The sequence below is a fragment of the Melanaphis sacchari genome, unplaced genomic scaffold, assembly GCF_002803265.2.
Source record: "Melanaphis sacchari strain LSU unplaced genomic scaffold, SCAv2.0 Contig7_pilon_pilon, whole genome shotgun sequence".
In the NCBI taxonomy this organism is placed as follows: domain Eukaryota; kingdom Metazoa; phylum Arthropoda; class Insecta; order Hemiptera; family Aphididae; genus Melanaphis; species Melanaphis sacchari.
The window spans coordinates 1,221,488-1,477,540 of record NW_020271560.1 but is presented as its reverse complement, the minus strand read 5'-3'; the positions used below and the strand labels follow the sequence as shown (position 1 = coordinate 1,477,540).

Here is a 256,053-nt window from a genome sequence, read left to right as displayed (position 1 = left end):
TCGATTACTGATTTAATTATTTTATATTATAATACTTCGCAAAACACAGATATCAATTTCTATAAAAATAAAATTCACAATATTAATGATAATATTATTATTGTTATGTAATGTGAGTGTGAGCGCTCAAGACTTGGCCAATCGACGACAAATGTTGGTCGAAATATAAAATAATAACAGAACACTAATGTAAAGCCATCACAAGTAATTACTACCCACTAAATATTATCTATTTCATTGAAATCATTGAAACACTTAACCTTCCAACATATACATAGGTATGAATATTATTATCCATATTATTCGCCATGGTATTAGTACCTATATCTATAAAATATTATATAATTTCCACCTACAAGGAAAAAAATTGTTATAGTATATTAATATGTATACTTATTAGAATGATCTTGTACAAGGATCAATAGTAAAACATATTAATCTGCGAGCGGACTTTAAATACTTGAAAATTTCCAAAATATAAAACTCTTGAAAGGTCGAAGTTCATTGTCTTTCATTTTTTTTTTTTTAATTTAAATTGATAAAAATAATTTTAATTTGTCTCAAAAGCGTTAGGTTATTGGAACTTGGAAATTATTTCAATGGATATATGCATATAATCTATCGTTTATTGTATGTAATATATTATGTAGGTACATATTTGTTGTTTAACTCAGTAGTATAATTTATAAATGATTTATGAAAAATCATAACACATATCTATCATAAACAATGTGATATGAGCATTTATAAAAAAATAAAATTTTCATTACAATTACTAAGCAAATTAACTATAATTTAATTTATCAATAAAACTTATTCAATTAAATTTCATAAAGTTTCTACGAACTTTTTTCGTTTTAACAAATAATATTAATATCTTATAAGTTATAATTATATTTATTTAAAATAATAGCCTACAAACCACAGTAGTCAATTTTTTTTTTTTATTTAATTTTATATATATATATAAAGGTACTAGTTTAATTTCAATATGATGAAATGTTTACTAGTTATTCAAGAAAAATATTAATTTTTATCTTCATGGTCTGTATAATATTTATTGACGGTAATACACAGGTTTAACAAACTAAGAGAACTAGTAAATATAATTAATATGTACTTAGTACATTTTTATTTTATTTTTTTTTAAATTTAGATATTTTCTAGTTTTATACAACATTTGAACTTTATAAGTATAATATATGTATATTTTATATATATAAAATATTATATTTATAAGAGCAAGACTTCTTATATGTTTAGTTAATTTTCAGTTTTTTATGTTACCCTACGTATAATTTTCCTATACATAATATACTGTTTATCGGCATATTATTTTTATGTATAGTATACTTAATATAAACTGCATCCATTAGTAATATAATATACTAGGCAATTGTTATCTAAAAAACTATCAATCATAGTCTAACAAAAATCCTTGGTTGAAATATATGAAACAGAATTCATTAATAATTAAGTGAATAATATTTATGTTTTTAACGTTCTGTTTAATAAATAACAATGAACATACGTTATAAACTCGAAAACCTGAAATTAATGAGTCTAAATACAGCGAAATAGTATTTTTACTCTTATAATTCAGTAAGACGTATTAAATAATAGACATGAACTATCATCACTAAGTATACACCGTATAGCAACGTACAAGTACCTAGTGATTTATTATTTTATTTTTGGTATGTATAGATCATTTATAACACAAATTTACTCTACACATATGAAGTCTAGCTCTACAGTATTATGATTTATTTTTGTATTTGTTTTAGTATTGTCTTTTTGTGACAATAGAAACACAAATAAGTAATAACTAAACAAAACAAATAAAAAATGTAAATTTTAAATTTCTCCAAAATATAACGTCAATCAAACGAGAAATCCACTAGGAAAGTTGTTAAAAATGTACAAACAAATTAAAGAAAACATTATTATTCTTTATAACACTTGATACTTATTTGAAATCATACACATATACTTATTTTTTTTTCATTGGTGGAATAAAATAATAATAATAAAAGACCATCGATTATAAAACGACATACCGAAATAAATTAAATTTGTATTTTATTACCAATTACAAGGTTTTAATAATAACGTATAAAAGATATAAAAGATAGCTTTTTCCAAATTTTAATACCCCCTTTTTAATAGCTTCTATTTATATTTTTTTAATTTTAATTTTAATTTTTGTAAGTCTACTGAAAAGTGTATTTTTAAAATTGTAATTATAATCAATTACAACTTTTAAATCAAATTTCAGAACCTTATTAAAATACATAAACATTTCGAACGCATTTTTTAAAAATTATAAGTAATTCATAAATAGATTACTAAAATTATAATTATTATTTGATTTTCTATGTAGAATTTAGACTGGTAAATATTTGATTTTAATAATTATTGTAAAAAATAAGTTACTATATTTTTAGTTAATAAGACTTGCTTATAATTCAAAGAGACAATACGTCATAGCAATATAAAATATGCAAAATTATATTTTTCAAAAGAATAATACACGTGTATTGTTTCTATTAACCTATCTCACCTATAATAGTGAATGATAGCTTTAATTATTCATATCACTGTCGTTATGCCAGCTATCACCTTTGATAAACAATAAATACGCGTTCTTGACTCCTTTACTGAAATTAAATATTATATAGCATTTGAAAAAAAATATTATTTTTTATGCACATAATTTATAATATATGTCTAGAATATTTGAACACAAAAAAAAAAAAAAACAACAAAAATTAAATTTTTTCCAAAAATATTGTATTTATATTATGAATTATGACTTAAAGTTTAAACTTGATTTACTCTTTTCATGGACACCGGCAATTATTCAAAAAGTATATCATGTTAAAATATTAAAACTCTGTAGACTCTAGATACTACTACCACGTACGTACCAAAGTTATTGAAGAAATATTACATAAGATATTTTTTTTATCAAAAATACCACTCATTATCTTTAAAAGTAGGTTTTTATAACGATTTTTGAAATATTTTTTTGCATAATTTGGTTATAATAAAACAAAATATTTGTAAAAATAAATATATTTCTTTAAGTTCTTACTATTTATTATCGTTATAATCCTTAAATTTTTATTTAAAAATTTAATTTACTTGCATAGGTTATACTAAATTTAAAACTATTAATTATTATCTATAAATATTTTAATATTTATTTTCATTACAAAATCATTGTAAGTATTAGAAATACACGGGTAATGCCAATAAATACTAAAGTTTTGTATACATTCAACATGCAATATTTATTGTTTTATGTTTATGTTTATCAATTTAATTTGTTTTTTATTTGCATTAATACCTACATGTATATTTACTAATTATTATACACAATCAATAGTTTACCGATACCTACCTACTGTTTGTTGTGAATCACAAATCGTCTACGACAATTGAAAATATTAACACAGTGTCAAAGTAAGTAATGTCATACGCTTTTCGTAAAAATATAATATTATAATATAGTCACGAGTAATAAACACAATCCATTTGGAAAGTATTCGTCACAATCCATTAGAATAACACTCGAATGACTTGTAAGAAATATAATATGCTTACAATGTGAATCTGTATAATATAATACACAGTTACAGGTATAAATAGTAAATACACATCAACGTTTTAATCGTCTAGATGTATGTACTAAATAAATGTTTTAGTTAGTAATAAGACACATACGTAATTTACAGTAATACAGTATAAGGCAGGTATGCCTAACCCGCGGCCCGCGGCCCGCATCCAGCCCACGAAGGTGTTCCAACCAGCCCGTGTAAAAAAAAAATTATTATTTACAAAAAATGTATTTTATTAAGTTTTTAAAAATATAAAATATTTTACAACTTTGAATTTGTATACAAAAAAAATGCATTGGATTTTAGAATATTAATAAAAAAAAATTAGTAAGAAATTTGGGCTTGTTTTTCTTTAACCAATCTTTCAATGTTCAGAGTGAAATGTGTAACGCCAATTCTTAATAAGAAGTGTAAGTACAATAGATATACCTATGACTAGTTTATATTTTATTGAAATGAACAAAAAAAAAACCTATGAAGCATATACGGCCCGCCGGAGTTTGTCGATTGCGTCCCAGATGCAGGTAAACGATTTTTTGCCCACCTTTTCCGTGTTCCGATTGCTTCCTATTGTATAGTAGGTAAGCGTTAATGTGACAAATAAATTGACATATTAAATCTAATATTTTTGTCATACATGGTGTGGAGGTATATTTAAATACGAATTGTTTTTTACTTGATGAGTTAACGAACATTTTATCTTAAGGTTGGTACTCTTATCGATTTACGATCACGTAGCGATTTAGTACGTCAAGTGTCTTAGAATCGAAAGATACTTTAAAGTTTAGACTTAATAATGAATACCATTTTTAGTGAAAAAAATAAGAAAATCCGTATAATTGATAAGTTTAAATATTGTTTTTTAAATTATTTATTCTTATATATTTGGATTTATTTTTATTGGTTTTTGTATAATTATTATTATTAAAATAATTATTAATAATGACTATTCGTTTTACAAAATGTTATGCTTATATATCATACAACAGGACACAATCGGAACATAAAAAGGTAAGAAAAATAATTTACCTATCCGACTTGTGGACGCAATCGACATACTGAAAAGGTATAAAAGGTTGAAACGGGACGCAATCGAATGACGCCCCGGCCCGCAGTACAAATATACATTTTGAATGTGGCCCGCCAGTTGAAAAAGGTTGGGCATGCCTGGTATAGTAGGTATACGCATCTTGTTCTGTACAGGTATATGGCCCCAGCTACTGTCAATAATATCAGTGATATTGAATTGAGTCCATACTACTGTTATGTGTTAGAATTGAGTCCAGCTTATTATCTTAATTGCAGGTATAACAAATATGTAGGGTACTTGTTAAGTAGTTACCCATTTCGTCTTTTGCGGGTATGGGTGAATTCTCAATAAATAATAATATACGAGTAATATAGATAATAATGGCGTTCTACAATTTAACAGTCATTATCCAAAGTTTTCAAGTCTATTTTTATAAATTTTTTAACAGTTATATTATGTATTCAAAGCCGTTTTTGATTATCATAAAATTCTATCAAGTTGGTGAGAACACAATGATAAGTCAGCATTTTTATCTGAATTTAAAAAAAAGTAGCCGGTAACCCCCTCCCCCCACAATAACCGCTAATTTTGTTCTCTGGACGACCTTGGATAAACTTGAAGACTGTATTATCAAATACTGAGATTGCTCACCATTTAAGAGTCCTGAGACAAATTCCTTTATTTTATGTGCGAATCTCTTTTTTTTTTCACTTTTTTACTTCTTATTATTGATTTTAGTAAATGCGAACAATCAAAGGATTAAACAGGATAAACCATGTATTACACATAACATATTATATTAATAATGTTTTTTTTTACATGAACGTATACAATAATAACAGGTTTCCGTAGAAAGAGACAAAACTAAACTACTACTAAAGCAACAACAACAAAGACGACGACGACGACGACGACGACGATGACGACGATCGTAGGTACTACAAACCTCTATGTCTGCTTACTGTCTACAATATAACATAGTATCTACGTATAACGATACAGCATACACCTTTTGTATACGTAGGTATTGTAATACGTGTACGGTGGGGCAGCGGCGGCGGATATAGAAACAATTGCACACACTACCGACCGACAACAAACTATGTAGTTCATTCAGCCGGACCGCGCGACTCCGCAATAATACACAATTACACTGTTGGGCAGACGCGTTGATGCTGTGCGCGTGACCACAGACACACGGAAACCGGTCACAGCTCATTCGGCGAACCGATCGCAGAGCGCAGTGTTTAGTGCGAATGCAAAATCGGCAAATACAACAATCCGTAACCGCGGTCCACCGTCCGATCAACATTTGAACCGTATTTTTATAATTTTTTCGTTAAAACATACATATTATAAATATCGCCGTATATCCTATATTATTTGAGTTACTACCGTCGCGATAATGGCTCGCGGCGACGAACAACCGCCACCGATGGGTCGCGCGCAAAGCACCGTTACGTTTAAAGCGATGACGAACGACAACCGCGGCAACCGTAACGACGAGGAGGAGGAGGACGATGATGACAATAAGTCCGCTTGCAACAGTGAAGATGCGCAGCAGGACGAGGACGAGATGCCGCTGGTGGAAGCGTCCAGGACGAGGATGTTCAGCGTATCCGCCGACAGGCCGATCACCAGGATCCCGACCCGGGTTGACATGAAGACGTTGACGCACAAAGCGAAACGACCTGCTGTCGATATCGAATTCCACGACCTGACTTACGCCGTCAACACGACAGCGGGTGAGTTGCTTCTCGCAACGATAATAACGACGAACGTGTCCAACGCACAGAAATGTTACACTCAGGCACCTGTAGATACCTTTACACTCGACCCGTAAGACGTATCACATAATTCTGCGTTTTGTGAACGATCACTAAACATTCAAAAATGCTAAAATAATTATAACACGCTAATAAATATGATCCCTTAAACATGAATTAACGATTCAGTAAAATGTTATTGCACCATTGAATTAATCAATTTTTCTGCGCGATCCAGTCTTATTCCTATCCGTTTTAGCGTCCCTACGTTTTCAAAAATCATTTTTAATTTGACTTGGAAATTATATTTTCATATTTTATCCATGTTATATAATTTTTTATTGGTACGATTATATCTTATGTATGACTATTTTTTTGTTTTTTTACATATAATTGCTTAAAAGCCTTGCACCCTTGTTTTAATGTCCTTAATATACTGCTGTCTCAAGCCATTTAGCCTCCTTAACGTAAATTCAGTGTACATGGATATAATTTAAGCGTACGATTCAAAAATGTCTCCTTGTTGTAGTCTTGTAATCGCTATTATATAATTTTTTTTTCTTCATCTCGGAAGTGCACCGTCAATCGATAACCGCCAATAAACAATAATAATTTGTATATTATGATTTATTATTATAAATCCAACGTGTTATACGTTATACGTGTCATGTTGAAAAAAAAATTAGATAATTATTATTCAATAGAAATTTCGTACATAATACTGGTGATCGCGATAACAATATAGTGAATATATCAATGAGAAATTTCAGACACCGATGTCAACGATATGTCTATTGTTCGTTACATCACGTTAACGACATGACGTACGGGTTTATACTATGAAATATATGAATCATCGTTGTACTAGTATCACATAACCGTTAGAATATTTCAAATATAAACTTATTGATTAGGAAGTATATTGTATGAGGGTATTAAAAAAAAAGAAGAATACTCAACGTTTGTTGTCTGTCATGTTGCTTAAAATATTAATTTTTAAGCAATATCCTGTTATTGCAGTTATAATAACGCATTTTTATAAAAATACCATTTTATTTAATGGTATATACCTATCAATATTGTGTTATCAATTAATATGTATAAATGGTATAATTAATTTCAAATAAAACCCTTGCAATATATTTCTAACAAATAATAAGCTAATTCTTACAAAAGTGAAACGAAATACGATTGTTTAATATTACGTATAATGCATGTAATAAAATATACAATGTATGTAATAACATTTAGTATATATACTTAATGGTAATACTTAGTAAATAATTAATAATTTTAAATGTTTTCATGAATTTGACATCTTAATATTAGCAATGTTCTGTAATTACAATGTAACAATTTACAAGATAATCTCACATATCTCATCAATACTTTTTAACTAAAATTAGTTTGACATTTTATAGTAGGAAGGTAGGTACCTAACTATTTTACAAAATATCATTTAAGTTTAAACACCAACAAGCTTTTATTTTAAATAAAACGATTAGAATGTAAAAATGAAGTTTCTATAATATACTACGATGAGTTATCGTCAATAATAGATTAAAAATAAATACCTAAATTACAGCATTAATGAGTCCATTATATTATAATGTTCAATATGGCGTGAATAAATATTCAAAACCATAATAAGTTTATTGCAATGAGTTTCACATGCAAAACAAATTCTAAAACTAAATTATAACAAATCAAGTGTGTGTCACATATTAATAATAAGCTGTAATCGCTTTGAACTTATTTTTGTATTTACTACATCTATAATTGTAAGGCTAAATTTTTTTTCAAATTAATTCCAGTCATCAAATGAATTTGATAACGTTCTAAACATATTTTTATCCTTAAATGTTTAAACAGATCGTTCTTTTTTTTAATTTATACTTCAGCATGAACTGCTTTAGGTTATTATAATTTGATACAAAAATAAATAGTATAAAATACATTTTAACCCATTTTAAATGTTGTTTATTTAAAAGATAATATTATTAAAGAGGACATTATATTTATTAAAGCAATTATTTCAACACAAAATTAGTAATCAAATAACTTTAAAATTTGAATGAATTATAAAAATATAGGGGTTATAAAATAGTACCAAACCACCAATTTGTACTTGATATAATACTTTTTTTACATTTTAAATAAATATGCTTAATAAGCATAATAAAAACATATTTTAATTTTAAAATAGTTTTAAAACAATCAGATTTAATTTGTAAAATACATTGATGATTTTATTTCATTTTAATCAGGTGAAACAATTATCATTTAAAATTCAGGTATACATTTTAATAATACAACCTTGTCTGTTATACATTACTCATGACGGGTGCTAAAATTGTGATGACAATGTTTATATGCTGACCTGTGTATGTTGAATATTATTAGCATTGTTTAAAAAAACTTACTAGTAATAATAACGTAACGTATAATTTTACCAATTTTTTTCTAAATAAAAAAGTTTATTGATTATCAATAAAATTTACAAATTCCATTATGACGCGCTTTAATTAGGCTGAAAAAACAAAAATATTTCGTTTTTCGACTATTCTACAAAAAATAGGTAACAAAATGGAAACAATATCATCTAAACTAACAACTAAATCTTTATATTTATATTTTGAGATACATTTTATCATATTCATTAAAAGTGAAAAAACTCAGTGTTTCTGTATTATTCTGGTAAGTGGTAACTAGCTACTTATCTAAATTTGGCGTAAAGAAATGTTTAAAGGTGACAAAAGTAATTGATAAATATAATTTAAATAAACAACTAATTCTAGCGATTAAAACTTTATTAATTGTCTAGTGATCATAATCATATTAATCATAGCTATTTATAGTATATCAGATATCTAATTCACAAAAAACATAAAAAAAAATTAAAAATAAAGGTCTTGCTATAAATTGAAGTGTATAAAAAAAGAGTTTGAAACATTTTAAACTGATTTAATTGCTTAAATTCTATATCCTATTTATTAATTGTTTTTGACTGATAATTTTAAGGTTTATTTGATATCCAGTTAATATTAAAATATATACGTATATATAAAATTACAATCGAAATCCTATAACATCGTAATTTTTAGTGTCAAGAATTTTTGAGTTTAAAAATATTGTGTCTTTAAAGTAAATCTCTAAACTTGAGTATGAGTTTAATCAATAAGTAGGTACCCTACCTACACCGTATAAAATAAATATATAATAATTCTTCTATTAATGATAATTATTTATCGATAGTAGATAATTATAAAAAAAAATAAATAAACTAATACATTCAATTAGAATTGTTATAATGTTGTACTTTTATCAATGATGAATTTAAATGGTTTAAAAAAATTAGCACTTACTTTCCGAAAACCAGTTTTCAAACGTCCTCGACCTTGAATTTATACTGGAAAAATATAAATATCACTTTAATAAGAATCATCTTTTTGCAGAGCTTACATTTTTTACATTTATTGTGTATTATCATTTTCATCTATAACATTATATAAATTGTATATTATGTGTTAGTTTTTATACTTATCGATATTCAAATGAGAAAATCCCAAATTTTTTTAATAGGAACCAACAACTTTTATTGTTAAAAAAAAAAAAATATTTCAAATTTTGTTAAATTAAAGCCTTCAAAATGAAAACAAAAACAACAAATTAAAAGTTTCAAGATAATTTGATAATTTATAATTTATATTCTGATTTTTTTTTAATTTTTAAAACTATACATAATAATTATCTATTTATTATAATAGTATAATCTAACCTATACACTCATTTATCATCATCAAGTTGTCTGATTGGTTTCGTTATTTCATTAGTTTAATAGGATTTATTTATTTAATAGTTTTCAAGTTAAACAAAATATCGTGGTATATCAAAAAATATCCATAATATTTATAAATTATAACAGTAAATATACTTACAAAAGTACTAAATCAGAATATAAAAATTGTATATCAACATTTTTGTTTTATTGCTACATTTAAACATTTTTTCTTGTTCATTAGTTACCATAAGTTCATCTATGAATCTTGTTGAATAAGTTTATTCAAAATACAATAATATACATTGTCAATTTATACAAGATGGTGATTTTAAAATTTAACAAAAGAAAAAAGAATTAAATTATTAGCATAAATTCTAAAATATTCTTCTATATATTTTTTTTTTTTTTTTTAATCTGCGCTAATAAATGACTATTATTACTAGTTTGTATAAGTTTTAATTAGTCACTTGTTTTTTCACTGTATTCTACAAGTAACTGACGATTTATTTAATAAAATCTTTTAGTAACTTTACAAGTTATCATGATAATATATTTTTAGAATATATTTAAAAACCAGAATAAATATGAGGAGAATTATCAAATACCTATACAACTCATTAACTCTGTATTATTATTACTTTTTATAACATACATATACATTATATTAAAATAATAAAACAAACATTTTCTATAAATTAAATAGTTTCAAAATTTTATTTTAGATGTATAAATTAAACCTGTTCAAAACAGAGTTACGGCTAATTTACTAAAAAAGAAGTGGTAACCTCATTACGAAAAACAACAATACTAGCATTAAACCATTAGTTGATTTATTAATTTAGAAATAAAACATTTTGTTTAATGCGTATACAAAACAATATTTACCAAAGTATTCTAGACATTTTAAAGATATTTTCCACCGATACATAGTAACAAATAACCTTGTATTAAAATTTCAGGTCAATAGGACGCAAAAGTATATAATTACAACCATCTGTCAAAGCAGTATTTTGTATTTATAGTAACAATTAGCAAAATAATCGTAAATCAATATAATAAAATGTCTATATCATATACTATGAGTTTTTTCATTCGCTATTTTCTATTTTACTAATATAATATACATTTTAGTGTGTGTTGATAGGTAGTATAAATGTTATATTAAAAACATCTACAATGTTTTTTTCTAAAAATCATAAATTGATACTATTAACTAATTAAAGTTTGTCCATTTATAAAGTCATATAATATGTATAAATTTACAAAATTTGTTAGTTATTTTTAAAGAAATTTCCTAAAAATACATAAATCCCATAATAGCCTTATGGTCTATACACCAATACCTAACTTATTCTGTTCAGTTTTAATAAAAAAACAATTATTTAATAATAAAGTGTTTTATGTTAAATACACCGCTCTAGGCAATTTTAGAAAATGTGTTCGTGTTTGATTAGCATAATTATTATTATTTACATGTTATAGGACAAAGAACGATATTGAAAGGTATACACGGTTTCTTTCGTTCAGGACACCTGACCGCCATAATGGGTCCTTCCGGTGCTGGGAAAAGTTCACTGATGAATATACTCGCTGGATACGTGTAAGTTTCCTGTTTGCATTGAGTAGATACTTAATATATAGTTTCTTCGTTTGATACAAACTTCTGTAGGTCATCAGCAGTACGTCGGTTTCCTAAATCAAAAACTAATAATAATAGTCACAATCTTATATAATCATGTTGTGCTGTCACATTATCCAACCAAGGACCAACCAATAATTGATTTCATCGTCTATTATTTGATTGCATGTACTAATTATCAGTATTTAGAGATTTAACATTATTTATTAGATAAAATCAAATTTATGTTTACATTAGTATTTTATTTCCTAATTGAGTATATGTTTTAACCATATAAACATAGCAAGTTATATAAATACGTAAACAATAGTTATATTAAAATTTACGAAACGTGAATTGATAATAGTTTAATAGAGTTGATGCTATAGTTAACTACTATTCTGACTCTTTAGACACTTTTTGATAAAATATTTTAAAATACCTAAAACTTAATAGGTACCTACTAATAAAATGTCTCCATTAGTTCTAATACTAAGTACGAACTATATTAAATATTAATCAATAAAAATATATTTGTGAAAAACCCGTTTTTAAATTAGTTTATTTTAATCGTAAAACTAAACAATGTAAAAAATAAATTATTTTTATCTGAATCACTTTAGGAGAACTGACATTAAAGGACAAATTCTTACAAATGGGCATCCTAGAAATATGCAACTTTTCAAAAAACTTTCAAGTTACATAATGCAAGAAGACTTGCTTCAACCCAGACTTACTGTCATAGAATCATTGAGTTACGCAGCTAGATTGAAAATTGGTCGTGAGTTATCGAAAGAAGACAAAGATAAAGCTGTAAGTATATAATACAACTTAACAATAATAATAACATTTAACGGTATTTCTTTAACAGGCAAACATGTATATATATACTTAAAGATAGTACATTTTAATTATTGTAATGAAAATAAAACAATAAAGCTTCATTAAATAATTATAATACAGCACATTTTTTTAATTAAGTTATGTACGCCAAATATAATATAAGCATTTATAGAGACATAAATAAAACCATTCCCATTGTAAAAATAAATACAGCGTGTAACCGATATGAGTGTACCATCTACATTTCGAATTCAATAATACCCACTTGAAAACAAATGCAATTACTTATTAATCAAATATTTACAAACTTACGACTGCAATTTTAAAATAATATAAAAATATTTTAAATTTTTAAACAAAATACACTTTGTCACATAGTTTAAGACTTACAGTGTCACAATTAAAATTATAATCATATTTGTTCAATATTTATAGTGTTGATTATTTTCTCAAGGGTGAAAATACTGGTACCTACATTACACAACTCGTGTGTACCTTTTCGTCGTCAATCGACACTTACTTACTATGGCGTACAGTTGTAAAAATGTTATCTTATTTGACCTAGGGAAAGCGTAATATTATATAGAAATACAATATACATACATTTAAAGTAAATTCGCAAGCGACAAAGTCTAAATACCCGTTTATAATCTAAGGACGTAACCTATAATTATTACCTTGACCCATGCTGCACACATAATATTAGATGTATATATATATATATATATATATATATATATATATATATATATATTGATAGTATTATTTAAAATAAATGCTGTATGTATTATAATAATTAACATAAATAGGTAATATTACTATAGAAAATCAGGGAGCAATGTGTTTGAATTTTATAAAATCTAAGATTACAGTCAAAATTATTACAATAATGTTTTGTTTACGCTTTGATCAAAATTTAAATTACTAGGCAATACTATCATTAAAAAAATAAATACGATATAGAACAGCGGCTGCAATTTTCAATATCCTAAAAACATGGAATATTTGTAATAAAGTGTTGAAGTTTATAATGCTGCAAAAATTAGTTCGTTTTCTCTTAGTGTCTAATGATACATATCAAAGTATAAGTATTAGTCACAAGCTACAGACACATGAAACTCAAAGATTAAAATTAGTTAACTAGCAAATTATTAGTACACCCTGAATTATACATAAGAATGATATCATGAACATTTTATAATACATAATTGTATTCGTCTAATGATGTAATGTCAATATATGTTTTGATTTATCGTGAAAATGTTTATACTTTATCAATTTGTTATTTTAATTTAATTTTACTAATCAATTTATTTTACAGCATAATTAGTTGTTCTTTTAAAAAAAATTATACATACATATTTAAAAGTGATTAGATTTGTTTTAATATCATGAACAAAAATCACATAAGTTGCTCAATTATTTTAGAACGATCACTATAAATATAAAATAATATATGACGACACTCATAGATATGTGAATATTTTTTTACATTTAATGAGACTTGCAAAATATATAAGATTTTTAAATAAATTACCATCAATAAATATTCTGTGATTATTACATATTTTAAAAAACTAGGTAATTATCATTTTTTTAAACTGGTTTAAATAAATAAAATTTATATAATCATTAATACAAATACTAAATGATGATCTGAGTACTAATATTTTGTTTCAAGTGCAAAAATTGTAATTGGGGAAAATATTTCACAAATTTAGTTTATTTAATTTATATGTTTTTCCATTTTACAATTTTTTAAATATCTATTTTTTTCAATATTTATCATTTAATTGTATTTATTATTATATATTTTTATAATATATTAACATGCATATTATGTAATCTAATTAGTTTTTAATTTTTTTAATTAAATTTGATTTAAATTCAAAATATAATTATAAGCTATCTTAACTATACAAAAAAGTACCTACTTAACATAATAGTATAATACCTAGTTATTTAACATTTTACCGATTAAAAAATATAATTTATTTTATGTTGCTCTTCATAGAAACAATTATACTTCTACCTCATCATTTTTCCCTAGAGCTCTGACATTAATAAATGATGATGTTGATTTTTTTTTGTATGTTCGTAATATATTCGTACAGAATATTTACATGGCTTAAAATGTACCTGTTTAAATTAATGTTTAAAATTATTTAGTAATTTTCTTGATTATTACTATTATTATTATTTTTTTTATTTTTGTTATTGTTGTTGTTGTTGTTGTTGTTGTTATATTTATAATTCTTAATATAACTATGCTGTTCTACTACTATTTTTGTCACACTTACTAATATGTAAGAACTTTTAATTTTGTTACCCAAACTATTTTAATTATATAATTATTATGTTAGTTAAGCAGAAAATGCATACACAATTATTTTGTATTTTACTAAAGGATTTTAAATTCGTTTAATATTTATAAAATAAAAACAAAAACATTTAAAGAATAGATAACTAAGTAGAAATTTTATGAGAGTATACAAATGAAACATTCTTCCACAAAATTATTATAGAACACTTCTTAATAATGTTAAACTATGATTTAAAAAATATTTAAATAATTTAAAATAATATTTTTAATAATAAAAAATAATTATATATTTTCATGAATAAATAATAATAAACTAAGTAATAAAGTCTCAAAAACAATTATTAACTACAAAATAAAATACTTTTCAATACAATTAGCTACTATAATATTAAACATTTTAAAATTATATGTTTTCATTTTTATTGAATTCTTCATAACTATATCTATAACTTGCTTAAAGAAGATTTTTTCCTCCAAAAACTTTGATTACAGACCAAATTATACGAAACATATAATAAAAATTATTTGCACTCGGTAAATTTAATTTATCTTTATCAACTTGATTAGTCATTAAACGGGAAAATTTTGTTACCTACACCATCGTTATAATAGACAAATAAACAAAATTATATTAGTATTAAACTAATGATAATTACCATGTTTTTCATAAACTCATCACTATTAAAAATATTACAACATCTGATCAGTAGAGCTCTACGTAAATAATTTACATTTTAATGGCTATGGATATATCTTGAATGACGTATGGTATTTATACGTTCATATTTAAAAAAACAATATCGACATTATAGAATATTATTTCCATTCACAAAAGGACCTATACAATTAACATTAAAATAATTATTTTTTTTTAGTGAAGTGAACGAACATATCGGATTTACTAATAATGTATTTCTATCGCAACCTGTGTAACTCATAAGCCCCATACTTCCCTACTCATACATTCGTGAGTTGTAAACTAAACAGATAATTAATTCTATCCAGGTGAACGAGGTACTGGAGCTTTTAGGGGTATCGGTGTGCCGTAACACATTTGTGGAGAAATTATCTGGAGGTCAGCGCAAACGTCTGTCCGTGGCACTCGAGTTGGTCAACAATCCGCCGGTGATATTTCTAGATGAACCCACCACGTAAGCATCATAATAATATTATAATTTTACAAACAATCTCAGTCTTTTGGTCTTGGGTTTTTATAACCAAACGAATTGCCACACGAGACCGTATATGAACGAGACACACATACTATAATATATTAATATGAGACGAAATTCAGGTAAAATCAGCGAATCGGTCATGGTGACATTCGCGACTAGATATTTTTCGTGCCAAATTCCATCTATAATCTACTTATTGCCTAATTGGGTACGTGCTATCGTGTATTCGGCCATCTACAGTATGCGGCGAAAAAAATATTACATATTTCTGCACAGATTGAAATCTTATTTGCATGTCATTACAAACAGAGTGACTAGAAAGTATAAACGTATTTCATACCATTCGTATGCGGACACAGTGGTTATCATAATATATTCTACGCGCGAGTACACGCGCACTCCGCGTAGTATCTGCAAAACACGTTTCGGGCAGCTTTCTAGACAGTCCGAAAAAGATATGCCTAACCAGCGCGGATACAATATTATACGCGAATGCATAATTATTGTGCTCAGTCGATTGCTAAAACACGTTTGATTGTCAAGGTCGAAAGTCGAAAACCGTCGTGCCCGTACCTAATGGCTGTGATATGCATCGCATTATTTTGTACGATTAAACCTATTACGTTTCCAGTGGGCTGGACATTGTAGCGATAAAGCAGTGCGTCACCCTACTGGTCGACCTGGCAAAACAAGGAAGGACCGTGGTGTGCACCATTCACCAGCCCAGCTCATCGCTGTTCCATATGTTCGACCACGTATACATGCTGGCCCGAGGCTCTTGTATATACAACGGGTCGCCCAAACAGTTGGTGCCGTTCCTGGCACAAGTCGGGCACGTTTGCAAACCCACGCACAACCCAGCTGATTTCGGTACGACTTTGATATTGTAATTATTGTGCTCGTTTTTTTTTTGATTATTAACAAAAAAAGCTTGGATTAGTGTGCACTAATAAATCATAAAATATGTGTGAATGTACCAAAAAATAATAATAATAGAATGGTTTCATACTTAACGATTTATAGCAATGTTTCAATTTTTTTTTTCTTTATTTTTACATTATTATTTCAAAAAAAAAACGATAGGCAACTCTCTTAAGTTATTCATTTCCGCGTATGAAATGTCCAAAATCTTTTTTATTAAATTTATTTAGATGTATGTTGACCTTGAGTAAACATTTACATAAATTTGCATAGAAGTTCGATTTTGTTTTTGTTTTTTACTTTTTATAAGTTGCTGAATGAGAGATAATTTTTTATCGACATCAACAGCTCCCTCTGATATGCTTTTCTGTTTGTAAATGCTTTAAAACACTGAATCGTTTTTCACATATGTAACATGGCATACTTTACAAAATAAAACTGTTCAAAGAAAATACTGTTTCACTAAACGTGTGAACAAAAACTCATAAATGACTAATTTTTGAAAGTTTTTCTATATTTTTAATGATAACGCATATAGTTTTGGATATGGTTATGTTTATTTTTACGTTTGAAACTGACAACTAATATGATTTTAAACATTAAGTTTTAACTATCAATATTAGCAAATAATAATATCGATGCGATAAGATATAGTAGTAAACGTAAATAATTATTATTACACAATGTATCACGATAAAGATTGACAACTTGTGTACACGGATAAAAAATTACCTTACCTATGCACGAGACAAATAAAAGTAAAATAATTTTCATTTTTAAAAATTTGAATAAATTATTATGTTATGTTTTAAAATAGTACATTATACAATAAAAATTCCAAATATGACTATAAAATTGTAAAATCGTATTTTTAAACATACCCTCATGAATATTTTTTCTGCTTTCTTGATATACAGTTCGATCAATTAGAAAAATTATTCGAATTTTTAAAAATCCGAGCCTTAATTATTATATGTTACCTACCTATTATGATTGTTTTATTCGTTGATTTATATGTCAACGAATACTATAATTAATCTAAAATTAATTATACTGATGAGGGAGATGATCGTGGTGGATTACATAAAATCGTAAGTATTACCGCTCTCATCAGGGTGTATACACTATACAGGCATTAACAAATATTTTATGAGTTTAAACATAGCATTACGTGACTAGAACAATAAGCCGATTGCCGCATCTACCTCAGGTGTTCTTCGGGAATGAATGGTCGTTCAATGACAAAATGTCTTGTTCTAAGTCACGAATTTCTGGAAAAAACTGAGTTCAACGTCATACATTAGATACACAATAAATCAAAGAAAATACCATAAACAAATCTCAATGACAATGACTGGTTATAATAGCCATAATTATTATTCTAATATTTTATAGTAGGCACATTTGTGGTTTAACGAGTAATAACTTATTCGCTGATATCCAAAAAGAACATGTCTTATCCTCTTAAGGAAATATAATATTAATATGCAATAACTACTAGATAATATATTTACATTAAAATGAATCTTTTATAGATTATAGCCAACAAACGTTAACCATATATCTAGGTATGTCAAGATAAAATGTACCTGTAAATAATACATCTCATAAAATCTGCAAAACACGATTGAACATAATATACCTTTTTAGTAACATGATTAAACATAGCAAATTACATTCAGCGTTGCCACATTCAAACCGAAATTTTGTAATTTAATCTTTAATTTTTTGGACTTATGCCATGAAATTTGACAATGTAACCTAAATTCTGTAAGAAGCAAATTTCGAAGAAGTACAAGGAAAATCAAACTCATTTTTGTTAGTGTTTACAGATTTATAAAATTAATTTATTCACCTAATCCTTATGCCCATATAATGATTAGAATATTGCTACTCGAAAAACAAACGAAAATTCTGATTAAAATTAATTTGGTTAAATATAATTTCAAAACTTTACAAACTGCTAAGAAAATTTTAAAATGTAATTAAATACTAAGGCTTTCAGCCAATATTCAAATCATGAAAATACTGAATTTTTCTATTTTATTAAAAATACCAAGGTATAAGTAACAATTTTAACTCCGCCTTAGATAATAGCCTAGTCTGGTTATGTATTTATTATTATTATTATTATTAATAAGTCAATAATATATTGCATGTAACCTAGTATTGACATGGTGGTTGGCCTTAGTCACTAACGTGTTCCTTGACCTCAAGCATCGGCCGGTATCGCTGCTAGCTACTATATGGATGACCACCCGGGTTTTTAGTGATAAATCCTCGCAATATACATAAGTATTCCAAAAACCATTACCTCTCCCACAGTAAAAGCTGATTATAAACTAATAACCATTGCTGTTGAAGCTTAAAATCTATAAAAAAAAAAAAAAAAAAATTCATTGCATATGACCATAAACACATGTTATTTTTAATTTTTACCACATTTAATCGTAATTATTTGAATTAATATTTTTTATGTGATATAGTTATTCAGAATTGTTTAACATGACAAATGACAACATCATAAAAATGTTTACGCTCAATAATTGAAAAAATGTTCTTTTATATTTCAAATCCTTTGATACTCCTACACATTTGTTTAATCGTGCAGTAAAAAATATTATAATATACTCAACCGTGTAATATCCCATAAATCATAATATTTGCTTTAAGTGGCGTGCATATACAAATTTTTTGTAAATGGTAAAAGAATAGATGAATCAGTGTAAAAAACCTTAACGTACATACAAAATTAAAAGTTTTAAGGTTTATATTGTCCATATTATCTTCGGTTTATTTTTAAATACTGTCAATTTCAATCGTTCCGGTAGAATTTATTAGTTTTATTATATCTACTTTAAATATAGAAAATCGATATAAATTATGTCTCAGTCATAAAATATAGTCGTAGTATACTCGACCAATTAACTTTTTAGTTAACCAATTAACTTAAATAAAAAAATAAAAATAACTTTTAATTAACTTGGTTAATTAAAATGTTAAAAAAAAAAACCAAATGCAATAATTACAATTTATTAACTAAAAATAATCTAATTAAATCTAATTGAATTCATTATTAGGCCAGAGTCGTTACAATCTTTAAGTAAATCATACAAACTTGAATTTTTTTAAATCTTAACACTTACGTTTTATATTAAATGGCCTTGTAGTTTTCTATAATTTTTTTTACGATTATTACTGAAATATTAATACAAATATACAATAGTAAATATATATATTTATTCTTTTAAAATGCTAATATTTATAAAGTTGACAATCAACTTTTTGAATAAAAATCAATAAAATAATAAATTGTTTACGTATATTTTATATTCAACATACTATTACTACATCATTAGACCCTTTACTCTACTCACTTCTAACAGCTCTTTTGTTTTCTCAAGATCCGATCGAAATACATCCACCTTCATTAAAGTTAATTTTCTTTATAGTAAAAGGCTTGTTTCTTACGTTGGCAACATAATACTAAATAATATATAGTATAAATATACTATATTTCTCACAATAATAAACTCTTAAGATGTAATAAAAATTTTATTATTCATCAAATGTAGGATGTCTTAACCTTGATGTTTTCTTATGACTTAAATTTAATTTACAACCACTTAATACGGATATATAAAGAAAAAACAGTGAACTCCACCCAGAATATTTTCGAATGTAATTATTAACATAATAGATAAGTTTCTTAAAAATCTAAACCGATTTAAAAAAATAAATAAAGTGAATTACTTACGTATGAAACATTACTTACTGCACACACATTACATTTGATAATATTGTCAAAAATAAATAATAAATAAATAAATAATATTAACACATTCCTGTATTGCAGTATTAAATACATTTCCGTATAACACATAGTGCATCATAAATTAAAATATATTTTTTTACAGTTTTCGAAGTGTTGGATAACGATACAATAACTGACTTAACGAGAGAAATTCAAAATGGAAAAGTAATATTATGTGATGATTTAGACGAAATGGAAAATGGAATGGCAACTTCTAAACTTTGTAAGTTTTTCTAACTTTTAACTAGGTAGACACTTCTTATACATAATATGTTATTATTTATAAGATGAATAATTAAATAATAGATAAAAATTAATATCTAAATTATTTATTTACTTAGGTCGTAACGACACACTAATTACATTACCACCAGTCTTCGATAATGAATTAGATAAAATCGAAGCGGAATACCCATCATCTTTCAGTACACAATTCTCTATACTGTTAGCAAGAAAAACCAAACAATTTTCTAGAAATACAGTAAGTTTAATCATACCTGAAGTTTTTTACACCCTTATCCTTTCTCTTTTCCTTTTCCTTACATTTTTGTTGGAGTTACTTACACAAAACCCTTTAAAAATCATTATTATTTCACATAATTTTGATCACAAATTTATCCTTTTCCAACATAGTGATTAAAAACAATAAATCCCATTTAAATTCTTACAATTTTAACGATTTTTTTAAATTTGTTTATAAACAGATTGGATTGTGGATATCTTTTTTCCACCATACGTTTTCAGCATTACTTCTTGGAAGCATTTACTTTGGGATCGGAGTAGATGGAAATCGACCATTTGAAAATTTCAAATTTTGTATCAGTGTAATCGTTTTTTTCGTTTATACTCACGTTATGGGTCCAGTACTTACATGTAAATTAACTGCAATTAAATATTAATTATTAATGAATTATTAAATGATAATTCATTTTTTAATTATAATTATTTTATATACATAGTTCCATCGGAAGTTAAACTATTGCGACGAGAATACTTTAATCATTGGTATAGTCTCAAATCGTACTTTTTTGCATCCGTTATTACATCATTACCAAGCATGGTAAGTAAAAATGTTTTATAATTCTTGAAAATATAAGTTAATTTACATTGTGCTTTTTATATTTCCTTTTAGATATTATTTGGAACATTATTTCTTTCAATTGTATACTTCATGTCTGCACAACCAATTGAATGGATTAGATTCAGTCAGTTTATGGCTATAGGACTATTTACTGGTTATACATCTGAAGGATTAGGTATTCTCATCGGATCATCAGTGAAAAATTCCGTAAGAATAATTATATATATATATACATTTATTAAAATAACAAAATATTTATTAAAAAAAAAAAATCGTACATCGTATAGAAAAATATTGATTTATTTTGTCTTTCAATATCAAATAACTATGCTTTTTCTCATAATATAATATTATTAATCAAACTACTTGTTAGCACAAGAAAATAAGCAGTAAAATTTATAACAACATAATAATAGGCCTACATTTCTTGATTTTCAAATATTTTTATGTACCTAATAATTCCGAAAAATTACGTTCTTAAAAAACGATTTTTTCACAACGAATTGTCAGCAGATAATTCTTTTTTTTTTTTTACTCATCTGTCAAACGATTCACACAAAAAGGTGGTTCTCATTTGAAGTATATACTTGTAAATTCCAAAAATCAGAATTCGAATAAATGATATATTAAAGGAGCAAATGACTGCGGGCATACAACACTTAAATCGAAACTATTAACACGCTATTCTGTTACTATACATAATTCATTTCGAATGCAGTTGAACTTTTTATTTTATGCCCATCAATGATTATAAACACTTTATCGATTTAAATTCCTATAACTCCCAAGCCTTGCGATTTAATCGTTACCGCCGGTCTTCAAATCGCACCACCGCATTTCTCGTGTCATCGTAAAAACGTCATTATTACCTATAGGTATCTTCGTCGTCGTCTTGACCAAAAAAAAAATAATAATAATTACATCGTTTTTCGCGCTCTATACTTGCAGACCGGCGCCGTGTTGACGCCCGCGCTCCTGGCGCCGATGCTCGCGCTGGCCGTGTACGGGATGGGCTACGGGCTGGCCATCGAGCCCCTCATGGAGTCGCTGATGGCCACCAGCTTCCTGAGGTACGCGCTGGTCGGCGTGTGCATTTCGCTGTTCGGCAACGGGCGCGCGGACATGGCGTGCTACAAGGACGACCTGTACTGCCACTACAAGAGCCCGAACCTGCTGCTCCGGGACCTGGGCATGAGCGGCCGGTCGATCGTCAACCAGTTCATCGGGCTGGCCCTGTTCGGTTTGTTCTTCAGGCTGGCCGCGTACTACGTCATCAGGCTGAGAATGATGAACCAGTCGCTTCGCAAGATACCGCTGTACTTCAAGAAGTTTCTGCGCGGCGGCTAACAGGAGAACTCGTCGGCCGGCTTGCCCGCGTCGCCGTTATCATCGTCATGTATCGTCATCGTAGTGTTCGGTCCCAAGTCACGTCATCGACTCACACTCGGGCGCCGTACAGTGCCTATCTGTATGATTTAAGAACACGGTGTATTGTACCGACGGTAGACACGTCCGAACATGCGAGGCAAGATCAGTTGTAATTTTATGATGACGGCGACACGCCACAGCACTTACACGATAATATTATATTTACGCTATAATCGTCGCGCGTTATGTATTGGACTTCTGACGAGTACAGATAATACTTACGATTAATATTATGATATATATTTTATATTTTATTTATACAATCGATTTTTTTATCGCTCCGGTTTCGTTGAGCGTAATCGACATAATATTAAGTTATATATATTGTAAGTTGTATTTATGTAAAATATTCGTGTGTACCAATAGTACCCCTAATTATTGTTTTGTAATTTTTTTTTTCTACGTTTTATACCTATTGGCTATTACAGAGCGTTTTTGGTAGTTTCAGTGTTTAAAAACTTTTCGTAATTGTCCACGAACAGCTTTAGCTCCTAAAACATTAATTTAAAATCACAAAAACTCTTCTAGTTATATTTATTATACGTAATATTATAATGATAATCATGTGTACATTGGGTCGTGGAAATATTTTTAATACAAACCTCTTGTTTTTTTTTCAACGATTCGTCTATCAATGGGTCGGCGTAATTAGTGTCGTTCAATGGATCTGTATTCTCTGTATTCGATGCTTGTGCGCCAGATTCTATTGAAATCTATAAATGTGAAAAATAATTTAACGATAAAAATAAATATAACCTAGCCAATAGAACTATCGTTGAAAATACATTTTATATTTAATTATGATTTATTAATTTATTATATTTTATGTTATGACACTACTTGAAATATATTTATTATAAAGCAAAAATGTTATATCAAATGGTTGGCGTTTATTTATATAATATATATAATATGTATGTATATATATATATATATATTTAATATGTTAGTGTATTATTAAATTTAAATAAAACCATAAAATTAGTAAAATATTTGAAATCATGTGTTTATTGGTTTATTTGTACTACCAACATATGTCCCTCTAACTAAAATAATTCTGAAAAGTAGTAAATCATTATTAACAAAATTTAAACCGAGTACAAATAAAACTATAAAATATTGAACATATTTATTTGCTACTTCTTCGCTGCCATCGTTTATTGTAGTATAAAATTCAATACATAACATAAATAATAAGAAATTAACAACAATTATTATTTTAAATTTTAAGTGAAATGTAAATTTTTTGAGCTATTGACAATATTTCTATGATATAAATATGTTTTGTCTGGCTAATTTCTTTATTTTCCTTAAAAACAACCACTACTTACAACTTAATATTATCAGAAAAAAATATTTTTTTTAATATTTTTCATGAAATAAATTACGAATTTGAACATTCTTCAGGGTTAAAAATGCGATGATTATGTTACACAATTACTATTTATATATTACTTATACATTAGACATTAAATTTAAAATGATTTATTGTACACTTAAAACTATATGGAGACATTAGTCCCCCTGGAATTTTTTCCCACTTTAAGCCTTGTTTATAATTATAATATTATAACGTTCCTTAAACATTTTTAAAATTAAAAAAGCAAGTTCAACGGAATTTCATAAATATTTTTTACAAGCATCAAACCTAAAAATGTAGACAAATTTTGTGAAATTTATATGAAAACCATTTTGAAGTTAAAAATTCCTAAAATATTTAATATTTGTACCAAACATTTAAAAATTTTTTATTGTTAAAGCTATTTAAAAATATTAAATTTACATTAATGCGATTTTTTTTTTGTTTATAGATGTTTTAAGTTAAAAAATTAAAAGAAGAAAAATAGATGTAAGGTTAAGTATTATAATAATTTTAATTATTTTATTATATCCAATTCAAAAATACTATTTATTAGGACTTTAAACTTTTATTTATATATAAATACACACGACATTTATTTAGATTAATTTTATGCTAATTGTATAAATAATGCCACGAATCTATTTACACCATTCTACGGTAAATCAGTATTACTCAAAATTTAATAACAATAATTGAATAATAAATTACTAAAATGTAGGAAACTCTTCTGTACTTTAAGTGTCAAGTAGGTCACTATTAAAAATATATTAAATTTTAATTCAATGATATATTATTGTTACGGAACGCGATTCTAAGTAATGATGGACACAACAATTCTCATTCAAGACAGTTCTTTAGAGTTAGCAATTCAAAATCTACAATTCTCATTAAATAAAATAACTATCTGGTTCAAAAAACGAAAGTTGAATCTAAACCTAACTAAAAGTGAAATCAAAATATTAACCCTTAAAATATATGACAACCCTCTCCTCAAAAACATACACATTAACAACCAAGTCATTCAATGAAATAAAAAAGGCAACGTAGTCAAATACCTAGTCAAGCACAAAGACTCGGACGAAGCCCGTCATTTTCAACTAAGAAGAAAAACTCAAAATAGGCGATTGTGATCTTGACTACCCCAAGACATCCTCCAAACAGACATAGAAGAAGCTCTCATCGGTAGAAGAAAATATTCAACAATATAAAAACCTATAACTACAAATTATTATATCTTTGTTTTTATCAGTAATTTAAATGTAAAAATTAAAATAAAATAAAATAAATACTGTTTTACAGTATTTGTAAATAATATTTTAAGATAAATCAAAAATATCAATGAATTTAATAAAATTCAAAATAATTTAATGTACAAAACAATTTTAAGTTCACACAAATCATGTTTTTAAATTATGAAAAATGATAAATAAATAAATAATAATTAACATCTTTATTTATCATTTAAATAAGTAATTTTGTCTAAATTTGAACTTTAATGCATATAAAATAAATTCTACGTATGAATTTTCAATATTATATACAAATATAAGGTCGACTTACATTGGATCTTTTAAATTTTCAAGAATTTGACCTAACATAAATTTTTATCAATATTTATAGGTTATTTATAGTTATAACAAACTAAAAAAATTGAAAATTTTTCCATGTCTAAAAATAGCACACAAATTATGAAAATCATACTATATATAAAAAATAATGATGTAAATATTTTGCGAAAATTTCAAGTGCCTACGATTATTTGTTTTTTAATTATAACAAAAATCAAAAATCTATATTATTAATCATTAAATTCAAAACTAACATTTACATTTACAATTACATTTACATTTACATTTACGACACCTAGCGTACAGTATAACGAATACCTATACTTTTCCCTCCATTTTTTTTCTATTTGGATTTATAAAAGTTGTATATTATTAATCTAATGTTTAACTAGTTATAACAAACATGTTAATATAAATAAATATTACTATATTGTACATTATATATTTCTTATAATATGGTATTAAATTCTAAGATAAATTAACTATACGATACCTACATCGGCTACATCTTAACCTTTAATTTTAAACTCATTTGTATAGTATCTTCCAGATTAGCAAGGGCGTCCCCGGAAATTTTTCTAGGGGGAGGGGGGTAAAAGTAATTTAAAAAATAAATAAAGATTTTTTTTTTATACATTTTATTTATAGTACATTATCATTTTTTGTCATTATTACAATTAGGTATTATTATTATACATTTTATTTTTAGAACATTATTATGTTTCGTCAGTATGATATTAAATTATTACAATTAGGAAACAAATTTAAAATTCTAGGGGAGGGTACGCCCATGCAGATTAGAATAATTTTAAAATTTTATAAAAGCTGTTTAGAAATTCTAGTTGGTTTAAATAATGAAACGATTAAATAATTTTTATAATTTATCATTCAAGCAATATTTTTAAATGATTTATGAGTGTACCAAGGAACCAGTTAAACGCCTTTAATACCTTCACCTTTACTTCAACAAAGAAATTGTGAATCTGCATTCGACAATTAACCTTCTTCTCTAGGATTATCTGACATCATAATTTCATAGACAATATGTAAATTGTGAAAAAATTATTACAAGAAAAATAAAAACATTGAACATATCAGATTAGTAGATTTATATATTTTAGTAAACAATCTACAATCTCTTTTGTAATGATTTTATAGTCACTGTAACCTTGACTTTCAAACAAATTATTCATTAATCGATTTCAAATTATATAATTATTTATTACGTATATATATATATATCCAAAAAGTTTAAAATATAAATTAAAAAATTTCAAAAACCGAAAACAATACTTTTCGAGTATTAAATAATTTTAGGAATATAATTTTTAAGAAAATTCTATTTACTGTTAAAATAGAATTACTTTAGTACCCAAAAAACAATTTAATATTAAAATTAAACTTAGTAACTTAAGATTTATTATGATTTTTAGCTTTTATGTAAAAAAAATCTTGCCTGGTGTAGTTTTTTTTTTTTAAATCATTGAAATGTCTTGTATTAACCACAAGATTTTTAAATTTTTTTTTTAATTTTGAATTTATGAGTAACAAATTAAGTTCATAAAATAAATATCGTAAATTACAAAATAATATGAAAGAATATTCAAAAAGAATATCGTCAGAATAGTTAAAAAATTATTGTTAGGTTAGATTTAATTCAATATATATTATAACATAGATAATATGTTCATTAACCTGTTTAAAATTTGAAGCAAATATATTTTTATACTTATGCATTGATCTAATACTTCCAGCTTCATTGAGATTGTCTATTTTTTCAAAGCAATCAGAACCTGCAGGCACTAAAAGGGCTTTATTTGAATCATAAATATGGTTCTTTCTAAAATAATAATATAATAAAAATGTGTACAACAAAATTTGAAGGACGCATAAGTTAACTTACGGATAAGGTGTCCCAAAGCCGTAATGTGACATCATCTCTTTAGATACCTTCACAAGAATTGTATCATTCACGCTAAAAAAAATCAACGAAGCTCCGCAAGTGTGTGCAACGTATCGTAAACACTGGCACAACACACGTTTTTTAGCAGGTTCGAAATTCTAACAAAGTTAATTATCAGTTCATTATTAAAGTCTTTCAATAATTTAAATATTAATATATAGCTAACAACACCAATAATAAACAAAAAATATATTAATATATAATTCATGTATATAATCTCGTACATTTAAAATTTTAATTAAAATAAAAGAAATGTAAGATACTAATTGCCCAGACTTACTTATTATTGTTCAACACGTAACGTATAATAACTAAAAACTACCAACTATTCATTGGCTATTTATATCCACATTCTTTTTTTTTAACTAGGTACGACATTATATATATATTTTTTTTTTAATTGCCTAATATAACAAATAATAATCGTACTTATTAATCATCAATAAATACATACCTAAGTTAGGCAATTATTTTTAATTTTTAACGTTTTAAAATTTCTATAAGTACCTATGTATTAATGAATTATGATAGGTTTTAAATTCCAAGTGGAGTGATGAATGTATTAATTTTACATTGATGCGTATTTTTATTTTATTTTTTTATTGTATGTTTTAAATACTTCATTTTTCTTTGAAAATATTTTCTGATCATCAACTTTAATAGAAATTTCTGTTAGCAAATTGGATATAGTTAATACTTTTGGGAGATCAAAGTTAAAAATTCTAAGTACTTCTTAAAATAATCGGGAAAACAATAAAGGTTGTAGTAGATAACCGGTCTGTTGTACTGTATGAGTGAAGTGTACCTCGTGCACTGTAATGGATGTGTGTTAAATTTTAATTAAATTATAAATCATTACATGTATATAACGAAAAATGAATCTGAAGGAAGACAATCTAACTTTATAGTAACCAAGATTACTTAATTATTTTAATAATAATTTAATAAGTCTAACAAATATTCTCATTTCCCCCGTTAAAACTATTAATTATGATACATGATTAATATCAGCTAGTATTAACTTTTATTAAAAGTACCTTTCAACTAGTCTAATTCACATCTAAACCTCCATAAAATTTGATAATCAAATCTTTTGTCTATAATAAAAATTGTTTTCGCAAAAATAAAATACAAATACACGTACACGCACACACATCATTACGTATATAATCAAATAATCAATACTTTCAGAATGTAATACAAACCTTAGTTAAAATTTGAATATAAATAGCAACATCAAAAAAAAAAACACATAAATCTATTTAGTAATATATGCTGACAGACCATCTTCTTTCAGAATCAATTTTCGTATACAATAATTTATCATTGAATTTGAATTTAACAACCACATTATATTAACTTAATTATAACATATAAGGTATATTCGATACCTAATAACTTGTACAACAGAGTAGTTATCATTTTCCCCTTTTTAAAAACAATTTTACCTGCAAATTTTCAAGAATAATTTTTTAACTCTATTGTACGACATTACACGTATTTCTTAAAAAACTAATTACGAAGAATATTCTAGCCATAATTTCAAACAAATTATTGTAAAAAAAAATTTATCTTTTATTTCAAAAAAAAAAGTGGGTACCGCTCTGTTGTACATTAGGGGGTGGGGTGAACCTCGGACTAGGGTAGATTAAATTTGAATGCAATGATAGGTATCATTGTATACGAAAAACGATTCTGAACGGAGATGATTTGTCAGTCTACGAGTAGGATATATTATATTTAAATATTGTCATATATTCTATTTTAAAACAAATATTTTATTTTTCAATTAGGACGCATTTGCAAAAGTCATGGTTAATCAATTTTTCCAAAAACATTGCATGTAGTTATTATAATTCATAATACCTTAATATATTATCATAGATATACCTGGTATACCAATAGAATGATTGTAGATATCTTATTACACAAAAAGAAATACCATAATATCACAGAACAATATAATATAATATCTAGTTCGTTACCACAATAATCATCTCGTATAATACATATAAGTATAAACATTTTATTATTTTACTGTAGGATTATTATGTATATTATAATCTTTGGTACAATTAATAAGAAAATTTAAAATTTTTAAATTTCCGTGGTTTATTTTTTAATTGCTTGAATACACCAAAATTTAATTCTTTTATAATTATTGTAAGTTAAATTTATGAAAAATCTTGTATTAAATTTTCAACTCTTAACTACTTATACAAAAGCTTTTATGAATTATACCTACAAAATAGTTTGCAAATATTCATGGTTTTGACGAATTTTTGTCAATATTTGAACTTCAAATGCTAATAAAAAAAAATTGTGACTATGTATTCTTAAAATTTTTTGATCACTATAAGAATAAATTATGAGGAACTTTGTATTAAGTTTTCAAGTATTTTGATTGGGCGAAAACAATTTTATCGACACTTCAAAAAAAATTTTCAGAAAAATTGAAAATTTCAGTTGTCTATAAATACCTCGAAAAAAAGTCAAAATATTTTGAAAATTAAATCACGTAAAGAAAATGCTAATCTAAATAGCTGGTAAAATTTTCAAGTATCTACGATTTATACTTTTTGAATATTAACAAAAATTTAAAATCGTTTGAAGATAAATCGTTATCGTTACGCTATTTCGTAAAAATTTAAAATTCAAATGCACTTAAAATTTTTCCTATAATGATGCTTCGACTTTTTACTATAGCTACTTGAAGGAAAACTTAGGGAAAACATAGTGTAGTATTTTTAATCCTTAGTTATAAACATAAAAAATTTTATGATTTTTTCAACTTCTAAATTACTTACAAATTTTCGGGTTTTCGATAGATTTCGTAAATATTTGAACTATAAACACGTTTATAAAAAAAAATTGTGACTAACGATTTTTAATTTTTTTTAGCTACAATAAGAACAACTCATAAGGAACCTTGTATTAAATTTTCAAAATTTTTTGGTCATACAACATATTTTTATTGACACTTCAAAAAAAAAAATTCTCATAAAAATCGATAATTTCAGTGGTTTATAAATAACTCAAAAAAAGTCAACATTTTTTGAAAATTAAACTGTATATAGATAACACTAACATAAACATTTGGTGAAAATTTCAAATATTTACAGTGATTAGTTTTTGAATTACAACCATATAAAAAAATCGATTTAGTCGAAAACTGGTTTTGCGTAAAAATTCCCGTTTTTTTTTTTTTTGTTTTTATCGATTTTTTTGAAAATTGTTGGAAAATGTTTACTTTTTACCTCTATAATGCACCAAGGATATTCACTTTTACATCGGAAATCACCCCCGAAGTTTAAAATTAAAGCATTATTTCGACAACTTATGCTGTACACAGACACAAAAAAAAAAAAAAAAAAAAAAAAACACACATTATTGTAAAATCAATATATTCATCACTCCATTCAGAATCTAAAATTGGTATCATTTGAGTGGTTTAAAACTTAGACTATTGGGTAAAAATAAATAAATAATAAAAGAGATATTCGATCATTTTATGCTAAAATATCACGCTTTAAAAAAATCAATTAAATTAGGCAAAAATGTGTTGTTTTATCTTAGCCCTAATTATTACAATTTCATGTCCTTTACAATAAAGAAAAATATATATTATAACCCTTGTAGGTAATATTAAAAACAATTATTATTGGTTGGTTAATATCGCATAATTATGAATTTATTTTAGTTTTTACTATAACTTTATACATCTCTGTGTTTTTTATTTAAAATATTAAAATAATATTAATAAAATTGCCTTAATTTATTCATATTCTTTTTTTATTTAATTACATAAACTATAACTCTTTATCATCACCACAAGAATGGTTTATAGAAGATGGATAAACCAAATATATAATGCAAATATTTATAAATATTTGTTTTTTCAACATAAATGGTGCGCCGTTTTATCATAAGATAGATTACTTATCCAACACTGTGGTAAGTTAATTTTATGTTACACAATGTTTAATCTCGTAAATCAAACTATATTTAATTTAATTAATCACTCGTCAGTTTTATAACTAGTAACTATAAATCAATTATAAAAAAATTATGTGTGTACATCTTATAATAATTATTAACGTTAAAGGAACATTGATACCTATTAGCTATTATTTATACTATATATAAATTAAAAATATAATTATTTAATTACGGAAATTTAAATTTACGAACATACTTGATAAATATCGTATTTACTTCCAACAATCATTACTGGTATGGGAAGTGGAGACATAAACTTTTTATCCTAAAATGTATAAAATTACTCCTTTTACAGATTGCTTTTGCACGAAATATTAACATAGACTATGCAATTATTTAAGTATAATATAATTATATATATAAATTTTAACAAACCTCAATATTTTTAACATTAATCTGATTATTTTCTTCAATACCTTGTAAATTTTCTAGTTGTGCCTTAACTTCTTCAAGAAGCATTTCCATGGTGTTCCAAAGAACATCCGGCTTTGATAGATCCAACACTAACACGACACTCAAACGTCGGCCTTTCGTTTTCTGTACTATCACAGATAATAGATCTTTAAAAACTAAACCACCGCCCAATTCCCAAACATGGCAAATATCCTTTGTCTGAAACACACATAACATATGCATTAACAACTTTTAAATGATTATAAATACAAATTATTTATTCAATGTGTTCAATATTAGATTATACTGGTCCATTAAACATATAATACCTATGATAATATGTTACTTCTTAAGCTACAATTGATTTTTTTAGTTTGTTACAATATAAAAATATATAAGTTTTTAAAATTTTAAAGCAGTGGTATCAGAATACACGTTGCAATGATTAAGAGAACAATTGCCACAAGCAACCTTTTCTTATTTAGCAATGTTTATAATGTTTTGCATCAAAAATATTATTGAATTGTAATTAAATTTAATCTGAATTATAAATTCTCGTTATTGTTATCATTATGGATTTATTTATTAATCATTAATTTTGTAAAATCATACAACAGCATTAGATCTAAGGTCATACTCCTTTATTTATTTAAATACAAAAAACAACTAGCCTTAAAAAAAATAAAAGCGGCAAAGTCCTAATTAGTTTACAAAGGTACAATCTTAATTGATTTTAACTACATTGGATATTAATTCAATATATAATTATATTTTAACTTAGAATATCTTTATATATCACACATATAATACATAAACCATTTATACTTTCCAGATATTATGTAATGTATAGTTACGTTTAGTTACTTCAACGCTCACCAAAAAATATTATATAAATTATTAAATTATTTTTCAAATTAATTATATAGATTCTAAAATAAACATATGACATATAAAATACAAAATTCATAAATTACAAATACATAATTTACAGTATCACAAGCATTTAATTTTTTATAATAAATTAGTATTCCTCATTTCAATAAAGTATCTAGAATTTAAAAAATGTATTATTTACTTTAAATAATATATAACAGCGTGATGAATAAGAGGAAGTAAATCTATTATTTAAAATAATGCTTACTTAGTATCTGACTATTTATTAATTTGTTTTAAAGATAAATTTTCCATGCGATATAAAGTTTATCATTTTAGACTTTTATTATAAATTATAAAATAAACTTACTAAACTTTTTCCAGATCGTCTTGCGAAAGAATACTCCAAGGCCAATGTAGGTTTTGGTTTTTCGTTTTTGTCAAAAAATGAATGTATCAATGAAGTTTTACCCTAGAAAAATGAATACATTGTCGTCAACAAATATGTTTAAAATATATTTTTGAACTATATTGAGGGGATGAATTCCGCTCATGTTTTTTACCAAAATAAAGCTATCTTATGTGAATTTTATTGACTATTAAAGTAATAGGATAAAACTTCTAAAAACGCAGTTGAATTCATGATGAATTTTAATTCAAAACGAATTTTTTAAATGTCATTAATATAAACTAAAAATAATTCATTTAAAAATGTAAAACAGTAATTTTTAATTTAATGTCATGGCAATTTTAAGCTTTTATAAATGTTGTTGAATTAATGAATTAATTAATAAAGTTGAAAAAATATTGATACTCTTAGAAGTGCAGAAGTAGTCCACTATCTAAAACATTACAGTACCACACATAAAAATGATCACTTACTACGCACACATTTACACCACACTTAAGTAGACTAAGATACACTAACAAAATTGCCTATGTGGAACTCCTTAGAAACGGTCGGTATCAAACTCCATACAACAATAACATGTGCTTTATATTATTTTGTTTTTAAATAAAAAAATTTTTTAATTAGGTAGCTTTTGGACTGTACTATATATTTATATAAGTATAATATTATGAAATTTCCAAAATTTATTGTATAAGTTTTTTTTTTTTATTTTTTTTTTTTTTTAACATTGTAATAGACGATAATAATTGTATGAACACTTACCGTATTTTTACTCCCAATTACTAATAAAGTTCTCTCTACCGGTACCATATCGGATGCAATACTCTTTGAAGACATAGCCAATTCGAGTATGGTTTGACCATTTCTAATAATAATATTAATATAAATTGTATTTAATTTATATTATATAAATAAATTATTAATGGACAATAAATAATGAGCAATGCATAATGATATTGCTAGTTTTAGAATGGAATTTTTTTAATTGTTTATAAGATGAGTAATGTAAACTTGATATCATAAAAAGTGCTTCAAACATTTCATATCTCACAATATTATTGTCTTAAATAAAAAGAAAAGTAATTTGATAATAATAATCTTTAATTATACTACTTATTTAAAAAAAAATATTTAATATTCTGATCTCTCTATAAAATAATTTAAAGGAAGTAAAAAAAAAAAAATCACTGCATTTAGTATATATAATAAGTATTTTATTCTCGTGCAAGGTTTTAAAAAATGTTAATATAGTATTAAATTGTGCAATAAAAATGAATAAAATAGATTTACATAAAGGAAAACAATTAATATTTTTAAAAAAAAAGATAAGAAGAATAATTATACAAAATATTTTATTATGTGACGACTTTTATAATTTCCCTGTATATGTTACAGTAATATTTGACAAATCACTAGGTTAGGTAACTTACTAACCTTCAAAGTGCACATATAAATGAATTATTTAAACAATTTCAAATACATTTTAATACAAGTATTTAAATAATAATATAATGAATGTAATCTAATGTTTAAAATATTAATTAAACATTTTTTTTTTTTTTTTTTTTTTTTTAACAGACAATGTCTATAGTTTTGTCAATAGTTTTTCTTGATAAAAAGAAAAAAATTAACGTTATATTGATAACTATTTTTCAGAAGCATAAAATAATATTAAATATTTTCAAATTAATAAATATGTTTTAATGTTTTAACAGGAATAATAAAATCATTAAAAATTTATAATTTTATTTTAGAATTCATCGATAAATATCAATATCAGACATTTTTGGTTCTATTATAACTTTATTATTTTATATTAGGTAAATTAAGTTTAAAAAATTTACCTATATTTTAATTTTTGAGAATTGAGAATTTAAAATCGACTTTTTTTTATAATAATAGGTACCCTAAGTGAGTGTATATAATTAACAAATATTATTTCAAAATATCACCTAATTAAATTTAAACAATACGATAATTTAATCGTACAATAATTAATCAATGAAAATATAAACACAATAGCTAAAAACAAATAATAATATAGATATTATTAATTGTGCGCAAAAATGATAATTCTAATAAATTATTAACACCCTATAATATATTTAGTGAACATCAAAAACAAAAAATTGATTTATAAATTAAAATTACAAATAATACATAAATAACTAAATAATGCATAGATGTATTACTTGTATGAAATTTATCATCGTTATTGCCTAGTAATGACTAGGATCTGAATTATCATTTTTAACGGTGACACTGTCAGTACTCTACGCTTAAAATAAAGCACAAATTTCAATGAGAACGCTTAATACCTAGTATCTACGTTATAACACCATTAACTTTAAAGAATACTATAATTATTAAATTTTAATAGGTTATATGTTTATGACGTATACCTACGCAATGAATCAAATATATAATAATATATATCATGCATTTTACCATTAAAGATTTAAATGAAATAATTAATGTAAAGTATTGCCAGCTATAGTCAATATGCAGATATATTTCTAGACTTTCTAGTATTAGTAAATAATTTATCAGTACCTACATAGGCGCATGATATAACTTTAAGAATTAAGAAATAAGTAATAAGTAATAACATAAACTGATACATGATATTCAGGCATTGATCATTGATGCATTTAACAATATTTAACAATATTTTTGACCTTATCGATAATAATACCGTGTCAATGAAATTATAATTGCGTTATCAAATCACTAAATCTAACATTGCGGCTACTGACTAACGATAATGGCGTACTTAGCAAAATAATCATCAGGCATCATCGTAAGTATATAACAAGGCCGGATAAACTGTGCTCCACATAGTAAATTTAAAGTATTATTATTACTGTAAGTAGCTACTATCGCTTAATAACTTCTGTCGAAATTATTAAACTGTTTGATCATATTGATATTTATGTGTTAATATTTTGATATGATCGAGATTGAATAAATTAGAGGAAAATTCAAAATAATTGCTATTTTCTCATTTATTTGGTATAATTATAATTACGACTGTCAGAAGAAAATAAATGATCTTTTGTTGAACTACTGGCTGCAACATTCCAAAATCAAAATAAGATATTTAATACACTTGTAAAACAGGATGTATAATAAGTAATCAAAGTCCTTGTAAATGAAATAATGTATAATGAAATTTGAAGAGTAATATAACAATTAGATATTAGTCTGTTTAAGGCAATTAATTACAGTAAATAATTAAATATAATTAAATTATGTGATATCATAATATCAAAATGTAAAAAGGTCATATATCTACACCTATATATATCTATACCTATTCAATATTATATAAATGTATAAATAATTTAAAAAATAATATATTTGATTTTCACAACATTAAAAAATATATAATTGTCTATTTATGCAGAGGCATTATATTGTCAATTAATGTCACATATTAAACATTAGTACTTGGCACTTACATCATTAGTTAAAGACTAAAATACATCATTTTCACGGTAACACATATAAATATATGTAGAAGTGTATAATAACTGAACCTCATTAAATAATTATAAATAGTGTAGCTTACCTCACAGACGTAGATGTCATTGTATTTCACTAAGACCATCTATTATGGACAATGCAGTTCAAATTCGTTAGTTATTGATGATTACGTTGTTAGCGACCATCTGAATTCTGAAATGCATTACTTTGGGTCAAAACCATGTGTTTCTGGCTATGTATATACACTGGTCGCCATGGTTGCACCTATGATAAATGTACGCCCTTAGACATTTTTTTAACAAATATATCAATATCATAAAATGAACATAATATAATTTTGTAAAATATTATTCATATTTCCTAGTGGAAAAACGCAGAACTTGATCGGAACCACTTTTATGTTTGCCGCGTTAGATACCGGAGAAAAAATAACAACTCATATAACAATCTCGACATCAATTAATATATTTTCTAGACTAAATACATCTTAAACTTGTTAGTGTTTATTAATGAATAAAATTAATGTTGCTATGAAGTAAATCATTGTAATTGTTTCGCAACAAGTTTCAATCCAACAAAAATTATAGCATATTATGATTAGATATGTCATTAATAGAAAACGGAATTTATTGTATAAAAGAATCAAATCATGTAAAAAAAATTAAAAATATGTAAATATCAAAAAAATGTATTAGCATTAAAAATTACAAAAAAAAAAAAAATATTATATAAATAAAAGTAATATAAACGATGTAGATGTATAAAACTATGAGTAATATTCCGGAACAAAGTAATGAGAAACAACATATTGTTGAAGGTTTGCGAATTGCGACGGTTTTATCGAAGAATAAACTTGTATTGCGACTAAAAGACTGTTCTACGTCAAAAGACGTGATAGGGGCATAATTCATGTTTACTATATTAGAAGGAGTGAATTCAATGTCCAGAAATCCTTGTTGATGTTTACCAATTAAATATTTATGATGATTTTAATAGTTTGAAATCCAGAATTTTTTCCATTTATATTAGCAAATTTGTTTTTAACTATTTCTCCCGTGTTTCCTTGAGTTTTTTCTAATTTATCTGCAGATTTTTCTACAACACTAATACTTTTTATCAAAGACATGTTTAAAGTTTCTAATTGTTTAATTGTCTGAATCAAAAAACAAAAATTTGCAGAAATGTATGTAAGTTTTGCATCAGTGAATTTGCTTTTTCAATAGCTACGGCCAGTTTAGTATTGAAATGCCATTTAGATAATGTATAATATTTGGTGATCGTCAAAAATTACTATTCTTGTTAATTTAGATGAAGTAGATAATGTTTATGATCTTCAAAAATTAATGAAAAAATCAAAAATTACTAAAATATGTACTTATTTACCAAATATGTAAAAATATATAAAATAACTTAGGGTTAATTTTTAATTTAAATGATCTAAATCGCATACTTTTTTTATCAGATTTAAGATATTTCATTCCAATAAAAATATGTATTTACAATAAAATCCGTTCCTTAGTTATAAATTATTTTATTTATTTGTGGCTTGCATTTATTGGCGGTAGGTAGTTAAGAAAATGCAGAAACGGATACCCCTCCCTCGCATTCATTAAAACGACTAACACGAGAAACATAAATATGCAACAAACGCATTCCATTTTAAAAACAAAAAGTATACAATTTATAAACAATAAAAAAAAATGCTAAAGAAAAGTTTTTTAATATAAATAATAAAAAACTAAAAAGAAAACTAGATCTGTTCAAGAACATTTAGACAAAACAAATATTTTAACTAACTTTATTTTTTACTGTAATTATTAAATATTTCTAAATTAGTTTTAGGCAGGGCTGGGCACTATCTTAGATACTAATATTTAAGATACGTATCTTAGATACAATTGTATCTTGTATCTTGTATCGAGATAAATAATTTTGATGTATCTTCTATCGGGTATTTAAATACTTTATTGACTTGTATCTAGTATCTTTTTATGGTTAAGATACTAGATACATTCAAAAAATATGTTTTATATTTCATTTATATAACAGTTTTCCTAATTGCCCAATAAGTAATAATATGTTTTAAGATTAGATTAAAGTAACTTTGGTGTCTGGCGATAATATTATATCAGCGATAAGATTTCGTTGATCACCGGTCGCCGATTGACGACTGTCGGTTCATATTCTCTGTCTGTTTCGTACGTATTATGCATCTGTGCGGTGATTGTGTAGATCGACAAAGTGACAAAAAAAATTAAAATTTGTGCATTGTTTTAATATTTGTAAATATTAATTTAATAACTAAATATCTGTTATTAAAAACATGGATAACCAAAATAATGCAATTGTAATTGTTAGGTAATATTCCAAAATGCTTAGATGGCAAATTTTATACGATTTTAAATTCTGATGAAATAATAAATGTGAATTCTAATGTAAAAGCTATGTGTGTAACATGTAAAGAGAAAAAAAATTTTCTTTTGCTGGGCTTATTCATTCTCCATGTAGATCTAGTATGTCAGATGATAGTTTCAAAAAATTAGTCTCTTTAAAAGGTAACCAGGAATTTATCTCAAAACATGGGATGTAAATAATATAATTAAATATTTATATAAATCACCTACATTTCATAAATAATAAGTAAACATTGCTAACTAATAAATATATATATATTTTTTTATAACGTTTTTTTATTGTGTACGTAATTTTTTTTATAGACTGTAAATCTTTTTACCTATTATTAGTAATATTATTTTAAGCGTATCTATTGTTATTTGAAATTATATTATTAATTACCAATGCATACCGTATTATTATACATTTATAAGCTATAATATAATATAAATTATATATGATAAAATTGTATCCAAGGTGAATTAAGAAATTAATAAAAATAAATAAATATATTAAGTATCTTGTATCTTATAGGTATCTCAGAAACATGTATCTTGTATCTAGTATCTTTAAAAATATTATAGTATCTTGTATCTTGTATTTAGATACTAGTTATAAATGTATCTTGAATCTTGTACTTAGATACTTTTTTTGAGGTATCTTGCCCAGCTCTGGTTTTAGGCTATTAAAATAAACATAATTTAATATTTATTAATCAATACGCTTTGCATTTATTTTATATTAATTTCTATAATCATTTATCAATTTATTTATCCTTTTAAATTTATTAATTTAATAAATAAATATATATCACGAAGTTGTAAATACAGAAGTTTAATTTCAATTATTACCTTAATATTTATTTGACTAATATTTGATACTTAAATGATAAAAATGTGTATAAGTCATGTGTTTAATGTGTTTTAGTTACTATTATCTCTCAAATTTTGCATCAGTTTATCAGTTACTATATTTTGAATAATTTATTTCATTTTTACGATACTCGTAATACATATACAAATCTATTTGTTCGTGTATTATACATTAAATAACAAATTAGAACAAGTAACGACTAAATAAATATAATTGATAAAATATAAAATATACATAAATATGCAATATTTATATTCAAAACAAAAGTCTGTAAATGTTCCTTATAAGTAGTCAAGTAGGTACTGCTTGTGAAAAGATTAAGCAATCTTGAGTAGTATCCAATTAGCTAAAACGAGTTCATTATATTATTGCGATTCATGATAATTAAGTAAAACAATATTCATCGTTACTTGATTGTCCGGTTGTTTTGTCCTTTAAGCTTAATATTTTTTGTTTTCCTGTTTTAAATTCTACGTATTAAATAAATTATTATTTTATACCTACCTAGATAAGTGCAAACCGTTTGTAATAAAAAAAAAAGACATTTTTAATTTTCACTTATTTTTGTTTCATTACTTATTAAAAAAGTATAAAAATATAAACAATAATATTATTAATTCTGAGGTCAACATTTAAAAACTAAAATATTCTATAAATACCAAACTTTATCAACTACACCTAATTTTAAAATAAAAATATTTAATTAACATCACATAATAATAATAAAAATTAATGATTAACGTATCTGGACTAATAGCATTCAAATTGTGCTAAGCCTATTATCGAGTACAAACCACCTATGCCTTTCAATCCATCTCCCATCAAAAATAACATCTACCATAATACGTCTCAAATCTCTACACAAAGACTTATAAAATTTAAATAGCTTTTACTACAACTAAAGTCTACTAAACAAAATTTTACAATAGACTAAACCCATACAAGCCCATTAGTCTTGATATTTTAGCCAGTAAATCCATTCCTAAAAATTCTCCACGTCGAAAAAATGTTGAGTGATCGATGTTGGTGAGCCATCTTATATCACTTTATGTTGTTATGCTATTTAAGTTATCAAATTCACTTACTGTACAACTTATAATTACAGATTGTGAAAACTTTTTTATTTATAAATTTTCATAAAAAAAAAAAAAAACATTTTTAATCTGTGAGTAACTATTATTAATTATCGAAATATGATTATATATTATTAAATATTGTGTTCAAAAATAAGTAATTTAGTATTCAAAAGTCCAACAGACATAATTTTTAGCCTAAAACGAATGTACTTAGTACTTACCCCACCTATATACATAAATGTATATCAATTAACCTAATTTAAAGTGTTGTTATCAAACAATACTAAATAATTGTTATCAATAAAGTTTATAGAAGTGATAAAATAGCTTATTACACATTTTATAATATCTCTTATTAGGAAAAACATTGAAACGCAAACATGTCTTTTTATTAATTACAGTAATGAATGATAGCAACCGATAAAAAAATGAGACAGAAAAAAGCATTTTACGATTTACATCATATATAGACTCCAAACAAATGTCATGGGTATTAAATAACATCAATAATATTTCTATTGTTTTGTGAATTTTCCGAAAATTAATTTAATTATACATCTATTGACTTCTATTATTTTTATCATTACCTTTTTCAAATATTTTTATATTATCATTAATTACATTAAAATCGGTATGATTTTATTAAAAAAAAAAAAAAAAAAACAGTAAGTTATATGTACCTATTTGTTTAATATTTTTTTTATTTATTTATTTAACCTTGTCATCGATGGCCATTAAATATTTTACATAATATACATATACATGGTTTACAAATCCAGTTTTGAGTTGTTAAAGAATTTATTCCACTGTTATAATATGTTGTCCGGGCAAATCACAGGGTAAAACTACGAATAATAAATCAAAAGAAAAATTAAATTCTTATACTTCCCTATTATTATGTTATATTTTATAAGACATTAATTCTAATTTTCTAATTATAATTTAGATCAATAATCCAACTAATCAGAATTAGGTATTCTACTTAGGCATACTCATTAGTCACTAGATTTAGGCCCAATCTATTCACTACATTTTCTGTCGACACGTAAACCGAAAATATTAGAAATTTCAATGATATAGTATTAATAAATTTCAAATCACCATTTTAGACTGCAAAATAATATGATTTCGAATACTTGGGCGCAATAATGAATATTTTCATTCTGAAAACAGAAACACAGCAAAAGATTAATAGTTTATATACATATATATATATATAATTAAATAAAACAAAATTCTCAAATTTTACAGTTAACTTATATTTATTAAATATGCATATAGTGTACAAATAATTTGAACGATATGTATCAACAAAATAATGTCGAACAAATTATGTGTCGACTAATTAGAACGTCACAACTCATACTTATATCATAAAATTAATAAATAACAGAAAATAAATTAAATACAGAACATATAAATCAAAACAATTTTTTAAAAGTATAATAAAATACATATGATGTATATTAAATAGTTGGTCATAAACAAACATGATCAGTCGAAAAATGTAAAAAATAAAAATTAAAAAACACTGTAATACCTATATTTAAAATAGTACTTAAGATATATAAAAATATAATACAAATATAAGATATAAGATATCACAGACACACGCGCCAAAAAAACAGAAACTGAACTTTTCTAATTGTAAAACGTAAATACTAATCCTAAAACAATATGAACACTAAATAAAATATAAAATAACACATAAATAAAAAAGATAGTAACGTATTCAAAACAAGTATAATTTCCATATAATTGAAATTACAATATTATTATTGATCTCAATTTATAATTATAACTAATAAAATATGTATTTATTTAAAAATATTACATGTCAGAAAAATATTACCAAAACAAATTCTGTTTTTTCTTCGTCCATTATTTTTTCAATAGAAAACCGGAAATTTCTGATTCTTAGATTCTTAAACAATTTCCAAGATTAATATTCTTATGAAATAAAACTAAATATATAGTAGGTACTATAATAATTAATTCTTGTACAATTAACTAATATACCTTAACCTAAAACTCTACTTTTATTTATCATAAAATAAATATATATCAATTTACCATAGTATACTAAGGACTAAGGTATAAAATTGGTTATTATTTTAGAGCATTTATTGTATTGATTTGTATACACATGGTATCACTACATTTTTATTGGTTGTCCGACAATATTTAGCGGGAATAAGAATCGAACCTTTTTCGTTTATAGCGGAAATGTGCTGTGTAAAACAGAGAACTGGTTGTTTGGCGAATTACTCAGTTTGAATTGTACATACGCTATTACTTGTTTGGAGCTTACTCGCATTTCCGTTAAAATAAAATTAGATTTTAATTTTACAGCACTAGCTTCTCTATAACAGTATTAACGTATCATGTCGTTTATTTAAGTATTAATAAATTTGTAATTCAAGAATAAATAGTACAATATGATTAACTTAACTTAATTCAACTTAACATTCAATCATGTGTTAGTAAGTGGAAAACACAATTTTAATATCCCACTTGTGTATGATAATATTAATTCGTACAAGTACCAAATAGAGTAAATAGGCATTAGACGTCATATTCTTTTTCTATGGGCATCAAAAATTTTGATGAAATGAATTTCCACACGTTTTTCGCCAGTAACTTTTTTTTTTTTTTTTATTTTATAAAATATAATTACAATCTATACAGCAATTTTGTACAATAAGTAATATTGATAAAGTATTTACATAATAGCGTGATTAACAGATGGGGGAGGGCACTCAGTACTACTGAGTCAGTAGTGCCACCCGTAGTGCCAGTAACTAAAGCACAATTTTATTTTAAAATTTAAAATATATTATGTCGATGCCTCGACCTCAGTTATTGGGTCATCGTTTATTCGTGTATGACGTATATCTATTACCTATGCACATATGTATAAGGTGCAGCTGAAGCATGATGTCGTACATGCATTCTAAGCAAAATATTTATTTACGATATTCTAATTTCTAGATATGATAAATCATGAACTATCATTACTGTCACACAAACACTATTAAGAAGGTACGTTGACAAAATAATTATTTATAAATTTATTATCAAATATGAATTCTCAGCGTATAATGTCACATTGCATAGCCGTCACCTATTTGTGATCGCGTCTATTAAAATTAAAATAATAAGTTATGTTATAATTTATAATTAATGATAATTAATCTACAATTTCTAATTGAATGTTAAACGCTGAACGACCACAACAGATATTGTCGGTTAACCCCCTCCCACAATAATAAGTATAAGAACAAGTCTTTCAATATAAAATAAAATAATGTTAAGTAGATTGTTATATGGCTTTGGGCTTTGGCAATTGGGTGTAGAAATTGAATTTTCAAATATATGCAAATAAGTAGGTACGTAAATATTTTGTAGAAATCGTATATTATTGGTAGATTCCTACCAATATTCAATACATGTATGCTAACATTTTATAAATAGCCATCATACATTTAAATCATATTACGTTTTTAAAACCCCCTTAAACATTGATTTAAATAAAATAGCTTAATACACATGGGGTACGGAATATTAATTAAAAATTGTTTTCGATCAAATATTTTTCTTTTATAACCTACCGAATCAAAGAAACGAATTACTTATAATTTTAAAGAACGAAAGTAAGCACCTATAGTAGAAATATCAACGTTTTATGGTGTAATAACTTCATAGTCTCGACATTGTACTATACACAACCAACTATAAATGTTATCGTGATTTTTTTTTGCATAGACTATAGGACTTATGTCGATTGATAATTTTTTTGAACTAAAAATAAAATAATTAATCACGCAGCATAATCTATATGAAAGTGCTAAATTTCATTTCCACTATCACAAACAAAATAATCTACATTTTTCAAATTAGGAATTATTGTGAAGATGTGAAGATCATAATTGATGAAATACATTTACAAGCTAATGAAGTTTAATTTCTTACCTTGTCTCAATAGAAAATTATTTTGGCCTCGTACTACTTGACTTGCCTTGACTTCTTGCAGAGAAAAAAACGTTCGAATAAGTAATTAAGTCAGCTGTTGCAGCTAATAAAAACTATTTGAAATTTAAATATCTAACACGACGCATAAGCATATTATACCTAATATAGAGAATACATTATTACATAACTAGCCCCTACAAAATTAAAAGCTTTAATCATCAGATTTTAAAATTACTCTTCTAGACCAAATACGTGTAATAACATTAACTGTTGAAGAATTTAGGGTCTTAAACTATAATTATTCAAATATTTTTAGGAGGACTTAAAATGCATTGGTAGTCTTTGATAAATTTACATTCGAGTATAACGCACAACTATTATTATAATATAAGCAATTAAACCGTTTATTATACATTTATATTTTGAATTATTAATAGCACTTCCTCATTGAAACATATTATAATGTTTATTGCTAAAAATATATCTACGTTTAAAATGGTACATTCAAATATTTACAATAACAATAATTATTGCAATATGCTTGCTAAATCTGTAGATATAGTCACTATAACTTATTGCATAATTCAAAATCATTCCTTATTTACAGTTCACGTCGTATCATCTTAATAAAATATACCATAAATATAGCCAAAATAAAATGTAGATGGACCTATTAGTTATTACCAAACAATATTCAAATGATATGTAGGTATACCTAAACAATATCTTATTATTTGTTATAACAAAATTGATATTTTCGGTATGTCGTTTTGTATAAATTGTTACATATACACTTACTTAGTCTTACTCAGAATATCATCGTGTACGAGTATAGATCCAATTGTTAAGTAATGTTAACTAAATGTATATTAATCCACATTTAATAATTATAGATCAAGATTTTCCATTCAATCAACCCATTGGACACGGAAGATAATTCTTATGTATAATTTACTACCAAATACTACAAAATATAATATGATATATTATTAAGAATTTTTTTAAAAATAGGATTATTGCTACCTTGTCCCCTCCCGGCACCCACTTATACCTTATTAATATTGCACAATTGGTAAAATATATTTAACTATATTTTCTTACGATATCTTATTAAAAATAGGTACCTATTTACAACTTGACCAAAAAGTTCAATGTTCAAAATGTTTGCATGTTTTACCGAACTGCACAATTAAAAATTGTATACATGTTTACACATAATATCATATTATAAATGTATTAATTATTTTATAATAATTATACTTTATAAAATGTTTACATAAATAAACTTAAACATTGCATTAAATTCCGAACGCTAAATTGATAATAATCTACAAAATAGCATTTTAAATCTCATAATACTCGCAATACTTTAATATTAAAATTTTAACTTGAAGAATATTCATATTAATCACCTAACCACTAATTAACAGTTCATAACTATACAATAATTATAAACCTTCAAATCAGTGTTATGTGTAAATTTTTTCTTCGGCCTCCAATAAAAGAATCAACAATTTTATTAATATTTTTATGCATAAAAAATAATAAAATAAAAATGAATAGTTTTTTAATAAATTTCAACAATGATAAATTAAAAATAACAATCAAAACAAAACACTTAAAAATATAGAAATAATTTATAAACATAATTAAATTAAATACTATTTATTAATAGATAAGCAAATAACTTGAAAACGATTAGACCGATCGACTTATTTTTTTAAACATGTTCCTAATAATCCAAAAAAGGTTTTTACGAAAAAGAAAAATTGAAAGTTATCAGAAAAATTAAAGGAAAACTGAAAATACTTTTTTAATAGTACCTATTTTTTTGCGTATAACATTTTGGTCATTCACTTTGTGTACTGAAATTCAACATTCAACGGAAACGTCAAATTTGATTAGATTTATTATTAATTATTGCAAGAACTCGTATTTATTAAGTACTTAATTATATAACTTCAACAAATTGTTTTACCCATTTAAATTTAACTTGAATTATCACGCTTAATAATAAAGTATATTTATATTACTCGTATATTAATTTATTAACAATATTAGAGCAGGAAAATTAATTGTGACAACGACTGTTACATTTTGAGCTACTTTTATAACAAACACAATTTTTGGTTTGACAAGCATTTTTATACGAACAACTTAGGAATCATTGACCTCAAAATACAACTTGGATAGTTTCACGGTTTCACGTAAAGTTAATTATTTTTGTTTTTCAACCTGTTCAGCTAAAATAAAGTTTGCAATGGCATGCTGTATATTTCCAGAATTAAACCATCCACTGATAAGACCATATGTAGTTCTTACTTCATACATCTTATTTTTTTTCTTCAATAATGATAGCATTACGCGAGCAGAGTTCGATGGTCCTCTGTCGACTTTTAGAACAGACGTCATAATGCAGTTAATCATTTTGAATTCTTAAATTACATCATTACTAACCTGTATCAAAAAAAAAAAAATTAGATTTTTAGTTTAATTTATCATCTATAGTAAATTTATATTTATACTTCAGTACCTGTAACATTTTTTTGACAGCTTTTTCTTGATCTGCATGCCCAGCTTTACGTTCTTTATGTATTGTCTTATTGTTTTACACAAATCACAAACATCTTCCATGGGTTCGTTTTTACACATTTTGCAGTATTTAATAAGAATATCTTGTTCTAGATTTTTCTCTTCATACTGGCTGTAAATTTCTTCAAGGTCCTCTTCGGCTGTTCATTTTTAATTACATCTAGTAGTAAATTTGATGTGAATAATCCAATTTCAGGATCACAACCATAAAATTTAGGTTGGTAGAACAAGTTGTAGAAGTTAAATAATTCAGTACTTAATAAATACGAGTACTTGAAATAACTATAATAATAAATTTAATCAAATTTAACGTTTCCGTTAAATGTTGTACCTATTTCAATACACAAAGTGAACGACCAAATTGTGAAAAAAATTATTCGATGTTAAATTCGAATGACTATCTTATGAAAAAGTGACCATTTTGAAAAATAATTTCAAATTTCACGAAGTGTAAAAGATCTGTTTCCATTTTATGAAATGGCCATCTTTTCATCAAAAAAACAATTAGGTAATACCTACAACTCAAAATTTCAAGTTATCCACGAAAATATTTGAGTAAAACAAAATTTTTTCACGTTGTTTAAATAGGAAATTCTAGGGACTGGAGAAAAAGTTCGAGGTATCGACGATTTCGAGTTAGAGAAGTTCAAACTTCAAGGTAACCAAGTTCGACTGTACATCGTACATCAATTCTAATATTTAATTTATAACTAGTCATTAGGTGTTAAGTAAAGATTAACTACTAATAATTATCTGATCATAACAAATAATAAAAATAACAGATTAATATGGTATGATTATAAATGTAAATGTCAGTATAAAAAAAAAAGTGTCATCCCTACAAGAACACCACCACTCGATTCATTTTTTTTTTATACAACAGATTCTTCCAAAATTCTAATTCTCCATATATTTATAAATTAGCATTGTTACAGACTGTATTTCAAGGTGACGGATTTATGATAGCATGGTCGTTTTCATTGATTGTTTCAAGAACAACTGGATTTTAACGTGTTTTATTTTATGTCTACTTGTTAAAATTCGAATAAAAAAAATAATGAACATTTTTCTTTGATAAAATCAGCGCTAATCAATATACAAAGTTTACCTATTATAAAATGACATTGGTCAATTATTTAACTATTTGGTTAAATGTGATTATGACGAACGCATAATTAAATATTTTTTTATTTATTTAAGTTAGATTAGGTTTTATCGAATTGTATCGATTATAATAATAAAGTACGATAGTGCACCACACATATATATATATATATTGTTCAAAACTCTTTCAAATTATATGCATAAATAGTAGAGATGTAAGCTCGGTAAATTTTTACCGCGTAAATTTACCGGTAAGGTAAATTACCAGTAAATTACCAATTATTTTTTTACATGTAAATATTATTTTACCGAAAATATTAGCATGTGACACCTTAAATTATACGTCTTAACGAGATGAATATTCTTAATATACAGTAAAAGCCGCTTATTAGAAACACTTTGGGACCAAAGTGAATTGTGTCAATTAACCGATTGTTTCTAATAAGCGATTGAAAAAAAAAAATGAATAATAGGTACGCGAAAAAAATATGTATGTATGTATGTATGTACCTATATTGTATAATTTAAAAAAGTATGCACAATTGTGTATATTTTACGATATTATGTAAAATATTTATCATTCGTAATTTGTTTTTTTACGTCGAGGAACTCCATGACCATATTTTCATACGAGTAATATTGCCCCTTTAGCTTTGTCACTTATTTTGAGTGCGTATGTGTGTTCAGGTAGAGCTCCAAAATAAAGCCCAGTCTCGTCCGCATTGAAAATATCAGAGCGTGTGTATTGGGCTAGCAAATCGGTCAAATGAGTTTCAAACCACGAATGGTCGCATGAAAATTGGCTAAAATCTTAGCGTTTAAACATTTTTAGATTTTTAGAAAAAGGAAACACTAATAATCTTTACATACGCACGCTGAAGCTAAACTACAAACGGTACGACCAGTACGTACAGAAAGAGCATTCTCGCGATAAATTACAGTAAAAATAAACGTAACGACAGCAAAGATAAAATTGAAGTACATTGATTATCGCTAGATAATCGGTGTATATGTCAACTGACCTTCTCCCAATTGTTTCAAATAACCGATGTGATGTTTCAATAATCCGATTTATTTTCAATGCTCTAATATACGGCCGATCCGTCCCGAGACATTTTGTTTCAATAACACGATTGTATCAATTATCCGTGTTTCTAATAAGCGGCTTCTACTGTATTAATATAATGGAATAGTAGATGTAATATAACTTAAAACGTCAAACGTTCAACATGCTCACAACTACTGATAGTGTATTACACTATTACATTTACATAACATATTATCGTACCATCAATTATTATCGCTATTAATAGTACGGTTGTAGACACTAGACATTATATTTATTTACAGCCGTGCTATTAATAAATTTGATATTATTGAAATCGGCACATCGCGGCCTATGGACTATGACAGTATCACTTGTTTTGTGGCTGTAGATACTACTAATTACTATCAACTTTTATTATTTAAAACTTATTGATTTTACATTTTCACATTAATTTGTTTAATAGTTTACTTTTTATTTAATTTGTGTCATTAAATATTAAAAAAGTTAAAATGAAGCCGCAAGAAATTAAAAAGAAGTATTTTATAGAAGTTGAAAACAAGCGTTATAAATGTGTATTTTGTAAACAAACATACAAAGAAAATGTGACAAGAATGGTGAAAGGAGTTCCTAAGGGTGTTCCTATGGCGACATACAAAAATTATCAAAATTTACCAAATTTACAGAATTTACGTAAGTTTACGTAAATTTTTCTCGGTAAATTACCAAAAAAAAAATTTACGTAAATTTTACATCTCTAATAAATAGCTTAAAATATCATTAATTCGTAAATCACGTTTAAGAATTTGTTATTTCAATTAAGTTTTATTAAATATTTAGAAATATGAGCTATAGTATATTTCAGGTGTCTTGAATTGTTATTAAAATATTATACACACTTAAAATGATTAAGATGCACAATAAAAAAATGCTGGAAATATAATTTATTCAATCTGGTGATTATATATTATATATTATATATTATAAAAAAAAAAAAACAGTTTATTATATTTTTTATCCTCATCAGTATATTCTTTTGTCAACTTTCAAGGGAAACAGGAAAAAAATTGAAATATTGAAAAATTTGTAACATCGAGTTTTTATCAAACTTTATACAAAAAATTAAATATTTAATAAATCAATTAAAAAAAAAAAAATACGTCATTTAAGTTTGTTTTTTATTAGATACTCCCTGCCTTCCAATGTGTACTGGAGACTAGATATAATGAAAAAATTAATATCAAGTTATCGAGAGACGAGAGTAAAACGCTCTTGAGTATAATGATAATTTCAAGGGGATTTAAATTTAATCTGAGCAGTGGCGGCTCGTGGCTGGGATGACGGTACGATTGCAACCCCTACTAAAATTAATTAAGAGAAGAAAATTAATGTTTATTCTTAATTCTATATTTTTAAGAAATGATTTTTATTAAAAGTGCACCTTTTTAATTTCTATATAGTATTTTGTCATATGCGAACATTAAATTTGTTCCCCTCAGATAACAGGTAGCAGGAGCATATGGGGACGCATGCACACGCGAGCAATGTCTGAAGTCTGAACGACCGGCAGCGTCGTTCAAGCAATTCTAAATACGTAAATTAAAACGAAGCCACTACAATCGTGTACGTGCGGGTACGTTTCAGCCGCAATCTGATTGCGGAATCGGAACGACCGGCAGCGTCATCCAGTAAAATATTAGTATTATTTTTGTTATTTATCACTATAATGGGCAATTTATTTTTAAAATTAACTGTGCACGCTCGTCGTTATCGGTTGCTAATCGCTATTGTTATTTTTAATTATATTAATTTAATAATATATTATAATTTATAAGCGAAGTCTCATAAATCACAATTATGTGTATACTGCATAGTACATACGTGTACGTTTCACCTGCAGTCTTAAATACTAGTTTTGGATGACTGGCAGCGTCATCCGTGACATTATTTTTAATATTTCATTTTATTATTTTTATCATAGTTAATTTAACAATTTGTTATATCTATGACTAAGAGTATTATATTTAAAGTCACACCTCTATCACCAACACCCACGAGCTGCCACTGAATCTGGGATAGGTAATGAAAAATTCAAAATAGCGACGTTCGACATAACAAGAATCTACTGTACTAATTAATTATTATCCTTACAGAATATATTTTTTTATGCTGGTCAAAGATATGCGCCAAGTAAGTATACATACAAGTTTATCAATCTATAAATAAGTCTTCTATATTGAGACTAACCTTTTAAGATAGGTCCCATGTAAATCGTTACCAATTTTTAAAATACTCAGAACTGATTAGTTGTAATATTTATTAACGTTTAATAAATCTTATTCTGTCAGTATCGAAATGATTTCTAGTTGGAAAGGTCGTCATTAAAATGGTTACTAAAACCTCGATTATAAGAAAATATTATATTATTTTAATCTCAAGATGTACCAACATTTAACTAAATTAATTTTGAATACATACACAAAACTCTATTAAAAATAATTTAATTTAATAGTTCACTAAGTTTTAATATGGATCAACCATATGCCAACTAAGTCATGGTTAGGTTAGATTACACACCATTGATTCATAAAATACTTAATTGTTTATACAACATGTATAGAATAATATAAATTGATATTTAAGCAAGGACTTGTATGCAATAAAAAAAAATTACAAATTCATACTACATTAAAATTTCTTCTTTAAATAGGTATTTTATTTATTTTACTTTTTTCAATTTTCTAAGTATTGATATGTATAAAAAGAAACAATAATACACTATACAGCTAATAAAAACCTAACCTAATCTATCAACTGGCTATTAAGATAAGAATTATTCTCCATCACCTTTATGACAAACTATGCTTAATAAAATCATTGACCTTGGTTCATATAAAATATTAACTTAAGTGCTTGATTTTCGATTAACTATCAAAATATGCACTAAAAACTTATTCGATCATAAACGTTATGAAATGTATTGTACAGAAAAAATATGCAAATACATGAGTCCTTGCTCTAGTTGGTATAAACTTTGTTATTTTTTTTATTTAAGATTCAATTGTAGTGAGGTTACAGGAAAAAATTGATTTCCGATAGAATATTATCTTCATTTCAAAATTTTTTCTAAACGATTTCTAGTTACATCATAATGAATAAATTACATGCGAACACAATAATAGTAGTAACTAGTAACACAATAGTACATAGCTTAAGATATAAAAACGGACTAGTGTTTATAATTTAACTGAATACAGACTTGAAGAATCACGATGACTAATTTTCTATGGTACATTGTTATTGTTTTAAAATGGTTATCTTTGGAAATAACAATTTTCCACCAATAATGAAATATAGTTTTATTACATGCATTTTGTTGACTAGATTGTAGAGTTTACGTGAATTGTATTTCACGTAATCACGTATTTAAGTTTAAAATTTCGTAAATTTAATTTACATGTAATTAATTGATAAATTATGGAAATTTATTTCACGTGTATTTAAAACATTATCAGGGCTGCGTTAACCCAAGTACAAAAGAAGCATTTGCTCTAGGTGGCAAGATTTAAACTACCTTTTTCAAAAAAAAAATCTAATAATGGTTTTTTATAAATATTTTTTTTAGTTCAATACCAAAAATTTTTTTTAAAAAGTTTAAATAATTTAAATATCAACTTTATATTTTTCATTAAAACATTACTTATAATATTGTAAATTGTCTAATTCCTTTAATCAGTATTGAATGATACACATAATTACACGAATTACACATTAGGCTGTAGACGTAAAATTAAAAAAAAAGTTGCATATTTTTCCTTTTTTTTTTTGTGCTAATAGCTTTCTAGTATCAAATCTAATGGTAGATACGAAGTTTCAAAATTCAAAACTTATTCCTTTACCTATAGATATTAGGTACATGAAATATGGTTTAAAAAAAAAAAAACAGTTTTTTGGGGCTTTTTGCTGTAAAATTTTCGAAAATCATATTAATGGTTATGTAAAAAAATAAAGTGATACTCCATCAAACGTTAAAGCTAATTTTTAACGACTTTTTAAACATTCTACTACTTAAAAAATCGTAATATTTGATTAAAAAAAAAAAAAGATAAAAAGCGACAGTGGGGCATCATTGGAAAAATTTGCTTATTTTCTTTTTTTTTTTTTTATGCTCATAGTTTTCTAACATCACATCTAATGGTGGATATGAAGTTTCGAAATTCAAAACTTATTCTTAGAATAAGTTAAACTACTATAACAAATTTTTTTGGTTATGAGAAGGGGGTAGAGAAGTGGCAAAAACTGTTTGCTCCATGGCGGCATTGGACCTTAACCCGACTCTGTACATAATATTTATTAAACATATTTAATGATAATATATTAAAAATAAATGAATACGTTAATAATTTTAGTAAAAAATAAATTTTTCATACAGTTTTAACGTAAGATAAGCGGAACGAGTAGAGCCAGTAGGGCCGATCACGGGTATCAACCGGGGTAAAGTCCCCAGAAATATTTATGGTAGGGGTAGTAATAATTAGTTACTGATCAAAATTCAGTAGTCGTATTTAAACATTATCATTTAACAATAACGGCAAGTATAAAAAGCATGGTAATAGTACGGTAGATCACTAGGATCATAAACTATGTATTATATATTCTATTAAAACTATAATATATTATTTTTATATTTTAAAAAACTGATTATGTTTAAAAAATTACTTTGTTATGCAGTATCTTGTTCATATATAGTTAGAAATAAATAAGGTAGATACTAGGAGCTTGACTAGAACTTTTTTTTTTTAATGGGTGGGTCTTACACCAGCATTTTAACTTCATAACATGAAATGTGTAAATCGACGTCACGCGCTGATTAGAGCAACTGCTTCTGGTTCAAATAAACAACTTGTCACCGATCATTGCTGTGTAAAAACCATTGAAATACACCAAATAGAATATAAAATTCTATGTGTATTAATAAAAAAATTATTTTTCTCGACTTTACAATTCTGTAAGAATTAAAGCCTCCGCCGTCACCGTTCTCCAATTATTATGATCCTAGACTCAAATTAACTAAATTATATATATTTCTCAAAATTTTAAAATAATATATCAATTTTTAAATTATTACAACTATTCAGAATTTGTATTCTTCTATAAAATTGTACATATAACACAATAAAAACATCTTAATAATATAAAGATACTAATTAAAAAATGTACCATAATTTGTAAATTATATTATAATTTGAGTTCTAAACTATTAAAAAACTTTATATTTTACTATATTTTATCACGATGATTTTAAATTTTAGTACTTGCGTATATTATTTTATATACTTTTTCATTAAAAATTAATCTCTAAATAAAATTATTATCTTAATAAATAAATAAAATACCAATTTATTATTTTGATAATGAAAGAAAATGAACAGTAGGTAGTGGAACACAAGTAGTATATCATTTCTATAAAAAAAAGCTACGGCCGTTTTATTATTATTCTAACAATGTACAATACAACTCACGATCAACAATTCTACGATGGAAATAATTTTGATCTCATTACTACAATTAAATTTGTGAAGGTGCCCTCTACAAAGGTGAGAGACGCGAGTTGATTGAAAAATCCTACCCGCACCACTACTATTGACACTTTAAACATCAACGGTACCCAAAGCATTATAAATTAGTCAATTTTCATTCCAAATATAGTCACAGTTCGTAAGAAACAATAAACCATGTGGATCCCGCTTAAAGACCACAGATTAAGAATCTTGCGACCAGCCTTATTTGAAAATATAAAATAAAATAAATTTAAGTATTTAATTTAAAACTGTTTTCTGACGCCAGTATCGTGAGTCCAGTTAAGTTTTCTTTAACTGCTCGATCAGAACTTGTTTTAATTCTTCCAAATCTTGAAAACACTGTTTCGGTAGAACAGCTTGTACTTGATAGATTAAAAATAGTATAATGAATCTTCAGAATAGTGTATAGATTGAGGAACACATCAATTAATGGCTTTTCACTTTATCACTTCCGGATATGTATTAAAAATATTAATTTTCCGAAAATTAATTGTTCATTCACTTTAAGTTAAATACTCAAAAAAATTAAGCCACTTCATTTGTAATAGTAAACACCTACAGATTTTTCATTCATAAAAATATTATTTTTTATTATTTCTTCTACTTCACTACAGATATAATTCTATAGGAAATTGGAGTAGTTTACAGTTCATTTTATAAAAAATTATTAGAAATTATTAGATATTCTCTTTAACTCGTGATACTTGATAAGTAGTACTTAATTATAATATTATTATTATAAATAAATGGTGCAAAATTAGAAACCCCTAGAAGATTACAAGTCTTGCAGTAGTCCAAAGGCCTTCTTCTTACCCACCTGCAATCCGATCTTTCGGCCACAGATTGAATCATGACGGCGAGTCGTTGCGAAGACGGATCCCGAGAATATTGTAATAAATATGCTAAAAGGAAGGAACAAAACAACAGTTTACGTGAAAGAAAAAAAAAATAAATTCTTGGAAAACAAAAATTTTTTTTATTAGGCTAAGTTGGCCTACTATGTAGGTACACGCACTTCAAACAAAAATGCCTTTAAAACAACGCCAGATTAATCGATCAACGACTCGATACTTTTCTTCGCGAAGTAAAGTACTAACTAAGTAGAAAATACAAAAAAAAAATATATATATATATTTATCGTCTATAAAAACGAACGGTTTTCCTAAACAACAAGACGGAAAAAAAACACAGGATGAAAATAATAAAAAAATCGAGCACGAAAAATTATCAAAACAAAATTAGTACATGTTCGACTCATTAATAGTAGTAATAATAATAAATAATAATGATCTTCTATCGCAACGCATTAACCTCGTAAATAATATTTTTTTAGTAATATCAGTGCAAGTGTTTGAAAATCAATGGCCAACAGCGACGGCACATCAACACTGCAGCGGCGCATCGCGGCAGCGGCGGCGGCGGCGGCAGTAGCAGCGGTGGTGTTGCGGCAACTGAAGCGCCGCCGTTGTACCGTAGCCGCCGCCGCCGCAGCCGGAGCCGCCGCAGAAGGAGACGTTACCACCGTCGTCCAAGATCAATGTTGCTTGGACGATTTTTTGGACGAACTGACCCGGGCGCCCTTGTTGAGGTACGCGTTGTAGAAGAACCGGGCGAACAGCAGTAGGTAACTAAAGTACATGGTCGACGACAGGGTGATGTTGAGCTTGGACACCCGGCACGAGTGAGGGCCGCCGGTTTTCAGATAACCGTACGTGGTGTAGTTGATGAAGCAACCGACCAGCATCTGCGTCAGCTGACTGGCCGTGATGAACATGGACACTTGCTTGGGCGGCCGGTAGCCCATGGCCCGTGCCGCGTAATACGTGTACATCATCGAGTGCACGGAGTAGTTCATGACGATGAACCACCGGGCGGACGACGTGAACTCCATGTACGAGAACCACGTGTACAGCAGCACGGTGATGTGATGGTACCAGTGCAGGAAGATGAGCGGCTGCTTGCGGAGCACGATGAATATCGTGTCGCCGAGTTCAGGAAGCTTGGACAGCACGAACAGCCATGACCAGAACCCAGACACCGGGTCGTCCTCGACGTAGCTGCGAGTGGGAAGGAACAGAAAAAAAAAAAAAAGAAACGATTAGAGAATGACGATTAGTTCATGCAAATTGGAGTAGGCCAAGCAACATTTTCTTTCCTCAAAAATATCTAAAATTATGTTAGGTACTATATTATAATAGATAGATGTCAAAGGTATCAAATTGTGTTTCGCCAGTTAGCGTAGAACACGATTGGTGAAGAGAAAATCCGACAAGGCCCCTTTAAAACACTCAACGATGACATTATCTTAACAATAATTATGTTAACGTCATAATTGATGATTAAATTTGTTTTACCGCGATGTTTTGGGTGACGTTTTGGTGTATCTAGACGCCAAGAACAGCGAAAACATTATTTTTTTTTAATTGAGTTAAAAGTGTGACAAAATATTTTGGTTTAGCATTAAAAACCTTGTGTTGTTAGTTATAGCCTATAATATTATAATAAAGTTCATTGACTTATTAACAAACTTAAATTTAAGAACATTATTTGTATTTGTACATTGGCTTTTTAAGCCATTTCAAAGTCAAATTTTACCAAATTTTAACAATACAAAAATTAAAAAGTTTAGACAGTGAATATTTTTTTGTGTTCAAAATTTTTATATGCAAGATTTCATTTTTTGAAGGCTATCGTTCAAAAGCCGAAAATCGGTCAAACGAGTAATAAGCACCGTATGGAGTAAATTACGTAATCGATTATGCGAATAATATACCGAGTTTAATACATTTTTGTGGATCATACATGTGGTGAATACAACAATAGTAAGTATTCACTATTTTTGTCCCCTCAAAATTTGGAAAACCAAACAGGTTTTTAGATGAATGCCTCGGAATTTTTTAGTACGGATAATTTATGCCATTATAATTAAGGTAGTTTAACTTGAAAAAAATTGTAAACAAGTTAGGTTAGGTCAAGTTAAATTATTTAAAAGAACAATATATACAATATAACCTACATATAAATAATTGTTAGTCTTATAATTTTTTTTTTTTACTATTATTAACCTTCAACAACTATGGTAAATTAATTAGCTGTGTGATTTTTTTTTTGTTACGGTAGAGTACGATACGACAAGTTTATGGAACACGTATTATCTTATATAATACATCCATCAAAATAACTGTGGTAAACATTACGTTACGCTACACAATGCTCTTTTATAAAATTTGTTTGGTATTAACTTTAAATATATTTAAGATAATACATTCTAAAAATGCGTTGCCTAACCTTTTTAAAATGGTTTAAGTAGCTAAAGTTAATTTGAATATACTTCAATCCGAACGTCAAATGTAAGAAGTACAAATAGTGCGCATCTTAGCGCTGAAAACTATTAAATGGTTTCCGTATCCTTCAAATACGCTTCTGAATTGGTTTGGAACTTCTATTTAACAAATTTGGATGTTCTTTAAAAAAAAAAAAATTCGTTAATATAAATTTCATAAAAATAAATATCTTTTTCATAAACAAAACTAATCTTTAATGTACGAAATATATGCACATAATATAATTAAATAAATAAAAAAAATAATATATTTAAACTATACTAAAAAATAAGTAAATTATAAACGTTTTTTATTTTTTTGTTGTCGAAGAACTTTTGCACTATTAATACACTATAAAAATGCTCACTCTTATTTTAACAAGTCAAATAGACGAGGTATAAAAATATAATAATATAATATGTAATAATACAATAGTTTTTATAACTAGTATTTTGTTTATAGTTATTTGTCGTGAAAAAATAACACAAAATAAACTCGTTAAATATAAACAATTTGGAATGAAAATTGTATGATTGCAGCATCAAGTATTTCGTTGTACAGAGAGTTTCGTTAAATAGAGGATCGACCATATCTAAAAAGTCACCTTTTGAATAGTTGGTACCAATGTTTATAGCTAATACATCAACATATCAAATAATAAATGCACAAACATTGTATTTTCAATAGTAGAATAAACAATAATGTTAGGTAGCAATAATTATACAAATAAACTAATAATTGAAAAATCTGTAAAAAAAAAAGCAATTATCAGTATTTTTAACTGAATAAATAAATACAAAAATACTTTACAAGAGTAGACAGATCAATAGTATAATTGTAGGCAAAAGTAATCAACGGTTGTAAAAATATAAATGGCGCATAACGAATACCAGTTTACAATAATGGTTGTGATGTGATAAATTAGCAAAATAAAATTCAAATCTAAAATCTGAAATCAACTCAAATTTAAATGTTACCAAAAATAAATCGTCAAATTCTGAAAAAATGACAGACTTCTAACTATGTGTTCTTCCGCTAGACGAAAGAGAAAAGAAAAACTAAACCGCAATTTTAGAAACCAATTCTTTAACACCGGAAATGCGTCGAACGTCGAAATAGCCGATACAGCGGCGCTATCATTAAACAGCACGTTATTATATTCGCAATGGACATGAAAAATTACAAATTATATACATAGGTACGATCGTTCTACTGTATAATTATTATACTAACATGGTATACGCAATTTTTTCAACTCACAATTCTCATACGTTACTTTTTAAAAAAAAATTTTCCGTTGCGTATCATAGATACAATACTCGTCACTATACTTTACGACGTTGAGGTTTTTCAACGGTAATAACTAATAAGTATTATTTAATCACAATTGCGTGGTTAAGGATAAATATAAATATTACTCACTACCCAATATCGATGTATTCACCCGCAACCTTCCATTAATATTATAGTATATACATATTTTAATACATTATATTTTATATAGACGTACTTGCTTGGTGTATCGCCACAGTGATTACGGAACATAACATCCTTAACGTTTAAACAGATAAATTATAATATTTTGTAAGTGTTTGTTTGTGTTTATCAAGAATAAAAGAAAGAAAGAACAACAATGTGTTAATATGTAAACATATTACAGTCAATTCCTCGTTCTGCACACCTAACTATTAGTAAAGAAAAAACATATCACTATTAAGGAAACCAAAATATTATAAGTATCATATTTATATGACTGACTGAATTATCAATATAGGTGTTAGAAATAATATTATACAATTAATATAAAATAACCTAACCTAACCTACGCCATTTAACTTGTGAGTAAGTCAAGTAAGGTACATTTGGCGTGTTTGCGTTCGTTTAAAACCAAATGATAATCACAATACTTTTTTCGATGTTGCCCGTTCGTTTTTTAAATCTTAAGCAAACTTCCGGGGACGTCGTCTCAAGGTCACAGATGTAATTTCCGCGAACAGCAAATGGAACAAGTTTATATTTTACAACAAATATGCATACCCGTTTAGATTACAGGAATGTTTCTATACTTAATCTTAAAAACGAGTAAGAGTTCAATACCAGCGTCCTCGCAATCATTTAATAAAGTTAATTTAATATAAAAACCAGGACATTTTGTATGTAATTAATCGTAACGATAGACGGAATGTCGGTATTTTTTTTCTTAACAAAATATTAGTAAATTGATTCAAAAAAAATGTCTTAACCACACAAACAAGACAAACTCGATTTTTTGGATTTTGTATCTATAAATCCATTATATAATAAAAACTAAAAAGAATGTAATCTTAACATCTGCGAAACACGTACCAAGTCGTATCTGAAGTGTGATGTGTGAATATTTACATAATCATCGATTATGATTTATCGCTTATCGAAATAAGATCCTACAAATGGTACATTTAGCTCACTAAGATACTTATAATATAACTAAAATAAATAACATCAAAAAATAATAAATTGTTTTAAAGTAATATAGTAAAATGAAACATGCAACAGCAGTAGTAATTACAAAATTACTATTTAAAATTAGCAAACTCGCACGTCAGTTTATTTAATATTTATACTTATGAGTTATGACAATATATTATATTATATATAAAAATATAATACATATATTAATATACTTAACCTACCTATTATTAAAATAATGCATTAGTAAAAAGCGAGATTAATCAAGACTTATTAATGTACGGTTTCACATATTATAGCATTTTATATTCATTGTTCAAATTGATTTGTTAAAAACTAAAAAGTAGAAATATATAGAAATAATAGAATAGTTATAATTCCTTACTAGTTTATCAAAATTAATAACATTGACAAACAATATTTTTTTTCAAAATGGATTTTATAGGAAAATTACGATTTATTGCTGTAAAAAATTGTAAAAATAATCACAAATAAATACAAAAAATAACGAACAATTTATTACAATTTTAAGACTATTACAATAAATTAAAAATACATTATGGCTAATACAATTATTTCATAAATACTAAGACGTATAGCTTGTACACTTAATAGTTAAACAACGCCGTTTGTTTGACAATCTTATTTTTTTCGTGGAATTTAAGAGTAGATTTAATTAGTAATTACTAATTAGTATATGTACAAAGTAATTTATTTGTTAAAACGTATAAATAAAAACAAAAATAGTCTAAGAAAAGTAATAAAATGTCCTAAACAAACAATAAAAAAGGATTATACAATCCATCGCCCCAAAAAAATGATAATTATATTTAATTATACTTGAGTTATGTATAATATTACTAAATCGAAAAGCAAAGAAAACGACCTTCTGTCACAAAGCAAAATATATTATTGTTTTTCTTTATTTTTAATTTAAATAGGTCTCTACGTTATTCCTAAACTGGAAAAATTTAAATGGTGGATAATTGTTTGTTCAGTGGATTAGTATGAACATTTTAATTGGTATGAAAATTAAAATATAATTTGACTAATTGATTAAGGGTAAGCATTTTAGGTCTTTATGAAGATTTCTATTGATAAAATACTAAGGAGGATATTTATACATCACAAGCAAATAAATTGAAACACCCAATACTACGCTTTAGTGTTTTACAGAACCCCACAACTGAATACTGTATGTAGTGTATGTACGCACAGATCGTATAATTATATTTCATACATAGTTAGTTAGAATTTCAAACAAGATGATCGTTGGAGGTGGAGTCTAGAATTGTCTATTTTATACTTAAGTGTTATGTATAAAATCTGGATTGAACGTTTATCTATTGTTAAACAAAGATGTTTCATTTGTTGTTTAAGGGGTAGAACAAATTTATCTCGTAAATCATATAAATAATATTTTTAAGAACACTGTTGAATTAGGTATAAAAACTAAAAAGTAATAAAAACACATGTCATCTGCGGTCAGTGTTGTTTGGACAATTTTTTAGACTTGCTGAAGTATGCGTTGTAGAAAAATCTAGCGAACAGCAATAGATAACTGAAGTACATCAAAGCCGACACAGTAACATTGGTTTGGGACACCCGACACGATTGTTGGCCACCTGACTTCAGATAACTGTACGTGGTGTAGTTGATAAAGCAACCGGCCAACATCTGTATTAGCTGACTGGCCGTGATGAACATAGACACGGATTTGGGGAACCGGTAACCCATGGCGCTGATCGCGTAGTACGAATACATCATGGAGTGTACGAAGTAGTTCATGACGATGAACCATCGAGCGGACGACGTGAACTCCATATATGAAAACCACGAGTACATCAGTACGGTGATATGATGGTACCAGTGCAAGAAGATGAGCGGCTTCTTGCGCAATACCACGAATATGGTGTCGCACAGTTCGGGAAGCTTGGACAGCACGAACAGCCATGACCAAAACCCAGACACCTGGTCGTCAATGATATAGCTATAAACGAAACAGAAACTCTAGACTTATATTGTACGTACAGAAACTTTCCACCACCTTCGGACGAACTCCCGCCAAGCATCGTTGAAAATGTGGTTGCGAAGTATGTAGGAAGAAAATAGTCTGTTTACAAACTGGTTTAGCACATTTAAATTTAAAAGTAAAAACAAGTAAGAGTTGACTTAAGTTACTTAGTTTTGAAAAAAACTCGAAATTTAATAAAATCATTAATAATAATAAAATCTTCACATGTAATAGTTCAAGGCACCATTAATAGTTAACACTTGAATGACTTTAAAGAAAAATTGTTTACTAATTTTTTGTAAAATTAAATTAATTATAATTTACATGATAAGTTATCTGAATATTTCAAATTGTATAAAAAACTAGAAATAAATAAATGATCGAAAATAGTTCAAATGATATCACAACTTTAATAACTTTAATACCTAATTATATAGTTAAAATAACTATGATCAGGTATAAATAATTAAGATTGAATGAAGAACCAATGTGAATATATTATTATATTTAATATATTTTCACACCGTAAAAAACATGTTCAAACACTGTTTGAATCTTATAATATGAATTTAAATTAAATCAATATATTTTTTCACACGATAAGAAAAGCACTAAGTACTAACACCCAGTAAAAAAGACGTTGTTGTGTTAGACTAATAACATTAATTAAATCATGACTTTGATATTTCGTATTAGTGTGATAAGGTTAGTAAGTGGTTATGACATTTTAAATTTTTGTCAGTTTGAATGACCAAAATTGTACGATTCTATTGTATAAATAGTACAAAATAAATCATCAGAGTACTATTAGTTATAACATTAATCATAGAATGGACTATTCTATAATCAGTGGTTATAAGAAGTATGCTTTGTATTGACCATACTAATATTTTTGTGCTACTGTCTACTCGACTTAAAAAATGAAAAAAAACCTGTATAATGTGGCTCAAAGGTCGTATTGTTATAAATATACGTGAAAGAGTTCGATATGCTAAAAGAGAAAACCTTAGTTTAACACAGAATGCAGGCTCCAACGGTTATTATTAAGCACGTACACTAATTATTATAATAATTTATAGCATTACGTGGTGTTATGATATGCCATGTTTTGACCGTTTGGACTAACTGATAGAATGACTACTAATTGGAAATGGTTTACTAGAAAATTTCCCTTTACCCTTAATTTTCCAAACGCTCCTTATCAATATTAAAACTATTTTAAGACATGCGGACTGCGAAATATTTAACAATAATTGGCCTCAATGTAAGTATAATTGTCTTTTACAAAGTTAATGATACTATAATTAGGTAGGTATTATTTTTAACAGCATATCTACTCTGATCTACTATGTTATATGGAACACCTATACTAAATAGATAATATTAAACATACCACGAAGATAAAAATTTAAAAAAAACTTGGTAATTACCTAACGACACAGATTATATGTCACAAATAATAACGTGCCATAACAATATTAAAATTTAAAATTAGATTTCTGATTTGTACTTATCTACTTAGCACTCATCAATAAACGAAGATCAAGATTTTCAGAATAATTCACCGGTGAAATATATACAAATAAAATTGTTTCTTACAACGTTGTAATTATTTAATTCTCGTATTTAGTTACTATAAGTCATAGGATAAAAAAACATTTTAAAATTATTTGAAATGTAACGATCATTGCTGCACTTCAATATTTATTCTTTGGAATTTTCTAAACGCGACGTCATCTGTGATTCACAATGTTTAATGATTTTTTTTTCGATTAATTGTGCAAGTTCATGTATAATTTAAATAGACATTTGACCATTCTTTTCACTATAGTTTGCTTACAGCTAAATGTACTATTTGCTCTGTTTTTGTTTACAAAATAATTATTAATAAAAAATACTTTTAAATATTATGATATATACGTAAAAATAGAAAAATAAAATGATCTTAAAAAATTATTCGATTCCGTTCAACAGTTTCATAAAAACAATATAAAAATGAATGAGTCATTTATAGAAATTCAATTTATGAGTTTATTAAGCTCCAAGATAAGAATTTCAATATTCTTATGAAACCATTCAATAATACAAAACATTATATTGAACAACAGTTAAATTGTATATTAAAATAATGCCAACACTTCAAATAACTTGACTGAGAAATTTAATTACCTACATATATTACAATAAATAAATAAAAGATACATTTATTATATTTTCCCGTACTAAGCTTATTATATAGTATATTATATACATAGATACAGAAACATACAAACATAAGTGCATCAAACAAATTATAATTATTGCAAAAGAAATTCTTCCGCATTTTTACACATATAAACTTTTCAAAAAATAAAATTCAATACTAAGCATAAATCGAGACATAAATACACACATTTTGTTTGTCAACAATTCATAGAAACAGGAGTCATAATATTAAAGACAACATATATACTCATATGCGCCAATTATTATGTATGATTCGAATTTACCGAAAGTATCATAATACAAGTCAAATTTTCTATTAAAGCTTTTAACTATCTAAATAAATAACATAATATTCTCTAATATTTAAAAATGAGAAGTGCAATTCGTAAACTATTATAAAAAAATACGAATAAAAAATATTCTTATAAAACTAAATAATTACCTTGATATTTAAATTTGTAAGAAAATTATATAAAACTAATAATGACGCCTAATCAATAATATCTTTTTAACTAGTAATAACTGTTTTCTAAAAAAAATTATTTTGAACCAATTACAACAGTTACCTATTACAATAAAATTATTATCTATGAATAGATAGGTAGGTACTTACATAGTTAAAAAGTATAACATACCTAAAAATAATTCAATCGTAAAAGATATTAAATATCAATTAAATTATCAAAATGTTTTCTTCGGATTAATTAATTATAATTAGCTAAAAATAAGTCATAGAAACACAATTAAATAATAGTTTTTGCACTTGAACTATTTACTGAATGATTCCTTTTATTACATTAAGTAATTACCTACTAATTATCAAACAACAAAAATCTACATTCAAAATTAATTAAAAACCATATGATTAAGTTTCTAAAATTTAACCCAATAACTAATCATGTGGTACACTGGTACTTATGATTAATAACTATAATAAAGGTAGGTATATTTAATAACTTATGATATTGAACACATTTCGTAAATAACATAAAAATTTTATTAAGATAAAATAAATGAATAATATTTCATTATATACAACAATATATAAAATTATTCTGAAATCCAATAAATGTTACATCACAATAATGATTTTCAAATAAGCACATGATATGGTTATTAATAGTGAAAAAAAATCGACTAACAAATCATCAATACGAAAAAATACCAAGACTGTACTACTGGTATAAAATTTTATAAATTAAAATCTTAAATAGGATTTATTATTTAAGAAGCCCATATTTCCTTGTATAAAAAACAAATAAACTTTTTTCAAAGTTTTTTTTTCCCACCCAAGTATAGTTATATAAACTTTATAAACCTTTTAAAAATGTTCAAACTATCACACAACTACACAAGGTCGCGTTAGCATTATTATTCCTGGGTTATAAGTAATTCTGTAAAAAGCCCAATAATTCTTTCAACTTGAATAGCAAAATAAAATAAAGTATAGTAAATAATTTAATATTGATGACTGATAAAACATTACAACCGAAGAATTAAATATTAAAATGTATCACTGATTATGTAACCTATAAGATATATTTTTGATGCAATACATTTTTTTTTTTTTATTATTATTAAATTAAATATAGATTATATACATTTATGTTAATTTATGAATTTAAAAAAAAAAAATGTATAACTTGTAAATCAAAAGTGTTTTAAATACTACAATTTTGTTGACATTTAGAATTAAAATAAAACCATTAATTTGTACTGTAACATTTTTAAATAAAATAATAATTTTATTAGTTTTTGGTAATTTTAATTCAGTAGTTAGTATTCATTATTCAAGTAAAAATACATTTAAATATTAATTTAATTACATTTAAAATACATGAATAGTGATGCTCATCTTACATTAAAGCATGTCATTAATTTATGTATTTATAGAATCATGCCTGTGGTAGACTATTTTAGCAAGGTATGAAAAATGTTATTTAAACAGTTGCCCTATATTTCAAAGTATATATCATTGTATACTTGTTATAAATAAATACTTAAAGCCAATCAGAAAAGAAATAAAAATTGTATCATAAAATCATGCAAATATAATATATAAGACTGAAATTATTCTTTGTAGCTTGGCTAAGGAAAATAAAAATTATCTATATTCACAGCTTAAGTTAAAATTACTAATTATATTATTACATCTAAACAATGACATCATCTAATCGATATTATTTTGTCATTACGATACATTCATAAAATCATGATTACATTCAAAACTCATTCATAATGATATAAATAAAACATAAAAAAACAAAAATATATATTAGAAAATAAATTCTATTTTAATACAGAAATTACTCATACTAAAAGTTATTACTAGTAAGATCACTTTTTAGTAATGTATATTCTTCGTAAAATGGTTTTATTTATATTTTTTCTTATTTTTGAATGGTCAAAACATAAATAAATTTATTTCATAAAAAAAAATTAAATTATACCATAGCTATAAGAAAAATGTACAAAAATCAAAATATTCCGCAAAAAGGAATTTTATAGAATTATTTATATCTCATTGAAATACTTAATATATTGATTTAGACACAGATAAGTAAAAAATATATACATTACAATAATTTATAATATTTATTAATCATTTTACAAATAAAAAAATCAATTAAGAAAAATCAGATAGATAAGGGCTAATTATAACTTACAATTCTATAAGAGGCCAAAATATAGCATTAAATAGAAATTCAGATAGATTAAAATAATTTGTTTAATTGTATGATGTATTACCTATATGATCCAATTAATTTTCATTGTGGTACCAACTACCTAATGTTTTACATATACTAATAAATGTATATAATTTAGATATCCTGACAACCAAACTTTAATTTATCACATAATAAATAATATTTTGATACTACACTTAATTTAATTTACAAACACGGGTAAATTAAAATCATGTTTTATTCTTGTTATTGGCCAGCATATAGCCTAAGATTAAATATAAAAGATCAACTTGATTAGCTGGGATCAATAAAAACACAGGTATATTACTAATTGGTATAGTAATATCTACAAATAATTTATTAGAACTAACAGAATGCACTTCAACTCTTAATTTATTTGGCATCAAATATAATATAATTGCACATAGATTATACCTACATTAAATAGTAATTATCTAATTATTTTATCAAAAAGAATGGTTGATGACGTCAATTTTTTTTTAATTAGGTTTTTTCTTATTTAGATACCCACCATAAAATGAAATAAGAGATTAAAAACCCACATAACCTATAACAAGATTTAAAGTTTTTTAATGTAGCATAAATATTGAATTGATGAATAAGAAAATTGCTTGGTTATTATTTTAAACATTATTAACAACCTTTTTTTCAATATATTAAATGGTATTAATTTAAAAATTTATAATAATATAATAGACATTTAATGTGAGTTTTATAATTTTAAAAAAATGGTCGAATCACCTAATTACTAACAGTTTAAACAGTAAATTACTATTATTCCAAGGATATGAACATAGAAGAAATATTTTTAATACTCAATTCAAGTTTGAATGTAAACAATTTGCTATGAGATAATGTAAGCATAAAAGTAAGTACCTACAAAATCAATATGAAATTAGTTTATATCATTTATCCTTAAATTAAATTAAAATTAAAATGACATTTTTTTGGAAACATAATTACTTAATCTTTATAAATTAAAGAAAATCAGAAACACATTTATAACAAAAAAATATACTTGACTTCTAAGTAAGTTATTTGTTTTATAATGATAAAATAATATAATTAATTAGGTTAATTTAAATAATGTATATCAAAAAAATATTCAGAACTGGTAATAATATAAAATATACCTACTCATAATTAGAGCATATTACATAAATTGAATGTTTATTATTTAGTGGTTTACATTAAATATATTAAATGTTATGATAAATACAAGCCACTATACAAATGAGTATTTAATATGAAGAGCATAAAAAATATATTTTCTTTAACATAAAATACAAATCAGCACGTGCTTAGGTTAACGCATTACATTAAAATAACATATTTTATTTAATTAAAAAAATTTATTATTTGCACCTACAGTAAAAATATAGTTGAAATAAATTATGTTAATTAACCAATTACACTAAATCTTACTGTAAGCTTTGGATAAGTAAGGTCTCAAAAAAAAAATAAGTTTTAAAAATTACATAGAATAACTGATCAACCATTGAATTGATCGAGTTTAAAAACTATGAACAAATAGAATAGTAAACACATAAGAGACGGACGTGTAGAGTACATTTTCACGTACACAAAAGGGACGTGCATAGTGCGCACGGGAAAATATAATATTTACTATCCTCAACAACCGTTATTAATAGGCAGATACCTCCTAACCCTTACACATTAATAACATAATATACCCAATTACCATATTTTTGAGGAGGCTTAATGAGTATCGAACTATTATCATAATCAAAACAATTAATGAAAAAGCAATTGCACATCTTTAAAAACGTACAAAATGGGAATGATTGGTAAAAAGTCTATTCTACACGTAGATATCGTCACACATTTACGTCACGTCGTGTCGGTGTAAAAATGTCAACCACGTTTTTATAACTATTCCCATGGCGTGACACAGGAGCTCGAGCTCGATAAACCCAAAGGTCAATAATCGTGTGAAGCCAAAATTCACGAAACACCGCGAAACACTGTGCTCTTCACTCGTACGAGCCGATAGCGAGAAAGCACGTTCGAGTCATTTGTAACCAATTTGTAGGCACGGACTCGGGTATTCGAGTGAAATAAAATATATGAAATTACTAATTAGGCAACGTTAGGCAACGAGACGACCGGCAGCGCGTTATCAATGAAGTGAAAAATGAGACATCGCAGGCGACGCGCGCGCGTCGTATTATCTACGACGGACGAGGCGCAGGGAGGTGAGCGAAGGGGCAATTGGGCGCCGGGAAACGGGCAACGACCTTTGGGCGACAGAAAAACACGAGACCGGCGGACATCGTGTTCGTCGCCCGAGCAGCAAAGACGTTACACGCCGGTGTTAAAATGGTTAACCAACAATAAGATAACGATGCGGTGATTAATAGGAAAATAAAAACAACACGCCCAAGCACGTGGACCGATCGATGCTTACCTGGTGACGCACACCGAGTGGTGCAGGCCGTATTTGTTGAGCACGCGGAACAGCTCGGGCGCCGTCCGGGCGAACCCGACCAGGCTGAACGTGGCCAGCATGGTGTTCCACAGCACCAGCAGCCCCTTGAGCCGGAAACCGGCCCGGTCGCGCATCATCCGCCGGAGCCCGAACACCAGCATGGCGTATATGGTGCAATAATAGAACCCGTTTGTCCAGTTTTCGGTCATCCACTGCCGCGTCCATTCGTAGTGGAAGTTCTCCTCGAAGTCGAACACGTACGAATAGTTGGACGGTTCGGGGTGCATCATAAGGCGGACCATTGCGACGTCGTATTCCCGCGCGAACTGCTGCCGTACGATAGTATGACGGTGATGGGTGTTTTATTAATTATCGCGGGGTCCGACGGTGGTTTTGCTCTATCGCAGACCGACCGATAACCGTGCTGAAAACGGACCACGTGATCGGAGTAGGTATTTTATGAAATAAAAAGAATAAAAAACACTGTCGACCGTCGAATAATGTATTATTTTTAATATTATTATTAATATGTGATCTGCACAAGAGCCAAAATGCTAAAATCAACGTGTCCGTTCGTCAGTCGAGCGCATGTGTAGACGTGTGTGCGTGCAGGAAGAGACTGCCGATGCCGAAGTGCCGAATGCCGACTGCGGCGACTGATTTACTCTCGGCTGAGCGCGTAAACGGAAAGTGTGCTACTGCGGCTCCGGGCGTTCCTGCTCAGACGTGGTCGTGAAAACACGATAATAATAGTAATAGTAGTAAACACGTATGCGAGAACGCGCGTGCGTGCGGCGACGGCGGCGGCGGAACGTCACACCGCGAACCTCGGGACGCGCACCGTCGAGCCCACCGCCGCCGAAGCGAACCGCGTCACATGGATCGCCGCCGCCGCCGCTGCCGCTGGAAATTAGCATCGTCGCCGTGACACCGTGGTCGACTTTTTGATGACCGTGTGGGCGAGAAGGGGCCCGGCAAAAGCCAGCCAGTGCGACAAACATGACGCGCTCCCGCACACGCAGTGCGTTTAGCTACGGGGAATATTATTTCGCCGCTCGCGTACGAGTGACACGTGTTGAGCGAACGACCGCCGTAGCACCTCCAAACAGTCCAAACCAAACCGTATATTACAGAATACAGAATTACAGACCGGAAGAAGCCAGAAACCCGAAACAGACGAAACCGGTAGGTCGTGGTGGTCGGTCTTGAGTCGAGAACTGTTTGACTGTTGTTAGTTGATGTTATTGAATACTTGATATTATCGTCTAATTTATATTCGGATCGACGTACAAGACTACGAATGCAATGTATTTAATACTATACCCCGCGTTGTTCGTAACGCAACCATATATTTTTATAAGTATTAATTTTAATAGTCATTATTCGTTGCAGGTTTGCACCATGAAGGTTAAAATCAAGTTAATTATAAAATAGGTAACATAAATTTGTGCGTCCAACAACTCTATTTGCATCACTTGAGCTTATTGTTCATTAATTGTAACAGATAGCGTAATATAGAATTTTGTTAAAAAAAAAACAACTTAAAAAGCAAATCGGAATCAAAAGTGGTATTTCAGTTGACTGTTGCTGCTCACTTTTAGAAACTATAACTTCAAATTAATGTCCATAGTTTTTTTTAATTTAAACTTGTCGTTTAAGTGATTGAAAAAAAAACTAAATTTTTAAGAAATTTACCTATTGCAAAATATAATAATACATTCTATAATAATTGTAAATGTGTACTTTTAAAATGCATTGATGTATATTTGATAAAACTTTGATTGTAAGTTTATTACAAACTTGACATCCCCACCACAATCATTATCTTTTTTATTTTATTTCTTTTTTATTAAATCATTCATGTATATTGATTGTATTACAGCAAAATAAAGATTATTATTTTAATAATTAGTAAATAAGTAGTTTTATAATTGTACATCAATTATAGTCTACACGTTCACCGAAAATTGCGGATTAATGTTAATACATATATAAACATAAAAATGTTTATAGCGTAAATATTAATTTGATATCTACCAGATTAAATAAGTGCGCCATACTTTTACATTCTAATTGATTACCTCGGTTTAAACTTGTTGATTGTTCAATAATTGTTGTATATAAGATGTTGGACCGGATTTTTACTGCATAATATTATCTTTACTATTTTGCCCTTCAAAATTAGATACGTAGGAATGCATGCATAGCTGACAAATTATAAAAAATTATTTTCTCGTATAATGAATTGTTAAAGAATAAAAATATCTATTGAAAAAGTGCCCAGGTAAATATATTTGATATTTATTCAATTACAGATTGCATATCGGCCATCCCGTTCACATTACTCAAGTTTTAGAACTGACGTCGCAGATACAATTTTTATGTTATTTCGTAACGTCACGGCCGCCAAAATACAATTTTAAAACTAAATCCAATAAAAGTTTTTAAATATATATATAAATATTTAAAATATTAATATTGAAAAAGTATTTCCGATATGTGGTTAATTATATAAATATAAATAATAATAATTATTAATTGTTGTTTTTTCCATAAAAAAATTTTAGTAAGGGAATATTATATAGATTTCTATGCTATATAACCATCAATTTAATATTTTTTCACAGATACCTGTATATTTATCAATTATATCATTTTTTTAGTAGATATGAAATAAGTTTAAATGTAAATTATGTAATTTTATGGATTAGGTAAATATTAAATTGTAATTGTAAATCGATAATTTAAATTGAGAGAGATTGATGGCGTGATGTAGAAGCTAACGCACATTTTTTTTTTTTTTTAATCTATATTAAGAAGAATAACTTATGTCTCCACCATAAAATTTAAGTTATTTGTATCTATGATTCTATTACATAATCAAATTAATATATTCGTAACCATATAATATAAATTATAATTTATTATTCAATACCTACAGAAAATTTCATGTTTACATTTTTTAATTCAACAAACCATACTTGTAACAAGTATAAATGTATACATGTTTCATTTTTATGTTTGAATAATAAATATACCAACGTAAGATACCTAACGTTAACAGCCAATGTCACAATTTTATTTTTTAATTTTCTATATTAATTAGAGAACTGTTAAGTATAATAGTTAAAAAAAAAAAAAAATCATATCTCGGTTAAAAATTGAAATACCTTAAAATCCAACGCACAATTATAAATAATGTTCAAAACTTGAAATTCTATGACAGGTCAATTCATTCTAACACTGAAGCTAACTATATAAAATTGATTTTATTGAAGAAAAATGTTGCGAGTGGTTCTGGGAACGAAAATAAATAGTACACTAATCAACGATATTTTGAAAACGGTGTCGTCGTGTCGACATCCAAATATTGTAAAATGAACCCTATAAATGGTAGTGATAATGCACAAGACTAGTTCATAGGCTTGAAGCTGATAGTTTTTACAAAATAAAATTTATAAAAATGCAAAATTATCTTGCATGTTATTGCTGTAAGTCCTCCTAACTTCTGTATGTTTTTTTAAACAAATGTATGAGATAATTCCAAATTTTCCAATCATTTTATATAAGTGTCTATAATCAAGAATATACTGTTTTGTTAAAAAAGTTACTTTAACATTTTCTAAATACATGAATACATACAATTTACTCACTATTTGGTATCTATTACTTAGTGAAAGTTCAGAAGAACTTGAAGTGTTTTTTGATCCAATTTTCCACCCCACGCCATCATTCCCAACACCAAGTCAAAATACACAGTACACACATTATGAATAGTAAGCACTATAACTGCGTTTGTTAATTATTATTTAAATTCTAATATTATGAATAAGTCCGATATTTACACGTGACTACTGACTATTGATATACGTCGATAGTTGATTATTAAAATCTAATATAGTTGTCACGTAAAAATGTTAGGTACCTACTGAATTACTTCGCTTATGATGACAAAGGTTGATTACTGATTACAATTTACAACTGATGTTTTGTATTACACTATCCACTATCATGCAGTATTATAATAGTAGGTAAGATATAATAATTACGAATATGAATAAACTATTAATATACTGTTTTGATATGTTGTAAAAATTGTTATTCGTGTATGACAATTTTCTATCTTAAACCAGAGATTATATAATTATAGTAATTTTAATGATGTACAATAAATCTGAATTTAATATTTTTATTGGAAAGGAATTGATTATAATTATTTATGAAATAATAAAATAAAAACGTAAATAATTTATTTTCGCCAAAATTATAAGAAAAAATACATTACCGAAAATTGGGCTTATTTAATTGTCTTTCCCGGGTATAAAAATCTTTAAATTCAGCTATGATTATAAAGGTGCTACGGTTTACTATAGCTAAATTACAGTATTTTTGTTTGTCTGCACATTTAATGCACATTTTGTATGTAGTTAACCAATGATAATAAAATCATTAATGAATTATACTAAATGAAACAAAGGTTATATTTGTTATATTAATATATTATACATTAAGATATCTATTATTTCGAGCTATTCTAATATTACGTTATTATTAAATACTTGCAACTGTATCTACATATAGGTATTTTTTAAAGTTTTAATGACAGCAAAACTTTAAAAAAATATTGACTGTAAGCTTAAATAACCTAAAGTGTATGTATCTGTCTACGCAAACCTAAATCACACCGCTCGCAATTATTTTCTCGCTAGAAACTTGTACTTTTATATATATACCAATATGGCCGAGGCGTATTGCATCAGAGCTAATCTAACTTATTTTTTTCATATGCAAAATAAATAAAATAAATATATTAATCAAAAACTATAAATGTAGAATTTTTGATTCCTAATTCATAGTTATTAAAATTACATTTTTTTATTGTGTTATAATCCACTTATTTAATATAAAATATATTTTCTTTAGTCGAAATTCAAAAGTAACGATAATATACACGTAAGTACTTTCCATGAATAAAATAGTTCAAATCATCAAATTATTTATACCTAAATATTTTAAATTAAATTTTCATGGTCAAAATTTACTATACAAGAACTCGTCTCATTTAACCTACCTGTGTATTTTTAAGTACATATAACATTGTTGACCAACATAAGAAACTGATTAAAATAACTTACAATAAACACGTACCTAGCTACAATACCTAAACATAAATCATTTCAATTTTATATTTAAATATGTCAAATCCATATTATTTAATCGCCCTAATATACAATTGTACTCGATACTCGATCAACTCAAGTGAAATTAAAAGACATAGATACTACTTTCATGCACATCTTTTAAAAATGCACCCGATATAAATAGGTTGGGTTAGAATTTAGCAACCAACTATTACTATAACTTACCGCTATGTCGTATCGAATGAGTAATGACTAATAATGACTAATGACGAATAACAAATGTAATTATATCCTACGACTAACTAAACATGATAACACAATCACACCTTTCTCGTGTTAGCCATTTATAATTTATTTATATATCAATAACCATTAGTAATTTATTAAATAATCAATATCTGTTTCGTTGAATAGGTACTAAAAAATAAATAAATACTATTTAATGTAAAGAATATTATTCTATAAAAACTAACAAATAATATACATAATAGATATACCGTAAACATAAATATCCTGGCATCCTGTATTAATACCTTAATGTGTCAATGTACTTCTAATAAATATTATATGTGCATAGGTAAAAATTTTTATATGTGGAATTAGTCCCTGCTAAGGTTAAACTAATGAATGTTCCTGTTTTTAAATGGGAAAAAAATATTTGTAAGGTTTAATATATATATATGAAAAAAATAGAAAATAGTTGTAATGAAAATAAAAATAAATGGATCAATAAGTATTAAAAATATGAAATATTTTATTTTATTAATTATCTCAAGGTAATATTACTGTCGCAATAAAGATTTAAAAAGCTATACAATATGATTATTAGTTATTATGATACAATATTATACATAATCCAAAATCATACAAAAATGTATACCATTCTAAATTTTAGTAGTTACAAATTATATACACCTAAAAAATAAAATTTTTATTCGGATTATTTAAATCGATTTATTCCATTTAATTATTATTACCAATTTTTTTGTGTTTTTTTTAAAGTTTCAATATGATTATTATTATTATTAACCGATATAAGTATCATCAGTTTCCTATGAACGAAATATTCCAGCCATGCGAAGATGTATTGCCGATATAAGTATTTCATCAGTTTCCTATGAACGAAGTTTTCCTGTCAAACGAAGAATAAAAATGAGACAAGATAGGTATTTGTATAAAAAATGAAATAATTTTAAACGAATTTATAGAAAAAACAGAACTTTATCTCTTTTATGACGCACCGACAAAATTAATATACTGTATATTTTTTTTTTATTTTAATATAAAGATAAAATTTTTATATTGTTAATAGTTAGATTAGAAATGCACAAACATCCAAGGTTCAAGAGTATTATTACATTTTATTGGTAGGTCATAATATGGGTATATTTTTTCTCGATATTACCAATTTTAGATTTCATAAATATTATAATTTATAATCAAAAATAAACACAAAGGTATCATAGATAAAAAAAAAATGAAACAAATTTAACACAAAATTAATAAATTGGGTTTATGTATGACGAGAATATACTGAATATAAAATAATTCATAGCCTATTTAACCATCTTTACCAATTTATGCTTATGCGTATAGTTATACATGTATTAGATAATAGATTAATAAATAATAACCATTCCTAAGAAGAAGAAAAATAAGCATTACCTACAAATTTATACAAATTACGATAATACATGCATAATATTCAAATATTGTACAAATATTTATTATAATTATTTTAAATTTACCTGGTATCAAAACTGTTTTAAAATTTTACTACATATTTAACTATTCCTATTAATGCTAACCAATTTAATAGTAATTAACTTAATTTTATTTTAAGACAATATATTATACACCATACTTAGATACCCATAATGCGTATTAAATTCTAAGTAGGTATCCACTTAATTACTACTTATTATTTTCACAATTTAAAGTATGAACTATAAACAAACCTTGAAACAATATTAAATAGTTTTGTGAATTTATATGTCATTTCTTTTTATAAACACTATATAATAATATTACAACTGCACATCTAATATTTTTATGATACATTTATAATGCAAAAAAATGGGTAGATGTTTTTATTATCCTTCTACCTCTCTTTGATATCCAAATTATCAATAATTTTCTTTAAACAACATATAGATACTATAGTCATTAGTCAATAGACTATATATGTAAACAATCATGTCTACATGCTAGTAAATAATTTGTCATACGGGATGCAGAAATATAGGATAAATTTATTTTTTGTGGTCTATATATACCAAGTTATCTATGTTTGAGTGCAAGCTGTAATAATATAAATTAATAACTATCAGACAAGATAATGTTCTTTTAAAAAATTATATTGTATGTCATGCCATATTTACTCATATGTATAATACATTTAAAAATCTTTTAAAGCAACTTTAAACTGTACAATTGGCATTACAGTGTGTGGGGGTTATTGTACAACCAATTTTTTATTTTATAAATAGACTAATTTTCAATTGGTAATAATTTATTACATAAAAATTTAATAATATCTACTAATAAACCCAGTGACGTAGCCAGGATATTGTAAGATGGGGGGGGGGGGGGTTAAGTGAAATTAACCTTAGTTTTTTACTGTTTTTGTTATGTTTGTTGCCCAATTGAACTATTCAAGAACAAAGTTTAATAAGTAAACTTATGAATATACAATATTATAATGATATATTATAAACACCTTAATTTTAAAATAGAATTAATAAAATATACAATAATATAAATAATAAATTTATTAGATGTGGAAAGACAATGGCGAGCGAGAGAGGTTTAAACACCCAAACCCCCTCCTGTCAACGCCACTGAATAAACCTATACTTAAAGTTTATTTTTTTTTAAATAAATTGTAAACAATATACATATTATAATTATATATCATATAAAACGCCGTAAGACTCCTGTGCCTACTACTGTTACCTACTAGTCCTACTATATCAATAGCAATAATATTATAAATCATAAATTTATAAATATTAATATATACTTATTATATAATAAATTATATAATACCAATAATTAAAATAATTACATTTTAGTACTTTATTTAATAAACATTAAATACCCAACTATCTTAAATTGATCAAATTGAAACAAACATTTAAACTTGATAATTTGTGATGTTAAAAGTTAATTAACGATATTAAATGATACAGATAATACTATAAAATGTATTAACGTAAAATAAGTTTTAAATCTTGAGTGGATTGATTTGAATTATGAAAAAAGCTAAAAAATAATGTTAAAGTAAGAAATGTACTGATTTTGCGATGATGGTGTATTGATGTCAGTAGCCTGTTGAACAACTGTTTTTAATAAAGAAATGAAGATTTGAACATACCACCCACTCATATTTTATTTAAATTAACCTATCTAAGTAGTCTTAGCAAAAATGTACATTAATAACTATTTATCACCTATTATTCTTACAATTTCGAAAAATGTAATCAATATCATATAGTCTATTCAATGATATATTTATAATGGAGGGAGTTATGGGAAATAAATACCTCTCTTGCCTAATGCCTTTTATTTTTTAAGACCCAGTTTTAAACACTGCAGTTGTTATTTATAACTATGTATCTTGAGAGCTTTGTTTAATTGTTTTAAAATTCCTTTTACACAGAATAATTGAAGTTAAAAGGCTGCAAAAGCTGAACCCAATTTTATTTTGCGATTAAGGATTAATTTCGGCTGGGATATTTATATAACAGTATTAAGAGCATTATAAGTACACATTTTATGAAGACTATTGTTAATTTTTTGGTTATTTACATTAATTTATATAATCACTAAAAATTTGTATCATAACAAGCATAACTTATACAAATCTCTGTAGTTTGTTCGCATTACTAATATCAAGTTTGGACACTTGAAAGATTTCTTGTTGATAATTTTATCTCATAATTTTCCAATGTATATTTTTTTTCAAATTATTTAACAATAATATAAATTAAAAAAATATATATACATGTAATGTAATTATTGTAATAATTATTACTTCATAAAACTAAATAATATCTATGCTTTAAGTATAATTTTTTTTTGTTTTATTCATAGATAATACCAATATAGATCAATATTAACCATCAATAAGTAATAAATACCAGGTAAATGGCAATAATAATATTATTTCCTGTTGTATGATTATATTGGAATGTAGTGAATTGTATATTTGTGTATGAATACATATATATATATATACATATAAGTATATATTAAACTTACAAAGGCATGCCTTGCAAGGCCATCTATTAGTATTAATAAAACTATGGTCCGTAGAAAAATTAACCGATATTTATAAAATAATATAGCAGTAGGTAGTATAATAATTGGCCTATATACATTAAACAGAATATCATTATTATTATAGGTTTATAGCACATAATACATACATATATAAATGGAGTATAATTCAGTCATAATAGGTAATTACTAATTTTTATAACATAATATTATATTACAATAAACAATAATCAATGATGTTTTAAAAAGAGTTTAAATAAAACTAAAATACATGAAAAATGGTTAACCTCTGTAATATATATAAATGTAATTTATTTTAATTTATGTAAGTTGGTAGGAAGTAGGTACTAAATAAAATGTAAAGATTAGATCTAACTTAAGTAAGTATATATTTTTTTTTCAAATTTTTTATATCAAATTGTACACACAAATTTTAAATCCCTTTTAATACTTTTTTATTACTAACTCTGACTTAAATCATATTCTTGTATAATTATAGTTTAAGATTTTACTTTGTGTCTCGATATAGCACGGTAAACATTTATTTATCATCAATGCATAATAAAATAATTTTCATCATCCTAATTTATACACAAGTAATAAATATTTGTCTATTTTGTCCTATATACATATTAATTTTTATTATACTAACATAATCGCTTATAATAAGTATTGATTGTTTAAATTTATTGATTAAATCAAACATTCACTTATCCACAGTTAATTATGCAATTATTCAATTGACTCCCAAAGCTGTTTTTTCAATAGAATAGAAACAACAGGATTGGAACTAACAATATTTGAATTTAAACAAAAAAAATTTAATAGTGGTATATTAAATAATTTTGACCCAATTACATATTTATTTTTATCCACTATATACCTTTATGTAACCTGTTTATACATACCTACTAACATAATAAGCCAATATGTTAAGAAGTATTAAAATTTAAAACTTATAGTAGTCAGTAGGTAGGTTTTATAATGGAAGTATAAAAATTAATTTTAACGTAAAACATCTTAGTGGATTAATAAAAATACTCTTTAATATATATATATATTCACTTTTATTTACTTATAAATTAAAAGTCACTTATAAAGTTATAAATTCATAATTTAAGGTGTTAATATATATTCAAATGTATTAATTTTTAAAATTCTGAATGTTTCAACAAGTTAGAAAATGAATAAAAAAAAAAACAATAAGCCATTGTTTTTCTGTATAACTAATTGCTTTCCAAACAATCGTATTAAATATCGTATTTAATAAAAAGGATTTGGATTTCATATAATAAAATATAACAATTATTAATGTGTTTAAATATATGCACAGGTGTATTCAAATTTATTTTGTAATTGATTAAAAAATATAAAATTATGGTCTATGGAATAATCATCATTCAATTAAATTTAACACAATCTACAATTTTGATTAGACAGCTAAGCTTACAGCTAAAGGTCGTCAATCGGATTTTGTCCAAAAGTTGAGTTCGGCCCAGCTCTAAAAAATATTAGTAGATAGATTGTGATTAGTAAATTATATCTACCATAGTCCATAATATTTTTAATAATAATTAAAAATAATTAAAAACTACACGACACGACAAACAACGTAGTTTTAATCTGGTTTTACTCGTTTACTCGATTAGGTAATAATAAAATATTTAAATAATACAAAAATAAACTAGAGAACATAAAAAAAAATCATATTATTAATAAATTATTACATAGAGACTTGATAATCATACTTCATACTTCATAGTATGTTAAATTGTTGGTTCTAATTTCACCTCAAGGCTCAAACCAGTGTATTATTAAGTACTTATTTTTTAAATTATTGTTATTCATTATGTGATATATGTGCACCAAATAGAACTCTCAATGAAGCAATTACGATAAAGATTCAAAAAGTCCCTTACATTAGCGTCCTTTAAGATGGCAAAAAGGAAAGGTTCTTGAGAGTAAAGGCAATATTTATATTTTGTTTTCTAAATTGATTAATTTCTATTTGTTTTATTTATATTGACTACAATAGATGTTAGAGTTACAACTTACATTACAGGTTGATTTTAAGATATTTAATATTAGTTAATTTATTTATCCTTTAAAAAAATATTTTATTTATTTCAATTGTGATGGCAGTAATATTGTAATATATTGAGGATTTATATTAGAAGTTTGAATTTTAATAGATATGAGAATAACTAGTAAGCGACGCTATTTATTTTTCTAATAAGTCGTTTTAAGGAATGTATCAACAATTATTTATGGTTATTTTTGATGGGAAATGAATGGCTGCATCCGCATTGCATGCCACCTCATAGAGGAGTTTGTTCGAATTGGATATCGTATACCCACAAGTTTATATTTTGTCATGCACTTATGTGTATAACTCAATAATGAAATAAATAAAATTATATATGCACTCGTAGAAAAGTTTGCATACATATAGCGTTGCCAACAAAAAAATAAATAAAACAATAGGTAATTCTTCAAAATTTTTAATAATAAGATTGAATATGATAGTGTTATTATTATTATTATTATATATTAAAGTTATGATATTCAATGTCTGATATGGCGATGTGTCAAAAAATTCTATCAAATTTTATAATATTAATATTGTTTTGAAATGCCATATAAAAATAAAAAATATATTCACTTAATGAACTACAATCGTTTTATTTAATTTTTAATATTTACAGTGTCACCTTCTCAAATATTTGTATATGTTATTGTAATGTAACTAAAGACCGTTTCTTCAGTGAAAAATTAAGTTAAATTATTTTATTTAGTAAAATTATGTAGGGTATAATACTATAAATTACACATGCATGTGCAATTCGGACAGACCCATCTAAGAGATGGCATGCAATGTGAATTTATGTTTATTTTTTTGGCGTGCAATTCGGATGCACCGAAATTAATACATACTTGAAATTTAAATAATCACATAAAAATATTTTATACCTGGTATAACTCGTACGTATAAATCAATATGTTCCCGAATAAGTAGTTTTAACTTTTAAGTATAAACTTGAAAATTCTGACCTCTGTAAACTATTCTTAGTATCTCACACATATAAATTAATTAATTGTTTTTTTTTCTCATAGTAATAATATTGATCATTAAAAATTAAATAAGATATAAAAAAAAAATAGTTATAGGTTATCTGAATATTACATTACTAAATACCTTTATATGTATACGTATAGCCTAATGCTTATATACACTCCATACGCACTTTCGTAAGTTTATAGTTATAATATATACGTATTTATAAAATATATGTATAAATCCAAGTTGTGACGGTACTAGATTATTATGTAATCCGAGTGGAAAAATCAAAAAATTTTTATTTTTATTCCATCTAGAGGACTAGAGTTTTTATCTAATCACACTAGAACTTTATGTCCTAAACGTAGATTGTTTGCATACGTGATACGACTATTCAATATTCATACAGTTATCTGGCCTACTACGTCCGTAATGTATGAAAATATCGTATAAAGAAAAAACTTGCTATTACACATCAAATATAATATACCTATAAATGTATAAATAATAAATTACGTGATGTACATGCACTCAACGAACGCCACCTGGCCGTGTTTTTTATAAATTAATAATCAGCAAAATATATAATATTATAATTTATACACCTACTAATTTCTATATTTATAAATTACGATGACGCAGACCGCAATACACCATCAGTATTTATACACTCAGTAGCAAATTGATTTACCCATATTTTATATATACGTGTAAGCTCATGATTTAGTGATGACAAAGGCCAAGGGTTGATATTGAGAGGAATAAAAGAGTACCTATATGGTAGCGTGCAACAAGTCATATACCTAAGTATTATGTTGGTGTCGAGGTTCGTTAGTTGGTGCACTTAAAAAGTGCTTAAATAATATGATGTATGCAACTATCTCCCTAGAAATGCTCAAATAAACACTTAAAAATGCAGTTAAATATGAAAAAAGAATAATATAAATTAATTTTTTTAGCATATAAGCAGAAGTTAATTACTAAATAATAATTTTATTTCAAACTTGTAAGAAAAACTACAATGTTTTGCTCGTGTGTTCGTTTATAAATAATATTTTTTATTGAACTAAACTTTACGTATAATAATAGTATTTTTTTAAATAAAAATAATATTTTTAATGTTTTTAATTATAATTTGTTTTTGATAGACACAAAAAATTTATACTTACATCAAAACTATTAACAAAGTGTTAAAAATAAAAAATTTCAAACTGAAAAGTCATTAATTTTCTAAGAGCATTTCAAATTCAAATTCTTATGAAATACTTAATACATTATGAAAAAATCACAAAAATTTGTAATTCTTTTGCAACTAAAAATATAAAAATATACAGTTTTTATAGGTAAAGCTTAAAAATCTTATACAAAATTTCTCAGAAGTAGTTCGTATTGAAAACAAAAAATTTAAAAACAATTTTTTTTATAGACATTTTAAGTTCAAATTTGGACAAAAGTACATATTTAAACTATGAATAATAGTTGTTTTATTTTAGTTTAAAATTGTAATTCGTGAGGATATAAAACTCGTATGTATATCACTATATTTTATACACAAAAAAAATTTTCAAACGTAATGTTTTGGTAAAAATTAATTAAACCTATTGTAATTTCTTATAGTAAATTAAATTACTTTAACCAATACGTAATAACAATATCAAGAAAAAAAAATAACATGAAATAACTATATTATTTACTATATAGTAATATAGGCTGATGTATCGCCTCCGCTTAGAATCGTTTTTTTGTGTACAATGATATATCATTGAATTCTAATTTAATTAAAAATTTTAACCAAATCCATCACAATTACTCAACATAATAACACCTACCGTATAACAAAACAATACCCTCATGTCCACTTTTTTATTTATTTATATATTTTAAAGGTTTTTTTTTATGAATAAAAACTTTAAATTTAACACAAAGTTCCTCATGGTTTTTTTTAAAAAAATTAAAAAGAATAAAACTTATATTGCATGTTTAGTTAAAAATTTTAAAAAAATCATGAAATATGAAATTTATTTTATAGTTGAGTTTTAAAGATTTAATACAATATTCCTCGAAATTTGTTCCTACAGAAACCAAATGTATTCAAAAATGTATATACCTATTATTCCACTTTTATACAGGTACTTGTTACTTATACACTTTAAATACTTTCAACTAATAAATTGTTTATTCAAAATTCGATTTTATGTATGTCAGAAACATTTTGTATTTAGAAATATGAAATCAAAAATGTATGTTTCAGTCAAAAAAATAAAATTAAAAAAAAAAAATAACCGAAAAAATAATAAAAAGTATTATTTTTATACAAAAAATATGTTTCATAATGACTTTAAATAATGTAAAAAGAAATATTTTTAATGACGTTAATAGTTTTAGAGATAATATTGATAATAATTATTTTCTGTAAAAGTATCATCCAGTATAGGTATATAATACTATAATAGTATATGATAATCATATACTGCTATATGATTTATACCTACATGGTAAATTTCTTGATAAATTATACAAATTAAGTACATTATAGAATATATTAACTATTGCATAATCTATTTTTATCTGAAAATTCAATAGAAATTGATGTAATATAACACATAATTCCGGCGGATATAGATATTCATTAGGTAATCATTATAATAAACATAATATTATAAATATTATAATAGTTATGTGTTATAACTTATAATAAATAATAAATTGTGTTGTTATCAGTTATCAGCAGTTTTGTCTCGCTGGTCAATCGGGTTTCGGGTCAAACATTCAATAATAATTTATGCACTTGTTTAACACAATTTATACAATATTACGTAATAACTTGAAAAAGGACATCATATACGCAAGTGTTATCTTCATTTTAGTGATTAACTAACATAAAACACACCAAAATTTACGTTTAACAGTTCCATTTCTGTTTGGTTACCTTTAATATAATTGTGAATTGATCTATTACCAAACTTAATAAGAACATTAACTATATTCTCTCGTCGAATTTTTACAATATTTTAATTTTGAAATGAGTTATAAACATTTTTAAATTTATACTCTTGATAGACTTTAAAGTAAAAATATTATAAAAACCAAAGAAGGAATACAGATCATGCTCTTACCTTTAGATTTGATAATAAGCTAATCAATAACCTCAAAAAATTGGTAGTTATTGTTGAATGAACATTTTGGTATATTATACATTAGTAAGATAGAGACAACCACATATGGATACAACGTCCTCTTAACTAGCAATATTCAAATAACGTACAAAAAAAGTTCAGTTTTAAATAGTTGGGTACCTAGTAACCTAGTTACATTGTGTATATATATTAAATATATGTATATTATAAATAATATATCATATGTACTTTTATATTGGCTATAAAATATTAGTTAAAATCAAAAATATAGGGTACCTATAATAAAATTCTCTTTCAGAATTATGTACAAACACAAATTCATAGTAAATTAAATCGAATTTTATGAAAAAATTTCTCTCGCGGTTTAATAATAAAATATATCAGTAATAATTGTATACAGAGTGAATCACTATTAATGGTCATCCAATTTCTTCATTTCAAAATTAATTTGTTAAAATTTTAATGTTTAGAATTTTTTTATTTAAAAGTACGGTTATATATCAATTTGATGCGCGTCGAATGAACTTGAATATTCGGGTATATAACAAATTATTAGGCGCATGTGATATTATGACTTATGCAATCTTGACGTTACTTCATTTAGCCCATTTAGGCACCAATTAATTTCGATGTAAAACAAAAAAAATAAACATGAAAATAATATATTATACACAATGTATCATGAATTTATGACTATTTTACATTCAAATTGCATTTGAATATTAAGTCAGATAAATTAAATACACTGTGAGTATTAAGTCAATATCAGTATGTAAATTCTAAATTTCAATAAATTTCAAGTTTTAATCAAATCGCATTTAAAGAATTTTTCGGAAATTTATTTTAAGAATTATCAGATAAATACCTAAGTGACAAACATATTGTTAAAATTTCTTGTTAATGAATTCTTAAACTAATCTAAATGTTTTAAAATCTCTATAAAGAACCTCACCAATGTTTTTTATTATTTTTATAAACTTCAAATCCTAATCACAATCAACAAAGATAAATAATAATTGTTTTAAACAACGTTTCACTAAAATTATACATTTATCAATAAAATGCTGACTAATTGAAATCTAATCATATTTGATGGTAACAAAAAAGACGTCCAAAAATAATATTTTCCTTTGATAAGAAAAATAACTATAGAAAAGTTACTTATTTTCTTGGCAGCATTTACCTGGAAAATATTTTAAAATATTTTAATTTTAATATATAGCACATAGGTACCTGATAAAATTATTAAATGAAAATTACTACTATTTTGATAATTATAATATTACACGTGTACTTTTCTTGAATTAAACTAGGGTGATCCACTCAATACAATTATTATTACAGAATATTCATTATTTAGTTACATAAAATATCTATACAAATGTACAAATATTTTAAATTTTAATTAAAACTGTCGTTATTCTGTTAACAGTGTTAGCTAATATCATTGATTATAAATACTATTTATAATCAATTCTAAGATCTAAGATACAGGCGGCGTCAGGCATACAGCTTTCAGTATATCACTATCACTATATCATCTTAAACCGTTTTGTTAACTTGAATTATCACAATCGCTGAATAGATAATACTGTAACCACAACACAATCTATGGTTGAACTATCTACTATATACGATTTTTTTCTAACCATATTACTGGTATAAGGTCTATGATTGTCGTTGTCTTCGAAAAGAAATTAATAAGAGAAAATATTATCACTATTTGATTAAATAAACAACTACTGTAAATGATAACACAACGAAGTATCTTAATATTTTTCATAATTATTATTAATTCACATTTCACACAATATTTTTCCTCTAAACTTTAAAATGTTATACTAATCAACAAAAGAAAAAAAATAATATTTATATCCTGAAAAGTCGTGATCCGTATTTTTGATCTTTTTTTTTTTCAAAATGAAGAACAAATTTGACTTAGACTTAAATGTACTCTGTAGACTTTGCCTGCACAAAGGTCCTGAACTACGTCCAATTTTAGATTGTGATTTTTCTTACCGTATCAAGTCGTGTGTAGGAATATTAGTAAGTAAATATAATATAGAACTATAAACCATTTGCAATAAAGTAAATTAAATGAATTAAATATTCTCAATCTTAGATACAACAGTGTGATCTGGGGCCAGCCAATATGTGCGTTAATTGTCTGACTAATTTAGAGAATTGGGAAGAATTCAAACAGAAATGTATCTCTTCAAATGAATGCATTCAAAACTACATCAAGCAGTTGGAAGAAGAGAAACTAAATTTGACTGTAGACAATTCTATTAAACTTAAAGATCAATTAAAAATAGATGAACTAGAAAATATTCATGATAGTACCTTAAACAACGAATTTAACAATCAAGACTCTGATAATGATTCATTAAAATCTAAGTCACCCATTTCACCAATAGTAATGCAGTTGTTGCTAGTTATTATTTCATGGTTTTTAATAATGATTTATTTTTTCAGACACGGGAAGTTTACTTGAGAGCTGGTAAAAAAGAAGTAAAGACTTTTGAAATGGCAAATACTAAAACATCTAATAAGAAAAAAAGTTACGAGTGTGGAATGTGTTCTATAGATTTCACTGAAAAAGAAACATTATACAACCACTTAAAAGATTTTCATAAACTAGAAGAAAATAATACTCCACATTATTGTATGATTTGCAATAAAGGATATTGTAATTACACAATTTATCAAAATCATTTGACTACTGAACAAGATATTCATGGATCCATTCAAATTCAGGTACATATGACTTGAAAAATATGTTTATTTGATTGTTCAGTAAACTTTTTGAAGTTTTATTTGATAAACAATATATAATCTTATTTTTAGATTTTATCCATAAATTCAAAATGTACAAAATATAGCTTTTACTTAAAAATGAAATTGTATGTTTTCAGAATAAACTCAAAGACTTTACAATTGGTTGTGGACTTTGTACTTGTAAATTTAGCCGGTCGACCAGTCTTTATCGTCATCTCAGAAACCATGCATTGAAGAAAGACCTTATGCCTCATTTGTGTTCATTTTGTCAAGTGGGATTCCTTGACACATACAGTCTTTACTTGCATGCATCAACTGAACATCATGCTGCATCTGTCATAGTTAATGAATCAAAAAAAGTAAATATTTTTAAATTTTAGAAACTATGCTATTTTAAGCATCCAATTAAAATATTTAACCAATGTATTTTGTTTAGGAATGTTCTGATGAGTCAACCATCCTAAACCAAGGGGAGGAATTATGTGGCAAAACTATGGACAATGATACTGTTAGTGGCGAATACAAGGATAACAAGTACGCAATCACTACCAAACGTAAAATCAAAAAGCTCAAGACACTTGAAGACAAGCGAGCAAAGTATCGAGAGCACTACAGGCGGTTTCAGTCAAAGACATACACGTGCGAATTCTGCAATGTCACCTATTCCCGATTCTGTGACCTGTTCAATCACGACCGTACCACCCACGACGACATGCCCAAAGAGTTTAGCTGCCCTACATGTGGCAAACTGTTCCTGACAGACAGCCGGCTGCAGATCCACCAAAACGCATTCCACGCCGAAAAGGCGTTCAGTTGCGATGTGTGCAATGTACGGTGCAAGTCCAAGCATACGTTGCGCACGCACATGCGCAAGCACAGTGGCGTGTTTGCTTGCTCGCACTGCGGTCTGACGACTGCCAGCAATGCGGCACTTGTGTCACACATGCGTATACACACCGGTGAAAAGCCGTTCGTGTGCGACCTGTGTGGCAACTCGTACGCGTCCAAGCTGGGACTCACATCACACAAGCGCACCCACCAGCAAGAGGCGTTATTCAAGTGTAACGTATGCGGTTATACCGGATCCAGCCACAGTTCCATATACATACACAGGCAGACGCACAACTCAGACAAGCCGTTTGTATGCGATGTGTGCGGCAAAACATTCAAGATCAAGGTACGGTTGGTTGATCACCAGAAAATACACTTCGCGTCCAAGGATTATGTGTGCGAGGTATGTAACAAGGCTTTCCTGGCTCGGTACCAGCTGGTCCAGCACTCGCGCACTCATTCAGGCGAAAAACCATTTCAGTGCCATTTGTGTGTCAAGGCGTTTGCCCGGCGAGATGGGCTGTCTGAACACATCAGGACACACACAGGTGAGAAACGGTACACGTGCACTGAGTGCTTCAGGACGTTTTCATTTTACAAGAGCATGAAGAATCACAAGTGCTCGGCAACTATTGGCGATGGTGGTGATGTTGATGTCAACGACAACAGTGATGCAAATAACATTTGTTGTAATGAAATAGAGACTACGATAAATCCATCAACATCATCCACTTCACTGCAAATTCCCACTGAAGACAACGAATCGTTGGATCCATCTTATCAATCTACCATTAGAGCCAATGATAGCAGCAGTGTTCCATTGTTTCCCAACGGCTGTAGTTTACCCACCAGCTGGACACCCAGCTAAAAACTTCTTTCTGAACTATTAAATTATAAGGTTATAAGGTCAAAGTAAAACTGCTGCACGGTGACAATGAATTGTGTCTGGCTGCATTTTACCGTAATCATATTGTGTGCAAATATTCTGAATTAGAATTAGCATTATTTTTTATTACTTACTCATAAGGTGCTCCTCGTACACATAAGTAACATTTATTCTTCCTACCAAATTTTGGTGATTATCATTACTATTATTAGTACTTATAATATGACATATATCTAATATTTATTTAATAATATTACTGATCTTACTGCATTCAAACTCACAGAAGAATTAAGGTTAATAGTAATACTCCAAAATTTCAACTGTGCAGTACTGAAAATTAAATCAAGTAGATGAAACTCCAATTCAATTTCATGATGAGAGTGACTATTTTTTTTTAACACAGAAGTTTAAATTTATTTTATACAAAATATACCATTTTTACCTATATTTATAGTCATAGTTTTATTTAATGCATATTATTTATCATCTATTCTAATAGCAATGCAGAATAGAGGGCAGTATATTGTTCTGCAGAGTATTCACATGGGCCACTAAATTGTCTAAACAAAATCTTTGATATTATATTTCATCTACATGATTGCATATTACTGATTATATTATATTACTATAGTAATAATATTCATATTATGTACCCATGTCCGCCTAGTTGTATAACTTATAAATAAAAATATCAAAAAACTTTTTAGTGTTTTGTTAATGATTTATTCATATCATGTTCTCATTAAATATATAAATATTCAATCGCCAAAGGATACAAAATGTTTTTTTTAAATGATTCCCTTGGTACAAATTTAAATGTATTATATTATAATGAGCAATGACCAAGTGATCGATGTACCTATTTAAGATCAATAAAAATAAAATGATTGAGTGGTCTTCAGTCTTTACGAGTTAGGTTGACTTCAATCAATGTAAAGGACACAATTATTTTTTTTAGCTTGGACAGCCTTTTATTGTTCTCTCATTTTTCTAATTCTAATTTCGAGCTTTAGTATAGGAAGCAACTAATGGTAGACGAAATAGATTCAATTTACCATGATTCACGACTGGATGTTGGATAAATCCTCCAATCATCTTTACATATATACCTTGCACAATGTTAATACCGATAAATTATAAATGGTGATAAGTATCATTAGTGTCAAGTTATAGCAAATAAAGTATTAAATTTAAATGTTTATAATTTATAAGTTAATCGTTATTATTAAGAGGTTACCACACCCGCATGTGTCGTCTCGATCTAAAAAATGTACAACAACAAATTTTACATTCACAATATCTAATTAATGATATTATAGTGAATTAAAGTAAGATTATTATTTAAAATATTTTGTACATTTTAAAATAAAAGTTTTTAAAATGCCCTAGATAATACTCTTATTTTTTAATTTCACAATAGTTCAATTAACTTGAATTTTAAAAATATCAGAGTAAAATAGATTATTATGAATGTATAAAGTTGATTGTGTAGATAACACATGCTGATGGGTCGATGTGGATTCTCTTAAATCTTAATACAATTTATTGCATGGATGAAGTTTGTTGTCATCATGCACATCAATGCGTAATTTTACAAGTTACAAAATTTTAAATGATTGAACTTTAATTTAACAAAGAATTGTCTATTGAGTTTATTATAATATTTATAATCAAAAAAATTGGTAAAAAACATAAATAATATTAGAAATTAGAATTCCAATACTTCACGAGTAACTGATGCGACCGTAGCGCAATCTGTACACGACTTTTTACGATCCGGACTTTTCAATTTTCAATGTTTTCATTATTATTTGGGCATTTGGCCTATGGAGGCCTAATAAAGTGTTTTGAGTTTTCACTTTTTCTATTAAGTTTAACAGCAGGAATGGGTTTGTGTTCCTACTTTCTTTAGTCTAGTTTTCGCGGATTCGTAATTATTGACATTTTGTTAAAGTTCATTGTTTATCACAACTATTGGTCGTCGTGTTCGTTTCAATTCAAAATTACAAAAACCAAAGATTACACCGTAAGAGTAACCACGTATTAGTGTAAGTACTCGTCTACTTACAAACTTCCTTAGCATTTCCTCTTTCTTATTAGTTGTTTCCCGTGTTTGACGGTATCAGTGATATCACCCCGAAGTTGTTTCGACGTCGTACTGTGGTAACGAGTAATTATTATTATTATTATTACTTATGAACACCATTTCTCAGACATGGCCATGAAGAGGACTATTGACTTTCATCTGAACGATCAACGAAAAAAAGCCAATCTATATAGAGCGATCAAAAACGATGTAAACAACCTATTTGTTATTATAATAAATTAGAATATTATAATATTTTTAATTTGCCTTTTGTGTGTATTAGGTATAATATTAGCGTTTATGTATATGTTTTACCTTATTCATATTCGCATAAGGTTAACAATATGTTAACAATTATCCTCATCTATTTAACATGTAATTTTACTGTTAAAATATATTTGTTGTAAAATATTTGTAATAAAACATAATTTGTTTTATCAAAGCAATAATATTTTTTACAGATAATTTTATTTAGTTAAAAATATTCTAGTTACATATTATTCATATTTTGCTTTTTTAAGCTTTATATTTTATAATACTCATATTAAATAAAAAGATTTCTAACTAAAATTAAAATATAAATTATCTTTTGAATTGTACCTACATACTTTTATTGCACTATGTTTAGTTGGGTAATGACTCTAGTACCGATGAGGAGTCAATGTGCTCATCGCCTGCTAACTTATTTCCTCTCAGTCATTATGTCAATGACCCTGAACAGTTAATTCATCAATTGTTTTCTATTGTACGTGGTAAAAGACTTGCTCGACTTATACCACCAGAACTTAAGGTACGGTATTACTTAATTAACATTTATAACATTATAAGTTTTAACATAACTTAATTCTTCTTAGGATATGACATTTGAAGAGTTGAAAGCTGATTGTTTAATTCAGTTATTGAGCATGTCAAACAAGCGAGTGTTGGCTACATTGGAAGGTAAATTATATTCAATATACATTTAACTTTTATACACATTTAGTATTTTATTGTAAGTTTAATAATTTTAATGAATATTGATTTATGTAAATAAAAATGAATTGATTGAACTGATTTTTTTTTTTAAATGTCCAAATAATGTTTTTACAGAAAAAGAAATTAAAAATGTTGCTATTTTTTATGGGTTTTTTGTATAACTTGTTATAATGTCTGCATAATATTTACTGAGTCAGGTATAAAATATAAAAATTCTTAGAGTAAAACAATATTTGCTTAATAATATATAATATTAATAATTTAAGGTGAGAATAAAGTGTCAAAAAATATAAGATTAAATAATATATAAAGTAAAATTATTATGCTAATAACAGTTGTTATCTGATTGGAATATATCTTGTGGCAGCCAATGTCATAAGTGTCTATTCTTTGTTTTGGTCTCTGAGATCTGAATACTTAACTTTAAAATATTTTGAGTCTTGCATAAAAAGATTTTGAATTGGATTTTTGCTATTTCTCGTAAACTGCCAACTAGGACTTTTAAACTTGTCAGTAAATATTTATTTTACAAGTTGGATTTTTTCCCAAATTTAAATCTTATTAAAAGATAACAACTAATAAAAAATTCATTGTGTATGATATTTATTTTATAATTTAATGTTTCTTTTAGGGAAAGAAATGAATTCTTCATCAGACTCTGATGATTCTTTTGATGGTGATAAGAAGCAAAATAAATTAGAAGCAGAAAAAAAAGATGCAATTGGCCAAAAGAGATATCACAAAGAAAAACGGACGAAATCTTCAAAAAAGAAAAAAATTGAAACAGATAGTAAGACTGAACAAGAGAAATCAAAGGAAAAAGAAGGAAAAACATTGTTGGAGATTTTAGAATTAGAAATGAAAGCAAAGGCTATACGTGCTCTACTTGGTCCTAGTAAAAAAGATAACAATACACAAATTGAAGAAGCTATTAAAAGCGAATTAATCGAAGAAAAAAACAATGAAAACAAGAATTGGAATGAACGTTATGAAGAAAGAGAAGATGTTAAAGATGTAGTTAAAACTAGCAAGTTGTGTACTAATATGAGACGTCGTATGCTTTTACATCAACAGAAAGTAAAATAAATCTTAACTAATTAACAATAATAAAAAATTGATTGTATGTAGTTTTAATTAGATAAATTACTTTTTTTTTTTATAGATGTTGGCAGATAGAGCAAAATTGAAAGCTGCAGAAACTGAAAAGAATAAACCTGAAGAAACAATAAAATCAAAATTGGAAGAAAAATTACAAAATGTTTATTTCAAAAATGATGGAGAGCAATCAAATGTTAATACACTAGAGAAAAACTCTAATGAAACTGTTAAAGCATCATTAAGAGATTGTCAAACTATTCAGAACACTGATGTTAAACTTCAAGAGACAAATAATTTACAGAAGGATAATGTAATCAAAATAAACAGAGATAATTTTGATGATTCAAATGAACCTACAAACAAAAATAATACCCAAGAATCGACTGATGATGACTCACAAAAAAGTACAGATTTTGAAAAAGTGTTAAGTGAGTACACACAGAAAAATACTGATTTAGAGGTAACTATTAATGAATATTCTAAAAAAAACTCTGATTTGGAAGATGAGATAAATAAATGTTCTAAACGAAATGATGACATGGAAAACACAATGAATAAATGTGCACAGAAAAATTCTGATATTGAATTGACTATTAATAGTTACTCAGTGGATTATAATGGCGTTGATGATAGTATTGTTAAGCAGAATGAAACAAATAGTGAAGTGAAAACTGCTACTGGAAAATATACCCAAAAAAGTACTAACTTTGATTCAATGATTAACCAATGTCCAAAAAGTAATGTAGATCTTAAAGCAGTAGTTAATGAATATGCAAAAAGGAATTCTGATATAATGACATTGATTGGTGAATATTCTCAAAATAATATTGATATTCAATCAGTTATTGGTGAATATTCTAAAGGAAACCTCAAGTTAGAAACAATAATTGATGAATATTCGCATATAAATGCTAAAATTAAGACTATGGTTGATGAGTATTCAGTAAATAATAGTAATGTAGAAAAAATCATTGATCGAAACAACCGAAAACAATCATTAATTGATAATTTAGTGGAATCGGGTGTTGAAAAAGCTGTGGATGCTATGGAAACAAAAAAAAATGAAATTACTAATGTTGTTTGTGAATCCACAATATTAGATAATTTAGAAACTAATATTGTATCAACTCACAATTTAGTTGACGAATCAGCCCATAAAGAAAATGAAAAAGCCTAAAGAATTTAGGTTTTCTTTTTGGAAAAGTTGAAATTATTTTAACACATTGTAGATACTTATTTACTAAATTATAAATTAATTTTAGTGTAGAAATAAAATGTTAATTAAAAATTTGATTTTACTTATGCTGAACTATAAATTTAAATGACATTAATTTAATTTAATAATATTTTATATAAATATAAAAAAAAGTTACAATTTCTGCATTTTTTGGATGTTTAAAAATTTATAGAAAAATTGATTATACTAGTTACATTAGAAGAAAAAATTGATCATTCTCTTGTATATCTTTAAATATGAAAATAATTATTTGTCTTTTCACTTGTAATAACAATATGCTAAAATATTAAAACTTAAAAAATAAAAATAAAAAAAAATTTAATTACAATAGTTTTATATTCAGTTTCAATATATAATCAAATATTATTCTATTTTAATGTTATTAAGGATCCTTTATATAATATTATGTGTTGTATTTAATGTTTTATATCAAAATATTAATTATTTAAGTTGTTGATGTCTTTAACAAGATCAAGAATACAATTTGCTGACTTTTTTTTTATATTTATTGCTGCATTAGTGTTTTATAATATTATTAATCTAACAATTAATTGGAATTAATCCAGCTCTTATTGAAATTATTATTCAAATATATAACCATAAATGCAATAATACCTAAGCTTTTATAATTAATTAATATTAATGTAATATTTATTATTCAATTAAATATAATAATTTAGTGTTTTAACTTTTGAAGTATATTCTTAAAATAGTTTTGATATTAACTTAACTAATATTTTATTGTGTTCATTAAATAATTTTTTATCTTAATTTTTATCATAAAATAGGCAATAATAAGTTAATTAATTATCAAAAATATTTTAGATTTTTTAAAATCAATAATCATAACTAAAGTATTTATAGTAATATATGGTTATAAATTAAATAAATATCCATATAAGCTCTTACAATTTCTAGTTATTGTTTAACTTATAGATTTTTTTTAATTAAACTCATCACTCATCACAAATTTCAGTATTATAGATCCATAAAGTATTAGTAATTTTAGTTTTTGATTTGCTCTTGTTATTATTTTTTTAATAAAAGCAAATCACCTAAAAATGTGTGTACTGTTATTGTTTTTAGACCTATCCTAATGTTCTTACAATTTTTTAACATTAAATTGAGAATAGCAAACAAATGCTACTCTGGTCTATCAACACTATTTAAATCAAAACAACTTTCATAAAGATCAAAAATAACATTGTACAAAGTTTTAATTAGATCTATATTCTATAGCATACGTACGTGATATGTGGGCAATCACCAAAACATATAAAAACAAACAGATGTTTTTAAAAGAAAATTACTTAGGAAAATTTTTGAACCAAAAAAAATTAAGAAGATGAATTTAAAATAAGAATAAATGAAGAATTGAGAAGATTATTTTAAGAAGCCAATATCATAGGAGTCATGAAGAGTAATAAGATAATATGGGCTGGTCAAGTTTGGAGATCTGAAGGAGTCTTACCAACCATGTGGAACATAATGAAAAGTAAACCAAACAAAAGACGATCCAGACAATAGTGTGCTGATAAAATCATGAAAGACCTTAGAATGATTGGGATAGAGAACGCGGAAGAAAGGTCAATGAACAGAGAGTTGTAGGGAGGTTGTTGCTGCGGCGATAGACCTTAATAGTTTTTAAAATGCCTTAAAAGAAGAAGATTCACTTTATACACCGATTACACTTGAAACTATAATATGAAAGTTATAGCAAATTATTGTTTATATTTTATAATGATAGAAGATTACATTAAAATTTTACAAGCAACTATCTATTATACCGTTATTTTTACGAAAATGCGTCAAAATATTTATTCTCTTTAAATAATAAATTTATTATAATTTTAAATATTTTAGTTTCGGTTAACCACATTCTAAGCTTACCCGAGTGCTCAGATGAAAGAGTTGGTGATTAAGAATTAAAATAAATAAATAAACCAGTACAATACTTTCCATTTAGCTATAATATGGAAACATATTTATTCGTCATTTGTGATTATTATCGTTGGAAATGAAAATCGATTCATATCCGAGGTTATCTTTTTATACGTTATACGAACCAAGGTATTGGAAAGAATTTAATAACGTATAACAATCAAATCCAAAATTTAAAAAAAAATTGTATAAATATTTTTAAAGCTTATTTATTATGTAAAAATAATATTAATAAAAGTATAATAGAAAATAAATATATAGTAAAAAACGTTTCGTAAAAATATAATTAAAAAAAAAAAATAAAAATGTACAATGGGTATAAAAATGCGTTTATAATCGTCAGGTACTGATTATAATATAATGCAATGTTGTGTGATCTGGCTTTTCGACAATACCGCAAAAATCAGATCTGCTCATACACTAATACACTTACAAATTAGTAGGTACACTATTATAAGCCCATTTAAAACGTTGAAAAATTAGCGTATCTAATGTACTATTATAGACATGGGATGCAAATTTTGAATTTTCACATAGTACCTAGGTGGCTAGGTACCATGTTGCCGGTTGGGAGGGACAGACCGTTATTTTTCAATAAGAAGTGCAAATACTAATATTTTTAATAAATATTTTTAAGGCAGCGGTACATGAACGTTTACCTATTATTTAGTGACATTCAAATATTTGATGGGCACAATCACGTTCTATCAGCCGCGTAAACTGTTGAAATTAAATGACACACATCTATTCATTATATACATTGTATATATATATTATATATATATGTATACCGTTATATATACATTATATACATGTACGCGTGTGTCATCGTCGTCAAAAACCAAAGAAACGCCCTCGACAGCCACCGCGCTTATCGTATTAACTCGTGTAATGGCCATATATCTTTTAAACGTTCATGTCGAAACACTGATTGTACGTGCCGGTTATGATGTTGTTGTTTTCCTGATTACTGGGCAGATCCACGCAACACGTGATCTTCGGGGGGTCGACGAAACACTGATCCGGCAATGGCTTCTTGTAGAGCTTTCTGGCCAAAGCAGCCAACACCAACATTTCCCATAACATGGTTGAGTTATATATCACTGTGAACATAGGTAATTATATTATTAAGTCAAGCCGTGGTCAACGACCAATGTTCGCAGTGTTTTTGGGCGAAAAATTATATGTTTATCGAACCTATAGATAAAGTAATTAGGTAATTGTGATTTTTACTTGTTTTATATAGGTAATTATATCATTGCAACAGCAGTATACATAACAACATACTTATACTAGCTATATCTTCGACCAGTATAATACTGCTCGTACATAAATCGTAAATACCTATATAACATCATAGTTAAAAGCGTGACGATCGGCGGATACGGATGAGTGAATTGATATAATACCTCTCGACTTTTACTTTTTCAAATTAATGAAATGGAATTCATTCCATGTTCTGAAAACTACGTTTATTACACGTCATGAATTATTGAAACAGCAGTTTTTCATTAGCATATAGGCAAGCATTAGACCAATAATCGAGTTAAGTGGCAAAAATATATCTGCACATATATTCTTAACAGCGAACTTCAAAGTTGTTAATTTGCTTGGTACTACTTTGACCGTTTAAACTGAGTAAAAAGTTAATATGCTTATAATTTATCAAGTATAAGAAATTATTTTAATCGAATGACAATCAATACTAAAACATAGAAATATGTATTCAGAAAAATGTTCTGCAGAAGTTTTATCGTTTGTTGTGTGTATACCTACTCGTCCTACTCTGCTAACGAGAGAACATGTCAATTCTGCGCTTACCCGCATGACACCCTACCATCGATACCAATTGATCTATAACAGGACGTGTCACGAAGGAATGCGCATAGAATAACCGATTTTCGTCGGGCCATGGCGTGTTTTCATGCTGGATAAAGTATAGGTAGAACCGGATAAAAACAAATCAAAATATGTCATAATAGTATCAATGTATCGTTGAGTATGTTAGGTTAGATTATAAGTATACTCTTAGTGGTAATGTAGAGTACGTACGATTCGCGTAGACGGTGGGTGAAATTGGCGGCTTGCAGGGTAACCATTCTGCCCATACTATCCCTCTAAACGCCAGTCCCTGTAGCTTAGCTAATACTAGCACCAGTTGGAGAACCACAAATTTCCCTTGGATGCCATGATCCTTGAGTATCTCTCCGAGCACTCGCATGGTCATCGAAATGCCCCACATGCCACATATGATGGATATCACGATGAACGGTTGCATGTACATGTAGTTTACTTGGTACAAGCTCTGTTACATAATATATTAAATATTAACAAAAAACAATACGCTTATATATACAATAACAATATGTTATTTGACTACGGTTTGTAACGTGTATATAATATGTAAATTTATATAATATGCGCTAGTATATAGGAAAAATTAGACTTCAGATTTAGGACGTGCTCTTGACTATAATATTAAACATATAAACCATAGGATTATAGGAATATATATTTAAAGATTTAAAGAATTATTTAATTTCTTTAGAAGATCGCTTTGGTTGTTGAGATTAATAAATATAGATATTTCACAACTTTTTTTTCAAATTTATAATAGGTACAGGATTCAAATTATTTAATCCACCAATCATCATTCATCAATGACTTCGTCTACATCAATCAAATTTATTTTAAATAGGTTACCTACCTAATTATTCAAACTGGGATTACTGATTAAATTCTACTTAACTTTCAATGTATCTAAAGTTCTAATTTTAGGGCATAATACATTTAATATTGAAATGCTCAACTAATTAATAGATAAATGATGATTATTAATTGTATCATTTTATTGTTTGGTAAAAAAATAACTATAGATTTACCAAAATGTATTTAATTAGGTACCTAACGATTCGGTGCATAGGTACTTTTATAGTTTCACTAGATATTCATTTAAATTCTAATTAAATATAATAGATACGACTTATGTATATTCCGTATAACTACTTCGTGAAATCTATCTTTTCAAGAAAAGTTGTAGATTTTATGAACTGCTAACTGACTAAGACATATTGAATAACATAAAAACAATATTATTTTTCTGATTTGAAAAATATTATGTATAGATTTTCAAGGTGCAGTGCCAAAGCGCATATTATACATTATAGCCATTATACTCGGCACATTTCGTAATTCTACTTAAGTACGTTATATTATATAGACATATAGTTCTAAGAAATAATATGTATATTATACATGCATTCTATTAATATTTAATATAGGTATAAAATTGGGATATTGGATATATTACCTCTTCTTCGGCCCACATGACAAGCAGCACCATGTATACGAAACCCTGGACGACAGGCAATTGTAACACCAACATTCTCAGGTGCCTCAGATGTTTTCTACCAAATACATGTAGTATAAATATAAAAAATTGACGACACATAAACTTATTTAGGAAGTCAAGATGTATATATACATATATATATATATATAAGTATATAACGATATACTTTTTTTGTGGTAACTATATGACGTATGGTTAATGATAGTGCATATTTTTTGTCATTTTTCATATAAGTAGGTATTTAAACATATACAAAAATTTTAATACAGCACTGTGCAAATACGTAAAGGCTTTGTCCATTTTATTTAAAAAAATAAAAATTATCATTTATTTATTTATTAAAAATGATTGAATACCGACATACTGTAGTTTTATAACCATAACTTACAATAACTGATTAATTATATTACCACAGCTCACAATCACAATGGTGACGTTAAGATTTGTAACGTGCAAATGTGTCATAGATCAGTGTTTCTCAACCAGGGGGTCGCGACTCCCTTAGGGGTCGTCAACTTATTAATTAGGGTCGCTAAACCTATGATTCAAATACAAAAATACAAAAATTTAAAAGCTCAAACAATAAAATAAAATAATGAAAAAAACAAAATTAATAAATATAAAACACTGTATTTTGTATAGTACTATTATGGTAATTAATAATAATCTATGCGAGTATATAAAAAATATATGTAGGGAGTTGCTAAAAAATCGAAATTCAAAAAGGGGGTCGCCACAGTGAAAAGGTTGAGAAACGCTGTCATAGATGATAATAAGGCCAATTGTGGATAAATCATTTATTTTATTGTAGGGAAAATCCAGAGATTCTAAAATAAGAAGTGGGGATATAGCTTATCATGCTACTCTTTATTAAACTCCAATCGTTGTTTTAACCCATGTTGTATATTTGTAAACGAAAAAATAATATATTATAGAATTTAACTCAATTTATTTTTTAATAAGTAATAACTAATAAGTGTCTATCTACTGACTACTTTGATTTATTATAAGACCCGTTTAGTTTAATTTAGTCAAACAAACATCAACAGCATTTTAAATAGTTAATCATTAAAAAAATATAAATTTATAATTTGTTAGCTCTTAAAATAATTTAATATAATCAATATTATATGAGTTATAAATTTTTTTTTTTATATTATTAAGTTATTTTAAAATATGAATCACTCCAATCGAGTATCGTTATTATAACACGTATTTAAATAGCTTACTGTAATTTATAATATTCTGCATAAAAATTAAACTAATTTACATTATGAGTAGGTATAATGTATTAATGTACCTATATGTGACTACTGACTACATCTTATTGTTAATTGCACAATATAAATTATAAGTACTATTATTATCATTGTTGTCGTTAGTATAAAATATAGATTAGTATATCATATCATAACTTGAATTCGATATATTAAAATATTTTATAGACATTTTCTTAATAGGCCAAATATTTTCAGGATAAATAATGGTCCACACTTAATACCGCTATATAGACAACAAATCAAATCTTAAATAATATTAATACTATCACGTATTAGCCATTTTAATGTTGTGCAATTAAGTGCTGTTTTTTATTATCAATAGCGACTTTCGCAAAGTACAAATTATGACATACTATAGGATGTATACCGAATTCTTGGTAATTCATAATAATTTATAAATACCTATACTTATAAGTTTTAAACTTAAAAGTAATAATTTTTACAAACTACTAAATTAACACAATAATCGTACTTGGTAAGCGTGAATTTAGGCAAAAAACAGCAACACGGCCAACAGCAACAGGGTGGCACTTGCATGTCCAATGATTGTGGTTTTACGGAAGCGATGAGATTGGCTTCGCCACCACAGTATGCCATGAACAGACAGAATAACTGATACATCGAAGCCATAAACATGCCTTGAGTCATAGCTTCGGCAAGCAGGTGGGCTCTAGGCACTAGGATTGCGCAATAAGTGGCCACTGCAACGACCTGTTAGATGAAAAATGCATAATAGGTATATAATAGTATATACATATAATAGCAGTGTCACAATTTCTTAACATGTGGTGAGGTAGATATTTATACCATATATTATATTGTGACATTGATTTGTAATAATAGCATCTCTAGTTGGTTTTATTTATGGAACCAATAACTTATAAGGTATGTCTGAAAATTAATTTAGTGCTACATATAAATAATTAGTACCTACCATCCCCCATCGGGGATATAGATTATATATATACATATATGTGGATTGTATGTCACATTGACTATCATGATACTCGTATTACCAGTAAAGTAAACCGTGATGAGATACGAGAATTGGCCAAAATAAAAAATTGGCAAATTAGCAACATTCAGCATCAATTTACATTTAACTCCTTTAACACCCCCTACCACCACGACTTTAGCCAAAGCAGTTTATACGGTAATATAATCGACTGGTTGAATTTGTTTAATGCATTAAAATAGATAAAATAGATCAGAATTTCTTTTAAAATGTTCAAAATATTTATAATTCATTAATTATTAGGGTTATTATATTTGTTATCACCTATTGTATTATAAACTATAATACATAAAACTAAGAAAACACAACAGTTAATAATATCAAACATAATATTTTCATAACAAAAAATCAAGGATATTGAACTTCTAGTTGAAGGTTTTATAGGTATTAATAAAAAATAGTTACTCCCAGGATGAGACAGATAGAGCTTAAGATTAAACTTCAAATTAGATCAAAATTAAATTCAAATATTAAATAATTAAGTACCGCTTCACTATGAAATTATTATCGGAGGTAAGTAAACCCCAGTAAACAATCTGATCTCTGACTGGAGTAGCCATTGGTGTATTATATAGCAAATGTTTACTATGCACGGACTGCGACTTACCGGGTATACACTAAGTATAAACGCTGAGTGAGTTTTAACCATAGGTGGCGCGTTTTTAATGATACACCTCAGAGTATCCACATACAGGTAGAGGATCATAACCACAATCGCTGCACCAACCGTGAATATCGTCACTCCCGTCAGGTTTATAGCTACATTGAACAAAAAATAATTAAGCATTTATTAAAATATTATAATTAAGTAAATCTTCATCATCAACAATATTTTTTTAAGTATAGAAACGATTGCAGGCGGTAGGCACCAAGATTCAATTACTACATTAAGTTTCTTAGATTCGACTTTTTTTAAAAATTGGAATTTATTCAAGACACACGCTTATAATATAATATTAATATTATATAATAATGTTATACGTTATGGTCCGATGGTTATATTCTAAAAGATGTGCAGCATCAGATCATACTATGGAAATGGACCGTGAAAGAAGTAAAAAATAAATAAAAAATAATCATTATGGTGTATTTTGTAATAAATTTCAGAGTTGTGACCTTGATCAGGGCAAACAAAATATGCGAGTTGAAAGATGCGCATATTTTTTTTTTATTACCTACCAAGAGAATGCTCCAATTAAAACAACAAAAATAAAAACCAAACTATACAAAACCACAATAATATAACTATATAATCATTACATCTCCAAGTTGATTTTTTCATTAAAAATTATATATTATATAAACGTATGGCCTAATATAGGCACTAATAATAATCTATAATGATTGTATAGAGATATATAAGTATTGCGAAATACTAATTAGCATCAAACAGTTTTTGTCTCTATTTTACAAACGCTTTATACATTTTAATGATCAAAATCGTCAATCGAAAAGTAAATTTGTATGAATAGGTATAGACGTATAGTGTACACAATTTTAGATTTGATTAACCGTGTATTATTGCCTACTGGTTTCAAAATTTCAATCAAATAGAAAGTATAAATATACTTATTCATACGTCGTACATGGTCTGTGTATTTAGCAACCAACGACTAATCTAGTTATATAATTACAAACACATCAATAAATCTAATTAAAACGTCACACGTCTATAGCAATTTTAATTTGTTTTTAAAACTGACAACTGCAGATAGGTAGGCACATTGTGTAGAGAGTAAAATTCATTTTTTATCATTTTCAAAGCAAACAGAAACTTATGCATAGTGCACAGTATTAAAACAACTTCCTAGTACTGAACTTTTTTTCTGAAACGTAAGCTAACAGCCACATAATTGTACTGAAAATATAAAGTGGTAAAGACATTTGATGTTTAATAAGGTTTAAATAGAAAATGTATAATACGAATATCTCCTTTATTGCTGCGATTTAAAAAAAATTACAGTTGATTTTCAAACAAAAATATTAAATAAAAAGTATATTTAACATGAGTAGTATGATTCATTGAAGAAATATGAATGATATACCTACCTACATAAGTTATAAGTATAGGAAATTGTTGGAATATATATTCCACTTTCCTTTTTAACTACCTACTTAGTTAACATTTTGATAATTTTCATTTGTGTGTTTTTTCTTGTATACTCTTATACTCTTAAAATCATATTTTATAAATTTTTTTTAATGATAACGATTTGTTGCTAAATTTTATTCTTAGTTTAATTGTATCTTTATTCTTAAGAATTTCATATATTTCTCTTTTTTTCTTTTGTAAGCCATTACCAACTCGTGTTATTCTTACGTTCAATCTATAAAAGGGCTCTGTCCGTACACATTCTAAATAAATAAATAAATAAATAAATATATAAATGCATATTGTTTATAGGTACCTAACTTTATACATGGCTGTTTACTAACTACAAGTTACAGGCTTACAGCCTATATAGAAATCATGTATTCATATAATTGCTTATATTATTATAAAAAGCAGGTAGTACCATAAATTTAATCGGCTCCTGGTCAACCAACTCATGACTAACAATAAAAAATTTAAATATTTTTGGTTTTTTGATCATATATATTGTGATTAAAAACTATGAATTATGGTTTTTTAAGTAAAAACATTTAAAAGGTATATATATAATATTATATACAATACATTGTATATCAATTAGTATTATATATAGTAAAATCAAACCTTTCGGCCCTCAGAAAAATTTCCAGATGTGCTCATAGGGGTATAGTTGAACACTTATAAATTAACAAAATAAATATAATAAGGTACATCTAATGTAAAAAAAAAAAAACTATAAAATATGACTAAAATATAAATATAATAATATAAAATATTAACTTATATAATATTTTTATTACATGTATATATAATATATTATTATACTTAATATACCTAATACTTTCTAAAATATACTATACAAGATGTGTTATTTAAATTTATTCAACTAATTTTTTTTCGAACAAATATAATAATTATATAATTTCCAAACTGCCTAACTGCATAAACTTATTCATTACTTTAATAAAAAAAAACTAAATTTTGAACTGACAAGATATCAACATGTATACCTTTACGGATTCATACATATTATAATGACATAATGTCTATAGATACATCCGGAATATTTAATAATATAGGATTATATAATATGCTGTTAAAAAAATATACACATATGATAATTGATTTTATTTATCGTCTGATTATAAATGCATAGATTTAAAATTTTAAGCAGAGAGGAATACAGAAAATGATTAAGAACAATTTAAAAATAAAAAATGTGTGTGCATTTGGTAAAAAAATAATATGTAGATTAAATCAATGTTTCTGACTGAATCCTAATCAGATTCTGATATATCTTTCCATATAGTCATTATAATAATATAATTTATAAGATAATAATACAATTTAGTAAATATTAATTGCACGTATTTTCTTTCGCGGAAAGAGAGTTCATGATGGGACTAGATGAGTGCTGTATAATAAGGTCGCCACTTCGAAACATAGATCATAGTTAGTAAGATAACATATCATCGTATACTAACTCGATTCGTTATGTAAAAGAATGTAAGTAACACAATCTTAAAAAAAAAAAATAAAATATTAATTTAAAAATAATTTATCATTATTGTCGGTATTATATATTCATCGTTACGTAGATTATTATTCGTTAGGATATTTTAGTTTTCCGGATGCTTTACTGCTTTCTATAAAATAAATAGTTCAAGGCGAGAGTCTGATACTCTGCTCTTTAATGGGTGTACCTATATGACGTAATATGGTATATGCAGTAGTAAATATTATATCTACAAAAACAAAAACAGAAACAAAACATTTTAGAAGGAAAGAGAATGAGAGAGAGATAGAAAGAAACAGATATTACAGAGAAAGTGGTCTGTCCACTACAACACCACAGTGTTGACCATTCCTCTTGGCGCATTTCAACGCACGTGTTTGTGATATAAGTGGGCAATATGTAATAATATATATACATGATTGTAAATACCTGTTTTGTTAAGTATACTTTGAGGTAATACCTATATTATATTCGATCAGATTACAAAATCAATAATAAATATAATTAATAAAAATGATGATGTTTGCACTTTAAGTAGGTACCATACTATTTTTTTCGTATTTATATTAAGTATTATATTATAAATTATAACAAAAAAACCCAGCTGAAATGTAAAAACTATGTGTATATAATTGGACACACAAAGAAAAAGTCACCTTAGCTACAAAAACCTTGAAACCTTGAGATTCTGTGTCCAAACGACCGCAAACCGTGCAAAAGTTATAAGAATTTGCACGATCTTTGAAAAAAAAATATAATCTTACGTGCAAACCTATATACATATAATATATATATTTAAACGCATTAGTTATGCAACAAATTTCTTTTTTTCACCCACAGTTTTCTATTTTTATAAAAAAAATTGATGTATACAAATCATGATAACAAAGCATTATTTTTGGTTTTCCATCAAGATTCGATGACGATATTATAAGAGTTGTACATAAATATACTCACTACCTTCATATACGTATGGTTATTATTTAATATTTAGGCATGATCATGATGGCTGTCAATTTTATCGATGCTGTATTGCTGTACAACACTACAGACAACTACATTGGATTTATTATAATTATCTACACTCTACAGTACCTACATATTATATTAAATATTTGAACAAAACTTGAAAATGTACCTATCATACATATATGATTATAAATAAAGACAAATTCGTTACCATAAACGGTAAACAAAGTATGCAGACAATTTAAAAAAAAATTTCTCTGATAAAATATTATTTTTCGAATACATTTCGTATATAAATTTATACATGCAATCTTGCTAATACTTTAGTAGCATCTCCGATTTGTTAAACTTTTCCATGCATTAAACAAATAACTTCAAACTAGTTATTTTAAATTCCCCGAAATTTAAATCAATAAAATAAATATTCTAATACAAAACAAAACAAAATATCTTGGAATAACATTAACCAAATAGTTAACCCAGAAACTTTAACCAATTAATTCCCAAACTGTACAATTTTACTATCTTCTTAAATCCAAATTAAATCTTAAAACTAAACTCAACAAACTAGTTTGATCATATAATATTCAAATTTGAAGTTCATAACCAAATCATTTAACATTCATCCAATTCAAATTTTTTTTAATGTATTTCTACACATATATATTATTACTGGCATCTGACGCCCAATGATATTTAACTAACTTTAACTACATAACATTATGCAAAGATTTACAAATTATGACTTTCCATATCCTAGTCAAACTTTATCACTAACGTTTTCATTTAAAATTAATATTCAACACTAATTCTGCTTAAATAAAAAATATGTTCTCTATTTTTACTCCTGATAAATTTATCGCAGAAATAAAAAGAAATTAGTGATAATTCTCCTTGAATAACCAACGAGTAATAACGGTAATGTCTAGTGGCGAAACGTTATAGGAGACAATCAAGACAACGTCTACTTCGTTTATTGAGTGGACATTATCGTTGCGCTATGAGACGTGTATCGTCGTTTCTATTAATGTTATTTCGTTTTATAATACATCAATACATTAATGCAACCGTTGTCATTGCTTGTCACGTTTTCGTGTTATAGTTCGTCGCAATTTTGTTATAATAGTTACTGGTTAGTTTTTATTTTGCGATTTATTTATTTCTAGTATGATATCCATATCTAAATATTAAAATATTATACTATTATTATTTGTTAATATGTCTGACGATTTAATGAATGACATTTTGAATGATGGGATAGTAAACTACGCATACGAGAAAAAATATGAAATACAAAATAAAAGACCGTATCCCTTACTAAATTTAACGACAGCTGACGGAAAATCGATTCTCAAATTCGTCTACTATAACCATTGAGAAAAAATGTTAAGAGGATGTCAGCGCGCTGTTTGTTCTCTTTCTCTAGCCCCGTGTAATATTAACAAAATGCATTTACCCAGAATCATTTTTTTTGATATTTTTGAGTTATCATAAACTAAAAACGCATATTACAAAAACATTATTCTCTATAATTTTTGTTATAAGTGGTTTTACTCTAAAATAACTCAAAAATATCAAAAAAATGATTCTACGTAAATGCATTTGGCCATGTTTTTACGTGGACCAGAAAAAGAAAACAAAACAGTGCGTTAACATCGTCTTAAGCGAATTAGCCATCGACCCAACATTTATTGATAAAATCAGCGACTTAAATTCACAGAAACAAAAATAGAAAAATTAATTTAATGTATCAATTAACATAAATGTCTTTTTTTTTTTAATTATTTTGTAACATGTTCACGTATTAATGTGGTTTGCATATAAAGTATAGGTACCACATTTCATTTTTTAAAATATTTTATTATAATACGGTTATTTTTATAAAAGTTGTTACGTTTTTAAATATAATTCATTTTGTTTTTAGTTTTTAAACATATATTTTGATAATATATTTAAAGTAAAGTAAGGAGATATAACATGATTTTTTATTCAACGTCTCCCCGAACTAAAGACTTGCGCCTTGCCACTAATTATGTTTTTTGATGGATTTCACTTCATGCTATCACATTATTATTTAGATTGACTAATTGAAACCAATAGATAGCTCAACGCGACAACAATATAGCGACATGATTAATATAAGTATTATTTATTAAATAATTTTAAGTACAATTTCAGTCTATTAATATCAATACACTCAATATTTATATTGTAATTTAAAATATTGCGTATATATCCAAGTATTATACCCATAATAATTAATTGATTCATACCACTGTAGACCTTCACCTTCTACTATAAGGTCTTTGATCAAAACTGAATCTCTTTAACGATAATGCTTTATTGAACATATGTATTAAATATAGAGAAAAATCTCTGATGATATTGAATTAAATGAAAAGATATCTTTAAAGTAGTGTACCTATACAATAAATGATTAATTACTCGCCAAAATTGTGCTTAGGATAATCGCCAAAAATAGTTAAGATTTTAAGTCAATAAATATTATAAGTTAATACAACCACTCAACCTCATATTGCTTGTATCTTTCATCAACGATTTAGATCAGCGTTTCCTAAACTTTTTTTCTGCCAAACTCCCTTTATAAAAATAAAAATAAAATCAATAATAAATAATGTAATATAGTATTTTCAATTTACATTCGCGGATCCTCCGGTACACGTGCGAACCACAGTTTGAGAAACGCTGATTTAAATGGTTTAGAAAACTAATGTTGAATTTCAAAAAACCAATTAGTCTATCAAAATATGTGAATATATGTTTACATATATTTATATTATATAGAAATCATTTTTTGAAAATATTTCTAAATTTGTAATTAATAATCCGTAAAACACACACACACATATATATATATATATATATATATATATTTATATATCGATTGACAATGTATAATTTTAGGCATGGGTACTGAATGTGTATTGCGAGGTTTTTAGGCGTACACAAACTCTATAATATTGCAGACTTCGTAGCAAGGAAAATAAAATTACCAAATGTTTTATCACCTATAATGATATTTTTTCACCAGGGAGATAGATCCAGGGTGATAGAAAGTCATATACTTTATACTACTAGACTAGCGTTGCCTGTAGAATAGCTGTGTAGATAGTAACTAGTAAAACATATACTGCAGTGATGTACAGTATAATAACATCAGTGGGTAATATTATGTCTTATACAATTATAGACCTTATACTAATAATATAAGGTCTACGTAAAGAGCACAAGCGGAATACCTAATCACAAGTGACAAATGCTAATGATTAAATTCTTTGATCATTTACCTATACATCTCTAATACAAATTAAATGCTAACGTGAAAATATAATTACACTATTATATTTATATATTTACCGGTAAAGTATTCGTCGACCGAAGGTATGCCACTGGGCGTATGACATAGGGCCACGGAAACGTTTCGAACGGCGTAATCAATGATGGCTGTAGTAGTGGGCGTCGATTGTTTGCTGATCGCAAACGGGTAGTCGACGGACAACAAACGTCCGGGGTACACTGGCGAGACGGTCTCAAGTTCCGCTACCACATCCCTCTGAACCACCGTGGTTAGATCCGTGTAATATTCCGCATCTTCGGACACGTTGTACATGACCAACGCTGCAGGACTCATTGTTGTCATAATGCTATAATACAGTAATAATCATTATTTTTAGTGACACACACCAGGAAAGACTACAGACGATTTGTTGCATATATTGTACATATTTTATACACAATAGATAAAGGTAGGTATAGATTAGTTGTCTCCGCCGAGCAAAATTAAACGTTAGGAACAATTCGAATGCAACCGATAAAACATTATTTAATTCCTAAAGATGGCGTACTCCAATGGCGTAAGGTGATATTTTATATTAGATAATCGCTAAAATAAAAGTTTTAGTCGAATCTTAAAAAAAGGAATTTTATTGATAAAAATTACATTTTAAAATACATTTATAAAATAAAAATGCATTGATAAAAATAATTATGCAATATGCATCGGCAAAATATTGGAATTACCTTTTTAAAAAAACAATAAGCGTTCGGTACAGAACTTTTAACTACCATATAAAAACATGGATATTCATTTTTACAGAAAACGGTTATTTTTATAATAATGATACGATCCGGACACTAAAATATAAGTGCTTTTGTAAAAGAATTGCTTATAAAAAAAAATTAATTTAATTTTTCTCGATAAAACTTGATACCTAAATTGTTTTAAATTGAATACTCACACAGGAATTAATAAATAGTAGTGATTTTAATGTAAAAGCCGCATTGTTGTTTAACATAATAAATATTAAACTTTTTATTTCTTCATTTTTAGCCGGATATAATAAATATTAAACGCAGCTATATAAAATCATCGAATCCGTATTAAGAATCCTACATAGGATTTCAGATCCTATATTTTGTAGTGGAGTATTGAACTCCCATCAATAGAAAAAAATATTTCCCAGTTTAAACATTATAATTTTATTCGAATCTGTGTACACATAATATACGATATACCTTTTGCTTACTTATATTTATTTTCGTTAATACTCGTTACCTCTTGAATAAAAAATAATATTCAAAAACAAACAATAGTTAAAAACCCAGTATGATAACGATTAAATGCTATAGATAGTAGATACTGACTAGATAGTACTATTTTACTATTGATTTAATAAGTATTATATTGTTGTTCCTTAGTTTATCTTAAAATATTTTTCACTGTAAAAGATATAAATAACTATTTAATACAATTTTAAATTTACAACACTATGAGTCTTTTACATACGTGTTTTCTTTATGTAGGACTGATAATGATTTACTGTATTTTCCAGTTTCCTTTTATTTAATAAACATAATATTATAGAAAAACGGTATAATGAAATAGGTTACAAGTATCGATTAATGGTGTCCCCACACCACCATGGACTTAAATGGAAAAGGTACGGACATAATCATATTAATGTCGAATTACATAATTATTAATTTAAATATATTATAAATTATACGTTTAGATTTGGGAAAACATAATGTAGTCTAAATGTAGATACTTATAAATTTGTAGCCACATCGTATTTTTTTTTTATTCATAACGTATTACGAAGGTATAAATAAAATTATCGTTGTAATTTGCCAATTTTGTATATCAATCGCATATGAATTCGAACATAATCCATAACTTTCACGTTCATGTGTCTTGTTTTTAATTCTTATTCCTTTCCGTTTATAGTTAATACCTACTCATACTTAATATTAAAAATATTAAGTGATATCACAGAAAGCATAATAATATGTAAATATATTATAGCAGATATAAGCAGACTTAGACCATAAAGTTATATCTAATAGTAATGTAATACTGATAAAAATATTAAATGATTACGTTAACGGATATGTATATAAAGAGTAGATATAAATTGTATGTTTATCCGATTGTTTATACATATATGCGGGGTCGAATTTAAGCTTTCTGGGTCATCACAATTTAAAACATTTTAGCTGACTTATATTGTTGACTAATTATTATACCACTTGAGGAAAAAATATTAGTTTTGAAATAAAAATTACTATTATAATAATAATGCGTCACCCGACACTGATGTGTCAAACAAGAAGAAGAATAATCAAACAGAAATGGTAAAAAATTACCAATATCAATCTAATAATAATTCGTTTGCTATCTTAATACTTAAGAAAAAAAAATATATTTTTAGCAAATAACTCAAGACATAAAAAAAACACTATGAAACTTACTGCTTAAGGTACTTATTTTGTGAGGGTCTCTTATTAATTGAATTTTGTGGGAGCCCTTGTGTTTAAACACCATACCCCCCTAAATCTGGCTCTCCACGCATAAACATAACACGTCATAGTATAATTTCCTAATGGAGTAGGTGTCTATCTAATAAACATTTTAATATTACTATAAAATATAAAGTAATATTTTAAAGACTTCAAAAATTTTTCAAATATAACTATGGAAAACAGCATATAAACATATGGTATGACCCCGTTATGAATTTATGATACGATGTACAATGTACCTCGTAAGTTTTAAAGGTAAATTAACACGCAAATTTGAAATGTTATGTAATATTTAAATATAAACCATGTGCTATAAGCAAATATAATATCCAGTGAAATACATATTTTTATATCAGCATATTTTTGTAATATTACTTACAATGAATAAATAATAACCAATATTTATATATTATAAACATAAAGCTTTTAAAATGTAGTTTATTATGTTATCAACATTATTATAACGAATAACATTAACATACTAAAATTAAATTATGTAATAATAATAATAAACCACCGATAATATTATTTAATAAGAAATATTGATAGCATGGACACCTACTACTTATTGATATTTCAATAACAATAAATTAATATGCGTATTATAAATTAACACACCTAGCTATTACAAGAAAATTTAACTTAATAATAATTTTGCAAGCGATAAACGAATTTTAACATATTAACCCGGGTGAAAGGATATGAATTATAATATATTCGTATCAATAGACTTTATAGAAATATTTATAAAGAAAATGTATAAACATATAAAATATAACTGTGATTGCTTACAAATTATAATTGACCTATTTATTTTATTAAGATAAGTGGTTCTAATGAATCAAATACTGATAAAATAATAAGGAAAAACAAATTACGTAGGGAGGTATTTATAGAAATTTAATATAATATTATGGCTTATAGTATTTTATACATTTAAAGACTTCATTCACTACAGAAAAATAATATTTTTCAAAAATTTAAATATTGACTGATAAACTTAATCCCTGAACAAAAAATTGAAACTTCGAGTAAAATGCCAAATGTATAACATTTAATTAGTGAAGCATATATATCCTATATAAATAAATTAAATAATATAAATTATAATATATTATTTAAATAGAAAATAATGTTAAACAAATAATATTATGATTATTTATTTCAACTTTATTTTTTTACTAAAATTATCTACCTATAATATTTACACACAACTAAATTTAACAAATTATTATTTCGTATGTTTTTAAAGACATCACAGTAGTAACATATATGAATTTTCTGGTGCTGCAGCTAAATGCTTAATATACATATAAATTATTATATATTACTTTATTAGTATGTAAACAAAAAAATGCACGAGTATTAAAAATTACATTCAAATGTATCAATACATTATGCAATTTTACACTAAATTTAAATTCTCTAAAATTCAACTTAAAATAGTTTAAATAATTTAAATTTTATATAAATATAATTTCATGTTTAAAACGACTTTTTATGAAAGTAAATTTATCCACCAAATCCAGTTTTAATAAAAAATATTTATTTATGTCTTGTCACCAGCTGCTATTACATACCACTATACTTGTAATTAAATGTTATATTTTTCTGATAATATTTAAATTTAAATGATATAATGTCATTATTTGATAGTTCAACTAGTTTAGATGGCTTAACTTAAAACGATTTTAATTTAACTATAAATAATGATAGTATAACATTCTTGACTGAAAATCAAGAGTTTTACAAGACACATCACTTGCCTTAAATAAAATTTGTATTTTTTACTTATGATAAATAAAATATTTGGTAATAAAATACAGCATATAATGTTAATAAATTAAAATAAATCCATGCCAGATACTATACCATCTATGTAACTATCTTACAGTATATTGTTCTGGTAGAGTGAAAATACATAAACATAAAAATTTACACAATAAAATAATATTCCGCAACAAACATGCATTCATTAATAATATAATATCTAAATACACTAGACTGCAAGTAGGTATTTTTATATTATTTTAGTATAATTAATGACCTGCAAACGGATTTCGCAACGATAATTGTTAGGGTCCAATAATAATAGGAATGGCTGATAAAATATTCTTTTATAAGAATCTAAAATATTTTTATGCCTTTAAACACCCGCTGTTCTATTATAACTTTGAATCTCGCAGATCTTTCTAATATTTTCCAATTTTTTGCATAAGTAAAATTTGGGTCCATACATACAAATATTGGTGGCTATGAAGTATGAAGTTGACTTTCGAAAAATATTTATTTAAATTAGCCCCCAAAATCATAAAATTTTATGGTTTAGCAAAGTGTTCTCATATTCTCATATTATACGCATTTAATTTTATGATTTGTATTAGTAAAATGCGATTTTTAGTAGATAAATAAACTATTTTTATTTAAATTATGAATCTTTGTATATATATACAAATATAATATTAAATTTATTTTTATTTTTTATAAGCAAACCCTTAAAAAATATATTTACATGATTTAATTATAAAATGAACTGAGTAGTTAGAAGTTACAAAAAGAAAACATTTTAAATATAGTCTATACAATATACTTATTTATGTACACATAAAAATGATAAGTTCAGCTAATAATTATCTATGTTTTGATTATTCTGTTAAATATTTGGTTATTATTTGTTCACCACTCTTGTGAGATTTTTTTAATATTTTTATTAAATAATTTTGTGTAGAAAAAAATATTTGTTATGAAATATAATTATCGATGTAACTAAACAAAATATACGATCGTGATACTGTAAACTATGTATTACAATTAAGAATTATATAAATGCGTATTAGCTTATTTTGAATGTGACCATGTCGCAACACTCGCAACTGCTTTAACTTCTAAGATCAAAGCCTAACTTTAAATAGTTAATACATTTTGGTAACCAATATATTTTTGAAAAAAAAGGTATAATTCCATGATCAATTTTTGGAAGCAAATTCAAAACTATTTTTTAAGGATAAAATATTAACACCTGTACATGAGAACCAATTTAATTGTCTCGCAATTATCTACTATAATATGTAGTATTTATTCCTAATAAAAAAAAACTGGTAGTAATAGAAATTTAATTTTTTTTCCAATTACATTTTTATTTTAGTTTAAGGTCGATAATATAATTATTCATTTATAATTTATATTTTACAAATATCCTGAGATACATTATAGTTGTGTGGTCTGCACTGACCGCATTTTCGAGCAGTGCAGATTTTTACACCCTAAAAATAAAGTTATTTCAGCAACATAATGTGTACTATAGCTGTATTTCAAAAGGGCTATAAACTGAAATAATTGAGCATTAATGAAATATTAAATATTGGTTTCTATGTTAATTATGTAGTTAATAACATCTTTTATAATCTTCAATAGTAAAAACAGTAAAAAAATCAAATTATTTTTATTTCCCGCTAAAATTCGATACGGATATACAAGTACTTTTTTACCATTAGCTTAAAATATATGTTCATTTTTTTTATTTCTGAAAAACCTGAGAAAAAAATAAATAAGTTTAAAAAATATCGCTTTTTTCAAATTTCCACACAAAACATGCGTAATTTAGTATTTAAAGTGTACCTTCTTAAAGTATTTTTCAAGTATCTTGTATTATGAAATAGCACCACCGTGACTAGTGGTGAAACAACGTGTCGAATTTTCATCACGGATATCATACGTTATAAGTAATAATATATAAAAAAAAAAAAACAGAAACTACAATACTTTTTTTTTTGTTATTATATTATTATTATTGTTGTTTTTAAATACAAAATACCTATATCTTTAAAACCAAGATTAACGTTTTACTATTAAAAATTACTTAAATACTATGACCTTTTATAAGAATTATATAACAAAGTACGATGAATGATAAACTTTTCTAGTCAGATGTTGATTACAATGTGTATAATCTGCAGACTTTTCTCAATTAAGAATAATTGCTACCTATTACACCAATCAATCCGTAAATATTTGTAAATTTGAAGCACATACTATTTGACATAAATAATCATTATGATCGATTTCAAAACGTGAAACTTACAATTTTTCAAAACGAATAAAATATTAATCACAAACCAATAGCGCGTATCAAAAACCACGTACAATTAAAAAAGGTTCGGTGTTTTTTTAAGGAACTAGTGTCCAGTATAATAAATAGGTATGTTTACCTACGTTTAGAAATTTATAAAAAATTTTGCGAAACCGAAAAAACAGATTCTGCTAACCGTTATGTCAGATTTTTTGAAATCTGCAGTAGGTACACTTATTTTCAAAAAATTAATGGATACCCAGGAAAAGTAATTATTAAATAGTATAATAAGCGTAGTATTTTTGAAATAGAAAACAACGATTTTAATAGATTATCGATCGTCGGAACATATATAACTCGGAGTCACTTACTCAAAATACATTGTATATTCTATAAACTACACACTACACAAGATATTTATATAAATAGATTTTGAATTTTTTTTAAACGAACGACGACTTACCAGAGAAGTTTGCTCGCCTCGGCCGGCTGAAGTCTAGATACACTGCAACAACACTGTGTAAAAATACTTCGTATAATTGAAAATAACTGACGATTACGGCACTCAGTGTTAATATACTATTTTACGACATTCCGCTTTAAATGCGTGTAAAAAACAATTTTTCAAAAATGTTTACTACCACCGTAGTTGCATATTTACACCGACTTGCCGTTCTCGCAGCCAACGATTGCTGGTCCGTCACTTCGAGTCGAGTACCGTGTCACCACTACGAGTGCGATGGTGTGCAACACGTTTGCAGTCTATAGTGCTGCAGTTATAGTATTAGTAGGCGGTGTCCACTCAATTGCCATAGTTTTTTTTCTTATTTCCGCGAGTAGAAAGCAAACACTTCGGTGGCGGTAGTGGGATATCGGGTGGTGCAATATCTTTACGATGACTTATAATAAATATATAATAGCCAATAAGTAAATAAGTAATCATCATTTATTGCTGAAATTAAATACCGGTACTTAGTAGTCATGTATAAAAAGTGATAGGTATTGGTGAAATTACATATACTTATGAAATAAAGGGGTACTAAAATTATATGGGTAAGTGCATACATGTAACAAAATCAAAAAGCTATTATTTTCAAGTAATAAAAATTCGACGAGTAAACTGCATTTCAATTAAATAAATAAAAAATACGTACATTAATAAATTATGTATGTAAAATTGGTACAAATTGATTTGTTTTTTTTCCCTAAGAATCATTAAACATTATCCAGATAACATCTCGAAAAAATTAATGATTACCATTACTTCTTAATTTTTTTTTTTTATAATGTTATTAACTTATTTATGACAATTCTAAGCAGGAGGATATTAATTTTAAAATAATATTTATGTTGTTTATAGAGATTTGCTACTCTTAGTTAAATGAATAAGTATATATATGTATAAGTTTAAATGGTATACTTATGAAATCTAATTTCTAATTTCCTATTTAAATCTTATATATTTACTAAACCTGCATATTTTTAATTGAAACAAATATATCTTTAAATATAGATTTTATGTTTCATATTTTCATATTACGGATATACTAACTTAATAACTTTGAAATCAATTAGTATTAATTATTAATAAATAAATATACCTATATTTGCATTAATGATTTATACAATCTGTAAACATAATATGTTCTACAGCACAAGCATAATTGATAAATGTGATAATAGTGAATGTATACCTTCCTAAAGAAAGAATCCATTCAGTAACTATTAATATAATTTTAAAATATCTTCCTTGAAAATAACATAAACATTATTACATTTAAATATAATATTTTAATTTTAATAACTAATAAAATGTATTATGCAATACAATAAACCTATGTCCTATATTACTTTATTTTAAATAAATAATTAGACGATTTATTTTAGTATTATAATAAATTTCAACATTTTCATATACTTTGACTACGATAATTAAATACTTATAATAAATCCTCAGACATCTATCGAAAAATGTAAATAATTTTAACTGTTGCAGTGCAAATCTTTAACAATATACATCTATTGCATCTAGTAAAAATAACTATAAATACCAATAATTAATAACTTTTAGATAAAGTAGTAAGCTAATACTTACCTATGAATATAATTATCCCATATGATTATTTATGATTTTTTAATAGTTTTACCTTAACAAAAATACTTCAACTAACTGATATTGTATATTGTTTTGGAATTATTTGAGATTGAAATGCAACAACCAAGTTAAAAAATACAGCAAATATAAACTAAAAAAATAATAATATATATATATTAGTTTTATCAATTTTGGTCAATAAAATATTTTTTATATTCAAAAAAATGTATTATTATATAATATAATAATGAATAAATATAAGAAAATAAATACTCGTGTACCTATTATATACAAGGAACTTACATTGATAAAAAGTTCTCTATTAACGTCACAAAAACCACCAAAAGTAATATTCGTTCTACAATGTTGGATCGTTTCTAAAAGATCTTGTACCTAAAATAAATTATAAGTAATATTTTAATTTATCAAATATTTAATCAAAATTACATCTAATTCATGGAAGTTCTTATTATATCATCCCGATCTACACTATTCCGCACTATTGGAGATTAACATTCAATGGTTCTTTGACTCTTAAAAAAATTAATTTACACCTTTGCAAATTTTCCTCTAAATATCGCCGACTTTTAATAGAATATAATTCAAAGAAGTGTAATACATATTTAAGAAATTTTTACCCTCAACTTATATATTTTCTTAAAATTATATCTTGATGACTGACACTTTAAATCCATTATGGAACTACTTTTTCTAATATAACGATATTGAAGCTGGAGTTTCAAAAAGAGCCATTTTTCCCCAGTTATTTTCAATATTTATAATTCATACCAATCGAAACCGAAAACTTTATAGTGACAAACTATACACGAATAACAAGCCAATAATACAAACTATTAACTAATATAAACCCTTTTAAAGCTTTCCTGTTTGTGTAGGCAGAGCCGCAGTAACCCAGGTGCAAAAGGAGCATTTGCTCCAGGTGGCAAATTTTGAAAAACGGAAAAAGATTTAAGCTACCTATTTGAAAAATAAAAAGTAAAAATGGTTTTATATGAATATTTTTTTAGTTCAATACTTAAGAAAATTTTAAAAAATTAGTTTAAACAATATTAACTTTGTAACTTTCATTAAAGTTCTACTTATAATATTATAAATTGTCTAATTCCTGTCATAAGTATTAAAAAATACACATAATTACATAAATCACACATTTAAAAACACTTTACAGTCTAAAAAATATGTAATACTAGGTTTTTAACAAAAATAAAAATCAACAGGTGGCTGAGGGTCATAAAAGAAAAAATATTGCATATTTTTTCTTTTTTTGTGCTCATAGTTTTCTGGCACCTCGTCTAATGGTATATGTGAAGTTTCGAACTTCAAAACTTACTTCTTTACCTAGATATCGCTCGAAACATGATTTTCTTAAAAAAAACAGATTTTCGGGGCCTCTTGTTGTAAAATTTTCGAAAATTATATAAATAATTACATGAATGATGAATAGGTAGAGCGACAGTGCATCAAACATTCTAACCTATTATGCAGACTTTTATAGCATTCTACTAACTAAAAAATCGTAATATTTCATTAAAAAAAAACCGGCAAAAACCGATAGTGGGCTATTTTCAAAAAAAAAATTACTTTTTTCCCTTTTTTTTGTGCTCTAACATCTACAACCAAAAAAATCAATATTACATAAAAATAATTTAAACTAGATGAAATTAATTTCACTGGGATTGAAAAAATGAAAACTGAAACTTTTTTTAGTAATTATTGGCACTATTTATATTCCATTAAATTCAAGAATGGAAATGTATTTGAAATCAATAATAGATTTGATTTATATTAAATTTAAAAATGAGATGTTGGACAATATTCAAATAAAAGGTAAAAATCTTGTTGAATTCTTATAAACCAATAAATAAATAATAATAATAATAATAAAATAACTAACATACAAATATAAATAGTTTCATTACTGGAAAACTTTTTTTATGAATCAATTTACTATCACATTTATTTTAATTTATTATCACAATTTTAATTGTATCCTACAGATTAAACCTTAATCATTAAGGCAAATATCTTTTAAAATAAAATAAAAAATGATTAGCTAAACCTTATGGTAAAAACAACTTGTTGAAAATATAATTAATATATTATTACATAAGATTATACCTTATTTTAATGCATATTTGTTGCGTCAATTTGTTATTAACACTACACAGACTTAAAAATTGACACGGTTGACCAACTAGCTAAAAATTACTATGCCAAATTTCATGTGAAACTACGACATCATTCTAATTTTGAACTCATCTCACCCCTATCCTCACGCACACTACCCGATAACTCCCACGTCGTCTCAAAAGACAATAGTGTAGAGACCTCCTTAATTAATACAATTATTATGCTCTGAAGGGTTCTATGTTCTATCAATGGATAGGTAATCTACCTCCTCATTTTAATTAACTTGTGTAATTTAAGTCATTGTTTATCAAATTTGTTTATTATACACAAATTACAGGTTATAAATAATTATTTTAAATAAAACTAAAAAAAAAAACATATTATTACAAATGTAAATTACATAGTCGTTTTTTCTGTAACAGAATCATATGGTCATTATTCATTAATGTATGAAGATGATTAAATTTAAAACTCTGTATTAAATACATTATTGTATTGCCTGTGTGTTCAATATACTAAAATATATTTTTATCTCTTTGCTTTTAAATAAAGAAAAACGGTAATATTAATAGGTTTAAGAATAGATTAATGATAAAAGAGTATTCACAAAAATACGGAATAGATTACAAAGAAAGATTTTCTCCAATAGTTTGTTATAAATCAGTTAGGGCTATATTATTAATTTCAATGAATGAAAATCTCAAATTGAAAAAATTTGGTAAAAAAATTTAAATTAAATTTCTGTACAGACTTTTGGATGAAGAAATCTATATGACGTAACCAATAAGGTATGAATATAATACAGATCGAGTGTGTAAACTAAATAAAAGTCTATACATACAAATTAAAACAAGCACCGAGATATTAGAATAGATTTACAAAATATTTTTGTAAATTCAATTTCAAATTTAATGAAGCTGATATTTGTGTATTCACATTTAATTTAAAGGATAATAAAATTATTTTAGCTAAGCTATTTTTTATAAACAGTGGGTTAATAATTGATAGTTGTATAAAATAAAAAATCAATAGAGCAACTAATAACAGCGTTCAAAACATAATTTCAGATGACAACGGAGTTATTGAACTATTTTCTTGATATAAATATTTATAGTTAAAAAGCAGTTCAATATTTATTAATGAAAGTAATTACGCACATTTTATCATACAAAAATTTAATTTGAATGATGTAAAAGAATTATCGACAGGTACCAAAAGTAGGTCAAACAGTATTGATTTAAAAAACGTTTTATCACATCAAATAAATGAATTATTTACTATCGACAAACGGTAAGAAGTTTGTTATTTTTATCACAAGTTACGGGACCAGTTATAGCATATTCGATTAATGATGCAAGTAATTTCTTAACTAATCTATTAAAGGTAGGTATATTGAAACCTAGTTAAAACGAATTATACGTTACATGAAGAAAAAATAAATTATGATCTATATTTTAATAATAATAAATTTAACATTAGAAATATATGATGATACAGACTATACTGGCAATATACAAACACATATATCGATATCAGAGTATAATTAGATTAATAAAACATAGGTATTCATAGCTTAACGACTGAGGAAAAAACTCAACCAACATTATATACATCGATAATCGATGAGCCATACGATTGATAAAGAATCTAAAGTTTCACAAACGAACAAAACATATAGATGTTCGTTATCATTTTATCAGAGAAAAATATGAAGACAACATTTTTTGTTAAAATTTTTGGAAATGAAAGATTAGTTAGCAGACATTCTGACAAAGCCATTTTAAATGAGCGTTATGAAAAGCTTCGAACAGCAATACGATACTCGCAATGAAAATAGTTGTAACTCAGTTTTTATGATTTTTCAGAGCGATTGTTTTAACATTTTAAACCATGATTCTACTTTTCAATTTTTTTTCTTGATCAATATCCTTCAACACATAAAAATAATGGTTTTTGTTTTTTATCTTTTATCACTTTTCACTGACTTCACTGATACCTGGTACCTTATGTAAAATGCCATAACTCAAGTTAATTTTGTTTCCTGTTTCCACGGTAAATGTATAAGACAAAAAAGTAGTAGGTAACTCAAGTAAATTCTATTTATTTATTTTTATTTTTTTTTTTATCAATCCATATCACAGTTCTCAATCAACACAACTGCACAAATACGACTTACTTCTCTCTGTGTTTGTTCCATAACACCACTCATAGTTGCATTCAGGATTTTCCATTGTAATTTCTTTCCCACCTGGAAAATTGTTTAGAATACTTTCAAATTGGTAAATATATTAAATTTAAATTGTATAATTGACAATCAAAACAATACTTTAGATTAAGTATAGGTACCTCTGAAAGAGCTATGTACGAAGCTTCACTATATACCATAAGTATAGAATTTGTAAATACAAGCGGCACAATTATAACGGAAACTAAATATTTTTCAGGGGTCACAAGTGTCATGGTGAAAAAAAACCATAATATCGTACTGGATATATATATGACAATTGCAATAGAACAATAAATTCCACCATGAACAATTCCAAAATCTGTTATAAGATGTGACATATAACACCAAAGTTCTGTGTACTCTCTTAACCTGGTTGACGATCCTTTAGTTACAATTAATTCCTGTTCAAAATAATAATAATCACTGTTTAATTATCAAGAATCTTCCTAGATAATTAAATATGTAACATTCGAAGTAGTATTAATATTTTTAATTAAATTCCTTCAATGAAATCATATTTTTATAATTAACAATTGTATTTAGTTTAAATAAATTGTAAATAGTATTAGCTTTCTTAATGCAAAAAAAATATTAAAATATAATGACCCGTTCAATGATATTCAAATTGCGCTCTATGATAAACCAACGCAATTTATTTTATACTCATTTCCGGCCAAGTTAGTTAGGTATTTGAAATTTATCTACAGATATATTTGTATTGTACTCTTTAAATCCCATAAGTCCACAATTATTTAGTAACCGATAATATTTTAATTTTGATTTTTGAAGCATAAATTAATATTTATCATATTATAAATGAATATTTTGTATAATTTACTTATTTTATAAAATTTATATTTATAATATTAAAAAAAACTATTTTGTACTAATATAGATAATGATTTAACTTTAATTTTATCTTATTTTCCACTATCTTTGAGTGGTAAAAACTACAGATAAACGTTTGTTCTGTATTACCTTATCGTGAATAATATTAGTCTACTTAGTCAAACAGTATTAAAAGTTATAAATTCTCATTAAAGACTATCACTATTAAATTATTAAGTTCTAACCATAATACGCTGATTTATATCCTTGCTAACATTTCTAAATATGTGGCAGTTGATATAAAAATATCCAGTTGTTAGGTTTATGATGCCAAATATGGCAATAAATAGTATAGCATTATTTACTTTCCACCCCTTAACAAATATTAAACTTGTTACTATATTGAATGTCATCAGAGCAGTTGGCAATATTGTCACAACCCATACTCGTTTGGTCATATTTAATTGAAAAGGTTTTCGCATACACAATTCAAATTTGTCCTGAAAAATAAATATTGATGTTTGACTATTTTTAAACAATATTGTGTACAGACTTGAAAAATACTCCATCGATTCCAATATGCAGGTATATTTTTCATGTCAGTCCAAAAAATAGGAAATAAAAAGCAAATAAGTGCCATCGAAGTTCCAGCAACTCTATGAAGTAAATTAAAAAGAACTGTATCTGATTTAACAAAATATTTGTAATCCCCATATAATTTATAAAATAACAAAATATTTAAGCATACAAAAGTTGACAAACTGTATAGCATAATCCAAGAGAACAATGTGAACACTGGCTCTATAAAAAAAAAAATTGCAAATATACACAATTTCATATATAGATACAGAATATAGTCAATACTGTATAATAAGTATTAAATATATAAAGGTAAGTATTATTTAATAAGATAAAAAAATATTAGAATCATATTCAATATCGTTAATAAAATTATCTACAATAGCTACTTATATTTATTATTCAATTAATTTTAGATTCTGAGCGGAGCGATGAATGTATTGATTTTACAAAGATATGTGGTTTATATATGTGTGTGTCGTGTGTGTGTGTGTGTGACGATAAATAGTCCAAAACAACTTCAACTATCAATTATTGGATAAACAATTGAATCTAGTCTGTTCTTTAAAGAAGTTAAAATTAAAAACCGTTTACTTATTTTTGTAAACGAAAAAAATTAAGGAAAAACGGGAATTTTTACATGAATCCAGCATATGATTATTAAAATAATTGTTTTATAACCATGATTAAGTACCTTAAAACTTTTACGTATATTATTATTATTGTAAATAAATTAATTTTAATATACTATCTACCTATTTATACCATGAATTTGTTCATACTGTTCTACGGTAATGTAATATTGACTCAAAAGCTAATAATAATAATATAATAATATGGTATATATATTATTATAATAATTAAATAAGTATTAAGAATATAAATAATATAATAAGTAAATGCAATGTTTTTGAGAAAAATTAAATCAATTCACCGTAATATTATTAATAAAATTAATTATTTTAATTACTCTCAAAAAACATTTCATGAAACTTGGTCAATTAATATAATGAATTAATAACTAATGATTTTAATATATGCTTTAAAAAAACTTAATATGAAATATACTTATTGATACAGAGTGATGGAGCGTTTGTGCTCAGAATCGTTTTTCTTATACAATAATATGTAGGTAATTGAATTCAAAATTAACATTAACACATCCATAATAGTGACCCACTCGAAACCTTATGTACAGCAGAGCGGTACATACTTGTCTACTTTTTTAACAATGATAATTACGCTTCTAATTATCGATTACGATCTATGTTGGTACATTGTAATTATCACTTAAGTCTTTAGAACATCTATAGGTAACAATTTATTTTTAATAAAATTAATAAAAATAATGGAAGATTCGGCACCTGTGTAGTTATGTACTTGTTTATACTATTTTAAACAATATTCTTCAACATTTTAATTCATTGTCTAACACAATAGTAAAGCTATATTACTACTTATAGATGTTCATAATTGAATATTTTATTTATCTGTAAAATTTAAAAAATAAATAATTTCATTTTTTTACTATACCGCTTGTGTGTGTAATAAATGGCATTACTCCGAATAATTTTAATGCTAAAATTATAGGTTTTAACTGTTTAAAATATGATGACCTTTTTCTTTTAGTTCGAATCGTCATAATTGTTCTGATATCAAGAATATAGTTATCCTGGTTGATTATTTCTTTTGGTAACATTTTTCTTTTTTAAAATTTAAATTTTAAACTGCAAACACTATTAATAAATATGATGTAAATATGTAATAATATATATTAATCAAGAATAATATGTCAATCATTTACATGAGAAAAAAAATTAAAAAACAGTAAATGTATTTTACATGCATCTAACTCTATAAATAGATAATAACTATTTAGCTTTAAAAGTCAGTAATACGCATGTATTCAAATCGATTTTGAACTATAATTATTAATTAAATTGAAAAAGTTCGATTATAAATTTCCACTAAACAATTATTATTGTTATATAATTGCGACGATTTTAGTTGGAGATACGTCGCGAACCTATACCTAATTATCAGTTTATACCCTTTAATTTACTATGACTACACTTAACCATATTTGAAACAAATTATATTTTGAATGAAAAGTGCTACCTACCTACTTATTAATTATTTTGCTATAATTATTTACTAATCTGAATAATCTCTGTTCAATTTCATAAATATTATTACTGCTGAAAAATTAGTTGACTAATATTGAAACCTCAGTAAATTTATTCATTGGCAATATTATACAATATAATTTTTTATACATATATTTAGGCTGTATCCTGTATACATAGGTACCCGATGGATAGGTAAATATTTTGGAAATTTATCCAACAGTTATTTTATTTACACAAAATTTGAATATTTTAATATTTTAGTTTTAAAAGTCATTATTTTAAACAAGTCTGTTCAATATTTAATTAAAAACTTATGTAATTATTAAAAGTTATTATTTTTTATGTTAATTTGCCATGTATCCGTTCAACTTATAACTAATGGTTTAGTTTTCTAAATAAAATTTGTTCAATATATTTTCTGTTAACTACATTAAAAATTGTTATCTGTATTTACCAAATATTTTATTTGTAGGGTATTTTTACACATTACCTACTATCATAAAATGATCTTAGGCCCCAGTTTTTTTTATATTCAATGTAACGTATTGATGCCCCCATAATTTTTTTTGAACGGAGAATTATCCCAGAATTAATCTTCAATAATTATAAATTTAAGTTAAAATTTTAAAATATCTTCATTTAACATATCTACTAAAAAGAAACAATATTGTTTTACTAAATTAATAAAATAACCAACATTTTAACAACTATCAAAGTAATTAATTAAAAATTGTCCGTTTAAATCGACTTCAAGTGAGACATTCGCTTCTATACTCGATACCTATAAATTTGGTTTAAATGATTCTCTTCATTACACGTTACATTTAACTGAAAGCTTCTGAAAACCTCTCTTATTTACTCTTAATTTGACTCTCTTTACACACCAAGCATATAATTTTTCTCAATTACTTGAAATTCCTTAACATATCTCCCATTCAACATTTTTTCTGTGTTCAACAATAAATGTGCAGTTATCACGAAAAAAACATAATGAATTTCGTATTGAAAGCTAGTTTCGTTATTTAATATTGTATTTATATTTTTATTTTATTTTTCTCTATATTATGGTCATAATTTTGTTTTACTAAACTAATTATCGAGCTATCATAGTCGCTAACTAAAAAGTAAAAATTAATAAAAATAAAATAAACGATAATTTTTATAATTTATAAACTTTTCAACTTAGTAAAAAAGAATTCAATAATGCCGTCAGAAATTTGATACATAATTACATAAATAAGGCCTGTTATTTTATATAATGGAACCTTTATTTAATTAAACTCTTTAAACAATGAATTATTTTATAGGACCATAAAATTTTTCATTCAAAAACTTTTGAAGTGACGAATTAATTATACTTATATATTATTTTTCTTCAACAAATTTAAAAAATGTTGTATTGTGATTTGTAACATAGGTACCTATTTATTAAGTACACACACATCAATCAGACGTGTGACGGCAAACATTATGTGAGAGAATAAGTATGTAGGTACACGATCGAGCGCAATCATACAGGCAATACAGCGTTAAATTGTATTCCCTTAGATTAGATCAGTAAGTACCTACCTACTTTTGATTATTGTCATTGATGCAATGATACTGTAATAATACCTATGTAAAAGATTATCAAAATTAAAATTAAATTACTTGTTGCCATTTCGTACACTAAACATACGTTTTCAATTGATAAAATTATTATTTATTTTTAACAAAATTTCTAATCAACAAATTTTTTTCAGAGATCCTTCAAGCTTGTTAGATGTTCCATTGTATTATATATTTTAACTTTAAGGAAAAAGTTATGCCGGTCAGTTATCAAGTGTGGTTATCATAGTGATAAGTTGAGTTGTTATCAATATCAATTTTTATTGGAAAACACTTAACACAAAATTTACAAAATATACTGTATATAGATTATAGTTTACCTATTATGGTTTTACACAGTTAAAACTTAATTTCGAAATTCCGGTTCAATTGTACATGTATTGATCAATACTGAAACTCAACGAGCAAAAATCAACTCTACTTTAGTCTTTAGTTATTATCTAAAATGTAAACGTTAATTAATAGACATAATATGTTAATTAGTTACCTAGTGAATTATTAACGAATATTAATTCATATTTTCCATATCTTAGAAAATTTAATTATTATTAATTTACTCATTCAATATTGTTCTATGAATTCAAATAACTATTCAGTCCAGATAAAACAAACAAAATGAAATACTCGATGAAAATGGTAATATGGTTCTTAACATTATTAAAATGTACATCTCAATCAGATTTAAATATTGGTAGGTTGTTTATTGAATTTAAAATTGAATATTTAATTTAAATTGTTATATTTTATTTTACAGCAATAATCGGTGGTGGCATAGGTGGAACATCTTGTGCATATTTTTTAAAGGAAATATTTAAGGATTTGGTCAATCTAAGTATATATGAGGGTAATAAGGTTGGTGGAAGACTAGCTACAGTAATTATGAGTGATGGTAATGAATATGAGACTGGTGGATCAGTCATACACCAGAGAAACAATTATATGTTTAATTTTGTAAGTAATCTAGGTAAGTCATCCAATACATTTTTTTGAGTTCAAACTTTAACTAATTTTATTTAAACCAGGACTTCAAAAACGTAAGTCAGTATTTAAAAATGAACGACTTGGTTTACACAATGGAAAAGATTTTGATTTTATCGAGAATGACAACTATTATGTAAATTTGATGAATATTTTATGGCGATATGGTTACAGCGTTAAACGTTTGCAAGAATTTATTAATAGTATGCTTGACAAATTTGAAAGGTCAGAAAATTAGCAATAATATATTAAAAATCTCATATATTTTTAAAAAAAACCGTTCTGTTTTTAGAATTTATGAACTACAGACAAATAGTATAAGTTTTGATTCGACATATGACTTACTAAAAGCAATGGATCCTTCATTTATCAACTATCTTAATATATCAGTAAAAGATGCATACATGAATGAGGAACATTTTTCTGAGTCTTTAATCACTGAACTTGTACAGGCGTCCCTTAGAGTGAATTATGGACAAAATACCAATGTTCATGAATTTGTTGGTAAGAATTTGTAATTTGTAAATTTTTAATTAATTATAATCAAATTCAGGTTTATTTTACCTTGTTTAAATTATTTAATTATTTGTGTGAATAATTTAATAAAATATATTTCTAAAAAACAAAAAAAATTGTTCATTTACATTTAAGTTTTCATTATAAATATATTGTGGACTTAATAGTTATGGATTATATATTCTTTATTTTTCATATTAAATTACTGCAAGACCTATATTAAAAATATAAGGTATAATATCTTGTAATATGCTAATGTTTATAATTTTAATATAGGATCAGTTTCTATGGCAGGGATGGATGGATCATTATGGTCAGTAAAAGGAGGTAATAAAAGAGTTGCAGAAAAACTACTTGAAAAATCCAAAGCACATTTAGTACCTGAATATGTCGTCCAAATAACTAAAAACAATGATTCCTATACATTGTTGACTAATTATAAAAAAAAAGCAACTTACGATTATGTTGTGTTTGCTGCACCCCTAGCAGAAAATCAAAAAATACCAATCACTTTTTCTAACATGCCATTAGCATTGAATAAAGTTGGTAAATATCACCAAACAGTAAGTACATTGGTTGTTGGTGAGATAAAAAGAACAAAATTTTCTCCCATCTCTGATGGTGATCTTTTACCAATTACTATTATATCAAACAATGAAAATGAGTTTTTCAATTCAATCAGTAATGTTGAAGGTGTCAATGAAACCGGCAGTTTAAATGTTTGGAAAATATTTTCTCAGCAACCACTCTCTAACAATCAAATAGACTATTTATTTGAAAATATAAGTGATGTTAAAGTTGCAGATTGGTTGGCATATCCTCATTATAAAGTTCCAACAGAATCGCAGAGTTTTCACATAGCTGATCGGCTTTATCACATTAATGCTATAGAGTGGGTAGCAAGTGCCATGGAAATGAGCTGTATTGGTGCAAAGAATGTAGCACTCTTAATCAAGAAACACTTTTATAATAAAGAACTAAATGAAACAACCAAATGGTCTCATATGGAACTATAATGAATTTAGATTATAATATAATATCAACAACAAAAATTAAGTTATGTATTTAAATAAAACATAAATTATAAGTGTAAAATATACAAAAGATTTCAGATTAAGAAACCTAAAATTAAATACTAATAGTGTGGTTTCAATGTACAATATTTATTTATATGTTTAAAGATAAGATCTACCGCTGTTGAAATGTACCAAATCCAAGACCCAGTCCACGATGAGTATGTGTCGCCATGCGAGCGACTTCATATTGACTTTCCATCGAGTTAAACATTTCTTCTTGTTTTTTAATAATATCTTTTGATTGTCCTTGTTGAGATGTTTGATTATCAGCACCTATATGATAAAAATTAATTTGTTATAAAAAAAAAAAAAATCTAGTTTGTAACAATTAACTACCAATCCCATTATCTTTGATGCCCATTAGTCTTTTGAATTTAGCAGTAACTTTGCCATCCTGATCCCCAAATTTTGTGGACTGCCAAATGGTTGCTGTCTTGTTGTTAGTTATTACAGGTGGTTTAGCTTCTTCAATTTGTTTAACAACCTCATTGTTTTGTTTATTTCCCCATAACAGTTTGCGTTTTTGAATCTGTTCAGCATATTTGTTAGGATTTACGGCTACTGGATTATAATAAGATGGTAACTCTATTCCTGTTTGTACTTTCACTTTTTCAACTTGTGCTTCCATAGATTTTTGCAGTAACAGTTGAGGAGTGACTGTTGTGGTTGATGGCAGTACAGGATTTCCAACTGTTGGAACTTTTAATTCAATCCCCAATTTATCTAAAACTAAATTATAATCATTAATAAAATAGGACTTTTCTTTATTTAAATTTTTTGAAATAAAATTTAACAAAAAAAAATAATTACTTTGCCGTTTATTATTAGCCTTTTTTTCTAAGAAATAATTATGTGATGATGTATATTTTTCTTTACTTTTAGACCGACTATGTTTATTGTGATTCTTTGTTTCATGTCTATAATGTGGGCTAGACCTCCTGCTAGTACTATTTCTTTATCAGAAACAAAAAAATATAGTGAATATTATGTTATTTAAGGTGATGTAATAAACTTTGATACCTTTCACTTCGACTGCGTGATCGACGTGAACGTTTTTTGCTACGACTGTGACTACGAGATCGTCGAGAACGTTTTCTACCACAACTGCGACTTCTTGACCGACGAGAATGCTTTTTACTATGGCGATCTCTCGATTTATTTCTAATTTATATACATACATATAAATAAAAACAATACATTAAATTTAAAATAAATGAGATAAAAAGGAACTATACCTTCTATGACGAATATGACTTTTTTTTTCTTCATCGGAACTACTTATTTTTGTATCACTATGGTTTCCATGTTTACTAGTATGACGTGATCTCGAAGTGTATGATATAGAAGTAGGGGATGATGCCGAACTAGAAGGTGAAGTTTGGCTTTTAAGTGGAGGTGATTTGGTTGAACTATGGTTTGATTCCTGCTGAAAATATATAACTAAATTAATTATTAGATAAAAAATATATTAACATTTTTTTTTCATATTAAACATATTTGTTTTATTTATCAGTCAATTATGTTTTAATATGTAAATAATAAATATTACATAATTGATAAGATATATCAAATATAATTTAATAATTAAAAATATGAATATGTCAAAAAAAGTAAGAAGATTGTCAATATCGGTATTTTAAATTAATAATTATGACCTAGCAGTTAATGATAAATAAAAAATATACCTTCTTCAAGGCCACAGCTCACAGAGAATGACGTCTAGCGGGAAAGGGTTTACCTGATTGTTTTTGTTATTACTCACCAATGTGAATGTACAGTATTGATAATCAGCCGCATTCAATATTCCTCTTCGAGCGGCGCAAACAATCAGTGGCAAGAGACTCTCCCACAGTCGATTGACTACTCGTGGACTATTTTATATATAATTTCAGAACAATGTCGTGTTAATATTGGTTTTAACCGGAATTTACTTTTTTTTAGAGTTGAATTAGGTATATTAATTAGCTTACTTAATTTTTTTTTTTTTTTTGTATAGCCTATTTCAAAATATTTTTTACCCACCTTCAGTTTTGGTAATATGAATTTAACCAGGACGACTTGTGTTATCATACTGAATGGCTGGTCTCTTTAATAAAATCTTCAGAATGAAAACAAAAATATCATAATGAGGATTTAGTGGAAATAAAATGTACGAAATTAAGATATGTAACTAAAAATCTTTTAACTGTTTAGTTAATCTTTGCGAGCCAAAACAACATAATTATCATTAAAATGAAAAAATACATTAGGTACTATATTTATAATATATTAGTACCACTATATTATATTCTTAACAAGTTTTGTTATTATAATGAGGAAATGAAAGTTAGAAACATACTATGATAAACAGTAGAGAAGTATTTATCTAAGTACTAATAATTTTAAATAGTTGTGTATGTAAACAAATAATACAATTTAAATATTTTATGGATGTAGTAAACACTACTTATAATAAGAAAATAGTTTATGCCAATTGTTCTTATGCTGAACCATAAAAAAAAAATTAGAGAATGTAATTAAATCAATAGACATCATTAAAGACTATATTCTTCAGTCTGTCCGGAAATAACTGATATAAATGACAAATCATACACACTTAAAATCTAAAAAAAATATTTTTTACAACGTTAAAGGTTAAGGTAAGTAATAATTTAAAATAATAAATGTTATGATATAGAAATGCAACTACCTAATGAACTTAAAAATAGTTTAAGTGCCCTTAATTAACATTAATCATAATAGATTAATGTTGTACTTATCCATACCTCACTCATATCCATGGTAACTTGTTCATAATTTGCATCAGCTTCCATTCCATTAGTTCTGGTAAGTTTAGTCTAAAAATATTTAATAGGTGTGATATACATTTATTTAGCCATGTATAGATAATTTTTAGTTGGTTAGTACTTTGATAAATATTATTTTATTTTTAAAAATAGCAATAATGCCTAACTTTATGGTTGTAAGTAATATACAAGTAGAATGATCATTATTTCTGATAATTAATGTAAGTCTTTACAGTAAAGACGCATTAAGCTACTGATAGATAAAATGATAACATTAAACACGTAGGTTCTACTACTACCTATGTAGATCACCATTAAGTCGCAATTATAAGTAATCAATTATAGCCTACAGGCCTAGCTGTGTAAATATATATGACCATGAAGATATGAAATACAAGAGTGCATATCTTAATAATAATATTATAACACTTGACGTCATGATATATGAAAGTGTGACTGGGTAGTAGATTATAAATGCAAAATAAACTTACAACGACTTCTCTTCGGGGACTCGAACTGTTGTCGTCATCACTGGCGTAGTTGCACAGACTTTCCATATTAAGTGGTATTCGTTGTTCGGTCGTCTATTGTCCGTCACTTTTCAGACGGAATTAAAAACAAAGAAACAATGAAAATATTAGTCCACTGACTTTAGGATCGATCTTAGACCATCGCGTAAACGACGCAAGTCACAAGACAGAACACAGATGACGAACCGTGTGAATGAAAATAAAGTAATTGAATTGATTCGTTAATAGACACTGATGTCACTAACAAAAACAAGAAAATCGTTGAGGCTTAGGAATTGTGAATAGGTGTGCACTATGCAGTATGCGACATGAAAACTCGCAAATCCAAAGTCAATTTCCTTCTCCCGCTCTCCGCACCTAATGGGGTAAGGTTCAAGTACCAAAACGGATCGACAAAATGGCGTCGTCCTTTGTCGACTCCGCCTACCATCATATGATTAACTTTTCTATGGTCACACTGTACAATCTATAAACTTTTACCGTTCTAAATCTATGCTTGACGTTTGTATTAAGAGGACGCCACACCCACAAGTGTTATCTCCGTCTTACATATGTTATATGTACAACATTGAAAATTTTAAATTTCCATTCAACAGAATCCATTTTATGCTGTTAAGTTTAATATTAGAGTAAATTTTTAATTTACCTATTATCAAATTTAAAGGTAATAATTTTATCTAGGCCATCACATAGGCTTCTATTAATATTTTAATTTTAAACTGAGTTTTAGCCATGTAAAATATTAAAACTTTAAAGTGTTCATAACTCTCTTTAAAATTATAATATCAATAAAATCCTATGTAATGACCTAGGTAAAATTCTTACCTTTAAGTTCGATAATAAGTAAATTTAATGTAATATTAAAATTAAAGCTAACAGCATAAAATGGATTCTGCTAAACGAAAATTTGTCATGTTATACGTATGTAAGACAAAGATAACATGTGGTAGTTGTGTACGTAGAAAGGGTGTTAACGGGCTGAAGCCCACCTTCCATTGACGGAATTATTTTGGTTTTTAAATCAACCCACGATTTAATATAGTATCCCAAAGCGTGTTTTTACTATTTACCCATTTACCACAACCACGAACTAAAATATATTAAATTATATATATTATTTTGTGATTTTGACCACAGGTATCTATTATCTAATTACAACTATACAACTGAACTGATGTTACCAATGAACCTAACCTAGACTAAATAAAAATATATTTTATGGCCCATTATTTTTGTTATTTTTTTCTTGATTTTATGCTTAATTTAAGTAAGAAATAAAAAAAGCAACAATTTTTTTTTTTTTTAAGTCAATGAGTCTATTACATCTTGATAGTTATTTATTTTCAAGCAATCGAGTTCCCTCTCACAATTGCAAGATCCTGTGTACGCCACTGCATTCGAGTGTGGGCGTGTGGCGTTCTCATTTTTTTTTAATATTGAATTGTACAAACATGAAATAGTATATAATAGAGCCATGGAATAGATAACATATTTTTTTTACATTGTACTTTCAAATATACATAAATCGTGTGTACAACCACGTACAACTTACTTTTCTTTAGATCAATAATGTGATGTTTATCTATCATGCAAACGATTAACTTCGCCTTAATGCTATCCCTACTTTCATAAGTAAATCAATTGATTGTTTATGCTGGTAACTTCTGTAATGGATAATAAAAAATGTTTTATTATCGTAAGTTTTCGGCATGGATATAGGCATGACAAATTTGTTTTGGTTATAGGTATAATTTATTTTTATTTAACCGTATTTTCACTTTTTTAGTAGCTTACAGAACAATGATTTAGTGGAATAGAACCATAATACCTTAGAAATTAGAATATAGAATATAATGTGTTACAAACATAGCACATTAGCACAGAACACAGTTAATCAATTGTCGTAGTTCTTTTCATGATATAGGTATATTATCATTTCTATTTTCTTGCAATTTTCTATTCCATGAATATTTGTGTTATACAATATCAATAATATTTTATTGTCCTTTCTGGTTTTTTATCTTATCAGTTATTCAATTTACCCACGTGCGACAAGAAAATACATGCCGACCGATCAAAACAAATAACCTTAAACACTAAACAGTATTCGTAATTCATAGTATACACTATTCAGTTTCAGACGTTTCAGTATATATACATAAACACATTTGGTATTTTGGTAAACACTACTACGCTAGCCAAATACTGTATTTATTATTTTAAGTTAAAAACGTTAAACAGTGAATTCCGAAGTTATTATTTTTTCAAAGGCAAACGATTAACGTATAATTTTAATATGACGGAAGACACGAGCATAGTTGATCCGACCAACAAAAAAATTTCATATTCTACAAGAATCAAATACCTCAATGAAATTTCCAAGCCTCTAGCAACCAAAGCGCTTACAAAAAAAATTTATAAACTCGTTAAGAAAGGTTTGTACCACTAAAATAAATAAATAATAATTAAATTTAAATTTTCAAACTACTCCCATTATATCTTCAGTAGTCATAACTTCATTTATCCCTATTAATTTCTACTTAAAAATAATAATTAACTAAACAAACCAAAATGATTACCTTATTTACTCAATGTTACAAAGCATCGTCATATAAAACTATGGTTTCATTAAAATATATATTTTAATATTCTGGTGATTATATATATATGGTCTTAAGAGAACATAATACAAGTATGTATTAAGAGAACATAATACAGGTATGTATTACTCTGTTTCACAATTATAAAAAATATGAGTTCAGCTCAATTAGTTCAATATTACAATAAATATACCTAAATAATTCAAAAGTTAGAATATAATCTGTGTTTTTTATATTTTAATATTAAAGCGAATTATAAGTATTTAGACATTTTATTATTAATAGTATGTTTATATTTTATTATACCTATAAGCAACTCACTTAAAATTTAAAATATCAAAATTTCGAGGGGGTGCTAAACTAGATTTATACCATACTCTTAATATATTATAGGTCAATTTACTGTATCTAATATTTAAATTAACAATTAGAGTGATAATCAATTATTTATTAACAACATGAATTTTGCTGAATGCAAATTTGCTTAACTATGCATTTTATGAGACAAAAATAATATATGTGGTCTTCTTAAAATCATTTAAATTAAAAAAATTTAAAAAAAATAATACAATTATTGTAATGTATATTATTAACAAAAAAAAAATTAATATTTAAAGGCTAAAATGGTTTAATCAATCTTAATGATTTTATATTTTATTCAACTAAATTACTATTGTGCAAAAGCACTGATTTATGTTTTTCATTTTTCTTAAGTAAATGCCATACCAACCAGCTTTAATATTAAAACATTGGGGAAAAAAAACTTAAGACCATAAATATTATTGTTACCTTTAAACCTGATAATAAGTCAATTTACTTTTTATGTCAAATTAACTAATATAGATACTTACTGTATGATATTAAATTTATAATGTTGTACATTTGACAAAGACAACAGATGAGTGTATGGTGTCATCATTAATCGTAAGAAAAAAAAATAAAAAATTTTTTAATATATTTTAATTTTTTAATCATGGATTAACTAAATTATATTTCTTACAATGAGCCTACGTTTATTTTATTCAAATTTACTGATTAAACTGATGTTATGAGAAAATTTCAATCAAAAACTCTATGTTTTATGAAGAGATGTATTAACATGTAGAGATGTAGACACTGGTTAACTAGTACTTAACTTGCAAAATTCACATTTTTTTAAAATTTGTGTTATGACTTGGGCAAAAATTTGATTGATTTTAGAAAGCTAGTATTTTGCTGGACAAAATGACTAGTTAGAAGTTTAGTAAATATTTTAATGTATAATATGGCAATTAAAAAAAATAAATCATAATATAGAATAATTTATAAATTTGTTTTTATCATACATAAATACTATTTGTACAAATTTTACTATATACAGAGGATACCGCTTAATAGACTCAAAATCATCTGAAACAGTCCGGATGTATCCAAATACATTATAAAAAAACTAGCAATAACTTATAAGACTCAAATTTTGTATAAAAAAAAATACTAGAAAATAAACATTTTTAGTTAAAATTTAAAAATATTTTTGTTAATTATTCCTGTTTTTGATTCATGCTTTACAATGTGTGTATGAACAACAAATTTCATTAGTTCATTACATTTCACACTTATTGCAGTTATCATAATTGTAGTGCATTGTAAGTCATGAATACTCTCCCGATTACCTGATACAACTATCATAATATGTATGCATTTAAGGAGATTAAAATAAAAGCAAAATAATAAAATAAAATTTTCAAATTTTTATTTTTTTTTCTACTTTGCCTATAAAATTCTTTATTACTATAGGTTATAACTGTTATAAGACTCACTTTGGGACCAGCACAAAGTGAGTCTTATAAGCGACATCCACTGTATTTAATTTTTATTTTGTGCATAGCCACAAAACTACATTTTTAAGTTATTGAGTTAATGAGCAAAGAATGACTATTTTCAAAATCTTAAATATGTTGTTAAGAAATATATTTTTTGACATTTCCAATTATTTAATACTGTTTTAAACTGCTGTCATATTTGAAATTTTGAAAAGTAACTTATACAGAGTGATTCATTCAAATGTATATACTAATTATTTCAAAAAGTTCTGTGTTAAAAATATCTTTTTACACAATTAAGTGCTTAAAATTGTGAAATTAACTAAAAATCACTATTAGTGCATTAATTTGTTATCAATAATTAACAATGTATTTTTATTATAGCACATAAAGAAAAGACTTATTTAAGAGTTGGTCTAAAAGAAGTGCAACGAAGAGTCCGAAGAGGTGAAACTGGTTTAGTAATTTTTGCTGGTGACGTTTCACCAATTGATATCATGAGTCATATGCCTGGTGTATGCGAGACAAAAAATCTGCCTTACTGCTATGTGCCTTCGCGTGAAGATTTGGGTTCATCAATGGGTGTCAAAAGATCTGCTGTTATGGTTCTTATTAGAAAGCATGAAAATTATTCAGATTTATATGACGAATGCCTGAGCGAGATTAAAGCTCTGCCCTATGATTTTTAGTCTACTGGATTTAAATGTCTAATTTTTATAAACTAAGAATAATGTTACAATTAAATATAATTAAAACAAAATATATAATGTAAGAAAAATAAATTTATCTTTGTAATTATTTAAAAACAAAATTTGTATTAATACCCATTTATATATTAACCACCAATTCAAAAATCTTCCTAATGAAAAGTGTATAACAGTATTATAAAAGTACATATAACAATAACTCCTCCCACTATTAAAGAATCACGTTTTTTACGCATATTAATTTTTTGTACAAGGGTGTTGAGAGCAGGAAATCTACTAGATAAATCATGAAGTCTGGATTGTAAACGTTTAAAATGATGCCGTTGCGATACCAAGTGTTCTCTGGTTTCCATTGCAATTGCAATCTGATCAGATACTAAACGATCTGAATTACGTACATGTTCATGTTCTTTGACATACAAATCCATACGTCTGTTTTTTGTTCCAGAATTCTTGTAGCCACTGAAAAACAAAATTCCCAATTAGAAATTTATTCAGGTTTGTTGTATATATGAAATATTCATTTACTCAATGTCCTGCCGAACACTATGCAACAAATCTTCCCTTTCCCTTCGAGCTCTAACATTGGATTGTATTTTTTGAAACTCTTTAGTGTAATCTTGTAAAATATCTCTGTGACGCTGTACAGTATGCACATTTTGTGAAACTATAGATTGTTCCCCGTTGGAACTCCATTCACCCATTTTTTCATTGACCGTATTAAGCTAAAAATCCAAAGACCAATAATTTTATACATTTGTGTAGAGGGAATTTTACCTTAGATAGCAGCTCTTCAATTTCAGATGTAGCAGTTTCAAATCGATCATCAGACAACAACAATTGTGATTCATCGTCGCTATACATCATGGGATTATTAGTACTTATTTTACTTAATGACACTAACATGGAGTCGATTTCTGTTTCCAGCCTCCTGGCCTGTTTCCTCAAATCTATAAATAATAACGAATGTCAATTAAGTATGACATTTTTCAAAGGAATTTTAAATTTCTTATTCTGACTACTTAAAAAGTAAAAACAATTAAATTAAGGAGCGTTTTCTTAATTAAATTGTTTTCACTTGAATTATGGTAGCTATTTAAAAACATTTTCAACCGTTTTAGGCTTAGAATAACAACTGGAGTGCACAGTATGGGTATTTTTTAATTAAAAAATCCACCTAAGTTCGAACAGTCATATACTCGACAGCGTTCTGCATATTATGAATACCGAAGAAAAGAGCCTCTATAATTCAAACATTATAAACGAAACCAAGATATATATTATTTTATTGTACCTTCCCATGACGGCGACGAAGCCATATTTTCACACTTGGGCACGGCAAGAGACGATTGTGAAGCGTATTCGACTCTTCATTCAATCTAACGACTGGACCTAGTAATAACTAATAAGATGACAAATACAAATGATTCGTCGAGTTTAAGAAATGCGTTATACAATCAACACTGACGAGTGACGACACTCTTCTAAAAAGTTATGACGGACCGTTGATACTTGATTGTGTCATTGTGATAAGAATATTGCTTATTTTGTACTCTTGATTACAGATGAGATAATCTATAATCATGCAATTCCCCTTACGGCATTGGAGGTTACTGATAAAGTGATAACGAGTAAAACTACGATTTAAGATTATTTATTTATTTAAGTGTATACTATATATAATAATTAATATTAAATACGTACGAGACTAAAGAGTTGATATAATACTACGTTACATTCATTAAAGCCACTATTATCTATTATAGAAATTAGAATGTTAATAAGTTTTTTTGAACTTGAAATTTTTTTTTTTTAGATAATACCACTATTTAAGTACCTACTTTACCTATAACAGACATGCCCAACCTTTTTCAACTGGCGGGCCACATTCAAAATGTATATTTGTACTGCGGGCCGTAGGTATATGCTTCATGAGGGTTTTTTTTTTGTTCACTTCGATAAAATATAAACTAGTCATAGGTATATCTATTGTACTTACACTTCTTATTAAGAATTGGCGTTACACATTTCACTCCGAACATTGAAAGATTGGTTAAAGAAAAACAAGCCCAAATTTCCCACTAATTTTTTTTTATTAATATTCTAAAATCCAATGCATTTTTTTTATATAAAAATTCAAAATTTTAAAATATTTTATATTTTTAAAAACTTAATAAAATACATTTTTTGTAAATAATAATTTTTTTTTTTTACACGGGCCGGTTGGAACACCTTCGCGGGCCGCGGGTTGGGCATACCTGACTTATAATATCTGGGAAGGTACTAACAAAACATTTTTAGAATTTAGATATAATCCATCTCAACTCTTTAATACACAAAAAATAATATTAGTTGTTCCAGATTTTTGATTATCACCATTAATGCAGTTATTATATGGTATTTACTCCAGTCTCCAATAACATCATATTAAAAGTTAATGAAAAATAACATAAATAAATATGGAAAGTAAACATGTATAAAATATGATTTTCTATAAGTACATTTAAATGAACAACACATTTATAACATTCTTTATTGTCTAATTTTAATTATAATGTGAGTAAAATTAATGAATAGTAAAATATAACTATCATCCATCACCAGTTTTCTAAATTTTTAATAAAGATCACTAATTTAAATAAACTAAGCGTTCATTATTCCAATAGGTCATTTTCATAATGATATAAAAACAATAATTATCCATAGAGGTGTCAATATATTATATTAAAAGTGTTAAGAGGTATAGCTAGTTACTACACAATTAGGTTTCCATCTTCAATGTAATTTATATAATTTTAATTTTGAAAATATAATATAAAAATAAAATAAATTTCAATTATAATATTTAAACTTTGTAAAATTTAAATTTAAATTTAACTGTCTAAATAGTATTTTTTGAAGAGGTAAAAATATTTCCTTATTATTACAATTGTCTTTAATATATGAGATTTCCAGAACTATACATATCTGTCCTCTGATGCTACACTAATCCTAGAAACATGTCTATGACTTTGTCTGCCAATTTGTACTTTACATTCAGGACAAATATACCGCTGAATTGGCCATCCACATTCTGCAATACAATAATGTGGCTGTTGGAACATTTATACCAATGTCCTTAAGCTTTAATGTCTCCTGAAAAACTAGTAGACATAGCTTGCATCATCTGTCTTTCTTCATTACTCATTAGTTATAATTTCAAGTCCATCAAATTTCGCAAAAATTAATTTAGTTAACTTAGTTCGTATTTCCGTGTCTTTTTCAACAGTGTATACATTAAAAGACATCAATACCAGCTTCCATGTTGTCTACTGAGTCAAAAAACTCATTTACATTAGAATTGTACAAATTAAGTGCCATTTGAAATTTTCTATTTGATATGAGTTCAAATAAACTCATAATTCTTACACCACGTTTCATATCCATGTTAATATCAAATTTTTGTTGATTTGGCAACTGTTGTGCATAAGTGGAAGCAACAGAAAGAATCCAATCAATGTGGTTAATAATAAATTCTTTTTTTGTTGCTATTATTGATTTTTTCAATTTTATTTTTATACTTAGAAGTATAGTCTTAAACAAATCAATAACAAAATGTAATGATTTAATATCTTTGACAGGTAAAGAAAACTTTAAACGTTTTATATCCAAAGAATTTAATACATTTTTGCAAAATTTATCCCATAGATATTTAGTACTATCATATCTGTTTCTTAAATCACCAATGTAATATGAAACAAATTTATTATTCAAGGATTCTAATGAATTTATCATTTTCTTCATGTTCCCGCGTATTACAGATAGTTCTCCATAATATTTATTTTTTATATTAACTAAGTTTTCTAAGTTCTAATATAACTTTTACTTGGTTCATGAAACGTTGGGTTTTTAAAATCGGTGTTTTACATAATAGACATTGTTTTAAACATATTTCTTTATTATTTTGGTTCATCCAGTTTGTTAAAGCTTCAGATTCTATACAGTGTTCATAATCTTCTAAATATATAAACCTGAAATATATCACCTTGATGTTAAATAAAGTATAGAAAATCATAATTAATATACTTATTTTATTATTTATTATTATTAGTTTCATGACACAATCTATATTGTTATAAAAATACATTATAATTATATGACATTGACATATAACCTTATTATGTTATGCCAAAGCAAATCATTAACTTCTACAAATATATAAAAATGGATAGTTAAATTTTAATTATATTTAAACTAACTTCAATAGGTATTACAATTGACTACTTTAGTTAGTCAAATATACTAAATATAAAATGTCTTGTAAACAATGTAAACATTCTTTTCATTTAACTTAACATTTGGTTCATCTTCATTGCCAAATACAATCGTAGTAACTTCATCTTCTTGACAAATATGACATAAAGGAGAGCACGGTTCACTACAAAAACCTATACACTCATGCCCACATTTCAACTTTAAGATGCAAGGCATATAACAAGGTTTTCGATTACATTTTTCATAACATTTTCTGGTGCATTCCGAATGTGGATACTTCCACTCACCTTTTTACATCTATAAAAAATTATTGTTTACATTTATAAATTAACCCTTGGATTTTAAATAAAAAAATAAACACATACATATGATTATATGGGTATATCTTGTTGCAAGTCTTATTGCAAGGTATATGTATACGTCCTTGTTTACATTCTCCACATGTTCCCAAACAAATATCGTTACAATTTAATTTTTGTAAACATGGTTCACGACATTTGTCAAGTAGGTATTGGCTATCTAGTCTGAAATCTACAATATATTATTTTTATTTATAATTTACTTATTCACAGAATATAAGTTTAACTAATCAATAAACAAAATTGTTTGCTACAATTGTTACTACCTAATTGATATCTAATTAAATCAAAATCACGATTTTTTTTTTTTAATAGTTTAATAAACAGTATAATAATAAAATTACTATGATAAATTAATATGAATTTACATTGGTTACTTTAATAAAATTACAAATATGAAATAAACACTTAAAAAAATTATAAAATGTGTTTCTATAAACAGTTAAAAAAACAGTACCTACTTAATGAGTACATGATGAAGATAAAAATATTACCTTTATTCTTGTCACAGCATAAAATCCAAACTCCATTATGACCACAAGCGAACTTACTATTTTTTTGCAATATTATTTCCTTGCAATCATTAGTTATACATTTTTCTGCACATAAATTTTTACATACATGCCCACAATCTAATATTCAATCACATTTCTTTGTACAAAGATTATGTTCTGGTATAGTTTTACATTCTATTGTAATTTAATGGCCACAGTCCGGTATAATTTTTTTCTACCTGGTAATAAAATAGAATCAGTAAAATAGATAGACATTCTATAATATCTAACACTTACTTGATTTTCACAAGGTTCACATTTTTCACAACATTTGGATTGACACTTATGGTCGCATTTTAATCGACGATTGCACAGAAGATTACATTTAATCTCGTCAATGTTTAATCCACAAGAAACATCATTCTCTACGTGTCCACAAAGCAACAATTTTTTAACTTTAACAATACATAATAAACAATCTTTATAACAAATCTTTTGAAATTTGTGATTAAATGGGCACTTTTTGTTTATATTTTCACAAGGTTTTAAAAATTTATACTGTGGAATTATATTTTATTAAATAACAATAGTATAGTAAAAAACACATTTTTTAAAATTAAAACTACCTTCTTATGATTTGGATCATCATTTTTATGACAATTTCGTTCACAAGCATGACCACAATCTAACCGATTAAAACATTTATATGAACAGTTTGGTTTTTTGTTATGATATTTCTTTTAAATTGTATGACCACATTTTTCTAGGATAGATTCTACCTAAATTTTAATTTTAATAAAAAAAAATTTGTTATTAAAATAATATACTTTGCAAATTAATAGTAATAAGTCCAACCATTTCTTCGCATGGAAAAGCAAGAATATCAACAAAACATTGCAATGTCAATTGGTGGCCACATGGTAACTCTTTTATCATTGAAGCAGTGCAATTTCCACAATCCATATAACATACCACTAAAAATAATATTAACTAATAAATGTATTAATAAAAAATGATATCTTATTGAAAATCTTGAAAACCTTAATTCTTAAAAATTGGTGACTCTAATCCTTCCAGTATTATTCTGTGTTTGGCAGCACCGGTAGTAGTTAATGCAATTACATGCATATCATTTAAAAGCTCTACATATTCTAACTCTCTTAATTTAGCATATTGCTTATAAACTCGATTATACTTTTGTTCATAACTTCTTATTTTTGGATCAAACAACTCTTTTGTTTTTCTACCCAGTGGAAATATAAAGACCATCTTTGTCTCATATTTAATACATATAAATCCTTAATTGATTGTGGTAATTCAACATTAACATCAGTCAAATTCAACGTGTATACAAAATAATCGTGTATTTTTTCCACCATACCAAAGTTGTATTTGGCTTCTTCAGATTCATTAAAGAAATTTATACTCGAATTTGATAGATATTCTAATCGTCTGCTCTCCTCTCAAGTAGTTCTTTGCAAGCATTTTTTATATCATCTAATGTTATACTATAAATTAAACTATCTTCTAGATCTAAGTAATCTGGTTCATATTGTTCTGATTCATTATCATCTTCATTCACTTCTTTTTTAATTTCTAATAAATATTCTCAATGAAAAACTTTATTAATTATCAAATTATAACTAATTCCAGTTATAAATTTAATTGGATCTACAACAAAATAATCAAAATCTTGAAATAACCAAGATAAAAGATCCAATGTTGTTTTAAAAAAATAATGATATTTTTTAGGCATATCGTTTTTCAACAATGATAACTCTAATATTCTAGCATTATATGATACAACTTCATTACCTACATTTCTTAAAATATTTTATGTTATCCATAGTAGTTCTAAATTGTCCACCAATATTTTGTAGATCTCTATTATTGTCCTTATTGTATTAGACCTTTTGTTCTTATGAGATACATTCTTTAAACTGTATTCTTCTATTATTTTTGATTTAGATTGACCTTCAATTCTAATAACTTTGTTTGTGAAACCTAATATACCTTCCATAAATTGGTCTAAAGCATGATTTGTGTAACAAACTACTAAAATTGGTTTTTTGAGAAATGGTCGTTTATAAATATTACGTATAATAAAATTGTTTTAATTATTTTCAATCCAATAAACGTTTTTCTAGTACCAGGTGGCCCTTGTATAATAAAATTGTAAATTTTTGTGTCAATGCTGCTCTAAATGCTTCATACTACATTTCGTCGAGTTCAAACTGTTCTTTATAGTAGGCCAATAATATTTGCTGAGTACCTATTTGAAATTCGACTAATTTATCAATTTTATAGTATATGAGGTAACAAGTTAATGTAATATGGACAGTCTATTTTATTAGAAGCTGAGATAATATATTTTTAATTGGAAAATTATAACTGTTAATATTTTTTAAAACTTCCATTGAGCATTTATAATGGTTCAAAAAATACTTCGCTTTCTACCACGGTGAAGGTGAAAGATGTATTAAATAAAGATTTTACGTCTTCTAATAATTCCACGATTAAAGTTCCTTGCTTTAAAAGTTCAATATTTTGGTCTAAAACAATACCCAAAAAAAAATTTTAAAATCATTTCCGGAAAACTGCAGTAATAAAGAACCATACACGAATCGTTTTGCCACTTCCCAGTTGATTCTTGATTTATTTTTTTTGTTAAAGTTTACAAGATAACCATATTTATCACCAACAAATTCACATTTATTTTTTAAACAACTTTTGTTTATAGTGTTTTTATTTTAATTTAAAAGCTGTTTTATTAAAAGTAAGTTTAAGTTTTGATTTATGCATGTTGTATTTATTGTATTTTTTAACAGTGTATGTACAATTGTAAAAAGTTCTATGCAATTTTGAATGATTCTTTTGAAAACTTAAGTGAGATGTCATAAGTGAAATTTTTTTAAATTAATTATAAAATAATACAACTTACTCAACTCATTGTAAAGCGACAAATAAACAAATTAATATAATACGTAAATAATTATTTCTATTAATTTTATATTTATTAATGGATAAGTAATGGTTTTTTAATAACCTACATAATATTATGTTTCTTTTTAAGAATACACCTAATACCTATACTAAATTGTTAATAAAAAATCCAACAAATAATATTCTATATTTTAATAATTATTGTATTTTTTAAGTTGTGACAATTTTATCAAAGATTGATCTCTCCATAATCTACGTTTTGGGAGGTCTTCCAGCGGAGTATTGGTATTTAATTGATCTCCAATCACTTTTACCAATGGCCCTTCAAATTTAGGCGATGGCTTGAATTGTTGACATACACCATACATAGAGTTTGAATAACGCTCTGTATAGTTTACAAATCCTAAAATGAATAATAAACAAAAATTATAAAAACTGCCAAAATGAACTGTATAAAAAAGTAAATTGAAATAAAATTTACAGTTTTTGTTATGTATAACTAACATTCGAAACTAAAACACTGAAATCAATACATTATAAATGTCCACAATTACATTAAGACAATATATAAGTGGCCAATTTATAAGTAGTGGGTTCTTACATCACATAATTTAATATATTATTATAAACTATAATCTATAGATTTATCATTAATATACAATATAGATTACTTAATGATAAAATTAAAAAATGACATACCTTCAGCATTCAAATGAGCAGTTTCTAACGGACCAAGAAATGCATAACGCATACCTAAGCCTTCAGACATGACTGTATCAACATCTTTTACATTAAGTACTCCATCATTTACAAGATGCCAACATTCGTTTAATATAGCATACCTATTTAATTATAAAATTATAATTTCAATAATTTTTTTTTGTTAATTATTAATTTATGTTCTTAACTGAATGCGGTTTAACGCAAATCCTGGTACTTCTTTAGCAAGAGTTACAGGAGATTGTTTTATATCTTCCATAATTGCCCTTGTTTTCTTAATTACCCACTCTTCAGTCCATTCAGATGGTACAATTTCTACTAATGGCACAAAATATGGTGGGTTAACCTTTAATAATATACAATATTAATTAACCTTGTTTATAATAAATAACATAGATTTTGCATACTGGATGTGAAACAATTAATTGATTGCGATGTTCCATTTTTTCAGAAAGAACCGATGGCAAGAATGTAGAAGTAGAACTAGAAATAATAGTTTGAGGACCAATAATTTTATCAATTTGGTCATACAATTGTTGTTTTAAAGATAATACTTCTGGTATACATTCTTGAATAAGTATTGTGTCTTCTACAACTTCTTCTAATTTAGTTACACCTGTTTGATAAAAATAAAAGTTGTGAATTCTGAAATATTTCAATGCGCAGGGAAGGAGTTTAAATTAATACATTTAAATATTTGTTTATGAATAACATAATTATCATTATTTAAAATGATTACTTAATTTTAATTTTACTAAAAATTTTCAAATAAAAATTGATATTTACATATCACTATAATATTATTATTTTTTTTGTGTGTTTATAAATTATTTGTGTATTTGAAAATTGGTACAAATTATAATAACTGAGGCTTGGAAGTTGTAGGAGCTAAAAAAGCAAAATATATATGCAAATATGCATGAAAAAATTACAAAATATGCATTAAAAATGATATTAGATATGCAAAAATTTTCTCTAAATTCAAAAAAAAAAATTACATCAGATGTTGTTAATAACTTAATAAAATAATAATATACATACAAATTGTATATAACTGGGAAAAAAATTATAACTGGTTGGCATTTTGACATATTAAAATAATTAAAATAATTAAAAAATTTTTTTTTAATTACGATAAATACTATCATTGATAAATTTGAGTTTTATATTCAATATCAATTAAAATATTCAAGTTAGGAAGAAAAACGTCATTTTTTTTAGAAAATTATATAATATGCATAACATGTGTATAAAATCAATGAAATATGTACCTTTTTAACTAAAATTGACAAAATATGTAAAATATGAATTTTCAATTTTTTAACTGTCCATTGTACAGTTCAGATTTCTAGTTTGTTCTGCTATAAACTGAGAGCATACAAAACAATATGTAACTCCTATAATTTCCAAGCCCTAATAACTATATAGCTTAACATGTTAATTCAAAATAATTTTCAAGTACCTTTAATAAGTTCAATTTGTTGTTCTGCAGTAAGACTTCCTCTTAGAATTCCATTCTTTTCCATTGTTTTTAATTCTGATTTAATTTTTTCATAGGCAGTTTTCACTAATTCTAAGTTAATGTCATAAATGATTACATTGTAATGAGCACTTGCAAATAACATAGCCCAACTCTGACCTATTAAACCACTGAAAATTAAAAATGTCTTTTTAAAATAAGTTAAGGATGTACCTAATTCATTTTAATACATCTTTTTTAGTATGATGTCCTCTTATAAAACCTACTAATTGTTATCATAATTTCTTACATATTCCTATAATACATCCTACTTAATAATAATATAAAAATAAAAATGTATATCATTCAATATATTTTAAGGTTTTTAATAGACACTTTAATATTTAATATGCATTATTATATTATACCTACATTAATATTTATTTGTCAATTAAGAACAATTAAGTTATAATAAATAATGAATAAATTTAAATGAACATTTTATAAAATTTATTTCATGAAACTTGGTTATTTAAACATTTTGAAAATTAAATGGATAAAATTTGATGAAATTAATAATTTTTAAGTTGTAGCAGATTTGACATACCTACAGTATTTTCCCAAACTTAATTGTTTTTTAGCCATACATCACATATTCACGATTTATAATTATTAATGTTGAATAAAATAAATAGGAATAGTTAAATTATAATTAGTTGATTAAGTACCTAGGTATTTATTAATTATCATGAACTTAAATAATATACTATTCTTAGCTTTGCTTTTACCTTCCAATGATTCCAATTTTTCCTTTTTCGGCCATATTAATGTATTTAGATTGCTGAAATTAGTTAGTTTTCTATGTTAAGTCAGGTAAGAACTGAAATTATATTTAACACTAAACAAATATGTTTTCAACTTTAAAAGAAAATGACCTATTTAGTATTTGCTATAATGTAATAATATGATTAGCCTGATTATAAGAATTATGAATAACAAGAGTACCCATTAATGATACATTATCTTTGTTTCATTTAATTGCACCGCAGAATAGATTAATGATTATAATATATTATATATTCATAATATGTTCCAATTACTTGTAAAGTATATAATATATAACTATTTAGAAAGTTATTGGAACACTGCCATTAGCCTTGTTAGCTACTATCACAACTATAGATAATCGTTAGTTTTAATAATCAGTTAATATTTTACTATTCAAACTTTTCAACATGAAATAAATTATTTCATAATTTGACATTCATTTGAAACATAAAATTAAGGTCAATATTTTCAGACACGTTTTTGTTACCCATTTGTGACATTAATTTTATTTAATATTTACTATTTATGTAAAGTACATAATATAGCCAATAGCCATTGACATATAAATATATAATATAATAATAATTAATATCTATAAAAAAATAGATACTATTACTTTTTTTATAATAATATTTTATTTGTGGTCTGTGGAGTGTGCCGAGTGTGGTGGACTGTGGACTGTGAATTGTGATTAACAAAATAACAACTAACGGTCTAACGCATAAATATAATATAATATATATCTTTACTCTATGGTCTGTATTATTTGATATAATTGACTTTATGAGTCTGAACCACAGATAAGATAATAAAAATAAACAAATTTGATAAACAAATGATAACATTTTATCAGGTTTATTTTTTATCTAATTGATAGTCTGTATCTGTAGCATAATAAAATAAATTATTAAATTAATAAAGTAAAATAATAAGGAATATGTGTCCATGTATTATATTTAAAATTTTTATATTTGCATGACAAATATTAAATAGTTAATTATCATTGATAGTTCAATCATATATATCTATTTATATATTATTTAAATAATTATAATATTCTAAAATGGCTGGTTTCAACAATTCCGAAGAAATTATTTACCATTATAAAATAATACTAAATAAAACAAAAAAGTAATATACCATGATTTTTATTTATAATATGTTATATGGTCATTTTGGTTCTTTAAATAGTTATATCATTATTTTTTTAGAAAGCTTTTTAGAAAACTAAATACATTGGAACCTAGTGACCAATTTGGTAAGGTTACTTACACTTATTATTAAAATAAAGTTTTGATATTATTCTGTTTTATATTTTAGCCAAACTAGCAAATTTTTGTCAAAAGAATGATAAACATGATTATGCTGCTTTGTGTTGGCAAGCTGTGGCTAAATGTGAAGAGTCGATGGATCACAACTGTGAACAAGCTGTTGCTCATCAAAAAGCAGCCCGTCAGTTTTTTTCTGAATTTAAGAAAACTGAGTCATCTGGTTTAATATCTCCTTATAATGAAAATTTACAAGTTAGATATTTATACATGAATTTGTATCTAATTGATTATTAAGTTATTTATAATATTTTTAATACTTTAGGCTGGGCTAAGTGAAATGAGACATGCAGAGGATAGTTGGCAAGGGAACTCATTTGAAAATATTTTGAAAACATCGATTCGTTTAGAAACTGCTGAAACTCTTGTTTCTTTAGGTAAATTAGATGATGCAGCTTTTATTGGAAGTAGTTTGATTGATGTGCCACATGAATGTCATACACTTAAATTGGCTATTCTCGAACAAATAACGTCCATTCAAATTCTTTCTGGTATTTGTATTTATTTATAGAATATTTTATTATTTAAAATTGAGAATATTATGTCATAATTTATGCAAATGTTATTTTTCGTAGAAGATTATGAAGGCGCTCTATTAACATTCACAGAAATCGCAAATACTATTTCTTGCATAGATAATGACACCATTGGTATTTATAATGATATTTTATTCAGGTAAATATTTCATTGAATTTAAATTTAAGATTTTGACCAATTTCTTTCTTTATATTATAGATGTGAAGTATCACGAGTGTTTTTACTACTTATACTGAAACCTACTCGCCAAAAAATGCCAAGTGATTTAGCTTCAGTGTTGGAAAAGTACATGTGGATTAATGGAAATTTTGATTCACCAGGTAATTTTTATATTTATTTTTTCATTATACAGTTTTATACTTTTAACACAATGTTTATTTTTCTCATTATTTTAGTTCCTTATATATCAGATGTAATGTTCCGCCTTCTTCGTTCTTTGGTAAAAGCATATCAACTTGGTGAAACCACCTGTTTAGATACAATTGAATCTGATTTTACTCCACATTTAACATCAGAACAAAGACATTTATTAGCAGTATTAATCAATACACTTACATAGCTTCACTTTTTTATACTATCTAGTTATATATTTTAATATTTATAGCTCTTAAAAATCATTATTAATTTGTTATATTATAAGTTATATACTTAATTGTAATTGTTTTTTCTAATTTTTGTATATTAAAATATTGTTATTGTGTTGTAAAAGTGTTGTACATAGATTGATGGAATTTTAAATTTAAACCAAATTCATTATATGATAAAATTAACTGAATTCGGAAAAATAAACTAACTAAAAAATAATAAGATATTTGTAAATTATAATATTTTTGTGAAAAGTTAATACATAGATGTCCAAGAGTCAATCTAAAATGTTGTTATATAAAATAAGTGTATAATTTAGAGTTTAGATTATAAATTACTGTTTTTAATAAAAATTAATATACCATTATAACAATATACTTATCTTATATTCTGCATTATCAACTTAATTCAGTGGATCAAATTTTGTGGTTTTAATTTCAGCATTAGAGTGAATTGATCTATTATTAATTTATCTTACATTATCTTGGATAACTTGAAGGTTTTTATTGATACGTTTAAAGTCGTAATCTTTTATATAATCATAACTCGGTTTAAAATTAAGATATTGATAAAAGCTTATACCTAACCACATTGCCACAATCACACTATAAAAATAGTTAAAATATAATTTATTTATTTTTAAGTATATTATTTAATTTTGGATAACTAAAGAAATGATCGTTAGAATATATAACATAAATATGACTGTTCATAAAAACTTTAAATAATCAGAATAACGCTTCTAAAACAGTATGGGGTACTCATAATCAGGACCTAACAAGTAGAGCCAGCATTTTTGTCTTAACAATAAAATTGATTATGTTTAAAATATGAGAACAAATGTCTGGGTATTTTATACTATATTTATTCAAAATGTCTCCATAATATTCCAGCATAAAAATACTTTGTTTTTGTAGTATTATAGCACATCTAATATTATTATATTTATAGAACAGATTGGTTTTTTACTGTTTTTAATATATAATTAAATAACTCAACACTGTTATTATATATATTCATAATTTAATAGAATGATTTTTTTCAAGAAAATTGTTTTAAATAAAACATATTATGTCCAGGGCATTGCAAATCATAGCAACAATAATCCTAGTACTCCTTACTATTTCACTTTTGTTAACTCAACTTCAAATGCTCATAAATATAAACAATTAATTTAATATTTATATGTATGAATGTATAATTTACAAAATTGAAATTATGGGTTATCACAAAATTAAGTATTAACCATGAGTTCACTAGTAAATATAAAAATTAAAACAGTAAAGACAATATAAAATATTAAAATTGCAAGAATTTTAAATATTTCATGATAAATCTTAAAATACTACCTATTTGATGAATTAGATAACTAATGTGGTATGGTACTAAATGAAACATAATGATTTATTATGTATATTAGGTAATACAAGAGGTAATAAATTCATATAATATGTATTTAAATTGCTTTTAATTACTTAAGTACTTAAAGTTAATGCTGTAATTCCATCCATTAAATTAAATATTAAATAACCAAGTAGGTAATTGATGTAATATTTAATAAATTGTAATTTATAAATAAATTTGTATAATTATTATTATTATTTTTTTTTTTTTTGTTTAACCATAATCATTTTATAAATAGGTAGTGTTTACCAATTGTTTTATAATGACAACTAGCTCTTTATTAGGTATAATAAAGTAAAATTAATAATCATTTTTATTATAAGTAATTTTATCATTTAATTTTAACAAAATGAAAAAATAAAATATTACTTAATGGTGATAAATATAAAGATTATTTTTAAATTTAAATTAAATTTTTCTTCTTGTTATTAGTTAATGATTAGAAAATTTTAAATCAAAAATATTTTACTATACTAATAGGTGGAAAACATTTCTATAGTACATATTAGTATATTACTTTACTTACTATTTAAGAATAAAGTTTTATGGTAAACATTGTACTACTAAATGTTTCATCTTCTGTAAATTAGTAAAAAATATATTCTTATCTAAAGCCTAATATGAAGTGCATAACAAATAAATAAATATATATATATATACAATTCTCTGAATTGGTCTTACTTCCTTAAAAATTACTAATCCTAACGTTAAACTATTATAAATTAATAAACTTTGTTACCTCATTCAATTGTCAACAACTATTCAGTATAAAAGCATAAAAAAATTAATAATGATAAAGAAAATTAGTTCATTCAGTTTTAAAATTCAGCATAACATAGTTTTTATTATATTTAATATTATGGATTTGAACAATGTACATATTATATTTGATAATCCAACAGCAGTTTTTTCCCCTGGTGAAATAATTACTGGTCGAGTTTTAATTATTGTTAGCAATTTCATTAAAATAAAAAGTAGGTAAAATAAATCTTTATTATATTAAGTTTATAAAATAAAAGTTACATTATGTTTCAGAAGTAAAATTAAAATTTAAAGGAGAAGGAAATGTGTTATGGAGAGAACATAATCTTATGTCTAAAAAAAATAGTAGAAATGGAAATAGAAGGCATAGCCTTACACCTAACAAGGCTAAAACTGAAAGATATACTGCAAAAGAAGAATATTTTAAACATAAAATAATACTAGCGGGTGGGGACCGTGAGTAATTATTTTAATATATTTCAGTATTATTAAATATTTAAATAACTAAAAAGTAGCATACATATTGTATAGACAGATTTAACGGTATGTCAAAGTTAGCTATTTTAAGGCAATTGCCTCAAGACCAAAATGGGTGAATGAATAGAAGGATATCAGGTAATGGATTAAGTGTGATAAAATGTTTTTAATATTTATACTATAAGGTAAAAAAAAAAAAAAAATGTAGATTAAAAACTGTGGATACATAGGTGGCTAAATTGTAGTTTTCCTTTGGTTTAAAAATTGTTCAGTAATCTATTGGACAAATAAACTGTTTGAACAATTTATTTTAATGTTGTAATAAAAGGTTAAATAGTATCAATAACTACCTATGATATTTTTCAATATTTTTTTTGATTTTATATAAATAATGGCTATAAAATATTAATTTTTTTATAACAAGTTAATAATAAAGGGTAACTAAAATAAAATGCAAATTACAGATTTAAGATTTTTCTAATTAACAAAAATGTTGTATATGTTTTAGGAAAATTACATTTAAAAGAAGGAGAACATGTTTATCCATTTAGTGTTTCCTTACCAGATCACTTACCATCAACATTTGAAGAAGAATATGGACGTATACAATATACAGCCAAAGTAGTAATTAATATACCTTGGGATATTAAAAAAGGTAAAGAAATTCTATTTGAAGTTATTTCTGCCTTAAATTTGAATGATGAACCATCCTTAGCTGTAAGTATAAGTTAAGACATGTTTAATTTTATATTTTTGAAGATTTAGCGTAATAACTGTTATATTGAAACAAGTTTAGTTAGCTATGTCTAATAGAAATTAAAAACAATTTCTGGAATTTAAATTTTTTCATAGAGCTTAAAACTTTAACTTGGAACTTAATTTTGATTTTTTTAAATAAAAATAAGATAAGATATTGGATCACTCATCAGCCACCGATGGTTGAATTTCTGTGATAGATAATGTATAATGGTTATTACTGTTATTAGGTGTTGGCAATTAGTTGTACCACCTATGTCCTATACCCACAGATATATATATAAATAATACTATTTTTATCATAGTCAATATAGCTAAATAGGCATATATGCTTAAAATTTAATCAGTGTGTAGTTTGCTTGATAAATTTTTAAAAATACTGCTCAACTAACATATAAGTTAAAGTTAACAGGTGAAAAAAAACATTAGTTTTAAAAACTATTTAAAATCCTCAAATTTGATTTTCCAAAAATATTCTTTCTAGAGTTTGCTTACACGTACAAAAAATCTCTTTTGCTGAGAACAATTTCAAATTTATAGATCCAGTGGTGGTTGGACTATGTGTTAATACAGGGGTCTCCAAACTTTTTTATCCGAGGGCCACATAAAATAAAAAAAAGCTCTCAGTGGGCCAGAATGTATGAACACAATAACACATATAATTTATAAACTACAGCTCATAAATTATGGTATAGTCGATACAGCTGATAATTGTACGTGCGTGCGATATCGACTTTGGAAACTAAACATATTTTTATTAAAAAAAAAAAGAACAAATTTTTAGATTATTTGCCGTCATTTGACGGGTCGGTGAAAACTTGTTCACTGGCCGAATGTAGTTTGGAGACCCCTGTGTTAATATTATATCAGTCAGTTTCTTCTTTTTAAAATATACAGTACATAAGCATAATATAAAAGTATAAGACATTACCCATATACATGTTATCAAATGTATTTCTGTATTTATTGATTTATTATTTAGATAAAATATATATAGTTTTTATAAACATAACAATACCATACACAATAAGATTTTGTATTGTACATTTAAATACTTGTAAATATAAAATTGTATGCCTTGCTCATTAGTCACTGTTGTATACATACAAGTATACAATAAACACATATTATGTTTATTAAATATAATCTTACCAATTAACATAAGTTCATAAAAGTTATGAAATACCACAGCAAAACCGATTTTAATGCCATATTAAACCAAATAAGAAGATAATATCATAAATAATACAGACCTAAACTGGTCGATAATATGTCTTATTAGTGCAATTATTAAAATTATGCTTTCAGGAACCTAAAATACTAGAAAGAAAGAAGTTTTACTGTTGTTTTTGTTGTAAGTCTGGACCAATGACAATGATTGTCTATGTACCTTATACTGGTTTTGTTCCTGGACAAAATATACCGGTTACAGTTGAACTGGACAACAACAGCAATGTGGATGTAGATTCTATTAAAATAAATCTGGAAAGAGTAATAATTATCTCATCATATAACAGATAAGATAATATGCATTGATTTTAATAATATTGTGTTCTATTATTATAGATATTGAAATTTAAAGCACGGTTTCCGAGTAGTAAAATAAAGTCTAAACCATTTAAGATTGTTAATATATGTATAGATGGTGTTGAAAAACATACTTCAAAAACCCGTGTGGAAAAAATTAAAATTCCACATAGTTTGACAATACCAAATTTAAAACATTGTGGTATTATAACTGATATATATTCTCTAAATGTAATTACATCACACAACATTATGTCATGCAATAGGCAAATAATTGAATTTAATTGGATTTTGTTGTTGTAGGTCGAGGCTTGCGTTAATGGCGGATATATAAATGAAGTAATTTCTGTTGATATAAAATTGGGTAATACACCATTGACAATAGATACCAATGCTCATAAATTTAATTATTCTTTTCAATCGTTAAACCAAAGTTATATTTCAAGCGAACAAATTCCAACAAATCCTCTTCCGTCATTAGGGTTTACTGAGCCAAATTCAGTTCCTGGATATGCTCAACAAATAGTTTAAAGTAAATAATTAAATTCTGTTCCACACAAAATCTAGAAAATTGGGCAATTCTCACACAAAACAATTCACTGCACATTAAATTATCTGCATATCAAGATTTACTAACTCTTTGTCAATTTTAGGGTCCAGAAATAATAGCTGATATACTAATAGTATTTATTAGTACTTATATTATTAGTTGAGTTTAATTTACTTTTAGAACATTAATGATCATTCATCTATTTTCATAAAAAATATCAAACCATTAGATTCATAGAACCAATTTACTCAATTACTAATGTATGCTATTTAACTATCGGATTAATTACCTATTAAATTAAAATCAACTTTGCTATTGAATCAAATTACATATAGTTGGTATATAATATTCTAATTAAATATATGATGCAAACTACTAAACAAAATAAAGAATTTTGAATAAAATACCTAATCCATATAAATAATTAAGCTTAATTATTCATAGAATGAATTATAGATTTAATAATTTATATACTCGTATTAACGGTTTAAAAAAAAATTAATCTATAGAATATTGACATTTTTTTTATTCACAATAGCTGGTGATAGCGTTTAATTTATATTTTATGAGTTTATGACCGTAAATATATTTTATATTGAATATAATTATTGTAATAATCTTAATCTATTTTTTACCTGTATAACATTAAAAGATAATGTCATAGACTAATTAGACTCTACTCATTCATGTATAGAGTAAAAGATACAGTTAAGAGATGTTTAAATATTTGCTTATGTTAGTATTTTAGATAACTCTTCTATGACAAAGTACCTATCTATACAAATATCAAATAGCAAATTGTTAATGTCATAAAAATAAATGTTTTATATTTTTTAACTTATAATTGTATAAAAAAAGAAAAATTGTTTCTTGATTTTGTTGAATATTTTAAATTTGAGATTCCTATCTAATATTAAATAAATTGTTTAGGTAATCAAATATATTTAGTTGTTAAATAATGCTTCTTTATGATTATATACAAGTGTATGCATTATAAATAGTAGACACCTATTAATATCATCATTACAGTTTACTGTTTAATAGCTATTTTGTATTGAATTTTTTTAAAATCAGATTAGTTTTTAAGAAAAATTAATACCCTATTAGTTTTAAATTTGAATTTTATATTATTTATCACAATAAAAATTTAAATATGAAATTATGATATTGATGATGGGTTATTATTTAAATTTGGTACTTTTTTTTTTATTAAACATACACTTAAAATTATTTTATTCTTTATCCAATTATCTATAAAGTGTGTGAATGAAACAACAAGAAATAAAATGTAGTGCTTTGTTATATAATTTAGAGAGCCTTTTATCAAAATTTAAAATGATCTAGAGAGTAGCAGTGATTAGGGAACAATATTTAATATCTTTCAAAAGTATTTAGTAGATCATTTCAGTTACCACATCAAAATTTTATATTAATGCTATTGAACTTTATTAGTTAATAAGATTAAGTCTTGTTGATCTTGAGTGGATGATTCAAATTTGCATTTAAGTATCTAATCGTTATTTGTATTGTAATTTAAATCATAATTGATTTAATTGTCATTAGTTTGATAGTTGACTTTCATAGAATATATCAAATAAGCAATAGCTAATATCTGAAATTACGGTATTCTTGTTGTAATTGGTCTGTCATACACTTGTCATCTAATTCACGTCTATGGTTATTTGACTTATTTTCTAACAATTCAAAGATGATAACGATTGAGCTTTATCTTAACGATGTAACTTCAATGTAAGTTAATATTTAATATAAAAAAAAAAGTAACAATAATAAAAAGTGAAAAATTTATAGATATACAATATTATATAAAGAAAAATGTAGTTTTCAATTTTACAAACTTGAAAACTTAAAAACTAATGCTATTATAGTTACTTTTGAGAAAAAAAGTTATGTAAAAATATTACCTTTGTATTAGGTTGCATGAAAATTATTTACTAATCTAGTAACTTATTTACTTTTTGAAAAGTAACTAATCCAATATTACCAATGACTTAGACATATATTTTAGGAATACTTAAAAAAGTATAGAAGACAGAAATTAATGGTTTAAAGTAGTACAAGAGTAAAATCAGTTGAAAGACTGAAAGACCTAAAGAAGATTAATTTAAATAATTTATTAATTTTATACCTAATGATAATATAATATCTTTACAAAACTAAAATAGGTAAACAAATTAATAAATAGAAATAAAAATATAATCAACTAGTGTTATTTTATTATAAAATAACCAGTTTATTAGTTTAATCTATGGTTTATAAGTAAATAAATTTCAAGTGATATTCTATAAAACTGTATTTCATGCGAAAATAATGTGTATATACTATATTTAAGATAAAATTTGGGTATATATTATTCATATTGAATATATTCCTTCAATTAATTCTGTTTCAGTCTTTCAAGTTTCAATACCGACAATAACTAGATACTAAATATTTAGATTTGTTGTAAAAATGTACGATCACTACAAAATTTTATCATTTTGAATAAATGTAACATTTATATGTATGATACAATTTATGTGATTAAATGGTTCATAGTAATTTAAATTCACCTTAAATAATGACATTTTCATTAATAAAATATATTATTGATAATTATTTTAAATTTTTATATATTAATTTAGTTAGTTAATAAATACTAGATATTATTGGTTGATAAATAACAATTAACAAGTTTTCATATAGTACTATGATGAATAATTATAGTTGTCTAATTAAATTTAGTCATTAAAACCATTAATCAAAACTTTACTGATATTTAAATTTGAAAATATATTATAAAAAAACAGTGTATCTGTGTTTATATAATAATTTACAACACCACTCTGACTCTTATAAGAATAACCTCAGACAATTATTGATTTTCTTCCAGTTTGATTAGATCACACACATCAATTAAATCAGTTTTTATCAACTTGTTGTCAGCTTTCATTTCTTATAATCAGACACGGTTGAAAATTGTTTTCTGGCATTATTGTAAATCTTAACATAATGCAAGCTAGGTACAAGACAGTTGTTAAAATAATAATTATAATAATGATATTTTCGAGAAGCAGCACTCAACACATATTAGCCATACTTTTTAAGGAATACTACTTAAATATGTAATAAACATATCATTTGAGTATTTTAAATACCACTCAAATAGTTTTTAATAACACTGATTACTGAATATATATTTATATCCCTTGTAGATTATTATGTGAATTTTGAATGTTACACTATCCCTTAAAAAGTTGTAATGTGATTGAGAGTTAAATAATATGAAACACATTGTTACATAATATAATGTGATGGTAAAAATAGTAAATATTAATTTAATTAATAATTAGCAATGATAAAAATCAATTTAAAGTTATGGTAGTTTTTAATAACAGTATCATCCAGAGTTCTCAATTTATTAATGTTACAGTTTACATTGTTATAGTTTAAAGTTTTAATATGTATCATCATTTTAATATTATTATCCTCTAAATAGATGATCTAGTAAAAGTTACTAAATACTCTAATATATTATTAACTTAGTTCATAACATAATACAGTATGATTTAATTAAATTTAGAACTCCAACAATACAGATTAGTTTTGAAATATTTTTATTTACAATCATTTATTTTCTATTTATATGCAAGCGAAAGAATTCAAATACATTATAGGATATCATAAAATGGTTTATAAAAATAATAAACAATAATTCAACCAAATATGACTATACACATATGCTTTCACTAATAAATATAAAATAAATAATCAATCGTGTAATATAATTTTTATAAAAAACCATTATGGTTTTAATAAAAAATAATGAATAGTAAAAATTATAAATGTGGAGTTAAAAAAAATTAACAACACGACAAAATAATTACAGCAAATGTTGTCTCTAATACACATATATTCATTATTTTTTGTTTAATACACATAAAACACAAAAATTATAATATTAAATTTAACTAAATCTACATTGGAGATGACATTTTGTACACATTTTATTTTATTTACTTAAATTTTAACCCATTATAGTATTAAAAGCATAAAATATAAATTAAATTATTTTTTTAAATTATGAATTTTAGTTTCATAATATCAAATAGCATATAATATAATGTATAGTGTAGATAAGTAAACATAATTTAAATTAAGTTTTATAATGAAAAAAGATATAACAATTTTAACAATTAATATGTAAAATTGAAATTTACCAGTTGATAGAAAATGTCAACTAATATATATATTAAAACTATTTGATTAATAACTAATGACAATTGAGACTCGGGTGAATTAAAATAGTGCAATTAAAATATATTTAAATTCATATACATAGGAATTTATGTATATATTTAAAATACCTTTTGAAATAACTGAATGCCAATTACTAGTAAAATGATAAATCGTCATTAATTATTGTTATTATGTTATAAAAAATGTATTAATGATTTAAAAAAAAAAAAAAGTATTTGATTAATTGTTATTAATTGAATATATTTCTTCCATTTTTATGTATTAAATAGTAAACTCATATTGTACTAAAATCATACTTGTTTTTACTAGAAAAGACTAGGAATTATTTGTATTATTCACTGCAGGTAAATTTTGATCATGATCAGTTTCCATAGGTTCAACATCAGCAGTTGAAGTTGACAACCGTTGATCACGTAAGTTTCTAGCCGTGACAGATGAATATGTGGACATACCTGATGCTGCAGCTGGAGTCTGTGTAGCTGATGATGATGACACAATTGGAAGTGGTAAACTAATACCAAGTTGTGTAGGCCAATCAGATGACGTAGATGCCATATCATAATCATTCATTCCCCAAACTGGATCAGTATTATTACGTGGATTACTACGAGCTCTATAATAATACAAATATAAAAGAAATTAAATCAATGAACCAGTAAATGCAGTATTTTTTAAAATTTGTAAACAATTAAAAAGCATAAAAAGTAAAAATATTCAATATAAATAGTTATTTATACTAGATTTAAAGTATCATTTAAAAACCATATTAAAATTTTAAATTTAAATGTATTTTACATTTAAACTTTCATTAAAAATGTAAAAAGATAAAACAATTATATATATATATATATCAAACCTAATGAGTGCTGCTAAATTTGGTCCAACACCTAAACTGATTCCTAGTGGATCTGAATTAATTGAACTTAACCCATCATCGGCTAAATATTTACGACAAATTGGACATGTACCATGCTATATAAAAATAAATAAAAATAATAATAACAAACATATATATTATTTATTACAGGGAAAGTCCAATCAATTATTAAAAATCAGATTTTACTAGTAAATGCTAGGAATTTATTAATAGTATTTAGTTAATATTAAAAACATTTGAATTTTTACCAAGAAGATTTAATCAAACATTGATTAATAAAAATTTAATTAATCTTTTCAAAATGTAACTAAAATAGACCAATAATATTTGTATAAATGTTCTCTCCTGTTATTGTTACCATTGTTTACATCATTTTTATTCAATGTAGATAGGATATTGGGCTATTATCATTAATTATGTATTTATATATAATAATCAATGCTGTTACTAGTCCGCCTAGTCACGACTCTGTAAAAATGTTAATTTCTGTTCAAGCTGCAACTGTACGATTAAAAGATCAAATCAATCAATCATAAGAATACAAAAACGTTATTAAAAGCCAATATTGAAATGTTAAAATGTGATAAATGATGAATAATTTATATTTATAAATTATAAATATAAATCACATAAAACAAAGTTAAAATACTATAAATTATAATAAATATAACTGTGATGTATTATCAAACAACACTCATTATTTCAAAATCTAATTTCAAGACTCCAGTCAAAATAAAACAACATTTTTTTAAAGTTTAATTTCATTTTTGAATGACAATATACATTTTTAATTTCATATTCTGATGCAGAATATTTTTTGAAGTATTTTATTATTAAAAAATTGAAATTCAGACAAGTAGTTTAAGAGTCCTAAGTATTTAAAATTTAAGCAACCAGAATAGTAAACAAACATTTTATTGGATATTCCAACTTTTACTATTCCACTCATCTAAATTTTAAATACTTATAACTTATAAATTACTTGTCCAAATTTTGATTTCTAAAAAAACATTCTACATCAAAATACAAAATTGAAATTAAATGTTGTTATTCAAAAAAGTAAAAACTTAAAAAATACATTTTTTCAAAAAGACTAATTAATTTTGAAATAATGAGTATTGTTCAACAAAAGAATTGCTCTGTATACTATAAATACATCCTTTTATATATAAAAAATAGCTCCTTTTTATGTTCTCGTTTGGTGACAACACTATTTAACATTTTTCAAATTTTTTTTCGTAGTGTTGTTCAAAATACCTTTCTGAGTGTCACCACATTACCCATATTAAGCTACAACAACTATTTAGTACTTGATAAAATTAAATAAAATTTTGAGAAAGCAAAAACTACACATGGGCAGAGCCGGGTAATTCAGCTAGTATAATATATAATTTGAAACTATTGTTATACTGCTAATATTTATTTAAAAAAAAAAAAACAAATATTAAAATATTAATTAACAACAATAGTTGATTTTTATAAAAAATGTTGTTTTACTTTTTTATTTTATGTTTTTGTGAGTACTTATAAGTACTCATCAAGTAATAATGTAGATTAACAGTTTATTTAAAAATAATATCATTCATCAGCTTTTATTAATGTAATTTAAGCATTTTTAGTAAAAATTCAAAATAATCAAATATTAACAGCTTTTATTGAATGTGATAAGGAAATCCTACCATTTAATAGTACAATTTTATAATACAATCAATGATAAAATTTAGTTTATATTGATGATAGGTCTTTTACAGAAGTCATAGGTTCATCTTATCTGGTCTAGTACATTCTTTTATAGTTTAATAAATGTATTTTTATTTTTAAATTTATCATACATTTTAATAATTATAATTTGAAAAATAATCACAAGATAAATCATAGAATTATGTTTTTAATTAATACGTCATAAAATTAATTTGAATAATTAAATGAAATGTTTTTTTATTTTTTATTTGTAAAAATATCTAACCACTGTTTCTAATGAATTGTTTAAAAGAGTCAATATTATTATTAATTGATGCACAAATACGGTCTAAGGAAATCAACCATAGTTTAATGAATTTATTGAATAAGTTCATACAGCATAGGATTTAATCCCACAACTTTGAATATCATATGATAACATTAACATAAAATCAATTCAGCAACTATAATATAATAAATATAACTTTGATGTTCTCCTACACGAATCATTGCACACATTTGATGGTTGACAAGAAAAGTGATTATGACAAGTATAACTTAAAAATAAAAAATAAATAAAACTTACCAATTCTAACCAAGGTATAATACAATCTTTATGAAACATATGGTCACAAGCTAGTTTCATTACTTTTTCGTCAATTGTAAAATCTTCCCAACAAACAGAGCATTGGAGTTTTATATCTAAAAATTCAAATCATTTCTTAGTTCTATATAAAGTAATTAAGTCAAATTAAACTTAAAAAATAATTATAAATAAATTTAATTTATAAGTACATAATTATTTTTACCTAAATGTTCTTGAGATATAAGTGCTGTAGGAATTTCTTGTATTTTCTCTTTTGTTAATGGAGGAGGTCCAGCTCCATCAATCTGATTTAATAACTGCGATACAATTGAATCTAATCCATCTCTTCCCCAAACATAATCACCAGGATTACCAAGTAAAAATCTACTGCTGAAATTTTAATTTACAAGAGGTATAGTTTTGATACAAATAATGTATAATATAATTTTCTTACACTGGACTTCCGCCAGCTCGAGCATAATCAGCAAAATTGACTATGACATCTTCTACTAAATTTTCAATTGTCCCACCTGAACTACGCCTTGGACCTCTGAAATGATACATTTTTTTTTTTTAGATAATAAATTGATGGACTTTAAACTATGATTTAAATGGCTATATTATTTATTTTTGTTATGTTTGTAATTTTTTTTTTATTAAATACCTTAGTTTAAGAATACTTCATAGTGCTAACATTACATTTTAATAAAAAAGAATTTAAAAAAACAACTTGATATAATTTTACAATTTAATTTAACTCAATGTATTTCATAAAATACATAGATTAGTTCATATAAGGGTAATACCAAACTGCTGAATTGTGGGTGAAAACATGTAGCTATTTCTACTCAGGTTTAGAGTGTATACAATTAAATTAGTAGGTAAATGATAATAATAGTTTATGCATCTACAGGAAGACATTTAAGTTAAAATTGTATATATTGAGGACAATGCAATATATAGGCTGTATATACCTTAACTCCATTCATTATATATAATCTGAGTCCTAAGATATAGGTACACTTAAATTAAAAAATAACAAAACTTTATTGGTATATTCACTAAGTTATATACTTATATTAGTCTTATTATCTTAATGTTTTTTATCATTAAATATTAAGTAAATTTATTTTTAAGTCATAAATATAAATGAAAATTTAGGAAACTGAATGATAACAAATAAAATGATAAATTCTACTGCTGGTTGCATACAAATTGATTTAAGTATAATAGTTATCCACAGGAGAAGACTGGGTCAATATTTTAGGCTGGGAATTTCTATTTGCCAGGCCAAAAATTAATGGGGGACAAATAATTTGGCTATAAGTATGTTAAAAATATAATAATGATTAAAAAACCTTTATTATTCAAAAATTATTTTCAATAATTAATATAGATATAAATATACACATTACACATATAACATAAAAATGTACACATTTTAATATATTACTAACATCAAAATTATCTTAGTTTTACCTTTTTTTTTTTATATACATAGCATCACTAGTTTTTCTGATTTTACTTATAATATAGTAGTCTCATTTAGTGCAAACAAATAAAATAAAACATGGGACTAAGTTTCAGTAACTTTGTTTTTCCTATCTGAGATAAGTATGAACAAGCATCAATGCTTTAAGTGCGATGGTGTTGTTATTAGTTATTACTAGTATAAAAAATAATAATTATAATTTATAAATAAATCCTTATACAGACTATTTGCCCATAATGTATATTTTGTATATTGTATAAATTAAAAATAGTTTTTTGAGAATACACTTCATAATACTGTTAAATAATATTAAATTATCAATTATTATGATATTTAAAATTACACCAACAGATAATCTATATATTTATTTATACATTATACATATATTATATTTTTATTTTCTAAAATATTATCAGGCCATTTAATCTGTTATTGTAATGGGCCATTGGGTTTTGTTCTGGTGTCCTGCCAAGGCCAGTTTGCCGCTGGTTATCCATAATATTCAATATTCATGGAAAAAAGTTAAGAACTAGGGCTTATAATATTATCACAATAAAATAAAATAAGTTTTAAAATATTTATAAATAATTAATACATTGAATTCTAAAAGATGTATTTTAGTAATTGATAAAAATATGTTTTTAAAACATTAATATTTTTATGTTTACCTTCCAGGTTGCAATGTCATTACATGAGGACCTCTTGTTGTAAATCTACGACGACGAATATTTGATCTTCGTCTTCCTCCACCTTCGCCATCCCCCAATAGACCATTAACCTAAACATGTTATAAAATAAAATTGAAAATCCATAATCATAGATTAATATAAATCATTAAAATGTAAACTCTCGTTTATTTTATGAGTGATGGTGTTTTATAACTATTTAATAATTTAAAATGATGGATGTAAGATGATAATATTTATATTACTCATATAATTTTAAAAATAAATATAAAAATTATTACCGTTTTATATTTTCAATATAAAAATTAACATAATCTGAACAATAAAAAATAATATTCAAAATTGTTATCAAGAAATACCTACAATGTTGAAATAATTAAAAAAAAAAAATACAATTTTTTGTTCTAGTATTTTCTGATCTATATAATATTTTTACAGCCAATATCCTCCAGTTTATAAACACCCTTCTTGCAAAATATGCTGACAACATTACTATTATCATTACTAGTTCAAATGTTAATCAAATTATTAAAATACTTCAGGACCAAGCAAATAAGGTTGATACATGCGCTAAACTAGGGAGAATTAAAAGAAATACTGACAAATTGGTACAAATTACTTTGGCATTAAAACAATTTCTTTAAGAGTATTTTTAATTAATTTTAAATAACATATTCATCTAAACTAAAATTAAATACATGGGCATAAATGTTGACAAAAGATTAACCTGGGGTTAATATTTAAAAAAAAAAAGAAAAATAATTTACATGAACAAAAGACTTTATCTCCATCTTCTTCTTAACTCCAAAATATCTCTTCAAAAATCAATTTAATTATATAAAAGGTGGGTCTAGATAATTGAAATGCAATTCGAGGTGCTGCCAAACTTCCAATATCTAACGAATCAAAGCTTTGTAATAAATTACACTGAGGCTACTAATACATGATCCATGGAAAATTTCTAACCATTCCTTACACAATAACTTAATATTAAATACTGCCACTGAACTTTTGAAATTACATAAATAATCTATTTAAAATGTCCAAAACAAATAAATTGTAAAAAATACAACATCTAAAATGAATTATATGCAACAATTATGTTTCACATTTAAAATTGTATAATTTAATGTACTTATCAAAGTGTTTACATAATTTTTATCTTATTTATGTATCATTTCAAAATAGAATAAATTAAAATAATTAAATAACAAGTTTCTGTTTAGCGGTACATATTCCTTATAAATAACTAACCAATAAATCTACTAAATTGTCATGTAAGTATAGAATTAGCTTTTGAAGCAAGATGGAGAAAAATATGCTAATGAACAATTGTAGTCATTAGTCATGAACAGGATTATCGAGATATAGTACATACTATGTTGTTTATAATCAAGATGATGCATAGAATTGGTATATTTTATTTAAAAACAAACTATATGTATAAAACTGAAAATAGAATTGAATGTTCATACATAAGTCATAATAGTAAAAATTGATAACAGTATCTACATAATTAGAATTTCAAGTTATCCCCCGCCGTAATAAGAATTTCATAACAAAAATTGTAAAACAAAAAATTAGATAATAAAAAAAATATAATACTGGCACATGCCTAGGTTTAAAACTATTTTAATCTCTAAGAAATTGTCACTTAATTGACTTTAAAAATAGTATTATTAAAATCTATTATTACATACCATAAAGTGTGCATTGGCAAATACCATATCCTCATCATCTGGTTCCTCAGGAGTTTGTTGTTCTTCAACTTTTTCAATAAAACCCAAATGACATGTTGGGCATGTAAAATCCTTAAAGAAAATAATATAGTATTACCAAGCATTAATCAATAACTTTGTAGTAAACATTTGTAATGGAAGAACTTAAAACATACATCAGCTACACTCCCTATTTCGGCATCACAGCTGTGGCAAAAATAGCGGTTATCCGCAATACTGTCAATAGGTCTTGATGCACTATCCATTATAAATTAGGTAGGTATACGATCCTACAATAAATATCAGTTGCCCGTTTCTGGCAAACTAACGTGTAACTCTCGCTAGAGTACGATAAAAATGCCTATACTTTGGTCACTGAACAATTTATCATCCACACTATAATTGAAATATTAAAAAAACGAACTACTTTTAAAATGCAATAATAATAGTCTAGTTAAAAGTTAAAATATATAAAATATAAAATTATCCTCAACACTCGAGTTCGTAATTTTTAGTTTGTACTGATAAGGAAATTACTTTTTTTAAGCTCTTGCAGTCTCGCGTCATCATGAAATCGATTGTTTCCTAAACATAACATATATATATATATTAAACTATATAAAAGATAAATCTATTCTGTGATTAAACATTAATTACCATATTATATAGATAACAGATAAAATAATTAAACTTAAATATTTTTATATGGCGATTATAAAAAATAATTTTCAAGTTGATAAATTAAATAATATTTAAAGAAACAAGTACAAATGATTTTTAAAGTTTTAAATTTTAATAATTTAAATTTAATCGAATTACTTACCCAATGTTGGAAAAAAATATCGATGTTTATATTGTAGTCATACTATAATATTGTACAAATTATAGCAATTATTATTATAGTGATTCCTACAACGAAGGACAATAGTGCAGCCACAAAACGTGTGGTCATGGGTTTCTTCGAACTGTAGGTTATAAGTTGTGACTTAAGTTCTCGGGCTATTGCCTACACTGACCCACTGGTCATACTGATACGTTAGGACGGAAATTCAAAAAATGATTTATTCCAATTATTTCTGAATTTAAAATTTCCATCAAAGAATTTTGATTGTCATAATTCATAATTCCTTAGTCATCCTCATTAATAACTCATAACTTCTATTTTCAATTGATTATAATATTAACGTTTATATGTTTGTGATTGTACATTGTTCACATTTTTTTTTTATATGGAACACATAATGATTGCATTTATAAGTTTTGGAATTATTGTTTTGTCGTTTGTTTTAGCTACAATTTTTAAACATAAATTCATAGCCAAGAAAAAATGTCTGCTTGGCCGTCATGTTATAGTAACACAAAATTGTTACAACGTATTTTCTTCTGGTGCATTATATTTTTTATTTTTTCAGGTTACGGGCGGTTCAAGTGGTATTGGTAAATGCATTGCATTGGAAGCTGCTAAGATAGGAGCAAATGTGACTATTGTTGCAAGAAATAAAAATAGACTTTGTTCAGCTTTGGATGAGATTAAAGAACAATGTTCAGGAAATAATCAAAGATTCAACTATTTGTCTGGTACATTGTCTGTTAAATACTAAAATAATATAACTTATAAAACTACTGTTCAAATAGGATATTTATATTTTATTAGATTATGAAATATCTAATATTAATTAACTAAATAAGGATTTTAATGGTTTGATTAATGTTTAGTTGATTTAGCCGGTGATTACAGTATAGTGGAAAAAACATTTAATAATGCTATTGAAGATATGGGACCTTTATATATGTTCATAAACTGTGCTGGTATGGCTATTTGTGGAACATTAGAAGAAAGTTCCACTAATGACATAATGGTATTTTTAATTTTTAATATAAAACATTATCAAAGTATAATTAGTTACCAATTGTTATAGCAAATGATCAATACTAATTTGATATCTACGATTCAAGCTACTAAAGCAATAGTGAATAAAATGAAACAAAATGGTTATGGAAGTATTGTTATAACTTCATCACTAGCATCTTTCTGTGGTATTTACGGTTTAAGTGTATACTGTGCCACAAAATTTGCATTAAGAGGGTTTGCTGAAGCTTTGAGCATGGAAGTAAATAAATATTTAACGCCTAAGATACTTGATATAATATTACTTTATTATATATTTTAAAATTTTTATTTATATATACATTTAGACAAAGAACTTTGGAGTAAAAGTGACATTAGCCTTGCCTCCTGATACAGATACTCCGGGATATACTAACGAGTCAAAAAACAAACCACTGGAAACATTATTGATTTCAGAGACAGCCAAATTGTTTACACCAGAAGAAGTAGGAAATAAAATTCTTCAAGACGCTTTAGTAATTTTTAAATAATTTTATTCTAGTACTTTATGATAAATAATATTTAAATTTAAATTTTCTAAATGTATTATATAGGATGGACATTTCTTTAGCACTGTAGGGCTTGAAGGTCACATGATGACTTTTGCCTGTGCTGGAATGGCTCCAAACACTTCTTATTTAGAATTAATATGTCAGGTAAAATTTAAATTCCAATGATTAATTTATGCTATTAGCCTCAGAATTTATTAATAAATTGTTATGTATTACAGGTTTTTGGCGCTGGAATTTTAAGATTAATAACTGTTTACTATCAAAGTATATTTGATAAAATAATTAAAAAATGTAAATCAGATAGAGAAAATATAAAAAATAATAAAACATTGTAATATATATATATTATATATTATTTGTAAAAAAACCTTAATAATTTTGTGCTACTTGTAAAGGTTGACCAAAACATTTGTTATTTTTACTGTTAATTGTTGAACAAATGATTTTCAATGTTTAAAATTCCTTGACACTCTTTATTAATATAAAACAATTGATAAATACTATATAATTAAACAATAATAACATTTCACAAAATATAAATAAAATTATTAAATATTTAAGCGTTTTACAATAGTTTAACTTAACAATGTAATTTGTTAGTCATAAACATAATCACAAAAAATAACAATTTAATTTGTTAGTAATAAATATAATCACAAAAAGTAACACCTTAATTTGTATTATTTATTATCTTAAAAATAATTAATATATGTATTTAGAAGTATAATATAGAAAAATAAGTTATTAATTATTCATTACAAAGCTATTCAATCTGTTAACAAGTTTTCATAATTTATTTAGTTTTTAAATTAAAAATAATAGGTATACAATTCATTAAAGCTATAATTTATTAAGCACATTAAGTTATAATATAAGCTATAAAGGCACATTAAAGGCATAGTATGTAAATGTATTACAAAATATTTTCAAACATCTGCTTTAATATATTAATTTAACATTAAACATAATCAATTTTAATACAAATTAAACCCTCAAATTTCTTTTAATCCAATATTCTTAATTGTATTACTGGCCATTAAGCGTTTTAAAGTAAGAACAATGTTTAAAGTATTTTGATAATAGTAATTTAAAAATTATTAAATACTGATCATATTTATATTTGATTCAACATAAGAACTAACTCGTGTGCGTGTAATTGGAATCATTTTGTGTTTAGTTACTGGTGATTAAGTAAAGAAGGTTGTATGTCACCAACAAAAACTCATCCCTGTCTGGATTATACTCTTATGTTGAATAAAGTATATATTTGGTACACAGTTTAAATAAAATGTTAAGCAGTAATGGTATTGAAAATTTATATATTAATAAAAATATAATTAGATAAATGTACAAAATTATATATTTATTAACTAAATGATTTTTTGTAATATTTTCTATATAATTTATACAATATTTTTTATATTTTATAATATAAAGAATAGCTAAAAAAAAAAAAATTCTAACCAGATTTACTAAATACTTTTCAATCTCTAGAAAACTTATTTAAATACCTGATAAATTATTAACAAACCTTCAATAATCAAAATGTAAACTTAATCCAGATTATCTAGGATGCAAGATTAAAGAGAAGGGGCAGAAGGAGTTACTTCTGGAGTATTCAAATTTTGATAAGATGGATTAAATGCCGGTTGTTGTAAATTCACATCTGGATAAGGTAACTGAGGTTGGTTATACACTTGTGTTGGAGGATACAACGATGGCTGACCAGAGATTTGTGCTGTATTCATGGTTTGCTGTGGATAAGGAACAAAAGGGGGTTGACTATATGGTGGAACTTGCTGTGCAAACCCAGGAACAGGTGCAGGTAAATCCATAGGATAGGTAGGATTTGTAATAAATTGATTATTTGACGGATTATTTTGGTCAAGTGGTAGAATTGGATTATTAAATTGAGGAGCATCTTGAGCAATAGTTAGTGGAATATTACCCATTGAAATTTTCACATTAGCAACAGTGTTTTCATACATACCCCCAGCAACAGCTTCTACCTGAAAACAAATAAATAATTTAACAACTCCTGTTACATAATTGTAAATAACAGATCAAATTTACTATTATTTATATTTACATTTAAAACATATTGGTCTGTTATAATTCCACAATACTTTAAATTAGAAAACATCAAACTATTAGGAATCATCATTTGCTCTGTCCATGTTTTTGAAGCATGAGCTTCAATACCTTGTAAACGTAAAACTGCAAGCTCAGATGAACTAAAGTTTGTTTTTTCACTTGGATGTTTTGCTTTAAATGTTAAATCCTAAAATAGTTAAATATACTTTAGTAAAATCATAAACATAATACATTTTTATAGCATTACTCGTTTCAATTTAATTTTAACAGCATCAATTGTTACATTACTATTGTTATCCAGTTCAATAGTAAGAGGTATAATTTGCCCAGGTACAAAACCCTTATAAGGAATACAGACTACCAATGTTGTCGGACCAGACTCACAGCAACAACAACAATAAAACTTTTCTTTTTCTTCTTTTATGGGTTCCTAAAAAAAAACCAAGTAATAAATCTTAGTAATTATATATCATCTATATAAGCAACGTAATCGGTGGTGATCAGTTATCTACAAATAGGGGTTAGGCAATAATTATTTAGTAAACCATTTATATATCAGATATGTAGTTTAGCCATGCTTCGGCACATTAATTGGCAGTCAACTATATTTTTTAGCTTAAAAAAAGTATAGAAATTGGACTTAATACCATAATTATACCTATCTATTGTATTTAATCTACATACTAATGAATTTATGAAAATAAACTGCTCTTAAAATGGATAATATTAATAAATAATTAATTTAAGTAATGAAAAGAAAAAATTTCATTTTTAGTTTCTTATTCTAAACTGAATAAATAAAAAGCATTGACATAGATCTTAAAAAACAGTTGGAGTTTTCTAGGTGAAACTCAGTAAAAAAATAAATATATACTATATTCAATTCAAAATGAGAATGTGCATGTGCAGAGACCAGTTTTTATTAGTGTTGGTAGAATAATATTTATCTGTCACCCATATTAAGTCTACCATATATTTTCTTGCTTTGTAATGAAACCATGAATCTGCTCACAAGTTCGCCACTAGAGTAATAAAAACTCATTCTGAATAGAGTATACATTTTATAAAGGGAACAATGGTACATGTAAGTTCAGGAGAAAATATTGTCTATATTAAATAAATATTATACTTACAGCTAATGATGGTTCATCATTTAAATTTAATGGAGAAATAATTTGAAATATTTTTTCTGTTTCTTTATCCTTGCCCCATGGAATATCAATTTTAACTTTTGCTGTGTAACGAACATGTCCATGCTCACCATTAAATGTTGATGGTAACTGATGAGGTAAAGAAATATTAAATGGATAAACCTGTTCACCTTCTTCTAATTTTGATTCTCCTTAAAAATAAGTATAAACAAAAAATATAAAAATACTAATCAAGATTTCTGACTTAACTTTTACTAAATTGCATTATCAACATTTAAATACTAAATAAGTGTTATAAGCAAATTATTTTTACTTACCTCCACCTCCAACCAAAGTCATTTTATTTTCAAAATATTCTTCTTCAGCATCATATTTGACAGAGTAGTTTTCAGTTTCACCATTATCGCTTCTACGAGATTCTTGTTCTGTCCATGAAACTACGGCTTCTCCTCGAAATTTCAATTTAATACCTATAATAACATCCAGTCATGGCCACTTTTAACATGCAAAATATACCAGATATCTACTCTTCCAATAAATCACTTACTTCTTATTTTTACAGAACTACTGGTAGTTACTAATACTCGTCCAGTTATAGATTGGCCAGGCATAAATACAGCTGTAGGATTGTCAAAAATTATCTGTAAATTTGTCACTCCCATTGTAATTTAAATCTAGGTAGTTGACATACGGTATAGAAAGTTAACCGTCAGACTGATGACAATTACATTGACTGAGGTCTAAATGACAATTAAGTAAGTAATTGAAATCGAGTGTCTATGATTATCATATAAAATATTCAAATAATTAATTTTATGGTATGTACAATGTAATAAGTAGGAGGTATGCTACAGTGACGAACTACGGGTACGGAGTAGTAAGAGGGTACAGTCTACGCCCGGCTGATATACGACAGTAAAGGAGTGGATAGTGGATACTGCATACTATAGGCGGATACCACTATAGCAGTTAAAAATAACATTTTGCATCCTATCAACGTTTTTGTTATCATACTGGTCATTAAATAGATTTTACAACTACGGTCGTTATAACTGATAATATGTATAGTAGATACTAGATTCCATAGACTTTAGGTTATAGGTGTAAGATTCATATTTTATTCCAAAAAAAAGAAAAGACAATATCTGAGTAGGTACTTGGTAACCTAACCGTCTCTTAACCTTCCATATTTCGGGATTTAAAAAAAATCCTTACCTATTTACTTTATTTAATAATAAATTAAAATGTAATATTTTATAAACTATAATTTTTGAAAAAAAAATTTACGATTTACAAAATACAAAATATGTTATAATAAGTTGTAAGCCATACTAAATATACTACGGTAAGGCACTATATCATCTATAGTGCTCTAACCACGGTGGCTCGTTTACCAGCAAGTTTTTTATTACCTGTTTTTTATGTTTACCGTGGTATGTAAAGTTACTCCCTGGTTCCGTGATAACTTAATTTGTTATCAAAATATTACATTCTATATTGCATAATAATAATACATGATATTTTAGTATTAATATTTTGTATGTGCTATTTACATAATTTTTTACCATTTATAGTCTACTAGTTTTTTTTTAATCTAAACATTTTTCATAATGTGTTAATGTACTTAGTGCAGTTATAAAATTAAATCTGCACTAAAGTGTCTAAAACAATTGGTTACATTTTGATTGATTTTTATTTATTTATGGAATATTTTTCTATCAAATCATATTTTGTCACATTAAAAAGTTTTCTTAATTTAAAGTTGTAAACATTATTAAAATAGAAAATAATAAAATTCCAAAAAAATAGTAAGTATTTAAAATGGCTTTTATACATTCAGAAATATATGTTTTTAACCATTATTGTCTATAATTTGGTTGTGTTTAAACTATGATAATAAGTCTCAAGGACTCATTGTTTTGCTATTACCTGTTAAATAATAATTCAAAGTTCTTACCATTTAATTTGTATAATATTAAAAAGTTTTGTATAGAATATTCAGCTACATAAGATGTATTTATATAATTTTGTTTATTATATTTTAATGTATCTAATTATCAGCTATGTTATTTCTTTGTTAATACAGATTTGCTAACCACTTTTAACAAATGTTGTAATATGTTAGGGAAAGGGACTAGTTGATACCATTAGTTAAATTTGCTTTTATACTTATGAGTTATCTCAGTATATTAAAACTTTTATAAATTCATACACATCAATTTTATTTTGTTAGGAAGTGGTCATTTTTTATGTAAATTAAATTAGAAAAACAAAAGTTATTAACTTAGACTATATCTGATCTTAAATAAACAAAAATAAAAATATATGGAATATTAATCTTTATTTTTAAAATTATTAAAAAAATTACATGCAAAATAAAGTAATTTATTATATGATTATGCAGGTTAATTTATTTATGTGTGCTTAAGTGTTTTTTCTATTATGCACATGTAAGTATAAAACCAAATAGAACATATGTCAAAAATATACTCTCTTTTAAAATTTTTAAAGATAAAATATTAAAATAATAATAATCAATCGATGTTATAGATACATATTTTTAAATATGTAAATAGGCAAATAATATTATGTAATGATTATTAAAATATGTTGCAGATACTTATGATTGTAAAAATGTTTATAGAAAATTAAGTAAATACATAAATAATTACTGAAATGTTTAATTAGGTATACTTAACACCATATTATTTGTATTTTGCTTTTACTATTTTTAAATATATTTCACAGCCACAATAGATGGCGGTAAAAAATTTGTTTTTAAAAATCATACAACAGACCACTTATAATAAAATTATTTTTTTTTTAAAACAAATATAAGTAATAATGAATATCATTCTTTGATTTAAATATCTGTCTAATTGGTACTTGCTCATATTCAGCTTAAAATTTTAAAAGCCTAGGAATTTAATGGCCTTATTTCTCTTAATTTTTCCGTCCTATGTTCATAGCTAATTCTTTATTAAACATCAAATTTTAAATGCATATTTACAATTTCTGCTTAGTAAAATTTATCCTAGCATATTTTATTACATTTAATGGTAGATGATTAAAGAATAGCTATAATTTATTTTCCATAAATATACTTATATATTCTATTCTAGTTATAAATTGTTATTGGCAGCCGAATTGTAAGGAGAAGTGTACCATTATTATACAAGAGGCGTATAGATGGTAAATTTCATAATTAAGCATAGATGCATGGTTAGATTACTCCCCGACATAAACTAAGCAATTCTGATTACGATTCTCAACTTGAATAGAGTATAAATGTTGGATGTATTAGCATTTACAAATTATGTTCTAATTATTTTTACCAATAAATCAGCTACCAAATCCTTTAGTATTTTTAATTTGTTTACTTTAAAAATTTCATTACATACCTATTACTTAGTTATTACAATTTTTTCTATCTATTAAGCTTATTTTTTTATGTTTATAAAATTATAGCCTATAAATTCTAATTTTAATATTTTTAATTATAGGTAACGAAATATAAAATTGGCCACATAAACTCATAGAATATATTAATTAATTCTATGAATTCACAAGACTTAAATATTGTGTAAGCGTTTGTGCTTAATATGTCATATGGTGGAAGCAGTGGACAAGAAAGTGATAAAAATGGTATATTTTTTATCATATATTTATAAATAAATATTATTTGCATCCTAAATATATCACATTTTCTAAAGATGCAAGAAACATATTGCCATATATATTATTATTAATTATTATTATCTACAGGGTTTTCATACATGGACGAGATTCCTGTTAAAATAATTGAAAAATATAAACCTCCTAAAAAGATAACATTACCTGGTGTGTTACAACATAAACCTACATCTAATGCATTAAAAATCCAGGTAATTTATTACAATATTCTATTTAGGTCCCAGTAAAATTGATTTTCTGGATTGTAATAATTTTTGTTTTAGTATGATTTTAATTTGGAAAAAAATGTACTTGAAAAAATGGCAACATGGAGTAAAATACGAGAAGAAGCTAAAACTAGACGTCATATACAGGCTGCTGAGTTTAAAACACAAGATTATTTAGATTTAGATAAGTTAACACTACTAAATCCAGCACAACCACAAAATACTCAAGTTTTACAACCAATACCTGCTCAACAAATGAACTTAAACATGTCTTCATATGATACCATGCTCACTAAAAATATAAATATATCAGATTTTGAGTCCGATACATCCAGTCCATTTGACAATATGGAATTAAAAACTATTAATGATTTAGAAGAATTAGCTTCTGTCTTAAAGCCAACATCACTCTACGATAATACTAATGTTAAAAATTTTCAACCATCTGATATTAATGTTTCTCAATATTATTCAAAACCTATTTACAATAATTATTCAGAAAATTTTAATAGCAATGAATTTTTATTTAGTCCTAATACAAAAACCAATCAGACTGTTCGTTCTATTCCTAAATCCAATTTAAATGTTACTGATAAAAATAATGTAGTAACTTTGCCACCTGTTACTATGCCAAATATTTTATTACAATTGGAGGCTGATTTAAATACTTTAAAGTATAATGATGAATCACCAGTAAGTGTTTTTAATCATAAATAATTATTATTGCAAAATAGTTATTGTACCCTTTTTTTTTAGAATGATCCACAAAAATCTTTACCTCACATTACAACAAATGGATCTAAATCACCTACATGCTCATTTCCTAATCCATACAGATCACTTTCTCCAACTAGTCAATGTTTAGCAGATCAAATACATCAAATGGGCTTTCCTTTATCACGTGCTGCAAGGGCATGTAAACTATTTGGTAAAGATGAATCTAAGGTACGCGACTAAGTTATTTAATCATATAACAAAATTTTAACTATCTATTATTATTTTAAGGTGATAGAGTTTTTAATTCAAGTACATTCCATTGAAGAGACTAGTGGCTATGCTGCAGATCGTGTAGAACAAGCATTAGTGGTTAATAATTTTAATCCTGATCATGCAATTACTTTTCTTAAAAATGTTGATAGGCTTATTGATTTTGGATTTCGAGAAGAAAATATATGCAGTGCACTAGTGAAATGCAATAATGATCCTGATAAAGCACTTGATAGTCTTGTGTCTTATTAATTCATGTATGCACGAGGATACATTAACCTTATGATAACTATGTACAATTCAGAATTGACAGCCAAACAGGTGTATTAGATTTGTTGTGATATATACATTATACACATATTACAAAAATTGAAACATTGTATTTTAAAATTGGTATACATGTATAATTATTAAAATAATCTTTTAATTTTATGTAAAATTGCTTTACACTGCTTTATGTTCCCTACTTATATTCTGTTACAGAATTTGAATATAATATGAATAATTTTAAGTATACATGTTTTTACCATATACATTTTTATTAGCTATTATATTTTTAATTATTAATTATATAATTAATATACATGTGTACCTTAAATGTTACTTTTTTTGTTAAATTACACATTACCTTTTTTCTTATAATTTATTATATTTTTTTATCATGAAAAATATATAATATGCTGTTTTCATTTGTTGTCCTTTAAATACTTCGATCACAGAAAATATTAAATTAATACTTTAACTATCATCTATCTGTTATGTTATGATTAAAAATTAAAATAAATAAAAAAAATTTAATTTGGATAAAAAGTTTACATGTTTGACGTTTATATTTTAAAATTGTAATTTATAATCAATACGATTGGGTTATAAGTTAGAACAGTAAATAATTGTATAATACGGTACCTAACTTAAAATGTCATTTACCAAAAACACTTCTACCTATTAATTAAACTAAAACTTTCTTAATGTATCGGTGATAATCATTGTCAAGTATCTTAAAATGTTGTTCATTGATATAGGTACATCATATTATATTGTTTTTATATCATTCCAGAATAAGTAAGTTATTGTCGTTTTGGTGAATATTTACCAATTATGATAACTGGTATTTTAGTATTATATATATTATTTATTTTACTGACTACAGTCACCGGTTGGTACTTTCTATCATTGAAATAAAATAACACATGTATATGGTTAGGCATATGGACCAATAATTTTTAATCTAATTATTTTTATGGTAGTTTACACTTAAATATTACCAGTTTGCTATTTATTTTAAGAGGATAAACTAAGTCTTTTTCTAGAGTCATAAACTATTATCAAATTGAAAAGTTGATAATAGATTTTTTATTTAAAACATCTAACACCGATTGCAAGTTGGTTTAAAACAGAAACATCATATATAGAATTTATCAATTTTACCACAATATTGAATACTTGTTTCATAAATTTATTACTTAATTTTGTATTATTTGACCTATTACCAAAATTAGTTCGTTTATAAAAGTTTTTGATAAAAAAAAATAACCATTGAACTCCTTCCATGACTACGAATTTGATTAGCATTTTTACTTAATTTTTAAATATGATTATGAAGTCTGAGGATCTCAAATGATCCGAAGGCTCAATCCGAATCTGCCATCTCCATAATTTATAGTTTTTATTTAAAGCAAAGTATAAAAATTTAATACAACTAATACAAGGTTTCTCACATTTAGGTAGCTTACTGTGTAACCAAAAAATCTTCATAATATGTATTTATATGTACACAGTTTTTTTAAGTTGATTTAAGGATTTGATTTAATTTTTAAGGATGATTTCATTCGCTAGAAAAACGCTACGCACGTCAAAGAATATCTTATTTCGTCGTTTACACTTGTGTTTATTTATGTTCCTTTGTAAATACTTTGCTGTTTTGGTTATTTTGGTTTAAACTTTCATATTTTCCGTCGCTTTTTTAGACTATCTACCGGAGCGTTAAAATCTTTATCGTGCTAACGCTCTTTTCTGCCGGCAATAAATTATTTCCTTTTTATATAGTCATTTTTATGTTCAAAAATGAAAAAAAACTAAATATTTAATCAAAAAATAACGATTTTTGTTATTTTTTTATAATTTAAAAATATTGCTCGTAGGTACTTGAAACTTTAATTGTATAATTATATTTTATACACTTAAAAATAATGCAATGTTTTTGGCAAAAAATAGTTTAACTTATTATTATCTAATAGTAAAATAAATTACTAGCTATATAAGTACATAATAAAATATTAAAATATACCTACTAAGTAATATACACTGACAGATTGTCTTCAATCAGAATCGATTTTCGTTTATTCAATGATTTACAGTTGAATTCAAATTTAATACATTTATAATACATTACAGTGATTTAGGTAGGTACTCCTTACTGATGAGGTACACTCAAGAGTCGACACTTACAAATCTACAGTAAAGTGATATCTACCTACTTTCTTCCTTTTTAAATTTATAGATCTAATTATCAGCTCAAGACTTGCTGCCTAATGCCTACCATTTTTACATGGTTAGGGATGGCTCTTCTGATAATTTGTATTACACTAACCAAATTTTGTAATAATTACTAGGTATCTATATAAGTATATAATTTATTTGATTTATTTTTAGCAAGTCACTTCAACTTATACTAAATTACATATTTCATGTATCTATAGACCAAAAAATAATAGCACTAGTTATTTTTATTATATAATTTAGACAAATATATTTTATAAATTGTATACTGTATAGTATATACATAAACGGGATAATATTTTATTACGTCGATAAAAAAAATAATTATTTTAATTTTATATAATAAATTATGTTAAGTGAACCGTAAAGGAATTAATGTTAATTAACGGCTACAACTTGGAGAATTGTTTGCAAACCTCTTACACGTTGACCTTTTTGAGACAATCAATTAATTAACATCAGAAAATGATAAAAGGTACAAGTTTATATTATTCCATTGAATATGACAAGGAATTACTCGTCTAGACTTTATCTGTATGTTTATTCAATATTTGTATCTAGGTAGGTACTAAATAATAGCTTGTCAAAAAATTTTAATTGAGAAGTGGGATATTATCAATGGTCACTATTTTTTTTTTTTTATGGTGGTTTCAATAGTTAAATTCTTTTGCTAACCAATATGTCATGGCTCACCAAACATCATGATTAGTTGGAAATGGCTGACAAATCGTCCTTTCATCCTTAGTAAGTCCTTACACGTCCTTAATGTCCTTATCCTCGCTAATCTTTACATACAATGTCTACACGTGTATGAGGCGTGACAATTACCTAAATAACGAGAATTTGTTGTTTCTATCTTCTGAAGTGGCATCTTGAAAATTAGGTGACGTTATGTTCATAAGTATCTATAGTCTGCTGATCGGTGTTAGTTTTTGTACTCTGCGATTTGTTGAAGTTGGTAATGTAGTGTCGCGACATTCGAAAACGTGTGACATGAAAAACGAGCAACGAATTCGTCATCAAGTTTCTGGTGAAATCTAACGAAAACCTGGCCATAATTTTCCGCAAATTAGTTAAGAACGTGTGTTCGGTAATGAGTAATGACTATATTATATCAAAATCACGTGTGTACGAACGGGCTGCACGATTTGCATCAGGGTGAAAATCAGTGCAAGACGATGCGAGGTCAAGTGCTCCTAAATTCGTGTACACTAGGTAAAACGTGGAACGTTTGAGTGTTGGTGCGGGCAGATAGACGCCTCACAATCCGAATGTTGTCAATGAACTCAGTATCGATGGTACCTATTAATAAAGAAACCATTTGCTAGATGTAATACGACGATTTATCAATGCGCAAGTCCTGTGCAAAGTTTGTTCCTTCACCATGACAATGCTCCTACGCACACTTAAAGCTAAATGTTAAACAGTTTTTGCCCAGTAGGAATATTATAATGCTCTCCCACTCCTCGTTCAGCCCTGATCTTGCTCCACTGAACTTTCGGCTATTTTCAAAGTTGAAGAAACCAATGGAAAGACATCGTTATAAGGATTTAGAAGACATTCAACGTGCAGTAATGTCGGTGTTGAAGAGTCTAATGTCTAACTTCTTGAGATTTCCAGGGATGTTTTCAGAAACGCGAAGAACGCTGAACCATCAGTGTCAGACTCGAGGGAGAGTACTCTGAGGGTATGAGTGCATAAATTATTATAAATAAATAATGAATGTTTTAAAATTAAAAATTCTCGTCATTTAATTATCACTTGGTACGTACCTACTTGTGTATGGCGAATTGAGATACAAATAAAAATAGATACCTAGTTATTACTTATTTACTCCATGTACACTAGGTATCAGCTATTGCCAGTATCGAAATATCTAATAAAAATATTGACGATTAAATAAAAAGAAAAATTTGTTGATGTACTCGTATATACCGTTGAATGTTTGAACGGGTTATTCCTCGTTGTATAACATGAATTTGTGTAATTATCTTCTGATGTTAAATCGATTGTCTCGATATTGTTATCGTGACCGAAAAATGCGAACAATGGCTGCCTACATTTTTAGTTGTACGAGTACCTACAGTGATTGTCAACTAAACGAAATTACTGACGACGAGTAGGTATAGGTACTGAATCGGTCGTGCGTGTCTAGTTGTATTTAATATGTCAACAAAAAAATAACATTTATAGAATAAAATACAATGTAGTGTAGCCGGATTTTTAGCTATATGTAATTGCAATAAACACCTCTGAACGGGTTTCATTAATCTGCTAGTCGAGATCTGTCAAGTTGATCGTAAGCAAGTCATCATCACCGACCTCATCTAATGTCAAATCTATTATTTCGTCGTGTACTAGGGATGTGGAATGTTGCTGTTCGAATTTAAAATTTCAACCAAAAAAAAAAAAAAAAATAATATATAATAATAATTATAGTAACATAAATACACGCATGTAATCAAACGCTCAATATAATATAAATAAATATTATTCTTATTGAATAAATTTATAAGAATAATTACGAATATTTACACACATATTGCATGTCCGCTACATCGTTTATTCCGTCGCCACGGACATTGATATTTGTGACGTCGTCATTCGACCGATATGAACTGGAATCGCTACAATCCCAGACGATGATGTCGATACAATTACCACTAAACTATAAATCATGTTAAAAAAAAAAAATTGAACCGTAAAAGTCCATATTATATTATGTACATTAAGTGTTTGTTATTTTCGTACTTGTCGCTTGGTATAGTAAACTAATAAAATATGTTTATTATGAACTCGTATTGACATTTCAATCATTTTAATTACCGGAAAATCATCGATCATCAGTACTTTAAAGTTTAAAGTTTTGCAAATATATAGGTTATGCATAATTATTAATAAGTATTCTACTTTTCTAAGACTGTATAGTGTTAAATAAAAAATGAAAACATGATTCGAATCTTAATAAATTAATAATACGTAAATGTGGCATACTTCGCCGTGCACGGATTCGCCAATGTGTGTACGATGCACTCGAGGGATTTGTTCCATATTTGCTATACAGTTACTGTAATGTACAGAAGTCAGCATTAACGAGATTATTTCACCATCTGTCATCTTAGACGTGTTGTCCCTACTAGGGTTTTGGGAAAAGCCTGTAAATATTCGTTTTTAAAATTACTTGGCCGCGTGGTAGCAATGAATCAATATTTTAATGATTTGGGAAATATTGATCTTCGTTGGTGGAGCGTATTTTTTCCACTGTGTGAAAATTCCTAGTTCTTATACTTGGGTACATTTTTAATAATATATATAAATATATACAACATTTTTTTATAATTTTAATTTTACAAATAATTTATAGTTAATACAAATCATATTATTATATTATATTATGTTGGATTTTAGAATATACAAATTAATTTTAGTGCAGGCTGCGCTAAATTTCGGCGTGTTGTTTTATAAGATGACTTACCATTTGCATCTTCTGAAGAATAACATTTATAATATTATCTAGTACCTATATTTATATTTACGTAGTAAATAATTGTGATGTATAATAATACTAAACAATTAAGAACATATGATCATGTTTTTGTACATTATTAAAACTTCACGCATGGTAGGTACCTAGATATTTAATTATAAATGAATAAAAAATAAAAATAGTTCAATATTGTATTCAATTCGACTGGTTTATTGGTATATTTCAACTCTATAATAATAATAAAAAAGTCGTATTTGCTTATAATATTAGTGATAAACATATTATGAATTGTTATAAATTTTCTAATGACATATATTAACGATTATCAAGGTTGATTTTTCATTTAGGTACTCGCTACCGTATCGGGAACGGAAAACAGTTCTAAATATTTATTACAAAAGTTTTCAGACTATCAAAGTTTGAGCTATGAATGAGAATCACCAAACAGTATAGTAGCAGAATGGAAATGTTGAACTATGGTACCTGGAGCAGAATATTTTTTCGATTTATTTTTGGTGTGGTCTTTGTCGTTGGATGAAGATGTTTCATGTTTGCTGTTCATGTCGCTAAAACTTGTTAATTTATGAGAGTAGAAAAATAAAATGTAATAATATTCAAATTATTAAGTTAATACACTAGATTTGTAAGTTAGAAGAAAATTATAATGAACAAATTCTTATTTGAATAAAATGATTGTGTAGTTAATTTTTAAATTTGAAGTCGTATCATTAATTTATAATTAGTATCCATGGTAGCATAATAGAATATTTTTTTGACTTCCAGCTTCGAAAAAAAAATATTATAATCGTATTTGTATTATCATATTAATGTTATTTATAATTTATATATGTATAAAGATTTGCTGATTAAGCAGAAAAATCGGAAAACAAATATTTTTATTTGATTTATAAACGAAAATCTTATTAGGATTTATATGAATTTGAACATTTTATTATGATTGATGAATTAATCGTAACATTACATATTAGCATTATATGCTGAACATAAAATACTTTATTGTGGTGAATAAATAATGACATTTTTAGTACATATTTTTGCGTATTTTGAATTTTTATTACAACTTAAAATGTAATATTACAGTTTTTATAGAACGCTGATATCCTCATAACTGTCCTATGTTTCTGTTAGTTCCTAAATAATTAAAAATTAAATTAATTTAAGTCTAATGTCGTAAAGAATACAGGGTTCAATGACAGATTTCAATAAATAAATACAATTTTTGTATACTTTCATATTTGTTTATATTATAAAATATATTTAGAAATACATGATATAATTAAACGTGCCTATAAATATTTTATTTCTACGTCTTTAAATAAATTACTAAAACTAGTTGTTTAAATTAAATTAACTTAAATAAAAAATGTTTATCTACCTAGATGTAATTTTTTTTTTTTTTTTAATATAAATTAGGTATAATAATATCTAATTTTTTTTTTTTTATGAAAATTAGTTGAATTAATTTGAAAATGCATAATGTTATAGGCTTTGTAGAGAGCGCCTAAATTGAGACATAAATATAATCTTATTTAATTTTAAATTTAAAATGAAGTAATACTCATCAAGAAGAGGAAAAACTTAATTCGAATTTAATTTCCTAAGGTTTTCCTAACTGTATTTAATTTTATTATAAATATTTATATTATATATTCAAGTTTTTCATCTTCATGACAAGTATACTTTTACACACATATAGTAAATAGTATCATCTACGTACGTTATGCACGTAAGTATGACATATAAAATAAATATACAATTATTTCATAACGACGATAATAATAATTGTATTGGAGAAGGGGAGGATCACGAATATGATATATAAAATATATACTGTATGGAAATGCGCGAAATTCCAATAGGCACATAATCAAACTTAAATTATTCAAATTATATAAGACTTAGCCTGTTTTATATACAAAAATTTTAAGTTGTCGCCGAATGCGATAACATTTACATTAATTTATATGAATTCGATTTTCGTAGTATGTAATAGATACACCATTTTTACTGTTCCTATCGATTTAAACGATGGTAAAAAAACGATTGTGCAGTTCCTAAATATAAGAAATTATTTTTGCGAATTATTACATATTTTACTTATTACATTTTTAGAACGTACATATAATAATATTATGTATTGTTTTATCATTATTATTTTTTTTTTTGTTGGTTTTAATTTGAGTATTTATTATCAACCATGGCTTATTGACAAGAGTAGGCAATTTTTTTTTGTTGACACATTTTCTATGCCATCATTTTCCTTGGAGTCATCCATTTCTTCATATAGTAACAAAATACTGTGCTCACGTAAATCAGTATGAGTAGCATACACGTGATGCCCAATGCGAGTACAGACGTTTTGGTTGGACACGGTTCCACAATGGTGATAGTCTTATCTGCAAAATAAAATTTTTACAAATGAGTCGGTGGAGAAACTAAAATTTGTTTGAGGGAAAGTGATGAGTGAACTATTTTTCATTTTTTTTATTATAATATTATAAAAAAATTGTGCGTATTATATCGAAATACCTAATTAGATACTTCAGAATCTAAAATCAGAAAATACTACAGGTCATTGGTATTAAAAATATCCAACTATTAATTATTTATAACTATTACAAATTAATAAGATAACAAATAATGTGACATTTGACACGTCGTAAGAAAAGGCAAAGAGTCCATAACTCCGAGTTTAATCCAGAATGATAGGTCATTAAAAAAACAGATTTCAATATCGATGATCGAATTTTAAACTTAGTCTTCAAAGTACGTAAACTATGCGACGCGCAGACTTTAATAATGTAATAGGTATTATGATGAGTGATAGATTAATGTGCATCATAGTGCAACGTTGTTAGAAAAATAAAACGTTAAATAAAAATTCGTCAACTGTAAATGGTAGATACTAAGGTACCTATTACTTGTACCTATGCGTAGACGCATATAATGGATATAAGACGTACATTTTATGACGATACACTAAACTTATATGTTATTGTTATAATTATTTACCTTTGTTGAAATCCGTATACTGCGGCTCATTACTCTTCAAGAATTGCGATTGTTTTTCATCGCCAAAGTCCAATACTAGTATTTCCTGACTAATCTGTGTCATGTCTTCACTGTTTTCGGTAGTGTCGTTGTTGCTGGGCGGAGCGTTAGACACCGACCTTCTGCGCCGTCCCCAGGACTCGACGGAGTCTCGGCCCCATTCGCAAACAGCCTAATGTACGCCGACGTAAAAATCGACAACAAAAAACATTTCGTTGGTATTATTGTTATTTCTATTATTGTTATTATTATTATTATTATTATTGGTCATTATTTATTATAACCGCTATTGCGGCGGAAAACGGAATCATTACCGGTTCGCACGGGCCCAGACAGTATTTAACATTGCACTGGAATATCACGCCGTACGACTCCGTGAACCGAAACGCTTCATAGACGGACTGCAGTGCGTTGCCTTCAGGTGAGAAACCGGGGAATATGGTTGGGTCCACCGGACACCCTTCGTCGTCGATGATCTGGAACGTACTCTTTGAATCCTTGGCCATGGCCACACAACTCCTTGCGAAAATACCGTACGGCGCTACATTGTCGGAAAAACACGTGTAAAAGTTAAAATAACAGCGGTGGAAAAAACGAGGGCCATATATATAATATTATGTGTGTAGGTAGGTAGTAATCAAATTTAGTTGGAGGGGAGTTATTATTACTTTTATTTTCATAAAGCCTACAATATTTAAATGAAAAAAACAATTTGCATACAAATACACTGACAAAATCTATGTTTTAAAATATATTTTTGTTCCTTTTATAATAATATGTTCTCTTTTTTTTTTTTGTTTGTTTGATAAGGGTTGTCTTAAGAAATAACTAAAAAAATACACACCAAAATAAAATCTAATTTATGAATCGTTTTAAAATAATCCCTAATAATTCCAATTTTTGCGTACTGTAAAATATTAGTATTTGTCAAACTAGGACAATTGAAAGAACAAATCATGACTTTTAAAGGGCTAAGATCCTTTAGACTCTCACTGAGTTAATCATAATATTAGCATATACCACGTGAATCAGAGATGTATAATATTAAATATTAATACAGTTTTGGGAAAAAATGATTTTCTCGGCACAAACATAAATGATAAATGCCGGTGGATTGGATGTAACAGATGTTTGTATAGGTACTCACTATCTTCAGGAATTTCGATTCTGAACGTCAGTTTGTCACCGATCCGGACCGTCTCTACTTCCCTTGCTCGGGAATCTAGGATTCTGATCCTTGGCGGCGGTGCTTCTGGTGCTGAAGTAATGCTTATCATCTCCGGGTCCCTGTTAAGTGTTTAATATGTTTAGTTTTAATTAGATTACGTTCATAAGTACGTATATTGGTATCCAACGGCTTATTCAAAATTAAAATGTCATGTAATAATACAATTATAAGTTTAGGTGTATTTATAATTATAATTCGTGTACTATATTTTTATATTTTTATAATGGCAAAGTAGCACTTACATTTCAATATTACGAATATGTAGGAAAAATTAAGATTTTTATATTATTAAAAATAATACTATATCTAGATAAATAACACGAAAATCATTAAAGGTATTAATTGTTTACTTGAAAGGTTATTAAGTAATTAGTATCCTTAACACACCTGAGATTTGCACCAATTCGTGTGACACATTATTTGATATTATTGTACGCAAAAATAATAAAATTCCAAGTGAATAATAAAAAATGTGTTATTGTTGACTAAAAAAAAAAATTTAATATCTATATTAAAATTATTACCTGATTGGCATCATCCCGAATGTAATGTTCTTCGAAGACATGTCGTACGTGCATTTGACTTTGTAGATTTTGTCTGCTTTTGTCATAACTACACTATGGTGTTGGAGGACTACCGTATTTGAAAACACTCCGGTCTAAAAAAAAAAAAAAAAAAAAAAAAAAAAAAAATGTAATTTTTATTAAAGTAAAAATCATGCTGTTTTAATGGAGAGTTCAATAAACCGGATTTCCGATTCTTCTCTATTTTTTCGGTGTAACTAATAAATCTCATCCACAAGCAGAATTAAAAAATGCTCAACTTATTACGGATTAAACTCTCATTAAAACTGTTTCATGTTCCAGTATTGGGTTTAAATTACTTACCACCGACTGAGTATTACAGTCTTGACCAGCCATTGTTAGATCCAATCGGAATTGGTCGCTGTTGAGCACGTCTATGTTGCATGTCTCCGATCTGCCAAGCGCGTATATTCTACCGTTGAATGGTTTGTTCGTGCGTACTTGAACAGCTATCTTGGTATCTTTACAATGCACCGATACTGTAAATATGAAAAAAAATTAAATTATAAGATCACGAATTTTATTTTATTTTATTTCATAAAATGTATTTATGTTTTTTTTTTTTCATTTGTCGAGTACAGTAGCGTCAGTAGCTATTAATTACAATGTAAAATAATGAAATAATAGATTTATTTAGCTAGATTTTATTACCTACGCTAGACACATGTAATAATTTCTTTTTGTATAACAATTAATAATTCGTTATTGTAACGTAAGTATTAAATATTTGAATATATTAATGTTTATTAATGTTAAATATTTGTAAAGATTTTATCGTAAAGATAAAATTCTTAATTTGTAGTTAAATATAAAATCCATGTCAAAAAAATATGCTTATAGAAAATAATATAATACCTAATGAAATAAAAAAAAAATAAAAATAATTTGGTGGTGATTTTAATCTAATATTCGTTGTCCATTAGTGATAAATTTAACATGGAAAAATAAATGGATAAAAAAAAAAATCAAAATTGATTGAATTCAAGATTATTATTTTAAATATGAAATTGTATTTTGCATGTTTTAGACGTTGCAACTATAATGCGTAAATATTCTTAAATGCGCAAAACTAAATTTCAAATGTTATTACAATTGTATCGCATATTTGGAAGGAAATGATTGATTTCACGTTTTACACCAATATTATATTGTATTTGAAAATTTTATCAAAAAAAGTTTGTTTTTTAGAAATTTCATTCAATTAGATATTTTTTTGTGAAGCTTTCATATATTTTTATCATAGTATACATTTATTTATAAGATAACATTTTTAGTAATTTATGCATATTATTTACTGTTACCTTTCAAAATAATATTTAAATAATTTTAAACGAATAGTATAAATTTATTTCACATAGTTTTATATATTTTGTAACTTTTGGTAAATTATCCCTGTTTTTTTTTTTCACTGCCTTAAATTCATATAATTTAAATGATAACTTTATAGTCCAATAAATTGTACCTAGTTATATAATAAGTGTATATCAAAATATGTATAAAATATAGATCATTTTAGTATAAAATAATATATAGACACTGACCATCATAACACGTTCCTGTCTTGTCACAGTTTAAATCAGTTCGAGTCAAGTTCAACGATGAATCGTCGGTGCTCTCGAACACGACCGGCAGCTGTTCGTGAGGCGGTGTCGTGGATTCTGTAAAAAAAAAACGCGTTTTGGTCAGGTTGTTTTATTATTGAAATATATGATATAAGTGCATATAATAAATTATTACGATGACGAGATCGCGTGCGTTCAGCGCTCGTCACTCACTTAATCCGCTCGCAATCTGAATATTTAATTAATATATTAATATAAGTAGATATATTAATAATAGGTATATTACACAAATTATGTGGGTACTTTATACAGGCAACTTGCTTAGTTACCTAATAATGCAATTATTTAATATTATATTTTTAGAATATTTAAATACACTCGAAGATTTTATTTTTTTCATACTTAATATTTTTTGTACCATTAAAGGAGTGTCCCGCAGTAGTATTAATTGACTTTTATGTTTACGAAAACCTCATTTTTTAATTACATTTTTCAGCTGATTTAATTTTGTGAATTTTGATGTACCTTAATACAAATCTGTATCAAATATTGTGGCTATTGAGGATAATAGATTTATTATAGGTTATTAAGTTTGGAAAATATGGGTGCTAAAATTATTTGAATATTAAACTTATCTAATTATCTAATATTAATTTATCAACATTTTATAATTTATAAAAATTGAGTATAATAAATACTAGATTCAATACTACATATATTTTATATTTTCATAAAACTACTAGTAAGGAAAATAATTATCCTTAGTATACATATTAGTAATTCAGACAATACTCGTCGATTTTTGATTTAAATACATCGAAATGCTCAAAAATATTGTCTGCTGAATAACGTTTGAAATATAAAAGTTTGTAATTCTAAATTACAGTTCTTAAGTTATATAATAAATATCAAGTATCTACATGTATGCTCTTTATGTATACTTAACTATTTCAAAAATAAGATTTTGAATTATCACATTATTAAAGAAAAATATGAGTGGTATTGTCAGTGAATCACTTTTATACACGGGGATGGAAATATTAGGTTTTAAGATTTTGAAATATACATTGCATAATCAGAGACGCGTTGGTTCGTGTCTATCACCTATGCACATAAGCGCGGATAACCGAAGTCAAAAATCAACTCACTCTCGCAATAGTTTTCATAGTAATTGCCGATCTTTTGCCCGTCGTCGATTAATGGTCGTTCAGCGTTCAAGTAAGTACTGGGCCCGTCTGGCAGCGTCTTGTGGTCCAAGTGGAACAGCTCGCAGTTGTACGCTGTGCCCACCGGTGGTCCTTTGAAGATAAACGACCGACAAAGGAACTCGTTCTCGATCTCACAAGCCAATCGACACGCCGACTCGCTAGTTACCTGGGAAAACAGAAATAATATTCGATTAACGCGAGTTTTCTCCTACGAATATCAGAATATGACCTAAACTTGTTTCTATTATTATTTTGATTGTTATTTTCTGTTCCTTAATAATATTTTCGGTCACCGGTCTCAATGATGACTAAACCTATTCATATCTGGTATATACTACCAACAATGGCATATCTAAAACTCTTCCGGTCCCCAGGGGAGTGATTAAAATACCTTAACTATTTTTATGTGTTTCTCTTGTTAATTGTTATGGTAGAAAAGATGCTTTGATCTTCAATTTCGAAGAACGTTTCTTGTAGAAAATTGGATTTATATTTTGTACTTAAAGGATAAGTAAAAAGTAGAAATTTCCCAGTATTTAAAATAATATTTACGTGTAGAAACTAGTACTTAATTAATAATAAATAGTACCTATTTAATACAATTAGCACCGGTGTGCTAAAGTGCTGAACGCGGTTCTGTGGTTTTACGTGTTTAATTATAGTAGGTTTTAATTCTAATTGCCATGCCAAGCTCTGTGTATAGTTAATATTTTGTACATTCAAGTTCAACATTTAAAATATAACTAATGATATTCAATAAATGTTATACTCGTTCATATGTGGAGATTATTTTATGCACTTATCATAATTTTTTACCTATTGCTGTTTGCTTATTATTTAACATATTTCAAACGATTGCTATGCTACACGACATAATATAATAATATATTCAGTTGACCTTTACTTATTCTCCATGATGTTAATACACTCGGTAACCGGTTAACTATTCATGGACAGTACCTATAGATACCTACACTATATACACAAGCACGAGTAGATAATGTGTGCCTTATGTAAAAAATTGCGCTAGTCCTGGACATATTTCCATATTTAACAGGTATGTAGTAGCAAGTAGGTACCTACTTTGAAAGTTGCAAATTATTATAATACACCCAAGTCTTGTACGCATTTTAGTCTATATTTATATGTTGTATCATATAGGTTAAGTTATACTATGCGTGTGTATTATACGTTCGTATTAACATTAAATATTACCTGTAGTTCCTTGTCGTTGTAGTAATGCAACGAGGCATACTGTGCTACTTTGTCGTCGGCCACTCCGATCCTGGGCACTTGAAAAACACGATTTCCTTTGCAAGCTTGATTGCCTGAAAATAAATATAATAAACGTTTAATATTATGTTGTAATAATGTATATATAATATTTTATTATTATTGCATAGCAATTATTTGTTTTCTTTATTTTTTTTTTATATGAAGTGAATAGAGTTATTAATAAATCAGCTTATATTTTATTATACGTTAACACGTTACATTACCTTTGATGCAGAGATTTTCAAAGTAATCAACACCCTGCGCTTCGACAAACTGCACGTACTGGCCAGTGGTTCTTCTGTCTGAATCACTCAAATGACACTGGAGTGTTACGTAGTTATACTCCACAGAACGGCAAGTAAAACGGTGCTGTACGAAAACAAATTATTTGTAGGTATACGTTGAGCAATTTAAAATGTATTCATGTTTTCAGTGTATAATTATTATTATATGATTTTATTCAAAGTTGGTCTGTAACGTTTGAATTATATTTATTTACACATTGGATAAAAAAGTATTTAATTTAGATGAATAATTACCTCGTTTAAACAGGCGGCAAGACATGCTTCTTTCGTAGATGTGTAGATCAACGCGTTGTCTAGTCCCCGAATCATTTTGTTTGGTACCCTTTCGAAAGACCATGGCCTCAAACAAACATTATCTGAGCAAACGAATTAAGTATTTTTAAACATGACATAAAAGTAAGATATTTCAAGATAACATACATTTGTATAAGCCATAAAGAAATGCTACTGGGAAAAGTTAAACTACGCATTAGTATACTATTGCGTTGCAGTTTTTTAAAAATAATATTATATTATGTCGATATAAAAATATTTTTTCTTATTCATGTACCGACTTGGGTACCTACCTTTTACGTGATATTTAAATAATTTAATTTACAGCCATTAAAGTACAATGTACTTTGTGCAAAGACAACAACCATATATAGCGGTAGATAGGTAGGTAGTTCTTTAAATGTTCATTATTATAATGTCACGCTACGTTAAATCTGATCACAACACAAAAATAACTAACGGAGACCATTTTTTTTTAAGAACGGCAATTTTTTGCTCACGCTAAACGATTATATAAACGCTTGCTGTCAAGATAGCAGACATTCGATATAATAATATTACATGATCTTGGTAAGACCTTTTATATTATATTATAATAAGTCAGTACTTTAGTAGTTAGTGCAGTTAGTAGTACCTAAATAATAGTTACCCATGGTGGGTACACAGTAATATTAGTCTTTATTGTATTTAATGATAATACCTACGCATTTGTAGACCTAGATATTATAGGTACATAAAATGTGTTTATAATAATGGAGATATTAATTCTTATACGAGTAAATGTCTGCATACAATATAAGATCTACGAATAAATCACTGTTAACAAATGGCCAAGATTGAAAATTTCAATACCCGAGGTGGATGAAATGAACACGGAACTCATAGAAATTCACAGTGTTATGAAATGCCTGCAGAGTTAACGATATACCTACACGCTTCAGCGGTAATATTGTAATATAACGATGATATGGCGTGTGTGGTAGGTCTAATGTACATATATTATTTAAACTATGATCTAACTTAAATGGGTTATAAAAATTATCTAGATATTAAAATAACGGATGATTTTTATTTTACTAACCAGATCGTATTTGCATTTTCACCATGTAATATAAGTTGACTGAACGCTGAGGGGCTGCCGCTGGGTTATTGGCAGTTGTCTCATTTTGTAATTGACAAACGGTTTCTTGTATGGGCGTCAATGGGTTTAATACGAAACTGAAATTCAATCAAATCGAAATTTTATTTAAAAATTTCAAGTTTAAAACTATTTGAAATCGATACATTTTATTATAGTTATATAATATAAGTGTAGTGACCTCTGGTTGAAATATTATAAAATTAATTAAATTAGCGATCAGAATAAAAACAATTTAAATGAAAACAAAAATACTTTGAATTAATTTTATGATTATTGTATTATTATATTATTATTATATGATAAAGATTTTATTTAAAACTTGGTCAATTTTTATAGTCTTAATATTTTTTCATGTATTCAATCATTTTACCTAAATGAAGCTGCTTGGCACTCAGGTTCTTCTCGACACCATCCTTGGCACTCGTACAGCGTCAAGTTTTTTACTGTGTAATATGTAGTGCCTTTGTAATCTAATTCAGTGAGTTTTTCAAAAGCAGTTCGACCTAGAAATAAAATAGAAATTATTAATTAAATATAGTTTTAAACAAAAATATTTTTTTTATTGAAGAATAGCAAAACTATGATTACAGATGACTCGAGAAAAAATAAAAATCACATTTTTTTTTACTTATTATTTCATTATCCCGAATCTGGATCATAATTTTTAAATTAATCTTTCATCTTTTAATGAAAATGAAAAATATTAATAAGATATGTATATTATAAATTTATAACTGTCAAGTAATGTAAAATTATAATTAAATAATTCATTTTTATACAGATCATGTTCTCTTTTATATTGGAATGGAGAAAGTAATGAATATGTATTAATTTATGTTCAGAAAATTTATAGACCGAATATGGTGTGTCGATGAAATGACGTTAATAACATATAACCTAATTATTTTTGTTCTACCATCAAGGCTTGAACGAAAAGAGAAGATGTCCTTCATTGTTATATAGGTAGGTATTAAAAGAGTGCTGCTAAGTATCAATTTGCGTACGCAGACAAATTGGTTTATGCATCTTGAGCAGCTAAATGACACCCCGCGATGTGAAAATTATCCATTTCCTATTCGTATTGAGAATTAGGTTGACGATATCGATTATTATATTATCTCGACACTTTTGACCCGGAAATTCATGAGATGGGTACTCGATGGTTATTATAATAGACACATTATATTATTGCATTAGCATATCTAAAAAAAATATTTATGATGGCCACAAATGAAAATTGATGGGTTGGCGGGTATCGATGAATAGGTATCATATTATTATGTATCTACTACGCGTTTTATCGTAACTTTCATGCATTACGATTGACGGAGAATTACGAATACGTAAACGACGGTTCATGACCGCGGATTGGTAGTTTTAATTGTTGCATAGCAATTGGACACAGATAATAATGGTAAATCATTAAAGTCATTGCATACACAGTGATTGCGGATTGTAAGTATAGGAAGAAGATTGACGGATTGCGTCATAAAAAAAAAAAATAAATAAAAAAATGTAAACACCAAAAATTAGATTTGCTTTCCGCAAGTGTGATCCCCCGACTTGTGCATCCTGAATAGATTCGGATGAACAAATCGTTTTTTTCCACATTAAAAAATCGGTTACACTTCTCGGTGTGAATACATTGATTTTAAAGCGCGATCGATGTAGATAAGATATAGATATATTTATATAGTCTATTGTTCCTATATATAGGTAGGTACCTATGTAATATTTTACACTGAAGTGTTGATTTAATGTAATATTACAAGCTATATGTTTTTAATATGTCCTACTAACATTCTGCTCTATCCTTGGATTACACGATAATTATATTTGTTTGTTTGGATTAAACGAAAACACACTCAAAGATTAAAATTTATTTTTGAAAAATAATATGGTTTGAACAACTATAAATTGACAATACGTAAAATTAACATTGGACAGTTTTTATGTAGTTTTTCAACTGATTTGTGTTTCTTTAGATATTAAACACGAAAATACATACGTAATATTTATCATGGTATGAAATCTAGATTTTAGATGTTTTCTGTATTGATTGTGTGATATGTGTAACACACTATAAGTTATTTAATCTAAATTCGTCTGATATTATAATTTTAAAAAAATGCAATTATATGTATCTAATATTTCTTTAAATTAGGTGTTGATATTTATTTTAATTTATTATAAAAATAGTTTTTGTTTTTTTATTACTCAGTAGAATTTAAAAAAAAATTAGCAAACTCTACAAAGATATCTTTAAACATGTTTTGGACCATTAATTATAAATTTATTGTATCATATTCATATTACTCTATTACAGATACTGTATGTAAGTATATTAAATTCATAAAATAATATGTAATATTTTTTATTTTATTTACAACAAAAAAGTAGGCGGCGCAACTCATTATCTCAATAATAAAAGGTTATTTTGTAAATGTAATATAATATCATTTAAAAACATAATTATACACATTCTGATTTGGTATTAATAAATAATAAATGTTTAATTTAAAGTAAAACGATTAAATACTATTTTTTAAATAAATTATTAAATTTATGTTAAAATTAATACTATTAATTGTGTAAACATTTATTAGGTACACGATTAAAGTAAAAATAAATATTCAAAATTATTTACTTATTTCAGTTGGAAGTGTTTTGAAATTATTTTTAAATTCCATTGTAGGTCTTTCATGATACATCATAAGAAGAGAAAACAAATGTAAAAAAAATGAATCTTTAAATAATTGGATAGTATATTTTTCTACACAGTAATAACAAAGAAAAAATATAGCAGATGTAGAGGTATCCAATCAAAATAAACTAATATCGAATTATCATAAGAGAAATCAATACTATGACTATGCTATATCATGACTATATCTTTATGAATACATTAAGTATACACAAATTCAGTAATTATTTAAAATTTTAATATTATTTTGATCTTATTTATTTATTTAAGATATATTTCATATATCTATCTTATATCTTTTATATATATTATTATATCTGTTTAATTATATATTTGTCTGATAGCGGTATACGTCATAATATTGAATATTATACATCGTTTTCTAACAAAAGTGTTAGGAAAAATTTAATTCAAGCCGTTAACATTATAAATTTCTGAGAAAATATATGTTTTTCTATAAAAAAGTAACTAATTATAATAGTAATGTATGTACGTATTGTGGAGTGAATAAAAATAATAAGCGTTTATTTACAAACTGTGTATAATAATAATAATGATAAAATTAATAGGTTTTTTGAGTTTTACAAGACGTGCAAATATATTATAATTGTAGGTAGATACACATCAAAGAAAATTAGCTATCCTCATCATCTACGGTCTTATGGAGACTAAAAATTATACAAAAAAACAGACATTTGAGTATCAAAAACGATAAAAGAAATATTAGTACAATGATTTTGATTTTCTATAATATATTCATATTTTTTATACTATGTTATAATGCATTATTATTATTAATTTTAGAGAAGTATAATGTTCAATCTTTGTTAGTACACATGCAATCTGCATACAACGAGTAGAAACTTCGGTTCCATGTATAACAGAGGAACTGTATCGTGCAAGTGGTTATAGATAATAGGAGCATAGGTTGGGTTAATCTAACCGATGATGATAATAATACGAGTATTATGTAGTTATTATGGATAACTTAAAATAGTTGGAAATATTAACATTTCATTTTAAATTTACAAAATCAAATTAATTATGTTATATCGGTTACTAGTATAAAAGGGCAAATTACTATAACACAGGTACCTACCACAATTTTGAAATAGTGTCTGAATAATTAAATCTTTAAAGTTTAAAGTATGTTTTAATTTATCATAAGAAGTAAATAAGTTACATAATTACTCATTAGGTTTCATGTATAAGAACAAAATAAAATATTTTTTTAATTCTGTTAGATAATATATAAGTAATTTTTGCATAATCTTGTATCTTTCGTTTGCTTTTTCAATAACATTATGATGTCTCACCAACCTAATACTATCTTTAATGTTGTTTGTGGTATTATCGTGAGTAAGCATTTAACTATTAATAGTTTTTTTTATATATTATTTTATAAATTTCAAAACAGAAAAGTGATAAACAAACGATAATTTAGAAAAAAAAAATCAATACAGTCTAATCATATTATTTATTATTCTAATAGTAAACGTAAAAAATGTAGTATTATCAAGACAAGTGAGGTGCTGATTAAAAAGTAATATTTGGCGCACCTAACGTATTTTGTTCGCCGTTCTGGCAATTATAATTATTTTACAAATGTTGGAATCAAATGAGTATATATTACTGAGAATCACTGAATCGAATCGAACCGTGATAACACCGTAGCTATATTATATTGGTAGGTACCGAAAAAATATTTAAAATACAAGTGCTAGTTTAAAGGAAATGAATAATAAACAATTAATTAATCAATCCTTCTGTGTATGATTAGTATTAATATGCACCAATGGATATACGAGTAGGTAGTGTATAGAGAAGAGTTCGATTACCTCGTTCAACGGCGTATTTTTTCGTTGAATCGTCTATACTGCAAAATACATTTAACGAAGTTTATCTGTTCATGCGATGTGCTGAATGAAAAAACGAATCCATAGAATATATATTATTAAGTATGTATTCGAAGCTGATAGGTATTGCTGATCGCTAAAGCCTACATATTATTATAATGTAATATAACAGTGGTAATACTACGATAGAAGCACGAATAATTCAGTGCCTATTATGTATAGTTTGAAGGACTATTTAATATTGATCAACTGCAGCTGGAACTGAAGAATATTATGCGTGCGGTTATATGCTTTGTTCCTTGGCCGGTGTACCGGTACACGTCAACGTCGTTCGGATACGGCTGGTTTTAGTGGTAGTTATAATATATTATACGGTTGGCAAAAACGAAAGAAAAAAAATACAAAACGCTGGGTAACGTTGCTGTCTTCGTGAACATTTTTTTTTCGTTAAAAATGTATCTTCTTTTTTATTGTGCTGGGGCGGATGTACAAGACGGTGTAAATACTTATACTCAAATTGATAACACAGGACACTGACATATTTCGTTTGTTAAACTGTATGGTCTCGGCAAATAGAAATGAGTTATTGCTGGAACCATCCGATTATAAACTGCACACTGCATGGTATAATATAAATGATAAAATATAATATGATTTAATCGATATTTTTTACGAACTGTTTTGAGCCATAATCACCGTAGGTCTATGAATATAATAATATAAACAATATTGGTACTTGGTAAGACGGTAGGTAATATAGGTACCAATAATATAATATAATAGCGGTCAATTCACGTTTCCGAAACATTTGAATGGCTACTCACCAATGGACAACTTTTTACGACTCGCAGTGCATAAGATGCGACAACCAAAGTTTAAGTGTGTAACACGCCAGTAGTCGTTTCGAAAAATATCGTGATGAAGAAGAGATAGGGTGTCAATTTAATACTACTGTTCAAAAAAATATCTTCTTCTCTTTGCTAAAGACTATCCAAGTGTTTGTATACTTTTGAAAGTATGTAATTTTTTATTGTTATTAATGTTATTATATAATTATATGTTTTATTATGTATGTTCATAATATTTACGTATTTAAAAACAACAAAACGACTCCCGAGGAATATCACTTCCACCATCCCCTCAAAAAACTATTACTAGAATGCTAGCATATATGTATACACATTTATGAATATTATTAAATCGTATAACATTCATTTGAATACCGGGACATAGCATTGTAAAAGGAAATGACAAAATGAACTAAGAAGCTGATATAAGACATTAGAACTAACCAACAAACACCTCTTTTTAAAATCATAACTTTAATGGATTTAAGAAATCAAATTCAACAAAAATTAACAAAATCAAATAGAAAACAAATTTGCATCAAAATATAGTAAAACTAAGAGAAATAAAAAACAATATACGATTGACAAAACCCCGAATCAAATGAAAAGAAAAAACAATACTTAGTAGACTAAGAATCGAACTCATCAGAATAACAGATGGTTTTGACAGATGCCAAAGAAAGATTCAGCTATATGCGAAACCTAAGGAGTAAACGCTATAGAGTATAGCGATTAAGCAAGAACTATTAAGTGTTCAAAGAATGTAAAATATCCAACATTTTCGATGTAGCGCTAGAACCTAAGTCTGAACTTACAATTAAACATAATATGTATATATACTATCAATAATTGCCATAAATTATTAATTAAAAAAAAATAAAAATATTTACATATTTAAATGAACCAACCAAGTCCCAAGGAATAAACTGCTCCCACCGTCCATCTCAAAACCACTACTAGAACATACACTAAAAACTAGCGGCGTTCCCATGTACTTATACTATTATTTCGAGTAAAACACGAACATAAAGTTCAATAAATGAATATATTATAAATTATAATACAACTAATAATACATTTATCATTTTGGTCTGTGTGTGTGTGTGAACGGACCGCGTCATGTTACAAAATGTCGATGGGCTTTTTGTATTGTCGTTCGCATTTATAGTCTTATTTCTTAATATCGTAGTATAATGATAAATAAATCCGTCACGTTAGACTCGTAGTATAATATACGGCGTATACATTTGAACCTACGCATACACGTATGTCGACATGTCGTTATATATATATATATCGGTACTGTACCAAAATATAATATATCGATGTCTCGATCACGAGACAGTCTCGCCGCAATTGTCTCCTCGACGGTACGTCTCAAATAATAATGCACATTGCAAATAATATTGTATACCTACCTATCAATCCTAAATATTGTGATATAGATATAGATATAAAATAACGTTCGATAATATGTAGGCGGCCGACACGAGTGTTATTTCATCGATTCCTATTCGATGTCGCGTCCGTCTGTCATCTGCACTCACAATCGGACGTCGCTAATAAGCTGCACGGATTCGCAAGTGTGTGTGTGTGTGTGTGTTTGTCCATGTGTATAGTAATAATAATAATAATAATAACAATAATACATATACTATGATATGTGTCTATATAATAATAATGTACAGATGGCTAGCTGCTGTAGGTAGGTATTATTGGAATTTATTTATTTTTCACTGTCTTCTAGTTATGTTCTTCTATACGCGTCGTCATAATATCTTATGTTCTCAGGTCGATTCACACAATCCAATTGTAAATTTTTAAGTTACCGTACACACACACACAAATACACACATACGATTTTATTATTAATGTCGGTATATTATTATATTATTACAGGTGCGTTTATAGTCTGTATGTAATATAACGGCCAGTGTCGCCGTTTCCGCCGTCCATCGCACCGTGCCTTATACTGCAGTTATCCCATACGACAACAACAATAATCATAATAATATATATTACATTACATTGTGTCACACTCGCACATTCGTAATAATAATAATAATAATAATAATAATAATAATAACGACTATATAATGTAGAGTACAGTTTTCGGGATTTACAAAAGCTTAAAGCAAAAACCGTTCACATTTAATCGCGTATATGTGTTGTATATTATGCTTATAATATTACATATTTCCCTTTTCGCACAGTTTAAATTGCCCTATACATATAATATTATACCATACGGTCCATCGTACTATAATATACAGTAAATTGTGTACAGCATATAATTATAATATGATATTCTGATATGTATAGATACAATGCACTATAATATTGTACAAAAATATAGGAGTATCTATACCAAATTTTGATTAAATAAATGATTATAGGTATATAAGAATACAAAAAAGATTTAAGCAGGTACCTAGAAATTATTTTATATTTAGCGTGAGTGTATTGAGGCCATTAGGGTGATTTACGTGAGCAGTTTATGACTTTTAGTATAGGACGTTGCTATTAGAACTTCAAATGGCATAAACAAAATATTCTAAAATTATTTGCAATTTTCAATTCTCAGTTGGAATACTAGTAGATGATTATAAAAAAAATATTTTGAGAACCAATTATCAAACCAAAGTTGAAAATCTATAGCCTCAACAATTACTAACATATTCATTTTTACCATTTAAAAAATATCCATCACAATATGCGTAATATCTATACCTAATAATGAGTGAACAATTTAAAATATCTACGGTTTTTAGCAATAGATCTGGTCTCGTAAATTCATGTTTGATGTAGGAATAATTTTTATGATTTTTTATTACAAGAAAATTATTTTAAGAAATATCTAAAAACGACTTTCTTAAAGTACAAACTATATTTGAACTTAATTTTCATCATAAGGATTTAGAGAAAATATCTATTTTGAATAAAAAAAAGAACATTTTTATTTTTGACCTAATTGTGATAATAGGTTTTTATCATAATTGTTGCTTACTTGCGTGGAAAAAGATTGCGTTTATCAACGAATTTTGTTCGAATTTTAGCAATAAATCACTGCTTATAGTAGATATAATTTTCACAACGAAATGAATATGTTTTGTAATAAGTTTGCTATCAATTTTATAGTATAAAAGAATCGATTTGGTAGATTCTATGTATTATGAATATATTTTTTTATAATATTTACTCAAGTCCCTCACACGCTAATTTATAGGTGCCTGAATAAAATTTAAAATTATCAAAAATATTTGTTTGAAATGAACTGCTAATGTTTTCCTACTACTAGACCTTTTAAACTATAAAAACTGAGTAGTATATAATATTATTTAAGACTATAAATTAGTTTTGTCAATCACAATATTTTGATGGACAAATTCAGTTTATTTAGTTTAACATATTATATAGGTATAAATATATTATTATAATACGTACCAAGCACGCTGGCAAAGTTTGTCCACAGAAGTAAAAATAGTGACCATCTTGACCAACTACCGGAATATAGCACTACGCCGGCAGCTTTCATATTTTAAACGACTCCTGAAATAAAAATACACACATTTTAATATACTATAGATTATATAACAGTAAACCATCAACGACTTACATAATTATATATATATATATATATGCATATTTTAAATATGGATAAAACATTCTTTCTTATATTACATACCTAATAATAAAGAATATTTTTTTATAAGTTTAATCATGTCTATTAATGTTCCAATATTTATAGGAGTCATATTCCTTCATCAGTATAAATTATTATTATTTTCAGTGTCAGAAAAAATTATTATTTTAAGTAGATAGGTATACTCAAAAATTAAGAAATCGCTGTATAATAGTAAATATGTACTTAAGTATATTGTTTTTCATCTATGATTTACTATATATTATTTTGTTTGGCTTTGTAATTTATCATTAATATAAATGTAAATAGGTAATTTATTCAAAATATCTGTACTCTATTGGTCAAAAATCGTCATTGACGTAATGTCATCTATTTATATAAAATAATAAATAATTTCAAGTTATGATTTTTTTTGTTTTTTAGAATTTAATCATCACGAGTTGAATAGACTACTGAAATATTACTTGAATATTTGTCTGACGTCAAAAAAACTTCCGTTTATGATTTGAATCACGAAATACCAGCCATATTTTATGCTAAAAACTATGTAATTTTTTTTTATAATTTTTTATCTTCTCTATCCGTTTGTATATGTATATATATCAGAATTCTCCGGAGCGACCGTATAAATCGAGTCGAATCGTTGTGCTGATGCTGAGTTCAAGGAACTATCTCGGAAAATTGGTAGCCGCGTATGTCATTTTCTGTCTGCAGTAATCATATTTGCGAACCACGTATGAAAGATGTACCCATTGCTGGACAACATTTTTATTGTGAAAAAAATAACAGAATATAATATTAAAGTTTTGAAAAAAGAACAATTTCCTCGCTTAAGAAAATATTTTTAAAAATGCATGATTCAATAAAAAAAAGTATATATATATATATATATATAAACATAATATACATGACCAAACGAATGTTTTTACCATATTTGATTCGATTCTGAATATTGAATAATTACATTTAGTTACTCATCCGGTAAATTGAACTAAAATAATATTATGTATAAACATTCATCTTTGAATTTAATCATTTTGTACTAAGTCACGTGCTATACAATTTTAAAATTCTAATTATTACTTCGGAAATTTAAAAAGAGAATTTCTTATTTTTTTAAATAGAACGTTAATGATTTTTAGTGAAAATAAGATTTTATTTCACTCATTAAATTATGAAAAACTATGGTTAGGTTTTTATTTTAGTGTTATACATTATTACTAATGTAAACATGGAAATGCAAAAATTACACAATTATCCATTATATTTGATAAATATTATATTATTATTATTGTTCGCAATAAATAAAGTTACATTGATTTGTCTATTGTAGTATACATTGCCAAAAGTAGGAAATTTCGAAAATAACATTTACCTTTGGAATTATTATCATAGCGTAGGTGTGTAGTAAAATATATTAATACAATTTTTAAATTACAGTAATCTCTAAAAATATCACGTCGAAAAATGCGTTATAAAATAACGGAATATAACATAACATCGTAAATTGTAATGCATGCTTAAATTGATACCAATTATTTTTGAAATTATACCTCCATTTCAGTATACTTAACATAATTTTTAAGAATGGTCAAACTGACCAAAATAAAATAATTATCCAATATATAGTATATTATATATTTATATGTCATGTTATAGTTCAAATGTACTTGTTTAGTTATTTACCCAATTCATTTAAATTCACCCACATAAATATTTTATAATTTGAGTATAACATTAATATTTGTCTGTATTCGATATAATAAGACTAAGTTGAAATATGCCTATTATTAAAGACTCATGTTATTATCTTCTATTAGTCTTAACAATATGGTTGTGCTTAAATCGCTGGTCTGCTACAATATTTTTCACATTTTTTAAGTTCTTTTAAATAAACGAACAAATTAAATTATAAGTAAATTTGTTTAAAGGTGCACCTAACCATGCATGGAACCCATTAACTTTGAATTGCTTTAATAATAATTGACGTATGACATGTGGGTATTTATTTTGGCAGACGGGGCGTTAAACTCTCTTTTGAACTAGGTCAGTGCACTGGCTATATTAAATTGTTCATTGTAATACGCTATCACGGATAACGAAATAATAAAAACCAATCGCATAATTGTACAACTTACACGATCTAGTAGTACAAATGTCGAATAAAAAAGTTACATTTGTTTGATTTATTCCGACAACAACTGTATGAACTACTAGATAGATGGTTATATAATATTATGATCACGGCGGTGGTCAACTCGTGGTTATTTCAATAATGACGTTGACACCATAGGAAATAAATGATGGGAGACAATCCAGTATTCCGGTTTACGATCTCGCGCGTAGGTACCTAGTTAGAATCGTGCAATCGTCTTGGATTTTTATTAAATATCTACTGTACCAAATAAAAAGGATAGTGCTGGTTGCTGTTTCCACAATAGGAAATTTCGTTGTCTTCCGAATTCGACCTGAATAATATTCAGCCGCAGTCGAGGTTATAACGATTCTAGTAAAAGACTCCACACCATAGATTTTTGTCCATCCGACACGGTTATTTTTCCCTATTTAATTATATCAACAACTACGCCCAGCGGAAGTGTGAGGTGCGGAGCGTCAAGTAGGGGCAGACCGCACACTGTATATAATGATATCAGGATTGTTTAGACGACGCGTACCAAAGCTATTGTTTTACCATATACCGACGTGACGATATACCGTTAATCTCGAGGATCTGCGGAGTTGCTAAGATATATATAAAAATATAATATAATAAAGGCAGGCGTGCAATGATGGTGTCAGGCTCAATTTTATTCTTTTCGGACTGTAGCAATCAAAATGTAGGTACACGATCTTCGTTCCGCGCGTATACAGTATATACAATAATAGAACGATATATTATAATTGTTTATCTGTCACACTCGGGTTGCTGTAATGATGTATTTTACTATGTATACCTTATAAATACATCTAAGCAACACTCGAGAAGCAGCGTGGTGAACTCTGCCTGCAAATAAAAATCAAACACAATGGCGCGATGAAGAGTTTTATTGGACTGAATTATCACCTCGGTAACGATTTCACCTGGAAGTTGCAGTTTTAACGATGAATAGACGTGTCGAAAATTATAAATTCAACGAAAATTGTCAATTGAAAAATCGAGTTCACGTAGACAATGCTCCGTGACATTACACAGATGTCCTGCACCCTGTACAAAGCGCCGTCGCCACGACGAGCAATTGTCGTCTAGCGGGCAGACGAGAAAAATGGGTCAAATTAGCAAAAGAAAGAAGGAGGGGAAGAAAAGAGAACTGGAAATAAGTTTGCTGTTGATTTAATTAGGTTTTCTCGATTACCGGCAAATGTAACACGGCAGAACCGAGGAGACCTGGGCACGTAGTTCGATACCGTTGGCGTATTTTTTTTATTTTTTTTTATTTGACGAGGTCATCTTTATAAGTAGGATATGCGATTTTCCATGATTTAGTTAAGCATTCTCAATACGATGGAATTTTTTTAGGCAGTATTTATATTTATAGGTATTATTCATGATTGACATATTGTGTTATTTGCTTGATATTAACGATTAATAATTGATATTATTATATACGAGTACTTTTACACATATTGGTAATATGTTAATATGGGTAGTATCATTGATTATAGAATATTATTATATTATTATATTATTCTATAGTCAATGGTTGTATGAAACTTACACATAAATACATACAATGTGAATAATGTATAAACAATTTAAAAATTATGTCGCAGAATAAAATAATAACTGTTAAAAACACGATTTTAATATTATAATATACCTACCTACCATAATACCTACAATTGCTTGAATATTGATTTATCATTTTTCTATTATAGATTTTGGTATGCGATTATACATGGTTATTAAAATAATTATAATTTGTAATCTTTAATAGCGGTTGTGATTAAAGTTTTTTTATTTTTTACTGAGGTTGTGTTCATAAATTGAATGCATCAACGCATCCTTTGTTTGTATTTAATGTATAAAAAATAAATGCACTTATATTTTTAATATTTAATGCATTCTTTGATATAATGACTGATTTAAAGATTTTTTTCTATGGAATTACCTGGTTTCCCACAGTAGCTGAATTATTATTAGATAAGTACCCATGTGGCAGTTCTCAGAATATGCCTAGCAATACTACAATCAAAATTCAATTCGAATTTCTCACCGTCATGTATCATTCTTATAGATGCAATCTTCACACGAACACGGTTTTCATAACTTCATAAGGTCCGCCATACTGAAATCGTCGATAACATGGACATTGCTTATTTTAAGTTTTGTATATTATATTTTAGTATCCATAATATGTACTTATTCCATAAATATATTTATGAGTTGCTGTTGATCGAATCAACATTTTTCTTCCTTTTTTTCTCCAATTAATTTTTTTACAGTTATAGCCATAAACCAATGTGTGTTTGATATTTTAATAGCTGATAGTCAGTCGTGCTCACCTGGAGCACTCTTGAATATTTACTGCTATTAAATATATCCATTATAATATATTTATTAATGCGTACATAAACATAAAATATTTGCCACTGATTATCATTGTTTAAAATGATAAAATACCATATTAGATTTAACATAAAAAAAGAAAAATATTTTTAAGAAAAAATGTTTGTTTGAACCTATAATATACGTACACATATATTATAATCATAAAAAAATTATATTATTATAGTTTACCATAAAATTAATATGTATTTCATATCTATAACACGTTTTCTATTTTAGTTTATTTTATATTAAAGATTTCTTATGTATTAATAATTTGAAAATATGATTATTAATTATTTTTAATTTACTTTATATTGTATTCAAAATACATTGTATAAATGCCTAAATTAAATAATTTTAATTTTTTTAGTTCATTAACTGTTGGATATAGTTTTTAGTCGTATATTTATTGTAAACTTTATATATGTACTTCGTCTTATAATTTTTAGCATACATAGAAGAAAAAGGTTAGATTTATAGATTTTTTTTTAATTAAAAAAAAAATATAATATTTATATATTATGCAAAAGATAAATTCTAAATATAATATGATTCTAAGCTTGATTTAACAAAATGATTAAGCAAATTACAATTGTTTAATTTTTTTTTTATACAAGCTGTTAACTGTGATGCTCGTGACCAACAAGTATATAAGTATAATATCTATGATAACATTATAATTAGCTGATCTGTTGTCAACAATCTACCACGGGATTATTCATTATTAGCCCCAACATATTCTTCACTGTATCTGATATTAACATCACTCACGCGAAACGGACTATGAACAGTACGAATATTATAAAATGCTTTTGTCCCTGTATTTATCCTCATTTTTTGTATCTTATATACTATTGTTATTCTCAGTTTTATTCAATACACAAATTATCAAGGGAAACCAATGATTTTGAATTACCAAAAAAATAACAAACAATAAATATAGGTAAGTGCATATATTATTATAATCAACGGAATTAACGGGTTTCTTCTACGGTTTCGCGCGTATACGGTGTATGTCTTTTCGTTATTATTATCACCGCATCAGTGATTATGCGCGGATATTAATGGTGGGTTTATTGTATTATGCGTCCTGTGGTACGGTGTCACTGTAGTTGTCTATCTTGTGTCATCCGGAGCGGAAAATCATACGAGTAGCTGTTATTACTAACTATACCGCTAATATTTTAACCATTATGTAAAATCCATTTGGTCGTAATTATATTATTAAAATGTTGTTAATAATGGAATAAAACAAAAAAATAATAATAATTTACACTAAGCATTCAATTATAATCAATTACTTGATTATAGGTAAATAAAATTGTTTTTAAATTTGTAGAATTACGGCTTACGATTATTTATTAACATAATATCATGATATATTATAACGATTGTATTTATCTTATAGGTATGTTTTCCATTTATTATTTCTTTGGTTCTGAATTCCAAAAAAAATATCAACATCAAATTTATAGTCCACAGAGATACTGAAGTTCAATAAACGATATTCCAAGAGCGGCTTATTGTAGATACATTATATTATATTATCTTTGATCTTCGCATGTGCAGTCGTTTATAATAATTTCTACATTTTCTTTTTCAATATCGACACAATTTTATCTCGGTTATCGTTTGATATAATACACGTTTAGACATTGAACGCGTACCTATATTTACAACACAAAGGAAGAGTATTCACGTATATCATACAGACGACCGTTTTAATTCGACTTGACTACCTGAGAAAGTAATATATACGATAGATAATATCTAGTTCTACTATATTTTATAGTCACAATTATTTATAAATTTATAGATTTCACACTAAACGATAAAGAAGATCTAAAACAAAAATAAAGTTTTCTACGAATAGTACCAATATTTTATAAAATAAATCTACCGTAATCCACGAGATATTTGTATGCATATAAAGATGATATTTTATAAATTATCAAGCTGTTATATTACATGATAAAACTGATCAATTGCTAAGTATAATATATTACAAATAATCACTTAAAAAATAATTAAAATTACTAATTTTTGGTAGTTTGTTTGAAACTGTAGCATAAAAAAATAAATCGAACAATTGTAACAACTAAAGTTAGTTAATGATAGGTATATAATGACATCGTAACAGTAGAATATACTATAATAATTATATGTGGGTGAAGGTTTCGAGGTCTTTAGACCGTAAGCTGACCATTATTTTTTATTTACTGCGTGACAAATTAATCTGTTCTAATATATTCATAAAAGTTGCCATCATGATCTTCTCTTTTCTTATATGAACATAGATGAATCCATTAATGATGAATACGGCAGTGAATGTCATCATTATTAGAATGGCATCTGTTTGTACGTAGTTAGTATATAGTATTTAATATATCTATCATTATAATACAGTTTAATTTTTTAATTTTTTTTTTTATTATTGTCTATTTAGTATTCGTTTACTGGGTCACAGACGTCCCCCGCGATTTACCTACCTATTTCTTTCGCATCGTTTAGCACCCGCATATAATTCTCGTTTCTATAGTTACTATCTACTGAAACGAAACAATTGCCAATTACCAATGGAGATCATTAACTAATCAATGCACCGTTAAAATACTATTATAATAATTATAATATTCTATAATAAAATTGGATTGGTGTTTCAAAAAATAAAAATGTTGTGGACGAATTTAAATAAAGGAGACAATGATATTAGAAAGGATATTTTAGATTTTATGTCAAGAACAATAATTATGTTTTATCATAAATAATTAACCATAAGTTGATAATCAATAATATTGTATTTTAATTCAAAATTAAATCAATAATATTATTATATATACTATAGACATAAAATAATTGTTGTGTTCCTATTTGATTAAACTACTGTTTTAACAATTAACCATGTAAAATGTATTAAAAAATATATATATTGAATACCTATTAATTATTATATAGACTTTAAATTTTTATCAACATGTATCTATATTTGAAATTAAATTACGATGTTTTCCCTTTTTGAAATGTCATAATTTGTGAAGTCTGTCAAACGTCAATACTGTCTGATTTTGACTATCCGCCATAGTCACGATTCATATTCGAACTAAATTTAACACACTGCGTTAGTACTAATATACTATAATAAATAAATACCTAATCGAAATTCGAACACTACTCTACAAATGACCTAGAATGTGCTCATCGTCTTGTTAATATGTAGGTATTTTTGTATGAAAAGAAATAAGTGAAATATCAAATATAACGGATCATTATAATAGCTATTTATATGAGCCTTCTGGTTTTTGTATAACATTATAAAGATTGTCAGGAAGAAGAAAGTAAAACGCCTCGAATTATTCTTGATGGTCTTTTGTTCATTGGCTTGCATTAAATTGTCACTAGAATACAGTGGATAAAAAATATTTGAATGATACAACGATGATGACCTAGTTAATGAATTCGTTTAATAATCAAAACGAAACATAACCGTATCACGATTCACGTATATAGAAGTATATATACTTACGTGATGTGTAATATGCAAGAATTATTATAGCTGCAATTCTGTTGGCGAACATAACATTAATTATGGTTTAAATCGTATTGTAAAAATATATTTTCGCAGCAAAAATCAATTTTGTATACAGTCTAGAACATTGTCCAATCATTTGAATTTGTATTAATGTATCAATTTTATTATAGCTTATAATATGAATGTTTTTTCGGTTTAATTGAACTAATGACCGGGCATTTTTTTTTTTTTTTACATCCATAAACGCTCCGATTCAAATTGAACTATTCTGTCAATAATCAATTCAATAATACAATATAATCATATATATATATATATACATAAATATGAATATAAGTAATATATCCATCTGCAACAATCTACATAAGTACTAACCTAATTATTGTTATTTTCAATATAAGTAGAAAGTACAAAAATGTCAGTGCTATCATGGATAAATCATATTTTATTTATTGTTATTATACTATGCTTAACAATAATTTTGTATTTATATATAAATTATATATCTATATATTTTATATAGGTATACGTATAGACTATAGATAGACAAACGATTTTCCATAAACGTTTTCTTGTACCATTTCCACAGTTCACTGCCAACCTACAACCGCATGAACCAATACATAGCTGTATTATTGAAATCATTTATTTTGATTCATTTTTATTTTTTTATTTTATGCATTTTTTGAAAACGATTTGAATATTGAAGTGTTTATAAATTTATTAATTTGATACGGGGTAGGAGCAGTTATACATTTTATTATCATAAAATATTTTAGATTATCGTAATCAAATAACACTCAAACGAGCCGTATGCGAATTTTGTGAATTTATACCTATGTATATCATCTAATAAAATAGTAAATACGCACGTAAGATGTTGAGACCATAATTAATCTGTTTGTTCGTTATATTATTCGCGTTCTCAGATGTACTGAATTTTGTACAATCAAGATAATTTTTTAATCGTTAGATTTGTTATTTTCTATCATGGATTACGCTGACGATGATATAGTGTTTTATATGGTTTTCCGGCGAGTCACCGTTGATGACTATCTCTGCATTCACGGTGCAAGTAATCTTTGCTTTTTCGACGATACACTGTAGCGTACGCAGGAGGAGCCTCGGAAAAGCGTATAAATAATAAAATAATATTATTATATTATATATTTGTATATGTGCACACCGCTGCCGGTTTCCCACAAGAACTAATGCACCACAAAACCGACGGACATTAACCCGACCGGGCCGTATATAATTATATAAAGGTACATCGTACGTCGAGACGTCTAAACGACAGATATCACACATGCATATAATAATAATATGTATATATATATATATATATATATATGTATGTATGTATGTATGTATGTATAACAATATAATATATGCGCGTATATTGCGACATTGTTACATTATTATCGAGAATAAATGATATGTGTGTGTATACACAAACATTATAAATATTTTTTACAGGTATAAGTAGGTGGTAGGTATATAATATGTATTATTATAATATATAATATAATGTGTTGATATGTGGCAATATTGTCGCTTATTTGTTATTAGGTACATCGTTACGCTGCGCCATGCCATCCGAAACGATAAAAATTGCCACTGTCAAATGTCATTTGAAATATTATTTACAAAGGACGAGATTGCGATAGAGGAAGAGTAAAAATATTTCTTACATTTCTAAAAATTAGTTATACGTGCCTATTTAATATACAGGTTTATTCACCATATTTTTTTTCATTTAATAATGAATTTATTCAAATACTGAATTTTGGAATAATGAAATATTTATGTTTTACTACCGAAAGAGTGTTTTATAAGTTGTAGCTATGCACATTTATTTTTTTAAATGACCCCCCCCTCCCGTAAAAGTTATTAAAACTTTTAAACTAAGAATAATAGTTCTTAAAATGTTCAACAAAATTATAACATAGATATAATATTTGATCCAATGTTTACTAAATTTAATAACTTTTACAAATCATAAATATTGAGAGATTATTAAAATTAATTATTAAATTTTCAAATCACCATACTTCCGAATCTATTATCCTTAGAACACACAATTAAATTACTCAACATTTTCAAAAAAAATTAACAAAGTTTTCCGCTAAATAATTTACAAAAAAAAAAGATAGATATATATTCATTTGAAAAATAGAAAATTGATTTTCACAGGATACTCCCCAAAAATTACAAACAATCGCAAGATTTTGGAAATATAGTATTTAAGTATATTAAAAAATTTAAAACATTAGATTTTGAATAATCGAATTATTAAAGAAAAAAGAGGGGTGAGCATACTTTATTTATAATTCTGTATAATAAATATATTTAAGTTTATTTTATGTGGACAATCTACTTGTACTTGATCGGTGCGTATTCTTGACAATTTATATAAATGTTACGGAAAGCAAAACCAATTACTCCCCGGATTTCTCTCACACCCTACGGCCTACAGTATGTCTTTTCAGATGATGTCAACGACATTGCAATTCTGTCTAAACACATACACACATACACACACACATACGGCCGTGTCACCACTCCAGACGACCTCCCGAGCCTTTGCTTGTTCAGTCGGCATGTAGGTACTTAATACGTATATATTATTATAATAACTGCATTACTGCAATGATCGTTTACTGCTTGTTTATACTAACCGCATGTACAAAGCAAACGACACGTCATTGCTATCCTAATCTGCAAAGATATCCAGAGTCGATTGAAAACACATTCCAGATTCCGAACTAATAATCAGGTTTAACTCGCATCGTTAAATCGTCTTCATAGATGCTTCCGTAAAACCATAATTGAATAATATAATGTTATATTCTCTAGTTCTATGATGTAATGTATAGTTTGCAATTTTGCATAAAATATGTATTAAAAATAATAATATTTTTTAGGTATGATATTCGTATTCGTATCGTATACTATGGGTGTACCGGGCAGATCGAAACCTTTTGGCGGGGTAACTGATCGATACAACTCGCAACTGGAGTGCTCATTATGAGATATAATCTATTGTGGGAATCAAAAATTTGAAACGCAGTTTCAAATTCTGAAAGCTTCGCGTAGGATTTATAAAAAAAAAACATAAATGTATATACGAAATGATCCTTTCATCAATAACATTCTTTAATTATTTCAAAAAACTATTTTTTATGTAATTTTAAATTAATACTTAACAAAATACTTTATTAAAAAAATGTTTTTATTATTTTTACTGTTGACATAATTTTGTCATTAAGTTTTATAATTATTATTATTATTTTTTTTTTTTTTTTAATGACAACATATATTTTTAATTCCTTATTTTAAAACAGAATATTTTCGGAGTACATGCTTTGATATGTATATGTGTAAATCGAATATTGAAAGAATATTTCGAGTTTTAAACTTTTGAACTAATTTACTGAATCATTTGACTAAATTATAATTTTAATTTTAATTATATGTACTCATTAAAAATTTGATTTTTATGTATCCAAAAACTTTAAATAATATTCTAAACAGGAATATTAATTAAAAATGTATATTGTCATTAAAAAAAAAAAATTGCATACAAGACATTATAATGTGTTTAATTTACAGATCTTAATTAAAATATTTAAAAATGTCTTGAAAATCTAAGACATATTATATGTGTAATATTTAATATGAGTAAATAAATTAAATTTACGTTTATTTAACCATTTAAGGTGTTAACCTTTTATTTGAAACTATTTAGGTATGAACAAATATTTTTTCAGTGTAAGTAAAACACCACCCTCCACGTCCTGAACATTATTTTAAGCTTTTAAAATTATGATACAGGAAAATTTACACGCATTTTATACAAAATGTTTAACTTAAAAATTAACCTTTTTACTTTATTTAAGTAAAAAAAATGGAAAATTTAAATCACCCATTTTATAAAACATATTTTAATATTATTATTATTATTAATACATTTAGAATAAATAATTTATAAATATTAAATACGTAATATTCATGGTCGTGAATTGTGTTACAACTTTAGACCATTATTTTCATATAATAATTTATTTCTGTTATTCTTGAGAAAAAGGAAGTTGTTCAGGGTGTGGAGCTGCATATTTTGTACACCCCATGCGCACAACTAAATAATATTTGTATTTAATGATTAAATTAAAATAGTCATTGATCAAAAAATAAAAACATCATTAATTTATGCTCTGTCACAATTATAGATATCGTTATAAGTAATATAAGTAACATTAAGTTAATAGCTTTAATAAAAAATTATGTTTATGATGTGAAAAAATATTTTTAATAAGTTTCAATTCACATTGTATAAACTCAAAAAGAATCTCAGTACATCTGTTATAAGATGCATCAGTAAATAAATCAGTAAATAGTAAATATATATAATAATATTTTACCGTTGTGTTGGTTTAAATACAATTTTTTGTAAGGCAGTTGACATACGTATTATTATCGAAAATAATATCTATGCGTGTTTGATTTTGATTTAATATCGTGGAATTTTCGATATTATTGTGTTGAGACCTACTTATGAAAAATGTTTTTTTTCAGTTTCTTTATTTATTTAGTGTATATGTTACAGTATAGTACACGTACAACATGATTCGTATTCGAGATTGTAAAAAATAGTTTAACTCATTATTATGACTACGGCCATAATGTTTTTTCTTTTAGATTTATCATTTTATTGACATACCCGACCTTATATTAAACGAAGAGATTTTCTCGTATTAAATACTTAATGACGGAATTACGGAATTTTTCATTGTAAAAACTAAACAGAAAATTGTTCTTACTCTGCGCAATTGTGATGATATATTAATTAGTGAGTATCTAATGTTAAATTTTAAAAGACTATCGTCTATCTATTTAATTAGACCAATAACCGATTATAAGATAGGCCACAGTGTTATGTTTATACCTGTATAAGAAAATAAGATGTCTTTAGCTTTAATTTTTTTTTTTCATAGATTATTTACTCGTTTGATTCACATTTCAAACTATAAAAATAAAATGTAATATCCATTTACGCGCATATCGTACGTATTTGTGTATGGTTGTGTGTATATAATAATAAATTCAGTAAACTGCTAATCACTATAACTATGTAAAAACAAAATATTGATTGACAATTGACCAGTTAAACTATGTTGGGAAAACAAGAAAGCTTCTGGTTTTTATCTTATACGATAACTAATTAGGCACATAATGAATATGAAGTTAACCCTCCAGGAGGTCTAATATAACTATAAAAGTCTCCTGCTGGTTTGTTAGTATAAACAAAACAAATCTTCTTTTTTTTTTTTATACATCTTAATCTACTCGGGATTTGCATCCGTAATACACGTAATCATTTGTAGTTTTTTCTAGAAACTACAAACGTACGATTGCGGTCCAAAACGATATTCCCACATGAATTATGGAACATGCAGTTAATGGGTACATACATATATAGTAGTGTAAATAAGAAAACATTTATGTATTGTAGTAAAAAAATAATAAAAAAAAATAAGCCTATGAATAAAACTTTGTCAATTTAGTCTCTTGTACAATCAAGAACTATAAATCAATTTTAATCGCAAAAAAAAATGTATATAATATTTTAGTGTAAAACCAATTACAGAGTTCAGAGTAAGAAGAATACTAGGAACCAATTGTTGCTGTAATAAAAATTAGTACAAAAAAATGTTATTATAAAAAATTCAACATTTTATAATTTTTCTACCATAAAATACTGATTCTACAGTGAATTTGACTAATTAAGTGATCTATAAATAATATACATATCGATGTTTGTTTTTTTATTATATACACTACCCTCCCCCCAGAAAGAAATAACACTCGTTAAATTTTTGTAATTTACCTACCTATGATAAAACTTCACATTCCACAATTAAATGGATACGCCTGGTCACCGTTACTAATTGCTTGGAAACATAAATAAAAATGCATGTTATTTTAAACCTGCACAAAAAAATATTATTGATTGAAAACGTTAAGTTTATAACAATTTTTATTCCCACTTGAATTGTGCAGGTAAAAGATGGTTCTCATGTGTAGTGCAAATTCCATTACAGTAACGAATGAGTATACCATCCGCTCACCCTCTCGACTCTCGACCTTACATTTCATTGTTCACGAACCTACTGCAGGTGTATTATTGTAAAGTCAAACACATACACACACACACACGCACACACACACACACACATATATATTTATATATATTATATAAATATATTTTTTTTTCATTTACGATCCATTATTAGAAGTCAACGAGGATCATGAGAAGCCGACATTTCCCTCAATGTGTTTTGTTACGAAAAAAAAAAACATTTATCTTAAAATCTATAACATTATTAACTCGTTAGTTATTTTTGATGTATTATTAAAAAAAAGAAAAAAATACTAAAAATAATATTTTGCAATAGCATGTACATTTTTAAGATTGATTGATAAATAATTTTAGTTCAAAAGTGAAAACTGACAATTTCAGATTAATTGGTATACCTGCCTAATATCAAACATTCAGTGAGAATGAGATGTACATCAAAAATAAAAAAACATTAATTTTTGCTAGAAATATTATTCAGGACGATTGTTTGCTGAAATCGATTTCATTGACCTTAATTTATCGTTACAATAATAATAAAAAAAAACAACATGAACGGATTGTAGAACAAACAGGGAAATAATAAAACAAGTGTTTTTTCTTCATGATTTGCATTTGTTCTTTTGAATAATATTGATACATTATTCAAAAATGTTTAAATAAATCTTTATAATTATAAATATAAAAAATTATATTGTACCTAAATATAAAATTATTTTAACATAATTTTATCTATAATTTATAAATTTATAACCATAATATAATAAATAAGCCATTATTTAAAAATTTATGACAAAAAAAAATCTGGCTTTTTCATAGATTATTATAGAAACTGTTTTTGATTTTACTTATGTACGAAAAATTTTAATTGATCAAACTGTAATTATTAATAACTATTTTGAAAATTGTTTTAAAATACTAAAATTTGAATTACCCATACTGGTTATTCATTATTTATTAGTAGTATTTATTCAAACCAGATAATTAGCATTTAGCAGTAAATATAGGTCCACACACTGTAATTATTTCATTATTATGCTCATTACTAGGTTACTTTTTCGTGCATATACTGGAGTTTACACGTGCCACCAATTTTCAATATTCCTTATTTACTTTAAAAATTCCATTGTATAATATACATATATTATAGTATATTATGTATGAACTAAGAAGAAGAACACGTGATTAAAAAAAATAAACTGTATTTACAGTAATAACTAACCGACAAATATCTGGTCTACAAATTCACTATTAAAATATTCCGAACATCGAAATGAAAAAAAATTAGAATTTCCGTTCTAGTTATGGGTCACGGTACTTACTGTATAATATATTAATTGAAAACACGTTCTAATTATGGACCTGAGATAATATATTATATAAAATATTAAAAGTATTATAATGTGTGCCTATTTATTATTGAAAATGATATGTTATAAATGGGTCTTTGAAAAGCAAATAGGTAATAGTAATAAACACATAGGTATTGCATGAAATATTTGTCCAATAACAGCGTAGGTACTAATAAACAATTTTATTTTCATATGTGGTATTATAAATTCACACCGCAAGGCATATTATCATTATCTTTTATTTCTTTAAAATTATAGGGATTATTTCCCGCCAAAACCCTTAATTTAAAAGTGTACACGGATAATATTTAGATAAAAAAAATAAAATACGGAAACGCTAGAACGAAACCGAAACGTAACGGGACCCACGCACATCGCAACTCGTTTATAACGCGTACCGTGAACTGGGCAATTACCCCCGCGGGAGCCAAAGTTTTACGTACGATGGAACATACTGAAACGAGGCAAACCGGTTTATTGTTTTTGTCGGCTTGCATGTTACGTACTCACTTTATGCACATCATCACCCGAAAGAGTTCATCTTAAAATAGTGTTAACGTTATTTTTAGATAAACATACGTAATTGGATCATTTCCTATAGAACACACGAAAGATGAAACGGACTGCTGCTTGTGATGCATCATTATAATATCACGTTGTCGGTCTCGTGTCTGCAATCCACGCAGCGACAAGTTGAATAATAATAATTATTATTATCGTATAATATGTGTTCAGAGGTTAAGAAGGCAGGGGGCTGGGAGAAAATTGCAGTTTGCGTTTATTGCGTTCACGTATAAACGTTACGTATAATAATTATACGAGTACATCGTGTATAGTTATCGCGTATAGATTTTTTTAGAACGTCGTCCGTATGTATAGTATGCATTATAAATATTTTAACTATTTTACATAAGCCCCATTATGGTTTACAAACAGCCAATTTCAATCGAAACACGGAATTTGGTCTTTTTCTGGCGCATATAATGTTATACTGCGAGTTAAAAAACAAAAACCTGTCCGTGTAAGTGTAATAGGTACTGTACCATATGTAAGTTTCGGTCCTAACGTTTTTGAACGACGTACCTACGTACACGCACACGTGTCAACGTGTGTTCACAATATTGCTTTGTACAACATGCGAGTGCATATTATGTTTAAATACATGTGTGTGTGTGTTTGTATGTGTGTGTGGCGTGGCATGCTACCTATGCGCTATGAATTAGTGATGATTCAACTCATTACTGGAGTATACATACATCGATGCACTATGTTTATGCATCCTCTACTGCTAGATACATTGATTTTAAAACGGCCGACCAGCAACAATAGTTGCTGTGTGGATCCGAGTCGTGGCTTCTGGAAATTCTGATTATTATTATTATTATTATTACTTATTATCATTATACACTAACAAGTGCGATATTACACTCAAATCCTGCAGTAGCCTTAGTATAATATAGTCTTAAGTGTAGGTATAATCGCACACACAAAGTATAATGATTGTACACAGGAAGTCCACTTAAATAAATAGGTAGATCTATCTATATATCCCGAGCAGTATGACTGTACACGATATTATACGAGTTGGTAAAAACTTGTTTCAATTTTTGCCCACCATTACCTACGCACACACCCTATTTATACACTCAGGTAAAAAATGTTAAAAAATTAAAATATAAAATAAAACTCTATCATAAGAAATGAGAAAAAATTCAAATACCGCAAACCGCAAAGTCAATGACTTTGCAATTTTGATTTTATTTCCTGAGATGTTCAGACGATGTTTCTCTACAACACCGCAAAACGGTAAATATTAATAATAATCGTTCATTGATGTTTGTTCCATATGGCGCATACCTATCTGGCGTTTGAATTCATGTGGTTATATGTTTTTGATTGTCACCTATTTTAAAACATAATAAATGCAGGTAGGTACTTTCGTTTAACTGTTATAAAAATATTTATTTATTGATTTCTGTTCGTTGCTACCAAACAGTAATTTAAATAAAACGAATTTGAGTTTGAAAACTATTAGACGAATGAACCTGAATAACTTAGTAATGACTAATCGTTAAATACATGATACATAGATAATATATATATATATATATATATATATATATGATTCATCTAACATTTTTAGCACTTTTCATATGAAATTAATATTGAATATACCATTTATTATGGTGTATGAAATTATAATTAATAGGTATTTTTTAATAATGAAAAATAGCAAACTAATAAAATACAATTTTTTATGTCTACAACGTCAAATATAAATTAGTTGCAGCTGTAAGTTTGAAAACATAGAGTCTCAATACAAGTATTCTAAAGAATAGAGTGACCTCTCTGTTGAAAACGTTTATAGCAAAACAATTAAAGTAATTAAAGTCTGTTAAGTAGAACTTGAAATTTCAATCATTAAATAATATATATAAAGATCAAACATTATTCAACACACGTTAATTTTTAAAAATACGTAATGCTAACATTATCAGTATATTGCTAAACAACAATTATTTTTTCAACAACTAGATATGTCTAAAAAGTGTCCAGAAAATATTTTAAAATTAATTTTTTCAATATTTTTAATCCTAAAAATAATATATTGCTTATGTAAACACTAGTTGCTTAAGAATAAAACAAAAATTAATGAATTGAAAAAACATTTCAAGTACCTAGTTTTAAAAATATGTTCAATAATTATTTCGATCTTTCGAATTTTTATTAATAGTTTTAAATTTCTATAATAATCTTAATAACATCACAAAAACATTTATAAATTAAATATTGTACTTAATATTTCCCAATGAGAAATTATAAAAAATAATTTTATTTAAATAATAAATAGTTAAGTATTTTCAATAATTAATTGAACATACATGTATTAGGTAACATGTTTATAATCTTCAACTTAAATATAATGTGATAAAATTTTAATAAATTAAATAAACCAAATTTTAATTTTTTTCTCAATAAATATATTACTTATTTTAAAAGTGTATCAGTAAAAAATGTATATGTCTTATACGTGTAGAATATATTTAATGAAACCTTTTTCTGTACTCCATTCATTGTAATTACATTGAAATAAAATAATCATTACTTTATCTTACCCATTATAATAACAATTATAAAGAATAATATTATGTGTTTTTGCAGAAGCTTTTTTCTAAATTTGATTTTTAAGTAAGTTATTAGTACCTACTTAACATTGTTAAAGTTGTTTTTAAATAAAACCACTGATAATGTAAATATAATTAAGCATATATAATTTTTATATATTTAAAAATATTTACAATAAGTATACTCGTATAATATCTTTGTCTCAACAACATAATCATCGTTATTGAAATATAATAAGAGATTTTAATCATATTAGAATTGTGTAATACAGAGAAAAAAATTCAATAGGTGTACTTTGTTAACTTCCCATCTCATAATTTAATGATTGAATATCAATCAAAAATGTAAAATTTTATTTTATTAATTAACTAATACAATTTACTGTTATTGAAACACCAAAAATATTGATAGATTTCCTTCGTCTAATTCTACGATTTATTATTCCATTTTTTTAAATACATTCATCGCTCTGTTTAGAATCTAAAATCTTAATGCTAATGATTGTTTTGTGCACACAAAGAAAAACGCACACACGCCAAATCCAAACGGTATTTGTCCAATCATTTTATTATTACATTATCCTCCAAACAGTGAATATTATTGTTGCGAAGACGAGTGGGTGTTAACGGGCTGAAAATAAATAATGACGATGGCACATTTTTAACACTGGAAACATAAAATAATGTTAGGTTGTTTCCGATGCCGTAAGAGCATTTTACTTAAATTACTCGTGATTTAAAGTGCCGGTGTATAGTTAACTATCGAATCGGATTATCTTTGCCAAGTTTTTTTTATTTTGATTTTTACCTCCAGCACTAGGTCAAGTTGGAAAAACACGCGATCGATTTTAGACCGCTAATAATGGATGAGAAAAAAATATGAATTCATACGGTTAAATAATTTACGGCAATAAACATATATTATAATACACACGTGTGTTAAGCTATTGGACATAGAGGAGACAACCACAATGGAAAGTGTTCCGGATAACAACGATATAATCGAATTCTCATTTGCGTTTGTCATTAGCGTATGGGTGCATGTGGGTGACGATGTGGGTTGGCAGCCAAGTATCAACACAGTTATAAAATGCACATTAGTATAGTAGGTCAACCGTATTAGACTATTATATTATTATAATTTCTATAATTTTATTTTGAACGTCACAGCGAGATTAACTACTAACCGTGTTGCGTATAAATATTGTAATAATAATTAATAAGTAGTACTTTATATCCATCTACTGATCACACCGTATACAAAAATTATATTGCTAACATTTTTCATTCACTTATTCATTTTGTTTTGATGATAATTATAATTTTAAAACCTAACCATGATACGACTGTGTGATTCCCATGATTACATGGATCATCTTTCATCAGTTCCTTTAAAGACAACCATTAATTTCACAAAAATGGGCGGTCATGCCAACAAAGATTTTTTTTTTTTTGTTGAATAAAAAATGAGAATTTATATTTTATACCTCTAACAATAATTAATATCAAAACATTTAGAACTACCTATTAATCATCAAACGTCATTACATATTTAGTATATTAAAATTTAAAATATTCAAAATGTTTGAATTTTATGAAAATATTTAATTGTAGAATTTAAAAGTTTAACATAATGATTTATTATTAAAAGTTAAATTAAAAGGTATGACTTCTAAGTTTAGGTTATAATACATTAAGACTTATGAGTTATGACTAAAAAAATGTTCTAAATTGATTAATAACAGTATTAAAGAATTTTAATGTATAATATAATATAATTTTATATTGCATATTATGTAACATGGTTAATTTTTATTTTTTACATGAAATTTATTTAATTTTCAAAAATTTGAATATTTCTATTATTATTAATTTTACCATTATTATTGCATTTTTACTATAAGTTAGTAATATAACAATAGTTATTTACTACAGTTAGCTAGTGAATAACATTTTCAACTAGCAATTAATAATTATAATGTAATATAATAAATTAATAATCATAATTTACTTACAATTTCTATCTTCACGTGTTGTCTTATACACTTGTCGCTGGAATATTCCCGTTCCACCAATATTCACACTAAACTACTTTGATTTTTACACAATTTACGTATATTTTAATCACTTTAAATATACAAATGAAATTAACATGAAATTATTTTATTATAACGAAGAATTTATAAAACGAATATATATATATTTATGTATATATATAAAAAATAAAACAGAAGTCGGTATACGCGGAAGCGTTCAAGTCTCGGAGACCAGACCGTACTATAATCGTAACAGTAGTGATGACACCTGTGCACGGCGCGACATCGGTCAAGGACTGGTAAACTGCACTGCGTCCAAGATCATTGCCACCGGTTCCTTTTATAACTTCTGCCCTACCACCAGGCGCACGTTAGGCCGGTCACTTATATTCAGCGTGCGGTTGGCTGTTCCTTTTCCATCTATACTTCATTTCTTCTATTTTTTTTTATTTTTTTTTATTATTATTTTTTTATTTTTTTGTATCATTATAGTGCATTGAGTACTCTTGTATTCGCATTCTTCATTCGTTGTTATTATCTTCATTACTATTATCATAAAATGGATTTGTGTTTTTTTTCTACCTATATGGGTAACGACAACAACATTTCACATCGTTTGTTTCGCCCCAGACATGTTTGTTTTAAAAAGAATATTTATTTTTTCCTTACTAAACGTAATAGGTACTATAAATAAATAATGAACTTTTTATGCTCAAACAAAAGCTTTAATGAAACAAAAAAAAAAAAAATGATCAATGCAATCTTAAATTATTTAAAAAAATATATATCAATTATAAAAATTAATAGATAGATATTAAATTGGTAACTATAGGCATATTGTAATTTACGATGGGAAATTAATTTTATTTTAAACCGTTATTGGCATTATTCAATAGTATTTACTGTGGGTATTATGATGGTTTATGTATATTTGTATTAATATAAATTAATTTTTAAAGAATATTAATTTTTAATAACAATTATAAAAATAGTAAAATACTAATTTGAATTTTTTTCCTAATTTTTGATTATCTTTTTTTTTAAAGTAAATATTTAATCATTTTTTTAGATATTCAGAGTAACTTTAAATTTGTTAAGTATATCATATTAGTATTGTTTAAACAGATTTTCCTCTGCTGTCAGTTAAACGCGAAAAAAAGAAAAAAGAAGTATATATGTTAAATTTTAATTCCTTAATTAATGCATATTATTTAAAATATTATATTATTAATACTATACGGGATAATTTTTCCAAAATACTCACATTTTTCTTTTTTTAATATTGTAGTAATTTAAAATCTGATTTTTGGAATATATTCTATTATAATTAAACCCTATATTTTAAAATTCTTGAGATTGTACTGCTTAAGGATTGTCCTGTAGAGATACAAACTTCTGTTTTTTAAGTGAGAGCTCATTTTCTACTGTAAATTATTTAGCAGATATTTTTCTGAAAATTTTTTGTATCAAAATTAAAATTCGAACGATTAGACTAGTGTTAGAGTTATTTAATTTTGAATTATAATAATGTATTTTTTTTTTAAATAGAGGTTTTGGTGATTTGGAGATTTCAATAATTAATACTAATCTGTAAATATTTTTAATTTGTAAGAATTGTCTAACTATCTAAGCATAGTAAATATTAGATACAATATCAAATAAATTTTATATTATCAAAAAAACTATTTTTTAGGACTATTACCCTTAGCAAACATATTTTAATAACTGATAAATTACTCGTTCAAATTTTGTATTAGGTACAATTTTCATTTAAAAAAAATGATCCACTAGATTATCACAAGATTGTTATTTAAAAAATCGAAGTTTTGTATCACCATAGGAAACGTCTTAAGTAGTATAAACAATCTTAAGTATTTAAAAATATGGTCTTTAATATTAAAATATTCCAAAAATCAGAATCTAAATTCATTATTAAAAGAATATATGGAAATGATCATATTTGGTGAATCACCCAGATTATTTAGGTACGTTGTAAATAAAATTTAAAACAATTCACCACTTGATACTTGAAATTGGATTAAGTAATATTACTAATATTGGTGTTTAATTACCACGAAACTTGGAGACTACACCTAAATATTAAGTATTAAGTGGTGACAAATGGAAAACAGGTAACTCTATATTAAAATTGACTGTTATAAATCTTATAATAAACCAATGGCAGTAAAAAAAATTTTTTTTTTTTACTTAAAAAATAGTTTTTAATTTAAAATTTATGATGAGAAATTTTCTATTAAAAATTCAGCACATATATAATGATAGTTAATAAATAATAATATTATATTATTAATTATTCCGTATATATTCTCGTATTACGAAAATTGGTACAAATTATCAAGGAAAAAATATTATTGGAATATATATTTTAAATATATATTTTTTTGAAGTATTCGAATGCATATTCCGAATACTTTAATACCTTTTCATTTATCCAAATACGTTCTACATATAAAATAAATGTATTCTTTAAAAGACTTACAAGACTTTAAAATTTTAAAATTAATTATTTAACGTCATCAATAAAAATGTATTTTAATCAATTATTTATTTTTTTTTTTTTTACTGAGTCAAACTTTATAGGTTTAGATAAGTAAAACTATAGTTTACAAACTATACTGCAATATATTTAATAATATCAGTATGTTATTACCTTATATTTACGGTAATACACTGTGGCTTTTGTCTCCCGTTAGAAAACTGTTACAAGTTTAGTGAATAAGAAACTTAATGAGAAAAAAAAGATTTTAGTAAAACCCTCATTGAACCATGGGAAAAGCCATAATATACGTATACACGCACCTACCACAAAAATCCGTAAGAAGAAAATACTGCTGAAAAAAACTAAAACTGATACCACATAATAGTTGTGTTTTTAATCCGGAACTAGAACATGTAATTGACGATGAGCCCAGTTATTGAAAAAATATCGATGTACAATATCGGAATAGTGTGTTCCCATTCAACGTGCCTCGATATAGGTATAGGCATATAAGGTATCTATTTACCTATTATTTTGTGTGTGAAACAAAACTAGTTTATAATAATATTGAATATAAACTGAAATTGTATGTAACTTACTAGAAATTTTGTTAAAATTTGCTTTTACACTTTATACGTACACACATACATTATTATTTATCGTACACCTATATTTCGAAATTCCTAAAAAAAAGTTTAATAAGATTAAAAATATTAAATATTACTAGTGAAGTCAATCAAACAAAGCCTTTTAATAAGAATGTGTAAATTTATCTAAGCAGTTAACATTCTTACACAGATTTATGTGACAGAGGTAAGAGAGGTGTATTAAAAAAATATAATACATAAGTATAGGAACTAAACAAATTTAAATTATTTAAATTATCTTTGATTATAAATAGCGCGATGACAAAAAAAATTATACTAAGTGTATAGTTTAAAATTATGTAATTTTAAAATACTTAATAACGTATAAACATATTAAATCATTTATTTATGTTCTTGTATTTTGAACAAAATTCAGGTATACACTACGTTGGAATTCTGGTAGACTATAGTAGACTATTGAAGGTACCTATCTGTCATGATGATTGTAAAAATAATGCGATTTTATTTGAAAAAATCAAAACAAAATACCATGGTTTTTTTTTTAGTAAATGGAATAAGACATTCAGTTTAATGTTTTGGAACTAAAAATCTATTATTATATAAACATTGATCGTTACAGATAATTACAATCTAGTCGAGCCCATCGACCGTTCTAAGACATTAAACATGTTTATTATTATTATTTCATTGAATGGGCAACGACCTCATCAGCACTCAATGTGAACTTAATTTAATATTTTATTGAATTAAATACTTCATTGCAATTTTGTAGGTATTTGTTTATTATAATACAGTATGTATTATAGGTAGTAGATAATAAAATATTAAAAATGTTTACATAAATCTTAAGTATTACAAAAATGATAATTTTTCTCTTATTTCATTACGTCATTCGCGTATCTAACCTATACTATATTATAATATACTAATACTAATTAAATAGTGTAAATAAAAGTAATGTGCATAAGAATAATTGTTAAATTTGTGAATAATTTCAGAAGTAATTTTTATAAGTTTTCATCTTGTAAAATGTTTTATGATTTAACTTTATATGTTCCACACCATCATTAACTAATGTTGTTTATTGCCCGTGATGAGATTAAACATATATAAATATATATCTTCAGTGCAGTTTTTACGAGTTCATTGTACCTACAAGTACCAAAATTAAATGGAAAAATATTGTTGAAAGAAATAAAATATGACAAATTAGCATTCATTTGACATTAAAAAAAAATAGAATTAACTATTTCAAAAAGTTATTGTAGCAGTGTCTAAACTCTGGACATTTTTATAAAGCTGATAATAACGAAGTAAATGCAACTAGTAATTTATTTAATGATGATTAAGAATAATTTTGCATTAAACAAACACATTTTAAACAATATTTCATAGCTCACGAGCTTATAGTATAATATTAACACATGATAGAGTATGCATTATTAAAATATATTAAAATATTATATTATTATTGTATTAGGTAATTATTAAAAATCCAATTTTACGCTTATTACATCAATGTGCGACAACGTAAAATCTTTGTACGGAAGAAACGGGACTAATAGACGTTTCTTGTATACTTATTAAATTTGATAATTGGAAAAATACGTGTTAGTTTAAACTGTATGACAACAATGTATAATAACGAAAATTATATCAATAATAACAATAATAAAAAAATGTTGCCCTTTTGTATAATTTTCAATCATTGTTGTATAAAATTATTGTAAAGTAGACACGCCATGTGAGCATTGAAAAGTTTTCAGTGTCTTGCTATATGTTTAATACATTATTTTTTACATAAGTATATAGCATGATTTACCAAACATGCTCACTTGGGAGGAGGCACGTTTATCCGTTAATAATACATTTATTCAAATTCTGGTCTTTTAAATTTTGAAATACATTTAAAACAGTGCTTGACTTAGAAAATAAATGGTAAGTGTATAGTAACCTAACTTATTGGTAGAAGTCTCTGAAAAGACATATACAAAATATAAATAACCCTGCCAAATTAGAAAATCAAATATCCCTAACCATGGAAGGTAGGCTGTTTTATAAAATGATTAGATGCATAACAAATTAATTTTGTAATTAAAAAAAAAAATCTTAATAAAGTACTTAATATTTTACGCATTTTAGTTTAATAAAAAGTAAAAGTAAGCTTAAATATCTGAAAATTTTGTTGCCTCGTTGGGATACCGATTCAGTTCTCACGTGTCCCCCTCTGAAGTTAATTATTTCGTAAAAACCATTATATTACAAAAACTTAGATTTTCTATCTAAGACGTATCTTTTGGTGATATAAACAGTTTTTTTCAAATAATAAATGTCTTTTTTTAATGTAAATTATTAAATTAATTTTTCCAAAGTTTTAAGGTTTATAAATTTAGATTTGAACGAAAGTTATTAAGCTTTATGTAGTTATGTAGGTACAAAAGTAAAATTAAAAGTCTCTAATAAGGATTTTAAATAAAATGTAAGAAAATTGTAATGCTAAGCTTAGTACTAATTGCATTCAAACAATTTTTACAAATTTCAAAATTTTATTAGATTAATATTTCATTACAAGATTTTTAAATTGTTTATACCACCATCATTTATTCTAACAATTATTTTCATCGTGATCTATTCATCTTTAAAACATATAATTTGATAACTCAGAATCTTACTCGTTTATATTTAAAATCTATACTTTAAATCTATATACATCATAATATTTAAGAATTTACATTTAAAAAAGTAGTTCTCATAAAAAAAAAGACATTTATCTATATCGTCAAAGGATACTCATTAAACGGTATCTATAATATATTTAAGTACCTATTTGAAAATATAGTCTTAAGTGTATTTAAAAATTTAAAAATCAGGATTAGGAAAATAAGATTTTTATGTTTTATTAAATATTTAAAAATTAAAATTTGAATAAACGCATAGTTAAAAGAAATACACGAGGGTGGAAATATGATTGGTGTTTTATTCCAATATACACCGTTTTTATATTTTAGCTTTAAAGTTCGAATTTAAATTCCACTGCAGCTGTGTTCTCAATATATTTTAAAACTTGTGAAATTTAATACTAATTTTACATTTTTGTATAAGCGTATAATTCTTGTGTACTAAGTATGTGTTATATTTATTACCTCATGATAGTGCTTCCTATTTTAGTATTAGTATAGATATATATTACCATTACGGGCGTGTCACGCGTATGCCATCTGATAAATTCCAAAGTATTTATTATTACTGTAACCTGTTAGTAATAATAACTAATAATTTTGCAATGTAAATATGTTACCCTTTAAAAATACCTACCTATATGAACATTTCTGTTCAAAAAAAATTCTTCTTTTAAAATTCAACTGGTATGTATTAACGTACTCGCCTGCATATATTTTTAGAACCTGAACGGAGCAATGAATATTGAATAATGGTGAAATTTTTTTTTTGAGGTGGAACAGATCACGATAAGGTTTTATAAAATACTTAGATTTTTAAAATTAGTGGTGATTTTGGTTATCAAATCGGACCTAGTTTATCCTTTAGAGTGGTTAAATTTGAAAATTCCCAGTTCTTAATAATTTTGTTTTTTGATGCAACTCGAAAATGAATAATTTGAGCTATTTAAAATCATAAACATTTTTCAATTTTTAGTGTTTTTTTATTTTTTTATAAATGTCGATTAAAAATTAATTGATGGATAGTAATGCTTAAAAATTTAACACATAGCTCCTTATAAGTTGTTAATCTCTCAATGAAACATATCGAAAATCTATACTCAAAATGTTATTTATTTTTTCGAGTGTTTCATGTTAGAATTTTGATGAATTTAAAAACATTATTGATGCTAATTTAAACTTTCATATATTCAATACTATTATAAATTTTGCAATATTTAATGACATTTTTGATTTATTTTAAGATTTTATCAATTAATACTATAGATCTATTTTTATTGTTTTATTATATTTATAGAAAGATGTTATTATATTTTGAAGTTAATAGATTGATTGAATGTGGTATCAATGTATATTATTATAATAATTAAATACTAATAAAATATAAATAAATGAAATATTTTTGGAAAAAATTATATCAACCCACTATAATATTACATGTAAAATAAATCACTTTAATAGCTATATAAAAAATACATATCACTTGTTGATTGACCGTTTCTCCTCAGAATCTACGATGGTAAATCAATGAGTTCAAATTTAACATATGTAGTTACCTATAATAGTGATCAACTCGACACCTAATTCACTACAAAGCAGTACCTTTTTTTATTTTTGTTTTCACTTCGACCACTTGGTCACATCACAAATTTTAAATAAATAGATTATTGAAGGAGAAAAAGGGGATGATCATGATTGGTAAATCACCCAACCAATACAACGCGCTACAACTGCTACACGTCCCATTTACATAATCGGTATAAGGTGCTGATGGAATACTATATTACTGTATATTATATTTCAATAAAATATGATGATGTATATTTGTTCTCGAGCTAGCCACACAGCTATGAATGCAGAGAACATCACGGCGTTTGCACAGTATGCGGTATGTTTTATACATATCCGGTACGTAAATATTCCATAAAATTAGTATGGGGATTTAAGACCGGAGATTACGGTTCACATTTTATTATAACGTACACGTCGAGTTAAACGAATTTCTTGTACATTGGGTCAAGGGCAGCTGCGCATGGCTAAATCCACACATCTACGTACCCAACACACACATTAAACACATAATATTCATATTCATATCATTGTTATTATTTTTGTTTTGCGTACTATATGCCGCCGGAGTGTCGAGAAGACGATCATTATTATTTTTCGATGAATAAATACACAAACTGTGTCCGGGCCATGACTGCAGAGATACAATTTGTTGACCCAAACGTCACTGTAATCACGACAATATTACAGCTGTTTAATCGCAAAATTATTATAAGGCACCAACACGCGTTACGCGCGCATGCACAAAAAATGTAAAACCTAAATTATTAATAGAGCGACGCGACGCGCGTGGATTCAAAATTGAATACTGTCCGACTTATTGTATATACCTACCTTATGTTTAATAGTTCCTATCTACTAACAATAATGTTGAATACGTTTAGCGCATAGGTTTATTAAGTAGTGTGTACGCACATACCGCCATATCGGTAACGTCATAACGGTATGCGGTATATGGCATGTCGGCCAAACCAATAATGAATAATTTTGTTTACGACAAAAAAAAAACTAGTAGCAAAGTCGTTTTAACAATTGTAAAATTTGTTTGTATATTATAAAAAAAATAAATACGTAGGTACACTTTATATTGTATCAGTATAAGAATGTCTGCCTGCTCACATATGAATCTAATTATATATTAATATATTATAAATAGGTAGTTGTCTAAATTATTTATTATGTCTGGAACCACAGAACCTTACAGATTGTACACATTGATGTCATTTTATCCATTAATTATTACTAATACGCGTTGTACCTTTGAACTAACATAATTCTTTAAATTTAAAGAAAATTGATCTATACGTGCATCACATAATTAAATACATTTTAAGGTAACATCATCATTTGAACAAAAATACATATTACTTATTGAATTCGAATACTTTCAATATCTAAGTATTATTTTTCGAAGAGATGATTTGTTCAATTAATAAAGAATGGGAAGAATTTCTAATTTACTTTTGAATATTCAATAAAGTATGTTAACATTCAGAAACTTAACTTTGAAATTTGAGCCTGGAAGCAAAAATTTCATATCCCCCTCATCTAAGCAAATATCCAAAAGATTTAAGTAGTGTTCATCCATTTTCTGAAATTATATTTTACCCTTTTTAATATTATTAAATGTTTCATTATACACGTCGCTTTAAGGAGTTTCACTTAGTAGACCGCATAATGTAATAGTGTCATATATGTATGCATATATTATTTTAACCGAAATTATCACAAAATTCACGATTTAAATGTACACGTAATAAAATACGCTTAAACGCTTCAGTTTTTACTAAACATTTTTAATTTCCACTTAGTAATTATAAATCTCTCGTACACATGACAATTAAATTACAAACAAATTATTGACACTTTTTACTACAGGTTCATAGTTAAGATTAAATTCAACTGCATTTTAAATTATCAAAAACAATTCAAAACATGTTTTAAGTGCAGTAAAGTGCCACCACGCAATCTGATCTCATTTTGTGTTACGCTACTGACTTAATATTTTTAAACAACCGTTTCTGTGAAGTATATGTATTTTAAACAAGTACATTTATTCAAATTAAACACTGTTTATGAATATATATACGAATCACATGTAAATAATAATATAAACGTATGCATAGAAAATTTTAATCTTAGTTAAAAATCTAAAAAAGCAAACAAGACATAATATGTATGATAATCATGAAATTAAAATTCACATGCAACATGTGCGTGTTAGTCATTCACGTGTGTACACAAATTTATCAAAATAAAATCTAATTTATGACCCATAAGTAGGTGAAGAAAAATATTTAGTTGATCTATTTTAATTTTAAGCGTTCTATTGTACTCGTATGTACATATGAAATAACTGATTTTAAATAAAAAAAATAGAAGTAATATTATGATTAATGTTATTAAGTTGTATATCGAATTAGTTTTCAACATACCAAAATAAATAGAATATACATTTTTTTTTCACTTTTTAATATTTACAATATAGAAAGAATAAACGTGTTTTAACTATCAATATAAATTTCTATAATACTTCTTAATATTTACTATACAAATCACGCGTATAAAAATAAAAGTGTTCATTAATATTATATTAGCAACTAAAGTGAAAACAAATCATAGTTGGAACTGTACGTACTGTCAATAATTTAATCTAATAAAAAATATGAAATACGTCATTGTAGAAAATAATAATTTTAATATTAGACAAAATAAATAAATAGGAAAAGTGAGAGTAAAAAAAATTGTTTCATGAAAATTTATAAATGTTTTAATCCTAGTATTTTTACTATACTTAACTATAACTTTTACTATAACTTAATTATTTTTTTCGTGTCATTACATACAATAAATTGTAATCATCTAATTTTCTTTTCAAACCCAAGATATAAATTTTTTAGTATCGCCAGAATTCGCAAAAATGGTTTCGTAATGTTCCAAAAAGTCCTAATATCAATAAAAAAATATGGAACAACAAATACTTATAGCAGCTGTATTAAGACATTGAACCTACGGTATATAATATGAGTTATAAAGTAGGCAATTTTATAATAAAAAGTATAAACTAAAAACTCTTCTATTAAATAATTTTAATAAATTATCTACAAGTTATCTTACAAATTACAATGTATAGCTTTAAATAATAATAATTTATCGCCATATAAGTGTAAAATTATGCGAAATTGTTTTAAAAAAATTAGTTTTATTTAATTGATTGATTTCAGTTTATACTAAATTTTAAAGTTTTTAAGACATATTATTAAATTATCTTCAATAAGAGTTATACAATCTTGCAATGACGATTTGGTGAATTTAAATATCCTAGAATAATAAATATTATTATAATAATAATTACAATACGAATAGTGAAGTAAGTGAGGAAACAGTTGTCTGGTTGTATTGCATAGCTATGTACCGTTATTATTATGCGTCAGTTGTTTGTCCGTATAAAACTGGTTCTAAAGGAAAAAAATATTTCTAACTCCTATTAATAATATATTTATAGCATCGACAGTTTTCATAACTATGTCAAAACCTTGGTAAGAATTTAAGATATGTAAATGAAATAATTTTTAATGCATCGTTCCAAATGCATTGTTTCTTTATTTATATTTTACACTAATTGTGATAAAGTCTTATTTTTTTTTTTTGCATATTCATATCAACATATTATTTAATAAATTGAACCTATAGTAAAATCAAATCAAACTTCATTTATTATCATGATAATTTATATTTGGCATTATTAACGAACTAACCTTTTTAATTTACACTTAATAAATTCTTTAATGGCACGTTAGCCACTATTTTTAAGGATAATTCATAAATTATTTATACTACCTACTATTAGTAATATGGTATAGGTAAAACTTATTTTTATTAATTTAAATTTAAATTATACCACCGTATACTGTAGATTGTAGAATGATATGAATAGATTTGTGTTATAAGTAACTTAAAATTAATTTAGATATTTGGAATACAAATTAATAATATACGTTAAAGTGAAAAGGTTAAAATTCTTAAGATTAATATTTTTTGATTAATAATATAATAATTTAAATCGTTATTTTTCGATAAAGTCCGATTTCGTCAAAATTAGAGCTTTAAAAATTTGAAGACAAAAAATGTTGCCAATATATTTTTGATATTTTTAGAACTCTTTAATAACCATTACTAAGAAACATTGTGTGTATTTTAAGCTTCTTATTTAAAAAAGACATTTTAATTAAAATTTATAAAAAAAAAAAAAAACTAAAAATGTCAGAAACTTTAAATAACTATAAATAGTGATAATGAGGACTCGGATTAATATTCAATAAAAATCTATAAAATATACAGATAAATATAATCATAAATATGCAAAATTATTTTTTTTTTTTTTTGCAAATTAATAAACTATACAATTATAAATATTACACAATTTAAATATATGTATAAAAGAAGTTTATTACAAAAAATATGTAAACTAACATTTTTTTTATGACATTGTGTTAAAAAGTATCATATTATTAATTATATTATAAGTACCAACTACCAGCATGATGTTATGAAAATCAATTTCAAGTTTTTGAATTAAAAACTTCTACGATTACATTGAAACATACTTTTGTGTTTAAAAAAACTTCTTTCAACGTCACCAGATATAATTGTTACATATTAAAAAGTATATAAATCTTCAACTGACAGTTCCTCGTCTTCATCATATTCCGTTACCTCGTCGTTGATTATACTATCGATTTTTTTCGACGTAAAACATCCACGATTTTCCGACCAAAACAAAAATAAAAAAATTTAGTTTAGTAAAATGTCACATCTCTCTGGTGTAGAGGGGAAAAACTTATTTTTAATATTTTTTATAAGCAATAGACTATCTTTTAAAGTAACATTTGATTTTACTAGTTTTGTTATTATGTCTATTAAAAACTGATAGTGTGTTAAAATAAGGCGAGTTTATTTTTTAACTCTTCATTATGAAACAAAATACATGAGTTTTTAATACACTTCACTGTGTTTTGGTGAAAAGCATAAATAACAAATTTTACCTCATTTAAATATTTGTCATTTTAAATCACTTTTTTAAACCATGTAGGTACCCCAACAAGTTAATACTGGTTGTGGAAATAAACTCAGATTGAATATTTGTACATATGTAAAAATGACTATTTTAATGAATAAAGATAGAATTATAATAGTTATTATTATTATTGTAGAATAAGCAATACTTATACAACTATTCAAAAATATGCAATATAAATGCATTTTCATTCAAATATGCAAAAAAAAAAAATTAACCATAGAATATACACACAACGAAACGTCGACATTTATAATCAAAATTATTCTAGGTAAATTGTAAAAGAATGTGCATCTACATATCAATCCGAGTCCTAGTGATAATATTATAACGTACAAGTATTTACGATTATTCTATTTTTAATCATGACAAAACTGATTTTTGAAGAAATAATATTGAGTAAATATTAATATTTTTCTGTATTTTTATTTTATTTTTCCCAATTATTTTAAAATGTAATAGGAATTTTTCAATTCATCAAGGTCCCATCCGATTAAAAACAATACTGGTTATCAGAAACCATCCACTAATTTGACGGTAATATTAAATTTAGTCCATGCTACTTTTATGTGTTTAAATTGAGTCCAGCTTATTATCTTAATATCTTTGAATTGAGTCCGTATAGATAAAATGTCATATCTACCTATATAGCCGGTAACACACAATTAGTTAATATTTAATTATCATATTATTACGAGTGTAAAATGGAGTGTGTTTAGGTATTCATCCGTAAAATAATTATTTCTTCTTAAATAATTTTTAATATTTTTTTTATATTTCCAAAAATAATAAGGTAAGCATATACTTGAAATTTCCAAATTATTATTTTCAATACCTATATTATGAAATATTTTTGAAATATTTATAGGTATGAGAAATTTTCAATTTTTTTTAGTATTTTTCTATTACTGTCGGAAAAAAATTATTTTTTAGGTAAAAAGTATCTTTATTTATTATTATTTAAAGTATTTTTTAATTAATTGACTCTTTATACTTATTATTACAATTAAAGAAAGGGACTCAGCTCGAATGACTTAACAATATCGGCCAGACTCAACTCCGATAACCCAAAAGTATTTGCGGGATTCAATTCAATGTTATTTAAATTTCAACCATATTTTAATTGATTCAGAAACTAAAAAGTGATAATGAACACAATAAAAATAATAAATAAATAAACGTCTTTATAAAAATTGATACGTTGCGCTCAAGATCTAAGACAAACAACCAAGATCCCGTGAAAAATTGAAATTACAATGTTAAAGGCCAAAAATAATAATATGGCTTTATTCTATTCTTGACCCTATAATTTCATACCAATAGTCAATGCGCTGATCCAGACATTGCGGTTCACCGGTATAAAGTAATAAAAATGAATAATATATAATATCCATTACCTTGTGTACGTGACTCAAAATTTACAGCTTTGTAGAAAAATATTTTCAACATTACTGCATGTACAGAAAATCAAGTTATGTTTATAGATAAATATAAATTCATTAACTATTAAATACACCAAAATATTACACTTAAAATTTATTTTTAACTATTAAATTAATATACATTATACAATGTGCATATGATTATAATTTACCATATAGATCTCCTCATTTTTAACAAATCGTATATCTGACATATTATGATAGGAACTAGCGTTTAAGTCTGCAGCTATATCATATCATTCATATCTTATAATATTAAAATAAGATAGCGTTGATAAGTTAGTAACAACTATCAAGGCTAAAAGCATTGTCATAATATTATAGCAATGTAGAGTGTAGCCTATATAATATTTTAATTATTAAATCTTAATATAATATACAATAAAGATAATTAAATTTTAGAACTCTCAGCAGGCATGAATATAATACATTATATTTACAACTAAAACTTATATTTGTGAGAAAATAACCTAAGCTAACATGATAATTCATAAGTACTAATTACTAAGTACCTAGTTAAAAAAGTAGGCATCAATTGTTTTTACAGTTTGATATAAAATTTTTTTTAACTATAAATATATTTTTATTTGAATTTAAAATTAACATAATATTATGAATATTGAATATTAACTTTAATACGTGGCAGGTACGAGTATATTAAATTAAACAATTTGATTAGATTTAAATGCTTATAAACATAGTTTTATGTTCTAATGCTTAACGTAACGTTACTGTGTTACAAAAAAGTTATGATTATTATAGATGTGTATTAAGTAATATTAAAAATAAGATATACTTATATTCATGAACTTCCAAAAAAAAGGACACTTTTTTTAAAAATGTATTAATAATTTAAAAACAATATCAATATTTTTACAAATCACTAAAATTATAAATACTTATTTAAAATAAAAGTGCAACATAATATATAGCATGCTATCAAAATATAAAAATTTTTCAACTGAAATTCTATCGATCTCCATATTAATGCGGTCTTCCACTCCACCTAACATAAACTATGTACTTTCGCAGAACTATCAGTGCTGTTGCCAATGGCACGTACGTTCGTATTCTGTATTGTGGTATCGTTATGCCGTATGGAAATTTAGGCCGGACACACACGACAGCGTGGCAGTGTCGGCGATCGATACGAATAAAACGGTCGGTAGCGGTTAATGCATAGAAAAGAACGATAGACGGTAAGAAGAGAGAAAAAGAGAGTGCATTGACCATCCACCACGTGTGTGTCTAATTAAATTAATATATTCCCCTATAGAGTTTGCACGGAACATTTTAAAATAACACGATCCATTGCAATTATCTTATTCAGATGCTGTGTGTATATAATAAATACATATATAGGTATTAGGTACATTATAACATTATCTTTTGAATATAAAATCGTAAAAATGCAAAAAATTCTATTATATGGCACTTTTGTATGCAATGTAAGTAATTGTTTATAGGTATTTCTATATGCTCAATGATTTTTATTCAAATTGTATTTACATTAACATTTCTAGAACATTCCCATGCATAAAATGTATACGAATTCACAAAGGTATTTTATCCTGGAAGCCTGAAACCATATTTATCAGTGAACCCACCCGTATACATAATATTTTATAGCTGTTGTAACCTGAGATTGATATAGGTAATTCAAATTATTCAAATTTAAAATACGATCAAAAAATCAATAATGTTTCAATGCAATAAAAAAAAAAAATTGAACAAAAATAAATTTAAGCATTTATTTTTTATACACAGATTACAGCATTTATAGTTTAGAAAATAAATACATAACAATATATATATTTATATAAACAGGGTTATAACCAAGTAGCTTTATATTCACCTCATTTTTTCCTTTCATAATTAATTTATTCAAATTCTGATTTTTAAAATTTTCATAAATACTTATTAATCATATTTTAAAATTCTTGAAATTCTCTGAAAATATTGACAAATTTAAATTAAAACTTAAAAAACTATTTTTTAATTTTAATTTTATATACCAACCAATAACAATGGGTCCATGATGAAAATTTTCGAAGATATGAGGGCAATGGTGATTTGAAATGTTAGATATTAATATTAATTAATCAATTATATTTATAAATTGTAAAAATGATCTAATAGTAAAATAAATTTTAGATATAGTATTACATATAAATTTTAAATTTTTATAAAAACATTTTAAAGAACCATTATTTTTTTGCATAAATATTTTAAAAACTAAAAATCTACTTATTCAAATTTTAAATTTTGTTTATTAACATTTAAAAAACAATGATTCATTAAATAATTTTCAGTAAAAAAGGGGAATTAATATTTGAAAAATAGAAGTTTGTATCGTAAAATGTATGTCCTTAAATAGTACAAAAATCTCAAGAATTTCAAAATATGGTCCTTAAATATATTTAAAAATTCCAAAAACCAGAATTGTAATAATAATACACAATAAATTTATTACTAAAAGAAGACGTATGGATGAGTATGATTAGTGAATCGTTTAATATATATATTGTAATATACAATGTATATTATACATGCACAATACATAAATTTGATAATTAGATATATAATATTATATTAAATTATAAATAATTTGACTTGCTTACTAATTATAGTTTGATTCGTAACTTTTTAATTGTAATTAATCGAAAAAAAAATCAGCATTGTTGTGTTTCACAAGCATTTAAAGTTTAAACTATAAAAATGTTATAATTTAATAATTAAAATTATGATATTGTGGGTGTTCTATTAAAAAACAACAAGTGAAATTGTTTTCAAAATTCAGTTTTTTCTACATACTCATTTTTAAACCAAAATATTATTATCTTTAAACTTTCTCAATTTTTGTGACTTAAAATTAAAAAAGAGTTTAAAAAAAAGTTTTTCTTTAATAGCCAAGTACCTAATATATTTATACAAAACCCATAAAATTTTCTTAGAAATAACCTCGTTATTAATACTCATAGATATTTAAGTTAAAATTAAAGCTTTTTATTAGATTACATGCGATATATTTGAAGTAATACACATTCAAAAAATTTAATATTAGTTCTATAATTATTTAATATTTTTAATACAATACGGTTATGATAATATTACTATAATAAAATTAGCTAATATAGGCAGGCGTGCTCCTTTTTTTATAATATATTCCAAAAATAATTTAAAACTCTGATAAACTCTATCAGATAATTTATGTGCTTAATATTGCCACTATAAAACAGATTATAAATAAATCATCAATTTTAGATATACATAGAAAATATTAGTTTCTATTTTAAATTTTAGGAACAGAAAAACATTGAAACCCTGAAGCTGTAAAAAGTAAATCTTTTATTATAAGTAACATTGTATTTTAATTTATCAAACAATATTTTCAAATAAATTAGGCAAATAGGTCAATAATACAATACTATTTAATCATTCAGATATTGATATTCAATTTGAAAGCGATTAATAAATATTTCAATCACTCTCAATTCATCTAGTTATTGAATACAATAAACCGAAGAAACAATGTATTTCTTAACCTTTCATCGCCTATTTAAAATCTGTATATCCTATTAAATATTAACTAGTACACGCGTGATTTTTCTTCATAAATATTTTTATATTTTAAAAGTTGAAGATAATAATAAGTATAATATTTTTCTCTTAAAATATATTTATATTATAATAAATTATTAATTATATATTTTTAAGTATTTTAAATGTTTATGAGAAACTCTATAGGTCATTAAAATACAGTTCAATGTTAAGTGATAGGTAAATAATATCATACTTCATAAGGCATAACTGTTGAAGTAGCAAGGGTCTTTAACATATTTTATTGTTGAAGATAGGTACACAATATTATAACTTATTAGTTTTCAGGCAGTTTCTTTGAGTAATTACAAAACGGAATTTTTTTTTACAATATCATCGTTTGGTTGATTGAACAATGAAGATTTTTTCCTCTAGAATTAACCATCTGAAAATGATTATTTATTTTTTAAGTAAAAATCGACTTCGCTGGCTGTCGACCTCTGATAATATAATATTATGCTATAACTCTGTTTACTTATTTTGAAACCGTAAGGAGTAAACGTGACTTTAAAATAATAGAATTATGATGCAACCAATGCAAAAACACGATTTGGTATAAAAAATAATTTTTTAAAGTTAATAAAAATATACAATTGTAGTTATAGGTATGATTGATAAGTAGCTATATACCATATTAATGCGGTAGATATTCCTAAATCAAAAAAATTGAAATCAGAGGATATTATCCAGAATAATATTACTAATTTCTGTTGTAAAATATTATGATTACCTAATAAATAATAAATGTTTAAAAATTAAACCTTTCAATCAATATACTCATAGATATCTTGTGTTAAATGCTCCTCAAGTTTCTCTCATCTCGATAATAATACTGAATATAAAATTGAGTACTTAATATATATATTTAATAAAACCCTTCATTATTAAATCTAATAGTTCAAAAACTAATTAATAAACAATACAAAATAAAAATAATTTAAAAGAAATGTAATTTACATTATTGTATTTTCTAACAAATGTTAACACATCATAAATTATATTCAATTAAACAAGATATTAATAAACTAAAGTGTAAATTATTTAAAAAACAGAAATATTAACCTTTCATTATTTTTTTTATTTTTAGATATTTTACTTCACGTTTGTAAAAATACCAAATTTAATATAATTTGATTGAATTACCTACGAACACGCGTGTAAAATATTAGATAGTAATAATTTAATATACCTACCTAGCTTTATTTTTATAGATTAAATGGGATAGTAAACTTCAAGATCCGTATGTTTACATTAATTCACGAAGAAAAGTCATATTTATTTCAAGTATGAAAGTCGTGCGATGAAAATATATGATATAATATTATAAAAAAAAAACAGAATTAACGACCTTTGTGTATAAATCATATTATTATTATCTTTACATATTATGTACTTCGTGAGCTATTGTACCAAGACTTAGAAAACTTCATGTGGTTTGTACATTTAGTTAAACTATGTACGTACTAACCATTTAACATAAATTTTAAAGTGAATAGATTATAAAAAAAAAATAAAAAAAAATACTGTATGACTTTTTTTTTAACGACAAACCATGTTTGTGATTTTGGAAGCGTGATTATTTTTATTTTACAACCACTTTATTTATGTACATGCACATATTATAATAATGTTCATAAATAATATTTCCTACTTGTTAAAAATCATCAATAATTTTTTCCAGTATTATGATATAAAGATCACGAAAAGTAATATTAGAATGTTGGAAAACAACGTTGAACTACCTATAATTTACGTACATTGCCCTATCACGTTATCATTGTGTATATCATTATGTATTAATTTATCAATACACCTTTAATATTATTATACATCGCGTTATTACAATATTATAATACATATATCATTATTTAAAAAACCACACGTAAACGCATAGATAAGTTTAATTTGTTTCAACAATAAAGCACGTAGTCGGATAACGCGAATATATGCACTTGGTTATAAAAGCCCGTTTTCTTATACATTGTCAAAGTCCCTGTTGACGTGGGAGGATGTAGGCCGTCAAACGCATAGCCTCTTCTTTATTATAGATAATAAGACGCAAACCGACACGTGTGGCGTAAGTATAATATTAATAAAATATACCTACATAATATTACGAGCACGTCTGCGGCCCTAACCGGATCGTTAATGATAGATGTATCTGAGTATACATATTTTATATGGTATTCTCATATAGCAATAATGATGATGATAATATAGTCTGGTCTATTCACAAAATAGATTGGCAAATTAACGCGTGAACGAATACGCGAGCTGAAAGCTATAGGTACATGCGCGACAGGTTTTTGTAATAATATATTCTTCGCCGTCCTCTTCTTTTTTATTTAAACTTTTTTTTTTAGTTATCTTCTTCATTCTAATGCGATTTATCGCATGTGACTTGGTAGATGCACGATTTCCGTGTGCCCACGATTTTTTTCACCCAGCACCGTTATATACACGCTGAACACTCGACTACGTGTACCACAGTATATCAACCATATATACCTACTCGCGATATAATATATACAAATAATATGATAATGTAACGCCTAAATAATGTGTCAACGATTTAATAAAAGAATCAATTTGCACCATATCAATTTAATTAGTTTATTGAATGGGTTATTATTGTTACTACTACTACTACTGCAGGCCATAGAATTATGGATTTACCTTAACTAATAAACGTTGATACATTTTAATATTTTTTTATTTTTTGTTACACGCCACAATTTTAAAACATCATACAACAAATTACTTGTTATATAAGTAGTATCTATTAATAATTAAGCTTTGTTAGTACTTTTATAATAAACTATTAAAAACATTAACTTGAATTACTGCAGTACAAGTTCTTGAACAATATATATATATATACGTAATATTTTAAACAAACCAGTAACCGTGCAATCATCAATTTACGTAAGATCTGTTAGAATATACTACAAATACCAAATGCTCAATAATGGTGACTAATCATTATTTGCTTTGACTGTGGCTGTCAACAAATATTTTTTCTCACAAATTATCTAATTTAATTTGTACACTGCTTCCATTTAACGTAATTAATTATTAATAGTAATGGATCCAAAGATTGAACCGTTAAATTTATATTTGTATTTGTTTGAATGCTGAATGCCATACTAATTGCATTATACAAATTAAAAAATTATTTTGAAAAATGATAAGTTTAATACCTACTATAATAATATTATGTATAAATTAAAGTATATTTAAAATAAGTACCTATTTTATTTAATTGAAAGTTAAAACACTATACGAGTTGAACAGTCCTGCCTGAAAAAATGCTATTAATATTATTTTGTGTTATTATGTATTATTAATTACCTATATTATTATTAAAATTACCAAAATACTTAACTAGTAAATATATTATAAAATATACTAATAATTTATAATTTAAATTTTATAATTCAGTACCAAAATGAAAAAAAAGCATTTCTGAAGGATGCTAGGTAATAGTTAATTATTTACATTTTATATATAAGCTTATAAACAATTTATATATAATAATCAATTTAAATATATATAAATATATAATATTATATTATTACTTTTTATATGTTTTTAAAATAACACAATTATTTTACGTTTTACATTTTCATTTTATTATTTACAAAATTATCATTATATTATACATATTATACGTATTTTACATAGGTTGAAGTATATATGTACATTATTCATATTTTGTACAGTTACAAAAAAATCTTTACAATAAAAAAATTCAAAATTAGAATTTAAATTAATTTCGAACTAAGTAAAACAATGAAGTAAACACTTAAAAAGTAAAATGTATACAATTTTAAATTAACACATATCATTAAATATTTAGGACAATAAACGTACAAAGTAACATTAGCGTTATACAGAATATAATTATAATTTATTATATGTAAATATAATTTTATAAATGTTAAATAATTTATAACAAGATCTATTTTAATTAATATGGTGTATAATTGATAACTAAAACGTTGAATTAAAAAAAAAAAACAACAGAAAAATCTACTACTATAAGTAAACTTTGAAAACGACCAAAAACAAATTTAAAAAATATAATTTTAAATACCTACTTTAATTTATATTTTAAAATAAACTTGTGTTTTCTTGACAATTCAATAAACATCATTTGATATGGAGAAGCCATCTTATACATTAATCAAAATTTAATAAATACAATAATAGTGGTATTTACAAACAAGAAATATTTTGTTGATAATCCATTATACTACCCAAAAGTTACAACAATGCAACATATTGCGATATTGGACGTTGACAGAGACGTCTAGACTATATTACATATACCTATTATCATAACATGTATTTTTCCTATTGAATCAATTAAACGATTGTATCGAAATAAATGGAATTATGTTTTTGAGATTGATGGTGTGATAAAAAAATCTTCATGATTTTTAAGCATTGATTGTGCACCCCCAGGTGGTCGAAATACTAAATGAAAATTCTATTTACAGTTCTTATATATATAAACATTATAAACTAATATTTTTCATTTTCGTTGTTCAATATAATGGTTCGTGATCGACCATTTGTGATTGAATATACAAAGAATTTTTAAAGAAACCAAGTTAAATATTAATATAATACGGTTAAAGATTTAAGAAGAACTAACTTTATAGCAAATAAAATCAAAAGAACAAAATTAAATGTTAGCTACTATATTAAATTATATATATATCACAATGTAGTATAAATTATTAATTATTATAATATACGTATAATTTGGATTTTTTTTTTATCTGTTGTATTCTTACAATATTAAAAAATTGAGTAATTTAATAAAATGGATTAACTTTTACCTCCTCCTCGACTAAAACCACATGTTCACCATTATTATGAAAAAATAGTTGTTGTATTTGTTTTTGTTAATTAATAATTTGAAGCTAAACATTGATTTTTAAAACATACAATATAGATAAAATTAATTTAATACATATAATATAGAATTTAAGGACATAAATATAAAAGAATAGAGATTATACATTTTAAAAATGTTTATGGATTAAATAAAACGAATACAAAAAAAATATGGAGAAAATGAGGTATCTTGTCAATTGCATTATCTTTTATAGATTTAAAACTCAGGTTTTTCAATCTCACTAATTGATAAAATTAAAATTCGATAAGACAATTTGGTCCGTCTTCGCTTTTAACTAGATGCGTGTGTTCGCGGAAGTTGTAAATCCAAACATCATGAGTGAATGGCGTTAATGGTCATATCACTCGTAATATATAATATATTATGTATAATATTAAATCTCTCGATTGTCATCAGAGCTTATCATTATCCAGTATCCACATTGGATAGCGCATTTTAAACATGTTCCACTTTAATAACAGTAAGTCTTAAATATTATGAACATTTGTCTATAATATTCTTTAACGTTTACATTATCAATAATTAATCCCGTTATTAACACAATACTAATCTAATAATTCGCAAATCATTAAGGCGTAAGTTTTTTTGCCGGTTTTGAGAATACAAATACTACTACACCATTTTTACAAAGAACAAATATCATTAAACCTACCTACCTGTAATAAATAATAACACTTAGTGGGTACGTGGTGCAGGTACACCTCCTACGACCTAAATATTTACAGTTTTGTTTTATCTCTTAGAAGTTATAACAATATTATGATATTGCTAAAAATTGTAAAATTCACGTAGAGAGACAATATGTGACGTGTAAAGTACCGGTATAGGTAAACATATGGGCTATGTGAAACTGTAAGGTATACAATTATTATTAATACGTTTGGCTTATTTGAATAGAAACATATATTTTTTTTACTCACTATCGTGTCAAAGATAAATTAAAACTGTCAAAGTATGTAAAATGTTAAGAATATTAACTGATATTTATTCACGCATTACCTGTCAGTACATGATATTAGAAGTCCAGTGATTTCTTTGTCCTACATCGTGGCAATACATCAATATTTTTCTCAATATTACATGTAGATACATAGATTTCAAACCTAACAGTATTTCAATGAGTTCTTAAAATTAAATTAAAATAATTAACGGTATTCCATTTTAATAATGAAGTTCATGGACCTTGAAATCGTCACTATTTTTCATTTGTGATACTTGATGTGTTTACACTAGAAACTATCGTTGAGTAATGAGAATTCATCATCTTTACTCGACGATTTTAAACATTAATAAGAAAATAAAAATAAAAGTTCGACATAAAATAGCTGCAATTAATTCACACAATATAATAATAATTAATTTTAATATTTGTCATGCCACATTTTAAATAAAAAAAATTCAAAATGTTATAAGTAACCATTTTATCTTTTTATTATTGAAATTTATTTTTACTACTTAAGAGTAAATCAATAAATTAAATATAAGAAATTTATATAATTAGTTTAAAAAAAAAAAAAAATTATGCAAAGTTTTAGATAAAATATTTAGATTATCCACACAATGTATAAGCTACAATCAAACTAACTTCAATTAAGAAATTAAAACTCAGTGTAAAAAAATATTTTTTACTAATATTATCTAATTACACATAATGGATAATTGATATAAAAACTGCACAATTTATACCCAATTATAACTTATCAATTATTTTAAAATTAAATTAAAATTTTAACATTACCTACAGTATATAAAATTAGGCATTGTAAATCCATGGAGACCGTGTGATTTTAAATTCAAACTCAATGTTAAAAGTATCGTACATTATAAGTACAGAAATACAGAATGTTCCAAAATTCCAATGAATTAGTCCTGAAATAAATACATTAAAAGTATTGATTTGCCGAGGAGTATTTCCATAATAAGGATTTGGGGTTTCATTAAACTTTTGGAACGTGTACTGTACGTAATGTATTATATATATTTATTAATTTTTATTATTCATGTTTCATAATCTCATATTATATATTATATTATTGTTAATGATAATTTAATTAAATATAAGTACGTTTAGTTACTTATAATAGAAAAAACAACTAAAAATGGCTGTGTCATCGTATCAACAACTATATAGACATTGGATATTATAAATTATAGACATATGATTGAATAATAAATGCTTAACTTAATGTCTTGATTTATTATAGAACACAATTAAAACAGCTTATTGTGTATATATGAGTGTGTATGCAGGTGTATAATTTGTTGTAAGTGTCTTACAATTACTGAAGTCCGGTGAGCGAGACGTACATATATGTAGTCAATAAAAATGGAAAATAACGGTTTTTATTTCCACTTGACAAGTGGCTTTTTAATTAAACGCACTAGCAGCTTGCAGCTATGATCAGAACGGATATAAAACGATCGCCGACGGAGAACAACGACAACCTATGTACTGGCGAAAACAATACCACCGTTAACGGCGTTAACCTACCTTAAATTATATTATAATAATGTTAAAAATAAGCAACAAAATATGTTTAACATACACCTAACACTTATCATTAGCTAAAAAACGCAACGCGTTTCCATAATTCTATATCCAATATTCCAATTCTCCAAAATAAAAATTTCGATTTTCGAAAAGCGATAGTTATAATTGCCTTTTATAATATATTGGTAATTTTTTAAATCGCATTTACAGCAACCGTGTTCTATCTACAACGGTTACGACCTATATTTAAGAAAACGTCTCACCCAGATAAATTTTCTTCGTTCTACAAAATTCGTATAACACGGAAAATGTACGTTCAGTAATTCTTATTTAACTTTTTTATTTTTAATATTGAAGTGAATTTACCTACTAATATAAAAGTTAAAAGTAACAACATATTCTATAGTTTATAGCAGTATTTTTTCGATATTTTAGTTTTGAAGCAATTTATAAGCATTTTTAAGCTGTAATACTTTACATTTTTATTGTATACTTACATTATATACATTGATAAAAATCTAAATCCTATTAGAAATTATCAAATATCTAAATAACTAAAATCTTATTATTTTTATTATTACTATTTCTTCAATATGTTGAATAATCATTAAAGAACATTCAGTATTAATAAAATCAATATTCATCGAATAGTACCTAGCTATTGTACATAACTATTTACGAATAATATAATCTAAATAAACAATTTGACTTAACATTATTTGTGTTTAAACTTCTTTATTACAAAACTGCAATGTTGCAATCTGATCACTGATCAATATATTATTATTATTATTGAATATTATTTTGTAATTTTATCAGACGTTATAACCAGTATCTCTAAATATCTACATAAATTCTAACTATACGACTTAGAATTAAATATTAATATTAATATTTTTTCAAAAAAATTTTAAAATTCGAGTATATTACAACAGCCAATATATATATTTAAACAAAACACTATAGTGTATATCTATATTATATTTTAAATTTGTTTACCAGATATATAAGTATAATAGAATAAATGATCTTACAACAATAGGCAATATAACTATCAATCCAAGTGTAGAACATCTATTATAATTTACATTAATTAACAAAGCAACAAGCAAAATTATAATATTTATTAATAAAATCACGGAACCATTACCTAGTATGCTATTACTTAGTATATTATATTGTATTATTATTGTTTGTGGATCATATGCTCCAATAATAATTTGCTATCCAAAAAAATTTTTTAAGAAACTGTTTTATAATGAGTTTTCAACTTTTAATTTGATATACAACGACATATCAGTTAAAAATCTTGTTAAAAATATAGATAATATAATATTAAGTACTTTCAGGCTTCAGTATATTATTACTTAAAATATTTCGAATAAAAATTATGGCATACATCACTTGCATTGGAAAATAAGAAAAATAAAATAAATGCCAATACATCTTTTATCGTTATTAACACGGTTAAAAATTAGTTTGTTAAATTTAATATTATACTTAGACTTGTGCGTTAGGCATTAAATATAGAAAAACTTCATAAAAATTTAGTCAGTTATTATTATAGGACTCGGAAGTTGATAACCTTAAAAACATTAAAAATGACTCAAAAAAAAATTGCAAGTTTGACTTGAAAATCACAAAAAATCACAAAACATGACCTAAACAATTATAAATATTTGTTTAAAATTAGTAAAAATACATTAAAAAAAAAAAAAAAGAATAGTAATAATAATAACAATTACTCAAAATTATTACATTGTATTATTAAAGTATATTTTATATTGTCAAAAGTAAAAATGACAGCTAGCAATTGACTTATATCTTACCTAACCCGTATAAAACTTATGTAAAATATTATTATATAAAATATAAATTTAATGTAGGTACTTATATAAAGTTTGTGTTAAACAAAAACTATGCGTGTAAAGGTGTTATTTAACAAAATCTAGTGATAAATATAAAAATTGAACAAAAAAGGAAAAATGACTTAAAAAGTAAAAAATGTAAAATAAAAATTACTTAATTAGATTTATATGTTTATGAAACACATTTGTGGCCAGAAGAGCATCGTCTTATAAGTTCAAAAAAAAAAAAAAAAATGACAAATGCATTAACTTCCGAGCCCTAGTTATTAATAATATTTCATAAATTATATTTGTTAAACATTAAGCATAAGTGAAAACACGAGTTAGCAAAAAAGCGCGTAATTAGAAGGGAATTCAGTTGATTATCACATTATAGCATGACAATCAAGATGTACATTGAATGTACATAATATATTATTTGCAAACTGCAAAGTGATGTTTTAATTAAATTCTTACAATCTCACAATAAAATACGCGCTTACAGGTTTAACGTATCAATGGCTATCTTTAACATCGGTTATGTATCACGAGTTTTCAAGCAAGAAGCACCACTGTTTATTAAAAATCAAGAATGCATCATCTTGCAAGAATCTCGATATGTACGTAGATAATTCGAATTATATTGCTTATCAGTAATCTATAAAAT

The 256,053-nt window shown here is 25.8% G+C and overlaps 19 protein-coding genes and 1 pseudogene across 31 annotated transcripts; 9 read left to right on the top strand and 11 right to left on the bottom strand.

Annotated features, from left to right (window-relative positions):
* The first annotated feature begins 5,739 nt into the window (after positions 1–5,739).
* On the top strand, positions 5,740–24,196 carry LOC112601590 (ATP-binding cassette sub-family G member 4-like). The gene is made up of 11 exons (XM_025349293.1): positions 5,740–6,398; positions 11,683–11,800; positions 12,442–12,631; positions 15,990–16,135; positions 16,791–17,029; positions 20,998–21,117; positions 21,236–21,375; positions 21,599–21,767; positions 21,854–21,954; positions 22,027–22,182; positions 22,924–24,196. The coding sequence occupies exons 1-11, from the start codon at positions 6,059–6,061 to the stop codon at positions 23,320–23,322; spliced, it is 2,118 nt and encodes a 705-aa protein (XP_025205078.1). The 5' UTR covers positions 5,740–6,058; the 3' UTR covers positions 23,323–24,196.
* LOC112601591 (cytoplasmic dynein 2 light intermediate chain 1) lies at positions 23,928–42,926 on the bottom strand. The gene is made up of 9 exons (XM_025349294.1): positions 42,905–42,926; positions 37,546–37,724; positions 34,737–34,839; positions 33,933–34,034; positions 32,672–32,908; positions 32,493–32,561; positions 28,238–28,395; positions 28,030–28,174; positions 23,928–24,116 (listed from the first exon to the last, which is right to left on the bottom strand). Exons 2-9 carry the CDS (start codon positions 37,563–37,565, stop codon positions 23,928–23,930), a joined length of 1,023 nt encoding a protein of 340 aa, XP_025205079.1. The 5' UTR covers positions 37,566–37,724; positions 42,905–42,926.
* Positions 42,927–57,051: 14,125 nt separating this feature from the next.
* Positions 57,052–71,978, bottom strand: LOC112601922 (elongation of very long chain fatty acids protein 6). 2 transcript variants are annotated; one of them, XM_025349807.1, is made up of 2 exons: positions 71,225–71,943; positions 57,052–58,155 (listed from the first exon to the last, which is right to left on the bottom strand). In XM_025349807.1, exons 1-2 carry the CDS (start codon positions 71,545–71,547, stop codon positions 57,633–57,635), a joined length of 846 nt encoding a protein of 281 aa, XP_025205592.1. In that variant the 5' UTR covers positions 71,548–71,943; the 3' UTR covers positions 57,052–57,632. The 2 variants fall into 2 exon arrangements, with proteins under 2 accessions (XP_025205592.1, XP_025205593.1); XM_025349808.1 differs by lacking the exon at positions 57,052–58,155 and adding an exon at positions 62,655–63,859 and having other exon boundaries at positions 71,225–71,978.
* Positions 71,979–88,665: 16,687 nt separating this feature from the next.
* On the top strand, positions 88,666–92,004 carry LOC112601844 (zinc finger protein 2-like). The gene is made up of 5 exons (XM_025349661.1): positions 88,666–88,908; positions 88,985–89,278; positions 89,338–89,619; positions 89,778–89,999; positions 90,077–92,004. The coding sequence occupies exons 1-5, from the start codon at positions 88,783–88,785 to the stop codon at positions 91,337–91,339; spliced, it is 2,187 nt and encodes a 728-aa protein (XP_025205446.1). The 5' UTR covers positions 88,666–88,782; the 3' UTR covers positions 91,340–92,004.
* A 1,111-nt stretch (positions 92,005–93,115) lies between these two features.
* On the top strand, positions 93,116–96,766 carry LOC112601586 (histone-binding protein N1/N2). 4 transcript variants are annotated; one of them, XM_025349288.1, is made up of 6 exons: positions 93,116–93,383; positions 93,458–93,653; positions 94,072–94,233; positions 94,298–94,382; positions 95,050–95,495; positions 95,581–96,766. In XM_025349288.1, exons 2-6 carry the CDS (start codon positions 93,573–93,575, stop codon positions 96,691–96,693), a joined length of 1,887 nt encoding a protein of 628 aa, XP_025205073.1. In that variant the 5' UTR covers positions 93,116–93,383; positions 93,458–93,572; the 3' UTR covers positions 96,694–96,766. The 4 variants fall into 4 exon arrangements, with proteins under 4 accessions (XP_025205073.1, XP_025205070.1, XP_025205071.1 ...); XM_025349285.1 differs by having other exon boundaries at positions 93,116–93,405; positions 93,484–93,653; XM_025349286.1 differs by having other exon boundaries at positions 93,116–93,405.
* A 2,184-nt stretch (positions 96,767–98,950) lies between these two features.
* Positions 98,951–119,578, bottom strand: LOC112601587 (organic solute transporter alpha-like protein). Its single transcript, XM_025349290.1, has 7 exons — positions 119,274–119,578; positions 112,297–112,583; positions 104,949–105,100; positions 103,799–104,037; positions 102,005–102,101; positions 100,747–100,999; positions 98,951–99,797 (listed from the first exon to the last, which is right to left on the bottom strand). Exons 2-7 carry the CDS (start codon positions 112,577–112,579, stop codon positions 99,601–99,603), a joined length of 1,221 nt encoding a protein of 406 aa, XP_025205075.1. The 5' UTR covers positions 112,580–112,583; positions 119,274–119,578; the 3' UTR covers positions 98,951–99,600.
* Positions 119,579–120,815: 1,237 nt separating this feature from the next.
* LOC112601598 (gustatory and odorant receptor 22) lies at positions 120,816–128,389 on the bottom strand. Its single transcript, XM_025349301.1, has 9 exons — positions 128,224–128,389; positions 126,870–126,912; positions 126,665–126,767; positions 126,357–126,611; positions 125,403–125,684; positions 125,233–125,304; positions 121,209–121,298; positions 120,982–121,056; positions 120,816–120,851 (listed from the first exon to the last, which is right to left on the bottom strand). Exons 1-9 carry the CDS (start codon positions 128,387–128,389, stop codon positions 120,816–120,818), a joined length of 1,122 nt encoding a protein of 373 aa, XP_025205086.1.
* Positions 128,390–130,712: 2,323 nt separating this feature from the next.
* On the top strand, positions 130,713–133,016 carry LOC112601662 (prenylcysteine oxidase 1-like). Of its 2 annotated transcripts, XM_025349391.1 has the most exons (6): positions 130,713–130,874; positions 131,024–131,118; positions 131,182–131,391; positions 131,450–131,630; positions 131,698–131,909; positions 132,198–133,016. In XM_025349391.1, the coding sequence occupies exons 2-6, from the start codon at positions 131,043–131,045 to the stop codon at positions 132,935–132,937; spliced, it is 1,419 nt and encodes a 472-aa protein (XP_025205176.1). In that variant the 5' UTR covers positions 130,713–130,874; positions 131,024–131,042; the 3' UTR covers positions 132,938–133,016. The 2 variants fall into 2 exon arrangements, with proteins under 2 accessions (XP_025205176.1, XP_025205177.1); XM_025349392.1 differs by having other exon boundaries at positions 130,715–131,063.
* A 9-nt stretch (positions 133,017–133,025) lies between these two features.
* Positions 133,026–136,691, bottom strand: LOC112601663 (arginine/serine-rich coiled-coil protein 2-like). 3 transcript variants are annotated; one of them, XM_025349393.1, is made up of 7 exons: positions 136,275–136,691; positions 135,763–135,834; positions 134,233–134,423; positions 134,018–134,158; positions 133,808–133,950; positions 133,334–133,726; positions 133,026–133,270 (listed from the first exon to the last, which is right to left on the bottom strand). In XM_025349393.1, exons 1-7 carry the CDS (start codon positions 136,338–136,340, stop codon positions 133,110–133,112), a joined length of 1,167 nt encoding a protein of 388 aa, XP_025205178.1. In that variant the 5' UTR covers positions 136,341–136,691; the 3' UTR covers positions 133,026–133,109. The 3 variants fall into 3 exon arrangements, with proteins under 3 accessions (XP_025205178.1, XP_025205179.1, XP_025205180.1); XM_025349394.1 differs by having other exon boundaries at positions 134,233–134,420; XM_025349395.1 differs by lacking the exon at positions 135,763–135,834.
* A 1,698-nt stretch (positions 136,692–138,389) lies between these two features.
* Positions 138,390–141,497, top strand: LOC112601709 (H/ACA ribonucleoprotein complex subunit 2-like protein). The gene is made up of 2 exons (XM_025349456.1): positions 138,390–138,748; positions 141,100–141,497. Exons 1-2 carry the CDS (start codon positions 138,610–138,612, stop codon positions 141,402–141,404), a joined length of 444 nt encoding a protein of 147 aa, XP_025205241.1. The 5' UTR covers positions 138,390–138,609; the 3' UTR covers positions 141,405–141,497.
* On the bottom strand, positions 141,480–142,937 carry LOC112601708 (Golgi SNAP receptor complex member 1). Its single transcript, XM_025349455.1, has 4 exons — positions 142,717–142,937; positions 142,200–142,372; positions 141,951–142,147; positions 141,480–141,884 (listed from the first exon to the last, which is right to left on the bottom strand). Exons 1-4 carry the CDS (start codon positions 142,739–142,741, stop codon positions 141,575–141,577), a joined length of 705 nt encoding a protein of 234 aa, XP_025205240.1. The 5' UTR covers positions 142,742–142,937; the 3' UTR covers positions 141,480–141,574.
* A 1,442-nt stretch (positions 142,938–144,379) lies between these two features.
* LOC112601597 lies at positions 144,380–149,427 on the bottom strand (annotated as a pseudogene).
* A 213-nt stretch (positions 149,428–149,640) lies between these two features.
* Positions 149,641–153,190, bottom strand: LOC112601753 (lambda-crystallin homolog). Of its 3 annotated transcripts, none has more exons than XM_025349521.1 (7): positions 153,096–153,188; positions 152,440–152,492; positions 151,655–151,842; positions 150,600–150,808; positions 150,381–150,538; positions 150,172–150,314; positions 149,641–149,875 (listed from the first exon to the last, which is right to left on the bottom strand). In XM_025349521.1, exons 2-7 carry the CDS (start codon positions 152,472–152,474, stop codon positions 149,664–149,666), a joined length of 945 nt encoding a protein of 314 aa, XP_025205306.1. In that variant the 5' UTR covers positions 152,475–152,492; positions 153,096–153,188; the 3' UTR covers positions 149,641–149,663. The 3 variants fall into 3 exon arrangements, with proteins under 3 accessions (XP_025205306.1, XP_025205310.1, XP_025205309.1); XM_025349525.1 differs by lacking the exon at positions 153,096–153,188 and adding an exon at positions 152,752–152,772; XM_025349524.1 differs by lacking the exon at positions 152,440–152,492 and having other exon boundaries at positions 153,096–153,190.
* Positions 153,191–153,494: 304 nt separating this feature from the next.
* LOC112601824 (factor VIII intron 22 protein-like) lies at positions 153,495–155,068 on the top strand. Of its 2 annotated transcripts, none has more exons than XM_025349620.1 (7): positions 153,495–153,610; positions 153,691–153,737; positions 153,800–154,002; positions 154,073–154,184; positions 154,383–154,482; positions 154,543–154,664; positions 154,740–155,068. In XM_025349620.1, exons 1-7 carry the CDS (start codon positions 153,543–153,545, stop codon positions 154,901–154,903), a joined length of 816 nt encoding a protein of 271 aa, XP_025205405.1. In that variant the 5' UTR covers positions 153,495–153,542; the 3' UTR covers positions 154,904–155,068. The 2 variants fall into 2 exon arrangements, with proteins under 2 accessions (XP_025205405.1, XP_025205404.1); XM_025349619.1 differs by having other exon boundaries at positions 153,498–153,610; positions 154,073–154,298; positions 154,740–155,062.
* Positions 155,069–157,165: 2,097 nt separating this feature from the next.
* On the top strand, positions 157,166–160,727 carry LOC112601780 (arrestin domain-containing protein 3-like). Its single transcript, XM_025349557.1, has 6 exons — positions 157,166–157,307; positions 157,369–157,551; positions 158,081–158,289; positions 159,637–159,819; positions 159,895–160,086; positions 160,159–160,727. Exons 1-6 carry the CDS (start codon positions 157,193–157,195, stop codon positions 160,384–160,386), a joined length of 1,110 nt encoding a protein of 369 aa, XP_025205342.1. The 5' UTR covers positions 157,166–157,192; the 3' UTR covers positions 160,387–160,727.
* A 3,947-nt stretch (positions 160,728–164,674) lies between these two features.
* LOC112601653 (E3 ubiquitin-protein ligase RNF126-like) lies at positions 164,675–172,286 on the bottom strand. 2 transcript variants are annotated; one of them, XM_025349375.1, is made up of 9 exons: positions 172,239–172,286; positions 171,878–172,097; positions 171,684–171,794; positions 169,966–170,075; positions 168,260–168,355; positions 168,029–168,195; positions 167,806–167,921; positions 165,519–165,634; positions 164,677–165,275 (listed from the first exon to the last, which is right to left on the bottom strand). In XM_025349375.1, exons 2-9 carry the CDS (start codon positions 171,965–171,967, stop codon positions 164,978–164,980), a joined length of 1,104 nt encoding a protein of 367 aa, XP_025205160.1. In that variant the 5' UTR covers positions 171,968–172,097; positions 172,239–172,286; the 3' UTR covers positions 164,677–164,977. The 2 variants fall into 2 exon arrangements, with proteins under 2 accessions (XP_025205161.1, XP_025205160.1); XM_025349376.1 differs by lacking the exon at positions 172,239–172,286 and having other exon boundaries at positions 164,675–165,275; positions 168,029–168,192; positions 171,878–172,176.
* A 425-nt stretch (positions 172,287–172,711) lies between these two features.
* LOC112601654 (3-ketodihydrosphingosine reductase) lies at positions 172,712–174,451 on the top strand. 2 transcript variants are annotated; one of them, XM_025349378.1, is made up of 7 exons: positions 172,718–173,053; positions 173,114–173,279; positions 173,418–173,560; positions 173,621–173,812; positions 173,898–174,065; positions 174,144–174,245; positions 174,320–174,451. In XM_025349378.1, exons 1-7 carry the CDS (start codon positions 172,931–172,933, stop codon positions 174,434–174,436), a joined length of 1,011 nt encoding a protein of 336 aa, XP_025205163.1. In that variant the 5' UTR covers positions 172,718–172,930; the 3' UTR covers positions 174,437–174,451. The 2 variants fall into 2 exon arrangements, with proteins under 2 accessions (XP_025205162.1, XP_025205163.1); XM_025349377.1 differs by having other exon boundaries at positions 172,712–173,279.
* A 1,123-nt stretch (positions 174,452–175,574) lies between these two features.
* Positions 175,575–178,367, bottom strand: LOC112601652 (arrestin domain-containing protein 3-like). Its single transcript, XM_025349374.1, has 6 exons — positions 177,894–178,367; positions 177,664–177,816; positions 177,329–177,537; positions 176,443–176,625; positions 176,191–176,382; positions 175,575–176,110 (listed from the first exon to the last, which is right to left on the bottom strand). Exons 1-6 carry the CDS (start codon positions 178,006–178,008, stop codon positions 175,682–175,684), a joined length of 1,281 nt encoding a protein of 426 aa, XP_025205159.1. The 5' UTR covers positions 178,009–178,367; the 3' UTR covers positions 175,575–175,681.
* A 2,490-nt stretch (positions 178,368–180,857) lies between these two features.
* On the top strand, positions 180,858–182,750 carry LOC112601764 (ubiquitin-associated protein 1-like). The gene is made up of 5 exons (XM_025349539.1): positions 180,858–180,991; positions 181,112–181,230; positions 181,303–181,938; positions 182,002–182,190; positions 182,251–182,750. The coding sequence occupies exons 1-5, from the start codon at positions 180,949–180,951 to the stop codon at positions 182,482–182,484; spliced, it is 1,221 nt and encodes a 406-aa protein (XP_025205324.1). The 5' UTR covers positions 180,858–180,948; the 3' UTR covers positions 182,485–182,750.
* A 7,643-nt stretch (positions 182,751–190,393) lies between these two features.
* Positions 190,394–228,946, bottom strand: LOC112601860. The gene is made up of 15 exons (XM_025349685.1): positions 228,627–228,946; positions 207,719–207,823; positions 199,237–199,369; positions 198,807–198,943; positions 197,687–197,808; positions 197,372–197,516; positions 197,088–197,200; positions 195,813–196,038; positions 194,644–194,760; positions 193,406–193,581; positions 193,043–193,176; positions 192,438–192,577; positions 191,605–191,831; positions 191,252–191,462; positions 190,394–190,635 (listed from the first exon to the last, which is right to left on the bottom strand). Exons 2-15 carry the CDS (start codon positions 207,807–207,809, stop codon positions 190,484–190,486), a joined length of 2,124 nt encoding a protein of 707 aa, XP_025205470.1. The 5' UTR covers positions 207,810–207,823; positions 228,627–228,946; the 3' UTR covers positions 190,394–190,483.
* Positions 228,947–256,053: the final 27,107 nt, after the last annotated feature.

Coding starts and splice junctions, on each gene's coding strand:
- LOC112601590 (XM_025349293.1), top strand. CDS start 6,059: ATGGCTCGCGGCGACGAACAACCGCCACCGATGGGTCGCGCGCAAAGC. Junction 12,632..15,989: donor AAGAAGACAAAGATAAAGCT/GTAAGTATATAA, acceptor AATTCTATCCAG/GTGAACGAGGTACTGGAGCT. Junction 17,030..20,997: donor GCACAACCCAGCTGATTTCG/GTACGACTTTGA, acceptor ATTTTTTTACAG/TTTTCGAAGTGTTGGATAAC.
- LOC112601591 (XM_025349294.1), bottom strand. CDS start 37,565: ATGACATCTACGTCTGTGAG. Junction 34,035..34,736: donor TAATTGGGAGTAAAAATACG/GTAAGTGTTCAT, acceptor TCATTTTTCTAG/GGTAAAACTTCATTGATACA. Junction 24,117..28,029: donor TTGCTTCAAATTTTAAACAG/GTTAATGAACAT, acceptor TCACATTTATAG/ATTTCAATAGAATCTGGCGC.
- LOC112601922 (XM_025349807.1), bottom strand. CDS start 71,547: ATGGTCCGCCTTATGATGCACCCCGAACCGTCCAACTATTCGTACGTG. Junction 58,156..71,224: donor CACTCGGTGTGCGTCACCAG/GTAAGCATCGAT, acceptor TCCCACTCGCAG/CTACGTCGAGGACGACCCGG.
- LOC112601844 (XM_025349661.1), top strand. CDS start 88,783: ATGAAGAACAAATTTGACTTAGACTTAAATGTACTCTGTAGACTTTGC. Junction 88,909..88,984: donor AGTCGTGTGTAGGAATATTA/GTAAGTAAATAT, acceptor TCTCAATCTTAG/ATACAACAGTGTGATCTGGG. Junction 89,620..89,777: donor ATGGATCCATTCAAATTCAG/GTACATATGACT, acceptor GTATGTTTTCAG/AATAAACTCAAAGACTTTAC.
- LOC112601586 (XM_025349288.1), top strand. CDS start 93,573: ATGGCCATGAAGAGGACTATTGACTTTCATCTGAACGATCAACGAAAA. Junction 94,234..94,297: donor TTATACCACCAGAACTTAAG/GTACGGTATTAC, acceptor AATTCTTCTTAG/GATATGACATTTGAAGAGTT. Junction 94,383..95,049: donor AGTGTTGGCTACATTGGAAG/GTAAATTATATT, acceptor TGTTTCTTTTAG/GGAAAGAAATGAATTCTTCA.
- LOC112601587 (XM_025349290.1), bottom strand. CDS start 112,579: ATGACAACAATGAGTCCTGCAGCGTTGGTCATGTACAACGTGTCCGAA. Junction 105,101..112,296: donor GGTCGACGAATACTTTACCG/GTAAATATATAA, acceptor TGTTCAATGTAG/CTATAAACCTGACGGGAGTG. Junction 99,798..100,746: donor ACCCACCGTCTACGCGAATC/GTACGTACTCTA, acceptor CTATGTTCACAG/TGATATATAACTCAACCATG.
- LOC112601598 (XM_025349301.1), bottom strand. CDS start 128,389: ATGTTACCAAAAGAAATAATCAACCAGGATAACTATATTCTTGATATC. Junction 126,612..126,664: donor ATCGATGGAGTATTTTTCAA/GTCTGTACACAA, acceptor TTTATTTTTCAG/GACAAATTTGAATTGTGTAT. Junction 120,852..120,981: donor CAAAACAATATACAATATCA/GTTAGTTGAAGT, acceptor TGGTATTTATAG/TTATTTTTACTAGATGCAAT.
- LOC112601662 (XM_025349391.1), top strand. CDS start 131,043: ATGAAATACTCGATGAAAATGGTAATATGGTTCTTAACATTATTAAAA. Junction 131,119..131,181: donor TCAATCAGATTTAAATATTG/GTAGGTTGTTTA, acceptor TTTATTTTACAG/CAATAATCGGTGGTGGCATA. Junction 131,631..131,697: donor ATGCTTGACAAATTTGAAAG/GTCAGAAAATTA, acceptor TTCTGTTTTTAG/AATTTATGAACTACAGACAA.
- LOC112601663 (XM_025349393.1), bottom strand. CDS start 136,340: ATGGAAAGTCTGTGCAACTACGCCAGTGATGACGACAACAGTTCGAGT. Junction 135,835..136,274: donor GTCCCCGAAGAGAAGTCGTT/GTAAGTTTATTT, acceptor AAATATTTTTAG/ACTAAACTTACCAGAACTAA. Junction 134,424..135,762: donor TTACCATGGATATGAGTGAG/GTATGGATAAGT, acceptor ATATATTTTCAG/CAGGAATCAAACCATAGTTC.
- LOC112601709 (XM_025349456.1), top strand. CDS start 138,610: ATGACGGAAGACACGAGCATAGTTGATCCGACCAACAAAAAAATTTCA. Junction 138,749..141,099: donor TTATAAACTCGTTAAGAAAG/GTTTGTACCACT, acceptor TTTTTATTATAG/CACATAAAGAAAAGACTTAT.
- LOC112601708 (XM_025349455.1), bottom strand. CDS start 142,741: ATGGCTTCGTCGCCGTCATGGGAAG. Junction 142,148..142,199: donor TTGAAGAGCTGCTATCTAAG/GTAAAATTCCCT, acceptor TTGGATTTTTAG/CTTAATACGGTCAATGAAAA. Junction 141,885..141,950: donor AGTGTTCGGCAGGACATTGA/GTAAATGAATAT, acceptor TTTGTTTTTCAG/TGGCTACAAGAATTCTGGAA.
- LOC112601753 (XM_025349521.1), bottom strand. CDS start 152,474: ATGGCCGAAAAAGGAAAAATTGGAATCATTGGAAG. Junction 150,539..150,599: donor AATTAATTGTTTCACATCCA/GTATGCAAAATC, acceptor ATATTATTAAAG/GTTAACCCACCATATTTTGT. Junction 149,876..150,171: donor TGCTCATTTGAATGCTGAAG/GTATGTCATTTT, acceptor TATTCATTTTAG/GATTTGTAAACTATACAGAG.
- LOC112601824 (XM_025349619.1), top strand. CDS start 153,543: ATGGCTGGTTTCAACAATTCCGAAGAAATTATTTACCATTATAAAATA. Junction 153,738..153,799: donor GGAACCTAGTGACCAATTTG/GTAAGGTTACTT, acceptor TTTATATTTTAG/CCAAACTAGCAAATTTTTGT. Junction 154,665..154,739: donor TGGAAATTTTGATTCACCAG/GTAATTTTTATA, acceptor TCATTATTTTAG/TTCCTTATATATCAGATGTA.
- LOC112601780 (XM_025349557.1), top strand. CDS start 157,193: ATGGATTTGAACAATGTACATATTATATTTGATAATCCAACAGCAGTT. Junction 157,552..158,080: donor AATACTAGCGGGTGGGGACC/GTGAGTAATTAT, acceptor TATATGTTTTAG/GAAAATTACATTTAAAAGAA. Junction 158,290..159,636: donor ATGATGAACCATCCTTAGCT/GTAAGTATAAGT, acceptor TTATGCTTTCAG/GAACCTAAAATACTAGAAAG.
- LOC112601653 (XM_025349375.1), bottom strand. CDS start 171,967: ATGGATAGTGCATCAAGACCTATTGACAGTATTGCGGATAACCGCTAT. Junction 171,795..171,877: donor AAATAGGGAGTGTAGCTGAT/GTATGTTTTAAG, acceptor ATTTTCTTTAAG/GATTTTACATGCCCAACATG. Junction 165,276..165,518: donor AATTTAGCAGCACTCATTAG/GTTTGATATATA, acceptor GTATTATTATAG/AGCTCGTAGTAATCCACGTA.
- LOC112601654 (XM_025349377.1), top strand. CDS start 172,931: ATGGAACACATAATGATTGCATTTATAAGTTTTGGAATTATTGTTTTG. Junction 173,813..173,897: donor CTGAAGCTTTGAGCATGGAA/GTAAATAAATAT, acceptor ATATACATTTAG/ACAAAGAACTTTGGAGTAAA. Junction 174,246..174,319: donor ATTTAGAATTAATATGTCAG/GTAAAATTTAAA, acceptor TATGTATTACAG/GTTTTTGGCGCTGGAATTTT.
- LOC112601652 (XM_025349374.1), bottom strand. CDS start 178,008: ATGGGAGTGACAAATTTACAGATAATTTTTGACAATCCTACAGCTGTA. Junction 177,817..177,893: donor TAGTTCTGTAAAAATAAGAA/GTAAGTGATTTA, acceptor ATGTTATTATAG/GTATTAAATTGAAATTTCGA. Junction 176,626..177,328: donor ATGATGAACCATCATTAGCT/GTAAGTATAATA, acceptor GTTTTTTTTTAG/GAACCCATAAAAGAAGAAAA.
- LOC112601764 (XM_025349539.1), top strand. CDS start 180,949: ATGTCATATGGTGGAAGCAGTGGACAAGAAAGTGATAAAAATG. Junction 180,992..181,111: donor ACAAGAAAGTGATAAAAATG/GTATATTTTTTA, acceptor TATTATCTACAG/GGTTTTCATACATGGACGAG. Junction 181,939..182,001: donor AGTATAATGATGAATCACCA/GTAAGTGTTTTT, acceptor CTTTTTTTTTAG/AATGATCCACAAAAATCTTT.
- LOC112601860 (XM_025349685.1), bottom strand. CDS start 207,809: ATGAAAGCTGCCGGCGTAGTGCTATATTCCGGTAGTTGGTCAAGATGG. Junction 193,177..193,405: donor ACTGTAATACTCAGTCGGTG/GTAAGTAATTTA, acceptor TTTTTTTTTTAG/ACCGGAGTGTTTTCAAATAC. Junction 192,578..193,042: donor TTCGGGATGATGCCAATCAG/GTAATAATTTTA, acceptor AACACTTAACAG/GGACCCGGAGATGATAAGCA.